General features: G+C 43.1%; 5 protein-coding genes across 5 annotated transcripts; 2 read left to right on the top strand and 3 right to left on the bottom strand.

The window, feature by feature from the left end:
• Positions 1-13,239: 13,239 nt before the first annotated feature.
• PDX1 (pancreatic and duodenal homeobox 1) lies at positions 13,240-17,985 on the top strand (the record flags this gene model as incomplete). Its single annotated transcript, XM_082007098.1, has 2 exons — positions 13,240-13,636; positions 16,922-17,985. The coding sequence occupies 2 exons, from the start codon at positions 13,240-13,242 to the stop codon at positions 17,308-17,310; spliced, it is 786 nt and encodes a 261-aa protein (XP_081863224.1). The 3' UTR covers positions 17,311-17,985.
• Positions 17,986-35,621: 17,636 nt separating this feature from the next.
• On the bottom strand, positions 35,622-38,754 carry CDX2 (caudal type homeobox 2; the record flags this gene model as incomplete). Its single annotated transcript, XM_082014757.1, has 3 exons — positions 38,124-38,754; positions 35,954-36,099; positions 35,622-35,786 (listed from the first exon to the last, which is right to left on the bottom strand). The coding sequence occupies exons 1-3, from the start codon at positions 38,617-38,619 to the stop codon at positions 35,622-35,624; spliced, it is 807 nt and encodes a 268-aa protein (XP_081870883.1). The 5' UTR covers positions 38,620-38,754.
• A 10,179-nt stretch (positions 38,755-48,933) lies between these two features.
• FLT3 (fms related receptor tyrosine kinase 3) lies at positions 48,934-93,690 on the bottom strand (the record flags this gene model as incomplete). The annotated part of the gene is made up of 24 exons (XM_082000039.1): positions 93,474-93,690; positions 79,514-79,638; positions 77,628-77,830; positions 76,740-76,855; positions 74,322-74,439; positions 73,200-73,336; positions 72,446-72,585; positions 72,211-72,364; positions 67,326-67,491; positions 63,248-63,354; positions 62,008-62,119; positions 59,483-59,661; positions 57,891-58,003; positions 57,654-57,786; positions 57,460-57,564; positions 56,040-56,150; positions 53,861-54,014; positions 53,379-53,512; positions 52,885-53,009; positions 52,397-52,519; positions 51,659-51,770; positions 51,476-51,575; positions 50,055-50,160; positions 48,934-49,068 (listed from the first exon to the last, which is right to left on the bottom strand). Exons 1-24 carry the CDS (start codon positions 93,526-93,528, stop codon positions 48,934-48,936), a joined length of 3,063 nt encoding a protein of 1,020 aa, XP_081856165.1. The 5' UTR covers positions 93,529-93,690.
• Positions 93,691-101,131: 7,441 nt separating this feature from the next.
• On the top strand, positions 101,132-180,360 carry PAN3 (poly(A) specific ribonuclease subunit PAN3; the record flags this gene model as incomplete). The annotated part of the gene is made up of 21 exons (XM_082002808.1): positions 101,132-101,573; positions 107,188-107,328; positions 114,286-114,407; positions 125,054-125,120; positions 126,735-126,805; positions 129,256-129,318; positions 138,219-138,380; positions 147,283-147,433; positions 153,947-154,194; positions 154,772-154,876; positions 155,522-155,579; positions 156,732-156,893; positions 157,056-157,172; positions 157,266-157,367; positions 165,212-165,377; positions 166,417-166,504; positions 172,425-172,564; positions 173,386-173,515; positions 176,291-176,355; positions 177,052-177,190; positions 180,200-180,360. 21 exons carry the CDS (start codon positions 101,132-101,134, stop codon positions 180,338-180,340), a joined length of 2,880 nt encoding a protein of 959 aa, XP_081858934.1. The 3' UTR covers positions 180,341-180,360.
• A 12,897-nt stretch (positions 180,361-193,257) lies between these two features.
• FLT1 (fms related receptor tyrosine kinase 1) lies at positions 193,258-281,697 on the bottom strand. Its single transcript, XM_082008266.1, has 25 exons — positions 281,432-281,697; positions 280,916-281,136; positions 271,548-271,672; positions 264,256-264,418; positions 264,031-264,167; positions 262,314-262,488; positions 260,271-260,388; positions 258,157-258,326; positions 257,595-257,754; positions 242,193-242,307; positions 233,294-233,402; positions 226,782-227,072; positions 221,526-221,672; positions 219,469-219,600; positions 213,590-213,696; positions 210,395-210,533; positions 205,277-205,381; positions 202,100-202,213; positions 201,249-201,337; positions 199,227-199,386; positions 198,711-198,808; positions 198,052-198,174; positions 196,825-196,936; positions 195,105-195,204; positions 193,258-193,540 (listed from the first exon to the last, which is right to left on the bottom strand). Exons 1-25 carry the CDS (start codon positions 281,572-281,574, stop codon positions 193,261-193,263), a joined length of 3,633 nt encoding a protein of 1,210 aa, XP_081864392.1. The 5' UTR covers positions 281,575-281,697; the 3' UTR covers positions 193,258-193,260.
• Between the last annotated feature and the right edge of the window lie 6,661 nt (positions 281,698-288,358).

Raw genomic sequence — 288,358 nt, 5'->3', positions numbered from 1 at the left:
CCTAAACTGAAATGATGGTCGCAGGGTTTGACAGCTGAGAGAGAAAGGGATAAGGGAGTGCAAAGAAATAACAGGGTAGTATTTGTTTTCTGTTTTGAATATTTATAATTGTCATTCACCTGTTTCCAAAGAGCTGCCTTAATTCACATCTAGTCCAGGTCTACCACCTGATCTCTGTTCCCATCTCACACTACCTAACCATAAACTTGGGTTTCTGTACATGGAGAATAGGTGTTGCCCATATCTAAGGAAGGGCTGGCAAGTGCACTTCTCAGGGCTTTGTATGTGGGAAGATGTTTACACAATCTATAGCCTGCATGCCTTCCTGGAGGAAAGCTGCATCCTTCACAAGGACTTGTAAATGTCTGAACCTCCCAGTGTGGACTGGCCCTGGGCACCTAAATTAGGCAATTCTGGTTAGAGTGATGGTGGGTGAGACCCACCTCTTTTTCCTCTCACTGGCGGTGAGGTAGATGCCTCTGGTTCTGATGGTCAATCTCAGCTCTCCTCACTGTCAGTGGAAGACAGCACCTCCTAGCACATATTTACCTGTCCTGTTTGGGACACTGGCTTCACCAGGAGACAACTGGAACCTAATAACCCTGTCTACTGTTTATAAAGTGAGTTAGGACAACTAGCTCAGATGGAGAAGTGTATACTGGAAATGTTGAGGAACATAAGGACACAGAAACAGCTGCACAGGTCAGGCTGAAGATCCCTCCTGTTGGGTATCCACTCTCCATTGGAGGCCAGGGGATGCCCAGAGAAGAGGAGATGAGCAGGATAACCACCTAGGGACACCCCAGGATGCTTCCCCTGGTGTGGGAACTTCCTTGGTTGCACTGAGATGCTTCTTCACTGGACTGTTTGTCATGGGGAGACCCACAGTTAGGTAAGGAAAATGCCAACCTAAATTACTTCTGTTGCTGAAAATGTCTGTGCAATGGGCAGAGCACTGGCTGTGGACCTGGGCCAGACCTTGCTCAGGCAGCAGGAGTTTTGGGTCAGCAGTCCCATTTATCAGGAGAGTATTTGAGCTCCAGCCCTGCGCCAGTGGCAGGTGTTTCTTGTATCCCAGAACAAGCTCTGGGTCATCCATTATTTTTGTACAAACACCACCTCTTTTTTCAGCCTTGTTCTTCATTTAGAGTTAAAAGAAAAAAATCTCCAACCCTTCTTTGAGACTTTTATCTCCCTACTGTCACTGAATGCTTTACAGACTATTTTCCTATAACACCTCCAGGGTGACCTTCCTGTCACCTTCAAACATGTTCCCACTTAGTCACACTTTTTGTCCCCACCAGTGACGGTTTCAGCTCAGGCAGCCCCAGTGTGCTCATTCTAACGGCCTGAACTGAGATTTATGACCCACTTATCAGTTGCAACCCTGACCCCGCTGTGTCTAACATCAGAAACTTCTTTAAAAAGTGACACTGAATTCATGCATCCAGGCACAGTCTTTATTCTTCCGTACTCACTGAACACTTTGCAAGGTGTATCTGGAATCACAGAATCATAGAATGACAGAATAGTTTGGGTTGGAAGGGTCCTTTAAAGGTCATCTAGTCCACCCCCCCTGCAATGAGCAAGGACATCTTCAACTAGAGCAGGTTGCTCAGAGCCCCATCCAGCCTGACCGTGAATGTTGCCAGGGATGGGGCATCTACCACCTCTCTGGGCAACCCCTGTGCCAGTGGGTCACCATCCTCATTGTCAAAAATTTCTTCCTTCTATCCAATCTAAATCTACCGTCTTTTAGTTTAAAACCATTACCCCTTGTCCTATTGCAACAGGCCCTGCTAAAATGTTTGTCTCCATCTTTCGTATAAGCCCCCTTTAAGTACTGGAAGGCTGCAATAAGGTCTCCCCAGAGCTTTCTCTTCTCCAGACTGAACAACCCCAACTCTCTCAGCCTGTCCTCACAGGAGAGGTGTTCCATCCCTTTGATAATTTTTGTAGCCTCCTCTGGACCTGCTGCAACAGGTCTATGTCTTTCCTGTGCTGAGAGCACAGGACCTGACCTGGCTGATAACAGCAGGCTCCCAGCCCAGGCTCTTTTTCTGCTTGGGAAAAAAACCAACCAACCAACCACAAAGAAAAACTCTCTCCAAAGAAGTCCAGGAACAAAGGTTGATGCATATACTTACTCCAACAAGATCTCTCTGTGGCAGAATGTACTTGTGCCTGGTCCTTGTACATGTCAGCTGGTGTTTCTCATGTCCACGGAGAGGAGCTGCAGGGAAGTCTATGGAAGGAGACCTCCTCCTCTGTTCCTGGACACACAGATGCTGCAGGTGCCAGGGTCAGGGGAAGGGTCTTTGGGAGGATCCCAGGTTCGTTGGTGACCTGACTGACTTTAGACAATCTGTGATGTCTGTGGTGTTTTCTGCAGCACGAAACAGCTCTGTCTTCCCCAGCTCTGCAGACAGAAACACTCTTTGCCTTCCTCTTTAGCTGAGACACCTTTAGGGCTGCATGTTGCTCACATCCACCCTCTTCTGCCAGGGCCACACGGGTGAGCCGTGCTTTGAGACATGCGGTGGCAGGTGGCTGCCTGGCTGTTGCAGAAGGACACAAGCAAGGTCTTGGAGGAGACACAAGGCATGTCGTCCTTGATTTCCATCATCCCATAAGGCAGCAGCGTTCCCAGAGGGATTTCACTCCTGGCATGGTGGAGACACCCACTGCATGTGGTAGTTTCTGTGCATTGCCCAGCTGTGGACAGATGTTTGGGTGCCAGAAAGCTAGTGCAGATGGGATTGCATTATTCAATAGCATCCTGGAGCATGGGAAGAGCTTCCCACACAACTAGTGACAGAAACCAAAGTAGCTGAGGAGTTGCTATCGGCTGGGAGTTGGCCATCCCAAGCTGCCCCAGATCGATGGCTACCGGGTGTGATATTAGCTGTGAGCTCTGACGATAGGGATGTTTGCCATGTAATGAATACAGTGGTTTACTCAGGGGCAGTGACCTAAGCGAGGGTCTGAAACAGCAGCTGGTTTTCACACAACAGGCTGCAAGCTTCTCCTGTAGCATGCAAACACATCCCCGGCAAAGGGGATCCTCCTCCAAGCCTCAGTGGGTCATGAAGGGAAGCTTGTGGCCAACTTGTAGGACAGCCACATGTCACAGGGAACTTGTCTGACGTTACACCAAGCACGTAAATGTTCTCTAAGGATAGGTGGGCTCAGTGTTACCTTCTGAGAGCCCTCTTTGCCTCCACAGGCTGAATGCATGAGAGTGATACCCTGACCACAGAGCAGCTGAAAAACGGACGTTTAGTGGGGGCTGAATATACGCCAGCAGCAAGATGGTAGGACATTTGGCCGGTGGGTGCCAGGAGGTTGCTGTCTTCTCATGACAGAGAGGTTAATGCCGTCTGGCTGGGCATGGAATGACCTCTCTAAGGAGCAGGCAGGAGTTTTGCTCAGTTCCCCCGAGACCGTGCCGAGCGGCTGGTGCAGCTCAGGCTCCAGGCACATCCCAAGTGTCTCTGGGGTGGAAAACAGGCAAGACAGGGACATGAGAGCAGCCTGATCCACCCACATACATGCCTCACCCAGGCGTGCAGAGCAGGAAACAGGAGAATACGCACCTTGCACGTCACGCTCATATCAGGCTATTGCTGCAATAATGGCAGTGTTTAGAAACGGATTAAGGGCTTTGGGCACAACTCCCCACCTCTTCCTTCTCTCCGAGCACTGAAGCGCGAGTGTGCTGCCCGTGCCTCTTCATTAGTAGATAATACAAATTTAAAACGACACTACACGTAGGCAGGATTTCACTCACATAACTACAGATCTCCAAGCCCGAGTTCGCTGGTCCCTTTGCGGCGAGTGAAGACTCGTGCGCTAAACACATTGCTTCCATCCGCCTGGTGCCCACGTCGAGCCAGCGATGAGCAGAGGCCCGTTGCCTTCCTTGAGCACGGCTCGGACGTTGCCTCCGAAGGGCTCGGCTGGCCGCCTGCTCCTGTCCGACAGGGAAAAAACCTCATGGAGAAAACATGCGGCTTTGTGGTCTGCGGCCAGCACCTCCAGAGCCCAGCCCTGGGCAAAAAAGGGAGGCGCTGGCAAGGCAGGGACATGGAGGCAGAGGGACCTGTGCCAGGGCCTGGTTTGAGAGGGGTGGCTGAGGTGGGAAGCAGCACGTGGTGCAGGTGCAAGCCCCTGGATGGCAAGAGGGAGAACGGGCACTTTTGCTTTGCTGACTACTAGTTTAGACCCCTCTTATTCCCTTGGGCTCACAGAGCGTCTAAGTCTATCCCAATAAAAAAGGCGTGAGGAGCTTGGGTGAAACTTGGGAAGGGCACAGAGGGTGTTTGCAGTGTGGCCTCACCTCCAGAAGAGATTGTTTCCTCCAGCATCCCTTCCATTGCTCCTGCTCGGCTCCCACAAGGGCACCGGAGCCCCAGATGCTGCTGCCCCAACACATCGTGGCTCCAGAGGGGAAGGAAACCCTTAGAGTTGTTTCCACGTCCACCCAGAGCTAATGCTTCATCCTGGGAAAAGTGTTAAATCCACCTAGGCTTTGAAAACACAATGATATCAAATCAGAATTTAAAACAATTTATGCATAGACCATCATAACATTTTAATGGGGAAAAAATACACAGTTGTTTCAAGCTTGAAAAGTCTAAGTACTGTGGTTTTGTATAAATGGCTGATATGTTATTGGTTTATTGGGCAATCTACTTTTTATGTTGTTTGTCAGGCTATATAATTTTAGGCGAAAGCTTTTTAGCACACTGCACTTGCCAGAAGAATTTCCTTTATATACAGGTTTCTGCTCCAATGTGCATAGAAAATAGACCACTAATTTGCTTTCTTACCCCTTCTTGTGCTGTTAAACAGAACCTGGCTACTCCATGAATTAGACCGTATTAACGGTGCTGCTGCACAAATGAGTTGAGCACTAAAGTAGTTGATTTCATTTGAGGTTCACAAGAGCATCATTTAGTTTAAGAGGCTGATTTTGGCAACTCATTTATTCAGCTGGAGGTTTCCTAATTGCAACGGGGAGGGGGGAACAGTGATCTCTTCATAGGACACCAGGCAAGGATGGGAGACCTGGAATCTTTCACTGGGGTTATTTCTTGGGGCAAGTGCCTTCCTTCCCTTGAGCCTCTCTCTGCCTTGGTCTGCTCTAGGTCTTTGGACTGTGCACTACTCGGCGAGGAGGTTGTCTCCTAGGTTGAGCTGATGTTGGGACCACATGGCCCTGATGGCTGTGTGGCTTCTGAAAGCTTCTTTACTAAAACATGATGTCTCACTTCCTTCGGTTGCTGTGATGAAATTACTCTCGGCAAGGTTTCTGCAGTACCATGTGGATTTTATTGACTGTGAAAAACTGTTGCGGGTGTAACGCATGAGAGAACAGCCTTAAATCCAAAGACCCAATGGTCATGCCTGGCTAGACACCCAGTGGCTAGGTGCTGCTCTGTTGAAGCCCACCAAGCAGCATTTTAAAGTTTAAAACCCAGCCAAGCCTCTCGCCGCTGGCTCAAGTGTTAATCCGTCCTTCCGCAGCGCAGACACCACCTGTGTCAAGAACAGCCCAGGGCTTTTACAAATTCAAATGAACCGGGAGTAACCAGACTGGAATTTCTTCTTCCCTCTGTCTTTCCATACTACTCCAGCTCGACTGCCTTACAATCCCTCCAGAAGCACTTCTGCTCTCACCACGCACCCTTGGGCTCTCTACCCACTCACTAAGAGCCGAGGCCAAAGGTGCCTGTCCTCTGCCAAGGATCAAACACCCAAGGCATTCCCTACCAGCCGGGACAGACGCTTCCCATTCAACTCTCCCTCAGTGAACAAGATCAATTCGTCTCCTAAATCACACCGTGTGTTTTCTGACTGCCTTTTTTTAAAGCCTCCTGTTATTCCTAGGGCTTGGACCAAACACCGAGTTAATGATTACTGGGTGGAGTTTCACTGGTTATTTTGAGGAGACAGCCTTTTCCAGCTTTCTGGACACCTGAGGCAGGACATTTAATCAATGTCTTTGTCCTTGTCAGCTGATGCATTAAATCAGGTGGTGTTTAGGTACATAAAATCATTTCAAGCTCTGACAATGTGCTTTGCAGTGTGTAGGTAAGGAGCAATAAAACCTACATGCATCGTTAAGAGAATGAAAAATCCAGTCGAGCTTTCAGTTAAATGTGCAAATGTATACCCTCTATGTGTATACAGTTCATCATCGCTCCATAAAGATATCGACTTTTTTCTGGTCTGCTATGGAATTGTGGGTTTAAATCACAGCTTTTCAAACTTGAGCTGGACTTAACTTGCAAATGTTATACAGATATAAATATATAAATGCTGAAAGAAATAGTCTATAAAGACCAGAAAATAAATATATAAATAATGGGCTGGGAAATACTAGATGGAAATACAATTAAGAAGATTATGATGGAGAAAGAGAAAGTGAAAGAGAAAGCAAGTGAAAGAGAAAGTGAGGGAAGGCAAGGCAAGGCAAGTGCAAGGCAAGGCAATGCAAGGGGCAAGAAAGGTGAGCAGAATAGTGTTGCAGATAAGTGGAAATATTCGAGGCTACATGAAACATTATGATAGAATCATAGAATCATTAAAGTTGGAAAGGACCTCTAAGATCATCGAGTCAACCATCAGTTATAAATAAATAAGCAAGCTAATAGATGTTACACTGCACAATAAATATTTAGATTATTTTATATACACAAGGAAAACAGTGGTCATTGCAGCTGAGCAAATAGGCAATCCATATTATTTAATTGGTTCTGCTTACTTTCATGTTTGTGAATTATCTGTGAGAAAAATCTAGTTTCTTTTCCTTCTTCCTTTCTTTTCCCTTTCCTTCCACCTTTGAGAGGTTCATAGCATCTCCAGGGCTGATGTGGTATCAGCCACATCATGGAGGAGAGAATGAAGTCTGGTGCCCTGATTTTGAAATGGATTTCAGTCATTGCCTAACCATGTAGATACCTTCTGAAATCCACGTTAGATCAAGGGGGATTAAATTTAAAAGTCTCCACTAACTCTTAGTGCCTACTTGAAGTGCTCAGAAGTGCTACTGGACCCACCAGACCAAAAAAAGCCTGTGTGGACAGCACTGGAGGAGGTCAAGACACTCCCAGAGCCCAGTTCTTGTGGCACTGGGTGTTCACAACCAGACTCCCCAAAATCTTCCCCTTGTCCTGGGAGTACCTCAAGCTGCTGCAGATCAGTCACACAGAAAAGCAGGGCATTTGCAGATGGAAACCCTTTCTGGGAAGTTCAGCCCAAGAGATTCATCAAGGTTACATTATCCCCCTCTGGTCAAACCTGCCGGAGCACCCGGCAGCGCAGCCCAGGTCCTGCTTCCCACCTGGGCAGGGGGCTGGTGGGAGCACACCCTCCTTCTCTCCTGGCTCCTACACCCATGTTTCTCCCTGTGGGCTGGGAGAGGGGAGTGGAAAAAGGTCAGACTGGTGTATTCCCAGGTCTCACCCAGAGCTGAGCTGGGACCATGCCCAAACATAGACCTTCAAACTCTTTCCTTTGAAGGGTCAGCATCTCATGTGTCCTCTGCATGAATCACCTTCTTCCTCCATGCTGCTCAGGGCTGGAGGACGGAGCGTTAGGAACACCTCCCAGCTTTTCAGCTCCTGGGCTCGATACCACGACTGCAACACAGTGAGTTCTCATTCAGTCCCAAGGGCCAGAGCAGGGATCTGCTCACTGTAGAAAGAAATTGTAAAGGGCTTAGCTGCTATGTTTTAAGATGTATCTGTGGAGCCTGTGTGATGTGCAGCAGTTGAGAGCTTGACCAAATGTGGGCAGCTTGACACAGAGAGATTGGTCTGGTGGGACATTACTGTGGGACAGCAGGACTTCTAACATACTTAAATCCAGTGAAGAAACATAGCAGCGAAGAAAACAGGGCAGGAAAATTCTGTGTAGGGTTGCTGTCTCCAGATGTCAGCTATTCCAGTCCTCTACTCCCCGTTTGGGATCAGCCATACCTATGTTGCTCTTGTTTTCAAAGACTTGCAGAGGCAGCAACTCCACAGCCTCCCCATACAGCCAGCTCCAGCACGTCACAGTTTCCCAGCTTCGCTTTGATACCGGTCCAAACAATTTTGAGGAAAGTTCCCCCAACATGTTTGGTGAGACGAGGAGATACCAAATGGAAAATTTCAACTCAAGTGGTTGAAGTCCGGCAAAGTTACAACGGACAAACAAGAGGGGAGGGCTATGGTGAGAACCGCCAGGTGCCACCTGCGCGGCCAGGCTCCGGCTGAGCCCGAGCCCTGCCCTGCCCCGAAGAGCCCACGGTCTGGGGCAAAAATCAAGCAGACAAGGCATGTGAGGAGGAGGTCTCTCTGGGTTATAATTCTGCCCTGAGTTCCTCTACCTGAAACTATCTGAATATATATATGGAGAGAGATTTTTTTTTTCCTACTCCTATCTGGTATAATAAACATGAAGTGGAAAGTAGAATGAAATTACTTTGTTTTCAGTGGTAAATTTTAAAGTAAGCCCTCAACTCTTCTTACAAGGCAAGGAAATTGTGCTTCCCTGGTGATAGGCAATATTCCCACCAGAAAATGAAATTATGAATATTGAGGAGGATGGGAAGAAAATGAAGAGGTGTAAAAGAGAAAGTGTAAAAAGAGGCTATGAATATAACACCCTCTCTTACTCTCAACCTTTCCCAAGGCAACTTTCCTACATATTTCCTGGACAAGATCTTATTCAAAATGGCTTACGTAAACATGTGTTCCTGCAGTTCAAGATGTGGCCCACACCTACGGTGTGAAGAAGCTGATGCCTGGTGGGAAGAGCAAACTGAAGTTGTGGTGCGTGGATACAGAATTGCTCAGAAACCAAAAAAAAACCCTGATGAACTAGTGTTACTTTAAGGCAGGTGGAATAGTTCATGCTCTTGTTTTTATCGTTAGTGCTAAGAGGGAAAGACAGCTTTGTTTTCACATGGTTATTGATTATTAACCAGCTTTGTGAAAGGTTACCTTTCTGCTAGATACAGCCATGGGGGGGGTAAAAATCAATCCCTGGGAAAGCTCTTTTTCCCAGTCAACTTGTCCTTCTCCCACTGCCAGCCCTTGCCATGGATACAGTTTTCCTGTGTTGGTTTGAACACAGCTGGGAGAGAAAAAGAGATTATTTTGATTATGTTCCACTTACTTACCTTCAATACTACTTTTCTGTCTAAATATGGATTCCAGAAAAGTGGATATGCACTGAGAAGTCATTAAATGTTACGCAGATATAGAAAATCAAACCAGATTACTACAAGGAAGTGTGACTGAACTATACTCCGTACTATTTTACACTCTAGTTAGACAGTCAGGGAGGTGGAAGGAATGATGAAACTACCATCGGTCATAATGGGAAAGGGAACTGAGTAGGGGCTCACAAATTATTTGCATTGAAAGTCAAACAAAATGTTCCTGCCACCTTTCCCATGGAAAAAATATAATACTGTGTCCAGATGGTTTTACATTTCACTGATCTCAGCAGCCTGTAGAGATGTCTGTCAGACACTACTGGGGAAGAAGTGGACAAGATTTTCAAAACACAGTGGCTCGCATTAAGCTCCTAAATCAACCGTTTAAAGGTAAGATCATTGAAAATACCATTGAATTTCAAGAAGCATGTTGTATAAATTGGCATACATTTTAAAACCACATAGAGATGACATTAGGTATGTGTCACAGTTTTCCAAACCCCTGGGCATTCAGACACATTTGTATTATATTGTAAAGTTCTAGGCTTCATAAAATGAGGAGTAAGAGTTAACTGTGCAGACAACCTCTTCTCTGTCAGGCAAACACCAAGCTAGATCAGATCAGATATGATCAGATTTTAACAAGTCCTTAAGACATACTTGAATCTAATATGGTAATTCAAGTATTGCAGTGTGGTTATTGTGCGATCTCACTGTAGGGCGGCAACACCTGAAACATTTGTTACTGGTGCTCAACTATCTGAATTCCTGTGCTTCTGTGGAGGATAATTACAACCTGCCTGTTCTACTTAACATTGCTGCTATCACTATCATCCTTCAATTACTGATACAGACTTATGGATTCATTTTTGTTTAATCTCTTGGAATAACAAACTTGCTATAAGTATTTGCCTTCTAAGTAGATCCTGACGGTAACTTTAATGAGAGCATTGAGTAGTCCAGAAAAGTCACCTCAAAGGAATAAAGTTCTGTTAGAGGCAACAACCTGGATCTACTGGTTCTCAGCATGAACTATGACTGTGTTAATGGTTGTGGGACCACGCTCATGAACCAGACACAACGCAGAGCTGAAAGTGTGAGCCTTCCAGTTCCATGGATGAAGCTGGGTGATCTAAACATTGCAGCCGTAAATATCCCCAAGATCTTCTGGGACTTCTACAGTGCATAAAAACTTTCTACTGCAGGTAAAGTGCAGGACCTCCAGCTGAACTGCAGCATACATCCAGCCAGGCTTTAAGGTGAGGGAGAATCTACCCAACCTTTTGTTAATTTGTTCTAGTGTGCAATGTGTCCCTTATTTTTCTGTTCTCTGTTTTCAGTAGTTAAAACTCTGTTGTACATTTATCAGTGGGAATCAACGTGTTTGTATTAGCTGTCTTTTCTTTGCACAGTTGCCTATAGACTAAGGATGGCCAAGTTTCTTGTCACTCCAATCCTGCCAAAACCAGAGACTTGAGGAGTCAGGACAGGGGCATTTCTCAGCTGGAAGATGACAATGTGTGTGCAGGAGTCCCTGGGCTCCCTAGCCAAAGTGTTCAAGTGCTGCTGGCCTCATAGGGTCCACATATGAGCTAAAGAGGCCGCACCTTTTAATTCCTTACATTGTGCCTACCCATCTCAAGGCTCTCCTAGTTGAAGAATTAGGAACGATTAAATGCAGCCAGGTGCAAGGTCAGCAAAGGGTGGCAGTGCCTCAGACAGCGGCCGTTAATATGGGGAACACTTTGCCACAAGGTGGTGGGAGGCAAAAGGTCTACTTAAAGTTTCAGGGGACACTTAAGATGTGGAAGAATCAACTGAGGACTATAACATCCGCATGGCTCAGGAAATCCCTGGAGCAGAAAATTCACCTGCCTCCTCCATCACCCCTTTCCCACACCAAGTAGGCACTGGGGTGGGACCCACTTGTAGGTCAGAGGCTTCGCCTGGGAACCCACAGCTGTGGAGGGGCTCTTCAGCCAGATCTCAATGACTGCATCCCAGGAGGAGGAGGCAGGCAGCAGTGATCCCTGAGCTCGGGCTCTGGCCAGGCTGAGCTGCCCACCCCATGACCCCCCAGCTGCTGGACATCACCACTGCCCAGGCCTGGCCGGGGTCCCCAGTGCCGGGACACCCGGTAGGGCCCTTTTCCTGCACTGCAGCTTGCTGGCTTGTTGTTAGCAGGGCAGAGCATGCCCTTATCACCTGCCCACTCAGGCAGAATGAAAGAGAATTAGCTCTAAACTCTACGAAATTCATTTGCTTTGGAGGGGAAAGTATTTGTTCTATTTAGAAACGTTCGTTATAGAGAGAGGACCACATTAAGACACCAGGTAATGGTCCTCCCTGGAGATGAATCAATTTGCTCTGGGTTTTATGGCCTGGCGTTTGTTTGTCTGCACCGATTCCCCGTGGAACACCCGGGGCTGTAAATGCTCCGGGGAGCAGATCTCTGGGGAAGGGGCTGGGGGTGCTGGGCTGGGGTCAGTGAGCAAGAAGTCTCTGGATCAAAGGACACCCGCGTGTCTTGCAGGCCTGCAAGAGACCTGAGGGGAGGTGCAGCAGGCAGGTGGGTGATGACCAGAGGGGGGGGACCACCGCCAAGGTTCAGCGCATCCCCCTGCCGCACACCAGATGCCAGCCCCGGGCAGGGCGCATACCCCACCTGGCGTGCCAGGGGATGGGATGGGGGAGCGCGGGGCCAGGGGAGCCCCAGTAGCAGCCATGACTATCGGTAATTCCCGCTAATAAAATACTTTTTCACTATCCGCACTATAATTGGTTTACAGCCTTTTTTGTTTATTTATCCATAAGAGCTGCTGTTAAATGGCTTGGGAAAGCAATCGCTTAATGGCTCAATATTGAATCAAAGGCTCAGTGCGCTTTCTAAAGAGATGGGGGACCCGCGTGGATGCAGAACGGAAACTCATTTTAAGTGTAATGGACTGGGCGGATTTATGATCCCACGGAACCGGGCGCAGGAGCGAGGTACCGGGAGTCTCCTGCCCCGTCAGCTCAGGGGATGTTGCATCGCCACCGGACAAGACGAGCCGAGACAGGCCGGGCTTAGACGGTGCGCGCCCCGACAGCGGCGGCCGGAGCTCCGGTGCCTGCCGGCGAGACCGGCGGCCGGGCCGAGCGCCGGGAGGCAGGGAAACGATCTTTGTCCCTTTCGGTAGCTCTCCGCCTCCTCATAGCCTCGTCACCAAGTCAACCGGCACCAGCTCGGAGCAGATTATCTCCGAGGGTCAACACATTGCAGCCCAAGCCGCGGGGAAGGCTCCCAAATTTACCCCTTGGGCAAACAATCCGCTGCCTATCGCTCGCTCAGGTGATAGCGTTGTGGTCCCCACCGGCCGCATCCACCCGGGGTGGCGGGGAGCGGGCAGAAAGCCGGTCCTTGCCTGCTCACAGAGCTCTGGCACACCGGTGTCCCCCTACGACGGAGCGACCCCCCGGCGCACCCTGCCCGTCCCCGGACACCCGCACGCTCGGCCGCGATGCCCCCGCAGCCAAAAGCGCCCTGATGCCAAACCCCTCCAGGAGCCGTCTGTGTCCCCCCCCGGCCCCCGGTGGATTTTCCTCTCCGGGCCGTACCCGGGGAGTCTGGGGGATGAGCAGCCCCTGGGCAAGCGGGGCGAGGAGGGAAACGGTGGGTTTCAGAGCCCTGGGTAATCCCCCGGCCCCGAAAGCCCCCCCTACCCCGCCCGCGGAGCTTCTCACCCCAAAGCAGGGAGCAGCACCCCTCTGCAGGGTCGGGGGGTCCCGGGGCCTGCCGGGGGAAGGGGGAAGGGGGCTGGCGGGGTCGTGGCCACCCCGGGTGGCCTCTCACGGGTCGCGCCCCGCCCAGGAGGGCTGCGGGAGGGCTGACGTGGGGGGAGCGGCGCCTATGGGGAGGCAGCGGGAGCCAGGCAGGGCGGCGGGGCCCGACGGGGCGGCGAGCTGTCAAAGAGGCATCCCGGGCGCCGGGAGCGGGAGCAGCCCTATGTGCCCCTAAGCTGCGAGACCCCTCGCCGGCCCCGCTCACCATGAACACCGAGGAGCAGTATTACGCCTCGGCGCAGCTCTACAAGGAGCCGTGTGCGTTTCAGAGAGCTCAGGCGCAGGATTACAACCCTGGCCCCCCCGCCTGCCTGTACATGGGCAGGCAGCAGCAGACTCCTTACCCCAGCGCCTTAGGGGCTCTCGAGCAAGGCAGCCCGCCAGACATTTCACCTTACGAGGTGCCCCCCATCACAGAGGACGCCGGGGTCTCCCACCTTCATCACCATCACCACCACCATCCTCATCTTCCTCCTCCCCACCAGGACGCGCTGCCTTTCGCAGACGGGGCGGACACGGGTCCGATAGAGGAGCCCCGAGTGCAGGTGCCTTTCGCCTGGATGAAGTCCACCAAGTCGCACGCCTGGAAGGGACAGTGGACCGGTAAGCCCCGCCGCCTCCCTCTGCGGCTGCCCCGCCGCTTCTCTCCCCTTCGGCGGGCAGGAACCCTCCCCTGCACCGGCCCCGCTTCCGCCGCTCGGCCGCAGCGTGGAGAGGTCCTGGAAGGTCGCTTCCCCCTCGGCAGCCTCTCAAGACCCACTGCTGTGGGGCTGCTAACGCCGTGGGTTGAACGCCAGGGTGGGAGCCGGCCCGCTGGTCCCCGCCGCGCCCCGCGCTGCCCAAGCCCTGAACAATTATTAACGAATTATTTTTCACCAATTAACTAATTGTGGCCAAGTCGGGGCAACGTGCAAATGCCTCTCAGGCGCTGCCGCCCCGCAGGGCGTGGGGGGCTCCGCGATCAGGCCACTCCGCGGGGCGCGGTGGGCTCCGCACCTGGGCCGGGTCTGCGAGGGGCGAGGCCGGGAGCGCGGAGACACCCGCTGGGTGGAGCGGGAGGGAAAGCGGCTGGCAGGACTGCAAGGGAGCCGTGCACCCCGGGGCAGCCGCCCCCGAAACGCCGGGGCAGCCGCCTTGCCCTCCCTCCCCTGCCCCCCGGTTCTCCCCGGCGCCCGGGAGGCAGAGCCCACCTCCCCTCCCAGCCCCTGTGTCCCACCCCCTCCGCTTCCCGGTGGGTTTTAGCCATAATTACACCTTGCCAGGTGAAAACCCGGGGCAGGGGAAACAATGCACAAACGACACGGAGCTGCCAGCGAGGGGAAGAAACTCTATCTAGGCAGAAAGTTCCGCTGCCCAACAGTATTTCTGTCTCTGCCTGCACAATGTTATCGTGTCCTGCGCCTTTGTCACGCCTATACGGCAAATATTATATTAACGGCTTTGTTCAAATAGACAGTTGGGGGAAAAAAAAAAAAAAGAAAAAGGACTGGAGTATTAAAATCACGGTGAAATAGTTTGGGAGTTGTATGGGGCAGACCGAGGGGGGTCCCCAGACCCCACGGAGGCACATCCGCGGGGCAGCGGAGGGGAGCGCTGCCCCACTCCGCGGACTCGGTGGCAGAGATTGTGCAGCGGCGGGGGAGAAAATCAGATTGTTTTCCGTGTGTTGAATTAATTTAGATTAAGAAAAGAAAAAAAACAAAAAACAAAAACCAAAAAAACCCCAAAGCCAAACTCTTAAACTACCCCTTTTTTTCTCCGTCTCCTGTACCTGAAGAACGACAAAACCCACAGCTAAACGAAACTTTGCCCGTAAAAGCCGAAAACTCCTCTTCCCAGAGGAAGGTGCAGGCCAGGGCTGTGCTGTGCACGGGCTGTGGGTGCAAGCACACGCACCCACCGAGCCGTTCCTCTCGAGGGTGCACACTGCGCGCCCGGACAGGGAGAGGGGCACAGCGCTCGCAGCCAAATCCAGGATATTTGCACGGTATATATGGCACGCTATGCAGCATAAGGATTTATTTTTTGATGGGAACCCTCGGGATTTAGGATTCTGCGGGGCAGCTTCGGCGGGGAAAAGCGCCTAGCGAGGCGCCGGCCGGCCGGCTCCCGGGGCTCTCCCCATCCCGCGGGGACGAGGCCGCGGCCCTCCCGCAGACCCACGGTGTTCCGCCTCCCGGGAGCACTACTTTACTTTACCATAACAGAACAATTTTTTATTTTTTTGTCAGATCCATACACACACACGCGCGCGTATGTACATAGTTTTATATTTATAGACGTTTTTATGCGTATGCATGCATTTTTAATGTGTATGTATACATAGGTGTATATACATATGTTTATGTTTATAGACATTTTATGTATATACATGTCTTTTTAATATATATTTTAATACACACGCAGAGGTTTATATACACAGGTTTCTATTTATGAACATTATTTATATAAAATGGCGGGAACAGAGGAGAGGCGGGAGAGCCGGCGTAGCTCCGTGTTGAAACGGCTGTTTCGACCCGGCTGCCTAAGCCGCGGTGCGCTACAGACGAGATGGCCGCCGAAGGCGCACCCGGCTGGGCAGCCGGTGCTGGCAACAGCGGCAGCGAGTTTCAGTACTCCCCCTTCGCGCCCCAGAGCCCACGCAGGACGGCGGCGGCCTCGCGGGGAATGGCGATCCCGCTGCTGCCGCCGTTCTGGGTAACGAGAGACCCAAGTTTTCACCACCCCGCAGAAACGGAGGGGCTGCGGTCCCGCTCCTGGTCTTGGTCCTGCTCCCGGCCCGGCAGCCGCCCCGGCGCCCGCCCCGTTGCCCCCCGCGGGGGTCCCGGCGGCGGGGAAAGGGCTCGGTGGAGACATCCCGGGAGGAATCTCCAAGCTCCCGTTCCGTGAGGTTTCGCTCTCTGTGCCGCCGGCTGCCCACGGAGAGGTCCCGTCGGGGAGAGCCACCCGCCCTGCCCGAGCCTCCCGCTCCCCGCCGCACCGCCTCCCCGGACCCCACGGCCACCCCCGCGGCCTCTGGGCGCTCCACTGGCGGGACGGCTTCTCCTCCTCCTTTTTTTTATTAAATTAAAAAAAAAAAGTTTTGTTCGGTTGCTTGTGTATGTATGTCACACAAGAAAACAAAATTTGTTGTTGTTATTGCTTTGATTTGATTTTTTAATTGGTTTTCTTTTTTGTTTGGTTGATTTGGGTTTTTTCCTTTCCCTTTTTATTTTTCTTTTTTCTTTTTTTTAATTTTATTTTTTATTTTTAATTGTTATTTTTTCCTTTTACTTTTCCTTTTATTTTTCTTTTTCTTCTTTTTCTTTTTCTTCTTTCTCTTTCTCTTTTTCTTCGTCTTCTTTTCCTTCTTCTTCTTCTTTTCCTTCTTCTTCTTTGTCTTCTTTTCTTCGTCTTCTTTTTTCTTTTTCTTCTTTTTTCTTCTTCTTCTGTTTCTTCTTCTTCTTCTTTTTCTTTTTCTTCTTTCTTTACGCGAATCTGAACAACTGCCAGGCCTTGGATCCGGGAGCCTTTGGGAGCTTTCGGCGACACACAAACGTTGAGCGTCTCCCCAGGCTTGAAGGATGGCGCTTCCCTGAAAACCTCGACCAAAGTATTACAAAAAATATTAAATTGCTATAAACCGAAACAAACCGAAATGAAATTAAATTGAATAAATGACTACACTACAATACAATACAATAAAACAGCAGCAGTCCTGACAGCCGCCATCAGCACCTCCCCGCTGTGCCCGGCCGGGGGGGCTCCCCGAGGCCGTCCCCTCACCCCGCTTTCTTCCCCCCAGCGTGTCCCGCACGTCGCGCAGGGCTGCGGGACGCGGCCCCGCGCAGCCCGAGGCGGCGGCCGGGGGGCCGGAGGGGGCCGGGGCTGAATCTATCTTCTCTCCAGGGGGGTCCTACGTGGTGGAGCAGGAGGAGAACAAGCGGACGAGGACGGCGTACACCCGGGCGCAGCTGCTGGAGCTGGAGAAGGAGTTTCTCTTCAACAAGTACATCTCCAGACCGCGGCGGGTGGAGCTGGCTGTCATGTTGAACTTGACCGAGAGGCACATCAAGATCTGGTTCCAGAACCGGCGGATGAAGTGGAAGAAGGAAGAGGACAAAAAGCGAGGAGCGGGCAACAGCAATGACCCCGAGCAAGACTGTGTGGTGTCCTCCGGGGAGCTGCAGAGCACGGAGGATCTCCAGCCGTGCCCTCCCGGGAACCTGCCCTCGGGGGCCTCCAGAGACCTGCTGTCCCCCAGCCTTGCCCCTCGAAGGCAGCAGGACTCTGGGTGAGCCACGGAGAGACCGGGGATGGACCGGGGAGAGGGGCCGAGCGGCTGGCACCGGCTCCCCGCCGCCGGGCCGGGCCGGGCCGGGCCGTGGCCGACCCTTGCCCACCTTCCCCCGGGGAGACTCAGTGCCTCCGCTCCGAAACTCCCGCCCTGCGAAAATTAAGTTAAAGGTGTCTGGCTGTAGCAAAGAGCGTCTCGCTGCGGGCCCTAGGGCCGGAGGAGGCCGCAGCGAGCCGCCGGGACGACGACCAGCACGGCCCTGCTCCCCACGGGTATCCCGCGCCGCAGTGGACCCCCCGGGGCAGCCTCCCCCAGGGAAGGCGGATCTCGGGCGGGCACCGACGGTGTGTGCAACCCGGGGTGCACGGAGCGGTCTGGAAAACGGAGAAGCGAGCCGCACGCCGCCTTAACGCGGACGGCTTCCCGCTCAGGGCGCGGGGCCCGCCGTGCCCGGCGCTGCACGAGCGCGGACGAGGAGCCGAGCACTCCAGCCGTTCCCGTGGCTGGCACCCCGCCGTCCCCGTCCCTTCCAGAGGCATCAGCTCTACTGAGGGCTCCCCCAGGACTGTTACTCACTTCTTTGGAAACTGGAACCTGGTTTGTTTCGTTTTCTTTTGCCTTTGGTGGAAAAAAAAAAAAAAAGAAAAAGAAAGAAAAAGAAAAAAGAAAAAGAAAAGCCCGAGTGTCCTGCGGGCAGGATCTCTCTCCCCCGATGTCCGGCTCCCGATGACCGGCACAGGTAGCCAGACCCTCCTCCGGGCTCCGCCAGCGGCTGCAGGACACGCCGCGCTGTGGCGGGGGCTCGGCGGCGCGCAGGGCTGCGCTCGCCTCCCCGCGAGGATGCGGCAGAAATTCCACTAGTGATCTCGGGCCAGGGGGCAGAGGCGATGGGGCCGAGAGCGGGACGTGTCCGGGGTGATAGGGCTGGTCCCAGGGACATTTTCCTTCCTGCTTCTCTTCCACCTCTCCCGTAAGCTCGGACTCTGCCTCGGAGAGAAGAAACCCCCCTGCAGCACAAGCTCCCGGCCCAGTGCGTCTCTCTGCGTGTTTTTTTTTTTTTTCTCTCTGCAGACCTGCTTTCACACTCTGGCAGAGGTGCCTTTTTTCAGGCGCTATTTTTCGGCCCGGCCCGGCGTGCAGGAGAGCCTGACCGTTCAGCTGCTGCCCCTCTGTGACCAGAAAGCTCTTCCCCATCGCGACAGCGGCGGGAACAGGCATTTTGTGTAAAAGAAAACGAGATGTCGGAAATTCAACTGACGGGCGTGGGGGGGAATCACACCTCTGGTAGAAACAGAAAATAGAGGGCGGGAGGAAGCAGGAGCTGCCCGGGTTTGCTGTGAGTCAAGGCGGATCTGCCTCTTCTCCTCGACGAGGAGGCTCAGGATCTGCCCCCAGCAACAGTAGCAACCCCTCGAGCATCCTCCGGGGACCACCACGGCGGGCTGCGGCACTGCGAGTCCCATAGGAGGAGGAGGAGGGCCTGTCCCACCCTGGCCAGAGGATGTTCCCAGTCCCTCGGCTGAAAGCGAGAGGGAGAGGAAGCAGCTTGCCACAGTTCTTTGGGGTTTTTTTCCATCTAACATGAGACTTTTCACAATAAGGTGGAGACTTGAGCTGAAGGTGTAATTCATCTATTACTTTTCTTTCCTTTGGAGGCATTAAGCTGTGTGTGCAAACAGGAATGTTTCTGGTCATTTTTCCTGCAAGTTGCCCGAGAAATTTATGTTCCAAGCCTATATATCCTTATTCGTCAAAAAGCAGTCAATGAGTGAGAACTTTACTGATGATTATATGAGCAAAATTCAAATAAAGCTGTTCTGCTTAAGAAGCAAAGCACCGTGTTAATTAACGTAACATTTCTCAAACTTTTGGGGGTCATAAACCCGTTTTTAAACCTCAGCATTTCTCATCACTATTAGCACCAATCTGTCACTGGTAACACACAGTGGAACAATTTCCACATACCTTTTACAACTGTCTGGCACTGAAACTGCAATTCAGGAGCCACCATAAAAATAGATTTAGCTGCAGAAAGGATGTCTATCATGCAACATGCTAAGGTTTGCCCTTAGAGCAATTTGCCCTCACTAAACAGCACACACGGTGGCTGAAATTTTGCCTGTCCTTTAGTATAAACGTGTACAGTTTTGATTTTCTCCATCTACTGCTGGAAAAATGGAGAAGTTGCAGAATTGATATGAATTGTTTGACCACAGTGCCAAGGTATTTTTATGAGTGGAAGTAGAATCAGACCTGCATGGTTTAGTTTTATTGAATAAAGTCTTTTTCTTCAAAGGATGGATGTAGTTTATGGGTTTAGCACTTTTAAAATGTATATATTAATACTTTTTACAACTGCATCAGTGGAAAAATTAGCATTAACTGAATCAAGACAGCTCTGAGACCCTGTAGAGTTAGAGGTTCATGGTAACCTTGCACCATGCTGGGGAAAGGCAAGGCTGACATGGAGTGTTATAAGGCTGCTGGAGTTCTTGTGCCATGTCATCTCACCAAAACCAGTTGTCCAGACATATCCATTTTTCCTAGCAGACACCCCCCCCTTATGAAATTGTTCATAATTTATATTTCATCACCTTTAACCCTAGGATAGGGTTTCCAGAAGACATTCTAAAAATCCTGACTTTTAAAATTAGGCAAGACATGAAAAGTGTGAGACGCCTCTTTATTTCCTTCTCGGGCAATTCTCAAGTCTTTGGGGCATATGTGAGAGAGGTATGTCCCTAGCAATCATATGTATTCAGTGTTAATTATTTTAAAGAAAAGATTCAGGGCAATTTTCCCCTCCCCGGGTGCACCTGGCACAGGCGTCCACAGCACCAGGAGCTGTGGAGATATCAATTCTACCTGTGACTCTGGGGGAAGGGAGTGAGGCTGCAGGTCTTGATGCAGCTTTGCAGAGGCAACACCTTTACTGCTCCTGCTTTGCTCAGATCCATCCCCCAGTACAGCAGCGAAAGCTTTCCTCTCCGCTGCTGCCCGACCGACCTATTGACTGTTACTGCATGAAGGACCACAAGGCAGGGAATATTTAATGCCCTCTTCTTTGTCCAAGCAGGGCTGAGGATCTAATGTGAATGGCATACAGCTAGGCAAACCCCGGCCAGGAGCTGGGGGCTGCTGTCTCACACACAGGCCAGGTCGTGCCACAAAATGGGTGTTGGTTTGAAGCCGCATCCAGCAGCCCCCCCTTGGGGCCTTGCTACCACCACGCTTTGGCTGAGGCTGGGGAAGGGAAACAGGAGTCAGGCACCCCCCATGTTAACCCCTGCTTTACCTCCCACACACAGGACCACGTCCCCAGCCCCTGCAGTGACAGCCATATAGGATTGGGAGAATGCGCTTGTCTCCTCCATTACAAACACATACATTTGCCTGAAAAATCTCTCCATGTATGAATAATTATGCCCATAAATCAATTCTGAAAGCAGTGATTTAAGCTAAGATGTGAAAGTCTTTCTGGTCCGACACTAAAGCCTGCTACCTCCCACGCTGCCGTGGCTGCTGCTGCTGCCATGACCACGGCTGAGGAGAGACATTGCAGGCTGAGAGAAGACACATGGCTCAGAAAAGCTTCAGTGTGTTGAAGTGCAACCAGGGCTGGGATGCCAGCCCTTGCAACGACCACCAAAGCAGGGGCTGTCGGGCTGGGCAATGCACCTTACAATCTGGCCACCGCACGGGACAGCGTTGGCTGGGAGTCAAGTGTTGTGTTTCAAGGCTTATTTTGGGAGTAGAAAGAAATGTCATTGGGCTCCAATCACTCCTGACAGCTTACAGGGTTGTTCTTATGAGAGGTTTTCACGTAAGTGTGGGCAACACATACACACACACACATGCACACACATGGCTTCCAATAAACTGTGACTCAGAAAGGCAGCTCCCTCCCTGCTTTCTTCTACACCAGACAGGGATAAGAATGTCAGATCTTCAAGAATATTTTTATAGCAATCACAAACATGTCTTTAGCATCTGGGTAGGAAAATGAAATGTGGAGACACTGCATTGCCCCCGTTAGTAGTGAACATTACTCACTTCCATTTATCCACGACAGCCTCATGATCCCATCCCACTGGCTTCCCACACCCTGTATAATATCTTAACGTGCACCTTGCCAGCAGCAATGTGCCCCAGCAGTGCTTTAGCTGTGAGCACAAAGAAGTGGGGAGCAAAAGGGAAAGTGCATGGAGGCAAGGCTTCTCCTAGTCTCTGCTTTTCTCCGTCTCCTCTCCTCCCACCACTTGCTGCCCTGGTATGCAGCTCCTCTGTTCCCCAGTGCTTCTGGGATCGCAACATACGCAGGGACAAATAAAATGCAGAGGAAATGAGCTGAGTCCCTCTGTCCCCCCAGCATGCCTTGGAGATGAGTCAGACCTGGTCGCCCCTTGTTCGTGGAGTAGGAAACTCGAACACATGGTTGCTCTATTAGGCCTCACGCGCTTGCTGCCTCGTATCAGGGCTTGTTCCAGGAACCATTTGTTTCCAGCAGTAGCAGCACTGGGAAGAGGAGAGGCTGCAGTTGTGCTGTCTCTGATCACGGTGCCTTTAGGTGGGACCCCATGTTCACAGGAGCACTGATGCTTGGTTCCGTCCACTAGGACCCACTGGGCACAAGAGGCAGGTGTCTCGGCAAACAGACATATTCTTCACGGATGACCCAAAAATGCAGTGGCAGGTAAGAAACTTGAGAGATGAGGGTGAGCTGGACCAACACGCCAAGAATAGAAACATCTCAAGCAGGTGGGGAGCATCCCACTTTGAAAGCATTGACAAAGAGGGGGTTGCTGGCCTTCATTTACATGACTGAGCTGGTCTGGGTGTGATGAACTGGTGCCAGTGGCAGCTTCATGTCCTCCCTGTCCCATGACACAGGCCCAGGGGGAGAAAAGCATCTGCTCAGAGAAGGCTTGGCAAAGTGTGCTAAGGATTCAAGAGTAAAATACATTTAGCAGGCATGGAAAACAGAGTACACCACGGTTTGTGTCTCCACATGCAGGGCTAGACTTGCTAGTGGATAGCAGAGAAGAGTTGTCTCCATGAGTGACTGGCATTTCATCTGAGCAGAGGCAGTATGTGCCATTATATGTTTAGCTACACCTGTTTTGATCATTGCCTGCAGTCCTCAAAGCATTGAGCAGAGGCAGGCAGGGATTAGTGACTTCGCTGGCATAAGAAGCCAAAACAAGGCAAGGGAGCTCCCTTTGGAGAGGACAGAGGGCACCCACAGCCCCTGCCAGGAGACCAAGTTGTCTCAGGTCCAAGGTGGAGCTAGGGGAGGGATACCAGGTCCTGGGCTGTGCGGAGACCTGTGTTTGAACACTGCTTCCCTGGGCCCAAACCCTTCTCCAGAGAAAAGCAAACAGTTACCTGCTGGGAGCTGTGGCTGGGTGCGGCATTGTAGGGCTCCAGAGTCCTGTTTCAAACACAGCCCCTCCTGGAGAGGAGGCCGTACCTCTCTGCAGCAAGCGGTAGTGAAGCAGCCCCCTTGCATCCTGGCTTTTAACTACACTTCTGCACAACTACTCAGGTGCCTCTGATTCAAAATACGTGAGGTCTCTCACTCCCTGCAGAGCTTCCAGCAGAGAGAGCTGATCTGTCATCTGGTATGCCCTCTCTCCTTTTCCGCTGCTAACCCCTTGTTGGTGAGTCAGTATTTGGCTAAGGGTGAGACTGCATGAGGTGACACTGCTCAAGATAAGCTGGCAGAATAGCAAGTCCTGGGTTTTTTTTACTCCACTCTGTAAGCTGAATTTTTATCCCAAGAATTAAAATTGCGAAAAAGGGGGACGAGGGGGAACCCCTTCTAATTTGAAGGCATCAAATCCTTTACCCTGGAATGAATGTGGTAAAACTAGTTGTTAAGGTCATAGCTGGTTCCTGAAGTTGCGATTGGAAACCTGCTCACAGCTTCACCCTCTGCTGCCACATCATCGATGGTTTGGTTATATCCATCCCATAGACCTTCTTAGTGAGACAGTTTCACTACAGACAGAAAGACATACGTCTGAAGGCAGGTGTGCAAGACAGCATTCCTAGCTGTGCACGACATTAGCTGGAGGTAAAGGCAGTGAAAAGGACCATAATGAGTAGAACTGCATGGCTCTTACGTGGGAATGAAGGGGATTCCTTAGGAGCATCCCTGGAAAGAGCAAAAAGAGAACTGAAACTGGAACCACTGAAGTTTCTACTCCATCCTTCTGCCCAAAGCAGGATCACTCCAGACATATTGCTCTGTTCTCTTCACTAAGACCCACAAAGCTGCAGATTTCCCAAACTTCCTCTGTTGCAGTGCATCACTATTCCTACCATGAGTCTATTTTCCCAATATCTAACCAGTCTTACCTATTGCAATTATAACCTATGGTTTATTGTCCCGTGGACAAGGAGAAGACAATACCTTTTCCTTCTCTCTGTAACAGCCTCCCAAGAAGCCAAAGGACAAGATTTTGAGAAGAAAGTGAATTTTCTAAGCAACTTCTGGCATCAAAAAGCTTATTAGAGACATATCAGAGACATCAGCAAGAGCAGTTTTGCCAGAGCTCAAAAAGCAGTAGCTGGAGAAAGTGGGCAAGTAGAGGAATGGTACTCCAGGCAGTGGTAGAAGGTACTACCATTAGTGAGTGGACAGGCAGAAGGATGAGCCAGCAGCTGAAAGCAGAAGGGGTCAGAAGAGAGGCAAGTGGAGGCTGAAACAGTTCGGTTTGTTATGGGGAGAAGCCAGAGGGAGGCATTAATGGAGAAAGGTGAAGAAAAAGGTAACTGATGTTGTGCCAAGACCTCAACAGCCATAGGATTATGATGCCAATGAGCTCATTAGCTGGGAATGCTGTTCTGCTTCTAGGGAACAAGCCATGATACAGAAACCAGGTGCTTTGTGCGTTCTACTTAGCTGTTAATTGCAGTTTGCACCTTTCCTGCGGAAACTTAATTCCCCCTTGTGATGTGATGGAGTTTGCTTGCCAGTCTCCACATTCCTCCTGGTCCATACTCCAAGGGAAAGTGTTGGGATTCCAGCAGAGATTTCCATTTCTTGCAGTTTCTCTGCACTAGCATTTATTCACTGTTAGATGCGGGGTTTGTTCCAATTGTCCCTGGTCAGTACAAATCAGGTACACACAGTCCAGCTTGCCCAAGGCTCTAAATAAAGCTCTTTTTGTCAAAACATCTCATAGAGCTGCCTCACAGTTCCTGGGAAAAACCATCCCAGTTGGTTTAGATACAGGCACTGGAAACTGTCAGGAAAACTGCAGAGATGTGGGAGATAAAATCCATTTGGGGTAGCAGATTTATGTCCTGCTCCAGCAAAGTCCCATTTGCTCCTATGCCTGCTTTTATCCCATCCTCTCAGCTTGTCCCTGGGAAGTGAGGTAAGCCTCATTTAGCTGCTGCTCATGGAAGATCTGAAAAATCCTGCCCCCCCAGTGGAGTCCCAGCAATTAGATGACAGAGGGCTGGGAGCAGCGACAAGTTTTTGGAAAATCTCAGTGTCCATGCTTCTTCTATAGCTGTGGTCACTAGATACGCTTCATTATTCTCTGGTTGTAAATCTGTAAATTCTGGGGAGAAGGGGGAGAAGAAGGCTCAGGATGGGGAGAGCTTTTAGAGGTTAAGGTCAGGACCAAGGAAGAGAGAAGCTGGCACCTGCAGGCCATGCCAGCATCAAGTTGAGGAAATCAGACCGAGGGAGATATGGTGTGTCTTCTGCACGCTTGTGTGATACCAGCCTGGCTCTGTGTCTGATTATGCAGCCTGGAGTGAGAGGTGGAGAGGGATGCAGCAGGAGCTAAAAGCCAGCCAGGGAGAGAGCAGCTGGAGAGACAGCGCTTCCCTCCATGGCACAGGGAAGGAACCAGGGCTCAGAGCCAGGCGAGTGGCAGAGAGGGAGAGAAGAGGGACAATTTGCTTTCAAGCCCCCTCTCTCCTTCAGGGCTACACAGAACGAAGCATGAGGCAGAAAGCAATAACGCAGATGGAGTAACTGTCAGGCAAGGGCAGAGCTGAGGGGCACCAATGGATAGGAAGGAGCCAGAGCTCAGCCTCCTGCAAAAAATGCCATCTCTTGTTTTCGGGAGCAACTTACCCTGCACTCATATCTGCACTAGCTTTGACACAAAGCAGGAGCTGGGTGCTCCTGCAGGATCTGGGGGCCAGGAAGAGGCAGGCAGGGAGGTGGAGGAGAGCACCCCACGGGGCCATGGATGCAGCACAGCTGCTGGAAGAGTGGGGAGAGGGAGTAAAACCTGTGGGAGATGATTTTACCTGACAGCTTGTGAAGTGCTTGGAGGGCACTCCTGTTCCTCTAACCTCTCCTTAACTCCTCTGTTGGATGTTAGTCATGCTCCTGGTCCAGATAGACTTCTGCTTAGGGATGAACCCATAAGAGACAATAAGAGATGGGTAAGATAAGCCTCAGGTACCCTCAGAGCTCCTTGTGGAAAGTGAGACCAGGGAAGGGGGATGTTCACCGTGCAGCCTTGAGTTTCCTCCACTGGTGCAGCCTCTGCATGGGCATCCCGAGGGAGGGAAAAGTTGCGACCGCAGCACTCAGGAGTGGGCCTTCAAGAGAAGAAACTGAAGGCTGCTCAGACAAGCTCAGTCCTTGCAAGTTCTGTCTTCCAAGCATTTGTGTACTGTTGTGGTTTAACAATGACAAATTTAGAAATGAGGACACGCCTGCGAAGACGAGAGGAGAGCACTGTTCTGCACCCATGGTGGGAGGGCTGCAACAACAAGAGAAAATACAGATGGAACAGATGCCTGGGGACCCTTCCTAACACCGAGAAAAGTGAGGAACAGTGAGAAGAGCCATAAGAAATTGCCTGGAGAGGCTGTAAGAGTCTCCCCACTAGAAAGCTTGAGAGGCAGGTTAGGTGCAGCGCTGTCAGCAGTGCCACGACTCCAGTCAGTGTAACCAAAGAAAAGAAGGTTGGATGAGGTGAGCCCTTGAAAATGCTCCAGCTCTATTTTTGAGGAGTCCCCTTGCCATCACCTTCACCTCCCCTTATCGATATTGCCCTGTTTGAAACTGAGGTAATACACTCATGTGCTTAGGGCATGTACCAGTCTGATGCTCTCCTCACTGCCAGCCTCCTGCCTTATCCTGCTGAAGACCTTCCGTGCCTTGCTTAAGTTTCCTTTTGAGGCCCAACATCTTGGCTGTTGGCCATCTTTATTTCCCCATTGACACTCCAAGGAGACACCCCCCTTTGCCAGTAATCTCATCTTCTGCCATCTCTTAGATGGTCCCTGCTACGTCCCAATATGCTCCTTGAAGCCATCATTCACCCAGTGTAGAGAGGCATCCTGAATGAAATGGAACTAAGGGAAATCTGATGAAAGAGAGCCTTCAGGCAGGCAGAGACTGTTCCAAGTAAGGGCACGGAGGAGGCGTAAAGCCAAGAGCCAGCAAAGTAGTTCTAGGCCATGGTCCAAAGCTGATGGACTGATTTGAATGGGCTTTGGACCAGACTCTTGGAGAGCAGCTGTGAAGTAGGATACCAGGGGTCGAATGTGTGTGGAGACCTGAGAATAGAAAAGTGAGGAGGAGGGATTTGTTCAGCATTCAAGCATGGTTTATGTAGGACATTAAATGGCTTTCTTTAGTGCCACCAGGGCTCTCCAGATGGTGCCATAGACATTTGCAGGTTCTGCTCCATGGGGTTTACATGACAGCGACGGCTGATGTCTTGTATTGCGGCAGCAACAAGTATTCGAAGAAAGGAAAAAAAACCCACCTGCAGCGGGAGGAGGAGAAGCGGAGCTGTGCCAGGCTGCTCGGTGCTGCTGTGCCGCTTGGTGGGAAACGGGTACCCAGCGGTGTCAAAGCTCCTCACGCCCATCCCCGGCAGCACACACCGGTTAGCCGGCCGAGGCAGCCCCTCTCGGGAGGGCAGACCGGGCGGTAACGCAGTCCCGAGGCGGCCCCGCGGTTCTCACGGCCAGCTGCGACTTCTGCCGCTCGCCTGTTCAGGAGCGGCGTTGATGGCGGCAGCTCTGCGGGCGACGGCGGGCCTGGCAGAACGCGGCCGGAGCCAGGTGGCAAGCCCCGAGGGAAACCCCCTGCCTTCGCTCCTAGCCCCGGCGGTCAGGGGCGGTGCGGGGGAAGGGCGGCGGAGCCGGGGCCGGAGGGGCTGGAGGGGCCGGTGGGGCCGGTGCAGCCGGGCCTGACCCTTCCCCGGCCCCGCCCCGCCCCGCCCCGTCGCGCGGCACCTCCCGCGGCACCGCTGCCACCTGCCGGCAGCGCCGCGACAGCGCAGCCCCGCGCCGGGGGGCGGGAGGGCACCTGGCGGACACCGCGGTCCCGAGCGGGGAAGGGCCGCGCCGCTCCGCCGGGAACGACCGAGCCCGGAGAGCGAGCTTGCTTGCTTGCTTGCTTGCTTCCTCCCTTCCTCCCTCCCTTCCTCAGCTCCCCTTAACCCTGCCCTGAAGCCAGCCGGGCAGCCGCGGAGACGCCTTGTCTCTGCGGAGGGAGAGTGCCTGGGCCGGCGCCTGGCAGAGCAGAGGAGGCTGGGCAGTGCAGGCAGCAGAAAGTATTTGCTGAGCAGCACACGGTGGAGCAGGGACCATGGATGGATTCTGCTGAGGACTGGGAGTGGCACAGCCTAGCTGTGGTCCCAGACCTTCCTGATAGAAAAGTGTACCTTCCCGGAGCCTGTCCCAAGCCCATTCCAGCCCTGCAGCACAGAGATGCTGCAATGAGAACAGTCTGGGCTGTAAAGATACAGGTAGCAATTCCCCATTGGAAGGGACTTGCTTTTGGTCAGCGTGCCAGCAGATTGGAGTTGGCAGATGGGTGTTGGCATCTGTCTCCTCATCCCAGCCATTCAGCCCTATCAGCCACACAGGTTCAATTCTGGGCAGCTTCCTGGCAATAACAGCAGAAATCGGGAAGTTCAAGATAGCTGGAGCATCTACCCGTTGACCTTCCAGAAGAGGAACTAAACAGAAAGGAGCAGATCCCCTGGGGCATCTCACTAATTCTGTTCGCATCTCCAGGTGTCCAGGACCTCTTACAAAAGCACAAGAAGGAACACCTTCCCTGAACTGGCTTATGTGATTTCGATGCTACTTATGAATCTGAGACCACACCCTTAAGCTGAGCATGCCCACGATGGCTCCCCAGCATTGAGGCCAGCTGTCACCAAAGGGTCCTTATGCAGACCACTTGTTTGTTACCCTCTAGGACTTAGCTGCACCCTCACCTTGTCTTGGGAAGAGCCCCTTGCTTGTACTAACTGTCAAACCATGCCCAGGAGTTCCTCAAGCAAACAACAGTTGGCCCAAGCCAAGAGCTGGCTGTGGGCCATGCTGACCATTTATCAACCCAGCTGACTGAGCTGCAGTGCCCAGGAATACTCGCTGTCACTTTTTCATTTATAATTACAGATGTAGGAATCCAGCCTGACCTTTGCTTCTGTGGATCATCAAAAGGGCATCTTGACAGCAGCAAGGAAGATTTCTGTCTTCTAAGGTTCTGGATGACTTCAGAAAATTTCCATTAGAGTGAAAAGATGCTACCATTATATTGAGCTTGACTTTGGGAGAGAAGTACTCTGCTCTTGGTTTTGGATGCTGCAGGGTGCCAGAGCAGAGCAGCTGGGAGCCATTGTGAGAGCCTCTAAGCCGGGACTGACTTGAATTTGAAGAGTGCTGCTGTAGGGATCTGAGTGCATGCTGATTTGGGGGAAAGCAGTCTCAGGTTTTTCATGAAACAACGTACAGAGAGTGTGATGCTCGTAAATGAAAAATATACTGGGCAAGATTAAACATCAGGACTGTTTCTTGAAAATTTAAAGTCGGATAAAACCACGCTACTGATTCCCCCAACATGAATCATCGGTTTGTGCTGATGTGCTCCTAACAGTTCACACCAGCCCGTGCTTTTCCCTGGGCCGGGAGGAAGGGACCCGTGGGCTGAGCAGCTGGGGCGGCTGGGGAAGGGAGTGGCACAGCGGCACACCTGGACCTGGCTGGAAAGGAGCAGCGGCTGCTGGGGTGTCACTCTTCCCTGTCTCTTTTTGTGGGCTCTGCAAGCCACCGAGGTGCACTTACATCCTTCTCAGCAAGGTCTCCCTTTGCGCTGGACCTCAGAGCAGATCACAGGCTTCCCACCGACCCCGGGAACCTGCCGGGGAGCGCGGCACTGCTGCCTACGTTGGCTGAGCTCAGTGGGGAGGCAGCAGGCACCGCTGAGGAAAGGGGAGCCGGGCATCCCCCTGCTCCCGGGGCACTTGGCACTGCAGCCCCAGCTCTTCCCCTTCCCGCAGCAGAAATGGCCTCCTTATATCTGAGACAAGAAAATTCCTTCTTGCCTTTTCTTCCTCATTCTACACTTGAATTTTGCTGTCTCATGCATAAGGGGCCAGCACCAGGATACCCATGTGATGGCAGGTTGCAGCCCATGGGGGATATAGGATCACTCTCCTAGGCCAAGAGGGGAAGAAGGTAGGCTTCCAGGTGTCCATGGTCAGATGCCTGGGGAGGGATGTGCACGGGAGGAGGCTGAATCCCCCCCCCAGCCCCTGGACCACCATGGACTTTGCCGGGGCTGCTGAACCCTCGCCGTGTCGGCCCCAGCTGCCCCTGCTCGGGCAGCTGCGTCCGTTGGGCCAGTGTCAAGGCTGTGTTTTCCTGCCCCAGTTCAGGAGCCTGTGCCCACAGGCAAAGAGATACCATAAGGGCATGTTTTACCAGCAGGAGCCGTCGGCAGAGGCCAAGCCTCCGAGGATGGAAAACACCTTTGGAGCCACAATGGGAGCTTGGCAAAGGAGTGACTGAGAATGAAAGAGAGGTCCAAAGCATTGCTCTGGCTTTGGAAGAGCAGGGTGTTTTTACTGGGAACAGAAGAAGGATCGTGTTTCTAGACTGAAGTCCTGGAGGAAGAAATAGGCTTCTGATAAGAGAAAGTTGCTTTTTCTTCTGAGTCACAACATTCCTGGGAGTCGTTGCGCAAGATGTTTTTAGAGACCCCATTTCAGCTCACCGTGGTTACATCTATAGGTGCATATAAGCATATTGATGAGGGCCAAAGAAGACCTAAACAATGCACATTATTGCCTCAGAAACAATATACTGCACTTACTATCTATGAAAAATGACTGGTTTGATTTTTTTCTATTATTGCAATTTATGATTCATAAAGCAGCACATTTTTATTTTAAACTAGGATAAAAATTCTTTGGTATTAGTGACAGGAGGTGATTCTCACCGAGAGATAATGTAAATTCCCTCTCCTGTTCTTAAATCTTACAAATAACAAAAAAAACAATTTCCCTAGATGAGGTAAGGACTGGAATTTCCCTAAATCGTAACTGAAAGCTTGAGTTATCTTTAAAGAAACCTTAACAGTTAACCATTACACAGCTCTTTATATCACTTATGACAATCTCCGTGAGAGGGATTGGCTCATTTTCAAACTGTGGGAAAAGGAAGAAAAATGTACTACTACTACTATACAACAGGCTACTGCCTGTTGACTCCTGCTTGATTTAGGAGCCTAAATGCCTTTGGAGGCTCAGAAGGCCTCTGGTGTCCACGTCTTGCCCGCTGTCCACTCGAGATGCCTAAATGCATAACTGTGATCTTGAAGACCCACCTGATCTTGGAGGCCCCTGATTCATGCCCCTAGATTCCAAGGTTTGAGTTTTGCAGCAGGACGTTCTCCAAGGCCTTGCTTACAAGCGAGCCCTCGTCGGAAGCCCTATAACCAGCCTTTCTGCTGTCACTCAGGGGGCCAAGGGACCAAGTAAGTCTTGTAGCCCTGACAGAATTTTCTGTTTGCATGGTTAGACCATAGCATGGAAAAATAAGACCACAAGCAATCTCAGTTTCCAGGGCTGATAGCTTGTCTTGTTCGCCTGCAAAGGAAGGGACGTTCTGCAGCGAGGAGCATCCCTTTCCAAAGAATGCCGGAGATAAGGCAGCTTTTCTCTTACAAAGGCCTTTGGCTCTATGCAAGTTATCTGAAGGACGGGCTCTGACTCCGTGGAAGGCAACAAGGCATGTCAGGGGAGCAGGATCTGACTCACAAGCAAAACTACATGAGCTTGCAACAGCTGCCGAGAAACGCCTGGCTGACTAAGGGAAGAAGAATGCTGAGAGCAGGAAAGGTCCATGTGCTCTGTCTGGCTTGTTCTTTTCTTTTGGAAGAGTGCTATAAGAAGTGCTTTCTTTCCAACCCTGCCTCTTACAGCTGGGTGCAGGAGTGCCGGGATGCAGATAATGAGTCCAGATGATCCCTGCTCATTGCAGGGGGGTTGGGCTAGATGACGTCTATAGGTGCCTTCCAACCCAAACCAGTCTATGATTCTATGATTCTACGATTCTCTGAAGCACACAAGACCTTGGAATTGAATCAAAACCTCTACCTTGACCAATAGGTTAGATATTACATTAGATGGATTATCTATTAGACATAGATGTATTACATTAGGTATTAGGTTAGGTTAGATGTTATTATAATTAGCAGAAATTAGGAACAAGAGGAAAATTATATGTGTTACCTGCCATCTTGCCAACGGTTAATTGGACTGGGGCCTGCCGGATGCCACAGATCTGTATCTTGACACCCATGTGAACATGAAATGAGAATCTTCTGTGAGTTTTCATCCTCTCTTTTCCTGTACTTCCCATACTTTGAAAGCATCTGGAGGGGGATCCAGCGGGTGTCATCCCAAAATAGATGATACTTCAGTTTAGAAATACAGGGCTAGAAAGGGATTCCTGGGCCTCTGACTCCAGTCTCCTGGCAACAAACTATTTGTTTTAGCAAATAGCTCAAATTTTTCCTGTCCCTTTGCAAGTCGGTCTCTGTCCCCCTCTTCCAAGGAAGGTAAATTTGACTTCAGAAGGAGCCAAAAACTGAGAATGGAACTGGGGGCATTGTAGGAGCTGAGACATTAATTAGAAGAAACTGCCTGTGTTCACCTGAGTCACGGCACGGCAGAACATGCAGGTGAGAAGGAAGCAGCAAGGAGAAGGGCAACGTCCCACTCCACTGAGGAGCTCAGCTGGAGCAGAGGCCCCAGGTCAATTAACCATTGGCAAGATGGCCGGTAACAGGAATAATTTTCCTCTTGTCCCTAATTTCCTCTAATTATAATAATATCTAACATAGTATCTAACATAATCTATCTACCTATAGTAGATAACCTGTCTAATTCTGGGGAGCTCTGTGAAGGGTGAAAACACCCATGGGTTGGGCAGGGGGTCACCATAACCAGCTCACCTCTCCCAGACACTGCTTCTGGTTCAACCTTGTGGTCCAGCTGCTGGACTGATCCAGGTGCCTGTAAATATCCCCCACAAATAAACAAGATAGCCAGTTCATGCCTTTTTACAGTCCTTTATGGTACACAAGGAATATAAAGGAAGCCGGAAGGTTGGTGGTTTATTTGTTTGGGGATGGGAGGGGGAAATGTTTGAAATCGGGTGTGGATATAATTTGATCAGACGCTTCCTTTTTACACCAAGAAATTCAAGTTCTGCATTGTCATCATCAAGAATTTGAGGAGACCTCAGAAAATGAACATTCGCTAGCAAAGAGGGGAATAGATCTGTAACGGGGATGTTAAAAATGTGTCAGACTTGTTTGTATGTCTTTAATGAACTTTTTGGAGACATGAAACCTTTGTGGACATCAAACGGTTCACCTCAAGGTGGGCAATGCTCTTTCTCAAAAGTCCTACAGGCAAGAGATGGAAATCCTTGTACTTTCAGCATTGAAGACGCCCAGGAACACACTGCTGAAGGGTTACGGGAACTGTCCCAAATGTTCCCGTACCCAAGGCTGGTGCTGGGGACAGCTGCGTGCCACCATTGCAGTAAGGAGCCCTGGGCTCTGCCAGTCCCATGCCACCCCAGTCCCACGGGCACGGAGAAATGCCCGCAAAACCACACCAAGCAGCACCTCTTACACGCCCAGAGCCTTTGGGATTAATTTACTTATTGATGGTCTTTCATAACTCCGTGGTCATCTTTTCTCGCGCTGCCATTAATTATTCCTGGAAGCAAATAAAAGGGCCCACCGATATCTCTCCCTCCCTCTCGCCGCAGCCAGCTTTTCCTTAGGGAGAAAAAACTTGTGCTCGCTTGCAGTGGGACAATGCCGACTTTTGAACCTCTAACCACTAAACAAACAAACCTTGCGCTCTGCTCCACAATCCAAACAGGGTTTTATTGACAGGCGTATCGCAGCAACGCGTAGCAACTCAGGCAGCAGCCGGGCCGGGGATCAATGCCGCAGGGGCATCCTCGAAGGGACGGCACCGCCCGGAGCTGCCCGCACCCTGGCTGCCGGCATGGCTGCTGCACCCTGAGAGCCCTTGTGCCCCTCTTGGGGAGAGCGCAGAGGAAGGAGTGGGTCATGGTGCCTGCAAAGCCCTTTTAACTCAGCTATTCCTGGTGCGACTGATCTCCTGTGGTTCAAGGCTTGGTGCTGCAGAGCCGAGACCCTCAGTCTGGGTGCTGCTCAGCTTTAGGTGTCCCCAGGGAAGTGGCTCCTCCAGAAAGATCCAAGCACCCTTTAGAGTCAAAGAAGGATGGTTCTGGCTCCTGCCTCCCTCTGGTCCAGAGCGAACCATGGACGTTGGACCCAGCAGGAACATGGTGTGTGTCAAGCCCTCATGCAACGAGCATAACTGCCTGGGCGCTGCACCCATGTCTCCTGGCCAGACCTGCTTTAGAAACTACACAGGAGGCAGAAAATCAAACAGGTTCCTGGCACTGGAGGTGCTGCCTCCCACTGTGGTCTTCCCCCAGGCACAGGAGCCCTGGATCGGGTTTGCACGGCCACATGTCTGCTGTCAGCCTGCTAGCCAGTGGCCAGACCCTGGCCCAGCAAGCCACTGAGCTACACTTGGCCAAAATGCAGCACAGAGGCTTTGGGGTGAGTGCTCACCATTTCCCCAAGCTCTCCCAGGCAGAGAGAGCTACCTCGTCCATGAGGCCAGGCCCTGGCAAACCAATCCTCCACGTTGCAGTCCTGCAGATCCTGCTGGACTTCAGATTTGGCTTTCAGCAAAGAGATGAGAACAGGGTCAACAATGAGGAAAAAAAAAAGTGCCCCAATGAAGGCAAGTTGGGTATTTTAAATACACTCGATGAGAAAAGGGGAACAACACGGGGCCACATGCTGGAGGATTCACAAACCTGCATGACATATTTGGGGCTGGACAGGGCTTGCATCCCTGCTGGGGCCCAGGACCACCCGAGCTGGTCCCACACCCAGCCTGGCTGCACAGCCTCACTTCTCAGTGGCATTTCTCCCAGTTGTAAGTAGGGAGTACACACAGTAAATGGCCATGGTGATTTTGGCCAAATCAGCCGGACTTTTCATGTTTTCATCTCCGGCTAGGTGAGTCATTTGGCATCTCTGTCCTGGTCCCCACCTTCTAACCAGCATGTGGAAATGGGCCATAGCCTGTGCAAGGTGGGCTCTGGTATGACACAGGGCTCTTTCAAGGATTTCTGCTGCTAGTGGGGCTGCGATGAAGCCAACGTAAAGCTGGTAAAACCAAGGAGACTTTGGAAAACTGAACAGAAAAAAATAAATACAAAGAAGCTAAAAATTGTAAGGAGATGAGAAACAGCACATAATTTAACCGACGGGACATTGCACACACAAGCAAGGCTCCTCACTTCAGCATGACAGGACATCTTTTTCAGAGAAGACTTCATTCTTCCAATTTCTCTGCATGGCGGCTGATAAATCTGGCTGGATGACTATCAGCACGGGATTTATGGGCTCTTTTTACAAGTGTCTAACATTAAGCAATTCACTTCTGAACGTTTAAACAGTGCCTTATCTTGTCTGCTTTGGCCCTCAGGGCAGGATGAACATTTTGCATATCTATGGTTACAAGAAGAAAATAAAATATAAAATATAAAATTTTTAAAAAAATGTACTTTAATATTTTTTTTTCTCTTTTCCTGTTAAAATTCGTTGTTAGCCCAACAACATTTCTAAGGTCTTTAGGACCAATCCCTGAGATTCACCGGGGGCGGCTGGCAGGCAGTGTGCCCCCCCCCGCTTTTTATCTAACAAACTCCAGGGTATAAAAAAAACCCCACAAACAAACAACCCACCCCGACATAATAATAATAATTAATAATAATATTAACAAAGCGATGGCCATACTTGCCCCGACGACGGGACGCGTACGCTGTACGTCTGCACACCCGGCCGCCCCGGGGGCGGTGCAGTGCATGGCGGGGGGGGCCGCTCCTGCCGCGCCCCCCGGCCCGGCCCGGCCCGGCCCCGCCGCCGCCCCGCGCGCCGCCGTGCCCCGGCCGCGGTCACGGAGGGGCAGCGGGGCCCAGCCCGGCGGCCACCCCCGCCGCGGGACCCTGCAGCGGGGCGCCGGGGCTGGGCGGCTCCGCGCCGGCGGGCTGGGCCTGCTGCAGCTTCTTCTTGTTGATCTTCCTCTCCTTCGCCCGCCTGTTCTGGAACCAGATTTTCACCTGCCGGGGAGGGGGGGACGGGACAGGGGAGTGAGGGGGGTGGTTCCCCGGGGACGTGTCTCCCTCCCTTCCCCCCTCCCGGAGGGCCCGCACCGGGAGCGCATCCCGGCCCCGCGCATCCCGGCCCCACGTGGGCAGGCGTGGGCAGTGTCGCTCGTGGGACAGACCTGCCTTTCCGACAGCCCCAGGTTGGAGGCCAGCTCCGCTTTCCTCCTGATGGTGATGTAGCGGCTGTAGTGAAACTCCTTCTCCAGCTCCAGCCGCTGGTGGTCGGTGTACACGACGCGGTACTTGTCTTTCGTCCTGGTTTTAACTGCGGAGAACAAAGCCAGGGTTGGGAAAGCCCACGCCGAGGGGCCTGGGTGGAGCGCGGTCCCCTCTCCGTGGGAGCCAGGCCTGCCCGGTGGCCGCCTGCCCAGTGGCCGCTCGCCCACCCCGGCCTCGGGCCTTTACTGAGCACAGCGCACGGACGGGAGAGGGGCAGTTCCATAGGGCCCTGGGGACGCGGGTGGAACCCCCCTGGGCAGAATCCCCAGGCCTGCCGGCCCTAAGGGCAAGCCAAGAGCGGGCTCCCAGCCCCGGCGGCCAGCCCCAGCCCGTGCGTTGGGCTTGGGACACCTTCACTGTGTGCTTGCTGTTGGCTTTCGGTTTTGCTTTGCCTTCCCTACCGAGAACAAACTTTTTACAAAGAGAAGGGAAAGGGAAAAGAAAGAAAAGCCCCGTTCAGGGCACGGCGGCTTCATTTCTAAAGGAGAAACACGGATCTAAGCGCGGAGAACCGGGAGTGTCCGTGGCCGGCCCGTCGGGGCCCGGCCGGACTGCGGGCCGGCTGCCCCGCCCTGCGCCGGCGTTGGGGCAGCGACTAAAGGGACTTCTCGGTCACCTTGGAAGAGCGACACGCAACTTCAGCGCTCAAAAAAACCCACAACCCAAACCCCACCAAAAAACCCAACACAAAAATCAAACCCGACGAAATCTGAAGGCGAAAGCAGCGAGCGGCCGACGAATGTGCACGGCCGCGGCCGCTGACCCCCTTTCTCCCGAGGGTTTCTCGTTTAACTGGTTGTATCCCCGGCCCTCCCGTTCCCCAGGGAGCCGAGGCGGGGAGTCTCTGCCCCCAAGGTGCTTAATGGCTAGCAGGCTGACTTTGTTCAGGTAAACTCTCTGCAAACCACAACAAAAGCACCCTGTAAAGATACAAGCCTGATCAGAGAAAACTCCCCAGAGCCAGTGAATAGGGAACACAATCCCGAACAATGCAGGACAAGGAGATCTTATCAAAGAAAAACCCTTCTCAAAGCCTTAATGACAGCCACATTCTGTTTGAATTACCACTACTGAACAAATGGCGGCAGGCGCTTTCATCCCCCCAGCCCTGCGCATTAACATAAACACTGGCTCCAAAGACAGAATTTGAATGGAGACAAGGGACCGGCCACCGCCGCACAAGCCCACACTGTGGGAACACCACGCGGGCTGCTGTGGGAAGCCGGCACCGGGGCTTCCCCCCGAGGCGCGGCGGCCGCGGGCGTGGCCGGGACCCCCACACCAAGCCGCCCGGGGAGCCCCCGCCGGCTCTGCCGTCCGTCGCGCAAGGCGAGGGGATGAGAGAGGAATGCCAGAAGTCGCTGTTTACTGTGAAAGCCGCCACCCTTCTTTTTCGGCCACTATAAATAAATATATATATTTATTTAAAAGACCGAAAAAATACAAGAGTAAAGGAAAAGGAGGAGACAACACCCATGGAAGGCGTATAGCAAAGCGGGGGGACACGCATCTCCCCTGGCAGATGCGGGGGGGTAAAAGAGAGGGTCTGCTTCCCGCCGCCGGGGGACCGGGGGTGTGGGGGGCACGCCCTCGCGCCTCCCGGCCGCACCGGCCCCACCGGCCCGGGGGGCACAGCCCGCAGGGGTCGGCGGGCAGCCGCAGCTCGGGAGGCCCGGCCGCACGGAGACCTTCGTAAACGGCAGGCGTTCAGTGACTCAGAAACAAATGCGGAGCGACACCGGCCGATGATTTATATGACTGTAATTGGTTATAAAAATCTTCTAAGTGGCTATAAGCGGACGAGCAGAGCAGAGGGAGGAAGAGCGGGCGTTTCCTCGGGATCCCGGGCCGTTCCACCCTGCTCCGCCGGCGCGCAGACCCGCGCACCGGCCCGGGCCCCGGCGCTCAGCGGCGGGGATGGGGCTGCGAGCTGAGCCCGACGGCTCCCGTTCTTCCGAGGACCGGCCCTCCAGAGGGTTCGTTTCGGGCTGCTTTCCCCCTGAGCCGCCGCACTGCCCGGGGGAGCGGTCGGTGGGGCAGCCCCCCGCCCGCCCCCTGGCCCGCGCTTACCCTGGCTGCTGAGCGGGGGCTGCGCCGGTTTCCTCATCCACTCGCAGAGGCCGCGGCGCTGTCCGCCGGGGGAGAGCGGCTCGGGGGCGGCGGCGGCGGCGTTGGCGGCGTTGAGGGGCTGCACGACCCCGGCGGAGCAGTGGGGCGCGGGGCCGGCGTGGTGGTGGGCGTGCGGATGGTGGTGGTGGTAGTCGGCGGGGCTGTAGGCCATGGCGGCGGCGGGGGAGCCGCCGTTGAGGCCGTGGACGGCGCCGGCGGCCGGCGGCCCCCCTTGGCCGTAGGCGCCCCAGTCGTCGCGGAGCGGGGCGGCGTAGGGTGCGGGCCAGGCCGGGCCGGGGGACTGGGCGCTGTCGAGGTTCACATGGTAGCCCCCGTAGTCCGCGTACTGCGGGGCGCCCACGAAGTTCTGCGCCGCCAGGTTGAGCCCCCCCCCCGCGTGCCGCACCGGGCCGGGGTACATGGGCCCGTCCTTCTCCAGGAGGTAGCTCACGTACATGCTGGCGGGGCGCCGGCGGCGGCTCTCCGCATGCTGCCCGCGGCTGCCCGCAGCGGCCCGCCTCGCGCTGCCTGGGGCCGGGCTGCCCGGGGCGGGGAGGGGGCAGGCGGAGGGGCCGCGGCCCCGCGCTGCGCTCCGCGCTCCCGGCTCCCGGTCCGAACCCAGTGGCCGGCAGCACTTACATGATTAACGATTGTTTACAAGGCTCTATTAGTAATGGCCCAGACACACCAAAGGCAGGTGACGTGGAGAGGCGCTGGGTATATAGCTACTACCCCTAAAAGACGATTTGCATTTAAAAAGATAAGGAGAGGGCAGCGACCTGATCACAGCTAAATATTCAAGCCTTTATTGTTTAAGAGCTTCCTCCTTCCATTGCAACCTGGTGCACTTTAACCTCCAATCACAGGTTCAAAGGATGAAATCAAGAGACTTGCAAAAGACAGGGAGGGAGATCTAAGGGCGAGGGTGGGAATATGGGAGCCGCGTATCGCGGCCGATCTGTAGGCAGCACTTTAACCAGCTCTTCTCCGTGCTTGGGGCTGGGGGGGGGGGGTGAAGGGGCGGAGGAGAAGAGAGTTTTGATTAAAAATCCACAAAGCCATTTTGTCGTGGTGGTTTTAGGCAACAAACCACACCGCGACGGCCTACTGCTTTTTCTAACGCGCGTCCCACCCGCTCCTGCTCCCACTCGGTCACGGGCGATGAAGGAGAGGTAAGAGGAGAAATCCCCCCCGCTACACATACATACACTCCCAGGGCGCTGCCTCCACCCCCCGGCCTGTGCCCGCAGAGCTTCGAGGCCAAGCGCTGCCCGCCTTCCCCGTCCCAGCCTGGGCCCCGGTGCCGGGAAAGGAAGACGGCCGGAGCCGCCTTCACCCAAAACACCCGCTGCCCTTGTACCCTCCGCTGGAGCGAGGCCCGAGTATCCCTCCGACTGCAGGCGCCCGGGTGGGACCCACGGGTGAGGTGGGGGGACACCCACCCATCCGCCTCTGCCCGGAGCCCGCCACCCCGGGGGCGATTCCTTGGCTGTAGCGCGGCCGAGTCCACGGGGAAACCGGCGACTTGCCCCTCCACGCACACAGGCTTTCTTTCCCGCCCCCCCCCCCCCCCCCCGATGCCTTGGAAACCCGCTGGAAATGCTGGCCCTGGAAGGGCGGCAGCCGGCTCCCCCGGCCCAGCCAGCCCCCTTTGAAGACGCGACCCCCTCTCAGCTTCCCCCCGCCGCTTTTATGCTTTAACTTTTCACCCTGAGCGGGGACAATGCCAGGAGACGTTTGCATATTCGCATCTTTTCCCATGACACAGCGAGGAAACCTTTCAGCCGCCGAGGAAAAAAAAAAAAATTAAAATAAATGGATGGGGACGAGAGCGTCCCCCCGTTTTCCCAGCACGGTTCACCGGAGCGGCGCAGCACGGGCCGTCCCCGCCGGCTCCCGTGGGGGCTGGGGGCGGGTGCGGATGAGTCCTGCCGGGGGTCCCCCACAGGCCCCGCGCTATCGCGGCTCCGCGTGTCCCGGGTCTTTCGTGGGGAGAGTCGGGTGGCCGTGTCCCAGGGGTATTTTTCCTTCCCCGTGCGTGGCTGTTCTGCAGACCGAGAGCGGATTTCAGCTTTGCAGAGGCAGATCTCCCCATCCGCACTCCCTGAAAACCTCCCTCTCCTTCCCTCCCCCTTCCACCCGGCCCTTTGGTGCTGAGCGTGGGGTGCCGCGGAGCTATGCTTTGACACGAGTGGGACTGATTCAGCGACGACTCCCGAAGTGCCCATGGTGGGTCCCGTGGCCCTGAGGGACCGGGGCACTCGAGCGGAGAAGAACGGAGCATCGCTCCCGCGAAAGAAGAGAATCACAGGCGGCGCCCTCGGAACCGTCGTGGGTACCCCCACCCCGCGCACAGCCGGTGATGCAGTGCCTGCGCCCACACCGTCACTTGTCGTTCGCAGAGTGTCGCTGGCGGCCCCGATCGCGACCCTACGATAACAGCGGCACGACGGCAGGGATGAGGGGACGCCTGCCAGCCGCCTGCTCCCGAGGGAATTCCTCTCTCTGCTGCCCATGTCCACCATCACCCCATCTCCCGGCCCCGTTGGTGGGGTCACGGGGAGGGGGAACGGGGCTGGCCGCCCCCAGCGCTCTCTGCCGCAGGAGACTGCAATGTGACTGTGGAAAACAGAAATGCTGCGTCCCTTCAGAGTAATCGCCTCTCTCGATAATCGCCTCTCCCGATAAGCACCAACACAGCCGATCTATGCGGATGTGAATTTGATGATGCCATAAACGGGGGAAGGGGCCATTAAAATGACAAAACTCTTAACCTATTGCATTAAAACGCACCAAAACTCCGACAGACCCCCAACCAGCCTGGGTCGGCGTCTCAGGCTCCGTCCATGAGTCCCTGGCAGGCAGGTGGCAGCGCTTTCGGGTCACACCCGGCTCTGTCTTTGCCCGTCGGACAGTTGATCCCAGCTGCCCCCCGGGCAGAGGGAAGACTGGGGAGACCGGGCCCTGCCAGCCGTGTCCCCCGCGTGGGGCGGGCGGCAAGGGGGGGACGAGGCCCGGGGTCCCCGCGGAGGGATGCTCCGGGGCAGCGCCCGCCGTCGCACAGCCCACCCCCGCCCTGCCGGGCTGGGGCGGGGGGCGCTCTGCCCCGGGACCCCTTATTTCTTAAAATAGGAGGGATCCCGAGCCGCGCACACACCCCGAGCCTGCGTGCCTGGGGGCTGGCCGGCCTTCCCTTCGCTGCGGCTGGGGCAGGATTTGTCCCCGCTCTCGCCCCCAGACATCAGGGCTTCCCAAGGGGGTTGAGGAGGAGGTTGTCTCTCGGCCAGGTTCCCCCCTTTTCTCCCCGCCATCCTGGAGGCGGGAGGTTTCCCGAGCCGGCCCTGGCAGCTGCCTGCTCCTGCCCTGCCTCCATCTCGGGGCTTCCCGCCGGAACGGGAGCGGCGACCCCGGGAGTAGGGCGCGGGCGAGTCCCGGATCTCTCCCTCTTTGCTTCTTTCGTTTGTGTTTGTTTTTTGTTGTTGTTGTTGTTTGTTTGTTTGTTTTGTTTTTCCCTATTTCGTTAGATCCTGATAGGGGAAATGCGATCCAACGCGTCTCAAGCTGACAAGTGCCCGACCGGGCTACCGTTTGCAGGGAATGACCTTCCGTCCCCCGATCCCTGGATTTTCACTGAAGGGTCGTTTCACTCGGGGCTCCGGCCGGGCAGACGCCGGGCCCCCCGCCTTCCTCCTTCAGCCCCAGCCTTACTTCTTGAGCTGAAATACTTATTTCCGAGGGGATCTGCCTGCCCCGGGGGGAGTCAGGTCAGCGGCATAACTGTGTGAGAAACTCCGGGGGCAGGGAGCCCCTGCCTGCTGCCTGCTGCCTGCTGCCCGCTGCCCGCTCCCTGCTGCCCGCGAGGCGGTGGCCGGTGCCCGGCTCTGGAGCGGACACCTCGCTTCAGAGCCTCGGGACTGGGGCAGGTTGCGGGGTAACGGGGCGGGCAGCGCAGCCCGGGGACCCCCGTCCCGGTCCGCAGAGCTCCCCGTAAGCCCTGGGAAGGGCCGAGTGCCGCGCAGCCCCCGTCATCCCTCCTCCACCGACGGCTCCCGCTTGCCGGGACCCTTGCCGGGATGCGCATACTCCTTGATTTCTAATCGTTTTCGGGTTTAAATAATTTATTTTTCTGTCACTTAGGAGAAGCTCGGGGTGGGGGGGATCCTGGGGGGTACCCTCCCCTCTCCCCCCGCCTTAACGACGCGGAACCGGGAGCTTTGTTTGCAAGGTTTAAAAAAAAAAAAAAAGCGCCTGCTTGAAAGCGCTTTGGTGGCCGAAGAGAGAGAAGGAGGAATCGTGTGTTAGTTAGTCCGACCTGTGGAATTTATGACTCCCCCTAAGCACAGACATGATAAGGACTCAGAAAACATCTTGGATCTTTTCAAGCCGGCAGCCCCCGAGGCTTTGATGTAGATTACGTTGCAGAATAACCCAATACTTTTATCGTGGGGTTGATACTCGGCTTGTTTAAGCACATACCTCTAGAAGCGGGTTAAGATGCTAAACGCTCGCTCCCGAGCGGATTCGCGTTGCTGGGAAGGAAGCACAGACTTGGGGGGGGGGACGGACCCCGTGCCGGGCTGGGGCACCGCCGCCCTGCCACCCCCGACTCCGCCGCACCGGCACCGGCAGGCGGAGGCGGCGGTGGCCCCGCTCCCCGGGCGGGAGCTTGGGCCTCGGCTGTTATCGCCCCCTGCCCCCCGAGAACGCCCCCTGGCCCCGCACGGACGCTCCCCGGACCATGCAGGGCCGCTGTTATCTTCCCCTGCTCGCAGCCCGGCCTCAGCGGGGGGACGTGGTGGGAGCGCGGTGCTCCCCAGCTGCACGCTTTCAGCTTTGCAGTGAGCCACCGGCAGGCCGGGCTGGGGAGGTCGAGGCAGGGGTGTCCCTCGTCTCTCCAAACCTCGCCCGGAGCCACGCCGCTCCCGGGTGAAGCCGCAAGCCCTGGCCCAGCCGGCAGGATGGTGCCGCTAACGTGCGTGTTGACTCCCATGCCAAGCAAAACATCAAATTCCAGCTGCAAAACATTTTGCACACGTCTGCCACCAGCCAGCCCCCGGGCTATCCCCTCTGCGCCCCAGGGGCAATATGAAGCCGGTGTCCTCGTTGCCTTCCTCACTGATTTGTTTCCTACAACTCCCGGCTTTGAACGGTAACCATGGCCGGGAGGCGATGCATGGCCCGTGGCCGTGTCCTCCCACACGTCTCAGCAGCGCTAGTCCTGATTTATCCCCCTGCCAAGGGCCTTCCATGGCAAGACGCTATGGGGTGGCTGCCCCATACCACCGTTTTCCTCAGAAGGCCCAATCCAGCAAACCTGTTCAGTCAGCAAAGGCATGGGGCGGCTCTGGCCCACATAGACGGTTTGTTGTTTGCAAAGTTGAAGGTTTCACAGGCCGTGACTGTATACATCCCTGCAGGGCCGTGGTGTTCTGTGGATAATATTTTGTGCTAGGCAACATGGGAGTCCGAAGCAGGGGGTGCCAAGTGCAACCTTGGCTTGGCAGGGAGCAGGCTGAGGCTCCCACATGGGACCTTTCTTTATTCTGGGGCTGTAAGAAGGCAGAAGACTCTTCTTCCTCCATGGGCAAACCTGTTCCCTCCAAAACAAAGAAACCTCAGCCCTCTTGGCTCCAAGAAGAAACTGGTGCCTTACTGCTCTCCACCACCTCCGAGTTGCTGCCAGCTGTCTTCTTCTAGTTCCTGGGAGGGAAGAGGAGTCTCACCCGATTTTTTTTCCAGTCTGAAAAGAGGCCCCAAAAGGAGTGAAATGTAGGGCCAGGCCCAGGTCTCCGGGCCAGGCTCCGGGCTGTAGCCTACACTGCCATCCTCTGGCCACTCAGATCCCAGGGACCAGCCCCGGCTCTGTGTGGGTTTAGCTCCACAGCCCTTCTGCACTCAGGACACCCCCAGCCGGCTTCCCCTGCCACGGATGGCTTTTCTGAAGGTCATTCCAGTCCACATTAGGTAGGTAGTAACTCCTCCAGGAGAAATATGGTGAAAACTAGAGATAGGCACCTCCTTTTTAGGATTTGAAGGGATGTTACTGGTGGGGCTGGAGGGCTGTGATTAGAAGTAACGTCCAGGATTTCTTCAGCTGGAAGACAGTGATGTCCCCATGGCATAGGGCATGGAGGGAGGGGAACCGCAGTGCAGCTAGGAAGAGGCACCTCTGGGCACATATGGGCAGCCACAGCTAAGTGCCAAACCTTAGCTCCAGTGCAATGGATGACGAGTGGGTGTAAAGCAGCACATGGCAGGAGGAGTGGGTCACTGTCAGGATCTCCCATGGGTTGTGATCACAGCTAAGCAGTATCTAAACGAACTGAATCACACCCCAGTCTGCATGTGCCTGTACGGAGGTGATCACAGAACCACTTTCCCATGGTGAGCACCTCTCTCCAGAACACCGGTCTTTAAAAATCCTCCTCAGCTGAGATCTGATCCATACCACACCCAAGGCCCCCACACTTCTGCCAGGACTGTTGCTCTATCAATTTTCCAGCACAGCCATAACCTCCAAAATTTTAATGTGTCAGTGACCTGTAAGACAGATCCCTGACCTGAGCAGCCCCCCTGTTTTATCTTCTCCACAGGAAGCATGTGGGGAAACATGAATCCGGCTCAGGTCTCAGACAACCTGGCTGGAAGGCACTGCTGCCCCACCTCACCACAGCCCAGAATTGGGATGCTCATCAAGGATGAGAAGGAGCTAGGCTCAGGTCCCACTTCTTTCTGATGTGATTTGTGGCCTCCTCAACCACTGGTCTGGGTAGGGCTTTTTGTGCCTTTTTTTATAGCTGTTTTACTTTGTGTGGCCTAATTAATTAGCCACTGATGGGGGAGGGAAGGAGGCAGCGACTCAGTAATGCAACAGTACATTTAGCTGGGAAGAGGAGCCCTGTGCCACTGGGTATTTCATCTAGTTCAGTGTCTGGGATAAGGGGGCTGAGATCTGGTGTGCCCAGCTGCATGGCCAGTGCCCATATCTTCAGCCTGCTTTGTTTTCTGCACCTGCAAAATATTTCCTAGTGGAAGTGTGGATTCCTAAAAATGACATATCTGCAAATGTCTCTGTAGCAAATAGGATCTTGGGTTTCTCCATCACCTACCACATACCTCTATGAACACGTGGACTGAAAACCACTGCTAGCCAGCATGACAGTTCTGCTGTCTTCTTCTGGTTCAACACATGATTAGAATCATAGAAGAGTTTCGGTTGGAAGGGACCTGTCAAGGTCATCTAGTCCAACCCCCCTGCAATGAGCAGGGACATCTTCAAGTAGAGCAGGTTGCTCAGAGCCCCGTCCAGCCTGACCTTGAATGTTGCCAGGGATGGGGCATCTACCACCTCTCTGGGCAACCTGTGCCAGTATTTCACCACCCTCATTGTCAAAAATGTCTTCCTTCTATCCAGTCTAAATCTATCCTCTTTTAGTTTAAAACCATTACCCTTTGTCCTGTTGCAACAGGCCCTGCTAAAAAGTCTGTCCCCATGTTTCTTATAAGTCCCCTTTAAGTCCTGGAAGGCTGCAATAATGTCCCTCTGGATGGCATCCTGTCCCCCAGGCGTGGCAGCTGCACCACTCAGCTTGGTGTCACCTGCAAACTTGCTGAGGGTGCACTCAATCCCACTGTATGTGTTCCAGCTTCTCCCAGAGGGACTTCAGAGAGCCCATCCCACATATCCCAAACCTGACAGTGAGACTTGTGTTGGAGAAGCACATCCAGTTTCTCTTGAGCCAGATGGAGAAGGGCCTCCTATTTTTTCAGTATCTGCTGCCTGTGACATATGGGCACAATTGTTTGGGCAAATGCACTGAGGGAGAGGTCTGAGTGGTTTGCGCTGGCACCTGGCTCATTCCGCCAGTGCTACGAGGTTTGGCTGTGGGTTGCCTTTGACGGCCGGATGCGCTAAAGCCCGGCGCCATCTCCCCAGCCCGCTCCCCCGGCTCTGCTGTAGCTCTGGTCCAGACACCGCGGCTGACCCAGGCCCTGCTGCTAAGCGCCAGCCCGGCTCCTTGTCCCTCCTCCACCGGCGTTAGGCTGCCCGAAAGGCGCTGGAAGCCGCCGTCCGGGAGGCGCCGCGCACCGCGGTCGCGGAGCTCCACCTAGTGCCGGCGCCGGCCACGGGACGGGGACCGGGGCCTGCTGCGGCCTCCCGCGGCTTGTCCGGGCCTACCGGGGCCTCCGCGGCCTGCCGGGGCATGCCGGGGCCTACCGGGATGTGCCGGGGCCTCCCGCCGAGGGCGAGGCTGCAGGCTCCGCGGTGTGCTTTGGCAGGGAAAAGGGGAAAGACAATGAGGGCCGATTCCTCAAGGCGTCTTGTCTTTCAGTTTGGCTTGCCAAATATTTCTATCTTGCTCTTTCTCTCTGTTATTGCTAACAAGGCGAGTGTGGCGTCCATTCAGCACTTTTAACTGACCTCAACCCCTTCTGTTCCTCTTCTTCCTGGCTTAATGATTACCGAATTTTTTTCAGTCTCTGCCTCACTTAATGCTTCTAACTTACACTAACGGGATCTCTGCTGGAGGTCTTCAACCGAGCTTAACTCTCCCCATTCACTACAGGGGGAATTTAGCACTTTCTCCAGAGAACCTGCTCCTGGAGGCACAGGTTAGGGGTCTGGACCCTAACAAGAGAAAAGTGGGATTTTCCTTCAAGAATCATGAACCTGCTCCTTAAACGGCACCGGCTGTGTCTCTGCACAAACCTCAGCAATAGACCAGCACTTTGCTAAGTTGTGTTGGAAGCATCTTGGAAAGGAAATGTGCTCCTAAAAGATACTATTTTTCAGTTAATACCTCCTGTAGCTTTGTTCCATCTCTCTCTCTTCTGTCTGGAAGCGAATACACAACCCACCGCACATCCAGCCCTTACAGGAGGGTTTTTCTCCTCATTGTACTTCCTCACAGGATGCCATGTTGCCTGAGATCCTTTTCACATATGTGTCACGAGGAGTTTGTGTTAGCTCCGAGGTTCTCCATCTGCCTTTATATTCCCGAGTCTCAGCTCAGTAGCGATGATGGGACGAGATGGCCTCTGTCCACTCCTTTTTTAATCTTGCGGAAAAACACTTGACAAAACTCCCTGGCATGTTTTAAAGCACATGGAATTCCCATCCTCTCCTCTGTGAGCCAAGTTCACACCTGCTTAGCTTCCAGGGCCAGCTAGGCTTGGATGTAACCAGTTCCGCGTTAAGCTCCTCTAGCTCGGAAGGCTGAAACCTCCTGTCTGCACAAGACGCTCAACTCCCGCTTTCCAGCCAGTGCAGGCACTGTGTGTTAATAGTGATGAACACTGACATCTTGTTGCTGAACACTTTGAAATTGTGCTATAGGAGTATGTTAAAAGTCATATATATTTCCCAGAAAATGCAATGTTAAAGTTTTATTTCTATCTTTAGCTTTCCGAATTATTCTTCAGCAGTTTATATCTGATTAAAAAATCAATGATTCCTTGCCAATTCAACAATGTTAACAAAAATACACAAGTCATAATCACTGTATTACAACATTAATTATTTTCAGACACTGTTAGTAAAGGGCAGCTCAATTTATGTGACAGCATATTCTGTGCAAACAGTTATTAATTTATAACACTTGTCACTGGAAATCCTAACTGCAGTTAGCATCTTGTAAAATGTAAAAGAGAAGAAAACTATTAACCAGTATATTCTCACCTTGATTCACTGGGATGTAGACAAATTAATCCCATTAGTAATTACGAAAGCCACATTTACAAATCCCCAAAGCTCACTATGAAAATAACGTGTCTTTTTCGCTATATTGAAAAACCATCAAGCTTCTGGTTATTGTCCTGGGAGTCTGGGAGAAAGTTAGAGAGACATACTCTCATTTTATTGCAGCAGGGTTCATACATCCAGGCTGACTTTAGGGAACTAGGAGTGATGATACTACACTTCTAAATTGCTACAGAAGAGAATTTTTTTAAAATTAAACATTTTTATTTGATGGTAAAACACACAGGGCCCAAATAGTGGAATTACCTATAACTCAAACTGATACTTCCAGTTGCAGACTGCCACCGGGATTTTCTAGACTAGGGAGGCAGAAGGTCATCTCCAACTATCACTCCTCCTGTTTTAGATGCTTATTTTAGGTAGAAAGGAATCACTCACTGTAAGTGCGTAGCTGTCATCAGCAGGTACAGAATGTAGCCGGGATGACTAGAGACCACCCGAGTACCTAAAGCTCGATGAAATGAACTCACCTGAAGTAGACACCTATTGGGAACTTCACAGCAACTGAGATATTCAGGATAAGACAGTCATACACACTCAAATTTATAGTTCCTTGTAAACCAAGGCTGATTTTCCAACACTTGCTGACATCTGGAGATGAAGATATGAGTAGCACTTCTGTAAATCACATCAGTTTTCTTTAGATGCGTAGTCCATACTTGTAAACATTGACTAAAACCCAATGGATTTCCTTGCATTTGCTTGCAATATGGCAAGAACAGTCTGAATTCAATGCATTGATTAGACATCATTTACATAAAACCAGGAAAAGAGATATCTGGTTGTAGAGAGACAGCAAAAAGACCATTACTTCTCTCTTGTAATAGACATGTTTGTTGAATTCAAAGAAATTAATCATGTCTTCTCCTCAAAATAACGTAAATATGGACTGGCCCATAAGAAGTGTGAATAGAGCAGCAGTTGGTAACATTTTCTTTTCTTAGTGGTGATATAAAACATTTATGTTACACAGAGTTTATGAAAATACTGAGATCAAATCCAGAACCCAGATTATTTTTCAACCTGAGAGTCTTCATGCTGGAGCACAGTTGGGGACAGCAGAGATTCCTCATCCCTTCTTACACATGGTTTAGTTTTGATGCTGGAATTGTGTGTAGAAACATTTTTCTTCATATTCTGGTAAACCTAGAATTGGGATGAGGAAATAAAAGAGGTCTTCTGTTATTACTTATTGTACTTGGAGACTACTTTTCTCCCTGTGAAGCAGGCACTTGTAAGGTACAGCCCACCTCCTCTTGAGGGAGAATCAGACCAGATCTGCCTGTTACTTCCCACTGACTCCAAAGGGAGTCCAGACAACTACCTAAGTGAGATGGATCTTATCTAGTGAAAAAGAGCTGAGCTGAGGAAGGGCACTGGACTGCAAAGAATGACTTTTTTTTTGTAGCTAAAGTGCTTTGAAGTTGCTCATCAGTTTGCCTCTATGCTCGGCAGCTTCTGCCAGGCTAACAGCCTGTGGAGAGGCTCAAGGCTGCAAAGGCAAGAGTCATTCATAGCTCCCCACATCCCAAAAGGTTCACAAGTGCACTGCACTGGGAAATAGTGTCTAGCCCAGAGTGGATACCCAGCTAGGAACTGGTAGTTTTGAAAGGAGTTGCTCATCCTCCATGAGGAAGAGATCACAGTCTGGTAAGGATGGAATACAACTTCCTCAGATCCTGTTTATTATTTTGACCTTTAAGAATGACATAGGGCCCTATGTCTGTGTGGACGTGGCAGCACATATCTATGGTGGCCCCCCATGAGGTCCCTGGAAGGTGGCCCGTGCTCAGCTCCCCTCCCATGGCAGCTATCAGCATCACCAAAGCCAACTGCACTGGCTCCTGCACAAGGCGAGCACATTCCCATAGCACAGGCTGAGAGATTTCAAACTTCCAGAGTCCCCGTGCAGGCAGTGGGAAGAAAGAAATCCTCATCAGGGAGGTCAGGATTCCTTCTGATGGCAGAAAAAACTTCCTCAAACTCTTACATAGATCCCTGTGGAATAGCTCCATAACACAGTGGGACACTTGAATAGAAACCTGAAGACTATTTCTCAGTTCATACTGGGCTACAAAAAAACCCTCAAAACCAAACCCCCAAACTTTTTTCTTCTTTCTGTGTTTACTTACTGCTCCTTCTGCCTCAGTCAGCTGACAGGCAAGCGAGGAAACCAGCCAAGAAAAAGAGGGTCTTTTTCTGGAGTCAAGGGCCAAACACGATTGCATCAAGCGATAGCTGCAGGAGCAAAGAGGTGACACAGAAAACATATTAGCTGTTGGAGTCTCTGTAAGTGACTACATGGAAGTTCAGAATTTGGATGGGAATCATGGGGCACCAGAACGATTTTAATACAATGAGGCCAGATTTGAGCGTGTTGCTTCAGAGGAAGACATACAGAAAAGTAAGGGCAAAGAGTGAAATGAAGAACATGGCATTACCAGGGTCCTTAGAAAAATCCTCCTCATAGGACTGAGGCCAGGATTTCACCCTGGCTAGCACATACTGGCATGCTAACCTTGTTTTTCGGCTTCCGTACAGAAAGTGGTAGGAAGAAAATTCCTGTCTGTCTCTGGGGCTGAACCTGCTCCTTGTGGACTCTGTAGTCTAGAGGGCACTTTTCACAGCAAGTCTTTTTATGTAATTTGACATCACAAAAATTTTTCTGAACGCTACCTTAGAGATTTTTTGGTTTCATCAGGGACCAGTGCAACACCTATCTGCTTAAGTCCCTTGCAAACTCGATAGGTTCCCTGATACTTATAAGCCCCACAGCAATCTTTCATGGGTCAATCTGTCAGATTCACCTGTAGCTTTAATGTCATTACAGTCTTTACATGGAGAGGATGAGAATAGTATCATGTCATAGCAAGGCACTGAGTCCCTAGACCATCTATGAAATGTCTGCCAAAAGAGCTCAGACGACTTGAAGTCCTTCCCTTTCCTCCATGCTCCCGATCTTGTAGCTCCCCATCACCTTCTCTTCTCTTGTCCCCTGGGATCCACCTCTAGGCAGAGCCCATCCAGGCAGAGAGACACAGGCTGAAAATCATATGCATAGGAATAGCTCCCACCAACTCTTCCGTAGTAGGGTTTTTCTCTAAGGGGATCCCTGGCCTCCTGGAACTGAATCAAACATGCTAAAGCGCAATTAAAAAAAAAAAGTTTAGAAAAAAATCACCAAAGATTTAGTTAATATCCAAAATGAATATGGTATAACATTGCTTTTGCAAAAAGAAAAAAAAAACAAACAGAAAAAGAAAAAATAAAAAGTCTGTGATCTGAGAACAAGAAGTTCCCTGGGAAAGGAAGGCACAATTAAATAAAGATAATAAATTAGTCCTTTCAAGCACACATAACCTTTAGTGTTGATCATTTCTGCTTTAGGACAAAACCTACATGATCAAGCAGCCTTTTTCTGAGTTAGAGGAGGATCTCACCTTTTGCAACTTTTTTGAGTAAGGTGCAGTGTACAATAACTAAAAGATCATACAAATAGCGACCGAGTAAATAGAAATTCCCATGCTGTGCATCACTCAGAAAATACACTTACACATCTTTTGTAGCATAATATGGTCGGTCCATTTTAAATCCGCTTTGTATTAATTTGTAGAAGTTTGTATCAACCTGAATACCAGGGTAGGGATTTACACCTGTGGAAAATATTGGAGAATACATGTTAAGTCAGAAGCTGTCAAAACCAAGCAGTGCTCTTTTGTTGCGTTATAGAACATACCCAAAGAGAATATTTCCCATAGTAATATTCCATAAGACCAGACATCACTCTTCATTGTGTATGTCCTCTCAAATAAGCTTTCAGGAGCCATCCATTTAACGGGTAATCGAGCCTGTACAGACAGGGGAAAAGAAGACCAAGTCATGCTGTGACACAGGCTTTCTAGATAAGTCACTGTAGTTCTCATGGCTTGAGTAGGACCAGTTCAGGTTTGCTTTGTGAAAATCTGGGTCTCTCTTAGTAGTCCCTTTAAATCTCCCTTTAAATTTCCCTTAGAGAGAGAAATAGGGACTTCTAAGGAGCCAATTCATCTCATCCATTTAGGACGACTAGTTAAGGAAGAGATGATCTCAGCCTTAGAAGGGCCTTCTTCCCTCCTCTGACTTCCATAGTGAGTAGCTCAGGTGGAGATGTCCACCCTGTACTTCGCATAGCCAGGGGATCACACATAAGCTATTGCCTCTATACTATTATTGTCCCTAACAGTAAACGATTCCCAGCACTCCTATCAATGGATTTCAGTGTGCTTTAGAAAGGACATAGGTATCACCTCATTTAAAATGCTATTACTAGCTTGATTTGGTTGATTATAAGGGTAGGAAAAAATGAGATTTCTGCACTTGCACTGTCTCTACAGATACCTGTAAAGCAAACAAAGAATTTGAAAATGCACATCTTCACTTGGTTCATTATCATTCACACAATGGTATGAAAAATAGAGAGTATTCAGGAACTTACATTGCCCCTGACGATGTAGTTGGAGTCATTAACTACATCTCTGGCAAGGCCAAAGTCACATATTTTCACCACTTTTCCATGGGTCACTAGTATATTCCGGGCAGCGAGGTCTCTGTGAATGCACTTAGAAGGAAAGGAAGGGTTAACGCTCTGCAGCCTTTGGTATCAGAAAGAGATAATTCCCTTGTCTCACACAGAGCTCTGAATTTGGTGCCTCCTTCCACCTAAACAGTTTGGAGAGTGAGCAAGCTGGACAGTCCCCAGTTGCTTGTGACAAAGGGACAGGGCCAGAACAGGCAGAAGTGTGCAGGCACTTCTTACTCAGGGTCATGCCTAAAACTGCAATCCAGTCTTTGCTGTAAAGCCGGGGAAGGAGGTATAGTTCAAGCCTGCCACTGTGTGGCTCTGTTTTTCAGTCTGCCTTTCATAGACTGATGCATTTTACCATCTTTTCTATCATCTGAACGATTTGCTACCCTGCACCATACCGATTTGGACTCAAGAAACTCCATTCCTTTGGCAACTTGGTAAGAGAAGCAAAGAAGGTCTTCAAAAGTGAGCACATTAAAATCCTCTTCTTCATCCATCTGTCTGCTTGTATGCTTAATTTTATCTGTGAAAAATAACCAGCAGTATGAGTTTTCCGTGGGCTTCCTCACTCTCTGATTAATTCTAATGACTATTATAAGGATTTTCATGTGCTCTTACCAAGAAAAATATCACAAAGAGCATCCATCTTTTGCATCCTTTGCTCAGACACAGAACAAAGGAAAGAGTATTTTCATACACAAATACTAGCATGACAAGAAACATATGCCACTGGTCATGTTATTGCACTCTTCTCCAGCAAAATTTATGCCAGGAGGGAAGAAACAGATGGAAAGGGGCCTCCTGTGTTACTGAATCTAGTCTAGTTAGATCAATAATATAATAAATACAACAATAACAGATTTACTAGAGATAAAAGCAATTAATCTCTTGCCTTCCTCAGAGTACAGCACAATCCCATTTGATCCAGATGTCACATTCATGTTTTGATGACTTTGTGTGATTTCAAATTCATCCTCTCTGCATAGAGTCGTATTCACACCGTGCTTCAGGTGTTCAGTTCCCTTCCTGGAGTGGGCGACACATTTTCAAAGTTTACACACAGTGGATCACATAATCTTCTACACATAAACTGTTTTTCAGTGAAAGAGCATGATCAGTTATTGCTATTAAAAATCTGGGCACAGACATGAGTCTTCTCAAAACTGGAAAGAGAAACAAGAAATTGCTTGTCTTTTGCATCCAGTGCGAAGAACATCATAATGAGAATAAAATCTCAGTTTTTCCCAAGGCCTTCCTTATTAAAGTATGTGAAGGCACATTCTCAAAAATTCAACAATTTCATCAGTTTACAACACAGCTGATAATACAGCTTAAAAAGAGACAGTAACTTTATACAGATGCTGAATGCTTTACCTGGAATTTTGGTCCAAATGGATATTGTGGTAAAAGATGAAGTTGTGCTGTTTAAAAATATCTGTCAGTGTCCAGTGAAACTTTTCTCTCTTGCTTCTTAAGTAGTTCAGGAGGTCACCATAGCAACAGTATTCAAATATCAAGTAGATTGGTCCTGAAATAGTTGGAAATGTAAATGCCTCCTGCTATCTATAGCACTCTCCCCATTAAAGCTCTAATGATGCCTCATCTTCTCCCAGGACAAATCTGTATTAAACGTGCCAAGCGTCTTCCCTTCCTGGGTAGGCAACCTGTACCAATGGGCAGGTAATGTTTCCTGACTGTAATTACCAACTGTAATGTCCCTTTGGAAAGTCTGCAGCTGATTTTTCGCTGTGGTGCATCTCCCAAGGTGGTTTGCAAATCCGTATGAAGGCACAAACACCCTTCCCCATACCAATGGCAGTGGGGAGGACAGCACAGGCTATAAAGATGCAAGATATTGTCTAAATCATACATTATTCAAGCAAAAAATGACCCCTGCTAATTATCTTGATAGTGTGAATTGGTATCCCTTGACCTACACTTTCATTTATCTGCACTACCTCCATGCTCTAGAAATATCCCCTTTTTTTTTTTCCCCATGAAGACCACCTGAAACCCAAGCGTGCTTGCCCAGAGGACCTATAGGAGGGAAAGACCTTGCAAGGGTATGTGTCTGAGCGGAGCACTGGTCAGGCCACTTTCTCAAGAAAGGAAAAATACCTCCAATTCCTGACCAGGCAGGCTCAGAGGAAAGCCATGACAAGCCAGCAGGAGCAGAGTGAATTGCCCAGGGAGAGCTCAGAGTGGTCACACATCACCCCTGCAAAGTCTTAACACTGGCGTCACCACTTCTGGCTCAGAAAGGCTGAACATGAATTTGTGGATGCTTCTGCCAGAAGTCCCATGTCAAGCAAGGCAGGGCACACTGGAAAAAGCCTGTAAAGTCTCGAAGAGGATGTATGTGAAACTCCTGAGAGCCATGTAAATGCTTCTGAACATGGGACTTGGATAAGGCTGGAAGTGTCCCTGACCTACCTGGCCAGACTAAGCAGGTCTTCCCTGCAGCTCTCTTGCCTACACCATCACATCTTGCTGAATTTTCCAGAAGGCAGTGGCAGCCCGTATAGTTTCAAATCAACTAATGCAACCAACAATGATCTATTGCTTTTCTCTTATGCTTCAAATGCCTTTGCACAACACTATTGTTGTTGATGCAAACTGGGAAAACAAGAGTTAACTGTTATCTTTGGTCTTTCTGACTCAATAAACATCCGTGGCAGAAAATCTGCCACGGCTTTCAGTGGCAGGTGTTACAATTCATGATACGGGCAAACACTGGGTAAACCCCTGCCCTTGCCCCCGAGGTGGTCTGTTCTTTAGGGTCTCTCCACCCGCTCTTGTTCACTGCTGAACTGGCCAGAGACGGAGTTCTTGGGACAGGAAGATACATGTACATTGCCTCAATGATATGACAAGTCACACAATAATTAATTAGTGATAATATTTTGCCACTTTTATCTTAGCCCATCTTTGCTTAGTTCTTTCCATCTTGCTGTCTCTCTTTTCTTTATTCACTTTTGTCCTCTTCTTACTTCCCCCTCCCCCTGCTCTCTTTCAATGTATTTTCTTTCCTGTCTAGCCTTAGGTAATCTTTCCATTTCTTTCTACAACTTCACTGTTTGGTGAGCAGTATGATTTAAAAAAATACATAAATTACACTTTTTTATGTGAACAGAATCATGTGGATACAGAAGTACCTTACACCAGTTAAGTTTTTCCTTTTTGCTTAATAAACTGGCCCATATCAGTGCCATCACCACTGTAACGGGAAAACCTCTTCTAAAGAAGGGCTGTTGTATCACTTCATGCAAGTACAGTCAGAAAGGACCCATTTCTGTACACATGCATGGCCTTAACTTTGCTTTCATTTCATCTTCACCTTGTTTTGGGCCAGCATAGAACAGCAAAAATGGTTGGGCAAAGATGGGATTGAGGGCTGAAGAGGGGAACAGCAGCCTGAAGAATAGATGATTAATTATGGCTTGGATGTTTTCAGTACTGCTTTCAACGATCAATTTTTGACACTTCTTTTCTGTTCAGGAGCCCTTCTTAGTCTGGAGGTTTTAACTGGTACCTTTCCACAATTGCAAGTTACCTGACACAGTACAAGCTCCTAGTAGGTTCACAATATTTTCATGGCTTCCAATGTGAGTCATCATTTTCAGCTCACACATTAGAGCATCTTTTTCTGAAGCATCAGGTTTTTCTGTAAAAGTAATTATACAGATTTGGAAATCTCCAGCAAAGAAATAAAAACATAAATGTTTGCAATGCTTTGTCACACGCAAGTCTTCATTTCAAATTAATTGGACTGACAGAACATTTGGGAACATCCTAAAAAATCATTGTACAGTATAAAAAGTTTTAGCCAAAGGTGGAAGATGAATGTGTGTGTGAGTGTGGATCATTTGAATGCTTGGGAAAGCAGTTATAAAATGTTATTTTTTGTTATTCTTGGGGTGGCAAGGAATGGCAGCAATGTATTAAGGTGTTCACACGCACAGCAAAAATGGCAGTCAACCCTGTTGGAGAGAAATGCCAAGAGAAAAAAAAAAGTCTTAACAGCCATATAGGGCACAACCAGTTTACAATCAAATACAAGGACACACTGTGGTTCCATAATAGCTTTAGGCTTGTTTTTCAGCAAGCATTTGGTTCTCATGATCTCAATGAACTGGGGACGTGGACCAAAATGATCAAGATGAACTTCCATAAAGATAACTGCAAGGGAGTGGACCAAGGAAGCGTAAAGCTGATGCACATGTGCAAAAAAAAAAAAATCCAAAAACAGCTGGATGGCAGAGCTGGCAGGAAGGGACTGTGTGGGCACACAGGTGAGCAGGGTGCTGGTGCTGCTGCCAACGTGAAGCTCATTCCGTTATGTATCAACAGGGTTGTGGTACTTCGGATCCAGTGAGGCAGCCCTCCTCCTCTGGGGGAGGCTCGCTTCTGGACACTGCTTTTATGAAGGGTCAAGTCAGTTTGGAGAGGCCAGAGCAAAGGAGGATTAGAGGTTTAAGAAGCCTGACACATAAGGAGAGATGGAAAGAAATTGCTTTGTGTCATCAAGAAAAAAAAAGACTATATGAAGATGTGCTGGAAGTTTTGCAAACAAGCTAGCACAGAAGGAGGTGAAGGGAGTGCAACAGCACTATGAGAAAAAGAGACCTTACTCCGAAGTCCACAGAGTCACCAATGGGACTAGCGGGCTAATCTGCACTATGAAATTGCATTCATCCTCTTTAGAGTGGAGCAGCTCCATCCTTCCCCACACAATGCGGATCTATGGTGTGTAGGACAAAATGCAACATGCTGCAGGAAGAAGGCACTTCAGCAATACATCTCCAAACTGAAACAGGATTTTGAAAGCATTTTGAAAGGATTTTGAAACCAAGCATTTGTGAGGTGTAGCTGCTAAAAGTCTGTATATAAAGGGATTTTTTCCAACACCACTTCTGCTTTGGAGTCACCAGAATACATCATGGCTTGTGAAAGGCACCCAGAGTTTATCGTACCTTTTAGCATTTTGACTGCGACCTGGACTGAATCTCCTGCACTGCTAATTCCATAAGCTGTTGCATTCACTACTTTCCCAAAAGCCCCAGAACCGAGGACCTGTCCTACAAGACACAATATGCCAATATTATTTGCAGCTGGTACAGCACAGGTTACTACTCCAGCACTGTGATTTGCCTTGTGGACTGCTCACCAAATTCCAGATTTTCCCTGGGAAATTCCCATTTGAGATCATATTCGAATTCTGTGAAGTCGATGTAGATGTACTCGTTATCCGATGGGCCTATCATCTGTATCATTTGCAACTGGCTTTCATATCTAAATTGCTTTGGAAGGAAAAAAACCAGAAAAGTGGAATAAGTCTTAGAGAAGAAGAAATGGCTTGGTAGGAATAAAAGAAGAAGGGGCAGGTATTTATGTTTGCTTTTACCTTTTTGTATTTATGAAAAACGAATACAAACAAAAAAATGATCAATAGGAGGAGAAATCCAATAGAGACATAGAATGCAGCATTGTCCGGGGGCGAAGAAACAGCTCCTGCAACTTTAAGAGATACATATTACTACCCACTGAATCAGAGCTTGTGTGTACAGCTAAAGGTGCAAGGAGAACCTGTGGTTCTTGGTCAGTTCTGCCAGTCCCCTCATGCCTGAGCCTCTTCTGCACAGGGAATGAGATGGAGCCACGTGTAAAGCAGCTGGGCAGGAGGACTTAAATGCTGGGTAATTCTGACAGCTGTTTTCATTTAGAAAAAATGCTACACCATTTAATAAATCTAACTGCATGGAGGTGTTGGTGTGATCCATGGATTGGACATCGAGAGCACAAACAGGAATAAGCAATTCCTCTTCTCATCATGTCTCCCTCTTCTCACCCTGTGCCTTCCCCCACGCAATGTATGTTAGGTACCGAAGCACCAGTTATCAGCGGATGGACTGTACGAAACCTGCTTGGAGTGGATTGATTGTACACAACCTGCTCGGAGCATTGCTCTGCTGCTCAGCCAAGACTGCTCTTAACAAGCCAGGGCCATACTGTAAGGCGTCTGTGGGTAGGCAAGTGTTACGTGAGACCTGTCCTCATATTCCGGTAGTTTCTAAGAGTGTAAGTATTATGCTTACTTTCTACTGTAATTTCAAGATAAATGCTCAAACTCTATCAGTGATCACATCTTCTGCTGGCTGTAGTCAAAACCACCAAACAGCTTGTTTATCCATGACAAAGGAAATCTCGGTACGGCAAATATCTGGATGGTTCAAAACAGTTCCCAGGTGCCACAGCATGTTCCCTGTAATTGAAATATTTTTCCCTATGGGATGTATATGATGTTACAAGTATAAAGTGAATGGGCAAATAATCATATTGATTTTCTTGTTCAACAAGGAAAGAATCCCTCATGTCCCTTACAAGAAGAGAGATCGTACAGTGGTTCCCAAACCAGGGCTTAGTCTTCTGCCACCTGCCTACAACAGTTTAAGAATGCCTCTCTCCCCATATTCACTCCTGCTTCCCAGACAGGGACTGACCCCTGAGTAGGTCTGTTGGCTCAGTTATGCTCTTGCTCAGGTGTGCAATAACCTCCATGGGGTGAGAAGAGCTCCCATGGGCATTTCTGGCAGCACCACAGTGACCTCCAGGAGAGGAACAAGAGCCAACATCTGCCACCAGCTACCAAAGTGGCTTCAGCTCTTCCCAAAGTTGATGCCTCCAGGTTTCAGGTAGAGATTACTAAAAGGAAATAAAAAAGCAGACCACAACATTGCCATGGTTCCGTCCTGCACCCCCTACTCATGTGAAATTTCTGCTCATTTTAATGAGGGAGGCCTCTGCTTTGGGACCAGAGAAAAAGAGACATATGTCTCCCATTCACCGATCATTTCCCACGCTGTATACACAGAGTGCTTGTGTTTTACCTGCGATGCTCTTGTACAGTCAGCCATTTAGCCAGATTAAAAATACTGTAAGTTTTACCATGCCAGCTTTAATTGAGAAAACCTGTGCTAAAGCACTAGCTTAGGGTACCTGACGGGTTAATGAGACTCCTTTTGCAGGCTGAACCAGCAGAATTGTTTGCACAGCACTCAATGGAGAAGGTGGTCGTTGTCTCCTTTACATGTAAAGTACTGCTTGAAATCCATGACCCCATGGATCTCCTCTGTGGCAAGAAGTTGTGAATCCCTCCAGCGATTTCTTCTGTACAGCTGAAAAAGAAAGGAAACCAGTTCTGATTTTTGGCTGACAGTGGCATTTTCCAAGGGAGAAGGTGGGATGTTTCAAAATGTGTCTTATGCCTGTGTTGGAAGGGAGGGAGGGATAGATGGGCTTTATTTTTTGGTGATAGACATGGCAGGGTCAGCAGGAGGTGAACTGGGCTCCCTACCTCCTACACTGGGCTCACTCCCACTCTCCACCACTGCCCTGGAAGGGCAGCTGCACCCTGTGACCTTCCAGACCCCCACCAATTTCACAGCTGACACAACCCCCGCCTACCATATCTGTTCCCGCTGGTTTCACCTTTACCTCAAACACTCAAACCACTGAGCAGCTCCAAATGAGCTGCTACTAAAGCAATAAATACAAAATGAACCCACAGTAAAAGTTCTAACTCCTTTCCCTGAAGGTATGTGATTTCAACCACAAAGTTTCTCTCACTCAAGATGGAGAGCATCCACCAAGTATTAATGACTTATTCAAGACCTGTTATGCAGAAAGAGGGAATGTTATAATCATGGGAAAGGAAGCCCACACAGATAATTTTGGCATTTAGCTTTTTCTGTCATTCATCAACTTACTGCCTAATTTACTGTCCACATAAATAAATGAAGAGGTAAGTAAATAAATAAAATTTATTAATCTCTACACATAGTACTAGCTTCTACATGTGGAAGTTCCCAAGAAAAGAAATGTCACAGCATTTTCTTTGCAGAAATCTGTTTTAAGGAGTATTTTAAACTGACTAGCTGGATGTTTTCTTTCCTTTTCCATTTCTGTACAAACAGATTGATGCTAGGCAGCTCTTCAGAGGTATGGATGAGAAAATAGTCTAGATAATTTTCTTTATACTTAGTTAAAATATTACAGCTTTGTACAGGCTCAAGGAATGGGCCTATGTGAACCCTATGAGGTTCAACAAGGCCAAGTGCAGGGTCCTGCATCTGGTCGAGGCAACCCCTGGTATCAGTACAGGCTGGGGGATGAAGGGACTGAGAGCAGCCCTGCTGAGAAGGACTTGGGGGTACTGGTGGATGGAAAACTGGACATGTGCCAGCAATGTGCACTTGCAGCCCAGGAAACCAACTGTATCCTGGGCTGCATCCAAAGCAGCGTGGCCAGCAGGTCGAGGGAGGTGATTCTGCCCCTCTGCTCTGCTCTGGTGAGACCCCACCTGGAGTCCTGCATCCAGCTCTGGAGCCCTCAGCACAGGAAAGACATGGACCTGTTGGAGTGGGTCCAGAGGAGGCCACAGAAATGATCAGAGGGATGGAACACCTCTCCTGTGAGGACAGGCTGAGAGAGTTGGGGTTCATCCTGGAGAAGAGAAGGCTCCAGGGAGACCTTATTGCAGCTTTCTAGGATTTCAAGGGGGCTTATAAGAAAGATGGGGACAGACTTTTTAGCAGGGCCTGTTGCGATAGGACAAGGGGTAATGGTTTAAACTAAAAGAGGGTAGACATAAGGACTTAGAAGGGAAGACATAAGGAAGACATTTTTGACAATTGAGGGTGGTGACCCACTGGCACAGGTTGCCCAGAGAGGTGGTAGGTGCCTCATCCCTGGCAACATTCAAGGTCAGGTTGGACAGGGCTCTGAGCAACCTGCTCTAGTTGAAGATGTCCCTGCTCACTGCAGGAGGATTGGACTAGATGACCTTGACATGTCCCTTCTAACCCATACTATTCTATGATTCTATGATTCTATCTACAGTCTCCCGAAAGATAATTCGACCTAGTACTCTTCTGCACTGTGGGATTATTAGTTTTTTGGCATATCTAAAATAAAAACTGCAGAGTACATAAAACAGCTCAAAGCTGTCTCAGCTTCTCTTGAAATTTTAGGGCCTGACTCATTGCCCTAAATAAATAAAGGAAATGGAAACGCTCTCACTAACTTTACTGGAAACACCCTCATTGACTTCACTGGCTGTGGTAACAGGTCACCGTAACAGCTCTATTAACAAAAGCTTAACCAATTAATCAAGACCATATTAACCAGTGCATTCCCTGAATGCCCTCTAGGTTTGACAGGCCAAGAGAAAAACTTAGATTGGACTTCGTAACTACCTAACTATTGATATAAACCCAGTGGGGTTTATTTCAGTGTAAAGAGCCTGAGATACAGATCTTTATAGGCTTCATTTGATGCCAATAAAAAAATTGAAAACTTTCCCTAGTTTTGGTGATCTGGTTCCTCTGGAGTGGGCCACCATGCCCCCTCATACAAACAGTTGAGGGTGCATCTTACGCTTAGTTTCTTACAAGTCAGTCTTCATATAAGGATAGCTCAGATATGGTCTTTGCGATGAATCAAAAAGAAGGAAAATCATTTACTTGGACGAGTTCAGTTTGGGACAGTTCCTCCAAACCCAGGATGAGGCGGGGTAACTGTCAGCGATGCAGGAGATCTGCCTGAACAACAACTGCATCGTTACTTCAGGCTTCCCTGCAGCAAGATAACACAAGACAATTTTTGTCAGCACTCAGAGACCAAAACCCTTTACGTTTACGTGGCAATGTACATCTGCCAAGATCAAGATCTGCTTCTGTGTTTTCAAAATAACCCACCCACATGTCACTGTGAGAGCTGGGTGCAGCCCTCAGTCCTCCTCCTTCCTCCAGTCCCACCCCTCGGTTCTGCGGGACGCCAGTGTGGGCAAGGGGAGCAGCCACTTTGTACAGGCCAAAACAGTGGCAGAGCCGAAATCAGAAGTCTTGACTTCTGCTTTTCTGGCTCGGAGCAAGCAGTCGGCCCTAGGACTCCACTGACACCCCAGTTCTGGGGGTCCGGCTCATACAAAATGTGCACAGAGGATCCCTGTATAAATAATATATAACAAATAATGATCCCTCACCTAGAGCAAGGGTGAGATGCTGCAGTCAACGTGGCAGAACTGAGATAACCGAGAGCATCAGGCAGGACTGCGCGTGTGCGAGTCACGGGCAGGGGCGCAGGAGGTGGTGCAGCCCTAACATATGTGTCACACCCCAAGGGATCGCCAGACTAACTGCATTAACTCACAAATGCCGTTAGGAAAAAGGTGACATAAACATGCCACAGAAAGCTAACAGCTAATGAGGATAAGTGTTTCCTCTCACTGTGTATCTCACATGGTCTCTACAACAGTCACATATATTCCGGCTCTGTAGAGTTAGAATACAGTCACTGTATTTTACAGAGCTCTTAGGCTTTGCGGTTTTCTTGAGAAGTATTAATTTTTTCAGTATATGACTAATTTCTCATAATCTGTCCTCTCTGTTTATGGCAGACTGAAAGGAAGAGAAAAAAATTAATAACTTCCTCCTCCTTCCTCCGTTCTCCATCCCTGACCAACACAAGAAACATGACCCACAGGCAGCCGGCATCCTTCTCCAGCCCAGTGCCTGGATTTCAGTAGTGCAGTGCAGTGTGAAGAGAAGCACATTTTTGTCTTGTGTTTCTCCATTTTTAACAATAAATCTATGTAAATTAAAAGGGGAATACCAAGGCAAAAGCAACATATTAGCTCCATTTATATCAGTGGCAAAATCCCAGACTTTGCCAAATCTTCACATGGATTGTTTTCTCACTTACTTCTCACATACAGAGTGAATTTTTTTGTCATGACCGTATCATCATTTTCGGCATAGAATACATATATCCCAGTCTGGTGCTGATGGTTGCAGAACTTTGATGAAATGCTGTGGAGCAAAGAAAAGACAGGAAAAGGACAAAAGACTGACTTGAAAAAGATTTTAAATGTAGTCAAGACTCATATACATGTCTGAAATGAGTCAACACCTTCTAATGGGGAACCAAGACTAAATTATTTTTCATTAGAGAATATGAACTCCAGAATGTAACAGTTTTGATAAGAGGATATTTTTTTCCTGCAGTATTGACTTCATTCTGCAATTTTCCTCATAGTTCCTGGACTGCATCTGGGCTGTCAGGCTACGATTTTGTTACCAATCCACTGGAAGAGAAGGCATATAACACATCCTGGCACAGATGCTAAGATCAGCAACAGATCAAACTCTCTACTCTCCAGAGGATTTTGATGAGAGTTTCTAGTTGATACAATAAACCGTATTAAGGAAATAGCAATGAGACAGGTAGGATCATATGAGAGAAACCCCTCCAAATTGAAAGATCTGACGGAAACTCAGAAATGAGATCATCATCAGAAGTTCAATGTCAATGAGATAAAGCACCAACCATCAATATATTTGTGCAGGAGGAAGGGCAGCCTTCTACTAATCCCTATGGCCTTTGGCCCAATGTCTGGCAGCAAACCAAGACCCAAACCATGCAGGAAATGGCTTGTGACAATGGAAATGGTGAGTGAGGGCTCTGACAAGTCCCTGGGCAGGACCTAACAACAGAGGACTGCAGAGACTTAAAGATTCCTGCACGACTGGCCTGTTGAATCACCGGTTTATGGGACATGGGAAGAGGCAGGGAGAAAGGAATATATTATCTTTCAGAGATGGCATCCTATCTGTCCTTTTGACTAGGTTATTGTTGTCAGGATAGTTGCCATATTTAAATGGCAGCTGTTGCAATTCACCAACGTTAGAAGAGTGCTTTCGAAAATCTCTCGTTATGTTGAGTTGCTGGCATTTTGGTGGCAGATGTTTTGGCTGATTGCTGAAGGATAACCAGGTAGGAGGCCCCCAACTCAATTTTAGTGGTAAAGGCAAGCAGGCATATCAGGGAGTTTGAAGCAGACAGAAAAAATAGACAGTCCATAACAGCAATTTGCAAAGTAAGAGAAAGCAGTAATGAGCTTGAAATCTAGAGAACTAAAACCAGGGTATTTCTCATTATGTAAGATACATACAAATGAACTAAGTAATACCTTGCAATTCTAAACCAGGAAAACTCACATTGAAGCCACTGTAATTTTGCCTTGTGACTAAGGCAACACTTCCCTATAGTTATTGACTTTTGGATGTATTCATCTTAATTGGTGATCAATTAATAATACAATCACCTGTGTTGGCCTTAAAGATGTCCCTGAACTCAGGGACTTTTTAAAATCAGACCCCTTTTAAGCTGCCTCAAAATGGATACTGAAGGCAGGAGAAACCACAAATCATTTGTTGCTTTAGAAATCCTAGGTCTGAAGTATTAAACCTTAATGAAGTAATGAGAAAGTAATTAAAAAAGAGTGTCTTTGATACCTGAAAATATAAGGGGATGTGAGATAAATATTACAAATTTAACACAGGTCATTCTCTGTATGAGAACTCATTTGCTTTTAGGAGGGAAGTGAAAATCAGCAGTGTACTAAAACAGAGAGACAACAAAAGCAAATAGAAAATGGAAATTCTGAAGGAATCTCTGAAAACACATTAAGGGCACTGATAGGAGAGATGAATCCTTAGGACTTGAAATTAAAAGCTAAAGCAGGGAACAGAATTAATAAAATTTAATATGAGCTATAGTCAGGAGGAACAATTTGATAAGAAAATGGCAGAAATTAAAAAAAAGAGAAAAACAGGAAATGAAAAAGGATATGAAAGGAATAAAGTAGAAGTGTTGGGAGATGGGATTTCACAGAAGTCTACTAAAATATGCAAAGTTAGGCTCACAACATATTAAAGTATTGATGACCTTTTTTGTTTTGTTTCAAGAAACCTTCTGCTTTAAAATCACATTGAAGTCTGCGGTGCTACAGCTTGTAGGCAGAATCTCATGACCTCCGTACCCCTTGCTGCTTCTGGGGACTTCAAACTGAATGAAATATTTGCCCTTACTTTTTCCCTCAGGTGAAACTATCTATCCAATATATCCAATTCAATCAAAACTGGATAGCTGTGGGGGATGTTTGTACAGAAGAATCTACTTGTCAAATTAAATAATCACCATTCATGAATTTTTCCCTCAACTATATTTTTCCATAAAAGAAACAGAATGATAAATAAGGAAAGTGTAACTACCTAATATGAACATTAAAAAAAAAAAAAAGTATTTCACCAACAGCACAGTCAGGTGGATGGCTGAGTTACGCTTGAAGAAGCCTCTAGAGCAGGCTCCAGAGATGCTTGGGGTGGTGAAGCATGGCTGTGCTGGCCACTGCTGAGCTCGCTCAGGACGCACAGCTCTAGGGATACAGGGTGGACTTTCCCCTGTCCAGCAGGTGGTGATCAGCCCTCAGCAACCACCATGTCTGTGCTGCAAAGGCTATCTGAAGTGACTCATAAATCCCAGGCCACCAGCAGCTCCACCTTACTGATTAACAAGGGTTACCTAAGCTATTTCAAGAGTTCTCAAAATTGTTATTGTTGGCCCAGTCCATAACACATTCTTCTTATCTGGATTGAATTTACACCAGCTGTCAATCATCCAAGCAAAACTGACTCCTGCTCTTACAAGCAGTGAGAAGAGGTCCATACCAGCTGCAAAGCATATCAGCTCAGCATTATCAGCTGGAGGGAGGTACCTATTGGGCAAGGATGAGCAAGTGCTCATGGCCATCCCTTGAGACCTCATTTCCAAAATCAGTCTTGACCACAAAGAACAGATCTGCCTAGCCCATGTCAGGCATTGCGGATTAGTCACCAACACCCACCCAAGACTATCAAGGTTTGCTGACAGCCCTCACTTTATCAGCAGGGACAGAGTTCCTGTGGCCATTGCCAGGAGATGACAATTTACTAATCTGAACTGAGCTGTCTCTGAACCTTGTGGAGGTCTGACTCCAGCACACCATCTGATGTAGATGAAAAGGCCAGTCTGTTGCAAAGATGACTTGACAAGCTAATGGATAAAATTGAGTGTACCAAAATATTAAGGAAAGAAATAATAAGAAGTGTAATCAAGGCTGTGGCACAGTTTTACGCAGATGCTAAGAGAAGTGCTAAGAATATGAAAAGGAATCAGTGCCTAGGTCCTGCTTGTTTTAAAGCTAAAACTTTAAAAGAGCAGCTTGGCTTTATTTTCACTGAGGTGAATAAAAGCTGTTACCTCGAAAGCCATAGGACTACTCTGAAAGAAACTCTGAAGGAAATTAGATAATGTTATCAAGAAATTAGAAAGCCTAGGGAATGGAGAAAACATTAGCCTTAAACAGGATTCATGCCAGAACTTCATTGTAGGAAATAACAGAAAAGGTAGATAACTAACAGGTTTATTCAAAACATGTTTTGCAGTAACGGAAGAATACATGACCAGGGTAATGAGCAGAACGGTATGTTTCTGTGGCACAGGCAGAGCCGAACAGATCTGATGGTGGCCTGGGAAACTACAGGACCCTGGATTTGATTTAAGCAGTTTGAAAGACACTGGGAACATCATCAAGAACAGGATGACAAAAAGGGAACACGTGGAACTTGTGATCCCGTATGAAAACAGCAACAGATCTGTAACTGAGAAATCGTGACAGAGAGAAAAGGAATGGCAAAATGTATATAACCTAAAGTGTTGCTAGATGCATAACTTACCAAAGGGTTTATTATAACATGGAGAATAAAGTGATTCTAGACGTTATCTACATGAACTGCTGTTGAAAGCCAAAATAATGTTTGAGTGCCTTTTGTCAGCATGGCTTCATCATATGGCCTATCCACATTTTAAAAACACAAAGAGAGTACAAAACATGGACAGTAAGCAGTCCATATAAAGAGGAAACATTATTATATCAAGTTACTCCAAAATATTCAAGTACCTGTGTCCATCCATACTGTAACTTTGTTTACATGGAAACGTTTTTTGGGAAACTAGCCACATACATCTAACTGGTGGGTATGCTGTAAAGTTAACTTCGAAGCAAAACTCTTCCTCACCAATTTCAAAATCTTCTTTAGAGTCGGTTATATTTATAAATCCTTTTTCTGGAAAAAAAAGATTGATATTCTATTACAAAGGCTGGATTGCTTAATGAAGGAGTTTTGACATCTGTATGTTTTTCATTTTGGTTATCACAAGCAAAAAAAAGCACCATGTTACATCACAAAAGGCATCCTGTTAAATCAAAATAAGATAATGCTTCAAAATAGGATTGAAATGATGTCACTGTGTTCAGCTGCAGACAAATAAGCTGAGCCTGCTGCAGTTGCATTTGGTCAGACCAGAGCCCTTCCAAAGCGGTATGACATTTCTCCCCCATCCTCCCTACAGAGCCATCAACACTACCATTATTTATTCGGTTTGTTTTAGGTGTGTGTTCCAGATGTTAACAGCTATATCTCCTGGCTTTCCTCTAACAGGGAACAAAACCAGGCAGCACCACCAGCATAATCAGGTGTTCATAGTAGTTTTTTCTCCTTCCCTGAAATAAGCCGAAGAATTTTGCAAATGAGTCTTGTAGCTGCTCCTTTATTTCTCCATCTAAATTAGACATATTTGACGCAAGACAACAGCAACATGAAAAAGTGTTTTGAAGATGTGCATGAACCATGAGCTGCTGGTACTTGCCGTGCTATGGTGGGATTACTTTCACCTAATGGAGCTGTCTGAAGTTCAGTGACTCACCTAAGCTACTTGTTTGACCCTCTGATAAACTCAGTGTAATGAGACAGGCATGTCGAGATGTATCGCATCCTAAAATGGAAGATAACAAAGATGTACTGAACTGCTTCTGGAAATATCTGTTTCTTGACACTGACTGCTGAAGGAACCGAAGTCATTTGAACAGCAGACATGTGGGACGAGGTTGTCCTAAAGGCATCAGTGGGGCTAGGATCAGCTCTGTAAAAAACACAGAATCATATATGTTGGGAGAGATCTCTGGAGATGTCCAGTCCAGTTCCTGCTCAGAGCAGGTCCAACTAGATGAAGTTGCCCAGAGCTGTGTCCAGTTGAGTATGGGTATCTCCAAGGAAGTAGACTCTACAACCTCTGGGAAACTTGTGCCAGTGTTTGCTGGCTGGCACTCAGCCACATGCTGAAAAAACTGCACTGTAGAAATATTGCTGGACTTGGTTTTTCCTTTTGAGTGTTTTTCTTCTGGTTGTAACTCTATATGCTGCTTGGCATGTTTTATCACTTTCTAGCTTACTGATTTAAAAAACATTATCTGGAAACTCCCATATAAACCACAAAAATGTCAGTATTTTGAAACAAGAAGCAATTATTTTCATGACTGTTCTCCGGCTTTTTGATATTAAAGGCTTATTGTTTTTATAAATTGGAACTTCATCTTTTGAATGATCTTTTGGACCTCATCCTTCCAGGCAGAAGGTCATCTCTGTGTGTACTGTTAACAACCCAAGCAGCCAAGTGTAAAGGCTTTCTCCAGAGTGCACACAAGGACCTTGGAGCAGGGTATGCCATTTCTCTGGAAAACAACTCAGAAAAAGTATTTTCTTTCTTGAAGGAGAAAGAAAATAGCACATTGTTGCTTGGCTTATAATTTTTTTGGCAGGTTTAAGTGTATTTCTGCCAGAGAAACAGTGAACTCATTGATTATTCAGTAATGACAGTGAGGTGAGACTTAATTCTTGAATCAAAGCTTTCAAAGTCTCTGCATTTATGGTATTTGTTTATTTGTTGCTTTAAACATAACGTGTTGCAAAATAGCATCAAGATTGTGTAGTGTTAAAAATCCTTTATTCAACACTGGTGGAAACTGAGTGTAAGAAGTGCAGAAACAAAGAGCCTTGCAGCACCAGGTGTTGGCATGTTCTCTGTTCTGCTTTAAAGTGGCCCAACCACCCTGCCTGATGTGGCCAGCTACACAAGATGGGATAAGTTGGTAAACTATCAATTAGCAAAGAACAAACCAGTGCTGTCTGGCTGCAAGGCGTCATTAGAGATTAAAAGACCACCCATCAATGTAGTTATGCTAGCAAGGCTCCCCAGGCAATGCAGTATGTGCCAACCAAATCAGTTTTCTCTTGGTTAAGTTACATCATGACCATTCCCAATGTAGCTATGGGTGCTGACTCATGAACAGTGATGGTTTAAAGGTAGAGCACTGGTCATTTCAGAGTCTGCTACACTAGAACATGGACAAATGAATGAAGTCTGTATCTATATGTCCTGGTTTCAACTGGGATAGAGTTAATTTTCTTCCTTGTAGCTGGTATAGTGCTGTTTTTTGGATTTAGTATGAGAATAATGTTGATAACACACTGACATTTTTAGGTGTTGCTAAGTAGTTGTAGTGCTTGTACTCAGTCAAGGACTCTTCAGCTTCCCATGCTCTGCCAGTGGGGAGGTGCACGAGAAGCTGGGAGGGGGCCCAGCCAGGACAGCTGACCCAGACTGGCCAAAAGGATATTCCATACCGTATGATGTCATGCTCACTATATAAACTGGAGCTAGCTGGGGGGTGGGAATTGCTGCTCAGGGATGGGCTATCAATCACTTGTTGCATTGTGTATCACTTGTTTTTGTATATTCCTTTATTATTATTACTACCACTATTTCCTCTTTCTTTGCTGTCTTATTAAACTGTTTTTATCTCAGCCCACGAGGTTTTTTTTCTGATTCTCTCCCTCACCCTACTTGGGGAGGGGGCAGCGAGTGAGTGGCTGCGTGGTGCCTAGTTGCCAGCTGGGGCTAAACCATGACACTGTATCACTGCTGAAATTGAACCTGGGATGCTAGCACAAATTCACACCAACAATGGTTGTCATTAATATATTAGGCTAAAAGCTGGGATGGATCAGAAGCACAGGATGTCCCTGTATAATCTTGGAGAGAGAAGCATGTCTGTTACCCAGGTATGACAACATCCCCCCACTTTAATCCACCATGTATGTAAACAAACAGATTTTTTCATCATCATAGCCAAAGACACCTCAGAAGTTTGGTAGGTATAAGGGGTTTTAAGGAGGGTACAGACAATCATCGTAGCTTGGAGTACCCCAGTCAAAAAATATTCAACTCAGAAACACAGTGTTCCAGGGACAGTGACTCAAATATCCCCAGTTAGTGTGACACATACTCAAACCTGATAGGAAGCCACTATTTCTGAACTGGGCACCAATACGAAGAAAGAAGATGTTCTTACCCCACGTCTACACTAACCCCTCACCCCTATCTTCCTGTTTACTGAGAGCTGTGTGTAGAAAAAATGCCCAGGTATCATACTCCATTATTGTAAATGATGAGAGAACTTGCTGCTCTGTGGTAGGCAGAAGCTGAAAAGAGGATATCGCACTGGGAAAGTAATTTCTGAAGAGACTGGGGTAAGTATTCTCACTTCCTACCATTCCTAGCCTAGGTGGTGTAAACTCTGAGAGCAGCTACATCAAAGGTCAAATGTGTAGTGAGTGCTTCAGAGCGCCTTGTTCTCAGGGCTAGAGATTCCAACTCCAGGCACATCAGTCAGAAAACTACTCCCAGTGTCTACTCCAGCAGCATGGTCCTAAGTACAGCTTTCCTTTTTATGCCTTATTTCCGGATCTATGCCTATTTGTATATTATTTCCATCTGAGAAACAAGGTTTGCAGTTGAGGCTGTTCTGGACTAACTTCAACACCACTTCTGGTGTTTTAAATAAACATGTTGCCTAAGTAGAATGAGGTCTCCTTTGGTATGCTTTTGATTTTTTATATTTTCAAGCCTTGTGTAGCTTGGTGTTAGGAGGATGGTTCCCTTCAGTGCCTGGAAAGCAGGAGACAAGCAGAACGAACAATAACGTTGGAGTAGTTGTCTCGCTAGTTTCAGGTTTTCCTTCAGATCCATCACAGCTGCAGCAGCGCTTCTGCATGGCAGTTGCCAGCTCTATCAGCACTCGCTATTCATCATCTCTCTGGGCTTACATTCTCCATTAACACAACAGTTTTCATTTGTTTTCTGCTTCAATTTCCACCATTTTTGGGCTAAAATTCTTCCCCAGATTTACTTCCCCAGAAAAAAAAATTGGCAAACCTAAATGCCCACTTGTCAGTCACTCCCCCACCATAAGAGGAAACGGTTGTTTCTTGTTTGTTCTAGGTTTTGAGTGGGAGAGCCCACCATCAAGACCCTTCCAACTGTTCGATTCCTTCCTGCTGGACCCAGGTCAGGTCTGGTACAGATTTTCTATCATCTGCTTTTTTCTGTACAACAGCAACAAGCACCTGAAGGGACCATAAAAAACAGCGGAGCAGAGGCCACGAGAACCTCTGCCTTACCTCCCCACCTCCGAAGGTGCAGCAAAGTGGGGTGGAGGTGCTGTACATCAGTGAAGGGAGATGGAGTGGGAGAAAGTGGTGAGGAGGAGGCTGAGGACATGGCTGCGGCTTGTCAAAACCCATACTGGAGTCACAGTGGGACATTTCTGCCTCACATTAGTTGAAACCAGCCACTGGTCATTCCAGACCACGTAGACATGTGGTCATGTAGATTAGACCTCTGAACAGTGCCATTTCATTTCACTTCTGAAAGCACTGTCTTTTAATGGGAATTATTTGAAAAGCAGTATGAAGAAAAGGTTGATTATTGTCAGGCATTGGAATGACTCAGTTCAGATTAACCTCTTGGCTTTCCTGGACTGCCAGTAAGCGCAGACTATTTCCTTAGAAAAGGAGCTATAAACGTACGCTGCACACCTGCAAGCAAAGAACTGCAAAACAACCAACCGAGGGACAAGATTAACACTGGGGTGGGGTTGGAATTACCTAAAACTGTAACCAAAGCAGTTTGATTCGCATGAACTGTAGAAGAACAGGTATAATGTCCACTATCGCTTCTTCCTGCTGCTGAAGCAAACACATACTGGATCCGAATTGCCGAGCGATCTGTTTGGTATTCTAATCCTCCAAACAGGCGGTCCTAGTTTTCAACAGAGATTCCCATTTAATCAGTTGATAGTTCCCAATATTATCTCTTTTAATATATGCCCTGTCTTCTTACCTGCTCAACAACTTTGTTTTCAAAAGATAATTTTATTCGAAATTTATAATTATGGTAAACAGCTCTGCATCTGATCAGCAATGGTTCCCCAATTTTAAGAAGTAATTCAGGCAAAGGTGCTGCTTGTCTTTCATTTAAATCTACAAAATCAAAACATAGTTACTGAAACAACTGTCACTTTGCCTGGAAAAATGCTCAGTTAGATCAACATTTTTTCTGCTAACACTGTTGGACATCCATTATTACATTGTCATGATAATTAGAATTTGGGAAAATGACTCATTAATCATGAAATTAGTAAAGTTTATGTATTTGGATGTCTCAAAATTTTGTCGTAATTTATAAGATATCTATAGGGCACAGTTCAGCACAGAGCTTAGTTCAGGTCAGGTTTATTTAAAAACAACAGACAAACAAACATGGATTTATAAATTAATTTATAATTATGTATAAATTTATATATTTAAGAACACTTTGAAGAGCATTTCACTGCAAAACAGTCCTAAAAGCATACAGACAAAGATAATAGATATTTAGAAAATGTAGAAGGGCAAGACATTTTTTACAGAGACCACAAATAGCTATTAGAACTTAGGGTTTAAATGTGAGACAGAGCAATCATATTAACTGTTAGATTTGTTCCAGTGATTACAAAGAAGTAGCTTAGCCCAGAAAGCGTACTCAGATGAGTAGCACAACTCACTTAAGCAGCAGGATCCAGCTAGCATGTAAGTAAATCTTAGAGGGAAGTTACCTATTGTAAAGAGGCTGGTGCATTCTCTGCCCAGGTCATTAGCTGCACAGCACCATATATAAGTTTGAAATAATTCATGTTGTACCCTCTGTATGCCATCTATTTCCCCAGTTTCTTCATGCATTTTATCAGGGCAACTGCAATTACAAGCACAATTATTCATTGACTCATTTGGTTAACCTCAAGCAAATAAATCTGATAAATCTCCAACCCACGAGAATATGCAAACAATAGAGGGAAAACTGGATCTTACATAGCTGAATAAAAAGGAGCTAGGAAAGGTGAAGATAAGAAAAAAAAATGTCACAGCCAAGGCAGAAATATGAACTGAAGTGACCTGAATATGCTCAAACTAGTCCATAGACAGGCAACACTCTGACTAAAATCTGGACAAGAGTGAAATTCATAGAGGTTGATCTTTCACACCACATCTCTGAATTAAGACCCAGATCCCAAACTACCACACTGCAGAGAAAAGCATTATTCCAGCTATTAACAGAATCAACTTTATATATTAATAGAATGGAAAAAAAAATTATTTTGCTCAGAAAATTATGGTCCCTTGTAACATCTTCCCAGGTCTAATGCATTCACATTTCCAAAAAATGTGAAAAACTAGAGAGGAACACGATACCTTTGATTTGCTATTGTGATATCAAAATATTAAAATCTGGAATAACTTTTTTCAAGCCAAGAGCTGAGAGTTTCCAAAAGAGCACAACAGCCAAAATTTCTAAGAAAAATGCGTTGCAGCACTCCAGAATTGGATCATGCAGACAACAGGTTTTCAACCAGCACGTAGGTGTGAAACCCAGCAGAGCTCGTCTACAAAACTTCTGACCCAAAAGCTCTTCTTCAGTTACCTTCCCAGCTCACTAGGCACACAAAGTCATAGAATCATAGAATAGTTGGGGTTGGAAGGGACCCTTTAAGGTCATCTAGTCCAACCCCCCTGCAGTGAGCAGGGACATCTTCAACTCGATCAGGTTGCTCAGAGCCCCGTCCAACCTGACCTGGAATGTTATCAGGGATGGGGCAAAGTAGTACAAAGCCTCCCCCTTCTTCAGAAAATGGTAAACTTTCAGTCTAGAGATTCAACGTGCATATAAACATACACCATACCTCTCTTCAGGCGTTTTGCAAAATATCCACTCCACAGAAGGCTGGGGGTAGCTCTCAGATATGCACTTGATAGTATCCGATTTGTCCCTTTTCCTGAAATAGGGTTTGCCTGGTTTCTCTGTTAAAAATCATGCAAACATTTAAGAATGCTGAAATAATTTTGAAACAGTGTTTTGCTCATTTCATAGCACATGAAGTTACAGGGCTGTAATTTGTTTCAGGAGGTTTCAACACTAGGAGAATAGAAAATGATTCTGCCCTAGGGATATTGTGGGTTGGTCTCACGAGCTTTTCAGCCTTGATTGCTAAATGCACAGCTTCCCCCATATCAAAGGCCTGCCTCTACACAGCAGAGGATAACCCTGAGACTGATACTGAAAAGTGATAATTTGCTGCGGTTGCCATTCATTTCATCGGGCAGGAACACAGATACCTTTCAAAATCACATCGCAAGCCTTTGGTGGAGCATCTGTTGAGACTACAAAGTTTTATGCAAAATGGGATCCTTGCAAGCTACTCAGTCAGATCAGATACATGATGGAAAAACGATGGGTGATAATGGCTTCTGATAACCAACAGACTTCTCTATCCTATATATGTAGCCTAGAGGGGAAAAGGTTCCTAGACAACTCCCAGTCCCCTGAACGCATCAGGCTCAGACTTGGGCTAAGCATAAAAATTTAGTGTATTAAAACTGCTAAAGATTTGACTCAAAATGAAAAGGTCTGGTTTTAGGTCATCTTAACAATCAAATTATAGCTTCCACCCAGAAGAGTGACATTTTCTTTAGAGTCATACATCCACTGCCTGCAAGGTGACATGCTCAGGTGAAACTAATTCTTCTGGCTTTTTAATTTCTTTCTTCGTTTATCTCTTATAAGCTGGGCCTAGAAGGGCTTTTTTCACCTATAGAGATTCACATCTCAGTTGAAGGATTAACATCTAGCCTGGAGGATTTTATGAGAGGTGTAATTACGGTATTAGATTCACAGGAGCAAAGAGAATTCAATCCAAGCAATTGATATGGAAAAGATCTTTATCAAGACTGTTTCAAACTACACTTGCTTGCACATTTTTTACCTCTAAAGCCTAATTGATATAGTAGAGAAGGTAATTTTTAATTAAAGATTTAATACCCTGTCCCCTCAATGAAGCTGTTAAAATTATAAATGAGGCATGCAACAGGCCTTCAAATAAAACAAGGAGAGACTGGAGGTGACACTTCTGATACCAGAGAGAGAAAAATATCAAACAGAAGTTTTCATTTCATTTGAACAGAAGTTCAAATAAAGAAGGAATAAAAAATATTGATTAGTCGCAGCTTATTAAAAACAAGACAAGTAATTATGTGTGTTAATAAACCTACCTGTAGAAGGGGTTGGTCATAACTTTGCCAGTCTTTTAGCTGTTTGGATTGATGTTTCTTTTTCTTTTCTTTGAAATTTCTTTTACATTTTTAAATTTTATCTTTAAATTTGGCCCTTTCCAGAAAAAAAAAAAAAGGTATTTCTCTTTTGTTAAAAAAAATCATGTCAATGTGGGGCTTTTTTTTTTTTTTTTTTGGTGTTCTTAGACACCCCTACTTAGAAACAGAAGTTTGAACTTTGTTGCAGCAGTTGCCTTTGCCTCAGAGATATCTCTGGTGTGATCCTTGAGAAAATTCCATCAAATCTGCTTGCTCCCAGTGTGAGCCTTTTCAAAGCCTTTCAAAGACACCTTGCACGTGCTCTGTCATGAGCATTTAACAGCAGTTAACATCCCAGCTTCTCACGCACCCTTGTGCTGAGCAGCTGCAGTACTGATGCTTTTTACCCTAAAACCCAATACACAAGTAAAAGCTGGCACTAAGGGGGACCTTGTCTTTCCCCTTCCCTCAGTGGTGCCTTTTTGCTGCCCACAGAACCGCGAAGGGAACAGCCGTGAGAAGTGCCAAGTGACCCAGCGGCAGGCACACGTGGAGAAGGGGCAGAGTGGGACAAGGCGTGACCTTGGAGTGCCACAGACCAGAAAACGAAAGGGACGTCCTGATCTGGTCCAGATAACAGCCCAGCCAGCAGCACCGAGAATAAACAGCTTAAGATGCAAGAAAATGAATCTAGCCTGTGAGCTTTGACAGCACACAAAAGCCACCCTCGATTTGTCCATTTTGGCACAGAGGAGAATGTTTCATAGGGGAGAAGATAGTTGCTGTGCATTTACATCTTTATTTGTTAATTTGCATGTTTTATTGACTAGCGAAAGCTGTCTCTCACGCGGTCTGTGGTTTTGACTTCAGCCTCTGAAGACAGCTCCAAGTCCTATGCAAATCTAGGAAGATGCTTGAAATGCAGCACACGGGAGCTTCATTGCTTTGATTGAACTTGAGCCTCTTCCCTTGAATCTATTGATGGAGTGACCTGTTTCATGTGATATACTTACTTCGGATGAGAACAGGCACAACTACTGTGTAATTGGAGGTTTTACTTATGACTGAGAGGGTGTATTTTCCAGCTTGTGTTTCTTTTATTTGGGAAAAAGCCAAAGACGTAACATATCTATGAAAAGGAAAATAAAACTGTATTTGTTATCTAGAAGGTGATATGCAGCAGACACAATGAAATGTTAGCTCTTTATCTCTTGCAGAAACACTTCAGAGATACTAGTATTCAGTATTTACATAGCGCCTTTCAACCTGAAGGGTTTTCATCATGTATCTTCCTACATAAGCAGCGCGTAGGAACTTACAACCACAGGTACCCAAGCACACGCTTAACACTGAGCATTGGGAAAGATGAACTTCCTGAGCTTAGGACAGCTGGGGAGGTCCACAGGGAAATGCTTTACCTGCAGTCCCATCCCACATGTTTTGCAGAGCGAGGCAATAACTCATCCTCAAGGTTCCAGCCCAGGTTGGGCTGTGAGAATGAGGGTGCTTTTGCTGGTGCTCTTCCTGATCTGCAGTGTGACCCTAACAAGTCACATAATTCTGCATGCCTCAGTTTCTTTGACTATAAAATCATGATATTTGCCTCATGTGAGCACTGCAAAGCTCAAATTGATCAATGCCAGAAAGTCCCCGGAGACCTCCATGCATGATGCTATACAATTTAAAAGAACGAGCTGATTTCAAACTATTCTTGGCTTTCAGATTCATATGTGTATATGTGTCTAAATGACAACCAGCAATGTTCTGGCTGTGCAATCTAAGAAAGATTAGAAGATTTAAAAAGATTATGCAAAACATGAAATTAAATGCAAACATAGTCACAGAAAATATTCCATTTGCATCCTTAAAGGTTCTTTGATCCAGTATATTGCTTGACTTACCGATTCTCTGAGTCCAATGAAGGTTTACAAGCTTTACTCTCTTTAAAGAACCAAACACATGAAATGATCTCTGAAATGTTCATTATCACTCTTAATTCAATATCTTCAAACACATTGACCTCCACATTTTCAGTTGGTTCATAGAGGGTCTCTGTTCCTTGAGAATTCAAATAACAACCAATATCTTTGAAAATGTTAGAAATCTGCAATGCAAGAGGACAGATTTTAATTTATTTATTAGCAATTAGCCTAATTTGCTTTTTGTCATTCAAATATTTCTAAAGGAAAAAAGCTTCTGGAAAAGCTTTCATAAATTAATAATGCCTCCTAATGCCAAAATATGAATACAAATTATATTGAAATACTATCTTCATCATACCTTCATTTTGTTTGTTTTTGGGTTCTTTTTCATTTCTACTGTCAAACTTGTTCATAAATATTTTGAATAATACTGCATAAGGAAACACTATAGGATTCCTGTTGAATTAGTTAATTCTGTTCTCTAGACAGACATCACAGAACATTTTTAGCCAGAAACAGGATAATTTCCCTTAATGATATAGGCTACTCTTTACTCTCATTTTTGTTTCCTTTCATATAGTACCATAGGACAGCAGAGAACTATAATACAACCATCTGTTTGTGACCTCAAGGCAAAGGGAGGGCCAGAATGTGGTTTTTTTAGCACTCTACTGCTTGTCATTGCAGCATCTGGCTAGACTGTTCCTCAATTCCTCAGAGGCTTTACTAGGTAGACAATATTTGGGCTGGGCGCCTTCACACCTTTCATTTCCTCATCATTGCATACAGCTAAAGGAGAATCGCAAACAGAAAGAGAATATTCCACAGTCATTCTGAAAGCCACCGACAGATTACTGAGTCTCTAAGCTTAGCTACAGCAAAAGGTGGCAAGCAAATAGCTCCATCTGAAGAATAGCCCTAAATTTGGTGGGTGAAATTTTTTATTTTCATCCTTACTTCAGTGGGTGAAATTTATTTGGTATAAGTTTATGAAAGGACAGAGTGAACTGCATCCTCTGCCCCACACTGTGCTTGGCCAGTTGGTTCTTGCCATTCCTTGCTCCTTCTTTTATCCCTTCCCTTGATCTGAGAAGTATCTGGAGATAACAGCCATATTCTGCTTTGTCTGATACAAGGACAGCACATCTTTCACTAGTATATCTTCATTTGTTAGCTGAATTATTGATTTATTTGTCCAAGAATGAAAAAGATTTCATAAGACTGTCTTGAAACAAGAATCCTCAGGAAATATTTTAATTGCATTTCTCAGCTTCTTTATAATTTAGTTGCACCACCTCTGCCATTTCAAGACTTGAAGTCAGAAAAGAAGAAAAAAAAAATTCATACTTGATTCCCTATCCAGCTTTGACATCTCAGTCAAAGGTTAGACCAGGCAGGCATTTATGGGCTTTGGTGGTGGGAACAGAGGGTGGTGCAGCTTCCCCATCAGTCCCAGCAGCCGTGGCACACACACACCATGGCAAGTGTTCAGCTGCGGCCGCGTCTGGCCATTGGTTCACATCACCACCTTGTCAATCCCCTTAAGGGTACATAGCTTTTTACATTGATACAGCTGCAGCAATAGACAGCAATATTCAGGCATACTGATGTGAGACAGCATCAAAGCAGCAATAAAAAAAAAAACAGTTTTAGAGAAAACTAGTGCTTTTCTATTTACAGGTTCAGAGTATGAATTGTGATAGGTATTTCCCTCTAACCTTCTGTAGTCATATTCGGCGTAAACTTGGTTATTTTGACTGTGACATCCCCACAACCTAAAGATTTAGGGTGTTGTAAGCTTCTGGGAGGGTATTTCTGGAATGGACAGGCATATCTTATAAGCAGCTCATTCTTTGTTAGATTACCTTAGGAGATACTGATGCCTCTGGTGTTCCTGAACCTTCATCCTTCTGCCTGGTAAACATACATGAAATCTCAGATGTATTTTGATTCATTGCAGAAGTGAAAGCAACTGCTGTCATAACAAGAACTGTAAAACAGAAATAGAAAACATATGTAATCATGTCTATCTCTCTGGTCAGGGATAATAATTTTAATAAAATAAAATACAACAGAACTGTAGAAAGATTACATTTAAAAAAAAGGCAAAAGGAATACACAGATGTAACGTGCATTTGCAAACTCTGCATTTGTGTACTGGAAGTGAGTGAAAGCACTATTCAGAGAAACTTTCAACAGCACAGATACATCACACATTATAAGTATGTCCCATAACACTGCAGAAAAAGTCTAAAGACAAAAGCCTCTATGTGTTACGCAGGCTCCTTCAGAAACCACGTTACAAAATACAAGCTCCCCTCCTGCCATTTCTACATCAGTGTCTCTGAAAGGGCCCTGCGGCACCAAACCCTGCAGCTGCAGGCCAGCATTTGCCCGTCCTGAGCTGGAGGATAACGAAGCACCATCTCTCCCATTGGCACTAAGGAGATGTCCAGGCCAGAAACACTCCCCAAGCAGCCCTTGCTCCTGCTCAAAGCAATAGCAAAATCAAGTCCTTCAACTTGCCTTTAAAGCCTGTGCTCAGCTCACCCAAGGACTCAAGATCTAGTCTTTCCCTTCTCTCCAGGACAGGCTGTATTTGATCTGGCATACTCCCTGGAGACTCTCCTGAGCCTTCCTGATGTGGATTTTTGCATCCCAGCAGCTCATAATGAGGGCCAGGTTAGATGCTTCTTCCCTTCAGCTGCCATTACAGCCTTGTGCTCCTTCCCCTCTGGGAAGCAAACAAGGCAGCGATTCCCACCCTTTTGAGGAAAGCAGACGCGGGAGGTGGAGGGCAAGGAGGAGTAAGCCCATGGCATTCTCCTGCCCCCTCCCTCCTCCATACCCCCCTGGCTCTGTCACGCCCCAGGAGCCCATACAGCCAGGGCAGCTCACTGCCAGCTCCCAGCCCTGGCAGGAAGAGCAAATGTCATTCCCATTATGCACAAGGAGCAGTGTGGGAAAGCTTCCCGTGCCTCCCAGGCATCACTTCTCCGGAGTGCTTTATATGAGCCTTTCTGCAGGGACTGCAACTTGAAAAGTCACCTTTTAGCCTTAAAGGACCATACAGTAACCATGCCCCCACCATTGCACATAAAACAAGAAAAACAGAAGTAAGACTGCACAACGGGCTGGGTGAAATGTGTCTGATTTCCACTAAGTCCCTAAAGCCAGCCCTCACAGTGCAAATAAGCACTGAATCATAAAGTAACATCTCTCTCCTGGCAACCTGGAAAATTTTTGCCCTCAGGTCTTGTTTTTTTTCTTTTCTTTCCCCCCCCCCCTCAGCTCCTGAGATGGTTAGACATAAAGCAAGGTGCAGAGTTGAAAGGAGGAAAAAAGGTAACTATAGCAGGAAGCACTTGAAGGGTGAAACTAATGAGACTGTTTTTGCAGGTGATAGAAAAAGCAAAACTGGAAGAAGGAATAAATGAGTCAGGGTTGCTGCCATCTCCCCTTTGATGTTTGTGCCGTATGTAGCTGCCTGAGCCCTAAACTGGCAACACTTCAACAACCTCTTCTCAGCCCTCTTGGCAAATGTGGATTAAGAAACCCCTTCTCATTCAGGCACCTAACATACACTTCATTTTGGGTGCCACCTTTCCACAGTACACACAGGCAATGGTCTGTTTTTGCAGACCTCTGAGGAAGATCCTTTCCATCTGTCTGTGATCCCCTAGGAAAGGTGAACAGGACTTCTTTGTGGAGACAGGTATCTTCCTCCACTGGCTATAAAGATAACGTTGGCACTTCTTGAGACTGAGTGCTAGAGGGTAGCTGAAAGGCAGGTATGCATTAGGTATCTACACCAAGCATGCTGAATCCTCCTCATCGGTGCAACTCAGGTTTCCAGCCCTCCCACTAGCCTTTCACCAAGTCCTCTGGCCAGCTTTCTCCACATCTCTTTGTTTGTTGGCCACTTTACCTTTCACCCTTTTTAAACTAAAGAGCATCTGACAGACTCACAGCCAGGTGCTTAGCTGATGGAAACCCATCTACAGCCACCGATTTCCAAGACACGCCAGCTGAAACCACCTGGATATATGACCTCAAAAGTTCAACTCATTTGGCCTGTTGAGCATTCTCTTGCTTCAGCTTTCTGATCTGCAAATAGTTTTAGCTTCTGATTGTACAAGCTGAGCCAATTGATCCCTGGCATTTCTCCACTTCACTCACATCATCTTGTTAGCAGGATTCTGCAGTAGGAAAGGGAAAGGTGTATTTAAACACCAACAGGGAAAAGATTTGCAGCTAAGAGTTAGGCAGAAGTAGACAGATGTAGTAACCAGACTGTGAGCAAGACATGCAAACAAGGCATCTGATGAACTGGAACTGTACCCCGCCTCACTACAAGAGGGATATTGAGGTGCTGGAGCGTGTCTGAAGAAGGGCGATGAAGCTGGTGAGGGGTCTGGAGCACAAGTCTTATGAGGAGTGGCTGAGGGAACTGGGGTTGTTTAGTCTGGAGAAGAGGAGGCTGAGGGGAGACCTTATCGCTCTCTACAACTACCTGACAGGGGGTTGTGGTGAGGTGGATGTTGGTCTCTTCTTCCAAGTAACTAGTGATAGGATGAGTGGAAATGGCCTCAAGTTGCACCACAGGAGGTTTAGACTAGATATTAGGAAAAATTTCTTTACTGAGAGGGTGATCAAACATTGGAACAGGCTGCCCAGGGAAGTGGTGGAGTCACCATCACTGTAAGTATTCAAAAGAAAATGGAACTCCTTGTCCTGTTAACTGCTTGGGCTTGTCACTGCTGTCCTCTACTTTTGTTCCTGTGAAACTCAGGAAGGTTTTTCAGGTAAGGAAAAATATTTTGAACCTGAGATGATTCCAGCTGCTTGACAGTGAGAAAAAATAAGTAATGTAATAGTCAGAAGAATTTACATGACATGGAGTGTCTTAAACTTGTGTAGATCTTAGAGAAATACATTACTTTGACAAAATAGAAAATGAGAGCATGAACGAGTTTCAGCAGAAGCAAGAAAAGAAATATTGGGAAAATGGTAATGCTCCGATTCACTGTCTTGATCAGTCAGGCTGGATGGGTCTTTGAGCAACCTGCTCTAGTGGAAGGTGGCCCTGCCCATGCCAGTCGCATTGGAACTAGAGGATCTTTAAAATCCCTTCCAACCCAAACCATTCTATGATCTTTCAGCTGCTAGCTGGCCAGTTCAGAGATTGTTGTTATGGTCTGCATGTCAGTCATCCTCCTGAAAGCCCAAAGTAAGAACTGCAGATGCTGAAAGCACTGGGTAAGGAATATCAAATATGTAGTGTGCATAATCATATTGCATATCACTGAACTGTAGTGAAGCTGGAATGGAAATAAATTGCTGCCTCTGACCAATGTTTGTTTATGCCTGCTTTCCATCTTCATTATCTTTTTATAGGTTATACAAAAATAAATGCAGTAGGAGAAATCTTGTTCTCACTGAAGTCAGACAAACCTCTAGTTGCCATAAACTGAGTCTGGATTTCATCAAGCTGTGTATGCAAATGCATGGGGAAATGCCTGTACAAGTCAAAAAGTGGGCTTACGTGTAACGGTGCTGAGAAGAAAGAGCTGATCTACTGGAGAGGTATCAAACCAAGATGCTATGTTTAAGCCAGTTCAGCTATCAGATGGTTGACCTAATGGAACCGCTTATGAAATTTTATTTTCAAATGGGAGATGACTAAACTAGCCTTTGGAAAACTGGGAAAGCCACTCCAAAATGTGTTGAAAGTCTGAGTTTATCAGAAAGAGAATAGCTGAAGACCTGGAGCACTGTAAAGGATGAAGAGAAAATGTTTCTCTTTGCACAAGGGATGCATCTTATATTACTGTTCAGCTCAGGGTGCTTAGTATTTTACGCAGCAGTCAGACCTTTCTTAGACATAGAACAATCTTCCACCCTGTTTTACAGCTCAGGAGACTTACATAAAGCAAATTAAGTTTTGGCTTCTGTTTTTTCTGGATGAGACTCTCTGGATCAACTTTCTAAAATTGTCTTCATGATCAGAGAAGGTAGAAGGACCCTTTTTTCCCAGCAAAGCTATAGTTGTTCCACAGTCATGTGCTGCCAAAAACTTAAGGTTTCAAAAAAATTACTGAAAATCTTTAAAAGTGGTGACATGGATGAGCCTAATACACAGGCATTAACTCTGAAAAAAATCACACCTTTTCATGCGGCTGCCTTTTTCTCAACGTCACCCCCAAAGCAGTGGACCCTGAAGAGAGAATTTTACTCGATATAAATACGACAAAAGCCAGAGGGAGACAGGCTATGCAGCAAGAGCTGATCTTAAATGCATTCCTACCTTTTACCCATATCTTATTTCTCTCACACTGAACTTTACTTTTCTCCTTCCTCATCTTTTAGCACACATTCCTTCCTCGGTGTCTTCACTCCTTCAGCTTAAATAACTCAAGGCTTCCAAAAAACGCAGCCTGTGAGTTCATTCTCACATGATGATGGGGCCAGAGGTGTTGCTCCATGTTGCAGAATAATAACCACGGTAGAACAAGGTTTAAAAAGCAAGGTGGGTGACAAGATGCCTCTGTTGCAGCTCATGCTAATTGTGACTAGTTGTTTTAACACTGGATGGGTCTGCCATTGCCAGCAACCCCCCCGGCACTTACTAGGCGTTATTTCCCCCCCTGGTTCTGCTCCCCCCACCACTTTGACCACCTGCAGCCCTTCAGGCATTACCGGCTCTTCCTTCCCAGGGCTCCTCTGCCCGAGAGAGGAGTCTCCGTGCAGAGGAACCGAAAGCGGCCAACACCAACGCACCGGCGGGGAGGCCCCGGTGGGGCGGGGGCAGGCGGCGGCCGCCAGGGGGTGCTGCCGCCCCGCGCAGCCCCCGCGCAGCCCTCGCGCAGCGCCCGCGCAGCCGCCGCGGCTCGGTTGCGCCTCCGGAGCCGGCGCGGGCCGGGAGAGGCAGCGCCGAATGCGCGCTCGGCCCTCTGAGGTGCAGGGACATTTTCCCGAGTGGGGACTGATTCGGGCGGTTTGGCTCCTGTGCGCTTGCGAAGGGGCTGCCCTGCGTCTGGTTGTTCTTAGGAAACGTAACGCCCAACACAAAAACCCTTGTAAATTCTTTCATACATTAATTAAATCATCCATGACAGATAACTGATTTTTTTTTTTTCTTCTTTTCTTCCAGGGAGTCTCCAGCAAACATTTTCTGATTTTCCATCTGAAAAAAATATATTTTCTATCTTTCTGACCGACCCTTTCTGGGGGGATCCCATGGCTATCCTTGCATGGCTCAGATAGGATTCTGACTCAGTTCTATCATTTTGGAAAAAAAAATTTTAAAAAGATTTTTTTTTTCACAAGAACATCTCATGCATATACAGTAAAAACTTCCTACTTTGCAGAACATCTTCAAGTAGGTTGCACCCGTATTTATTATAGTGTTTCTTCTGAAGAGATATTAAAGCAGAACTTGTTGTCACAGTGAATAACCATTTCTAATCCATCCAGTGCAAGTGCCAGCAAAGGGTTCCGCTGCTTCATAATTTTTTCATTTTAAGTCAACTTCTGTAGCAAAACTACATTGCCTCTGCCTAAGAAGTTTGCTTCCCTAGTCCTTCCAAATTTAATCTATGCCTGAATCTAAAACCTGTCCTTTCAATGTGTGAGAAAGGAAGAAGTTTGCTCAATCTGCCTTAGGAACATGACTGCCAAGACCTGCCTACTCCAACAGAGTTTGCCATGTGCAGCAAGGAAGACTCTGTCTGCAAATTAATTTTCTATATTTTTCATTTTCTTCATCTTTTTCTCAACCCTCCATTTTCAGGTCCCAGATGAAAACAGCTGCAAGGAATTTAATATTTGACTCTTTTTTTTTTACTATCTAATGACTTGGCCATCATTTCCAAGAATTTGTTCTCTGTCTTGTTACATCCTAACCTATTTTTGGTACAGATTTCAGCAAACTCCATCTTATGGATAAAATTATGCCTTTCAAAGCTAGTACCTTTCTTCTTAGAGGAGAGCAGTCAGCAGCCCTCCTATGGCTCATTACGGCCAGCTTATAAATTATGTAGAGATTTTAGGACAGAATAATTGAGATGGCTGAAGATTTCAAATCAGGAATCACACTGGGGATGTATCTTACACTCCTCTGTCAGAAAATCAAACAAAACCTTCTTCAACAGAACAGATAGCTGAGAGTCAGCAGAGCTACTCCTGCTTTTTTACTGATTACTTACAGATATGTTTGCCGCAGTGCCTTAGGTAGTAAAAAGAAGCTAATGATGACACAAAGCACAGGCACATTCTTCACATGATGCTATTACATATCCAACTTTATTGACTACTTTTGCCATTGACTTTATTGCAGACTGATAGCCAGACTGATGCGGACTGATGCTCTGTGATTCATATTGTGATTTCAGCATTCATTTAAGTCAGGATGAATAACAAGCCAGTTTGACTTATTTATATATTTCTGTATTTTTTTCAGACTTTCTAATCATATACCTCAATACATGAGACTTGCTGTTTCTTCAGGAATGAGTTGCTGTTATTGAGGGATTGTGTATGTTTATGAGCAGCCCAACCCCTTTAGCTGTTGCAGGCTTCTTTGCTAAATACGAACTGGCCCAAGCACTGTGTTGCTCCTTAATTTATAGATTTGCTTTGAAATCACCTTTTTGGGGTCTCAGCCTATGCCAGTAACTCATGGCTTTTATCTGGAAAAAAAAAATTATCTCCTTAGCATGAAGCAAATGCTGAAGGCTGAAGCAAGCAAGACATTTAGCTTCGTTTTATCTCTCTGTCCTGCCTCTGCTGTTTTTTGTTTACCCGGGCTTGGGTGAGGAAGGACTGCAGGGTTGTATTCAAACCCTTATTTGCCTTTCATTTCACTAAGATAACTTTCCATCTACCTTCCCTGTCAGTCTGAGATAAAGGCATTGCTCAAACAGCTGAACTGTTATTTTGCTTGTTATTATTAATTTTGTCTGCTTTGCATGGGACTAGCTGAATGAATGACAGCCCTTCCACATGTCCCCTGGACTGTGATCCCACGGTGACTTCTCTGCTTGGGCCAGTGCTCACAAGGAGCTCACTGAAATCCCTGCTGCTCTACCCACAGTTTGTGCCATTCCAGCGACTTGTGATCCAGTTTACAAAGAATAACGGGGACTTTTGAGGAGGACACCCCTTTTTTGGGAAGTGGCTGAAAAGTGGCTGAAAAGGCAGTGAACCTCAGCTACCATGGCAACCTCCCTTTCTGAGGAAGAGACTACATTGTGGCTGGTTCCTCTTCTGCTTCTCGCCCACATCTTCCGTCCCCTCAGGGGAGCTTCATCTTGGCTCCCACATCACCCAGACCTTTCCACCTGACTAAGTATGGTGAACAATGGTACCCTGGGGTGCATTAGGAGTATTGCCAGCAGATTGAGGTCCTTCCCCTCTGCTCAGCACTGGTGAGGCCACACGTGGAGTGCTGTGTCCAGTTCTGGGCTCCTCAATATGAGAGAGACATGGACATAATGGTGACAGCCCAATGAAGGGCCACAAAAATGACTAAGGGACTGGAGCATTTCTCCTATGAGGAAAGGCTGAGAGAGATGGGACAGTTCAGCCTGGAGAAGAGAAGGCTCAGGGAGGTCTTATCAATGTATATAAATACCTGAAGGGAAGGTGCAGAGGATGGAGCCAGGCTCTTTTCAATGGTGCTCTATAGCAGGACCAGAGGCAATGGGCACAAACTTTTTCACCATGTAGGTGACCGAGCACTGGCACAGGTTGCCCAGAATGGTGGTGAATAAATATCTCCATCCTCAGAGATATTCAAAAGCCATCTGGACAGGTTCCTGGGCAGGACCAGGGCTCTAGGTGTCCCTCCTTGAGCAAGGAGGTTTGGACCAGATGACCTTCAGAGGTGTCTTCCCATCTCAACCCCTCTGTGATTCTGTGAACAAAGGGGTAATTCTGTGAGTGAAGAAGCACTGGTGTGATGCCACCACAGAAGTCTCTCACTAATCAGAAAGTGGCATTGGGCTGTCCTTGTTCTTGACTGTCCTCTTGAGTATGTTTGCTCATGGGGACGGCACGTTTGTGCCATTAAAAAGCTGGATAGACGACCCTGAAGCAAAGCAAATGGATACATGTCATCTAATGACATTAGTAAGTTTGCTTTAACTCCTTTTTTTTTAAACTACTGTGTTTAAGTACTCCAGTCTCATTACCTGACACACTCTAGCACTTCTACTGACATTAGTGGAGTTATTAACTTCTTGCAAGCAAGGGCTACTTTATTTAAGTACCTAAAGGTAAAAGTATGAGATTCCTGGCACCTCATCAACAAGGAGAAAAGGATCTGCCCAAATGAAAAATGAAAGCAGAAGATGGCAGGTAATGAAATGATCCTACTTGTCATCCTAGTATTTTAGAACTTCCTTTTTAAATTAAAACAACGTTTTCACAACTGACTATAGTATATTGTCCTTCCTTTCCTGGAAAAGGGGGTGAAGAGGGAACACAGGTGGCCTGAATTGTGTATGGGGGAAGGATGGATAGAAAGAGGGAGAGTGGGAAAATGGTTTTGCTACAAAATATGAAAAGATAAAAATGAATCCAAGGTATTTGATAAAAATGGCAGTTGGTATTTGGTACCAAAATTGGTAAAAACAAAGAAAAAATAAATACAAGTTGTTCTTATCTGTTTCATTATGAACTTAGGGTTAAAAAACAATTGCAATTCCCAAGCAGTTGTACAAATGTAAAATCCAACACAGGACTGTGGTGGGCTAAGCCTGGCTGGATGCCTGGTGCCCACCAAAGCTGCTCTATCACTCCCTCCCCCCTCAGCTGGACAGAGGAAAGAAAATATAACGAAAGGCTCGTTGGTTGAGAGAGGGACAGGGAAAGATCATTCAGCAATTACTGACATGGGCAAAACAGACTTGACTTGGGGAAATTAGTTTGATTTATTACCAATCAAATCAGAGTTGGGTAACGAGGAATAAAACCAAATCTTAAAAACACCTTCCCCCCCACACCCCTCCCTTTTTCCTTGGCTCAACTTTACTCGCAATTTTCTCTACCTGCTCCTTTCCCAGCAGCACAGGGGGACGGGGAATGGGGGTTGTGGTCAGTTCATCACACCTTGTCTCCGCTGCTCCTTCCTCCTCAGAGGAGGACTCCTCACACTCTGCCCCTGCTCCAGCCTGGGGTCCCTCCCACGGGAGACCGTCCTCCACAGACTGCTCCAACCTGAGTCCTTCCCACAGGCTGCAGTTCTTCACCAACTGCTCCAGCCTGTGTCCCCCCATGGGTGCCGTCCTTCAGGAACAGGCTGCTCCAGCCTGAGTCCCCTCGGGGGTCACAAGTCCTGCCAGCAACCCTGCTCCAGCCTGGGCTGCCCATGGGGTCACGGCCTCCTTCGGGCATCCCCCTGCTCCAGCGTGGGTCCCTCCCTGGGCTGCAGGTGGAGATCTGCTCCCCCGTGGAGCTCCATGGCTGCAGGGGCACAGCCGGCCTCACCAGGGGCTTCCCCAGGGGCTGCCGGGGAACCTCTGCTCCGGCGCCTGGAGCCCCTCCTGCCCCTCCTGCTGCTCTGGCCTGGGGGCTGCAGGGCTGTTGCTCTCACCTTTTCACTCCTTTCTTTGGCTACTGCTCTGCAGCAGGTTTTTTCCCAAGAGGTGCTACCACGGTGTCTGATGGGCTCAGCCTTGGCCTCCTGTCTTGGAGCCGGCTGGCGTTGGCTCCGTTGGACACAGGGGAAGCTTCTTGGAGCCTCTCACAGAAGCCACCCCTGCAGCCCCTCTGCTACCAAAACCTGGCCATGCAAACCCAATACATCTCCTTAAAGAGCACTCTTTAACAATAAAACATTTTTCAAACAGCTTTTGTATCTCAATCATTAGAAATCTTATCTACACAATTAAGCCTAGGCTACAAAGAAAGGAGTAAATAACGTCTTACTTTTACAACAGCAATTGAGCTAAATGTCCAGGCGATAAGCTAGCTCTTCTGACTGTTCACCCTGTTCAGTTTTTTCAGCAGTTTTTAAGGAAACACCTAAGAAAAATTAGGGAGCTGCTGTTTCCTTTGGATGAGAAACAGGCACACAACGTTTTTCCAGCTATCTGTCTACCTTTGTTATCATCTTATTTCTCATCAAATACAGAGGAGAAAGGAAGAGTCTATTCTACAAACACACCAGCAATTTTTAGGGTATTATCTGTGTTTGAAGGGTTACAGATTCCTTAAGGAAGCATTTTGCATCACATTTCACTTAAGAGTCCTATAGCATCTTCTTAAATATATTTCTATTAACAGAAATAGGGTTCAGCCATATGGCAAATGAGGTCTTCATGCCCATTTGAGAAATGCTACTGTTTGTTGGCTCTGGACTGATTTTTTGGTCCGTATTTTGCTTTTAAAATTCTGTGAATCATCGGAATGAAACAGTCCTTTTCCTTTTCTAGTGTTACTATAAAAAAATGAAATTGCTTTCTGCCTTCACTGGTCATGCACTCCTGCTGTTCCACATTTTTTTCTCCTAAATGTTTTACTCTCCAATTTTGTTCCCACTGCTGTTTGCTGGACTTTTTCATACCTGCCTTTCACACTGAACATCTCTATGAAGACTTTTCAGAACACCTCACTCAACCCAATGACCCAAAACAGCTTCTCAGCTAACAGTGCAGAATCAAACCTGAGTGAATTTATGCCATGAAGTTTCAGATCTTTTGAAAGGTACATTTTCTGAAACCTGTGAACAAGAGGTACTCTCTGCTATATTATTTTAGGGTCATCATAGGAAGGGCTCTCAAAGGGGATGCTGTCCTTCTGGACAGGATGCCCACAGCTCTGCTCCACTGGCAAACCTGCCGCTGCTGAGCAGTCACAGCAGCACGCACCCATGCACCGCCGGGCAGAGACTTCGGGTGGCCCTGGCAGTCGGGCTGCGCTCTGCGCATCTTCCAGCTTCTCAGTAGCTTGAAATAGGGACAACCTGAGGAATTTTCTGGAGAAAACAGGGGAAAGGCAAATGGGGCCAAACCTCAAAAGAAAAAAAACAGCCATAGTTTTAAGTTGCATTTACTTCTGTTGGAAAATAGCCCTTTTCCTGCACAATCAGGAATCTTCACTTCAGAAGCGATACCTTATCTTCTGATCCATGAAATACATGGTGATGGATGACCATGAAAATATGTTCTGCTAGGCATCCCTGTTTCCCTGAGTACGCAGACCATGTACTGCCCTTATCCAGCATTCACAGCCAGCTTGCGCCCATGTTTTTTCATGTTTTGGGGAAGAGACTTGTAGTCAGGGTCAAATTTGATTACCCCTGGGGTGCTCATTGATTTCACCTTCCTGCCAGTGGCAGGGCTTGGTGCCTGAACATGCTCTGGAATGTTTATCAGCTGGTTTGTCAGAGAGAAACTGGTGTACTGCTGGGAGATGGACAGATCCTGCAGATGGCTGGGTCCCAAGCATTTCTGCGATTCTCCTTATAAATCAGAAATGTGCTGGCCCATCTCATATTTTCCTGGGTCTCCACCACAGGAATGTAATGGACACCTGTGTGTTCTGTGAGGGGTTTTTCAACAGTATAGTCCCATAGTTTTTGTGCAATCAAACACACCACAGTCTAATCCAGAGCTTGTTAGGGCCTGAGTTCGCAGTCCTTGCTCATATAAAATTTCCTCTCATTTGTCAGCCACAGGGAGACCTCAGTCAGCATCTCACAGCTTCATTTCTCTCAGGTGCCCTGAATCTGCAGGTAACCCCATGAACAGCTCTTAGTAAGAGAGGGTGCAAAAAAAACAAAGGGAACAAGAGTGATTGTTAATGGAAAACTTCCCCTGATGAGAAATGTCACTGAAAGTCTCTGTCACAAAATTGTCTAATTTGTAAAACATGAAACTATACTACTGCCTCAGTTCCCAGGACCCATCCACCCTCCCACCTCATCCACTACAGCAAGACGAATAGTATGCTAGATTATGTTCTCTTTAACCACAAGCTCTTGCTTAGGATGACCAGAAAAAGTTAAGATGAGGAGGAACTGGAATAGTGCTTTTAATGTATATAACTGTATTTACATATATATTGTATTGTATATATTGTTTTCTAAAGTTCTTGGGACTACATTCCTTGCTGCTGGGGAGCATTTATTTCCAGCAAATAATACAGGGAAACTGCTTTTTCTTTCCTGAAACTTTTGCCTATAATTTAAAGACAGACTTGGTGCCTTAAGTCTCAAGATATAGTGGAGATTCTCCTCTAGGTGTTATTATAGTTTAGCTTTTCTTTGCTGGTTAAGTGTTGCGGTTTCTGATGATTCTGGTTCATCATATGGGTACTGCCTGTGCGTCTGCACAGCTTGTTCCTAGGTCTTATCTCTAGACAACAGATAGATTCTTAAAGGGAACACATGCATTTTTAAGAAATTACATATAATTCATTAACATTTTTTACATCAAAATTACTTTTGAAGAGTGATCTGTTAGAGAGAGATGTATGGAGCTAGCAGTTCTCAGGATTTCTGCTGTCAGACATGCCTCTGATCCTTCAAATCCTAGCCGGTTTGTATGTCCAAGAGCATTTGCTTTTTTTCCTATGCCAGCTGGCCTTAGGAGAAGTAACACTGCCTCCCTATATACCTCACATTGACTAAATCATATTTCAGCAGAAAGACCATCAGTCCTCCTAGAGAATAACCGCACCTTGGGGCTCCCCTACCTTGTGCTCGCTTTCTGCAGAACCGTCTCATAGCCGTGCTGGTCTATCCCTCTCAGGGGCCTTCGGGCACCACCACATCCCAGATGCTAATAATTTTTATTTACTTTGTTACGCAGCCTGCAAGACTAGCAAAGCTCAGTCAAGAAGAAAACACACAAATCTCTCTTTGACAGGGTTTCCTTAGTAGTAGTATCAGCAGTCATGCAAAGCAGTAGATCATAAAATACTCATTTTCATTTTTACTCCACCTTCTCTTCAAATAGCTCATGTAGACTTTCAACTATGAATGAATAATATCTAACAATTTCTCTTTGAAGAAAATATTATTATCCTGGTATATGGAGCTGAAAATGGACCGCAGGCTGTTAAATAACTTCCCCAGGCATGCATCAGAACTGCGTCAATCAGGAAAAAACACACTTTCTTTTTGTTTCAGTCCTGTATTTTGAATCAGCACGATCATGTTTGATAGGAGCAAGCCATTTATTTTAGAGCTAGAGTAAAATAGTTTCAGGCATTTGATATGGAAGCAAATGTTATTTCCTTTTCTCTTAACAGTTAAATGTTAGTATGATTGTCAGCAGAAGAAATCAAGCTTTAAAATCCAAAATGCTTCACTCTACAAAACAAAGGCACTTTCTAAACATTAATATCATGCCTCCTTCTATTTAGATCATTGAACAACAACAAAGCCTGGTAAAATACAGGTGCATCGTTATATTTCACCCTACCAAGGTAGCTGCTTCACAGATTATTTACCTGTGAAATTGCAGATAGATTGTTCAAAGTGATCAGGTCAAGCTAGCATTAACACCAGGAAACACATTTACATCAGGAAGAAGAAAACAAAAAATCAGTATATTTAAATATTTTTTGCCTTGAGCATGGAATGTGTCAGGTGCAGTGAAAGCAAAAGCCAGGCTGGGCTGGGAGAGACTGCGGTGATGGGAGGGAGAAGAGCATCCCCAGAAAAGAGAAGAAAAGTGGGACAGAAAATAAAAGATGTGGGAGAAAATGAATGGATAAGAACTCAAAGGAGAAAGAAAGGAAAGATGTGAAGGGATGCAGTGAGAGACTGGGAGATGGAGAGAAAAGGGTCGGAGGAGCGGTGCGAAGAGACCCTACCTGCTAGCGGAAAGGGGCTTCCACCGGGGCGGCCGCGGGGCCAGCCCGCTGCCATGGCCGGCGATGCCCTGCAGTCCCCCGGCCTTGGCGAGTGAAACCGAGCTGCGCAGGTGGTTGCCTTAAGGGTGCACGTCACTGCCCACAGTGAAACCACTTCTTCAAAAGTGAGGGCCCGAGACCTGAGCCTGAAGGAAATGGCTGTGGGATGGGGAGAAGAGGGGCCTCTCGGGGGCCGGGGAGTGTCTTCCTTCTGTCAGAGGATGCCTCCGCCAAGCCGAGCAGCTGCCTCCGCTCCAGCTGCTCAGTCCTCGCCTGGTTCTTTAGCCCTTCGTTCACACTTCTACAAAAACATATTTTCTTGGGTAAATTCAGGGCAGCTGACGTTTTGATGCCTCACCTTAATTCTTATTTTTGAAGCAGTTACAGTTTCTGCTTTCACGCGCTGGCATGCTGCAGAATTTCTCTGGGTATCGATGAGGGGAAGAGCAAGCGGCGCTGCCAAGCTGAAGAGGCAGGCTCGAAAAAAAATCCAAATGAAGTTTGCGTGACGCCATGGGAATACCCTACCCTGCCGCATCTGTCGTCGTGGGCCGAGGGAGGTTTCCCGTGCTGGGTGAGCGCTTGGGCCACCGGTGACAGGGGACCCGCTGCGGTCACCTCTGAGAGCCTGGGCGGCTGCCACCCGGACGGGCAGCGGGGCTGCGGCGCGGGGCTGTTTACTCGAGGGAGAACAAGGAACTAGCGCTGTCTGCAGGAAGGTTCAAAGCGAGCTACAGCTGCTCTGAAGTTCTTTCGCAGATAACTTGTCTAGGGGATAAAAATAAAGGTCTCCAGGCTTGCCCTTGGACGGGAGCCTCTAGGGACACGGTCCGTCTGCCCTCAGCCTGACGCTGCTCACCGCTCCCCTTGGAGCGCAGCGCTCCAGGACCTGCCTCCTCATTGCCGCCCCATCACCGGTGTGTAAAGAGTTGAACTAGCTGGCCCGTGGCCGAAGTTGCTTGCCCCAGCAGGGCCCCTGGTTTAAACCAGGACAGGGCACCACAGAAGGACTGGCAGATCCCCCCAGCTTCCGCAGCTGTGCGTCGCAATCCCCCGGGTGGAAAGTGGATCCAGTTCTAAGGGATAAGCTGGATCATATCCCCGAGGATATGCTGGGGTATTTTTATTATTCCTTCACCTATTATATTTTTACTTGCTAAGGACTAAGCATTCATTCTGCAATTGTACAGAGTCTGGATAAAAAGAATCCCTAAGCAAACAAATTCAATGTCAGTAAGGTGTTCTCAGAAACCTGCCAGAGATGGTATCTATATTTATTTTTTATTGATACTTGGTAAATACCTTCTTTTGCATTATGGAAGAGTAAATAAAAATGTAGATGAACCAAACAGACACATCATAGGTAAAAGAAGCCATAAAAATGTCCCAAAGGTAATTACAGGGGCAATGGGGGAAATGGCACTGAGGCCAGCGTTTTTAAAGATGAGTGCATGACCTCTCACAAAACTGCCTTAGAAATACAGACTGAGGAAACTGCATTGTACTCTGGTGCTGAAGACAAGTTTGTATGTGATGCAGTGCAAAGGGAGGAGCTGAAATGATATGAAAACCAGGGAGGTACATATTTGCAAGGATGCAAAAAACGGGAAAGGAAGTGTAGGATTCCACAGACCTTAGAGAAATCATTGCAAACAGGGAAATGCCACACTGGCAACAAGCTTTCCTGGCTGGCAGGTTGCCTTTTTTCCCCACATCCCTCACTGGTACACAGTCCAAGCATGGATGAGGTTGGAAGACACTCTGGGGATTGTCTAGTCCAGCCCTGTGCTCAAAGCATGATCAGCTAGCACTGGTTGCTCCAGACCACATCCAGTCGGGTTTTAACTCCAGAACTTCTCCAGGCAATCTATTCAGTGCTCAGCCACCCTCACAGTAAAAAAAGTGTTTCCTGATGTTCAGAGGGAACCTTCGTTGTTTCAGTTTGTGCCCATTGCTTCTGGTCCTGTCACTGGGTACCACAGAAAGGAGTCTGGCTCCCCCATCAGATATTTACACACATTGATAAGATCCCCGCAAGCCTTCTCCAAGCTGAACAGTCCCAGCCCTTTCACCCCCTCCTCGTATGCCAGATACCCCAATCCCTTATCATCTTCATGGCTCTTCACTGGACTCACTCTACTAAGTCCATGTTTGTCTGGTACTTTCTTGTGTCCCTTTCAGCACCACAGCTTCATACAAGTTTTGTTCTCAGAAACCAGGGTGAAGACAGTTTGTTCTTCTGTTCTGAAACTACCAGAAATCTACCCCAGTCACTTACTGCTCATGGGCAGTTGGGTGGCATGGCAATGATCTGTCTGAACACTTACACATATACTAAAAGAGTGGATGTTTGTCCTTTGAGTTCTTCGATTTAAAACTGGCCAAGTGAGCAAAGTGCTTTGTTTTCTCTTTTACCTGATGCATTCAGCACTGGAAGCTACTGGGATTTCATTGAAGATATTTTGTCTTTTTGTGGTTCAGACAAGGGAAAACTAACATTAACTTCTTAATCTTAAGTATGAGAATCTGTGGCTGGTGATTCAGCTGATCTAGTGTCAGTCATCTTAATGTACATGTGATGTTTTCAGCTTAAAAGCTTCTGTGAAGCTAGGACAGTTCGTATCTACTGGATGAAGCCAAGATAAACATATAAAATCAGGCACATTAACTTATTCCTAAAGATGCCAGACTGTGGGTGGAGGGGGTTCAACAAATGTGTCATACACATGTATATGACAGCAAAGCATTCTTCCGAGTGAGTAGGGTTTCCCCCCCCCCCCCCAGGGAAGCATGACTTCAGTTACCAATATTTTATCCAAGTTGTGTCACATCAAGGTTGGCCTTCACTGCAACAGTTAGATAAAGGCAGCTCCAGTTAGAGTAGCCACATGCTAAGAAACTCTCTAGCTAAGCCATATGACTGAATTACCAGCATAGTGAAAACTAGACTTACATTTTAGTGCTTGTACTAATATGAACTCTAGCCTAGGGCTAGACCTCCGCCCCATACATTATTAACATAGGTGTTAGCATACATTTTTAATGTAGGTGTTAGCAGAAGCACTTCAGGGTCAACTCCTGACTTGCTACTTGATTTGAATTCAAAACTTGACTGAATCAGAATGAATTTCTTTTTGCATGTGAAAGGGAGTCTGGTTAGGAGCAACATTTGGTTTCTTCCAGATACTGTTACTAACAACAACCGCCTAGTTAGGGACCCATGGGTACTGCAACAGCAGGTTGGTCCCTTCAATCCAATATCCTGACTGCCATATTAGTCATTCTCAAACACTTCAAAGGAAGATTAAAAAAATCTCAATTTTGTGGAATAATCTCCTCAAGAGTGGCAATTTCCCTTAGACTTCAGACACCAGTTGGTGTATATCCTGAACTATCAGGTTTTATTACCCTTCCTTCAAAAAATAAATGAACAAATGCTAAATTCTTGTCTACTCTTACTGTGGACTCCGATCATGCGTATATTTTTGTAAATCTTTCTAACTTTTTTTTCTTAATGATATACTATAATGGGTAGACTTTAAAGGTTAAATTCAGATTATGTGAAAACTTTTTTTAGAAGTATTTCCTTTGATCTGTTTCAATAATATTAAGCAAGGACAGTTTTGTAAGTAAAGATAGTATCTTTTAATAGACCAACTGGTACTGTTGGAAAAAAAAAAAGTGTTCAGGCATTACTTTTTCCAACTACTTGGTTGGTTGAACAAGATTCCTACCTACAAAGCTTGTCTTTCCTATGCCTAAAAAAAATAATCACAGCTACAATTAACTCTATCCCTCAAAAGTATTGTTATTCAGTCGCATTATCTGATGCCAGCCTGCACTTCAGGATCTGTTTCCACATGATTTACTAAACATGTTAATTTCGCGTTGACACAAAAAGAAACTGTCACTCTCAATAGCAGACATGGCTTTCTCAACACTGGTTCAAATGTTAAGGAAGAGCTATTTGGCACTTGTGACCTGATTTGGCTGGAGAAAAGAGTTCTTGACAGGGTTTTCCTTACCAAGGATTTCCTTTTTTCTAACACCCATCATCCCCGTCCGTCCCCTCCTTATTTTTCATCTCATAATGTTTGGTTCTGCCTTTCTGTGAGAGCTCATAAAAACTCTGTCACTTGGCTATGGCTGCATGCATGCATACGGGAGTATTTCCCCATTTCTGGTTCAAATAGCATACCACAGTTATGACTTAACTACGAAGTGGGACAAGAACCAGCGTTATCTATCTGTTTCTCCTTCATCTTGCTCCCTGGATCTTATGCAAAGTAAATCTGGGTGTGTGCTCAGGAGAGGAGCGGCAGCACTCTCCATATAGGTGCCAGCTTCAGTTAACAGGGGACCTAGTTTTGTGGGGGGGGAAAAAAAAAAAAAAAAGTCATCAATTACTACTCTGCAGGAATGCCCAGTAGATCTCTGTGCACTGCACGACACACCAGGGCAAGTTCAAGCAGATAGTGAGTGGCTGGCAGGACTCCTCAGCACTCTGGCAGACCGGCAGGATCGGGCAATGGAAATAAAATTCTGGAGGGGAACACATGATTATGATTAATGAGAAAGTGACAAGCTCTCATGTGGACACTCAGTAGCTGCAGGTCAGTCTTCAGGCCAAGTCCTTTTATATAGTTAACAGAAATGAAGAGACAGAAGAGGTGAGAACTTGCCAGAGCCAGAAAAAGAGGCTCATGCCATCTTGAGCCTCTTCCCATTATTGGCTCTGCTCTGTTGGCCAAGAGAATGTAGAAAAGATGATGGATGCTTCCAAACCGATTTGATGCCGAGTGGCTCAGGTACGGCACTTACACCAACTTTGGGGGGGGAGAACCCAAACAGTCTCGGCACCATACCGCACATCTCATTGCTATCTGGGCACTCTGGCTGGCAGGATCACATGCTACTGCCCAGCCCGCTATCTCAGCTCTTCCTGCATCCAGTGGGAATGTTTTTAACCCGAGCTACAGCATGCAGATAGAAAAAATGTGGGTCGTGTATACACAAGCCCATTTGTGTCCTTGTTCCTAACCTCACTGTGTATATGTAATATTAGACATATGCATGGATCAGCAAAAGAGCTGTGGGAAAAGCAGATTCACAAGGTTGAAAACACGGGTTAGAATACACTTCAGTGATGGGAGTGGCTACACAATTGAAGCCTTTGCTTGGAAGAATTCATTTCATGTTCAACCAGTTTACCCAGAAAAGGTATTTCCCTATGTGTATCATGAAATCTCTTGTAAGATAACTTGATACCATTAAATCCACAGTACTAAAGCTCTGGATAAAAGACTCTCAGATCTTGGGAAAGCTCTGGGTGAAAACTGAGGTTTTTCTTCTCCCTTTATTAACATCTTTCTGCAACTCTTTCCAACCTCCTCACATGCATGTATAACTTGTCCACGCAGTCTGATCTTTCTGGAGAGAAGGAACTCTCTTTCCAGGGGACATTATACCTGGAATGAGGTGATAAATGGACTGTTGATAACTGGGCTTCAGCAGAAGGTGATAAATGGGTCCCTCTCTTCCCCCACACCTGGCGTTACCTCAACGCAACATCTTCTACCTGCCATTCCTCTCTGTGAACCCATGCACTCCAAAGGCCCCATCTGCCTAAGACCTCTGCCTTGCGCTGGCATTTTCGCAGGGCACAGATGAGCAGGATAAAGGCAGAGAAAAAAATGCAATACTAGCCTCTCCCTTTCCCCGCTGCAGCGGCCAAGGGAAGTATCACCCATGGGCACCTGTGTGTAGCTGCAACAGCTCACTGTGCAAAGAAGCCTTGGTTTCACTCCTTGGAGGCATAATGCTAATGCCTGGGGCCTGAGTGATACACAACTAAGTAGCGCTGTGGGCACCTTAGTACAAAAGCAAACTGATTTTGGTTATCAAGAAGGTCCAAGGTGGGACTGAAAAGTTTCCCATGGTTGAGGCATTTCTGAGGGCTCTCTCCCCTGTGGAGTCTGCTGCAGTATCTGAGCTCCTACCCAGAGATTTTAATGCAGCAACCAACAGGGTCTTTCCACACTTTGCCCACTTTTCTAAACTTGCAGGAACACAGAAGCTGTGAGCTCTGCCATACAGTTGAACAGAAGCAAAAGGCTGAAAATAGTTGGGGAATGACAAAGAGATTATACTGTTCATCTTGTTTTCTTGGATACTAGACTAGAACTGGAGACCTGGCTGCTGTAGCCTTGCTCTTCTGTCCTTGTTTTCTGTCCAACCTTTTTTTGCAGAGCAACTACCTTTTTTCCTCAGCTGGTTCCTAACCTTGGAGAAGCCACGCTTCTGACTGCAAAAATGGTGATCCTGAGATTTCAGTTTAAGGCACGTTTACTTTCTGAAGTCTTTAAAGACTATCTGAGGAGGAAAGATTTTGATTTGTTCCAACGTGACATTTAAAAGCTCGACTCATTATTTTTTTAAATTTCTTTATGCACAAACTGTCAAAGCATCTTGGAAGCAAGCCCTGATTTTCTTTTTGTTTTTAGTAAGAGAAGACTATGATAGACAAAAAGTAATCTTAATTTTACAGTAAATGTTCTTTTTACCAAAATAATGTCAAGTGCACTTTAGCATATGATGATTTTTCCACTATATATATCATTTCAGTGATTGCACCACAAGCAATGCCAACAATTTGATTGAGGAAAAAAAATAAAAGAAAAAATCTTGAGTGGCTTAGCAAGTAAGTCACTGCAAATTCACACAAAATTCTCCATGCTCATCCCCTTAAAAACAGCCAGCCCACTGATTCGACTCCCTCAGGCTGCGTTCCCGTTATGCCAGCAGGCAGGGAAAACCGAGCCGGCTGCCGCGTGTTTTTCAGCAGAAGATTGGTACGTGACTTTTTTGGGGGAAATCCGCTGAGATCCTGCCGGGAGCGCCGGTGCCCGGACCTCCACCCCGCGAGGGGGAGAAGGCAAGAGAACCGGCCCGACAGACAGCACGGGGGCCGAGCGGCCCCGGGGCCTGGGCTCTGCCTTGTCGCGGCCCCGGGGAACGGGCGGGAGGCAGGGGGTCACCCGCACCTGCCGTTTGCCCCTCCGGAACGGGCGTTAACGCCTGCAGACCGCGATTCGCCGAAGGGCTGGTTGGCGCCGCGCGGGACGGTTAACACCCGCCCGCACTGAACCCAGCCAAGCCGGCCGGACAGTCGGCTGGCTCCGCGCCGGCCCCCGGCCTCCCTCGCCCCGCCGGACACCACGCTTGACCGCCTGAGGCACCGCGGCTCCCGCCCGCAGCGGCCAAGACCCCCTCCCCACCCCGGCCCGGCGGGCAGCTCAGCTCTGCCCTGCCCGGCCCGGCCCGGCCCGGCGGCGTTACCCAGCATGCCCCGCGCCGGCGCAGGCGCGCCCGCGCGGCCGCTCAGGAAGAGGAAAATGGCATAAACAACTCCGAGCGCCGGGACCACTGAGGAGGCGCCGCCGCCCCCGCCGCGGGCCGCGCGGCCCCTTTAAGAGGCGCGGAGTCGCCCCCTCCCCCCCCTTCCGGAGCCGGAGCCCGGGGTGACGGCGGTTCCCGCGCCCCTTCCCCCTCCCCGCCCCCTCCCTCCCGCCCTCCTTCCCCATGGTGCCGACCCCGGCGGCGGCGGCGGGGCGGTTGCCATGAACAGCAGCGGCCTGCCCTGCTCGTCGGCGTCGCCGGTGGTGGGGCCGCCGCCGCCGCCAGCGGCGGGGGTCGGCGTGGCGGGGCCGGCGGCCGGCGGGGCGGGGGCCGGCTGTGGAGGCGGCGGTGGTGGCGGCGCCGTGAAGCTGAAGTTCTGCCGTTACTACGCCAAGGACAAGACCTGCTTCTACGGCGAGGAGTGCCAGTTCCTGCATGAGGAGCCCGGCGCCGCCCCCGCCGGCCCGGGGCCCGCCGCCCCCCTCGGCGGACTCCCGCTCGGCATCCCCCCGGCCGCCGCCGCCGCCGGGCCTGGCTACCCGCCGCACGGGGCCAGCCCGGGCCCGGCGGCGGCGGCGGTGGTGGGGCCTAAGAAAGCCGAGCTGGGGGCGGGAGGCGGCGGCGGAGGCGGCGGCGGGGGGCTGGATGGCCCGCGGCTGGCGAGTGAGTGCGGCGGGGCGGCCCGGGGGTGGGGTGGGGCGGGGGCGCTGCCGGGAGAGGGGCGGCGGGGGGCGGGCGGCGCGTTGTTCTGCTCCCCGACACGCTGTGGTGCTACCGGAAACAAATAACAACAGCCATGGTGGCGGCGGGGGTCCCCGGGCCGCCCTCCCGGCCTCCGCGCCCCGCTGCCTCGCCCCCGGCTTCGGCCGGTGCTGGGCGTGGTGGTGGTCCCGGGCGGGCCGGGCCGGCCGCCTTGGGGCGCGGAGGAGGGACCCGGCCGTTACTGGTGGGGAGGGAGCGGGCAGGTGTGTGTGGGAAGGGGCTCCCGCCGGCTGGCTTTGGGGGGCTGCTGCCCATCGGTCACTTCAGCGCCAGGCTCGGTGCGGGTTTGCTGGACCTCCCTGCCTGAAGTCAGGCGGGGAAGAGGGTGGTAGCAGGGAGGCAACGCTTTCCGGAGTAGTGCCCTTGGATGGGCTCCTCCAAAACAACCTATGCTGAGTTTCAGCTCTTGGAAGTTTTAAATGTTGCAGCTGAAATATTCCATTAACAAATTTATAAATAACGATATATGTACATTATCTGCTACTGTGAGCAGAGGTTGCTTCTAAATTTTTTTTCCCAAGGCTTCTTCAGCCTTCATATGCAGCCCCCTCTCAAACGGTGAGAGTTCAGGTTGCCTGTATGCCATGCGGAGAAGCATTGCTGTTACTGGTCGGCTATGCATCTTCCTAATATGCAGTCCAATAGTTGGATAGTGCTTGCAGCAAACTGATTTTTAATAACCATCCCATTTGTAGGTTAAGCAGTACTTGGCAGCTAGGAAAATATGCTCCTTCAGAGAAGTCGTGCCCCTTTAAATGAGTATATTAAATTTGGTCATTATTGATTTCTGTCATAAACCTGGCATTTTTTTACATTAAGTGACTCAACTACTAAATGGTCACAACCATATTTTTTCTGAAATTAAGATGCAACCATGCTGAACATCCTGTGTATTGCTTTTTAATGTTTGATACGTGTTTTGTGAACCTGCGACTGCTGTTTTGCCAGGTGTGGTGAGCTTGCGCCACTGAGCAGTATTATCTCTGTAGTTGGTAGCTTGTCAGTGTCTTACATTAACACAGCACTGTCATGTCTACCCTTCCAGGAGGAGCCTATAGTATAAAATTGCTTAATGCTTTCTCTTAGAAGACACCATTTTCAGTTTTTGATCATTTTGTCCAACTTCAGTTGTTCAAGCTGAAGTCTTTCTTGCCTTTTTTTTTTTACAGTTAGAAATGTCTTGGAGAGATTCAGCAGGGATAAGTTGATCTTTTGTTCATATTTCTTTTGGACGGAGTTAGGCACGAAATACACTTTTTCCTTATTCGAAAGGAAATCACTAAAATATATTAAATTAGGGGGTTCAGGCTTGGGGAGAGGGTGCATAATTTGGCTTGGGGGTAAAAGCTCTTACATGAAGGCTACTCTTGTAAGAAAGAGTTCCAAAATTTGCCCAAGCCCTAAATCTAAGGAAAAGTCAGAATTTGTGTGTGCTCAAAGGTTCAGGCTGCTGAACAGTTAAATTATTTGAAAAACTTGCTTCTATTGAATGTGTCAGAGGTTTAAAACTACGTAGAGCTCTCTGCAGTTGCACCCATTGTGAGGAGTGAGGGCACCAAGGATGGACAAACCTACTCTGGTGTTATTGGTGATTACCTGCTGTGAAAGCCGCCTTACTTAAAGTTATAGGACACAAAAGCTTGGATTGGTGGAAGATGATCTTACAGAAAGGAGACTGACTAGGAAAAAAGAGTAAGGAAAGGAAGGAGAGAGAAATTAAAGCTGAAGAGCCAGGGAGTGGGCCCAATCTCACTTCTAAGTTTCCTTGCTTTGGTACACATTTGTGAAACAAATAAGGAAGACAGTTTTTCAAAATCTGGAGTTGATCTGTATAGGTACTGACAAGCTAATACCCAAAATCCTTACTTTGCTGATGACCCATGGTGTTAACAGTATGATTTCCAAGTTGATGGAATGAAAGTTTTATTTCTATGGATGTAGAAAGTAATACACAAATCCTGTTAAATAATGAAGTTCTGAGGTTAAGAACATGAAATTGGGAATTGCCAAAAATGACCTGTCTGTACAGTCTCACCAACTGTCTTCCCTAATTCAAAAGTATTTGGTAATGGTCAGTTACAGATGTCTCCTTCCTCACTGGACCCCAGCCTCATTCAGTGCAGAGAGCAGATAATGCTCATTGACTAATTAACAGTGTAGTCCTATTTATTGTTAAAAGTGGGTCAGTGCCTCATTCTAACATGCGTGTTACTCTAATCCTGCTTTGAGTACAGGATTATTAATTTACTTACAGGTTTTTCTGTGGTAATCACAAAGGCTCCCCAAATTCCGACTTATAACATAGGTGATATGATAGGAATGTTGAGTGTTAAGGAGATAAACACTGGAAATACAAGAAATACTCCAGTGCAGAAGTATTTCAATATGAGGGTATGAAGTGGAATGAGCTGGTGACATCCTCGGAGCTAACCAGGAGAAGTTTCTTGCACGACGTGTGGTTAAGCTGTTGTATGCCATACATGTTTTGGTTACTAACATCTGACAGGGATTCCAAAAGTGGTCAGATGTTCTTGGAAGAAAACTCTGCTTGAGATTATTAAATGTGAAAAAATAATCTCTGAATCAGACTCATCTTCCCCTGCGTATGGCTGAGAGCCTGCTGGGAAATCCTGCTTTATCCTTGCCTCCTGCTTATGCTTTTGTCCGCATATCCGCTGCAGTCCAGTGTGGGAGATGAGGTCGTGGGATAAATGTGGCTTTTGGCCTGACTATGGCTTTTTCTGTTCTTGGGGAACTAGACTGACCATGCTGATGAGCTTTGCCTGCTCTCAGAAGCTAGTGCTGCTGTCCCCCACCCCCAAACTACTTGACATTTGGAGCACATGTGTTCAAAGCACCATTCCTGCTTCTTTCCCCAGAGCTGTGAATGCTCAGCCTTCTGCATGGTTCACCTTCCATATGTAAGGTGGCCAGCTGACTGTCTACAAAATAGGAAATATAGTTGGTATTGCCTGCCTAAAATTGTATTAAAAAAAAATAAATCCTTTTCACATAGGACCTCTGTGACCAAAAACAAGGGGGGGGAGAAAGAAATAGAAAAAAGTTTTTTCCAGATTTGTTAACTGCCAAAATCTGCACATAGGGCTTTTCTAATAGATGTATGTCAGCCCAGTGAGCAGCAGTGGCAGCAGCACCTAATCTGAGAAGGCTGTAGAAGGAGCAGAGGTGAGGAAATTACTGTTGCGTGGCATTTAGGGCAAAAGAATGACTGAGTAATAGGATTTTAAGGAATAGCCCAGGGAAGGATGGGTAGGAGGCGTAGTAGCGTGAAAAATTTCTCCTCTTGCATCTGCTCTCTGTTCTCTCCAGCACTTTCCAACTTCCCTAAGAATCGAACCGGCAGCCTGCTTCACTGCGCGCTGCTGGCTTTTCCTAGGGCACTGTCCCTTCTTGATGCTGTGTGAGGGAGGGCCTAGAGAAAAATCATCGTGGTATTAAAATGTATCATGTCTATGCATTAGTCGGACAAGTTAAAGTTGCACCAGCAACTGCAATTGTATTTGTTAGCTTTCAGGTAGTTTAAGAGAAATAATATTCTTTTGCATGGAGGCCTCATATTATATATTAAAAGGTAAGAGCTGAGGTATGGCTCTAAACATTTGCTAACTTCCACCCTGATTTTTGCCATACTGTACATGATACATAGTGCTTACTCTTTCATCTTGTCTTTGATTCCTATAAACGTGACCAGCACACAGAGGTGCTGAGCTACGGAACTCCAGGTGCTCTCCGGACCCAGCAGCGGTGGGTGGGTGGGCGCCGCTGTCCACGGTGGAGCTGGCCACGGCAGCAGTGCTGCTGCTGCAGCCTGACATCCCCAGTACCAGAGGATAGCTTACCCTCTTCTCGTGAGACATTTTCATCTGATTCTCTACCAGAAAGACTTTCGCAAAGTTCTCCTAGGAAATCTGTAGTCAAAATATAGGCCTGTGTTTCTGTGAGTACTTCCGTGCGCAGCCTTGCTCTGTGTTTCTCCATGGCTGCTGAAGAAAGCCTGTCTGAATAGACTTTGTTGCCAGCCCATGAAAAGGTGGAAAGGGACATCAAGGCTTGGGTTGTGTTGGGGTTAGCCTAATAAAAGCATTATGGCTGTTTTTGCAGCCCACCACCCACATGTTATGCAGCTGGTTGTAGCAGCCATGGATAACAGCCACTGCCGTAGCAGCGCTGTGTGCAGTTGCTTGGTGCTTAGCTTAGTGAGCATTACAGCTTTGGTTTTGTGAAAGCCATAGGCTAGGCTTGGAGTGGGAACACTATACATTTGTATATTTTCTGTTTTTTAAAAGGTGTTTAGGTCTTTACCAGTACATTCCTTTTTAATCAAAATGAAACAGTGGATATAGAAAAAACAGATAAGCTAGTCAGCAAAACAGATACTAAAGGTAATCTGTTGGATTACACTTCTTAATGTAATGAAACAATGGTTAGGACTATTCTAAATGGATTTTTTTTTTCTTTGTTAGTGTTTAATTATTTACAGCTTGAAGTGTTTAGAAACAGACAGCTATCTCAAACTTTTACATATAAGTGTAGTTGTGGTATGTCACATACTGGTCACTTTTCCCTGGGTTTGTCTCTTCTTCGCTTGTATACAGAAAATTGGTATTATAGTAAAGGTGTATGATTAAGAATTCTTTTTCCAAACCTCCTTGTACTTTTTGCAAGTGATGCTGTATTAGTTGACGTATACCTCAGTTTTCTTTAGAGAGATGTTTCCCCTTTTAATTTTCCTGATGCCTTTTCCAGGAGTTGATAGATGATACAATTTTAATCTTGTTTTGCTCTGAATAATTTTAAGAAATGGGGGGATAATTCTGAGAATTGAAGGGACATTTGGAGATTGTTAGAGACAATTGAGAATTGAAGAATAAAAACAATAACCAGTTAGAGATGCAGGGGAGAAAATGAAACATACTGATTTCACTTAATCAGTTTTGTCTCATATGTCAACTCCAGAAATCATGAAATTAGACATGGATTTTTTTTTTGCTTTTACATGGTTCATGTGGAAATGAAGTGGGGAAGAAAATTTTTGGGGGGACTAAGGAAAAGTTTCTCAGTCTGCAAAGTTATATGGGATTTTGAGGGGCAGTTTTAGCATATGAAACTTCAAAGAAAAAAACAAAACACTATTAATTGGCTTTGAAATGGATTGTATCTGTTTATATACTTTGTAGGTTTTCCTTATTGTATGGGAAATCATTCAAAATCCAAATATTCCACAGAAATTACAGATACCTGAGGAGTACTGGTAATTATTTGTTTCTGGTAGTACCCACCCTATTTTGGGCACTGAAGAATGTAAAGACAGTACTATTACTGTTGTAATGGCTTTTCTGCTTCAAAGGCAAATGTGAAAAGGAGTGTTGTGGGGGGGATAGAGCAAACTCTATATGCTATATCTTAATTTGAAGTTTTGGTAATGTTTTTTAAGATTCAGAGCATCCCCATTTAGTGTCTATCTAGCAGGTGTTAGATAACTGATTTTTTGTAGGTATCACTGTAGGAGTGGGCCTTCAGGAAGGATTTGAATGCCCAGAAAATAGTGACCTTGGGGACCAGCTCAGAAAGAGTTCCATGTGTAAGGAACCACCTAGAAGCAAATTTAGACTGCTGCGGGAAAAGTGGACAAATGGTAAGTGAGGTTGGGGTGATAAACACAGGCAGAAGCATTTCTCTAGAGCCTTAAAAGCAGAAAAAATAATCTTGGTTGTGAGGCAGCTGATGAAAAGGGGGTCAGTGGAGGGATTTAGATAGTAAGCTGATGTGACTGATGTTTTCCTGATCTGTTGCTTTCTAGTAAAGATGTAATGCATTACATTGCCAGAAAAATGGTGCCTATTGGAGATGAGTTGGAGCAGATCATGTTCTGTATGTGTGTGTATGTATGTTTCATGAGTCTTTGAGGAGTTAAAGTTCTGATTATGTGATTGTTTTGTTTGATCTTCAGAGATATTTTGTGCTTAGAACTTATTTGTATTTTTTAAATTTTATTCCTAACAGCCTTTTACTCCTGACCCTTTTTTAAAATTTGAGAATAGAGATTTAGAAACAAAGTACAGATATGCAAAAGTGACAGCAGAGACATGCATTGCACAAGCTTTTGTCAGGTTGGTTATATGATATGCAATTCCTGTAGTCTGTGGGTAGACTCCCTCAACTTCAGTTGGTCTAATGCTGATGTAACTGGCAGGAAGACCTTTCCTTTCTTCTATGCATTCTCCCCACTGCTGTGAAAAATGTCCTAACTTTCTGTTCAGGTTAACTGCGCACATTTAATAGAACTATTTATATAAAAAAGAGTTTTAAGTACAGGGAGGCTATTAAAGACAAAAGCTTAAACATGTGTGCTTTGAAAAGTTTGATGCAGTTTATTGAATAATTTGATGCAATATATTAGGAGTTGTGAAAGCTTTTGGAGAAGGTTAGCTTTCAAAGCTATGATATTAAGTAATTGCATTACTTTGAATTGCTGTTTCTGATAACAGAGTAGTTCTGATAACTCTTTTGAAAAAGTATCAATTTTAATTTGTATTATCACTGTGCTTTTGGACTTGGTCCATGAGGAGGCGTGCTGCTGCACTAGACTCTGTACCAAGATTTGTACAGAGCAAAAGGATGGCATCTATCTTTTTGTCTTTATCAGATGCTTCAATGATATGCAAGATAAATTTGCAAAAAAAACCACCCCACAAATTAAACATCCCAGTCATTTAATATTATGGTAAAGATTGCTGTTTTCCTTTGCTTGCCCATGAATATCTCATCGCCTAGTGGGAGTGTTTGTAAATAAAGCAGCATTTCCCAAACTGTTTTGCTTCCTGTCTGCCTTTCAGCCAACTTGGTTCATTTGTGCTGTCTGCCCTCCAACTGCACTCTCCGTCATGGCATCGTAACCCAGGCGTGTGCTTTTACTTTTGCTCTGCATGCCTGGGGGTGTCGTTCACTTTCTTTGTCTGTTGTCTCTATTTCAGTGGTTCCAATGTTTCAAAAACATTGCATTAAATGAGGAGGGCATAAAACCACCAGAGAATCCACTTTCTCTAACAAGTTGCAACAGTAGTGGCACTGTAGAGAAAGTAACACTGAGATGCACATACTAGTATGTATAGTGTTACAGGGATGTACACGTGAGGTTAACACCACAAGCACATGGTTATTTCCTGATACGAACATGTCAGTACAAAATGAAGTAGGACAAGCATAAGCTCCTCTGACACCTTGGTCCTTCTAGGAGACTAAAATGACACAAGTCTTGAATGACTTGCCATAGGTAGTTTTTTTTAATAAAATTTTGCTGTTCTTGTCTTGATAATAGGATAGCTCTCTGTGTAAAATTCCACTGGAGATATGGTGCTGTAGTTTCTACTGCTTTATATCTAGCTGAGATAACACCTTGTTCTTGTGTGCATATGTATGCAATGAACTTATGATGCAGTTTACCAAGCTGTGTTGAGGTGAAAAAGTGCTTGCACTGTTGCAGTGCTGGGAGTTTAAATCAAGATTATCTCTCTATATAACCTCTTTTCCCAGCATAAAAATAATTGTGGTACAGTTTTTTTTCAAGCAGTGATAATAGAAAAATGAATTATTTCAATCCATGTTTTATTACCTCACCAGAAATCTTTAAATTGTTGTTTTGAAAAATGTGTCAACAAAAATCTGTTATGATCATACTTTAGCCCATTCATTTTTGGGGCAATATGTCCAATTACTGTAAAGGATCCTTTTTTCTATTAAGAACAGTTTCTGAGATGACCAGTACTGATACTAAGTTCATAAAAGAAGCAGTATAGGATACTACAGTATTTGTTTACTGATTAGTAAAATGTTGGCATTTCTGATACTTCATTCTATCTTTTCTGATCGTGTTAGTATTAGTATTCAGATAGTGCTAGTATTAGACAAGACGAGCATTAAACTAAAACCAACCAAAAAGCACTGATTCTGTTAAAGCATGTGTGTTAAGTTCATCACAGTAGTACTCAAGCACTTAAGCTGTGATGAGACCCTTTGTTCCTGAAGAAGGCTTTGTAATAAGTAAGACAAAAATAACTATCTGGGGGGTTTTTTTCCCCTCTTTGGTGCCTGCATCTGACAGAAAGCCTACTTTCTGCTAAAATTCTGTGGGAGAAGAATTATATAAGAAGATATTTATTTTTAATTGCAGTTGTCACATTAAGCTGCAGTGTTACTCACCAAGCAAAAAATTAATGGATAATGTGTGTATAAAAAGTAGAAAATGTCTTCTGAATTTCTCAAGATGTTTTATTTAATTTCTTTCTGGAATTGCCAGGATGTAACTTCTGGCTTTAATATTGATGGAATGTAGAAATTTCTTCTTGTTCTCACGTATGTGCTTACATAACATGTTAGGCTTTTTCTCCACTGGATTCCATGTTGTTCCCTCACACATCCATCTTTTCTTCTCAGACCTGCCTAGTCAATTATTTTTATAAGGAAGTTGTTGCTTCTGTCCAAGGAAGAGCCCATTGAAAATATACAACTTCAATGCATGGATAATACTGTTACACAACAGAAAGGCATGTTCCTGTGACGAAAATAGCCTATTCAAGACTTTCCTAAAATTCTCTAAACTTACTTACCTGAAGTTTTAGTCAATGCTTGAAAAGAGAAGACATAAGCCTCAGAAGAACTTTTTTATTTGTCATTCTAATAGTGCTGTGTGCCGAGTGTTTGAAAATGTGTGCTCACAATTGTTATATAGGAAAGATCTGGATAGACATATCAAATGTGGGGTCTGATGTAAATTAGTAAACACATGAGAATAAAAACTTTATAAGGACTAAGATTTTCTTTCCAGCTTAGACTTTTTTTTTTTTTACCACGCTGCTTGGGTGGTAAAGTGTGCCCACTTCTGAAGACCTTCTCCTGTGGATTGTTTATGATAAATCACTTTTATTTTCTCATGCTCTGTACTACTGTGGTCTTCCAGAAGTAAGTGAGAATTTATGATTTGCCAAGTGTTTGGCAGAAGGAGGATGAAAGCCTTCTGCTTCTCGAGGAGAAGGCCAGGTGCTAAATACTGTAAAACTGCCATGGCTGTTTAGGTATTTGCTGGGCTTTCATCACTAACAGCTGAATGTCCCTTCATTGAACAGAAACAGAGTACATAGAACCAAAAACCAGTGTTCACTATAGTCAATGCAGGAATTACTTTTTTTTCCTTTGTACCTATGTAAGCTGCATCTTTTCTGTTATTCTTAATTTTCTTGCTTCTTACTATAGGGAAGTTAGTTTAAGGAAGCTGGTGTTGAGTTTTCTTTTGAAGGCAATAGTTATACTTACCACTTCTAGAACATTCTGCTCTAAATATGAGCTACTGCCAAGAAAACTGCCCTCTACTCCACTGAGCTTATTTCTGATGGTTTTCTTTTGATTGTTTATGTGGAATATGTTTTCTTGTGGTCTTGGTCCCTCTGCTAGAGGTGTGTTTCTAGACTGTTTGGAATAGAAAGCCTCATAGTTGAAAGCCATCTTGAAATTGCTATGGTGCCGGTAGAACTGAGTGATATAAGGGTGGATCACCACTGGAGTACAGCAATGGTGGTGCTTGTGGTAATGGCACAAGGAGGCTGATCAGTATGGCCAAACCATTGCACTTCAGTAGAGAGATGGTCTTCATACAGTTAGATAAAAGAAAATGTTCTGGGGTAGCTTTTGCTATCTGGAGTGCCCAGTTAGACATCACTGTGGCAATAGAAAGCCTAAACTGTAGCTTTGAGCAGCTTTAAGTGGTTTAGATAGGCTTGTGTAGCAAATACCAGCAGTAGAAAGGCAGCAGTGTCAAAGATCAACTTTGTCACTCCCAGCAGCATCTTCAGCCTTGTTCAGCTCTGGGGTTGCTGCCTGAAGCCTGGTCCTGCTTGAGCTGCCTGGCACTGAGGATGCTTCAGCCAGACTAGGAGCAGAGCACCTGGTGCTGTATTTGTGCCTTAGCAAGGCTACTGGCACCGACTCAGTGCTTTGTTTGGGTAACTGCAGCTGTACCAGCCCTCTTGAGTTACTGGAGGTCAGCTCTGGGGTTTCTTCTTGCACAGGGGGCTCTTTGCATGCTTTGCTGCTGAATGTGGTGAAAAATAAGTTTTCACTTACCTTTTCCAATTTTAAGGATTTTGGGCGTTAACTATATCTGTCCAACAGAGGAATGAAGGTATGTGTGTTCTCATGTTGACTCTAGTGTAGTGAGGAGCAGTAGGAGAAGCAGAAAGAATCGGCTGTTCCTTAATTCTTCAACAGAGGCTGAAGGATTTGTAAAGGTGATGGTGTAATCTGAGGGAGTTGCTTGCTAGTTGGTTAAAAATTGGATAGAATCTGGAGATTCTGACAGAAGTGTAAGATGAAATAGCAGATATAATGCTGAAATTATGTAGTGTGCCTTGAAATGACACTTGTTCCTGGAAATTAAACCAGGTTTAATTAATTAAATTTCTTGGTCTTTTACAGTCAAGAGCTAGCATAAAAACGGCTGCAGTTTTTGATAACTGCTGAAATGCACACAGAGCAAGCTATATTGGAAATGCTTTTTTAAAATAAATTAAAACACGCATGTGAACCCTGAATAATTTATGGGCAAACTAGACTGAAACTACTCATAATTAAACACTGATTTGCTATCTTTTAGTTTTCTTGTATGAATGAGTCCTAGTATTTTTCATGATGCCAGAAAACAATTGTTTAAAATGCTAACCTTCACAGTGTGAGTTAGACTGACCGTAGCAGGTAGGATGAGACAGTAACTGGCATTACTGCAGAGATTAATATTTTCCCTGATACAATAATTCAACCATAAAATACTTTTGCTTTTGAATGTGAATGAAGGCACAAGAGGGACAGACGTTTAAAAGTCAAAAAGACAAAAAAGCTTAATCTTTCTTAGGGATGTAGCAGGAGAGCTTCTGAAGTTTCCGTGTGGCTGCTCCTTTGAAATTATGAAGGAAGTTCTAGGGCACGGATAGTGGAGGGAGTCTCATTTTCCTATTCTCTTAGCTAGCTTTTAAAACTTAAAAAAAAAAAGTCATGTTGCAATTCATTAGCAATGAGCATCTTTAAAGTTCCATGGGTGTCTCCCTCAAACCTGCAGAGTATACCAATAATGTTCTAGATTTGGCAGCAATACTTGAAGAATCTTTTTTGCTTGCAAAGCTCATCTATACTGCCACTAAAGTATTTGGTTTATTTGATCTCTCCCCACACAGAACCCTTCATTGGAGGTGCTGTTGGTGTTACCCCTAGTCGGCCATTTTGTACAGCTCCAGTCTCGGGGAGTGCGGCTGGGTAGTGTCTTCCATCTGTCTGTAGTACGGGTGCTGCTAGTCATTCTCCTCTTCCAGTCCTTCCTATGATTTCATCTGGCTGTACTTTTGCTGTTTCCTGTGCCTACAGCATGGAAATGGCTCGCCAGGTTATGTAGTCTCTTCTGGAGGGAAAATTCCGATTCTGATGAAATTTGAGGGCTTATAAAATGCATTCCTTTAGTTCTGCCACCAAGTTGCATTTTATTTCCCTTGAGGATTAGGATCAGGAAGTTGTTTCCAGGTGTCACCGGCTGGCTGCAAGTCTTCCCAGAAGTTCAAGTCGGATCTTTTGGTACAGGATGTTCTTCTGAGTTGGATGTGTGCCTTCTTACCTTGGAGCTACCAATTACTCATGCCTGTTGGCTTGCAGTGGCCTGGCCGTACTGATTAGTGCCTTTATATTTGCTGTGGGTGTTTTTGCAGAAGCTTAATTTGAACTGCAGCTTGTATACCATTGTAAACTCTGGGTTTTTTTCCTTTTTTTTTTTTGTTATCAAAATAATACCTGCTTGAGTGTGTTGTGTTAATTATGACTGCTTCTTGTTGTTTTCTGTAGTCTCATAGTACTGAATTAATTTATTTGTGGTTAAAGTACTGTGCTTGTGCATCAAGGCCCTTTTTTCTAGGCAGGGGATTAATTTATCTTATATCCTTTACACTTGCTTTCAGTCCAAAGGAGTTTTTTGTTTCCATTTTATGAAGTATGAGATAATGAAAATAGTCTTATGCTCTTAAGGAAGCTTTTAAAATGGTTGTGCTTTGTGTGAAAGGACTTGAGATATTTTTAAACATATGTTTTTCTGTGTGTTACCCTTTAAAAGAACGAGTACATCCAGTTCAAAACTCTAATCGACAGATATATTTCCAAGATGTATATGCAAGAATATAGTTTTTTAAATAAGCTTGTCTTATAGGTTTTTTAGCTGATTTATTTTCCTTCTGATATCATTACTTGCCTTGTTACTCTTGTTTCTAAAGTTCAAACTCCTCATCGTTTCTGTTAAAACTTTTCACTTTTCTGCCTCTTTCTGCATTTGTGCTGTAACTTCATGCTGCATATGCTGTCATTTAGCAATCTCTTTCATAAAGTTTTTTTCATTCTGTGTACTAATATGTTTTTAGTTGTTTTGCTGAGACGATAGGTTTGGAATACAGTATTACCAACCTTTTCCTATTCTACCCCCTGCCAAAAAAAGCATGTAAGAGACATTAGCAATTAAACTTTATTAGCAAGTAAACTAATTTTCTGAAACATTTTTCTTTTTTTCTTTTAGTTCCTGGAATAGATGGCGGTGGATTAGCTGATGCTAGTCTCACAGATTCCTACTTTAGCACCAGCTTCATTGGCGTTAATGGATTTGGAAATCCTGCTGAAACAAAGTATCCCATGATGCAGGTAATAGCAGTGAATTGTATAGTGTTTCATTAGTTCTGTCTGGCATTAACACCAAGAAGGGAAAACTGTTCAAGCAGGAAAAATAGAGCCTTCTGGTATGTGTCATCTTGTAGGGTGTACAGAGTATATGCTCACTTTAATCTTGCAAATGGAAATGAAACAACATTGTTGCTTTAAAATTATTCTGGTTTTATTGGTGGTTATCTGAGCTGTTAGGTTGGGCTTTGCCACATATTAACTCTGTGTTCCTAGATTTCTTTTCAGGCTCATAGCTAATTTTGATTGCATGTTACTAAATATCTAAAAATTAGATTTTGAAACATTTCAAAGATCAAAAGTCACTGAAGCAAAATGTGAACTTTCCAACCTATAAATTACTATGCAAAAATTTCAGAATTTGTAAACTCAGTCTCTGGTGGCGTTCAGTGATGTTGAATTAACAAGAAAACATTTCAGAAGATTTAAATGTATTTGTAGTGTTCTGTAGATGTTGGCATAGGAGCTCCAATGAGGTGGAATTTATTGTGTAGGTAGCATTATGCAAAATTCACAGCAATAGGCTGTCATATTTAAAACCTAAATGAATATCTAGTGAATTAACACATGAAGTACTATAATAACTCCCTCAAACTGTTACGCTTTTGAAAAGCTGAAAAGAAGATGGTCTCTCCCTGTACTCAAAGGTTTAACAAATGAGTTTCTGGTAAATGAAAGAGAGCACAAGTCAAACAGTTCGCACTGAGTCCTGACAACAACTCTCTTCTTTTATATCAAGGAAACTCTTCTTATGAGCTTACTTTGATCTCAATTGTGGCTGTATTATGGATTGAAAAATAACTCAGCAAAAGGTGGGAAATAATTAGGTGTGTTCCCTTTTTTCATTCTTTTTTTTACTGCATGTTTTCAAGAAGGATGGATTTTTCTCATTCAACAAAATTGCAAAACTATGGGAATGTTTATTACTGACAGTGGTGCATGGTTTAAAAAGAAAAATTTTAACCTCTGATCCCAAAGTGTACTATTAAAGATGGAAGTTAGAAGGTTATTGCTTTATAGTTTGTACATTTACAAGTATTGGTATCACTGAGCTCATATAATTTTATCATTTTGGCACAAAGTCATTATGTTTTGTATCCTTAAACTGTATCCTACAGCAACACTGATGTCTTTCTAAACACAATTTTATTTATAACCCTTTCTTTTAGAAAGGCAATAAGGCATGCATCTAACATGAATGCTCGTAGGGTTTTTAAACACTGTACTAATGCCTGTGAGATTAGAGTCAAGGCATTGTGTTTCTTTTCTCAAAAAGAGAAGAAATTGATGTGCCTCTTACCCATTGGAGGCTAAGGAAAATTACTTCAGAGGAAGGATTTTGTTAGTGTTGAGAAAGTGCTTACAGGCATTGAACTACAGTTTAAAAAGCATTCTTATACTGACTTTCCCCCCCCCTTTTGAATAATGTAATTTAAGTTCTTATTTGCGTAGGTAAAGCTGGTAATGCTTTGTTTTGCTTGTGTGTCAGCTTCTAAATTAAGTCCATACTGACAAAGTTTAGCCACTCGGAATGTGGTTTTCCATGTCTTTTAGACCTTTGGAGAACAAGACGAGGGAAAAATCTTTAGTGACTTTTATTTTAATTACTAGTGCTTTATGGTTTGGAATGGAGACTTTAAATCTGATAGATTGGTGGTTGTGTCAAGGATATACCTTTTGCTCTCTCTATGAAAATTTGCCCAGATTTTGTCATTTGATTAAACCTTTGCAAAACTGGTTTATATAGACCTGCTGGAGACTTCCTAGATGTTAGATAATTTCCCAAAGATGCAGTCTTCATTGACATGTTCCAGCTTGAATACATTCTTGTAGTTACAGCTCTGGCCTAATCTAGGCCTTGCCTGAACTCCGAGCAGGAATGCTGATCTGCTTCACTTCCCTCTTTCCTTTTCTTCCACTTCAGACTGAGGCAGCATGGAAGTGGATCTGCATTTAATGAAAAAGACAGCTGCATCTGTGTTAATTGGAGCAGAGGGATATATAAAGGGAAAAAAGACTTATGCTGTGGGCTTAGAGAAACTGAGCTGAAGATAAGTGAATAAGGGACTAGGAAAGACTGAGTGAAGGGACTGGAGCTGAGAGGTGATGTTGGTAGGACACTTGCAGAATGGGGACTGGAATTGCACAAGTGAAATGCACAGAAATTGGGACAAAGAAACAAGTTGGCATAATGCAAAGTTGGGGCAAAGTAGGGTGGAGAGAAAACAACCATGTGCCTATTTCTGTCCAGGGCCTTGAATCAAACTAAAGATACTGGAAATTCAGTGTTCTGCCATGAATGAAACATCAGAGGTCTTCTGTAAAATCTCATTAGCTTCTTAGTTTTGTTTTTGGAGATGAAAACATCAGTTCCATCTATGAGTTACGTAGTCATCTCTGTTGGGTCTGTGCAGTTCACAGATAGATGTATCAGTGATGCAATGTGAAGAAACTTTTTCAACTTGTTTTTAAAACTGGGAAATTGCACAAACATGCAAATAAACATGCTGCTAGAAAAACACTAAGATACAGTTAGATGTTAAAGTATGTTAAGTTTAGGTTGCCAGTGCAGCCTTGAGGTGATACACTGAGCTGTATTCGTCATAACATTGTATAATTTTTTTCAGTGGGGAAATTATAAATGGGAATTATTCAGGGCACAGGATGCATGGTGCATGCATAATAAGCATCCATTTGATAGTCGATTAAGTGTTCAGCTTACAGTTCCATGCCTTACTCCTGCATGCTGTTCATATCCTTCTCGTGAAGACTGTTGGCAGTGTGCTTTCCTGTGCAGGTTACAATTATTGTATCTGACTTTGTGGAATGTTTTCCTTATGAAAGAAGAAAGTCTGCATTTTACAGAGGCATGGGAAGAAAAAGGATGGCAATTAAACACACACAGAGTGCTGGCAAACTAGAAACTCAGTTTTTGAAACTAATCTGTGCAGCTGGAAGGTGAGGAACAGAGTTAGCGACCACATGTAGAAAGTTTGGCTCAGGTTGCTTAACTGGCCTCAATCTAGCAAAGATAGCAATAGAGGCAGTCTCTTCTGGGTAATGCTCATTTTCTTTTACCATGAGATAATCTTCCTGCAGTCAATGCTTTATTCACTAGATACCTTCTAACATAATCATCAGGGATTCAACAGATGAGTAATTTTGACTAATCGATCTCCAGAATGTATTTATGTCAGCAAATAACTGAGGTTTGTTGAAAAGAATATATGATTGTGTATATTGGGGTAATCATAATGCATATGTAAAGGAGCCAACTGCCTCAAGCAAAGCTGCATCCAAATTTTGCCATCGTCATGTGTTTGTGTGCAGTGCATAATCTGTGTTATGGTGTTAAGCAGCAAAAGGAGGGAAAGTAAAAGTGGATTGTATCATGACGAATTGAGGAGGGGATGATGATCTTTGATAATAAACGATGTAGGTGACTAGTGGTCAACATTTCTGCAGAACACATATTTCTGACTGAGATTTCACTTGTATTTGAAGAATATTTTATGAGATCTAGAACATCTCATTGGGGTTAGATTAGTGATAAAGATGCAATTAATGGCAATGCTCAGTTTGCAGTGAAAAAAAGAGTAAAAATCTTTGGTACAGTTTGGGAGAGGCAGGATTTTTGAAGTGGCTGTGGCTCATTCTTTTTTTCTTCCTTTCTGAAAAATGTCTCTTTGCTTCATCCTTCCACTACCTCAAAGGTCTTTGCTGTTAGCCAACCTTTCATTGCCCCCTGTTGGCCTCTTCTGTTGTAACTAACTAGTTTCCTATTGATTGATAGTCTCCTGTCCTCATTGGTTTGCATTTTTCTGTAATACAGCTTTGTTTCATGTGTCTTTTCTTCCCTGAATCTGCAAGTGCTTTCATATGCTACACTAGCAGTATTGGCTTCCAGTTTATAAAAGCATATATTTTCTGTTTTCCCTTTCCCTAATAACAGAGCAAGCCTGCACAACACATGGCCCACAGGCTGCATGCAGTCCTTGAAGCTGTTCTTTTTCTTTTTGGCATAGCAGCAGCCAAGAGACAGTCAAAGGTGTGGTTCAAGAAGCAGCTCATTGCTTTTGGCTTTCCCAACAGTGAGGGGGCAGGAGCTGGCTGGCCACGGTGCCTCTGATGCTTGGCTGTTTGATCAGTCGCTCTGCATGTGCCACTTGGCTAGCTGGTGTCTCTGTTGCTCTGGCATTAGTGCTGCCACTTGACTAACTTGTGCTGTGGTCAAAGATAGAGGTGGTGTGGGAAAGGAGCTTTAGCAGTGTGTAAGGCCTAAGCTACTGTAAATGCTGACGTGAGTGAGTTAGTTTCCTGTGAGTGGTGCTTCCTGCTTGAACAAGTGGAACATTTAGTGGTTAACCACCATACGGACCATAGAACAGGTCCTGACTTGCAGCAGCCTGATTCTGGATCAATATTAATAGCTCTGCATAGGTAATGCTATACCTTATAAAAGTGGAACATTGTTGGGGGCTAGTTGAAGTACCTGCTAGGATGGTGGTACCTTCGTGGCCAAGGATTCTTGATTGTAAGCTTTAATGTCTGTTTATGATATATTGGTTGGGTTTGCTATTGGTATAATAATAGGCTGCACTATAACTGTAATTTTTGTTGGAATGTTGCTTTGGCTGTTAATAAGACAACATTTGCAAGCTGCAATAGCTGATGCTGAAATTCAGTATTTGCAACTTTGTGACACTGACCACTAGACATAGATCTTGTGAGCATCCAAATCTAAAACCCGAAATACCTGGGCAGTAGGAAGTCTACTGGGGAATGGGCCGCATATTGCTCCTGGGTGGTTGCTATTAAGCTGCCGCAGGAAATGTTCAGAGCCCTGCACTCAGTTGACTGAACCTTTACCAGGATGTAACCCTGTCCCTACTAAAGGGACCATTATTTTTCATGTTGCGACACAGTATTATATTGGGATGGTAAAAGGATATGTGAATAATCGGAGGGAATTTATAGTTCCTTGATGTTAAGACTTATAGTATCATATTAGAATTGAGCAATTTGGTTGTAAGAGCATAAAATAGTAGAAGGTGTCTTCATGTATGTTACTTCAGAAATCCAGTTTTCCTTATCTTCATCCTTATAGGATGAGATTTATAACCATGTGGCTTCCATTGGACTGTAGGTCATGCAGAAAGTAAGAATCACAGCTTTTCAATTAATCACTGTAATCAAGATAAAAACAGTCTTCAGTACTAAAGTTGGCAAGGCCAAACAATGGGAAAGAATTGGTCTTGCTTGCTTTCACCATGCTGATGCTGGTATACTAAGTGTTCTTCAAAAGCCTGAGAAGTAGAGACCATGCTTACTTCAAAGCCTTGCAGCTGAATAAACACAAAGACCTTTGTTCCCATTGCTGCATCTGCCAAGAGTCGAGTAATAAAACCCTTCGTATAGCACAGAAGCTTGTAAATGTCTTCAAATTTAACTGTTGAGAACTGAGTGGAACTGCGGACGTGCTATTTTATATTTAAAATTATGCAGTTGTTTATATAATGCTTTCTGAAGAAATCCAGTTACTTTAGTTCAGACAGTTGTGAGCGGGATATGCTGTAGATGGGTGCCAGATATGCTAACTGTTGAAGAGAAATTTTGGATTGTTTCGAAAAGAAAGTAAAAGGTATCACCCTTTGTAGGTCACAGAATCTGACAACTAAACAATGATTTATTTGGTTGTGACAATCTCATTCTTTTTTAGGATGATTTCTTTTATAGTCCACTTAACATTATTCTAAAAATTACGAAGACATATTCTGAAATATAGTTCCAATAGAACAGTATTAAGATGAATAGCTTGTGACATACTGCAAAATATTTTGAGATAACGTACTTAACACAGGAATAGACCTGATATTTTCTGATATAAATATTTTCTCAGGGTTAGGGTGAGGAATATGGAGACGAGGGAATAAATGCTACCTCTTGGGTATTTTGGGGAAAAAAAAATGGAGAGAAGAAAGCAAAACCCCTCACTTAAGTCATATACCATAAGCTATGTAAAATTAGATCTGATTGTATGCAGCAAAGCTTTATTCATTCTCTGGCTTGATGAGAATTTTGTAACTATACTTTCGTGGAGGGAGATGAAAGCAAAGCAAACTTGTCTTAAGTGCAGTTACAATTTTGGGTTTCACTACTGAACATTGAAGGGTGGAGGCAAGGTGGTGTATACCTTTAGAAGATGGGAATATTTCTTGTAACGCTCCTCTTCCTGGCATACTGCACCAGGGAAGTGTCGGAAAGAAGGTGAATGGTGTCCTGAGCTGTATTAGATAAAGCATTGCTAGCAGGTCAAGGTAGGTGATCCTTCCTCTCCGCTCAGCACTGGTGAATTCACATCTGGTGCTGGGCTTCTCAGTACATGAAAGACATGGACATACTGTAGAGAATCCAACAAAGGGCCATGAAGATGATGAGGGGACTGGAGCATCTCTTCTGTGAGGGAAGGCTGAGAGAGCTGGGGCTGTTTAGCCTGTAGAAGAGAAGGCTTGGGGGAATCTCATCCATGTACATAAATACCTGAAGGGAGGGTGCAAAGTGGGTGGAACCAGTGTCCACCCTTGGAGATACTCAAAAGCTGTCTGGACATGGTCCTGAGTAACCAGCTGTAGGTGGCCCTGCTGGAGCAGAAGGGCCGGACCAGTTGGCTTCCAGAGGTCTCTTCCCAACTCAACCTCTCTGTGAGCCTGTGAAAAGTATCTAATCCTACTATTATTAAAATAGCAACCTAGTATGAAAATTATTTTTACAGTGATGCTGTTGATCTGCTGTCAGTGTTGTTTTAAAGCCTGTGTGAAAATACTTCTTTAAAAGACCTTAACTTGCAGAGGTTCTGAATAGGAAACATTGTATGCAGTAGGCTATCTTACATCTAGGTAAGATAATGCTGCACTTCCACAAAAGTTTCATTTTTGACACAGTACCTTTTCACACAGTCTTTTCCTAAGAGGAGGTGAGTTACATTGATTAATCCTGGTGCTTGAAGAAAGGAAAAACTTCTGAACAAGCATATTCCCCTCCTCTAACTTAATTGCTTGAATATTCAGGTATTAACATAGTATTCTGAAAAACTTGATTTCTCAGTTCTTCTGTGAAATGGAAGAGCCTGTGTTTTGTTACTGGTGAAAGGTTCAAGAGTGAAATACTTTAAGCTGAAGCCTCAGGTTAAATTCTTGGACAGGGATGAATGTGACAGTTTTGTTCTGCAGTGGATTTGAGATGTGAACAGAAACAACTTTTTAATTCCTTTAAAGGGACAGGGACAGGGGCAGGATGTATGCCAGTCACCCTAGTTGAATTTTAAGTAGTGCTTAAAGAACCTCAATAAATCATAGCAATAGGCAGGCAAAAGTTTATATGGAACTGAGTGACATTGGTGTGGTGCTTGGTTATGACAAAGTTGTCTTTCTATATTAATTTCCATATGGTGAAAGTAATGATGTACTAAAAAAGTCTGAAGCTGTCATGTGTGTGCTTGCCTTGCCTGGCAGGCTAAATAGGAATGAATAGTTAGTTTTCTTCTCCTTTTAATGGTTGCTTTTACCTTTCTGGAGCTTTCATCTTTTGGGCTGGAGGTTCTCGGGATTGTGTTCTTCTTGAAACTGAATTTGTATGAAAATGAGTTCAACACCATTAGAAGAGATTGACAAGTGTTATTTAAAATCAAAACTGCCTTCTGGAAAACACAAATAACAAGTAGTACTTGGGTTTTCTTTTCTTTTTTTCTTTCAAGACATTTTCAGCCTGACTTGGTGAAAATCAGATACAGGAATAACCTTCATTAAGACTAAATGCTTTTGGGTGTTGTAGAAATTTTAATATTAAAACAGTTTAAAAATCCTTTCCTGATTACATTCAGGACTTCTATGAATACCCTTAAGGTAAGAAGCTTGTGCATGTGTAATAAAAGTGAGCAAAATGAAAAATTCATGGAAGTGAGTGGTGAAGTGGAAGTTTTAACCTCACTCAAGGTACAGTTTACAAGCAGCTCTTAAAGCAAGAGCTGCCCAAGGTCAGTGAGAGAAGCTTTGGTTTCTCAGAATCCTGGTTCATCTGAAATATGTTTGCACCTTGAACTTGACTTTGCAAAAAGCACAGTTGATGTTCATAGGCTTTGTTTGAACTGTGCTTTCAGAATCCTGAACAATCTGTTCTGTTGCAATCTGTTGTCTCCCTTGCATGCACTGTTTTTAGTGATCATATCAGCACTGATTTTCATCATCGCAGTCACCTATTCACATTGCAAGTCTGTTGATTGAATGTTTAACTCCTGTACTTGAAGAGGCAGAATAATGATGGCACAAAAGTGCTTGGTTCCAAGTTTAAGCCATATGCAAAATTTTGTGCAAATCTGAAAGTTTCCCTTTAGGAAATGTCATCTTAAACCACTTCTTCTTATAGGGATCAGTGTGGATATATCAAATGCCAAGAAAAGTTGCATAAGAAGGCGGCTTTTTAAATATTTGTGAAAAACTATTTAACTTCTTTCCATTGCTTATTCAGGAAGGGAATATGTGTGAATAGTTGAGCTACTATAAGCAGAAATTATTTATTTTGATGTGTTCTTATTTCTATGATGGTAAGGAGGATGAGCATCCCAGAACTTGGGCAAGATTGTTAACTTAGTGAGGGTCTCCCAAAGTGTTACCTTGTTTTGTAGAAAGGAGTAAACTTTGTTTCACTAGAGGTATCCCTTTTGTGTAAAGAATTAATTTTTGATCGCTGACCTTTTAGTGAGAGTTACATTGTGTCACTGTTAGTTCAGTATTTTTAGGAATGTAAGACAGATGGCATCAAAATAAGGAAAGAGCGTATAGCAAACAGCTTTCTTCAAGTCTTGGAAAAGCTAAATGTTTACATAGTGTTTACGTGTGTACATATGTTACACATTGTCCTAGGACATCTACATGTGCTATGGTTCTGCTTCATATAGTACTGTGTACTTCTATTGAGGGAAGAGTTGTATTAGAGAAGCCTGAATGATTGTAGAAAGCTTGATGTAAGCAGTGGAGCACAGATAATGGAAATAATACACGGGGAATAAAACACTGAGGGATTGAGCATGTTGTTGAGAGGGTAATGTTTGAAGATACCTACTGAAGTACATAAAGTTAACCAAAATTTTCTTCAAGTTACTTTTCTAACAGTGCAGGCTATTTGGTTTTGAGTTGTTTTTTGTTTGTTTGGATTTTTTTTGGTTTTGGTGTTTGTTTTTTTACAACTTGCTTTCCACATAAAAACTACTTTACACAATCTATTTGTTCTTTTAGATACAGGTATTAAAAGCTGCAGCTTCTGGTAAAGTTGAGAACTGCAAATGTTGAGAAACTTGAATTGTAGTAGGTTTATAGTTCTACCATATTGGATAACACTCCAGCTTCTGTTGATTCTCCTCTGTTCTTACCAAACTCTCTCCGGAATATTGATCTTTCTGGTCAAGAATTAGATGAAGAGGCGCTGAAGTATAATGTAGTAAGCTTCTTGCCCTCTGTCATCAACATTGAGATTGGCCGTTGAAAAATGTAAGCATAAAGAGGAACTTCTGTGACCAGTTTTGAGTCTTAGTCTGTGTCTAGACTACTAAATTAAACATGCCTGGAAACTTTCCTTGATGCTTAGGGCCAGCTGGCACAAAATGGCTTGTTTGTGCTGGTGTACGCTCTCCCGGTAAAGCAAAGGCTGCATGCAAACTGTCTATTTGAACAGATCTGAAATCTTTTCACTGCTGAATAGTGCCTGGAAATTGGCCGGGAGAGTCCAGGTTGAAGTGGGCCAAAAGCATGCCAGGGAATTTTTTTAACAAATTACTGGTAGTCTCACTTAGTGATGGAGAACACTTCCTGACCTTGCCTTGCTTTTCTTCACACAGTTTTTCTTCCTGTTGGGAAACAGGAAGAAAATGGTCAAAGAAAATAGCAAGCAGGAGTAAGGAGAGGCACTTAAACTTCTGCATCAAAGCAGTGGTAGCTCTTAGAGTAGCACTGCTTCACTTAGTCCAGTTTATTGCTAGTCCATATCTCTAGAGGAATGTAGGAGAAGCAGGTGGAGCCTAGGAGGAACATTGAGAGGGTTTCAGATGTCCTGCTGGCTTAAAAGAATTGCCCAATTTTGCTGAAAGGTCTCAACAGGTTTAAAAAGAATCTATCAAATGTTACACTAATTTGAGTATTTTTTGTTGGAAAAGTTTCATGTTGTCATGATAGTGTATAATAAAGGGAGGAGTTGTTTCAGGAATACAGTGTGAAAGAGTGTTTAAAGAAGATAAGTAATTGGCTTATCTGATGTTTTGACAACGTACAGGAAGAGAACCAGAGGTTTGGTAGACTATCTCAAGTTAGAAGAAATTCATGAAGATAGTGTTTTGTTTTAGTATACAGTCATTTTTGGTTTGCATTACTCATGCAAAATGCTTCATTTTAGTAAACGTTTTTGTCAACTACAAACCACTGTCTGTTTAGAATATTTACTAAATGGTGATTGAACACAGGTTTCATAGTCTATCCTTAAAATTTTCTAAATGTCATCCCCAACGCCCTCGCTTAGTCTTTCATAGCTTTATTTTACATGTACACTTTGTCTTATTTTTGCAGAGGATAACAAATAGCAGCAGCTCCCCTAGCCTTCTCAATGACAGTGCCAAGCAGTATGCAGGCCATGGTAAGTACTTTTAAAGTAATACATATGAGAGTATGTTTGGCGATTTGAGAGATTCACTTTTGCAAAACTGAGACTTAGGGGAACTTTTTTTCTCCTTTGATTTGAGATGTAGTAGAACTTTATTTTTTAACAGCAGTGTATTGTGTGATTACTTTTAATACAAAGTTGAAGTGCTTCGGAACTCATAAATTTTCAGCCGCCTTTTTGCTCCAGTCGGGAAAAACTGGGCGGGGGCCGGAATCATTATTGGTCTTGTCACTTCAAGTGAAATGCTAGTTGGGATATCCACTGTAAAGCAGTGATAGCTTAAGCACTTATGTTGCTCTGCAATAATATCCCTTTTTAATGTGCTTTTCAAGTAAGTTATTGTGTGGAAAGAATGGTTTTATTCTTAAATTTAGGGTATACAGGTTTTGTGAAATGTATCACAGAACTGATGATTTCTAATAGCAATTAAGTTTTGTCCTGTAAGCAGTACTTCACCTCTTAGAATCTTTCCCCTGCTATAGGGAACATAGTTTTCAACTAAACAAAATGTCTTTATAGTGCAGGCCTACGTACTCACTAAATTATTGTGGAGGGTATATTGAACTTCTGTAATGCGCTTTTCAGAATCACTGCAGATTATTTCAGCTGTAGCTGACAAACTGAGCTCTTTAAAGAGGGTGCTACTCCCCTATGGCAAGGGCATACATTTAAAATATATTTCTGCTCTGAAAATTGCTGTGTAAATGATGTTCTAGAACTCCATTTGCATGTCTGACCCTGCAGCTAGTCTATTTTCTAGGGTTATAATTTTTTAAGCATGATAGTTAGTACTATAAAACTAACTTGCTTGAAAGTTGAAATTTGTGGGGTTTTTCTTCTTCCTGGTTCATTTCCAGTAGATTTTGTGATTCATTCGGCGGCTTTTCCCCCACTGAACAATTAGATATTCAAGGCAGTGGAGGTCTCCAGTTCTAAATGCAGTCAGAGTTTGACTGCAACAGGCCACATAGTGATGGTGATGCATGCGAAGGAGAGAAACCAGACTGACTTCTGGAAACCAGTTTAAATTCTGTTGTCTCAGGTCTTCTTCTCCTTACCCCTTCCTGCCCTCTCCAGGCTGTTCTTTACTTGTGGAATTATCTTTTTAAGGAGTATTGATTAATGTTGAAGAAAGTGTTTCATCAAAACACCAATGTTTACAGCTGGCAGTCATCTGCTAATTTGACAGCTTTACCTGTGCAGTTCAGAGTTTTAAGTGGCATCTGTGATTTGTAATTCAGTTCTTGGTGCTTCAACTCTGGGAAGGATGCATAGGGACAAAGAAAAAGCAGTAAAAAGCTACTAACAGAATGTAGACTTTTGCCCTCAGTTCGGATTTAAATTTGTGCAGATGGACATTAGATAATGTCAACAGCAATTAAACTTAGTAAATTCTGCTAATGAGCACCATTTCAATTGAGCAGTTGGACAGAATCTAATAAATGCCATGTTTTTTAGCAGTGTGGTTGCTACACTTACTTTTGTCAAAAGTATTTTTTTCCTTTTCCATACAGAAATAAGTTAAAAAACGTAAAATTTCTTTTTAGTATTAGAGATATATAACATTGTTTTACATTCTTTTTACAGATCCACTAACTTCACCAAATTCATCCTTGTTTAATGACTTTGCTGCTCTCAGTGTGTCTCAAAGGAGGAAGGTAGGCAACAACTAACTCAAGTAGCCTGTTTGTGTATGAGTATGATTGGGAAGAAGATCTGGAATAACTCGAAATGCTAGGTGAAATACGGATGATTCTTTTAATGTTACTAGATTTATTTTAATATGTCGGTGCTGATACAAGATCTTACTACATTTTTTGCTACACCAGATCAGACTGCTGCTGGAATATTAAGAAATATTCCAAGTACTTGTAAACTGAAGTTTATAAGAATGCTTTGAATATGAAAATTAGGATATAGCCCATTGAATCTGAAAACAAATTATTTTTATTGTACTGAGGCACAAGCCACCTGCAAGTCTTCATGGCAACAAGTTCTGAATACATTAAGAATTATTACTCCATTTATTTGTACATGATGTGAAAGTAGTTCTTACAGTTTGAAGTGCATTTAGTTTGAAAGACACTCTGATATTATTGGGAAGCTATGGTTTGGGACAAAAGTTTGGTTACACCAGAGTTCCTTCTCATTTTTGTGAACTGTAGATTATCAAAAAAGACATTATCTTGTCCCAATCAGTTATCAAATTTTACTTTCACTGATGACTTTCATGTTTTACTACTTCTTTTATTAGCCACACGATCCCGAACTTCCCTGTAGTTGATAATCATTGTCTTGAAAGCAAGCTATGTCAGCGTGCTTGTGACCTTTCTTAGAGCTTCATTTGTGTGTTGGTAATTGGGAGCTCTGTACCATTCCTGCAGGTGATGGTTGAGCTAAAAGATAATGACCATAATTGGCCCATCAGACTGATGTTCCTTGAAATGAAATGCTGTTGTAGAATGTTGATTTCCTAATATTATGTATCTAGACTACATGGAATCTCTGAATTGCCCCTTTTCCTTAATGCCAGTGTAGTGCACTGGAAGTTGGATGTAAACAACCTATAAAGGTGTTGTTTATCCACTTAGTGAGGATAGTAAGAATGAAAATAAGCATGCACTCCTTTATAACACAGACTGCAAATACTATAAATATATTACAGAATCACAGAATCTTTGGGTTGGAAGGAACCTTTAAAGGTCACTTAGTCCAACTCCCCTGCAACGAGCATGGACATTTCAACTGCATAAGGTTGCTCAGAGCCCCGTCCAACCTGACCTTGAATGTTTCCAGGGACGGGGCATCTACCACCTCTCTGGGCAACCTGTGCCAGCAGCTTGCCTCTGGCACAGAGGCTTTCACCCTCATTGTGAAAAATTTCCTTCTTAGATCTAGTCTAAATCTACCCTCTTTTAGTTTAAAACTGTTACCCCTTGTCCTACTGCAACAGGCCCTGCTAAAACGTCTGTCCTCATCTTCCTTATAAGCCCCCTTTAAGTACTGGAAGGCTTATATACACACACATATGTATGTATATATGTGTATATATACACATGTAAGTATGTGCGTGTGTGTGTGTGTGCTTATTTATGTAAACCACATGCACCAAAGAAAACGAACTATCATACAGAAGTATTGCCAGAGTGACAACTGCCTCTAAAAATTACTTCAAAGTTAATTAAACAGTACAAAATTAAAACAAACCAATTAAAATTTGAGTTTAAAGCTCAAGTACTGATGTAGGGTCTTTTCTGACTTGGTCCCTTCTTTCCTCAAGAAACAATCAGCAAATTAAGCTACTCACTGCTAAAATAGTATCAAGAGAAAGATTTATCTGTGAAACTGATGGACTTGGATTTTTTTCTAATTAATATTTCAGACATAACTGGCATTAATTGAAAGAGGTGTATTTTGCTTTGTATATTAACAATTTACTGTTGATTGCTATTTTGTAATGAATATTTGTATGAAAGGTGGTTAAGTAATACTAGTGATAGGGAAGTTTTCGTCTAATATTACTTGAGCTGTCTAAAATCTAGGCATCCAGGCTCCCTCTATAGTCAGCAGAGAGAGATGAGCAGCTTAAAGGAACGTTCAGCTCACATTGAGAGGTCTCTTGGGAAAGACTAAATGTCAGTGACTGCTTTAAGTGGATAAAAATTGATGAGTAATATTATGAGAAATTAATCACACTTTTGTGATTGGCTGACTTTTACTGCTAGGCAATACATTGCAAATAGTCACGGATGTAGTTTCTTAATATTTTTAGTATTTTTTGAGTACAATATTCAAATTTTATTAAGTGATTTCCTCAAAAGCACTAAAGGCTGTGTGCCAGCTATTTAAAACCTTGTGTGACTTCCCCCCACCCCAGTAACTAGGGTTTATTTAGAGCTTGAGCAATGTGATTTATCAGGCCAGTGGTTGATGCCTGCTGAAACACAAGATAGATAGCCTTCTAGAAGTGCAAGCTTCTGTTCGTTGACTCTAAGGGAGCCTTGGTGACTAGCTCAAGAGTAAGTGTTTACAACGTCTACTATTTGGAAAAAACTTTCCATTTTCTTGCTAAGAGCCCAGAGCTAAGGTTTTGTTTGTTCTAAACTAGCTGGCAAAACCAGCATTTCCTTCGTTTATCACTGACTTGGAGGACAGATATAATACAGTCTTGGTAAGTGAATAAAGAGCATTTGCTTTCCTTTACAAATTAAATTGTGATATTTTAAATATTTAGAACTTAAGTTATTTGCAACTGTGTAAAAACTGCATGTTTGTGTTGTGTAAAACCATGAGTAGTTTCTGTAAAAGCATGTAATATGTAGCTGTGTTAAGCAAGGAAGTTAAATGTATTAGTCTTCACTGTCTCTGAATATTGCTGATCATGTTATTCTGGCAGCCCTTTAACAATGGGCAAGCAATATGGACGTAAATATTTGGTATCAATAAAATACTAAAGATAAGACTTGACGATCGTAATTCTGAATATCTTTGCTTTTTAATTAGACATCTTTTTTTGAAACTAGTTAGTATGACTGGGCTGTTTAAGTTGTTTATGATTATTTTTATGTTTAAAGACATTCTACTTTTTGTTTAAAAAGTAAACATAGTCCTTGAATTTTTATGAACATTCTTGAGGTTATTTTCTCTGTTTAGAAATTATTAAACTGCATTTCAATTTTAGATTTCAGGAAAGCTAAGATTACTATTTAAAGACATTTTTATAGGATACTTAAAATGAAATCAAAGGAGCTAAGTATTTCTGTAGATGGAGCCTTGGTGGAGGTTCTGTCAACTGTAAAACCTTCTGGATTTACTGTCCGGTTGTTGTAACTCCACATGCAGTAAGACAAGCAACCTTAAAGTGAATTGCCTATAAGACGTTTTCAGGTAAGTATTAATCTACAATGCACAAATAGGATTTGTGAAGCATGGAACAAAAGCTAGAGTTAGTAGTAGACTAACCCTCTTTCCTGAGAATAATAATGATGTCACAGTTGTTTTATTTTTTCTTCATATACATGTTATGATTGTTAAAAATAGGGTGGCATCCTGAACTTGAACTTTTTGGGTGTTTTTCCTAAATTGGCTTTAGCTGTTATCTAGAAAAATGCTCTTCTCTGAAATGGTCTGACTGGAAAACTCCTTGTATTCATTTTGGTTCTGGTAAACAGTTCATGAAAACATGTGCCAATGTAACTAATCAGAATATGTTGTCTAGGGAATGACAGCTTAATGCACTAAAAAAAAATCTATGGTGAAACTTCTGTTTGAATTTGTTCTGAGACTGTTGCCACTAATCCAGGCTAAAGGGTTCCCCTACTAGTCACTGGTCAGCCTTACAGGATAGTGAAAAGCATTGCTTTTACATTTTATTTTTTTTTCATACCTTCAATCCTCATGGAAACTGAACTCTTCTGAAAAGTTCCTAACATTGGTTTATTTCAATTTCATTTTTTTTAATTGTTCATTCACACCGGGGCGGGGGCGGGCATGAGGGTGAGAACCACTGCTGGTCCACAGACTGGAAGGAGAGAACCAACTGCTGCAGTGAACTACTTTTACTAAAATTTTAATGCCATTTTGTATGTTATTTTGAAGAAATGTTTTTAGAACTCTTTCCATCGGTTTTAGGTGACTAAAAGCCAGGACCAAAAGACTCTAAACTAGAATGGAAAGAATAGGAGAGATTATTTGAAGTTCACCCAGAACAGAGTGCTGCTGTTTGCTCCCTGTAGAGATCTACAGCAAGTGAGACTGGACAGCAGGCTTCTTTAATTCATGTACTTTAATTAGTAGTAATAAATATGCAGATAAAACAATTTTGAAACAAAAGACTGCCTATAAGGCAAGTCTGCATAAATGGAAGCTTTTTAATGAGTACAAAGAGAGTTTCTCCTCTCAAAAAAAAAAAGTAACTTCAGGTCCTGTGGAAATTAAATTCTTAAGATCTAAACTATTGCTAACTTGTTTTTGAATGTCCTGTCCTCCATCTAGTTTTGTTAGCTATTGGGAAGCCATATTTCTCTCCAGCTTCCTATCTGCAGCTCTATCTTGACACCTCTGATACCAGATCTTTATATTGCTCAGTGGTGTTTATTGAAAAGCCATGTGTGCCATGTTTGGTCTTGCGGTGTTTACCTTTAATAAAAATGTGCTGAGACAGTTGTTCTGTGTTTCATAGCCTCCTGAATACCATCTCAGAAGCATGAATCATGTTTTGAGAAGTTGAGGGGTCATTACCAAACACCATGTCATGTCACTGTGGTGTAAACTGTGGAATTGTGGCTGCACAGACTTTATAATGTACCTGGGCTAAATTTATATTTTGAACCTGAAATTTTCATTCTGGGATGATACACCCCTACTGCAATAACAAAACATTACAGTTTAAGTGATGCAAAAAAAGTTGTTGCAGAAATATAGAAAGACAGACCATGCTTCTAGAGAAAACAAATAGATCTTTGCAGGTAGCATCATGTTTACCTCGGTTTAAAATGTGTTTTAAGGGTATGATATTATCTAAGCTATTTTAATTTTTTCTTTGGAATAGTTATTGGAATTGTTCCTTCATTGTATGCTCTTGTTGTCTTAGTAATTACTACATAGTGTGATATTTTTCATTTTTAAGTGTGACATGTGACATGTTCATTTTTTGTATGGATTAGCGATCAGTGTATGTAAGAAATCAAATTATTAAAGCGCTTCCTTTTAGAAATATGTACATTTTTTACATTGATGTGGAGCTGTCATACTTTTGTTGCCTCATCCTAGTGTGTATTTGAAGGAAAAGAGCAGAATAAGATGACTGCATAGCGCAGCACTTAACCTTAGAATTGTATTAAGACCTTTGCTTGTTTTGGTTTTGTAATTAAGCAGGTCAGATATGTTATAACCTATAGACATCTAAAACTTTAAATGCTACACTCCTTCCTAATTTTTAAAGCATAACTTTTTCTATTAGCCACCTAGATTTTGTCAGGTGCAGCCTACAAGCTGAAGCAGTTAACTAACTACAAATGTGTGTGCAAGATGCTTTTGCTTCTGTTTACAAGTTGTGATTCTTTCTATACCAAGGTGTATGTAGTCTTTAATAGTGATTGCAGTAAAATAATTGAAAGCTTTTTTAACTTGTGCATACATTTGTTGAAGACACTATACAAGTATTTAAAGCAGATAGAAAATATACCATTTTTGAGAAATCAAATGCTTAGTAAAGACCACAGTAAAAGTTGCATCAGTCTTTAGTTCTCTTAGTTATATTTTTGGTTTTCAACTGTGCATTGTTTTTCCTTTTATAAGTAGTATAAAAACTTCTGGCCTATTAGAGACCTTTAAACATTAAAAAAATTGTAGTTTGCTCACTGTGTGCCCTTTTAGCAATGGACTTTAGGAAAGTACATCTTGGGGTGGTGGTACTCTGGCAAGTCTTCACTACACAATTATAACTGTTTGCTCTGGTGGTGGAAAAAGCCCGCTTTTCCACCAGCATATTTCAATTCAGCAGGTGGTATTAGTTTCTTAGTTGTACTGACAAAGTTCTTTACTACATCCATGCTAGGTTTTAGCTAGGTAATTCATACCTCATCTAATCTAGCTAGGCTGCAAAATTGGTGAAAAAAGATTTGACTTAAAATATGTTAGTTTTCCTTAGCTCCTTCTGAACTCCTAAAAATTTTCATGTCTTCAGCATATATACTCATGAAATACACTTTTTAGTATGTGCACCTGAAACGTTTTCCTCAGTTATGGTTTAAAATGTGAGTTGTAATGCCTGATGTATTGCAGCTTTCACTCTAAAACTTGATTGAAGCAAGAATTTTTTTTTTGCAGTTATCAAATATGTTGCTCTGGAATAAGACCTATTTCCATGTCAAATTGCATGGTTTAGTTTTCTTTGGGTAGAAGAATCTTTTTTGTTTGTCTATGTATGATACTTTTTGACTAGTGAAAGTTTTATCCACAGCTAAACCCAGGGTTTCATGAACAATTTAAAAAAAAGAGTTCCAGATGGAAGGGTGGCTAGTGTGTAAGTGCATGTAATCTCAATGTATAACATTTAAAAAAATTATGAACACACAAACATTATCAATGTTAGCATATTAGTCCTTTTTTCATAAAAAACCCCCCAAAACCCACCATCCAATAACAAACACCAACCAACCAAACACACAATTATTTTTTAACCTGTTGACCAGACTTCTATTCCATTTTTTGTTGATATCAAAGTAAAAAAAAAAAGTTCCACCCTTCAGAAGTTGAGACAGAAAACAAGTATTGTCTACCTCTCTACTAGTGAGAGGTTGTACTGAAAGAAGAGGAAGACGAGAGAATATTTTGGTTAGCAACAAACCCAAACCACATGAAGGGGTTTGTAGCTCTGGTGGCCACAAAGCTTAAAAAGTAGTGACAAGACAACTTCTTTTTTTCATATTAGCAGCTTGCAAATCTGTTAAAATACTCCTGGTGACTATACCAAATATTCAAGCGTAACTCCTTGTAGAATTTATTACTAAATCCAGTTATGCAGTTGTAATCACAATTAAGATGCTTAGCTCATTGTGCCTGTATAGGGATTCTGCCCGGACTATTGTGCTTTACCTCAGTAAAATATTGAAGTTCATATCCATAGCTGGGTGTTTCAAGTACTGTTGTTTTCCAGCTAACCAGTTATGGCTGTTGGGTGAAATTAGCAATGATGATGATACCAATGGCTTGCAATTGTATTATGTCTTGAAAACTAAAAGCTAACAAAAGTTGGTTCTTTTTCAGTAGACTAGCACCCTAGTTGAGTGTTTAACCTCTTTTTCTAATGGTCTCTCTGCTATTAACTTCTGTTAAAAAAACCTGAAGTCTTACAAAACAAGTCAATGTTGAAACTTAAAATTGCATATATTGCTTAATTTTGTTATAAGTAGTACAATGAAAATATGATATTGCATACTTGATCTTTCCTGTCTGACAATGTCATATTTATTTTTATCTGTACATGCAGATACAGTCAACTCACTGTACAACAGATGAGCCCTAGCTAATGCTGCTGTGATACCTTTTAGATATGGTAATTTAAGGTAATGCTGTTTAATTTAGCTGGTGACGGGGAAGGCTTAAGATCACTTGTATTTGCTTCAGTAGTATATGCACATAAACAGCATTACCATAGCTCAGATTATTCACAATACTTTAAAACACAATAGCCTGCTCACATGTTTGTATGCCAGACATAGCATTTTTGGTACAGAAAATGTCTTGAAAAATCTAAAAGTCAAAAGGCCAACAGAGGTAAGTGTGTTTTAAGGAACAGAAATGTAATTTGGGACATGAGTGATCCTGAAAAAATCCATTGCAGATTTTCAGTGGAAGAAAACTTCAGTATTGTATAGTTTGTCAGCTTATCCAGATTGAAATATTACATGGAGGAGTCTTTATAGTTTGAATCTTCATAAACCTTTTCTTGTTTAGATTTATTTCTCTAGGATAGCCTTAGAACATCTTAGAACAGTGGTGTGTCCAACTCTGAAATGGAAAGAATCGTGGCATTGCCCACTGTCCATGAAACAGGAGGAACTAGAGGCAAAGACACTGTTAGAGCAAATAGTAGGAAGAAAACAGACTTGCTAAACATGTTCCCAAACTTCTTTTTGAATGAATGGGAAGCAAGTAATTAAGCTGACTTGAGGAATATTTTCTAGCGTGGGCTAATTAAGTTACTCATCTGTAGTAGTGTTCTGAAGTGAAGATGTTACTCAAGAAGGACCTTTTTGTTTTTAAGAGTGGATTTCTTTTTTTCAAGTGTAATGTTTCTCAGACTTCAGGGGTTTGTCTTTCGGGATGTAACATCTTCCCTCTAAATCATGCCAACCAATAGCTTCCTAGCATTAATTGCTGGCAGCAACTTGGTTCTTCAGGGCAAGGGTTATAATTATTAGCTACTGTTGAAAATGCTTACCCTTCTCACCTTGGGGAGCCAAGCTGTTGCTAGCAATTAAAGGTAGTTAGCTGTTCCCTGCCTCATGTAAACATTTGCAGCCAGTAATTACTACTGCTTCTCACTTCTTTGCCCTGGAGGAACTGAACTGTTCCAGTTAAGCCTTGTAATAATTTGGTTTTTGTGTTTTTTTTCTCTGAAATTCCATCTTAATTATTGTGTTTAACCTTATTTTTCAATTTAAAAATAATTGTGATGTTTTTGACCCTTCACAACTCTTTTGGAACTTGTAACTGTATTGGGAGTTGCAAGCTCAGTTGAGAAATACTTGCTGAAGGATTATGAAGTACTTAAATGCTTTGACCACCTTCCCTCCCTCAAAAAAAAGTTCAGTATGTTGAACTATCCCTTCATCTGTATGGCTGAACAGTTTCTTCTTTTACCCCACAGAAAGGCAATTGCTTTTGTAATCATCCGATGGGAATTGTCCCCATGCCAGGGTGTTAAGTTTGTTTCTCCAGATTGTCATGCCTCTGTGTATTAGGTAGATAAATTAGTTCAGAAATGATCTGTGGATGCTGAGTTCTTGCTTCCTACAAGATGCGCTATTCTGTCTCTGTTGCTTTATTTGCTGCTCTGTGTAGAGGGCATGGATGTAACAGTTGATGTGCTTATTCAAACTGTTCAGTCTATTTGATACTTCCTTTCTGTTGAATTTCTCCTGTTTGCAGACATTTTTCTGTATTTTCTTGTTTCCTGTAAAGTCAGATTAGATTTCTGAATCAGATGCCATTTTGCTCGTTGAAAACAAGTGTAATTTAGAATTATTTTGATGCAAATAGACTGAAATTTATTTCCAACTGTTAATGTTGTATTGTCCATCTTCTAATGTCTGAACAATGAAATCCTGGCCTAGTAATCTCTTGGTGATGTTTTATAGTAGATAATGAAAGTAAAATTTTAATTTAGTCTTGCCTGCTTTTTAGTTTAATTTTTTCATACCAGTAGGCCAAGAACTACTGGTATATGAACCCATATTGTCTCTGTGTTGATTTATGGCATGGAATTGATTGTTGTTCCTCCCCATCCCACCAGTATGGTCCTTCATAAAGCCTAAAATGCAGTTTCATTCTATTGCCTGGGATCTGAATCCCATTGTAACTGAAATAGCCTCCCTTCACATTGGCTCAGTTCCTCTTTTGTTTTGCTTCTCCTTTTCAAAGTATTTATAGATCACCTTTTTCTTATGGAGGATTAAAAGAAACCTTAATGAATAGGAACATGTTTGGACACTAGATTGTAGTCCAATAATCCAAGGCAGACTGTGCCCTTGTGCCTGGTAGAACACGGAGGTAGATGGGGAAGCTGTCAAGGAAGCTGTTACTCTTCCTTGCCAATTGGAACAATACTGTTAAGTATTGGTTAAACCATGACAACTATTGTTTCCAGTAGCCAGGCTAGGAAAAACACATACTGCATTCAAACCTTGGCCTGAATGTATGTTATTTGTATGTCTGGTTTCTCACACCTTACAGCTTTACAGTTTATGATAGTAGCAGTAGTAATCCTTTTGAATTGCTAAAATGGTAAGTTGCCCAGTGGTTGAGTCTTCCAATAAATAAAAGTTAGCTTTAGTGTGATCAGTTTGCATTTGAACTATAGGATGACTTTGTGCTACCCATCACACAGTTTACCAAATTTCTGGTACTGTGAAATTCATTGTTGTTTATTATTACAAAACATGCAGTTTATTGCCTTTGTAGTTCATGCTTAATGTTGGTATCCTTGTGCTTTATTAGGCAAATAAGCTACTAGTGACTCTTCTTAGCTTTAATTCTTTATAAAGCTTTTGTCCTAAAAGTTTTCAGCAAAGTAGAGGAGGGAATCTGTTTAGGTTTTTGTTTTGCAGCCATTTTATGGTAGTTTTGTCCTGTGTTTTATGCATTGTTTGTGTGTGAATGAGGAATCTTCTCCAGCTGGATTCTTGCCTTGTTTCCTGAGGAACAATTTTTAAAATTCATATCAAGGTAGACTTTGCAAAGATTTCTAAGGTGCCAGATGAAGTAGATATCTGAATAAAGGTAAGTTAAGTTTTTTGGTTAATTAAAAAGTGGTATATATCCAGGTGATAATACTTGGATTTTTCACAACCAAAAAATACAGCAAAAGCAAAGCAGACCAACCCCTGCAATTTGATCCAATTGTTAGTATAATTGGTATAAAAAGTTGTGGTCTAAATGTGCATATGTGATGAAATATTTCTTTTAGGGGTATTAACTATTAAGGTAGGTATAGAGTGGTTTGAAAGCAGAGAGACATTTGGAGAACTTCTGTACTTTACCTGTTTGAAAGTATTTAACAGATTTCTTTTTTTACAATGTGCTTTTTAATTTAATGTTCATATCATGCTGTATAAATGGTTTCATTTGTTGAGATTATTACAAACGTAATAGAAATGTCACTCCTATTAAGGCACAAGTACCTCCTATATGTTCGCTTCAAGCATGTTTTATTTTCCCATGTTTAAGTCTGTTTCCAATGCATTTATCACAGTAATTCTTGTCTGCCTTCACTTAAGATAGTAGCTGAAGTTAGTCTTTTGAATAGTAACGTCAGCAGAAATGTTTTTCTCATTGAATTCTGCTACAGTTGGCTACTCAATTTTACTTGTTTTTTTTAAAAAACAAGTCTTCAGATGAGTCTTAGAAAATGAGAACTTAACACTGGCTTTTGTATGCTGCTTTAACTTCCTGTTTGATAGAAGTCTCAAGGGAATTGTTAGTTCAGTATTATGATGTGATTGAAGGTATCTATCTGGGAAACACAGATTTTTTTTTTTTTAAACAATTCCTTATTATTACAGAATTCCCCAATTTATACTCATATTTCAGTGGCTGACTTGTGATGGAAAGTTTTGCTTATAAAAAATTAGCAGTCCCTGAAGTTTATTTTCTTTTTTTTGGAAGTATTGTTTATTACAACCAAATAGTCAGGATTGAAAGGAAACAGTCTCAGATAAATTTTACTTGGAAATTGTTTCCTATTCCACCAATCCAGAAAACATATCACAGTGTAATACCTATTTTAGTGTAGCTTTAGATGAGGGTTGTTAGGAGTGGCCTGGTTTCTCTCCTTCTTTTTCGTAGCCCAGGAAGTATCGACTGGGGATGCTGGATGAGAGGATAGTTCCGGTGGGATCAAAAGCAAGAAAATCAAAGAACCCTATCGGCTGTCTGGCTGACAGGTGTAAAACAGGAGTACCCATCAATATGGTTTGGTGGAACAGAGTCACAGAAAACAATTTACAGGTAAAATTATTTTTTATTAGTCACTTTCTCAGTGTTGTGGATGCTTTACTTTAAATTTTGGAAATTGTTAGAAGCAGTCACTCCAAATATGGGTTGAGATCAGATCAAATATTTATTTCACAAAGTAGGTGTAGTGGCCCTCCAGGAGAGTGTCTCAGATGTTTTATTCTCTTTACCCACTATATACTTTGCTTGATTATGTTATAATTTGTGGAGGAGGAGCAAAAGTGATCATTAAATGTATTCTAAAAGCAAATAAACATAATCTTTTATTTCTATTTTCATGTGAGGAAGGTTTCTACTGGTAAAATTAGTGATACTTGTTAAAATGATTGACACTTAATGCAAATAAATTCCCTCAGTGCAGTATTTGAAGATGTAACCACCATGACCAGAAAGTATAAATTCTTAATTTTTAAGTTGGGATAGTTTATATTTCTCAACTTGTTGAACTTTCTTGTTACTTTGCTTCCTGAGTTTTCTTCAGCTCCATAACAGGGGAGAGGTACGGCTGGATTTGAGCATCTGTGTACAGAAGTAGCAGGCGATCCTTGGGATGATAATGAAGGATAATTCTGGTCTAGGAGGAATCTGCCTGATGTCCCTTAAGATGGGGTTTAGATGGAAATTACTATAGTGGTCATAACTTCAACACTGCTTTTACTACTGTTTTGCACTTGTCTGGTGCTTTTGTGTCTTCAGAGATCATTACTTTAGCCTTTCTGTGAGGGCTATGTTCTTATTGATGTCTTCTGAGTGAAATGGGCAAACTGGCAATAGAATTATAAATAGAAATGGTGGCACCTTAAGAGTTTCCTTCAGTTTGCTGAAATTCTACTGTGTAAGGGCCAACGTGAAGCTCATAACGGAACCTTTCCATACCAACACTAGTGTTGTATTACTTGGTGTTTGGACATCTTTGCATTATTGAAATTGGGGTGACAGGCAGCGTGATGCAGGCAAACTGATGCTGCATCGTGTAGGGGCATTTAGGTGTAAGCCTGTCTTGGCCCTTTTGCTACAGGGGAAGCAGCAAAGCCACTGGGGCAGTAAAAATGAAGCATAAAGAAAACAGTGGTAGAAGGACCAGGCATGGTTGCAGAGGAGAGGTTGGAGCCAGTGAAGCACTACTTTTCTGAAGGGAGAGAAGATTGATGGATTGAATTTACTGTGTGTGTCTAATGGGAGGGCAAACCCTAATCAGTAGACAGTTGCTTTGAGAAGAGAGAAACAGAAAATTTGTCTTCAAATTTGGACATTAAAGGGCAGGAAAAGCCTTGTTTGTACTCATGTCCTCTATTGTTTTCTCTGCTGTTCTGTCACAGCAAGGTTTGTTGTTGATCTTCTACACTTAGAGTAGAGCAGAAAGACTTAATGTTTCTGGAGGCTGGAGAGCTAGCTTCTGGTCAGGAGCCAATTGTCTCTTCAGTACTTAACGCCCTCCAAAGTTGTGGCAGTAAGCTCAAGGTCCCCTCAAGGTTAGCAGCAATAGCTTGGGAGTGGCTGCAGAGCACATGGCTTTAGAAGGGTGCAATTCCAAGCTCCTTTGTGCCAGAATCCCAGCTACATAATTGACTTAAACCGTGTACAGCGTAAGGTTTTTTCTTGTATGATGCAATTACATTGATTTCCATGTCACCATAGGAATTTACATACAAAAGCGTGTATATGCAAATTTGGTGGAAATAAGAACAGAAGGATGTTCCAGCCCATGGGAAATAGGAGAAGGGGAAGAGATTGCAGGGAACAGTAGAACCTGGCAAGATTGAATGGGGAAACATGAAAAACAGGCTGCAAAGGAGATTGAGGATATATATATAAGTTCTACATAGATGAGAAATGAAATTTTATCTTTGTTTTCATTCCGATCATTGTAAATCTTAGAAAATGTTCACACTAGAATACAAAGGTACAGCTAAAACAAAGCTTGAAAACTGCTAAAAATCTGAATTTTTTTTTCCCAGCTTTTAAGAGCACAAAGAAAAGCTGGTGGAGTTTTGTACCTGAAACTACTTAAAAACTGATAGTTTCATGCTGAGATTCCAGATTGACTTTGTTTTTTTGCTTCAGTAGGTATATAATCCACAGATAGCATTGCTTTTCAGTATTTTTGAACTACAAGCTGTTCAGAGATTTTTGCAGGTGTGAATATAGGTTATACAAACGAAGTTTTGGCTGACAGTGAGTGCTAAGCAATGAGTAGGAAGGTTAAATTATGATGGAGGCACATCTGTTTGAGGGTGTATTTTTTGTTTATGTTTGAAGATGAGGAAGCAGAATTACATCTCAGATTTGCTGAGGGTTTGCAATGCTGGGCAGGTGTTGAAGCTCATGTGTCTGTTTGAATCTCTACTCTTCCAAATGTATAGTTTAAGATCATAAAATCACAGAATCTTTGGGTTGAAAGGGACCTTTTAAGGTCATCTAGTCCAGTTCCCCTGCAGTGAGCAGGGACATCTCCAACTAGACCAGGCTGCTCAGGTTAGATATGGGAATACACTACTTCATGGTGCAATGTTTAGAGATCTTTGCCCAAAAAGTAGCTGTTTTTAAAAAGCAAGGTAGATTACAACATGCATTGTAAAAGAGCGTAACTGTTTCTCATGCATGGCTATGAAGTCATAATCCAATTCTATTTACTTTAAATACTGTATTACACTTATATGATTAAAAGTGGACTCTACAGAGTATATTGTATTCTGGATTCTGCATCAAAAAAGAAAAAAAACCAACAAATCAAAGTTCGTTCTTCAGCGATATGTCCTACCCTAGATTAGGAAATATCCTCAGCTACTACACCATGGCGTGATACATATTATAATATCAAATGGCAATTCTGCTTAAAATAGTAGGATACATTTTTTATTATACAGATCAGTTCTTAAGCAGCATGAAGAACTGTTTGTTTTTGTTTCTTGAACAAAAAATTTCCTAGAAATGAATTTTTCAAATATTTTTGCCTCAAGAACATGGACTTCTAAAACTTTAGTTCTACAGTACTTTGAAGTATTTTGTTACAGAAATGTGGAAATACTCTGAGTCTTTAAAAAGTTTACTTTTTAGAGAGATCTACTTGCTAAAATGTAACAAAACTTTGCTAGTAGTTTTATTTTTCGAACCTGTGTTCTGGTTTTAAAAAGTCTTTAGCCAACAAATTTTACCCAGTTGAAAATTGTCAATGAAAATCGACAATGAAGTTGTCAAATTGTTCAATTTTTGTAATGAAATGCTCTACTGCTCCTTCAGAAGAGTTAGAGAAATACAGCTAATCTTGATGAGTTGAAATTTATTAGAGCTTGTTCTATGGATATTGTGATGACTTGTCACAGTAATTGCAGTAAGGAAGCATGTTGCACAAATTCAGTAGTGGGAGGGAAGAAGACCTGCTTTGAAGCCCTTGATGACCTCCAGTGTCTGCTGGGCTGCTCTGACATCCCAGAATGTGTCCTTCCCTGACGTCATAGTTAACAAGGAATCCTCCTAGAAACAGAGGGATTGCGGCAATGCTCTCCACATAAAGTGAAGCTCCTTGTATGGTATGTCTGTCCATTATAAAACAACAACGAAGAAACCCTCAAAACAACAAAAAAACCTCACATAAAATATAACCAATGCTTTTGCATGGTTTTGGATTCCTAAGAGAGATTCTGAAAACTATGCCAAAAATAGACTGGTAGAGGACCTGCCCTGCTTATAGCATGGGTATAGTCTAGTGGTGGTTTTCTGTAACCATTACAGGATTATGCAATTTGGGATGTCAGAACAGATCAGCATGAATTTGGAGGTGAAGGAGGACGTAAGAGAACAAAAAGGCTTGTATCCACTTTTTAGCATGGTAAGTACATAAGCGCATTCTTCTGAAATAAAATTAAATCGACTTTTTGCTTTAGGTGACTCGCTTTGGTAGAATGTGGGACCAGGACCAATCTAATGGAGTAGTGTTAAAGCCGCTGAAACAGAAGTGGTGGCTCTGCCACTGCTGTGCAGCTCTGTGTTGAGATGCTGAACTGGAAATGAGAGAGAGAAGGGTGGTTTCCCCATACTCCTGTGGGATCCCTGCATGACCTTCCAAAGGCTCCATAACTTGTGCATCCCTGTGTTACAGCATAGTTCAGTACTCCGTGGTGCTTTGAGGATTCGTTTATGAATAAATGCAGCAGTGGGGCCTTAGGAGTTTATCACCGAGGATTGTAGAGAAAAAGAGCATATGTATTGAAATTGATAGTTGATGAAACAAGAATTTTCATCTTACTTCTGGACTATGAAAAGCTGTTGATATGTGCAACTCCTCAACATAGAGTAGTGCTGCATGCTTCTGTGCGGTCTTCCCAGCGATGGTCTTCAGCTGAGATCCATGGCTTGCTCTTTAATTTCATCTGCACCTTTCTGTAAGGAGCCTTGAATAGTTTTTCAGTGGTACCCACAAATTACTTGTTTCCACCCCTCCACACTATATTTTAATTGTATTTCATTTTATATCTTGAAAAGCATAGAAGCCACCAGAGAGAGAAACTCTGTGCTGAATGGTGACACAAATGGGTTGGTTTATAGTCCTCTCCCCCTTTTTTTTACTTCTCTTGTGGTTCCTTCCTTACTAATTGCATCGTGACTAAATTCAGCCTTCATGTGGACTATATTTGTATATGTTTTATAACATTTTTTATTCTGTGATGTACAGAAGTATAGAAATTGTTTTTGTATGTGGAGCTGGATGGACTCAGTTTTGTAGTCTGTCTTTGGAATTTTCTTTGCAAAGCTGACTGAAAAGATGCTCTTCTCCCTTTGAGAGAGCACAGACATAAAGAATGTGAAAATAGGGTATTTTAGTGAAATTTCTTCATGGAATCATTCTGGTAAGAATGCATGATGCAGGTATTAATTCAGATAATGCCTACGGAAGTTGCTTCCCTGCTTTAGTTTGACAGTATTTTTATGAAGATACTGGAAGAAGGTGGATGAGATTTAAACTGTCCAGGTTGAGAGAAAAAAGGAACAGTGTTAATTTTAGCAAATGTATGAGCTGGAAGTTACTTCAGGGAGGTTGCCAGAAAATGTTAACATAGCTGACACAACTGTACTTCTGTTTAATGGTGTTTGGAAACTTGTTAATCAATGTTTTGAAATAATTTTGTATGTGCCTTTTGATAGGACATTTGCATTTGAAACTGATAATACAGTCTTTAGCTTGTTGCATAGTACAGACCGTGCTAGAGGGCTTTGTTTCTTGTTTGGGTTTTAGAAAGTGCATTCGCTGCTTTTGTTTTTAACACCACAGTATTGTGTAATTCATTACATGTCCTCCAAGTATTTCTTGCATCTACATTCTTTTAATTACTTCCAAGGCTTAATAAAAGTCTTCAGTACCTGTTTTCTCTGCTTCTTTTACCAAACCTGATTTACTCAGACTTAAATTTTAAGCCTGGTCTAGCATGAATAAGTTACTTTACTCTGAGATGAGTAATTAATGACTAATATAGTGAAATTTGCTTTAAAGCTGTGCTTGCAGGAAATTTAAACATAGTACAGAATGAAGAAAATGTTTTTCACTAATTAGATAAAGATTATTTTCATTCTTACAACAATGTAAATTTCTTTACTCGATTTTGGGAAGCTTGGTAAGATTCAAACAGAAAAACTGTGAAAATTCTATGTAGGATTTTGAATAGTAGTCCCCTTTTAGACAGATTTTTCAAGCTTACCATTGATCCAAACATAAAACTAACACTGGAATTTACACTTTGTATTATGAGATGCCAGAACTGAAAGTAGGATATTTTTCCATACTTTTCCATACTTTTCCATCCATTTTTCCAACTAAGAACATAGTTTTTTGAATCATTGGCCGTTAAGAATGTGGCTTCCTAATTTTGGCCTATTTGCATGCTCATTGTTGCAGAATAGGTTGTCTACAAAGTTTGATAAAAATAATGAAAAAATTAAATGATAAAGAACTAAGTGATATTCCATTCCCTCACTTAGGCTAGTCTAGTCACTTTTTCTAGCCTACATGCTATGAAAGTGTTGGGTTTTTTATTATTTTGTTGGAAGCAAAGTATATGCAGAAAAATTAGTGTTTTACTTCAGATGAAAACTTGTATGCTTTTGGAAACATTTTAAGAACTGCAGCTTCACGTTGCTGTAACGTATTTAAATGTGGCCTGGGGTTTAAGCTTCAAATTTTCTGACAAAGTATTAATAGTTTTGACCGCAAATTATTAAAGTTTGTACTAGTTTATTATTAGCTTATTCTGGCTGGTGGCTGTGGAGCTCAGGTATTTTTCTGTATTTAGAAAACAGTTTGAATATGGAAGGGTCTTTTAAAACTGGAACCAATATTTAAATCACTTTTTTACCAGTGGGTTAAGTCTTGGATTACACCTTGATGTTTGTAACATCACAGAGAAATAAAACAGGCTTTTATAGTAAAGGGTCTCGCTGTGCAAATCAAAGCTGTTTGCTCCTATAAAATGCTTTCATCAAAGTTACATAGAAAATCTTAATCATATCATGCTTTGATTCTGAACTGATCTGTGATGCCAAAAAATGGAATAAAAACTGAATCTCCATCCGACTCCACCCACTGCTGTTTGTAATTCTACAGCATAAACCCAAACTGCTCTAGCAGATTCCTGGGTTTGACTCTTTCCCTTGGGTAAGTTAAAACACCTACCAGTTAAAGTGGAGTGCTCAAGCAGCTTCACTTTAAAATTATGATGGATATGTAAGTACCTTTGAGAGACCAAAACTAGTCTATGAAAACTTGGAGAAAGCATTTAGAAATGAAAAGCAGCCCAATTCTGTAGACATTGATTCAGTCTGTTGGTGAAAGTGGTAAGAGTTTAGCCAGAATGTTACAAATGGGATTTTGGCAACTCTCAGTTACTATAGGAATGGCTGAGGTTCTCTTCTAGAAGGTGTCTTTCCACTTGCATGCTTCAGTTTTTTTCTATGTCCTGCCCTTGTCACCTAGTTGACAAAGTATTTAGGTGTGGTAGGTCTGTGTACGTGTCATGGCTAGCTTTAGCAGTGGAAAAATGTGGATCTTGCATAGTTCTTTGAAATTATGTGCTTTTAGCAAAATGCTACAAATTCTGTCCCTTGCTCTCCCAATTGTTTTGGTTGATGATTACTATTCAGCTGGATCACTATTTGGACAAATTCTATTTGGCTCTTCACCACTTCTGTCACTTTTTCCAGTTTCAGTGTAGATATGACTGAATAGTTGCATGCCAGATTTTATCTAGAGGAACACCATTCTCTTAGTTATTCCTGTACCTAAAATTCAGATAGTGCAGAATATTGCCTTTTGAATTTAAATGTATTAGTTATTTGTTTTCAGTCTGTATAATGCAACTTACACTAATGCAACAAAACAGAAGGATATACCTTGGCAAATTTTCCTTAACTAAATGTGACTGAAGAGTTTTAAGATTCTTAAGAAGTTTTGACCCATGTAAATCTAAATGTTTTACTTCACCAGTTTATGTATTTGGTTATTTGTTCTGTTCTTTGAATATTCAGACATACCCACACATAGAATGACTAATATGTAACATCATAAGGTTGTTAGCGGTTAAAATTTACTGTGTGATTAAAGGTGGAATATTCTTACTATTTGCTTTTAAACCTGAGCATCCTCTTTAGAACCCTCTTTCTTTTCCAGTGCTTTGGAATACATTAATAGTATGATATTTGGCTGAACTATTCAAGTACAGATACTAAACTAACACAAAAAAGAATACTTTTCAGATGCCTTACTTCACTGTCTAAATTATAGTTTTGTAATCACACATTTTCTAATTTGGCACTAACTTAACTTCTCTGCCACTTTATTGATATTGGTAAAAGTCATTATTGGTAATTCAACTAACAGTTTATGTATTGGGTCATTTTAAAACTGCCTAAACCCAAAGTAATCCAATACAATTTGTTTTTAAAAAACATTATGGATTATCTTAACAGTATCCTTTGTTGGGAGTTGTTACTATCTTCTCATTTTACCACTTTTGTTTAGGCACTTCTGAGAGGTACTATGAAGATTACTTAATAAACTGAACTTTGACAGTTAATAATCTTCAAGCTTTTCAGTGTGTTCATGTAATAACTGGTTTTATTTCTTGGCTTAATTTCTTTTTTCTTCCCAATAATAAGCTTTTTGCCTTCTGAGCTCTAATTAGAATTTTCTTTCTCAAGCCTTCCTGCTCCAAAACAAACAACCCCAAACACCCTCCCCCCCCCCCCCCCCCAAACTACAAACCCCTGTGCACAGATTTTAACAGAAATTAAAAGTTGGTCGTGTGATATGTTTTATGTACTAATAAATACTGAATATTTGATGGTCACTCTGCTGCTATTTGTTTGTGGTACCAAATTAAACCTCATTATTAAAGGTGCTACTTAAATAGAATAGGTAATTAAAACAGAAGTTAATTTCACAAAAAAGGAACATAGAGGCCTCTCTGAAGTAGAGGCAGGGATGACTTTAGTAGGAATAATTTTTACTGCTTTAATTTGAAACTGCTGCTTAGTTTGAGATGAAATCTCTAAAGTCACATAGGAACAGTCGTGCTGCAGTGGCAAAGCTTTCTCAGCGTCAACTCTGTTCTTCAACTTTATAATGTAATGCTTATGGAAAGCCTTTTGCGAAGTGTTCCTATGAACTCATACATTTTTTCATATGGAAAGCTTGCTAATGCTATGTCAGACGTAAGCTAGAAACACATCTAACTTGTTTGTGCAGCCCAGCTTCCAGTATCTGCTGTTCTTGTCAGCAAGCTGTATGTAACTTAAAAATAGCCTCTGTACTTGGTAGGCTTGCCTAGAAAGTATTTTCTACCAAATAGGCACTGTCCATCTCTTCACATTTAAAATAAACATGTAATTTACATTTGTTTTTAAACAGACACCAAATCCTTCTGCAAGTGAGTTTATTCCTAAAGGAGGATCAACCTCCAGGCTGAGTAATGTATCCCAGTCAAGTATGTCTGCCTTCTCTCAAGCCTTGTTCTCTCACCCCTCCATGGGAAGTCCTGCTACTGCTGGGCTAGCACCAGGTAAGTTGAGAGTAACGATTTGCAGTACAGTTGTTTCTTTTAATTTAATGTCAAACATAACCCTGTATAGATAATGGTCAGGTTTATCGGGTATAAATGTAGCCACCGCCTGCTTTAGCTCATAATTTTAAGACAATCTTCAGGCATATAAAGGTGCAGGAACTTCGGATTTATCTTCCAATAGCATGGAAATCATGCTGCAGGCTGTGAAATCTGTTTAGCCACAGCAGCACTAAAATTAACTCAGCCTAACTTTTACGCTTCCTTTTCTGGGGAAAAGGGATGCTGAGTTATCACTTGCGGTGCTTGCCAGGGCAGTACCTGAAGATCATTTAAACTACGCCTAGTCTAGAAATGCATTGCAGTCTACAGTGAATATGTGCTCTGATGACCACACATTGATCTGCTCTTTTGATTTGTTTATAGAGGTATAATCTAGAAGTAATTATTTTCAGTGTTAATGACTATATATGAGAACTTAAAATCTTGATAAAAAACCAAGAAGTAGAAGATAAGCTTATTCTAAAATAATTTGCCTTGCAAAATAGTGTTAATTCTTACTGTATCAATCATATGTATCTCACTTTTAAGACCAATTTATGATTATTTCACACATTTAAAATTCTTACCAAAATGTATTCCATTCGGTTGTACAATTCTTGAGTGACAAGATTTTTTTTACAATTAAAAACTTCAAGCTCTTCATGTGTCTTTTGGAATTCTGATCTTAAAAAGTTAGCTTAATTCTAATTATTTAATTTTATTTTTAAAAAAATGGTTTAAGATGTAACCATCAGCAGATCCTTTAGCAAGTTTCTGTATGTACTTAAGCATTCAACAATCTTTTGCGATGGACAAGAAGCATTAATTAGGTAGCTGCCAAAAGGCAGAGAGGCAAATATTGTAAAAGTTTGGGTTTTTTAAACCAGTGTTGGCAATTACCATCTGTTAAACTGACAGCCTTTCCTGATGCCAGGGGATAAATCTCAGTGCCAATGTGAAAGAAGCCAGCGCTTAGCTCGCATGTTGTAACTATCGAAACAGGCTGGGAAAGTGATTGATGCTTCTGCTGACCAAATCAACATGTTGCAGTACTGTGTCTGATTCATACTATGTCGTGCTGTACAGTCTTATTGGAAAACTGTTGTGTTTATATGCCTCTCAGCCTTGTCACCTGGATTGAAAAGTGTATAAAGGATTAAATAGAATACAGTAAAATGATCTACTTTTGGAAAGTGTCCAGTGGGGTCTCAGAGGGATCCTTCACAGTCCAATTTCTTTACTATCTGTAAGTAATACTTGAAAGGATAAGTAACACTGTTGATGAAAGAAGTTTGTAAACAATTTGAGCTCCTAGAAATAGAGATGCCAATGCTGAAAAATATCTAGGTTCAAATACTATTGTTTACAGATGAGAGTGGTGGGGGAGTATTCACAAGAGTTAACTTCAGGCTAAGTTGGCTTGTTTCCCTGATCTTCCTGTATAATTAAAAAGAGAGTATAGTTCAGAGTAGGGATCTGGGTTGCTCTTAATTTCTCTAGAAGCTTGTCTCTCTACACTGAGTGCAGAATTCTCTGAACCTAAATGTCCTGTGTAAATAATACTCAGACATTTATTTTTATTTAAATGGTTTAGCTGTCAATAGTATACATCCACAAAAACTTCTTATACTCAAAATGAGTTAGGAGGTGCTCTTCCTAAAAGGTTAGGCTCTTAAATAAGAAAGCAGTATTTATGTGTGGGGAAACTTACTGTTTAGGTCATACTGGCTAACAGAATAAAAGATTTAAATATGTGCTGAAATTGTCATTAAAAATAAATGTTGGGGTCTGTTAACTTTCAATAAGTGAAAACAAATTCAAGTGAAATCCATGTAAAAAGTTTATAAGAATTTTCCTTTAAATAAAGGTAAGTCATCTTCCAGTTAAATGGTGTGTATTGTCCAGTAGAATAACTTTCAGGAAATGTGTAAGACTTAAGTATTTGCACAAGATTGATTGCTTATAGTAGCTTACAGGGTACTGGAGGAAATTAATATTTCATAAGAAATAAGGAAATATAGTAGGAATACTTTGTTAAAAGTTCTATAGTTTAATTCACCCATAACAAAGTAGGTAAATGATGAGAAGAAATCCTTTCATTTCCCTCTTGAGGAAAAAATTGAGTTCTTCCACATCTCTCATTTCTGAGATTTCTCTAAAGGTAGGTATAAATCAAACCCACTTTTGATGTCTAGTATTTCATAGATGACATCACAAAATTGATTGTCCCTGGAAAATACTTGTTCCACTTGTCTTATGAACAAACATGATTGCAGGAATACTGGAAAAAATTACAACTGAAACCTAACACACTTTAATAGATAACTTGTATCCACACCTGTCATTAGGGTATAGCATGGAAGGTTACTCCTACTTTTACATGCATTTACTTAGATAAGGGCTTTCTAGCATAATTTCAACAGAGTCAGTTTGCGTCTTGGTAACCTTTAATAGAATATGAAAACGTAGCAAGATAAAAAGTGATGTATGCAAATAGCTGGAGAAAATAGTCTTATTGAAGAGCTTTGAACAGATCTCCTTTGCCCTTTCCAAAAAGTCTTTCCTTAAGCTCCCCTGGATAATACCCTATTTTTGCTCCTTCCATTCCCTTGCTAGCAAACACATCCTGTTTATCATTTGTATGGGAAGTTTAGTGAGTTGTTGACAATCTTCAAATAGTACTTTTGCTAACAAGCTTAGCTTATCCAGTTCTGTAAAGAAGTTTCGGAGTAATAGTGCCATTAAAACATGCAGCAAAGCATATGAAAGAAATCTGTGACTGTCATTGAAGTGATAAGACAACATTGTTGTGTTAAATTTGAGAGAGAACAGATGTATAGCCCCTAGCAGAGAAAATTTTTGTCTGGCTTGGGTTTGCTTAAGCTAGGTTATAGCTAAAGAGTAATGTCTTTGTCATCGATGGAAGTGGCAGCAAATTACTGTTGCTTCTATATTTAGTCCAAGACAGGCTCTGTTGAGCTTATGCACAATGTGAGAGATCCCGTTTCTGTTGCCAGTGTGAACCTGAAGTCTTGGGAACCAGGAGCTTGAAGGTGATGTGCTTGTATCCAGTTGACACATCTCCATTCATGGTGGGCTCCAAGGGTGTAGTTCTCAGAGATCGTGACCTCAGCTGGAAATGGACCACTTTCAGCGGAGGTGGTTTGAGTGGCCTAAGGCAGTGAGAGCTTGTTCCGACCGCCTGTATCAAGTATGATGCAGCCATTCTGCTAAGGAAGTTTTACAGTCATGCCAGAATAATACAAGAAGGCAAAGAGATTGTAAAATTAGTTTTATCCCTAATAAAATTGAGGAGAAAGAACTTATGACTCTAAAGTTGTTTAAGGAATTAAGCAGATTTAATTAACTTGGAAATACACAACTGTAATGCTAATGACCTGATACAGAGCTGACAATAAAAAGAAATATATAGTGAATTTAAGGATGCTGCTTGAAAGAAGTTATTGAAATAGTCTGGTTTTATTATTTACTTCGTTTAGTCATTCCTCAAATGTACCTAGTAGACTAGAGGATCTCTAAAGTACGGAACATTACAGTAGTAAAATGCTAAATGCTTAATTTTTGACCTCTGAATGCGTTACAAGCCTTATAGGCATAGATACATAGTTGTAGATGAGTAAATTTGTAGGCGAAGGTAGGAGAGTATGTATGGAACACTTACTGGTTTCCTCTTTTTTTTAAAACAGTATTTATGTTGTAGGCCAGCCAGCCAACATGAACTTAATGAAATCCTGCTTCATTAAGATGTAAACTTCCATTGAATCCGTTGTATCAGTACGAACTGCTAGTGATAGATTTTTTTTTTTTCTGGTGAGAAACTTTCTATTGAAGGTCACAATATAATTTTAGTGAGGTTGCAAGTCATCATTTTCATTTCTAAGATAAGATTTACAGTATACTGTGTCTTGTACGTACATTTTTTATTTTAATGTAGAGAAGTTTTCGGTTAATTTTTCATTAGTACATATGAAGGCTGCTGGGTGTTTTTTCTGGTTCCTACACTTGAATGTTTTATTGAAAAAAAGTTTCTTGAAGCCAGTTATTTCTATCTGGGTAGAGATTACATGCTTGCAAGGACTTAATACTATGTTTTATTGGAATAGAGTGAAAAAGACATGTCAATAACTTTCCCTAGAGGAAGAGACTCCCTTGAACATCATAGACACAAACTGTAGAGCTGCTTCAGTTTTATGGCTATTTTAATTAGCCATCTTTCAAATTTTAATAGTAATATATTGTTTCCTTTGAAATTGTATTTTTTCCTCACAGTGGATTAAGAATGCATTTGTGTTTTAGTCTTCTGTTGAAAATGTAACCATCTATACAGTAGCTATTGAAATATTTAAGTGTTAGTCACTCAAGGCAACTTTTACCTTAATGGAAACTTACTTCTGTGACATAAACCAGTGCTATCACAGTGCATAATGTTTTACAGTCATTTATAAGCAGATTTTTAGAAGACTACTTATGTTACCATTCAGAAGTACTTTAAAAATTAAACATTCAGAAGTGCCTATTATAATTCACATTTTTAGTGAGTTAATATAGTAATGAGCAAGCAATTATTCCACAATATTGCTTATCTGTACGGTGTGTGTACACACATGTACATATATTAATATGAAGAAATGTTCTGGCCCAGAAAAGTCGAGAATTTATACTTCATAATATTAATATTCTTATTTTATATTTTTATATTTATAAAAAGAATAAATGACTGAAGAAACCCGACTAAACAGAAAGGTATAAGATTTTCTTATGTTTTTTTGTTGGAACTATTCACTTTTCAAGAGCGAAAGAAATAATTGTGCTCAATTAATACGCATAGTTTTTGAGATGTCAAAGTAAATGATTGGAGCTAAATGAAAGGTTACAAATATGCTAATATCATTAGGATAATATAGCTTCAAAATAATTTTTCCCCAACTACTGATTAAACTGTTAATGCTAGAATTGTTATTTGCTTTTGTGATTTGTTTAAAACAAGAAAAAAGTAAATATAGGAGGGATGCAACTACTGTAGACACAAGACACGAGTGTAAAAACACTCCTACACGTTGCTGATGATGCATATTGAGAACTCTGCATACAGTAACTCTTGACTGAAATAACTAAATGTCAGTCTAAGCTAAACTAAAAAGTGTGTATGCAAAAAAGTTGCTCTTTTATTACTCAGACATTTGCTTAAATTACTTTCATTTATATTAACTCTGTTAACTCTAGCTCTATTAACCAGAGCTTATAAATGGAAGTAATTTACGCAAAAATCTGAGTGCCAACTAACTGGATTCTTAGAGAATTCTCAGCTGTCCATAGAGCATTAAATGTAAAAGTTGTGTACCTTACATCTTTAAAAAATATTAATATGACTGTTAATATTAACATGACTAACTATAATTGTGACTGTTAAAGAAGAGAAAGTACATCCCAATCTGAGCTGATCAACAGATGCTTTCCTTTGTATTATTCTGAATACCTAGATATCTAGGATCTTCTACTAGTAACACTAGGAGTTTTCTGAAGGGTAATCACGTTCTGGCTTTGGAAGGTTTGTTTGACATCTAAGCTTTTATAAAGAAGTATATCTGACAGTTCTGTGTACAATGACTTTTGAAGTAACTAAACTAATTTTTGGTAACTAGAAGTGTATGTGCAAAAAAACTGCCCTTGTTTTTCCTCACACAGATGCACTTTGTTTAGAAGCTGAGCTTCTCAAGTTTCAGTTGAGTTGCCTGTCTAATGTTGAGGGTGAACACCAGTCAATAAAATAATTTTAAATAAATTTGAAAATCTCAGCATGAATGCCTAACAGACTTCATATCTTGAAGTTACCTACTTTGCGTATCAAATAGATCTTTTGGAGGATGTTTTTTGAATATAATAATTGTAGGAAAATAGATAATTTCTCCCCTGAAATTATTAAAAATAGCTTATTGTGTATTACTTATTTGTGTGCTGTAGTTACCAGAGATTTAACTTTAATATTCATAGCTGTGGTGTTGGTCCTAGTAAAAGGTACCCACGTAATTAGGTGAAGTGACTTACAGCTTGGCAAACTCCATTGACTGCTCATGTAACTTATGTAAATATTCACTTATAGTCATTAATATTTTATCTTTTTGTGGTTTAATAAAGTCTCCTCTAGACACAGCATTAATTTGATTCATCTCCTCCTTTCTACTATTTCTACATCGTCATTCCAGTTCTTCATGTGTAGATCACAAGTTTCCAAGCCCTTTTTCTCTGAACGAAACAAAGATTTTTTGGGAAAATGTATCTGTTCAGTCTTGCTCATAACGTTTTACCTTTTTAAATCTTCATATAGATGTAGCAGTCCTTAAGCGTCTCACCTGCTCAGAATATTATTGGTAGTGAAGGCTGTTTGTTTCCGAATTGCTCAGTTTTTTTATGACCAACTTGATCAAGAATATCTTCCTGTGTTTCTTTAAGGAATGTCACTGTCAGCAGGATCTTCTCCTCTTCATTCCCCAAAAATAACTCCTCATACATCTCCTGCACCTCGAAGAAGAAGTCATACTCCTAACCCAGCAAACTATATGGTGCCTACTAGTGCCTCTGCTTCTGTCGCTAATGCTGTCTCTCAGCCTCCATCTACTGGCCAGGTGATCCAGAAGGAAACAGTGGGTGGAACAACATACTTCTACACTGATACAACTCCAGCACCTCTCACAGGAATGGTACGTTTGCTTTCGATACAGAAGTGTATGGATTTTCCAAATGCTGAATTGGTTGATACTACAGAGATTGTTCTTAACATTCTGAAACTCTTATTCTGTATGAAGGTTTGACTTTTTAATTGTTCTCTAAAATCACTGAAATTTAAGGACTGGAGAATTTTTAATGTATCTTTCATTTACCTCTGTAGAGCTTTGGTTTTTTTTATACAGCCATAGAAGGAAAGCACTTTATGTATATCTCAGTGGATCATATATAATGAGAAAACATTAAAAATTCAGATTTTTTTTTTTCAATAGGTTAAATAACTCTTACAGTGGGGGGAGAAATGGCAGTTACAAAAATGTTAAAATAACTATGTACATACATACACACGCCCCCTTGAAATCATTAATAGTATCACACAAGGAAATCTTAATGTATCTGACATACATTATATTACAAATATACATTTGTATATTTGTAACATGTACTGTGCATGAAGACTTTGTAGTTCAGTAGTTCAAACTAAAAGTGACAATCTTCATTTTCCCTGTCCTTAAAGATTTTAAACTGCTACTTAAAATGTTTTGATTTCAGGTATTTCCAAACTACCACATTTACCATCCAGCTGCACCTCATGTTGCTTACATGCAGCCAAAAGCAAATGCACCTTCCTTCTTCATGGCAGATGAGCTCAGACAGGTAAGATGATAGAGAATTTAAAAGAAAATCACGTATCTTGGCAAAAAACTAGAAAATCGCTAGTAGTAGAAGTGAAATAGCCACTCAAAATCTGTGCAGTCAGTTTTCCCTGTGGAGAATTTAAAAAATCAAGTCCTGTATTGGATGGAGTACAACAGAGGGTGGGTACAGGTTACAACATATGTGACTGCAATCTTACCTGCATGACATGATTTATTATTCAGCTAAGTATTCTTGCTTTGTGTGTATCGTTTTGGTGAGCATGAGTTCATTTATGTAGCATTCCCTTTAAGTTGTAATCCTATCCAGTTTTAAAGTCTTTCACTGAAGTGAAAGTATATGCAGGTGTTAGTTGATGAGCCCTTCTCTGAGAGCTGACTGTGACTTATTTCAGCTTTGCTGTAGTAGGTGCCTCTGTCAATGCTAGTTTAGCTAACGTGTCTTCTGCAGCTCCTTCCTTCAAGAATTTATATATTTTGTCATTAATGTTTTCAAGTTAGTGGTCTTTTCCGTTCTCTCTCTGGACACTGGCATCAACTCCCTATTTTAGTACAAGTAGCTGGTACTTCAAAGGCAATGTACTGTTAACTTGTCAAAAATAAGCTAAATTATAATGTTCAAAACTTGACTTAATTTGTTCTTCAGGAACTGATCAACAGGCACTTAATAACTATGGCCCAGATTGATCAGGCTGATATTCCTGGTAAGTGTTTCTTATAAACTGAACTGTGATGACACTGTTCTGCAACCATGCGTATTTAACAATATTAACAATGTCTTGCAAAAAATACCACCTGTTTTTAATTTTTCATGAAGCCAGGGCTGTGGATTAACCAGATACAAAGTGTTTCAGAAATATGAAACTTGTTTCTTGCTTCTGTTGTCTTTTTCTTCTGTAATTTTCTTCTGTTTTGAAACTCCTTAATAGTTGGGAGTACTTAAAATTGCTGAGAAAATAAAAATCATTAAGGCGTAAAGCCTCATGAAGAACAGTATTGTATTACTTTGTACATATTAGGTATTCCTTTAAAGGATGCATATGTTTTCAACGGCTGTATATAAACTAGCAAATTAGTTTTAGTGAATTGTCTGGTATGTCAGAGAAGACTTTGTACTAGTTGTCAGGCAAGAGAATCATATACTATTCATTATAATTTGGCTTTTGGAGAATTTACAATTGATGGTGTTCAACTTAAACAGATCTCTTTTTTTTGGTTGCAGTATCCTTCTCAAATGTGTGTTTAATATGATAATGATACAGAATAATATGATTAATATGGTAATACAGATACAGAAAAAATGCTGTTTAGTTTACTAATCCAGATGAAGTACAAGTGTGTCTCTTCTTGCAAGGGTAATACCTTAATCTGACTTGTAAACCTTCAGCCCCTCTCTCTCTGTTTTCTGAATCAGTATGTTAAAACATGAAAGGTTCAGATTTGCTTTTTTGTCATAAAATGGGGTTCTTACAGTGGTTTGAAGTCTGTATGGAAATTTATGCTTATTTATGTATCTGTACAGGAAAAAAAAAAACACCCAAAGAAAGATCATTCAGAAAAGTGACTTTTTAAGGCAAATGAGAAAATGGCAGATAGAACTGTGCATCTATTCTGTTGATTTTACTTGGTGTAACTGTTTTTCTGAAGGCTGTGATTTTGGCTCTGTGGAATCTCTTCCAGGAACCTATATGTTGGTATTACAGCAAAAATAGTGAATTTAAATTTTAAGTGCACCTAAAAAAGGTGCACCTAGTGCAAAGAATTTATTAATGACATTTTAATCTTCTTTGCTACTATAGTAACTTTCTTTAAGTCAACTGACACCTAAGATGTTTCTGTGTATGAACTGATTTTAGCAGTTCCTGCAGAAGTGGACAGCTACCACAGTCTCTTTCCTTTGGAACCACTGCCACCGCCCAATCGGATACAGAAAACAAGCAACTTTGGGTACATTACATCATGCTATAAAGCTGTAAATAGTAAAGATGATCTGCCGTATTGCCTTCGGAGGATACATGGTAAGAAAAATTGAGTTGTCTCAATAGGGCTAGCATTCCTAACCATGCTAATCATATTTTAACATCTGGTTGCTTTTCAGTAGTTTCAGAAGATAAGTTAAAGTAAAAAAATTCTCTCCCAAAACATTACCTTTTAAACTATGGGGTTTTGTTCTTTTCTAGGTTTTCGTCTTGTTAACACAAAGTGCATGGTATTGGTTGATATGTGGAAAAAAATTCAGCACTCAAATATAGTAACTTTGCGTGAAGTGTTTACCACTAAAGCGTTTGGAGAACATTGTAAGTTTTTTTTTTGTTTTCCCAACTGATGTTTTGAGACTTTTTTCCTAAATATGCTTCAGTTAGTAATTGTCACATGTTTCTATTTTTAAGCTCTTGTGTTTGCATATGATTTTCATGCTGGAGGAGAGACTATGATGAGCAGACACTTCAATGACCCTAGTGCTGATGCCTATTTCACAAAACGAAAATGGGGTAAGGAAAATACATTATCATACAGTACTTCTGTAAACTATTTCCAATACTTAAGCAGTAAATAGCTGGTCAGAAGTAGTCATTCAACTTAATGTTTTAGATAATCAGCTCTGTCATATCATAAGCTGATTGGGATCAGAGAGCTCTTCTTCACTTTCTATTTGTAAAATTTCTTAATATAATTTTTTTGAAATAACAGAAGAGTATAAAGTTAGAAGGTAAAAGTCTAACAATGAACAATTTACTTTTCTGGTCACATTTGACTTATGAATAATTTGCAAAATTGATGTCAGTTTGTAAGGGAGTTACAGTTCTTTGACAGGGAAATAGGTTTGAACAGAATTGGGAGCAGAGAACTCTGGGGTCCTAATTTCAGGTTTGTCACTGGATGACACCTGACACTTATTGGAGATGTTTCCAAAATCGTAAGACATGTGCTATGTCAATTTGATGCTTGCTGTTCAGGTGCCCTCAACTTACAAATTTTTTTTTTTCCTCATGAAGTATTATGAGGACTAATTAGACAGTGTTTCATTTAATGTTTTGAAATGTGAAGTACTGTTAAGACAAGAAATGGATTGAAAAATCCCTGTAACATATTCTTTTCAGACACAAACTTCACATAATAGGTCTGATTTTTTTCAGATTTATACTATGGCTTCAAAGGAATCACTACAGCTACATCTACATTCATGAATAAAATCTCTCACAGCATGATCTGTGGCTCAGAAATTGCTTAACGGAGCTCATATGCGTATGGCTAAAGCCTCTTCACCTCCAAAACCATATGCTGCCAATTATACTGCTTATTAGGACCACTTTGTGACCCATGCAGTCCCACAAACTGTATCCAGGGGTTGTGTGGAACACAACAGGCCAAAGCTGTTAGTAGAGCCCAGTACCATGCTGAGAAAGAGATGGTCATAGCTGAACGGAATCACAGAAAGACTTAGGGGAGGAAGCTTATTTGGCCCAACTTCCTACTTGATGGAGGACCAACCCTAAAATTAGATCCAGCAGTAGGGACAACCAGAGGACTATGACCTGGCCTTGTTTGTTTTATTAGAGTAGATCTTCGCTAAATGTCTTTAGGCTGCCAGTGTATAAAAAGGAGCAGAAGCTAAGGTTTCTTCTTCCTTGTGCCTTTTGAAATTAGAGCCTGTAGATGTGAATTCAGTCTGTTTCAAAGGTTGATGTGGAAAACTTTACTTGGCTATCTGGTAGATCAAAGTATAATGGATTGGTAGTGTGTGAATACTTTCAAAGGCTTGTAGATCCCTTATATACTGAATAATTCCGACTGGTTTTGTACTGAGCTGACTTATGTAAGTGAGGTTGGAACTTGAGTTCCACCATTGGTTTTGGTGGTAATATCTCAGAGGAAATCCTAGTTTGTCTTGTCATATCCTGTGGCAATACAAAGAATGCAATTACAAATTCAGTGAGTCTGATGTGAAACTAATTTGGTAGGATAAACCTGGCATACCTACTTACTGTTATGTGCAGGACTAGATTTCTGAGTATCTCCCATCCATGGTTTTCAATTTCCACCTTGTTATGTTATATTACGTTATAATATAGGGTATTATGGAGAACGTCTGTTCTAGGTAAAATAATAGAACCGATAATATTCTTGGGAACACATTCTTTTGTCACACTGGAAAAGACATAAGTTTTGCTCCTATAAAGGGCAGTCATGTCTCACTAGTCTATCAAAGTTCCTTGAAGGAAGATGAAGTAGGTAAGATCTTGGGTTTTCAATGAAGTCCATCAGAGTCTTTAAAAGAAACTGTGAGATAAAAGAGAAAGTCCTCAGGTTAATAACTGGTTAGAAGATAAGAAACAGAGTAAGAGTGAACAGTTAATTTTCACAGTGAAGGGAGATCACTGATGGGGTCTCACAAGAATATGTACTGGGAGTTGTATTTCTTAACACATTTGCTTATTTGCACTGAAGATAAATAATGGTCAACGTTTGCTGATAATACCAAATTATTTGTATTGTTAAAAACAAAGGCCAATTGTGATGGATTGCAGAAGGATCTTACAAGACTGGGACTTTTGGCAATAATCTAGCAGGTGATGTAATGTAAACCAATGTGATCGAGGGAAAACACAGCTCTGTCTTTAAACATAAAAGGATGGCCTCTGTGCCTGTTACCACTCAATAATAGATTTGGGGATATAGTTAAGCAGCTTAAGGAAGATACTGTCCTCTTGCTGAATAGCAGTAAATAGGAAATGAATTGTTGCTGATTGTTAAGAAAAGAGTAAACAATAAAATGTATTGTATTCAAGATGTGGGTACATCATAGACTCATATCTGTAGTTGTGGTCCTCCTTACACATTTTGAAGGGTGTAGAAGAACAGCAAAGAAGTTGAGAAGGGGTGACAGAGATGATCAAAGGCATGAAACAGCTTCTGTATCAAGAACAGCAAAGTGGAATAGTTCTTTTCATGCTCTTAAAGATAGACAGGAATGTGATGGGGTTAAAAATTACTGGAGTATGGTAGGTGTCTGAAAAATCATCATGGATAAAGGAAAAAAAAAAGAATATGCAACAATACTTTGCTATTTCTTCCAACCTAAAAGTAGGGACTGACAAATGAAACTAGCCAGGTAGCAAATCCAAAACCTGTGTAAAGATAATTAAGCCATGGAACTTTGTCACAGATTATTGTGGACATTTGCCTGGGTTCAAGGGGAAAGTGGGCTTATGGAGGAGAAATAGTTGAGGACTGTTAACTGCAAAGACATTATCTCTAGCTCAGGAGTTCTCTGAGCTGCAAATCATTGGAGTCTAGCAGAATATTCTATTTGTTTATATTTATACACTCAGGTATCCATTGCAGGCTACTGTTCTGATTTTTGTGTACGTGTGTTTGAAACAGGCTAGTGGGCTATGTGGACAATTTATTTGACCTACTACAACTTCCTTCTGTAGGCAGGGATGGTCTCTGAACTTGGAAATAAGACATCAATTTCTGTTCAGCCAAACCAAAGTATTAATTAAAATGAATGGTTGCGGCAGAACATACAGGGATATGCAAGGAAGAGAACTCTCTCCTGCTTGTGGCATGCCTCATTACCTGCTCTTCTAATCTTTTTATTAGATAAGTTAGAAAAAATGTCACTTGAAATTCCCAAATTTTGCCAAATCTTTCTGCACATCTTTGCTTTGGCCTTTCTTTTTTGGTAACTGCTGCTTTCTAGTCTGGTCCTCAGTAGAAGGAGCAATTTAAGAGAAAAATAAGATTGCATACCTATAACTTGATTTCTCAGAATTGCCTGCCTTCACGGATCCTTTCTCCATCCCCTCACAGAGTTTCTTGGCCGTCTGCCTGCCTAGAGGAGACTCCCAAGAGAAGCAGGGGAATGGATGGAAGTTGGGTACTCTGCAGCATGAGGCCCAGATTAGTACAATTGCTTTTAAAGGTTTTAGGAGGCACAACACTGTGAACCTGATCAGTGAACTCAGAGAATTTGATTTCAGGTATGCAACCTTATTTATGTTGAACACTCCAGTTGGCAACATGAGACTTTGACAGTTAAAAGATGAGGATTACGCTTTACATGGCTCTTGCATGTTACTGGTGTCAGTGTGGTCAGTCTCGGGTTTTTTGTTTTTGCTGTGTTATTTACAGATCCTGTTACAGAACTACTTTGGAAAGGATTGGAGTCGGGGTGGGCGGAATAGCCACTTATGTGTAGCTTTGTACTGTAAAACTAATGTCTTTGTTACTTCTGAATGCTATAGAATTTATTGCTTGTGTTCTTTATGCAATGAAATATCCTCTTTCTTCAGGTGGTATAGTGTGATAATCCGATGTTGTTCTGTCATATTTTACTAAATTTACAAAAGCTTTAAAATCCGGAGTCTGATTTTTCAGACTTGGAGTTACTTGGAGTACATTTATTTGAAAAGTTCCTTTTTGTTTGATTCTCATTCTTCATGTTTTCTCAATACACTTATTTCCATCAAAAACATCTAAACATTAAACATTAAACCTGCTGTTCTGGAACTTGTTGGTTTTCTTCCACCTTTCTGTTATTTCTCAATTCCATATTATGGTACATGTTGTGCATTTATCTCTGCAGAAGTTATGTTCTCTTTAAATTAGCAAGTTAACCCAAAAGTACTGAAATGTTGTTCTTGACAGTCCGGTAATTAAATGCTAAACCACATTCTGAATGTACATACTTTAAAACTAATCAGCTAGAAAATCCTGGCAAATTAACAATAATTATCCACTGCTGCCAGTAAGGTTTTTTCTTTGTCCTGATTAGTTTTTGTGGTTGGCAGAGATAAACATGCCTTTGGTATGTCCTTTGGTCCATTTATTAAAAATGCTCTGAGTAATTAAACATTGGTATACATGCTGCTAATACTAGCTTTCAGCACCACAGATTCTGCTTTTCAGCAAGCACATACTTTCTAATGAAGATAAGCAAGTTTCCTGGACCTTGTTTTCCTTTGGACACATTAATAGTAGTACGTAATGCACAAAAATGGACTTCACTGCTGACTTTAGAGTTTTTGCATCCCCAGTTGCTGAATGATTTTTTCATAAAATACCGCTTCCGTTGAAAAATAACTTGTGTATTTAGACTGTGATGAGGAGAAAGAATATATGAAAATCAGCGTGGTGTTGTTGAGGACAAAATATGTGACTAATAATTATCCTAAAATACTTTTGCCAAAAGCTGCAACTTTTTCGAAGTAAATTCAAGTTTTCAGTATCTTCAGGTTTTTTACAAAATACAGTGCTGCACTTGTAGTTCAGAACCTTTCTGTATATTGAAATATGGGAAATGTAAAACCGAAGCCCAGATTTCCTTGGAGAAGGGGGAGAAATGAAGGCTACTGCATTTATCTTACTTTCAGTACTTTAACTCAGGAACACCAAGCAAACACTGAACAATTCAGTTCTTGCTGTGAAAGACTGAATTACAGGCCTGAGAAGTTCAATTTAGTGAGCAGCTAAATCTTTTACTGGGTTCTGATTTTTTTTTTTTCCCACAACCGATGAGAATTGCTGGCTGTTAGCATGGTTTCTGACAGTGTTCCTGATAATATAAAACAGATCCTGCTGCTGATGGTCCCAGCTCTTCCTTCCCACCCTGGGACTACCCCTGGCTTTATCCTTGCTCTGGGGAACTGAATTTCATTTGAATGCTTTTTTAGCAAACAAAATAGTAGTATACACATGCACGCCAGTGCAAAGGGTACACTTCTTGTTCCATTGAGAACACCATACTACAGAACTTAAAAATAAGTGAATAAAAGTGCTGACAATGATTTTTGTCTTAACGCAGCAAGGAAAAATAATGGATAACCTGTGTTTGAAATGGCAGTTCTTACATTTTTAATCTTCTCCATTAGTATCTGTGCTCTGCATCTCAGAGGGGTGAAAGTAGTGGGAGAGGTGAGTCTGCCCTGCAGTAGGTGGGGAGAGCATAATCTGAAATTTTGCATGTTGTGGCTGTGGATTCAGCCTGTAGTGGGAAGCCTTTTTCAAATCAACCATGAAATCTCTAAAATACCACTTCTTGGAGTAAAGTAATTCTGATCATTTTGGTAATGTTTTCTTACAGTCTTGTAATGTTTTCCACTGTGTTCAGCACTGTTTGGAAAACTTTCAACTGTGTGTTTTGCCTGAAGAACGAGCTTTTGGGTCTCATCTCCTTGGGTCCTCACTCAAGTGCCATCTGTGGCAGGCCTGATAGGCATCATGGGGTGTACTTCATAGTCAGCATTGCAGCAAACTGAACTGCTTTTAATCTTACTTGTTTTGATCAGATGGATATGTAAGAGGGCATCTCAAAACTTCTTCCAGTGTTTTAGCTTGTACCTTTAGTGTATGGGAATGTGGGGTGCAGCCAGCCAGTCTGAAAGCAGCAGCCTAGATTCGGCTGTATCCTCAAGTGAGTCTTTCCAGTAGTAAAATGTTGTTGCTTGAGCTTTTCTGATAGAGGGAGAGAAGCTGTGTTGAACTCTGATCTTTCAGCTCTTCGGTGTATGTTGAATATTCTCTTGGTTATGTTGCCTTTATCTGGAATCAAAGGGCAAGTGCTATTGTTTTTAAGTTGCTTGCAGGAAAATAACCACCAAGTTTTGGCTTTTCTCTCTCTCTGGCATATTATAGCAACATTTCTGTTCTGGACATGCTTATTTCATACAGATGTAACTCTGTCTTAATGTCCATATGCATTCCTGTTAAATGTATCACACGCATTGCTGTTTACTAAATGTAAAGTGTATTCTATAGCAAGTAGTAACTAGAGAAAGAGCCTTGACTAATAAAGGAGGTTATATCTCTTCAATCATTTTGTATCATCATAATTTTTGTCATGCTGAAGAAGAGAGAATCATGAGGGGGGAAAAAGTTTGCTACGTGAGACTTCTGGTATGCTGGTTTGTGGGAAGTGATTTGCATAATGATTCATAAGGAGGCCAGAAAAAACAAAGAATATCTCATTATATTCAGCCTTCAGTAGACATGCCAGGCGTATTGCTATTTAAAGGAGTTGGTGTCTTGATCTTTATAATCTAAACCAAAGAATCTTAAACCTGAAAAATGAACTAAAGTTTAAAAACAAACAGAAGCTCAGAATTCAAAGCTGGGAACATTCCATCACCACCAAATCAGTAAAATTTCTAAGAAAAAATTTTTCAGTAATGTGTTTCATTTTTTAACTCTCATATATTTGTGTGTGTGTGTACACATGCAGGCACACACACAAACTTATTTTGAGCAAGTGCACAGATGTTGCTATGCTCCAGTAGGGAGAAGACAAAATAAAAAAACAAGAAACAAATCTTTGGAGGAGAGGAGTGCAGTCAGTTTACAACTGAATTGGATGCTTACATGATTTTACTGAATGCTGATGATATTACTGGTCTCAAAATTAGCAAAATCAGTACTGAGGCAACCTCATGAAATGCCTATCACATTCTGTAAAATTGAGATGTACTGTCTTACTCTGGATGTATTTTCTTCTCTTACTTCAGCTTTGTGTCATGTAAACAGCAACTTCTTTGTATTACATGCATCTTACTAAAAATAATATTTGTTATCTGTATCTTTATTTTTTTCTCTGGCTCAGTATTACTTGGAAACGGTTTGCAATGTAGAATTTGGGGGTGTGTTTGCTTTTTTTACTTTTAGGAAGTTTTATTAGTTTTAGTTTTACATTTGAAAGGAGGACTACAAATCCATTTAAAAGTGGAGTGATGCTTTCATATGGCCCATTGAACAGGGTCATGCAGTGATGACTTTGCAGGGAGCTGGGTCACAGCAGAACATACACAAAGTTGTGTTCAGTGATGTTTAGCCACCAAATCTTCCAGTCTGATTTGTCCATGTAATTTGAAACTAGCTTGTTACTTTGTATTATCAGATAATACCGAATGTTTAATCTGTAAGCCTTTCTACAATAAAGGAGGTAAAATGGGATCTGTTGCAGCTATTGTGGTACATATTCATAATTTCAGAATACCAGCATTTTAACTTCTGAAATACCTGCCTATTTTGATGTACCACCCACTTACAGCAATTTCTAACTGGTGTTCTTTTTGTAGTGATTATTCATCCTAAATCTTAAAAAACAGCATAGCTTTACTGAATGTGAGAGTGAAAATAATAATGCCTAATGAATTGTCAGCATTTTAAAATGTGGCATCCTTACCAAAAAAACCCCAACCATTAAAGCACAATAGATAAGTCTTTGAAAGACTTAAGAGTTGAATGAAATGGGTATGTCAATTGTATAATTCAAAATGTGCTAACTTCAATTTTATGTAGTAGCCTTCTGTTGATGCTTACAACATTTTGCTTCTAGGTCAGCATGATGGACCTCTACCACGGCAGCATGCTGGATTGCTCCCAGAATCTTTGATATGGGCATATATTGTGCAGCTCAGCTCTGCATTACGGACCATTCATACAGCAGGACTGGCATGCCGAGTTATGGATCCAACGAAGATTCTAGTAACAGGCAAAACAAGGTAATAAAAGCATTCATTCTTGCTGTGTGCTGTGATCTGTGTTCATGGTAGCTGCTGACCACGCACCTGTTCCTAGTTAGACTTTGTTTTTTCTGTAAGTACTGTTACTTTTAACTGGCAAGAGACTGAAAGTTAATACATGCGAAAACCTGTAAATTTTCTTTAAAGTTCTTTTTAAACATATTTTGGGAAGACTTATGCGTTATCTTCAAAGTACTGCTCAGTTACGCTACTGACAATTTACAAATTTTGTTGATTTATTTGTAAACTGAACTGTTGCATTTTATCGAATAGTGAAATTAGTATTTTTTGCTTCATAATACTTTGAATACTGATGACTCTTCTTGTCATATCAAAGTACTCAATGAATGCTAGAGGAAAAATTGAGTAACTGTTGTGGTTTAATCCCAGCTGGCAACTAAGCATCACACAGCTGCTCGCTTACTCCCCCCCATGGCAGGAAGGGGAGAGAATCAGAAGAGTAAAAATGAGGCAACTTGTGGGTTGAGATAAAGACAGTTTAATAGCTAAAGCAGAAGCTATGCACACAAACAAAGCAAAACAAGGAATTTGTTCACCATTTCCCATCGGCAGGCAGGTGTTCAGCCATCTCTAGGGAAGCAGGACTCCATGACACGTAATGGTTACTTGGGAAGACAAACACCATTGCTCCAAATGTCCCCCCTTTCCTTCTTGCCTCAGCTTCATATGCTGAGCATGACATCATATGGTATGGAATATCCCTTTGGTCAGTTGGGGTCAGCTGTCGTGGCTGTGTCCCCTCCCAGCTTCCCATGCACCCCCAGCCCCCTCGCTGGTGGGGTGGTGTGAGAAGCAGAAAAGGCCTTGACTCTGTGTAGGCACTGCTCAGCGATAACAAAAACATCCCTGTGTTATCAACGCTGTTTTCAGCACAAATCCAAAACATAGCCCCATACGAGCTGCTATGAAGAAAACTAACTCTACCTCAGCCAAAAACCAGCGCAGTAACCAAAAACATTTAATGACACTTCCTCCTTCTCTCTTCTTGTTCCTAAAGGTTACGAGTTAACTGTGTTGGAATCTTTGACGTTTTGACATTTGACAACAGTCAAAATAATCCACTGGCATTAATGGCTCAGTTTCAGGTAAGACGGCAATGCCGTAGTTAGGTTGGTGACTTGGCATGGGGAGTACTGAAAACCGGTGTGATTCCTTTTGGAAGACAAGTATTTTATTTAAACTGTAGTCTAGTATATTAGTCTAGTGTATCTATCTCTAAATAGCTGTATTTTTTCATTCCTCATTTGATCTTGGTTCTGCCATGCATATTCAAATTTGCTTGTCACTTAAAAATGTGAATGCTCATTTTGCTATCTTCTGCTTCTAAAATTTCAGCAAATTCACCAAACATGTTGAACTATTAGTATTTAACAAACTTAAGTCAGAAATGGTTGAAAATATGAATTCCTAAGGGAAAGAGAAGAAAAATCTTACATTTCGTGTTAGAGATTAATTAATGGTTCAGTAACAGTTTTGCTCTTTCTTTTGTTTTTTTTTAACAAAAATAACTAAGTGTTGAATACCTGTTCACAGAGGAGTAAGAGGTCTTTTAAATAACTGCACTTCGGCCTTCTCCTCACTCCTAAAAGGTTCTAGTGTATCTTTATTTTAGGCTCCTAGTTTTTCCGTGCTCTCCTGGCGTTCTCTGAAGTGTGGAGTCTGCATAATTCCTGAATTAAGAAGAATCCCTTTAGGCTTAACAGACTGTTCCACAGTCATCTGGAGCGTCACTGTGTACAGGAGTGCCTCTTTCCCTAACTTCCCCTCAGGGTAAAGTACATTGCTTCAGCAGTTGTCACATACCCTGTCTGTACCGGGAGTGAAAGACTACAGAAGGGAGTTGGATTTAATTTATTTTCATTAATTGAGCTTATTCACTTTGAGAAAATTGCTCATTCAGAGTCTTCCAGTAATAAATGAAATGTTTGAACTTTGTCCAGACAGAAACGAGCTTATTGGAGACCGTGTCCTAGAACATAGCAACTTTTTTTTTTAATGATACAGTAAAGCAATTTTCAATGTACTTTGAGTACATCAAAGGATTCTTCCCCTCCCCACCCAGCTACATATCAATGGGCTTTTGGTAATCATTTAGTGGAAAACAGCTGAGAGAAGATAGGAATACATGCAAGTGAGGGATTCCATGCCTAAAAATGTAATGAGTTTTTTTTTTAATCTAAATACTACTTTAAATTTATTTTAATTGCAGCTGGGAGAGGGATCCTCCTGAGGTGGTTTGACATTCAAGTAATTTTAAAGCAAAACATCTGTTGTACTTGGAGGTACAAATCTAAAAATACTCGCAGGTACACAAATCTGTCAAAAGCATTTACCCCCATAGCAGCCTAAGTAACTTGCTTGGTAATGCCTAGTTTTGTTTAAGGGGGCATGTTTTTGCATGTTTTATACTTCGTTAGTATCAAAATTGTTCAGGTATCACTGCTAAACCAGAGAAGTGGTGCTCTTAATACATAATTTGGAACATGGAGTTAGAAAATACAGTATTGCCTTCTTTTTTGTCGCTTCCTCTAGAAGGGCTTGGCTTTCACTATCCATTTTGTTCCTTCAGAGATTCTGGACTGAGTTCATTCCTTGAAATTTAAAAGTAATTTATCATCCTCTACCTTTGTTTGCCCTAGCCAGATAAAATTACAAAATAACAGCTGCTGCTTGTCCTTTTTCCTCTCGATCCATGACCCAGTTCCTGAATTCCTCTGGGACTCCTGTGACTGTTTAAAATGTAGGTTATCTCTTGGTTTACTGCCCAGCTAATATGCATTTCCTGGTTGCTGTCTTCAGTGGAGGAAGGTATCTTTGTTAGCATTTGTCACTTTCTGGCTATTTCCCATTGCTAATATAGATAGGAAAGAATTTGGCCAGAACAGTGAGGGGCTATGTAAAAGGAATGCAATTGTTCATTATAATCTGTGTTAAACACATTAATTTATATGATCATTTAAGAGTTAAATAAAGACGAAAATAACGGAGGCTAAAAAGAAGTAAATGAAATATGAATGGCCGCTTGCATTAAAAATAAGGTGTGAAACCTATATAAATGCCAGCACATCACTTCCCAGCCCCCAATCCTTAAGTCTTGTGTCAGTTATGAGATACAGATGGGAAAACTGTAAGTGGTGATGTAGGAAACAGTAGAAAGGCTTAATAAATATTTCTGTGCTTGGAATAAAATGTGAGTCCTCTTCATATGAAATGAAAACACATTTTATTGATTTAACGAGATCTATAAGGTTACATTTGCTCACAGTAAATATTTTTAATTTGGTCAACAAAAATAATTTTCATATATACCTCCCTAAATTTAAAGAAACTAGCTGAAGAGGCATCTGAAGTATTAATGTTGACTTCAAAAAATAAATAATCAAAAAATCTAGGAACTTAAAGGGATTTCTAAGTGCAGTTCCAGAACTTAAAAGGATAAGTGAACCCACAGAACTGTAGAGTGTATGAGCTGATAGTGATACAAGCAAAGCAGTGGAACAGGATAAACAAAAAAAGTAATGTCAATTTCAAAGAGTTTATGGAAAACTGATCTTGTCAAAAATAAGATTTATTTGACAAGCTTACATGTCTAGCTGATGAAGCCAAGTGTATAAAATGCTGAGGTATCTCCAGGGAATTTGTAATAGTAGCACATACCTTTTTGATTTTTAAAAAACAAATGCAGAATGGAAAGCGTACCTATTCAATTAACTTTTAAATTGCTCACTGCCATATTTGAAATTAATTTGCTAATAGGAGGACATTAATGAAGAGGGCTGTTTCTGAGTGTATCTCCTAGGCCTGTTTTTTACTCTAATGCTATTTAATATTTCTATCAATGAACTAAATGATGGTGATAAAATCTTTACTAGCAAAGCTTTTGGGAGATAAAAAGATAGGTTGGCACAGGTTACAGTTATGAATTGAATTGCTAATTAAATGGTTATTAGTTGCATGCAAGGTACAGTTTCTTTGAACAAAAGGCAGCCTGAACTTAAAAGTTGTAAAACTTTTCCTTGAAGTTGAGAATCAATTGAGTATGACTTTTAATAGTCACTGTTGATAGTTACCATAGCAAAAGTCTTCTGGCAGGTCTGTGGCAAGAGGAACTGGTGTGATCCATAGATACGTGCAAAGTATGAGATGGAGTATAGTCAGGGAAATGATCATACCTAGTGTTGATCTGTACCTTGCACTAGCAAGGCTACTACAGGAACACAGCATTTATTTGTGGTGTCCCTGCTCCAAGGAGGTCTAGTAGTTCTTGTGTGCTTTTTCAACCTTTCTCTGCCTAGAAGCAGGAACACCCGAATCTGATGTTTTCAGAGGGGACATTAGGGCTTAATAGGCATATGTGGATTGCTTCCTTATAGAAAGGATGGTGTACCCCAGCTTCTGGGAAGTTGTGTCCCCTGTCTGCATGGATAGAGTTGGTCAGTGGATGGTAGTTTTGCCCCTTCTAAAGGGGGAATCTGATGCCTATAAATCCTGATATTTATGGGTCTCTTCCAACTCGACATGTTCTACAATTCCCCTATCACACAGGAGAATTACTGCCTGTCTTTGTGCACTTTGTCCATGTGCACTACTCCAATGTAAAACTTCAAACATTGGGCATTGTAATACCACTTTCTTTCAGGGTTTCATCTGTCAGTGAGTAGTGAGGTGCTTCCAGAGAGCAATTCAGCTCACTTATAATCTGAATTGTCTTGCAGAATTACAGGTATCTTAAATTGCTCAGACTCGTAACTGGATCACTTGAAATTTAAGTTCCTCAAATCAGGGGGATGAATCCAAGCCACTTCTGCAACTAAAACAAGTGAAGCATTGACAGGAATTTGAAATGTGTGTGTTTGAGACTGCATTGGTGTGTTCTATCATCTCTACCAGTTTTTCTATTAAATGTAATTTGCAAAACAAACAAAAATTAAGGTTGGAGGGCAATTGCTCAAAATAACAAAAGCCTGAATTTAGAATTTCCTGGCTGATGTTAATGTAAGACTCTTTCTCAGTAATTTTTAAAATCTAATGCAATCTGTAGTATGAAAACACCAATGTAAAGGAAGACTGTTTTCACAGGATCTTGCCTGAAGTTGTGTATTTTTGGTGTTTCAGGGTTGTGTGATGATAGAGAGTTTATATAGGGTACATCCTTATGAATTACTAAAAATTTGAAGGTATTAAATGTAAAGTGGGGGACTGCAGAAAGAAGAAAGATTGTGGTTACTTAAATATTTCTCAAGTCTTTCAGAGAAAAAACAATAACAAAAATGCCATTGTGCCAGGTGACATATGTCTCTGCATAAATACTGCATCAGCAAGATTCCTCTATTTAGTGCTATAGTAGTGTCCTCTGCTGCTCAAATTGACTACTTGGTAGTGGAAGCAAGTGGGTTCCCACCAAAATGGGATTTGTTGCTCTGGTTCATTTCTCTTTACCAAAGTACAAGGGAATGCTGATATCCAGGGATTTCCAGTTACTTAGGAAGTAGTCTAGCAAATGCCAGTCCCACCTCCTCCTCCACAGCTTAGTCCTTTTTTCTGTCTCATTTTCCACATCCTGTTTCTGTCTTCATTACCTACAAGAGTACCATGCTTTTAACTTCTGTCATGTTGTGTATCCATGTTTAAATTGTGTTGCTTAATCATACTTGATATGGAAACAGTGGGGACACTGAAAGACCTGGAAATGTTTTCTTTAGTCTGTCCCTCAGCACCTGGGAGGTGTGGCTTAGCTACTGCAGCAAATGTGCTTACCTCTCTGGGTGGAAAAGCTGTGAGGGGTTGTGGCACATTCACCATCACAGCAGTTTTCTAAAGCTGCCAAATTCTAAATAGAACTTCTAATGTTGCAGTGCTGCCAAATTTTTGGCCTTTCTTACAGAAATGACAGAAGGTGTGTTCCTTGTATGACTGCGTTCTCTGCTAAATGGCATAGCCTTGCTCCATACTATGGAGCTGACATTCTCGATAATTAGTAGCTTTCACTTTTTACTTCTGCAAAAATACCTTTTTTTTTCCTCAGAAAAAAACTCAGGAAAATATTAAATTTGTATCTCTAGCTGACTCTTAAATTCAGTCTGAAGCAGGTATTCAGCATGGAAAGCTGCAGGTGTTTCACGTTTGGCCAAGTTGTGTGCAGCTGAAGGCCTTTCCATGGAAAGAATCAGGCAGCTTTTGCTATGAATGTCATTGTCTGCTACTAAATTAGGCTTCTGTTCTCAGGGGTGGGCTTTGAAATGTGGTATAGCTTTTCAGAATAATTTCTGGTGGCTGTCTATTAAAATTGGCAGAATTTTCTGTTGTGGCAAAGCAGCCTGTATGCAGCATTCCATCTTTTAAGAGCAGTTCTACTTCTAAGGAAAATGTTTAGTAATGCTAAGAATATCTTCATAAAATGTGATGCTGCTCAGTTTGTTAGCCTGTTCCTGTTGAGTTATTTCAGGTAGTTCCTATCTTTTCACACTGGCGGCCACCAGAGATGAAAATCTTTGAGCTGTTTAAGAGAAACATAATTTGCTGGAATCTGGTGTGGATTCCTGTGTGAAAAGGTATGAGTCCAACAAAGATTTCTGTCTTAACAAATAATCCTTGATAGGTATTTCTGCATTTCATATTGAGACAACTTGCTCTATTTGCCACCAACTCCTTGACTCATTAGGAATGAGCAGGTGGGTGGTTAGGAAAACCTCTTTGCAGAGCTTCTGCACACTACATGAGTTCTCTCTGGTACTATCCTAAAGCTAAAAATAGATAAATTTTAAGCATTCAAAGATAAATATAGTACCTAGAAATTGCTAGGTATTGGGACAGATTTTCCTCTCTACGTTTAGACTACAGGTAACTTGGACAGTCATCTTAGAGTGTGATTTGAATAGCACTTATTTTAGTCGCTCAAATTCTCCTAAGGTTATTGAAGAACTGTCTCTTTTTAAACAACATCTAGTACCATAGGTGATATTTATCAATACTGAGAATCTTATCTGTGTGTGTTTTTCCTGTTAGCAAGCAGATCTGATCTCCCTGGGGAAAGTTGTATTGGCTTTGGCGTGCAATTCTTTATCAGGAATCCAGAGAGAAAATTTGCAGAAAGCAATGGAACTGGTGACAATCAACTATTCCTCTGATCTGAAGAATCTGATTTTGTAAGTTTGCTTAATAAATCTTTTAAAGGAAATTACTACTTTTTTTAAACATAGGAATGAAAATGTCAAATGGTATTTTTAGACACAAGTAAGATTGCAGATATAACTATTGTCATTGAATTGTCTGCACAGTCAATGCGTCATTAAACATTATAATCTAAAATTCATTTGTGTAATGTGTATTTTCATGGTGTGTATAATGAAATTGATGTCCTTTCTTTACTAAGTGCTGTTGAAGTTCTTAATAAGAATTAGGAGCTTAAACAAAACAAGCATTTTAAGTTGTCTTCAATACTGGGCTTCATTGCCTATTATCTACCATAGCAATGTGCTAGTCTTATCTTACAATTTCAGAATGTGTTGAGAAAATAGGCCCATTGTCTTTCTGACCAAAGGGTTGAGTGCTAGATTTTCTTGGCTGCATATTATTTTGTGTTCTTTAGTATAGTCAGCCTTTCTTGTCTTGCAGCCTAAGAGAAAAGTAGAAATCTTCCTCCTCCCTCATTTGAAAAACAATTGCATGACAATCTGAATCTTCATGTCTTCTCTCTTTTTAAGTATGTTCTTGCTGTTTGAGTGGGTGAGCTATACAGTTCCATGAAGGTACATTCCTATCTTGTATAAATAACTGACTGGATGTATACGTGGAAGCTAACACATGTTTTCTCTGCTAATGTCTTTTTTAAGAAATGCTGCAATTGTCAACTTCATGTATTAAATAAACATCACAGTGAAATAGTTATAAAATCATAATAGGATGATCTGTCTGGCATTTGGAGCATGTTTAAGTAATCTTTTGGGGGCTGGGGGTATTTTGGCAGGTATTTGCTGACTGACCAAAACAGGCTTCGTAGTGTAAATGATATCATGCCTATGATTGGTGCACGATTCTATACTCAGTTGGATGCTGCTCAAATGCGAAATGATGTTATAGAGGAAGACCTTGCAAAGGTAAAAAATTTAGTAATTCCTTCAGGAAGACCTATAGTCAGTATTCCTACAGCTGTAACTTAAGAGGGAATGTCTTCTACTGTTTTTTCCTTTTGTTTGTTTAGCAATTTAAGTAGTCTGTCTGCAGACTTGAGAACTCTGAGCTCAAGATACTGAAAGTCCAAAAGCTCCAAGAAACACTAGTTTTAGGATGTCCTCAGCTGGGCTTTAACTAAAGTAACATGTTCATGTCCAACCAGCAGTTTTGGGGAAAGAATGTTCTTTATAGAATGGTTGAAAAGTAGTACTGTGAGTAAATAAGGCCATGTATGTTATCACACACCAGATCATGTAGTTTGTGCTAGAGATTATACAGCAACATATGTTGCCTTTAAATTCTTGGATAGATTTGGATTCCAGTGTCCCTTTATCTCATATGTTTTCCTTTCCAAATGAATGCTAGATCATGGAGGTAAAGGCTGCCATCCTCAGTTTCCCTGAAGCGTGCATGTATTGCTGTGTGGGTCTGGTTAGTCTATCAAGTTCAGTCAAGGTATCAAGTGCTAGCTACAAAGGAAGTATGTACTTCGTCCCCTCTTAGTGTGTATTTGTTCAACAAGAAAGGGGATCGGCTGATCAGAAGCCACTGATCACAGGATTTTCTAGCAAGACTGAGATACATTACAGAAGGCTTTCATGATGCGAAAGATGTGTGGGATAGGATATTAAGTTTTTAAGGATTTAATGAAGTCCTGTGACTCCTTTCCATTACATGCCCTTACTGATAATTTTTTTTAAGAGGCGGTAGACCAATGATTGAGATTCTGATGGACTGGTTCTCTTAAATTGTCCACCATTGGCTTGTTGGAGAACCATTTTTCCCTTCTTAGTGATACATAGTGAAATTGATATCAGAAGCAACGAACTATAGAAGAGCAAGGTGGTATCTACTTTGGATGCAGAGCTCTAGGTGACCGGTGCTCACTCTAATAGCCACTACGTGTTCTGAAGATGTTTAAGACCATGTCTTGTTAAGGTCTTGTTGCATAGCCTCCAGTTTGGCAATAGCTGTTTACCTGGCGGTGATAAATAGCAGTTGATAATTAGCTGTCATACTCTTAACTTCTGTGTACTACCACATCCTCAGTAACATCAGAGCTGCAGCAGCCCTTAAGTCTAGCCTGGTACCCTCTCTTCATTATTGCCCCAAAGCAGATGCTTAGGGGAGAGTATTAGAACAAGACTAGCAGGTATGATATTTTTCCTCATATCCTCCAAGCACACCATCATCTGTAGCTTAGGGCCTTCTGATGCTGGAAGTGGTTTGTGTGTAGTTAATAACTTTTGTTTTCTTGAAGCTGTGAATATTTTGTTACTCCTGTAATGTTCATGTTTTACACAGCAGTGACCCAATTACTCTATCCATTTCCTTCCTTAATACTCCCATCATTTATGTGTCACAGCATTCAAAGCCTCAGTTTTTCAAGTCCTCTCATCCACTCTGTAGAAGAGCTCCCTGCCTTACAGGCTACCAAGCTCGCAGAGAGGCCACCAGGAGACTTACTGCCAGTGTTGTTGTTCAGCTGTGTCGCCATTGACACTGAATCTGTAAGGCAGTGGCATTCACACAGGTGTGGTTTTGGCTTATGTGTATTTGGGCACATACCAAAAGATTATTTGGAGGTTGTACAGACCTCTGCTAGCTGGACAAGGTAAATCTTCCCTGTCAATCTCTAAGTGTAGCTACAATTGTGTTACAAGCTGTTGTGCTGTGTGTTTTTAGACTGATAATAGAAGTCATGCAACCCATAGGTTGTCTGAGGTCAAGCTATTATCACCTTGACCTACATTATTTATCCAGCTGTGCACAGTAATCAACTCCAGACTGAATTCATTTGAAATCAATATGATCATGCATGGAATGAGATGCAGCTTAGCATGAATAATGTTGGAGAGCTGGGCAATTGGAGAATATGAATAATATCAGGAGAGAATCCTCCCAACTTTGAGAAGCTTTTATGTAAAAGATCAATCCACAGTGTAATGTTACCTAGGATGTAACTCTTTTTACTGTATCCTAAGTGATGAGGAAAAATGTACAGAATCAATTTTTCAGTTGTGTGTATTCTAAGCATCTATAATTCTGATGTTCTGTCTCTTGTGTGAGCTCATTCTCATTGCTTTTTCCCTGTCAGATGGACTCAGAATTTATAGTGTTTTAAGACTTTAAATTCTAGCATTTTTTGGGAAAACTTGTTTCAAAATACAATTTTGAATCACTTGTAACTTGAATGTTAGTCTGATATTATTGTTGCTAAATATTTACTAATAATCACCTACAAAGCATTTCTGAAAAACAAATCTGGTAAGTTATGTTCCCTCTGATCTTTACCTGAAATATGGTATTAATGATAACTGCGTGTATATATATTAACATATTCTTCTTGTATAACTAACTATATTTTAGCATATCTCTAAGTATAGGCTGGCAAGAGAGTAGACTTACATTTCCACAAAGAAATAGTTTGCCCAATTCAGTTCCTGCTAGGGCAGCAAGGTGTTACTGGTTGTTAAATCTCCATGTTATCATTTGAATATGAAGTGCTAGAATGAGCATTGGGCTACTGATATACCACATAATGCATTCTTTCTGAAAAAAATTATACCCTCTTCTTAGAATAAATAAATCATTGTAATTAATAGTGTTTCACTGGCATTACTACTGTATATCTTTTGCAAATCAGTGTCTTAATTTTACGTTTCAGAAACTTTAATAACCTCTTTCTTGTTTTCCAGGAGGTGCAAAATGGAAGGTTGTTTAGGCTTCTAGCAAAACTGGGAACAATCAATGAGAGGCCAGAGTAAGAAATACTTGTTTTCATGGTGTAGGGTGTGTAAAACCCAGTTTGCAATGCAAGGTTTCTTATCTCATAAATTTAAGCTAAACATTTCCCCCAGATTTGCCCCTGAAGACCTTGAGAAAAATAAGATAAACAACTTTGACCAAAATTTTAAATAACAGAGAAGAGAATGCTACAAATAGATATGCCAAAGATGCTTACTTTGTTTAGTGTGGCTTCTCTTAGTAGTCTCTTGTGAGTGACAGTCGCTTTTTGAGGAAATCCATAGCTTACTTTAACTGTAGCAAATGGTATAGACACTGGTTTTAAGCTAGTTAATTTTCAGCTTGTTTGTTAACTACTACATAAAAATAAAGTGTTCATGGCCTGTTTTCCATCCTATTGAATAGACTTGGAGTTGTGTTTGTCATGCTGGTTTCTAAAATTTACATGCTAAACTTGTTGAAGATAACTATTCCTCCTGTTACTTTTTGTGATCCTTGGTAGGGATTAGCTTTGGGTACTTCAGCAGCTTAGAAACTTTGGGTATGTTATCTTCTGTTTGTGGCAGGGGGGAGACTGTAATTTAATTGCAAATTATAACAGGTAGCTTAGCAGAGCAGTAAGATTACTCAGTTTAAACTGAAGAGTCACATATATATCTGTCGGTTTTGATTTTTCTTCTGAGCTTTAATATGAGCCTTTGTTTTACACCAGGTTTCAGAAGGACCCAACGTGGTCAGAAACTGGAGACAGGTATTTACTAAAACTCTTTCGAGATCACCTTTTCCATCAGGTGACAGAAGCGGGTACTCCTTGGATTGACCTCAGTCACATTATCTCATGTCTTAACAAGGTACACTGTACTTGGGTTAGCTTTTAAAAATTTGTTTGGGTTAGCTTTCTTTAAAATAATATTCCACTTCAAAGCAAGTTGGCATTGGCAGGTTAATTCTGTTGATTTAACTGATGGTTATTTACCCCGTTTTGGATGAAAACAATGTATTCACTAAGCTAATACTAAAACATTTATGGGTATTTTAAATAAACTTAGTACACTAATATTAAAACTTGGAATTTGGTAATATAGCATGAGATACAGTAACTTTTCATCCTAGAATGCATTGAATACTGTGGATAAGCAATGCTGGTCCCTTTATGCTACTCTGGTCTTTCAACACAGCATAAAGGATCCATAAAACCCCTTTAGCTGGGGGTGGTTTCTGCTGATACAGTTATCACAGAGGATGGTCATAAGGCAAGAGGATCCATTCCTAAACTGTACTGACCAGAGTAGGAGACAGGAGGGCATATCAGATGGGAAACTGCAATAGAAATTTGTGCAAAATCCTAACAATCTAGGACAGTGCTGGAAAATTTCTGTGACTTAACATTAAGTCCACTTCTGATAACTTCCCTAGCCTTTCCAGCCCTTCATTTCCGAGGTTTAACAAAGCTATTTGCAGTTTTCCAAGAGCTGCACCACTAGCAAAATTTTAGCTAAGCACTCATGATTAATAGCAGGAGACGTGTGAGAGACCACAAGATCTTCACCAGTTGTAGAACTTGTTTTGCTCCACAAATTAAAAAAGTACATAAACTGATTATTTTGTTTATTGTAGATCAGCTTTCAACTTACTTTATTTTGCCAAACTTCAGTAATTCATGGGAGACTAAGATGCTACTTCTTCCCTTTTTTTTTTTTGGTAGTTGCTTGGTCATTCCACTCACTAGAGAGTGGTGATGCAGATACTGACAATATACAGTTTCAGTGGCTAGTATTTTCTTTTCTAGGATTAGGATAGCCAACTTTCTCTTCCAGAAAAAATTGAATGTATTCAGATCCTTTGACATGTAACATCTGACTTAACTACAGTTAAATCTTTTCTAAATTGTCAGGGCTTTTAATCTCCTATTAGACCACTGCTGTACATTTCTTTAACCTCCTTTTTATCTTTCTGGTTGGTGTCTGTAATCACTTTAAAAAGGACATTAAAGGGATTGAGGCTAAATCAAAAAGAAAGCATGTTGATATTCAAATAGGCAGTGAAATGCCATCATGATTTGAAAGCAGTGACCTGTACAGTACTGTAGCAAGAGGGGACAGTCCTGAATTCATAGGTCAGGTAAGAGACGGTGTCAAAGAATGCCCGTGTTCTGTAAATGTTCATGGCTTACCTTTTTAAACAGAGGCTCTTCTCTTCTGTGGTTGTGGGCTCAGCGCACACAAAATGTAAGGCTTACAGAAGTCTACTTTGGAAATACACTCTAAAAAACACTTCTGAAACTGTGGTGTGCACTAGTAAAGTGGTTGTTTGGGCTTTCCTGCTATACTCTGAAAGCATTCCTTCTGAATGAAAATCACTCTGTTGTTTAAAAGAAAAATATCTTTTTTTCAATGTGGCGTTTTGGGGATCTTTTGAGCTGAGATACTGATTTGTGCCTCCACAGGAGGAGAGAAAGAAAGCCATAAATATTGATGTTTCTAGTTAGCTGTGTGGCTTTCTTAATACAGATCTTCCATATCCTACATTCATTAAGGTAATTCACCGATTTCTTGTATGATGCTAATGGGAACAGTAGACAATATTTCACAAACACCTTAATTGTGACAATATTTTGTAATGGGTGTTGGAAGAGACTGGTGGTTTTATCCTACTCTACAAGAATTAAAAGCTAATTGGCTTGCTTTTGTCCTTCTGCAGCTATTCACAAAGCAGGAACTTTGAATTTGGGAGGTTCCCGCTTTCAAGGTTATGCTCAGAACATTATTTTAGAAGACAAATGCAAGAAATTTCTAACTTGATGTGTTGCTCCAGATAGCAGCTAGTGGAACATCTCAGTGGCAAATTTAATTGTTGTTCTGCTATTCAGTACAACATCATATATTTATTTAATCCTGCTGGGGTTGTATTTCCAAAGACTGTCTCAATAGTGTCATATCCCACTTCTCTCTGCCCTATTTTCTATATTGGGACAAGAAAGTTAGTAGTGTCAAGTATTTGGAAATATCAATATATCTTGACTAAAACAGAGCTACAAAAGTTTTGCACTATAAGAGTCTGACAGTTCTCCATTGACGAACATTTCTTTCAAAGTGAGGAGAACGTAAGATACAGTGTTGCAAGAAACTTTAGCATGTTAAGTAGGATATTCCAAATCAGGATTTAGTGGTACATCTCTAAAGTACATAGTGTAACTTACAGTTTCTTAATATTGAATTTGAGAAGTCAGAACAAAACATGAAAACAAATGTGGAACAATCTTTAATCTTTAACCCCAAATTATCTATTCGTTCATGGATTATAACTAGGTAACCTTTTTAGAGTAAGGGCTGAAATGTACCATACAGCTTAGGAACTAGTTTGTTTCCAGTACTACCAGAAACATGAGGTTTGGGTTTCTACTGGGTTTCAAACTACCTGGGGCTGGTCCATCCATTATTTCATTTTAGACTGGGCAAGAAGTAATTTACCTATCCTCTGAGGAGGCTTGTGGATTTTACGTGCAAATGTAATGTTTAACGTGGTTTTGCTCATCAGGAGCTATATGGAAATGATGCTAGGCTTTCTACACAAGGGAAGATAGCACTGCAGGTTTATTAGCTTTATGGAGAGGGAAGCAAACAATGGTAACCTAGTCCAAAGGTCTGGAATGTCCATCAGGTTAAGACCAAAATGTCTCGATTTCTTGGCAAGTACATTGTTGTGGTGCAATTCAGATCCTTCCTTTCTGTGGTGTTAGCAGCTTGGAACTGCACCACAACAACGTACTTGCCAAGAAATTGATTGCTTTTGTTATTGGGGAAATGTTTTGCCATTTCTTTCACACTTCTTTTATTTTATCTTTTGCATTCTTGTTACAGTTAGATGCTGGTGTGCCAGAAAAAATAAGCCTCATTTCCAGAGATGAGAAGAGTGTACTTGTGGTAACTTACAGCGATTTAAAACGCTGCTTTGAAAATACTTTTCAAGAACTGATTGCAGCCGCAAATGGTCAGTTGTAGTATTTGCTGAAAGCATGCAGGACATTGCTGAGGAACTTAACCAATAGCAAATTGCACTACAGCTGAATTGTTGTTGTCATCTCATTTCACATTTGGGAAACAAACAGGAGATGAGCAAAGCTGCTTGCACTTCAGTCAGGTACACTGTTACTTGAAGGGAAGAATGTTTCACTTATCCTAGAGCTAAGGCTGCCATTGGAGGCTTTATCTGTGAAGAATTTATTTTAGATTAAGGAACACATCAGGTGCATGATGTTCCTGCTTTTATTTTTTCCACTTGTATATGCACTAATTTTAATTTTTTTAAGACTTTTCTGATCTCTGAAGTTTTGCCACATTGTATACTTAAGGGAAACTCTTTGCAAGGACATTTCTGGGATACATTTTTGTCACTGAGGATATAGCAAAATTTATTCATTTTTGATATTATTTGCACCCAGAATAGCATAAAGGACCAGGTAAATAATTTAATAGAAATTGTGTTCTATTAATGACCGTTTAGTTCGTAACCTCTGTAAAAGTGTGTTGTATGCAAGCTCTGTATGCCACCCACTGTTAGCTCAAAAAGGAAACATGAGCAGACGAAACTTTTTCAAGTGAATTGTCGGTGAATTGACAAAAAAGGAAAGCAAGTCCCCTGTCATTTGATTTAAACTTTGTCTAAGCGAAGTGACGAAAATAGCAACATGGGAAACATCTATAATTTAAGGAGCATATCAAACTTGCTCTAAACACAACCAGCGCCTTTTAAAAACTGTTTGTACGTTTTCCTGCATTTACATTTATGCAATTTTTTTAATAGTTTTTTTTAAAGAAATTGTTTAAATGCCTGAAGTTTCAGGAGTGTATTACTTTAGGTTATTTACAGTATAATTTTTGTATAAAGTTCTGTTCTTTGAACCACAGCTTTATTATGGTACGCTACACTGGATACAGATACAAAGACACTGTTAAAAGAAGATTAACTTAACACAGCAGTTGTCTGGCATCAAGAGCTTTTCAAGTTTTACAGCCTGAATCTGGAGGGATAATGATCTGCTGTGCCTTTGCAGTCACTGCTTAGCCCAAAGTAATATTACTTTTGATAATACTCAACACATGAATATTCCTGAAGTAATTCAGTTTCAAAAGTCTGGAATTTTCCTCCTCAATTACCTTTCTAATATTTGGACATGCAGTTGTCTCCAAACTTGGGTATTCATGGGATTTCTAGTTAAACACCTACACTTTGATACTGAAGACTGCCAAATATGTAGGAATTTCCTTTCTTAAAGCAGTAGTGAAGACTGTATCTATCCTTTCCCAGCACTGAATGTTTTAATAGCACTGGGTGCTCACCATGAAGAAAATGTGGAAACTCAAAAGGTCAGGACAGACTCTAAGCACTTGCAACTGATGTTACTGACATCAATTTTAATAATTCTCAATATTTGTAGTTTTCAGAGAAGTTTTTAATATTTCTCTGTCCACTTTTATAAGCTTTAAAATGATTCTCCGCCTTGAGACTTGCATCAAGAAAAAAGCAACTCTCTTCACATCGAAAGCTTTGAAGACTAGGGACATGCTTTACACATTTTAGACAATGTGGTTGAATCCACATTAGGTAGCATCAGTTGTTGAGTTTAAAAATCGATTATTATTGCATTTGATCGAATGAATTTTAAAAGGAACATAATGTTTAATATTCAAACGATAACAGTTGCCAGAATGTTCTTTTTAATATAAAAGGAACAGGAACTTTGAGAAGTGAACATGCAAAACAGTCTTTTATCATTAGCTCATGTATTTGAGGAAGAGCAGCTGTCTTTTATATGTTTTTTGACAAATCATATTGTAATTCTTTTGTACAAAAAAGAAGTACTTGTATTCTAGAAGAAATATGAAATGCTTAATTTATAAGCGGGCTGAGGTTTTTTCCAGTATTGTTTTCTTTGAAAATGAAAGGGGATCATCGGTTCAGTTGTGGGGTTTGGGAACCTTTGAAAATTTAATTTGTGGACCAATATTTTGTGAAAGTGTAAGGCAGGGGTAAAATAGGGCTTGAATTCTCATCCTTTTTAGACCAGCAAACCACCCTCTGCAAGACATGTCTAAATTGCAAACCTGTGTGTATTTGCATAATGTCAGTTTGCTTCAGCCCCTAGTAACCTCAGGACTTGGTTTAAAAATAAAAAGGTAGACAGCTAATAAGTTTTCATACATAATGTCAGCCAGAAAATATTTGGTGTCAGGTAATACATAAAAAAAAAAGTTGAGCTTTGTTTTCTATTTATTTCATTTGGTCCGTATTTGGGAATGATTTGAACAGTCTGAAGTTCAGCTTGGGTGTTTTTTTGGGGAGAGCCCTTCTACCCCATCTTAATTCCATTTAGAAGGTTGTCCTAAAGTTGTAGTTTGATCCATTCATAGGAAGAACTGTGTATCTCTGTTTAAAAAGAGCCGCCAGGATGTGCCCTCCCAGATGGGAAATTTAATTCTGACCTTCCTATTTTTTACAGCTAAAAGCACAGAAGGGACAACCTTTGAAATCATCTGATGTTGGTCATTTTTAATTTTGTACCAGTTTTAAATTCTGTTGCTGTATTTACTATATTGTAAATATTTTGTTGAGGGTACCTATGTATTTTTGATTTGCCCTTGTTTCAGTAATTCAGGTGTCAAGTGCTTCCCCTAAAAAGCACCAGTATGTTAAGTTCTAATGTCATGATCCCAATATGTGTTACTCATCTTTAATCCTGTTTTCATTCTTCATGTGTACAGCAGTATTTTTAATAAAGAATACCAGAAATAACGTGACCTTGTTTTGACAATGTTAACTTCTGAAGGTGGATACAGGGCTTTTCAACTTTGGTGCTGGAGTTGTATTTCATTCTATAGTATTTCTTTTGTATTCACTCTGTGTGCAATGCAGAGTTTAAACAATCATGAGTCACAAAGTGTGTTTGCTTGCCACTTGTAGTATATCAGATGTCCTAAAACTTACAGATGTTGTTGACTAGAATTGTACTAACACAATTTCCTTAACTCCCAAGTCAAGTCCCATCTGCTTTTGTTGGATCAGGTCCACTTTACTACCGAAGCCCTGATTTTGAAAACTCTGTTAAAGTACCCTTACTTTCATGTTTATTGAGCTTTTTTGCCCAATAACAAAGTATATTAATTTATCTGTGAGTTTGCGTGTGGATTCATGACAGTTTCATTTCCCAGAATTCTTTTTGTGTATTGTTAACCAGCAAAGATGAGATGATTTACTGCTGGGTTAAAATCTCCTATACCCATCCAATCCTGACCATGTTTATGTAACATGAAATTTTGTGCAATACATGCGAAATTGTCAATACTCCCTGCATACATTTAACATTATTATAATAAGGGAGTTATTATCCCTTAAACTGCATTGCTTTAGAAATTCAATTATATAAGCTGCAGTAAGCTTGATTGATGTACTGATCTAGTCTCCAGTTTCCTTCTTAGTAATGTGCAGCAACAGCTCCACAAACACTGGCCTTCCAGCCTTGCGTGTAGTTTGTCTGTAGTGTGGCTTGGAGATCCCCTCAGATTATAAAATGCTGTATAGCAGAGAACACTCAACTGGACATCTCTGTGGAGGCTACATCCCCAGCTTCTGAGGGATGGGTGGGGATGTGGAGATTCTCTGAAGAAGAGGAAGCATCTACCAGGCTTAAGGTGCTAACTTATGTGCCACTTGGTTCAGAATACCAGACACCTTAGCTCTGTTTGACGTCCTTTCGTCTGTACCAGGTCTTCTAGCTGCAGAAGTAACGGGACGTGGGGGGCAGTTAGAATAGCATCATAGAATCATTAAGGTTAGAAAAGACCTTTAAGATCATCAAGTCCAACCATCAACTCAATGCCACCATGCCCACTAGACACATCCTGAAGGGCCACGTCTACATGTTTTTTTTGTTGAGTGGAAGTTTGTCACTGGGCTGCTTTGTCTTCTCCCACCATGAAACCTTACCTCTCCCAGAGACAGAGTTGCATTTGTGCCTCTAGACAGCAGTAAGCACTTCTTAGATATGCTGAATCTAGGGGATGTCACTCACACAGGGAGCAGCACAAGTGTCCATCACTGTATCAGCTTTGCTGTGTGAGAAGTATCTTCTGTGCAATTATTCCATATTCTCCTTTGCTTACAAAACTGGCCCATGGGATGGATTGTTTACCAGCTGAATCATCTGCTGCAGCAGTCTCTGACACTGGATTAACTTGTTTGGCAGAACTCTGCAGATTTTTTCAAAAGCAGACTTTATTATATGAATTTAGCAATCAAATACATTATATGAAGACAGAAAATGGTAGACAAAATAGGGGTTATTCACATCTGAAAAAACTTAGAGGGTTCATATAAAAGTAATCTTTGAAGTCTGTTTTTCTTAAATATTTATGCACAAAAAGCATATTTATATATTTACACTGTGCAAACACTTCCTTTGAGATGCATCATCCCATAACTATCTTTGCTCAATGGGCATTAAGAAGCAGTTCTTAAATCTCCTTTTGTTTTGACCAAGATCAAATATATTTTACCAGCAAGAGACAGCGCAATAGATACTTAAAACTGATGATCTCTTGCCCAGGAAGACCTAGGACTGATACTTAGCTTAGAAGTAGTGATATGTGTTTCTTTTACTTGAATATCCAAGAACTTTTTTCTTTTTAAGTATGCAAAAGTTCATTTGCCTTTAAGTCTGTTAGTGGGTTAAAGTCATAGCTCCTAAGCTGAGTTTTAAGAGGTCAGAACCATAATATATGTAGCATTTTAGTTAATATATCTTTATAGTGGACCACGAGGAGTCTGAGATTGGGCAGTAGGTGTTGATTTGGAAGACATCAGCACTGCTGTGTTAAATGCCCAACTCTCACTTTAATATTGCATTCAAAGGTGAAAGGGGATGGTGCATCCTTAGGTTCCTCGAGCAAAGAACATTCATGCCCTTTGTGAGAGGCTATACAGAAGTCTGTTGCAAGTGAATGATACCTTTTTATTTCTGTACATATACTGGTAACTAACCTGGAAATTCAACTGTCTTCATAGAAAAGCTGCCCTAACTTTCCAAGGAGGTTGTCTTGTCATGTCTAACTAGTCTCTTCAAACTCTCTAGTAATCAATTAATTTAAAGTATATGCAGTTTAGTAGCCATCCTGTCTTTTCAGACAGATTCCCATAAATAAAATATTATCAGTGCAGTGTTAGAACGTCCACGAGGTCTCGTGGACAGAGCTTGGCTTTAACATATCTAGCTTGCGGTTTGGTTCCAGTGTGTGTGTGTTGGCATATTGACAAAGTGCAAAACTTCAAGAATATTTACTTGATTTCAGCAGGCTTATCCAAACCAAATTGATCTGTATTCCCTGCTGTTGCAGCCCTGGCTCTGATCTTACTTCTCCTCTCTCCTTGCCAATTGTGTTTTGCAACACAAATTTGAAATTCTTGCTTTGCAAGACTCCTTACCACATTTGCCACCTGAAGCAAAGAGCCGTGTAATGCCCCGTCCCCAGCTCCCCTCGGAGCTTTAGCCTTTTCTCAAGTTTCTCAAAATAGAGTTTTCACTAAAACCTGTAGAGCATCGTCTGTTTCTTCTCTCTCTCTTTTTGAAAGATACTTTATTTTCTAGCACTACGCAGGCCCCAGCTATAGGGTGCAAATTCCCCAGTGCCTGATGCGAGCTCCCGTGGGCTGCCAGCTGCCTCTCCCGACCAGGACACCGGTGCTGCACCCAAGTCCAAGCAGAGACCAGCTGACTAGAGCATGAAATACCATCCTGCTGCCAGGGACCAAACAGCAGACTGGTTTTCTCTATAATGATGACCATCCAGGTTTTCAGAAGCACTGGGCAATTTTAGCGGCAACTGTTGTGTTCAGCACTTGGGCAAGTCAAGGCCTAAGCATTAGTATTTTGCTATATTTTGTATATGCTTGCTGCAGTCTGTAGAAAAGCAGATCACTGAGATTAAGCCAGTGATATCTTTTTAAATTTTAGGATAATTAAAATCATTTGGGTCAATGTTTTTAAACTGACAGTGTTTCAGAAGAACCTTTTTGGATTAATGTGTATTTAAATCTTGGCCTAGAACTACTTAAAGAGGTGGCTGGGAATAAAGGACCACAGAGTTGTAGTCAGGAGGGGGAGAATGGCACGCTCTCATTTTCTCCAACATCACGTTACCGTACGTGTATCTTCGCTTGGAGTCACTGAGCTGGTCACAACTGAAACTGCAGAAGCTTCTTGGCTTGGTTATTCCAGAAGGCACTGACTCCTTGCTCCTGCTGGCACCTTTCACCCTGTCACAGAGCAGCGTCACTGTTAGCATATTTAATGTGTACAGGCGTTTGTTTTAATGACTTGAGCAAAGCCACATCACAAAAAGCAGCTTTGTTTATTCTCAGATGATGGGTACGGCATTGATGCAGATGGGATTGCTCAATGGGAGGGTGGAATAGAGGACTGAAAGAGCTCTCCTGTGTCCCCTTCGAGTCCCCCTTCTGAACAGAGATGCTGTGACTCACTGTTAAGGTGCTCGTGTTCATTTTAAGTATTGGAGTCATGGTGCTTACAGGGGAGTAAGTACTTGATTGCTCAGCCTAAGCTCTAATTGCTCATTTGTGGCAGGTGCTTGGGAGTGAAACTTCATTGCAGGGCAAGGTAGTGTGGAGCTTCTGGCATCTGTGCTGCTGCTGGGCTGTGGGTCCCCACAGAGTCCCCACACTTAAATGTTCTTCCTAAGGGAACTGTTGGGGTTTTTTTTGAGCAGGAGAGTAGTAATGAAAGGTCTCAAGCCTTGAGGCAAAAGCAGAAAGCTACTAGTATAGGTGTTCCCAAGGCTAATGCTGGTATGAATTTTTAAGATAAACAGATGATGTTTGTGAGGAAGGGCACAAGGTCTGGGTATCTCCTCTCTTAGTCTTCTCTCAGCAGCATTAGAATTAGAGTTTTCCTGTTCCACAAAGGACCAGTTACCCTGTAGGCTGCCTTTTCTAAGATGCCCTTTACAAGAAAGGTTTAATGTCTTCTCAGCTGAGCCACTCTCTAAGACACTGATCCCCTTGCAGCACTTTCACCTGTATTCAGAGGGTGCAGTGCTTAAAAGGGCTCTTTCAATAATGAAGAAAGTTAAGGCAAAGAGAATTTTCACACTGTTGAACTTAACTTACATGCCAAAGGCTTATCTGTAGACAAAGGACAAGCCAGAGCATTTTCCATCATTGATTAAACGTGAAATCTTAACGCAAACATATGTTGGACTGCAGTGCCTAAAATTAGATTCCCTCCCCAGTATTTTTATAAGTTCATAGACACTCTGCCCCTCTCCATTTATAAGGTCAGGAACATTGGCAGCCCTGGTCTTGAATTCCAGAGAAGACAGTCAGAACATCTGTTGATGTTTTCAGAGCCCATGGTTTTGCTTTTCATTTTAATTTGCACTGTTAGATCTTTAAGTGAAGCACAGAACTGGTAGCATAAGGCCTTTCCTGATTAAGAAATGGAGGAGTAACAGTTTCCCTCAGATTTCACAGTTTCTTGAATCTTTAACTCACAAGCCTGTGTGCTCTTTAAGGAGTGTGGTCTCTGTCTTGTGTCCTGCTGGAGGAAGTTGGAGGGCCCTCCCAAGAAGACCATCCCATTACACTTGTAGATGGATGGAGTTCATGAGGAGGAGCCCTCCCGATGAGGATTGCAGATGCATCCCATATTTTTATATTGCATCTGTTGGCAGATGGAGAACTAATTGCCTTGGGATAAATTCTGTAACTGTGACAAGGTTAGTCACAGACTCAGTGGACTTTTTGTGATGGGTTTAATACATTGTAATTGTGAGTCTTAGGGAGCAGTGGGCAGGCAAAAGTGGAATGTACGTGCAAAGTTATGAGCCTTAAAAACATCATGCTTTGATCCTTTCATTCATCATCAGGCTTTTTGCATCCTGAGAATTTTCTTGTGAGCTAGACTTGGCTTCTACTTTAATTAATAAACCTTTATACCAGTAGAGCTGCATCTATTAATCTTGCCTTGAGTGCGCTGCAGTACCTGGGCATACACTACCAGCTTTTGAGGGAGCCTACAGAGTTTTGGCATCCATAGTCAGGCTTCATTTTGAGACTGAGCATACAGTCAGTAAAAAGCTTCTCTAGTCTCTAGTGAATTATCTTCTTTCCACTCTAGGAATGTAAATTAGAAACTGTGTCTAGTTGTTTTTTAATTGGGATCATTTGTCAGAGGAAATGGCTGCTGCTTTCCTGACAGATTCAAGAACAGGGTGAGGTTAGAGGCTGACTACAGCTCTTGAGATGTTTGTTCCAGCTCACAAGTGGTGGAGTTCTCACTGGTTTTCTGGCTTAGCAGTTTGCTTTGACTGAAGGGTTTGCTCCAGCCCGAGGATTTTGGCTTACTTGGGTTGGGCTTTTTCAACAATACCTAAAAGCTAGAAAAGAGTTGCAGTTGGGATCCTTTCCACCTGTAAAGGAGCAGAGCTCAGAAGGTTGTTCTTTCTCTGCCCCCAAACCTTTCCATTGGGATCTTGTTACCCGAGGCCTTATGTTGGGAAAGAATTATCTCTCTTTATGCTCTTCACACACAAGTGTCACTTGTTTTCATCTCAATGGCAATAGGAAGTTCAAGACATGTAGCAGCCATTTCTATTGTTGTGCTCCCGGCCACCACCTGAGGCTCACCAGGGTTCAGAGCGGTGCTCGTTTCCTATAGCAAAGCCAAGGGTGAGCTTTGTTGGTGCCTCGCCTTCCACGGAGCGGAAGCCCAAGAGGAGGGGACTCTCCCAGGGAATGGGGTACCCCTGCACTGTCAGGTAAGCTGGCTCCCCGCTCTGCTTTCCCCCGGGCCTAGCTCTTGGGTTGGTCACGCTGAGTAAGCACCAGCGCATGCAATGGCTCTCTCTTGGAGTCGGCTGATTGGCGTCCCCTGAAACAAGCCCTGGCTGCGCTTCTGGGGACAGGTGGGATGCGCCAGGTTTGGCTCCTTCCCCCCTACGTAGTCCTTCAGCGCTGTCATGGCAGAGGTGGCCCCGCCAAGCCTGAATCCTCTAACGCCACGCTCCAGGGCACGCACGCAGCCTTGTGCCGCTCTGAAAGCATCACCCCGCCTGGCTGGCTCGCGTGTGATTTCAGATGGAACTGAGGAAAAAACCACACCGAGCTCAATCATTCTGCCCCAGGCAGCAGGGAGATGCGGGAGCCCGGTGCCCCAGCCTCGGCTCAGGACCCGGCCCCCGTGCCAGTGCATTTGTCTGCATCTGTGTCCTCCACTGCAGTGTTGAGGTTTACAGCGTGACGGTACGTGCTCTGGGAGCGGTGGAGGTGATCTAAGACACTGCTAAGAGGGGGGAGACCCCTTCCTCATCCTGGCGCTGGCAACCAGCTGCCTTGACGGTGAGCTGCTTCTGCTCGCTCAGCACCTATTCTGGGGCTGTTCTTCTGACAATCCGGCGACCTGAACCAGCTCCCTGCCAGGCAAGCCAAGCAGAGGCGTCAGCACAGGGGAGGGCGCAGGACCACAGAGCAGGATGCTTGAGGTGCAAGGGGAGAAGCAGGACTATACCCCTGGTTAGATCAGCTTACTGGTGTCAAACCCTTCCAGACTCCACCTTTCTACTGCTGCTTTCAGGGATATTTATTTACTGCTCCAATTCAGCCTAAGTAAAGGATGCTTAGCTAAGGAGCTACCTCCCTTAGGGATGTGTGCAGACTAAAGGGTCACTGCATGCATTCACATACACGACTGCTTTTTGGCATAATGCTACAGTACCACTTGTTTAGCTTGCAGGCCAGATGACCTTGTATCTTCTCAGCCAACTGCTCTGTTTCCCTGAGGATTTACATTCTAGCAGCCACAGTTGAGTTCAAATTTTTTTCCCATCCAAGCATTCCTTCTCCTTATGCAGCTGAAAATGCAGTTCTGGAGGGATGCTTGGGGCACACTCAGTGTATTCCGTGCCGTGCAAAGAAAAAGGCATTTCATATATGTCATTTGGGTAGGTTGCCATGTTGTCTCTGCGGCTGACAGCAGCCTTCAGAAATGTCACATTTGCACAAAATTAAAAATGGGTTAAACCACTTCTAGGAAACATTGCATCCTTTGGAGCCCTCTAATATCCACACGGATTCCAACCTCTGTCATACCTGGCTCCTCAAAAGAGAGTATGGAAAACTATCTCAATACAATCAAAGTACCATAAAATTGCTCACAGGCCTCTTTTCTGAAATGGGGGGAGTTGAGGCAGGAGAAAGGGTTTCCCGGTGCTTGTCTGGTGTGGCTTGAATCACCCCGGCTTTGCCACGCTGACTCCTGCCAGCAGCACGTTTACCCCGCTCGCCGTGCATTTTGGCCGTGTGAGCGTGCACGCTCTCGTACACGTATTTCTGTGTGTTTAACCAACGCCCTCTTAGTCAGTGGAACATTTCTTGAAGCGAGCCCTCTCTGCCTTGCCTGCACGTTCCAGCCAGCTCCAATTGTTCATCGAGACAATACTACACCTCCCAGCCTGCCCAGCTGCAAGTCGCTGACAAGTTCGACACAGGCGGGATGGCGGGATGGCCTTGACCTCCTGCCAGCGCAAGATGAGCGATGGGTTGGGTCTGGGCAGTCCCCAGGCTGGCTGAGGGCAGTGAGCCGAAACCAGCCGCGGATGCTGCCAGCTTTGCAGGGGCTGGGAACTGAGACACCGCCAGCATTGAGAAAATAAACGTTTCCCATTTCCAGAGAGTTCATGTCAGTGCAATGCATTTCTTAGATCACCCCTGGTTCCCTGCTTGGGCAGCTGTCAGGAATTAGGCGGAGGAAGGTGGCCAATATATTAAAGTGCTTAAAGGCAGGAAGAGAAGTGAGGCCCTCACATCCATCTATTGTAAAGTTGCCACTTTAGCATCCTGAGCCCGTGGGTGTTAAATGGGCCGTGCTTAGCTGAGTCATGGAAAAGAAGGGCAAAAACAAGCACAGGGAGCCTTGTCCCAGCTGAGGTGCCCTTGGGGACTTGAAGAAACAACTGCAAATCCTTCACAGCCGCACATTCCTCCTCCCCCTCCTGCCCAGGGCTCGTTACCTACATTTACCTACGTCTGCCTCGGCTTAGTGCCTTCTGGCACCCACCTGTCCAGCCTGGCATTAAGTTGAGAATCGGGTTGATGGGTAGGATGCTAATAAATCATAATGGCAATACGCACCAAAGGACTTGAGCGTTATTTGTTTCCTCGAAGGCGTATGGAGGGTTAGGTGTGGGAGCTGACTGAGTACTGACCGAGCAGGACACACCTCAGCAAGAGTGTTTGCAGAGGCTGGGGACACCTCAGCCCCTTTTGTTAGGCTTGATTTAGCACAAGGACCTTGAATCCTCCTTTGCGCTCTAAAACGTGGAGAAGGAGGGAACATAAAATACAGACCCAAAGAGTGTCCGTTTCTGCTTGCTGCCTGTCCATGTGAAGCGTTTCCGTTCTTCTGGAGCCAGCACCATCCCACTGTCTGCTTGATAATCCTTGAAGAAAAAAGAAAGACACAACCCTATTAGGTGTTAATTGTAGAAAGCTACTTTTACAATGTCTTCACTCTTCAGTCCCATTTTCCGCATCAGTTTGGTCGTTTATAAGTCAGAGAGCTCTAGGAGACAGATGCTCTGTGCTGCTGGGGGTGCCGCAGAGCCCAGGTATTTAATGGTGCCATTCCAAACTGTCCCAGCTTTGGGATGCACCAGACAGATGCTCTTAATGCAGATAGAGAGTGTTAAAAGAAAAGTGTCTACGCACAAGGTGAGGTCCTGGCCAGCCGCTAGTTCAGCTTGGAGAGCACCACCGTGCCTTTCCTGCCTCCCACCCCTTAATGTGTTCAGCTGGGTCACTGAAAGCTTCCCCCAACCTCTCACCCATGCCCACCCCCACCAGGACAGTATGTGTGCCCTGTTAGTAGACATTTCCCCACCTGGTCCCCCTGATAACAGGACTTGTTCATACCAGGGACCTCTGATGGAAACGTGACCCACAATGCTCATTTATGCACTACTATTCAGATGAAAACAAGAATCCAAGAGGTTTTAAGTGGCTCGCCCGCACCAGTGGGACTCAGATGGGCCTCTCACAAGTGTAGCTTGCCAGCCTACTGGCACCGGCCATTTCTCATCAGGGAAGGAGCGCTTGCAGCCCATGGCATGGTCAGCAAGGATCTGCTGTCCCCCATTCGCAGGACAGTGGGATAACGCCATGCTGCAAGCACAGCTAATTTTGCGCCTCATATCAGTAGAGCTGACAAAGCAGTAAAACTCCTTCTTGATTCTCTTTCTATAAATCTGTCACAAACAGAAAGAAAGAAATGGTGTACCATTTGGCCCAAGAATCACTTTAACTTACATTAAATACAAGCGTTTCCTTGATGGGAAGCTCCTCAAATGTCTTTATGCGCTGGGGTGGTTTTATTTTGAAAGTGTTTATGTATCTGTTCAACAAGAAAAGGAGGACAATTTTTGGTGAGAGTGTGAGGTGTGTAAGCAGGAAGTGCTGGGTATTTCTGTTTCTTTAAGCAGTTGCCTAACTGTCATTGAGGTAGTTTACACAAAAGGGACTTGCGTAAACCCAGACCCCAGCCAAACATCACTCCCCAGCCCTGGGGCGCACACAGCTGCCCCTCTTACAGCACCCGAGCCCGGTGACCTGATGGTCCCCCTGGGCAGGGACACCCCGATGGGCCATCCCAGCCCAAGGGGATCCCGGCAGTGGTGGCTCGGTGGCTGGTGGGACATTCAGGCCGTGTGGGGTGTCCCTGCGTGTTTCCTCCCACCCAGGTCCAAACCAGGCTATGTGGCAAGCTGCAACACCCAACAAACAAACCCAGTCTTAGTTTTGCTTATCTCACCTGATGTTTTCAGTGCTTCCACAACTTGAGCTTGTAACAGGAAAATTTTCATTGCACAAAGGACCAGATGCAGGGGGAAACCCACTTTCCGTTGTAAATATGGTACTGAGGGGTATATAGTCTTTGCCTTCCTAAATGCACATAAGAAATCAAAGCGTTACTCCTGGACCTGGGTGGCTGGTCGCCCCTGCCTCGGTGACAGCACACGGTCATGACTAGTACCTGCTGGACGTTTGCTTGCAGCAGGTCACCCAGCTTTTTCACCAGCTCAGAGAACCTTGGTCTGTCGTTGGGATTGCTTCGCCAGCAGTCCAGCATGATTTGGTAGCTGTGAGGACAAAAGCAAAAAGAGTACGTGGTGTGGTTACAGCTCAGTTTGATCCACAGCAGCCCAGTCTCTGACAGGTTGTCACCAATAGACTTAACTCCCGAGGCCACTTGACTTTACAAAGATGCTCTCCAACACCACTGAGGCCTCTTACTAAAAGACTAAACTTTCCACAAAAAAAGAAAAAAAATCTTCTTCCTGCAAGACACCGGCAAGACCACTTCAAAAGAATAATTTATCCAGATAGTCATACTTTCTTTTTTTATTCCTAATTAAGCATTAAACCTTTGTATTAAACATCTATTAACTGGCAATGTTTAAGTTAAGGCATCCTAAGATGACTTATATGAATGTGTCACTTCCTCGTATTGGTTGAGTCGAGCTTTCCTTCCTGCAATAAAATATGTGGAAGAGAAAAAAAAAAGCTCTTATCTACTGTCACTAGGATAATAAAATTAGCCAATGGGTAATACTCCCAGATAGGCATGGCTGGCTCGCATCCTTTTTCTTCTTCCAGGACTATTTTTTGGTAAGTGTTGCTATTTAGAGTAATGACGTAGCACTCGAAAAGGCACCGAAGACACCTACACGTTCTTGATTTTGCCTTCAGAGGTAAAATACTCTGGATATGTTCATGCTCCTGAATGATTTGTGCCACGGGGTGTGTGTCTGGCGTGCTGCAGGTGCCTCCCTGGTCAGGGCGCTCTGTTCCGCTCCCAGGGGAGAAAGGCTGCAAACTCAGAATCTCACTTGGACCCCACCAGGCCTCCAAAAATATGTTGGCCATGCAGCAGCAGCTGGAGGCTGCACCTGAAGGCAGGGAGTGTGGGAGTGACAGCCAACATTGTGGTGGAAGGGCTCAGACAAACCCCACAAGTGACATTTTCAGAATGAGAGTGGTGAACCACTGCCACAGGTTGTCCAGAGAGGTGGTAGATGTCCCATCCCTGCAAACACTCAAGGTCAGGCTGGACGGGACTCTGAGCAACCTGATCTGGTGGAAGATACCCCTGCTCATTGCTGGGGGGTTGGACTAGATGACCTTTAAAGGTCCCTTCCAACCCAAAGATTCTATGATTCTATGGACTGGGAGGCTGTGGGTCCCTGTCACCTTCCTCTGCCATCAGACACCATCTCTGGGAAAGAGTGGACCCTCGTCACCCAAGTGTTTGCAAGGAAGCCTCCGCTGTCGCTTCTGAAGTCAAGACAACGTTAATGTCACATTCCTCCAGCACTTATCTGTGTGCACGTCAGTAAATATGAAACCTGGAGAGGAATGAATGACCTTCCTCCTCTGGGCTGCTCGCTCAGCTCCCCTGGGAGCCCAGCCCGGTTGGTGCCCTGGGCATGGGTCCACGTCCCGCCTCACCCTCTCCTACCCCACGGGAGGGCCAGGCGGCCAAGGTGGGGCAAGAAGACGCTGATGACAGCAAGAAGATATGAGGCAGCATCAGGTTGTTTGTCTTTATGTTGGCGGGGGTACTTTGTGTGGAGACTCGTACGTCATTTGCAAGGCAGCCCAGGAGGGCAGCGTACACAAGGCAAGTACAGAAAGGCATCTTACATCTCCTCGGTCGCTTGCTCCGGGGCTCGCATTCTTGTGCCTTCTTTTAGTCTGCTGCAGAAATCTTCATCTATTTGGACTCCGGGGTAAGGAGAGGCACCTGGGGACCACATTGGGAGAACAGGGTCACACATCCCCTGAGCTGGGTACCCGTGGCCTAGCCTTGGCCCTACGCATCGCCCCCCAAACACTTGGGGTGTGCAGCATCTGCCTGCAGAGCTGGGAGCCCGGGGGTGTCCACAGGCACAGGCAGGGAACTGCTGCTGATGGTGCTCCAAGCTCCGGTCCTTGATGGGGTGAGGGATCAAAGCCGGCACTATTGGTGGTGCTTACCTGGCCTGAACGCAAAAGATAAACACGAATTTGACTTGAAAATAATCCCTCAGGAACAGACAAGTCTGATCTCTCTATGGTTTGGACCACCACGAATTCTAGTAAGCAGAGTATTAAGAAACCCCAAATGCTCAAAACCACATTGAAAATAATAAAATCATGTTTTTAAATCAGAAAATTTAAATTTGCATTATTTCTCTAGTTTCAGAGATTTTAAGATGCAGCCCGATTGTTCTGTTGGTCTTTTTTTTTCTGTAGATAGGAAAACATCAGGAAAAGGGAAAACAAAAGAAAAAAACCCCAGAACAAAACACCTCTCTCAGAGTCACAGTCGCCAGGTTCTAGGAGCTGGGGCTTTAAGAAAAAAATATCAGGTATTATGAGGCTGACCATAAAATCACAAGAGTTGGCAGGCTGACCAACAACACGTATTTAAACTAATAAATGATTGATTGTCCTGAGAATTGTATAGTATTGTTTCCTCTGCTGTTCGCCTCTTTTGTCAGCCTCTGTGTTGAACCCAATTAAGATTCTTCTATTCTGATGGTCATTGTTGTTCCTGCTCAGTGTATATCTTGTATCCTGCCTTTTCCACGTGAAAGAAAGGGGAAAAAAGAACTTCACTGGGTTTTAATTTTGGATTGCATGCTCTAGTTCATCCTGCAGCATCTGTGTGGATGCTTGGTTGCCTGCTGTGTCCACCAGCCTGGCTGTGGGGGGTGCTGGGTCCCTCCTGGGCTGGGGCGACCACCCGGCTGGAAATTGGGGTGACACAATCCGAGACATGCAAAGACCTCTGTGTATTTTCAGCTCTCTTGCTCCCACAAGAGCAGTAAGAAGCTTTTGAGGGACCGCCCAGCCCGTGGTACTTGGTGTCTTGAACGTTATCTGTGGTACAGGAAGCGATGCCTCGGTCCCTGGCAGCTGCCAACCCAGGCCCACAGCTCCATGTTACCCCCCAGGGTTCCACATTTAATAAAAACACTTTAAAATGTGCTCGATTTTCCTGTGCCGTCAGATAAAGCACCGTGACTGCTCCAGCCGTGCTGCTCTGCATCTCTACCAGAGGTTTCTACAGGGAAAAGAGGGAAGCTTAGGTTTTGCCCTTGGCAGAAATAGGTGGCAAAGTTCTCAGGCAGCTGTGCTACCCGCTAAGGCTTTCAGTCTGGCAAGTCAGCTTCCAGTCCCCTCACAAGCACCAAAATTTCCATTTCACAGGGGCGTGATACACACAATTCTCTCCTCTACCCACACATCCCACCTCTGCCTGATTTAGGTCTTTCCTTATTAAAGACCTGGCAAAAGCTCGTTGAAGGTAATGGATGTTTTTCCCCAGGCTGAAGTCCCCACCGCCGAGTCCAACTCCCGGGGTGCAGAGTTAACGTACCCAAGGAAAATATCTCCCACAGCAAGACCCCATAGGACCACACGTCGCTTTTTGTATTGTAGATTTTATCAAATATGGATTCTGGAGCCATCCACTTGAGAGGAAGTCGAGCCTGGAGTAAAAGGGACAAACCTGACTATTATTTTCAAAGCCTAGAAGAATTTAATCGTAGATGAATCAACTATATATTGTTATGTAAATAATTACCATTCAAATGGGAACCTGTGGGATTTCCTTACAGGCAGACAAGATAAACCCACACTCATTCAGACACTTTCTTAACAAATTGTCAGAGTAAAAGGCTGTTTTTAAAATGTTTGGCACAAAATGCCAGAGACTGGTACCCTGTGACCACAGTGACCAAGGCTTTTCTTTACGGGGATGTAGGGATATGCAAGAACAGAGGTCTCTTGCCAGCATCCTAGAAACAGGGGAGAACACTCAACATTCAAGGGCAAATCATTCTGTGACGGTGTCAGAGATCTTCTCCGGGAAATTTTCAGAGCCTGAATTGCCAGAGTGTGTCAGCAACCCTTGAAGTCCTCTGATTGCAGCCTCTTAGTGCCTCCTGAGCAGTACTCAAGTTAGGCAGGTAACACTTCACAGCTAATATGTAGTGATGAAGGTCTTGAAAGCTATTTATGGATGAGGGAATAACTGACAGGTGGGTGAGACCTCCAGGAGGAGACTCTCTGCATGACCCCAACGCCCACACCAAATTCCCATGGCATCAGTGGGCACAGGCAGTTTGCTGACCCAGCGTTCATGGCAGGCCTGCCAGGGAGCTTACTGCCTGCTATTTACAGGAGAAGCAAACTAAAAAGAGTAGGTGTTGGAGGCGGTGAGTCCAGCTCGGTGGCTCAAGGCACCATGAGCAGTGCTTGGCCCTGGCATGTGTGCACCAGGGGACATGCACCTTGTTTAGGAGGGAAGTTTACTAAGTGGGTTATGCCGCAGAGCCAGCCAAGAAACAAACGTCTAAAAAACATGTAAAGTATGAATAGGGCAGAACCGTGAAACAATTAGCATGTCCAAGCCTTATGCTTGAAGATAGAAATGCTTTCCAGAACTACAACACATCTGCGTAGCCCATCTTCACATATAAACCATGATAGCTTTCAAGCTCTTTTAAGTTCAGGAAATGTGAACGTCCACAGAACATTTTGGTGGACGGTTTGAAATGATATGTTATAAATATTTGGGTAAATAAACAGCATCTTGACTTACATCGCCTTTTCTCACATAATCAGGATTCTTATAAATGTCTCTTGCAAGGCCAAAATCACAGATCTTCACGACATTGTTCTCAGATAAAAGGATGTTTCTGGCTGCCAGGTCACGATGAATGCACTATAATAAAACAGTTTCACAATCAAACTGCATTTCCTTAATCCTGCCCACAAATTTCCTGACTGTCTCCCATATCCTTTTTTAAATTATAAGTATTGAGAGATCAATTTAATAATTTTTTAGGGGCGTCGACTATAGTGTACATGAAGTTACTGCAAACAGTGGCAGTTCTTTAAAAAAAATTAATTCTCAAGTCCAGAAAGTGATAAATTTTTAAGTCCCTTGACATTTGCGGGGAAAACGCTGATTCATTTGGAGCTCCCTACCTAATATATGTTGAAATGAAGGGAAAAAAAACCCACCACACCCAAAAGATCTTCCCTGAATGAATGAGCTTGACCCACTGCCTTCAGCCATGATCCTGTGTTTATGGACTATGGAGACTTGGATAAACACACTGTTGTATTTATAACGCCAAGAGGAAAACGTCTCTTCCTTTGGGAGCTCTCCCAAGGAAGGTGTCACTAAAACATAGACGTGATTTCACCTCTGAATCCCATCCTTCTACAGGGAAAAATCCCCAGTGCAAAACTCACCTTTCTGGAGGAGAGAAACTCCATGCCTCTGGCCACCTGAAAGCTGTAAGAGATCAGGTCTTCCATAGTGAGGGGCAACTTGCAGAGCTCATCAGCATCTGAAAAGGTGGAAAACACAGTTTGTTACAAAGATTGCTCACAAGGCAGTTATTCCCCCCACCTCTTACTGGCCCTATTACTCCCATAAATTCAGTCTTCATACAGTAGTATTTGAAGGTCAACCCACTGTCACGAGAAACAAAAATAATGCTTGCTTTATACCCCACGCTTTGGACACTGCTGTGTTTCCCCCAAAGATAAGGAGCAGTCAACAGAAACAATCACACATTTTCCTGTCAGATTTAGTAACCCTGGAAATAATCTTTTTTTAAATCTTCTACCCTCTGGACATGACCCTGCAAGCGTCTCCCACGGATGTTTATTAGGGTGATAAATGAGGAAAAAAATTTCAGGGATGCACAGTATGTTGTAAAAATATCACAGACCGTGTAGGGACAGGAAGGAATTAATACCTACCCTCCTCGTCCTCCTCCACATCACTCAGACTTTTATCTTCCTGGAACCCAGAGCTTGCGAAGCTCTCACTGCTGGTGACACTGGCCAGCCTTTGTTTTTTGCTTTCCACCGGCTCAATATCCTTTTTCTCTTTCATTGGCTCTCCTTGCAGAGAGGAGTCCTTCAAACAAACAGAGGAGAAGAGGTGCTACGTTAGAGCGACGGAGGGGGTGGGAGAGGAACCGAGTCAGACTTCTGTCGCCTTTCCGTCAGGAGAAAATGCTGGTCCGTGGCACGTGCGGTCACATCTCCCATGGGTGCGGGAGTCCAGTGCTACCACGGCAGGCGGGAATTGGTGGCAGAGCTGTGCTCCACCAAGGTTGCTGTCCCCAGAGGGCAGAAACAACGCGGCTTGGGAGCACCAGCACACAGTTTTGGGGCAACTCTGGTGGTGGGCTACCTCTGATGTGGTGAGGACTTGCAGTGTCCATGGATGGACACATCCACTGAGCTGTGGCTGACCTCAGACTGAAATGAGAGATCTGAAAAGGCCTATTTCTCTCCGGTAGCCAGAGAAGGAGCATAGTGGGATGAGTTGAGAAGGATGTGCCCACAGTGCAGGTGTCCCAGCCCTCTCAAAATAAAGTGTCAGCTTTTTGTCCCAGGCTGCTTAAGGCACCTGCCTCTGTGTCCCTGCACAGTGCTTGTCACAAGGCTGTAAGACCTTCCAGTGAGGAGCAAGGGCACTTTGTGTTTGAAATACAGCTGCTTTTGGAAACGACTGCCTCTCTTGCCCAATGCCTTTATCCAGTGCTTTCATGTTTTGGTCAATGACGGTTTAACGGAACACATGCAACGCCGTTTGGAAAATGCTTCCCCAGAGAGCAGCCTCACCACCTGGCCATGCTCTAGCCCTCTCTCCTCTTTCCTCTTGCCCTGTGACCGTGTTGCTCTCCTGCACGCTCTGGTGTAGAGTCGGGCTCCCTTCCTCCCTCCCTCCCTCCTGGGCACCCTTCCCTGGGGTGCTGGCGAAGCGAGTCCGGGCAGGCTCCTCACTGGGGGGATGTGAGCAGCTCCCCCCAGGGTGGACCCACATGGCCCTGCTCCCTGCTGAGCCTCCTACACCAACAACCGCGTGTTGGAGGAGGTGGCTGCTGTGTTTCATGCAGAGTTCAACATGGATGGCCTTGGGAACAGAGGCTCAGCCAAAGCCCTTTGGAGGGGGGGATCCTCTTGAGCATGCCCTCCCGCAGACCCCTTCTGAAAGAACCCTGAGGTGCTGCTGAGCTTTTGGCACAGCTGAGCAGGCGTTTTGAGGACTGCCGTTCTGGGTCCAGGCTCCTAAATCCCACTTCAGAGCTCTTAATCCTTTGGGGGATTTTGCTGAAAGTCCACAAGCAGGATATAGTTGGCACATTTGAGTTCAAGTTTGTAACAAGAAATATGCTGTGGATTTGATCCAGAGGGCTGTGGGATCTAAGGACAAGACTCTAATCTCTTTTCCTCTTGATACCCCTTCTCCTCACACAATAAGAAGATTACTTGCAAATCTCTGAACGTTAGGGTGTCTTGGAACATGAGCTTTACATGGCATTATCTCAGTTCTGTTCCCAGCGGTACTGAAATCAGTGGGCAAAACCGCTTCCTTTGGCTTCGCTGACACCAGCCTCTGAAGTGACCCTAAGCTCAGCAGGAATGGGTTCGTCAGCAGTGGGGTGAGAGCATGTGGGGACACTTTGGATAGGATTCACTTCCTCTTGCTGTAGATGGCTCCATCTGAATTACTCACAGCAGCCTCCTTGCTGTGAGTAATCGAGCAAGGTAGTTCTCTTCCTTCTGTCAGGGGGGACAAATGAGCACAGCACATCCCACACCAAACATTAAACATTAAAACAGGTCAGGTGAACTGCACCCAAAAGCAGTTTCTCTCCTTTGGTAGAAGAGAGTCAAGGGAGACTAGCTCAGAGGCTGACATCTACATTACCGACACTTTAGGTTATCTTACATTAAGATGAATCCTACCAGAGGCATCTGCCTCCTCACCTTGTTGGGGCAGAAAAAATTCCTCTTGCTCTTCAGGTAGTTTGATAAATTCCCATACTTGCAGTATTCAACAATCACCATCAGAGGCCCTGAGCAAAAGGAAAGTGCGTTTTGAGCAGCGTAAAGCAATACAAGGGGTTGTCAGTTCCGAGAAGAAGAAGAATCTTTCATGCCCGTAGATATAACTTGAGCCCAGAATAACTAACAACATGTCCTAATGAAGTAGAAGGCTGCCTGGAGGACACTGGACATGTTAGCAAAACAACACTGTTTCTGGAAATTAGGGAAGGGCTTAATTTTCGAAAGCTGGTCATGAACCTGGCTCCTGAGGAACCCTCCATTTCCTCTTTGGGCAGTCTGCATTCAGACTGGAATGCCGCAGCCCACACACACTTGTTGAATTAAATAGGTGACATATTTAAAACAAACAATTGCTGACACTGGCCCTTTGATTTTCTTAGTGGAATATCATGAAGGATTTTACAACAATTGCCTTGTGATTCATTGTTTAGGGCCAACAGCCGATATCCCTGTTCCCAGCCTTTCCAGATCATGTTTAATTTGAGCTTGAGCAGTGGAGTGAGATAAAGGACAAAAAGTGGCATGGTCTTAAATTCATACTTCTCAAGTTAATACTAAAAGAGAGTTTAAGTAGAGAAAATGTTTAATCACTTCATTAAATGACTAAAAATCTCTTTTTTTCTTCTTCTTTTTTTCACCAACCACAGGACAACCTCAAATACTTCAAGTTAATAACTTAAACACTGGATGAAAAAAACCACAGCCAACTGACTGTGCTGTTACTGGGAGGTGATCCAAACCCATTTTCAGTGCAGTGCAGTTTTTTTTACCTCCATTTTTCGTGCAAGCTCCCAACAAATTCACAATATTGAGATGATGACCAATGTGGATCAGGATTTTCAGCTCAGTCATCAGTGCTTTGTACTCACTTGCTGTGGCCCCTTCTGTAAATGCAAAATAAAGCCAATGTGAAACGTCAAAGAACTGGTCCTGCTGAGCTTTACCACTTCTCATGACTTTCCACTGAAATAACCTCTATTACTGGATGCACTTCATGTGTTGATGTTCATTGTCTATTCCTCCCCGCTCAGTATCCTCTTACTCGCAATAAAACCCATAAAAAGAGTTAGGCACTCAACTTCCTCCCAGTAGACTGTTCTTTTTAGAACAGAGAGAATTTTTTTTCACATGAATAGTTTTGTCATTTCAGCCAAAAAATAAAAGAACAAATAAAAAGGGATTTGAAGATTATAATTAACTCTATCTAGAGTAGGTTTCAGCTGATCTAACTTCAGCTGCCTAAGGGTTATATACTAGCCTGAACTAATCAATGTATCAAGAAGTCAGTGGCAAGGGCAAAGCATTTCCAGAGGCTGATGCAGCCATCAGCTTTAGCCATCTGTGTAGGAAAGAGATGAATTACCCTTTGGTGATGATTGTTTGGTTCTGTTCATTATAGAGGAAGCCTGGAGTATTAAGAGAGACCAGGGGAGCAAATTTTAAATCGTTAAAGTTGGGTGACTGCACCTCACCCTTATTGGTTATGATCAATATTAATAATCATAGTAATAGTAATGATATAAGAAATCCCACAACTAAACCCAAAAGATTCTATTTAGTGTTGAGTGAAACTCTTAATTACCTCCAAGCAAATTTTTTCTGCAGAATTTTGTTTGGGTAAGCAAACAAGAAAAAACATATTACTTTGGTTTTGACCCAAAAGGACTTTTTCAGTTTAGTGACACCGAGAGTAAGAATAGTTCAGTCCAGTGGAAAGAACCTAGAGCTAGATCTTAAAGGGCATGGTTTCAACATCTGCATGGAAACAGATTTTCTTGGTGGCCCCACACAAAACGTCATCTACCTGATGACCCACTATTCATCTGTATAGGTGGTGACACTTTCCCTCCACCTCATGGGAATTCTGTGGGGACAAAGCCCATGAATGACTGCAAAGTTACTGGATAATCTAGTGAGGACACGAGAACCACGGGTTCTCTTCATAGTCAGCAGAGCTAAACAAGTGCTCAACTCACCATGTGCAGTGATCTGCCTTAGGATGGGATGAACTGTTGTTTCTCACCACCGATAATAAAGGGAATTTGAGTGATGAACTCAGATACAAGCATCTATACTGCACACATACGCCTGAATCCCATCATGAAGACTTCTTGTAGCTGCTCTTTGCTCCCATCTATTCCAGGAGCAACCCCTGCTACCTTGATGGTGCTGGCTGGCACAAGAAGCCATAAAGAAATGTTGAATCTGGCAGACCACTCTGCCAGCACGTATAGCTGCATGTTGGCAAAACAGCTCAGTCAACCAGGGGTCAAGCAGTGACCCAGGTGACAGGTCATCCACTGAAACCAGTGACACAGATGGCTATTGGCCTACTGCTGCAGAAGGTCTGGACAGGGACCAAAGTTTTTGTTTCCTCCCATTTTCCAGACATGCTTGCTGCAGGGTAGTTGTTCATTTGGTGTTGGCCAACAGGGTATTTCTGTGCTTCTGGAAGAAGGGAGAGGAGAAAGGTTTGCAACCCTCTCAGCTGCAAATTTCCTCCTTGGGGATGATCCTGGATATCGCAGTAGCACGTACCATCCCCTGGGAAAGCATTTGACATTATATCACAGAACAAGGGGGTTGAGTACAGTGTCAAGAGAGCACATCCTACACGGAGTACAGCTGCCAGGTCATTGCTGGCAAGAAATAGAAGCTATTTCAGGTTGAGTGTTACAGGGACAGATCGTAGGTCTGAGAGTATCGTACGTGCCCCTCCAAGGGCTGGAAGTAACAAGTACAGATCTCCTGATAACTGATAAGCAAGTAAGCAGCTGTGAAGCTAGGAGCCACTGGGATAAGAGGGATGGAGTCAAACTATGCCTGAACAGAGCCAACTGAGAGCATCAGGGATCCAAGTCTTACTGGCAGAACAGGGAATGTGTCCTGGCAGAGGGTGACACTGAAAAGGATTCAAGGATTAAGACAGATAAGCAATGCAGCATAAGCTTCCAGGGCAATGCAAAAAAATAAAACCTGATAATGATCCTCAGATATATAAACAAGGAAAAGCTAAGTGCATAGGAAGGGATACCACTAGGACTCTGTGTTTGGGAATTCAGCCACAGCTGCTGCAGGCTATGACTGAATATCATCCCGCCTGCAAACTTCCCAAGCACCCTCTTCAAATTGATGAGGGTCTTCGTCCTTTCTGCTCCAATGAGAAAAGTGGCAGTGAAGAGCTGGGAGATGATTTTACTTGGGGAAGAGCGCTGGCGTATGAAGAGCGCTGGCAAATCCATTACACAGCCTGGGTGTCAGCACCCTAAGCACCGTGTGATGAGGCTGCAGACGGTTCAGAGAGGACACACCTGTACAACAACTCCGAGATTTAAACAGCTCAATCTGTTTAGCTTAATAAAAGGGCCTTCATGAAGAAAAATCATTATGTAATCTAATGGAGAAGGTTAGAATGAGAAACGAAAGTCAGACAGATGCAAATTAGACATAAGGCACCTGTTTTTAAGGAGGTGATTAATCATTGGAACTAATGACCAAGGAAAATACTACAGCTTCCATCCAAATACCTTCATATCAAGGTGGATGCCTTATGCTTCAGCTAAATTTCATTTACGATGTTCAGTACAGGGTCAGTCTAGCATATCATTACAACATGGGGTGTGCAGGAAATCTAACTGTCCCTTCTGATCCTGCAAAAGTGACTCATTCTTTCTGGCACTTGGAGCAGTGGAATCAGATTTAAAAAAAAAATTAGGCAATCAGGTTCTCATTGTACCTGAAACTTTCTCCTATATCGTGTGACAATTAATCACCATTTTTACTGTGGACCTGAAATTTGGTGTACATATTTTGGACGCTTCAGAGAGTTATTGGGGGGTGGTGGGGTGGGGTGGGTAACATCACACACACTTGCTTTCGACAGAATCATATTAAAAATGGGACATTATATAAGACATTTTTTCCAGCCCAGCTTTGTAGCAAGATACCTTTCAGCATTTTCACAGCAACTATTCTGCATGTTGGTGATTTCTTAATTCCAAAAGCAGATGCTTGTACCACCTTTCCAAAAGCTCCATGTCCAAGAGACTTTCCTATAAAGAAAATAAAATGGAGAGATACGTTCTGGTAAAAAAAAAATCTTGTCAGCAAATGGCTTAATAGATAATGAATTGAAAAAATGTGCTTTACAATGAGTCCCACATGTGAGGTTTTGTGGGGTTTTTTGTTGTTTTTTTTTTTTTAAGAGTAAGCAGACAAACCAGACGACAGAGTCATCAGAGGAAATAAGTGATATGATTTAAAATGATCCTAAATGAATACAGCCACTCAATGGAGGTACTCTGGCTACTGACCCATTTTTTTTCGGTCCAGCTCTGCCAGAGAAAGGTTTGCTCCTCTTTTCCCCGAGCACACTGCACCGTGCAGCAGGCTGCTACGTATGTCCAAAACAATGGAGGGCCTCCACCTAAACCCGCACACACACCGAGATGCAGCTTGCCACAGACTTTGGTCATTTTTACAAATGAAATTCTCCCTTCTTGAACAAGGTGCCTTAGAATTCTCTTCATTCCAGGGAGGTGGTAGCAACTTCTCATCGCAGCCCCTGGAGTACATGCACAACCCCCTGACGCTCTTCCCTAGCAAGCCCTTGTAGGTTGAGATCATGGAGTGAAAAGAAGCTGCAAATCTGTGCAAGTGAGACCTTTACATTTGCAAAATGAGGTCTGGAGGGATTCAGCGAGGGGGGACTTGGAGTGACAAATGATGGCTTTGCTCATAGCAGGTACGTCCTTCCAAGGGCGGACATTACCAGATGATCTTCAGAGATCCCTTCCAACTCCCACCATTCTGTGTGTGTGATTCTGTGATTTATGCTGTGATGTCATCATCATGCTGCTTCTGACAGACCCCAGGAGAAGCACCCAGAGGTCTTTGAGAGAAATCAGTGGGCATCAGTGAAATTCTCCAGCAGTAGAAGGTGAGCATCCTCTTCCTTCATGTTCAGAACCAGGTAAGACTCCCAGGGTACTGTTATATCTTTTCCAGAGATCATGACATTTTATGCTAATCTTCTGATCTTCACAGACACCTTTGTGATTTATTACTGTTTGAAGCAAGGAATATTGAGTACTTTGACACCATGCTCAGGTGGTCAGGCCTGGCCACCTCTGCCCTTCTCAAGTGGATGCCTGAGTTTTGAGAGAGAGAGATCTTGTCAGCATATCAGCTAGCAATAAATTTTATTTCCACATAACTGCTTTCAGATTGTATTTATGCTTCACCTTCGGCAGAACCCAGGCACCTAAGTGGCTCGCAAGATTGTAGCAGCAGGCTTTGCAGTGTAGAGGAGAAGAGCAGAAAATAAAGACCAGCTTTTCATACAAAAGCAAAGGATAACTTGTGCCATATATTTATTTCTCAGATTTGCACATGTGACATAGACATCTCCATAGGACAATTTTCTTTTTCTGTGATGGGCATCTGTTTGACTAGCTCTCACTTGAACACCTACCTTGTTGATGTATAAAAGGTAGTATCTATTTAATTTAATTTAGAACTGACAGCAGCTCTTTTTCTCTGCGTGTGAGTGTCTGGGTGGGATTCATCTCTCACTTAACATTAGATATTTTATATGTGTATCACATTTCTAAACTGTAATTCTCGGTATGTCTGTCAGTAAAAGTAAAAAGCATATGTTATCAAAGCAATGGAAACATGTAGTGGAATATACTACGCCAAAAAAAAAAAAAAAACCCAGAAATTTATTTCCCCCCTAGATGTGCAAAAGTGTTGCATTTTTTACAGCAATAAAACCCATGAAGAACAAACTTACTTATTCTACATGGCTGGAAAGCATCAAGCCTTGGTATGTGAAGGGCTTAGAGTTTGACACACAAATACAGGTATATAGTGTATATCTCTGAAAATCTACAGTCACCTTCTTTTTCAGTTACTGCATATAGCAGATGTATAAAGGAAGGAACATTAACACTAAGGTCTCAGTTTTCTTGGTGCGTCGACGTTCTTAGTCCTTAATGTATTGACTGTTCATGGTTTCTACAAGGTGAAGTTGCAGGTTGTGGTCCTATAAAACCCACCATACCTTTGTTTGATCCATAGCTTTAATCTGTTTCCATCACTGTTAACTCACTTCCCACATCAAGATAACCCACTTAGTCACCACTTGGAAAACATGCCAGTTAGCTCATAAAGCCACACAAAGCTGCTAACCTTTCATAAAGGAGAATGAGCACTGGAAACAACACTTCCTTCTCTAAACAACGGTTGTGATTTAGTGGGAAACTGTAATAACACTTGATGTATTAGTCTTTGTTGCTCCGCTATTGTTTGTACCATGTTAAATGTTAGCGCAGAATAGGGGTCTAACTTCGTAGATCAAACCGCACAGTTTAGTATGTAGATGGTGCCCGTGACTCTAACAGATTGCTCTTGCAAAAGCCCCTTATGTTGACACACAAAGTAATTGCAAAATTATTAAATGGAGCAATTAAACAGAGGAATATTAAGATGCCCAACCATCTGAGCAGTCAACTTGTTACAGCCCTCAAGCAGCTACACTGGCCTTGTTTGGGTTAACACTCAGGTATGAAGTGTTGCAGCATTTACATCGAGACCAAGGAAGCAAAATGCTCTACTTAAATTTTCTGCACTTGACTTTGGTTTCCTGGGGCAATTCAGAACCTGTTAAAGTGAACGTACCCCTCAGTCAAGGAGTTTTGGATCAGGAGGTTTCCATTTCAATCTCATTTTAGCAGGGTCCTTCAAGCATGTGAGTTGCTGGACCGGGGCATCAGCAAAAAGCATGTATGTGGGAAGGCAGAGGCTCAAAGGTGTGTTCATTTCTCAAGTCCTTTGCCGCAGTTTGAGTCATCTGGGTTTTCACGGGGCTTCGTACTTTCCATTAACGTTACGTACACCAGCTCTGCACGTGGAGGCGAACGGAAAGCGCTCTGCTTGGTGCCAGCGCTGTGGGCTTGCAGTGCACGGCGGGGAGCGGGGCTCAGGAAGCCGGCCACCGCCGGCGTGTTTGACGTCATAGCACCGGAGCCATGTGGCAACACTCCCTCGGGGTCCTGCACCACAGCGTCAGCAGTGTGTGACCTCTCATATAGATTAGGAAGGTCAAGCACAAGAGTAAGGTGAGAAATGCATGATAGCTCGACACTTACGCCGGACGGCAACGTTATCGCCGACCACACTGACAGTGATTTATAGCACCCGCATTTTTCTGCCTAATGAAAAGATGACACTTCGCTCTCAGTCAGACTAATCTATACTGAATGTTAATTATCCTGACTTCAGTGGTGCCTGGGTGAAATTTCCTGTAACATTTGTAGCTCTTACAGATGAAGGGGGAGTCCTGTTATATAAGCATTGCATCACAGCCGTGGGCTGTATGTATGCATGTTGGAGGAACACATAGCAAAGGAGGTGTGGGCTGAAAGGAGAGACTTATTTGCGAAAGTTACAGTAAATATGTATCCTGGAGGATAAGTAGGTGGAAAGAGAAAAACAGACCTATCTGACGCTGGAAGGGGTTGCATTTCTAAGTAAAAATATTTTTAAAAAAACATAGAAGCACATTTTGTGTTTTTGAGACACTAATCCTCAGAGACTGCCAAGGTTACTCAAAGACTGAGCCAACTGCCACGTAAGCAGGACTTGCACTGAGCTAATCTAGCATACTGCACATACCCAACTTCTCCGAATCTGGTTCTCATTCATTGTCAGCATTCTTTATTTGTTTACACCAGTTCTTCCACTTTTAACTCATTCTCTGGTCACCATTCCTCACCTCCAGACTCCAAACACCAACCCTGCAAGGCGTGGGTTTTTCTTTGGTGTTTACATTCCATTTCTGCTTGATTCTTTCCATGGGATTTACACACAAATAAAGCATCGCATAAACCGGCGATCACATTGTTTGCACATCAAGATCTTGGTCCATCATTGTAAGAAAGCTATTTGAAGATTGAAGACACTCCAGCAGAAGGTTATGTTTCAGCATTCCCAGAATTGTGTGTGACAATTATAAATCGCTAGCAATATATTTCAGCTGTGCTTATCCACATCTGGTTGCCGTGTGGCTTCTAGCAGGCGAATTAAGTGCGATCCTAATTGTATGCATGTTTTAATCACACTCTGTCCCTGATTCCCTGAGGACAGACGGAATCTGTCATAGATCCTAGCTAAAATGCAGGGATTTTCTAGCCCTTGCTGTAGGACAAATCTAATGGATGCCTGAAAGAACAAACTGCACTATAGCAACAGGCTGAAAATATCAATGATATTTTAATGTTGACCCTCTTGCTAAACTCATGTGGTTTCTGGAGGGATTCCTCAACTTCAAAATCTGGTCCCTACCCTCCTGCCCTCCTTGTCAGCCCCACACTAGGCTAAACAAGTAAGGAATGCTCCCAAACCCATGCCTTTCACTCAGACATCTGTAGGCAGCTGCAGGTTCAAATTTTCCATAGGTATGTATTTATTTATTTATGTGTGGACTAATGTCACATTCTTGCACTTTATGGTGCGTCAACAAGAATGTTTATAGATCTGCAGCATAGAAGGAAAACAGGGAGAGTGTGCTGGAAAGAAGACGAAAGGGAGAAACAGGGAGGGGTACAGGGTGGAGTGTGAGGACCTATTTCTGCATCCTTTTTTTTTGCCAGATGAGCACACAACCGGATTACAAGGGAAGGAAATTACAGTAAATGCCAAAGGTCAGGCTCCTGAGTCTAGAGAGAGAAGCATACAAGTCATCAGTCTAATTGGGAAGCCTTAAGTTGCCCTGTTTTTATGTCGTGTTTTAAGTAAATCAGTCTGCAAAAAATAGTGTGGCGTCATTGCCTGTATTTCAGTTTTCCTACCTGTAGTCAAAATATAGATTTGGAAAGTCAGATAGACACAGTGAGTCAGTCCTAAATGCTATCGGTCAGTCACAGCCAAGGCACTTGGTACGGAATAGCTCATACCAAACCTGGCAGTACGTTGTGCTGCGTGTCTAAAACACAGACGGCTCCTCTTCACCTGTACATCTCATTCAATCACTGCAAACCCAACATGAAGTATGCCAATATTACCTAGTTTAAGCCTTTCCCTTGCAATCTCCCACTTGCTGGCATCATAAGGCAGACGTTCACATTGCTCATCTAAGGGGACTTCGTCAGGATCCATTATGATTGACAGGTAATGGTTGGTCTTCATTTCAGAGGAATAAGGCTAGAAAACAAAGAATATTGCAAAATGTAAAAGAGGATAAGGGTATCTGTCAGCATCTTCCTGTTTGGATCAAGGGTTTCAAGTCAATTCTGTCCACAGGGCTACGTGTTTCACAGTCCAATAGATGGTTTGGCTAGGGTCCCTTTGGCTTTTTAAAATATTGCAAGACTTCTTATGTAAAAGAAACTCTGTCCTTTAGCTTTCCTTGTATGTGACATACCAGTTTCTTCAATGAAACCCATGTGGATCTGTATTAACATATGGTGTTATGCTACAGGCCCTCTGCACAGTCAAGAGAAATATTTTCAGCAAATGACTAAACATTTCTGATAAAAATAACTTTCCTTCATGATTGTGCAAAGCAAGAAGTGGCCATATGCAACAGCTGGAGTTCAACTGCCAGTGTTCGTTTTTTCCATATACCCAGCAAAGAGAGGTCACGTGTGGTTAGAAGATGTGCAAGACTAGTCATCAGGAGACTAGACATTATACATTTCAGAAATTGTTTATAAATTTTCAGAATTTTCTGACAAATTTACTGAAATTATTTGAGTTTGGAGGAATTCATAAGCACCCAGGCGCGAGCACATGATTTCAAATACGTAGTTTCAAATTAATTTGCCAGAAGTTCGGTTCCTACTGAGCAAGTGGACTATCCATTTCACATAAGAAATGTAAGGGAAGATGAACCTAATCTCAAAGTTTTCTGCAGTTGGTTGATTTGAAACATATTTTCCTTCAAAGAGTATCTAAATTGCCATTCTAATCCACTGGACTTTTCTTGACACAGGAGTACTTATATTCCTATAGGAAAGGTGCTTGCACTAATTTCCTGGCTATTAGTTGGAACTTACGGAATATCTGTTGAACTGAGTCCCTTCATGTTGCTTTTCCTAAACTCATGGAAACAGCACACAGGCACATACACAGACACACAGATATATCTACATATTGTTTTGTTGTTGCATTAAGTGCCCCCTGTGACTTTCAACTGTCCTCCTCTACAGGCTGGAAATACGTCCCTAATACACGCATTTCCAGGCATTTGTCTGAGAAGGCTATTACTAGCTGTGTACGCTTTGGTAACAGACACAACTAGACTAAAATGACAGTAGCTAATGGCTCCTGCTGTAGTTGCCTTTCACCATCCCAAGTACGCAGAAGGTTAGTCCCAAGAAGGATTACACTGATGCTTGGGGAAAAGCCAGGTGGCATAAAGCCTGGCTCCAAACCATCTACTGTCCCCAAACAGGACATGGATAAGTGGGATATAAAACAGAAACGTGTGCGGTGCTCCAAAAGGAGCATTTCTTGATAGGGATGTGTGTACCAGGCTGCTCCTACCGGTCACCTTAGAAGAGCTTTTGAGTGAACCCATCCCAGGAAGAGCGGTAGGGGAGGGGGAAGGTACAGAGAGCTTCCTACGGTTCTTTATTCAGATGCACTGAATACCAAATCTTTGGCATTTGTCCCTGTATACATAACAGACAGGCTTTAAGAAAATGCTCTCAGAGAGCATAAAAGTATTTTTTTCTTTTGTGGCAACATAATTTGTATATGAAATGTAATTTAGAGCTAATTCCAGACATAAATACTTGAGAATAACGGTCTGTAACAGAAACACAGAAAAGACCATACACATAGACCAACACTAGCTGGAAAGCCTCGTCTGGAAAGAAGCCTTCGTATGTCATCTACTTGGAAGTCCCTTGTTCTACAGCAACGATGATTATTTTTATTATCTTTTAGCAATCTAACAAGAAAATGTCAAGTTTTGGTATCATAACAAATACAAAAATATTCTGCGACCCTTTGCTACTTTTAAAGCTTACATTTTTCCAAGGGTTTGTAGTCACGTTATGAATTGCTTCATTGTTACTGGTGAGCAGTCAGAACGGATCCCACTTGCTTTGTAATTTCTCTATAGCTACAGAGTTTCTCTGGGGCTTCAGCTGACCTCAACTTTTCTCTCCCCTAAAACTCCCGTCTTCTTAGGGAAGTTTGTGGCAGTAGGAAGGCACCGCTGCCGTACCGCCCCGGTTTGGAGGTCTGGTCCTGCGTTCTCATGGGTCAAGAGAAGTCCTCAGTGTAAAACCTGCAGTACAGGCAGGCCTGCGTGCAGGTTGAGATAAAATGGTCTGGCAGGCTGCAGTGAACCTTTAGCAATCGTCACGGAGCTGGGCCAGCTGGAACACGCTCAGCCGTGGCGGCTGGGAGCCGATGCCCGTGGCACCGCGCAGTGGTACCCTCCAGCTGGGCGAAGGAGGGCACCCAGCTGTGGGGGGAAATGGAGGAGAGGGGACATGCAGCCGTTCCTCATCTCATGTCCGGCAGTGCACCCCATTGCCCCGATACCTCCCTTCCCCCAAATCCATCTGCCTCTGCAAGGTACTCTGAGATCTTCCTGCGCTGCCAAAGAATTGTTTTTTCTGCTTACGAGAGCTGCTGTGGTTTAACCTGCACACACCGCGCAAGGCAGACATGGTGCTGTCAACAAAAAGCGGCTTTAAACCATCACGGTCAGCCTTGAATAAGGAGGGTCAGCTGCAGGGGCAGTTAACATTATCATGCTGATACAGAATCATCTGCTCTAGAGGCTGCACCACCGAAATTACTTCAGTAAAATATCACTTTGCAAGTGATGTAATTATACCAGACACTGTGCGCAAACCAGACCCCAGAGCGCTCTGTGAAGATCTGTCATTCCCACTCACCCAGATCTTCAAAGACATTAAGATGCCAAACTCCCACAGCTTTAAGGGAATGGGGATGCCTTTGGTGGGAGTCAGGCACCCGAATGCTTGCAAGTCTCAGAGCCTTGCCCCCACCCAAGCTTTGCTTCTGGGCTTACTCATACTCAGCCTTGCAAGTCACGGTTCCCTGAGCACCCATCAGCAGCCTGGTGATTGCACGGGGAACAAAGGTGAGCAGTAAATGAAACAGATTTTTTTTTGGAGGACTCGGCAATCCCAGTGGCCTGGGAAGGATTTTCTAACATGAGCAAAGTGCTGGTAAGGAGAGGCAGATGCCGCCGGGATCTCCCCATCTGTTCTTACCCTCTTCAGCTTGCGAATGAAGAGGGTCAACAGGAGCCAAAAGAGCGTCGCAGCCACGCAGGTACAGGTCAGGGTTATTAGCTCCAGGTTTGACCTCTCCGATGTGCCTGGGAAAATCAAGCAGCAAACATTTTAGAAAATGACCTGCAAAGCAAGGGCGCCTTATGTTTCTTTGCCATTAAAACAAAATACCAGGAAGGACCAGCTTCTTTTCAATGGGGTATTAATCTCTGTTTGGACTGGCTCACAGAGCCTGGAAAAAAATGATCTCCCCAGAAAAGCCGCTGTATCGAACACAACAAAATTGCATTTGATCCATCCATAAGTTTTTCAGTAGAAAGTCAGCTCTTTTTTGGGGTGCAGGAGGTGAAGTAAAGCAGGTTGAGGATGGCCAGTCAGATAATAATTTCCTTTTGAGGTGAAACTTCAGCTGCGGGGTATTTTTAGCCAAATTTTCTCTGTGTGAGAATGTGTGTGGGCCTGCTCATGCAGTTTCACCTCCCCACACACAACAGTGAAACCCATCTGGCCAAGCCCACATCTGAGAGAGGAGCAGAGGTCTCAGAAACGCTCAGTCCCCAGCAGCCTCGGGAGAGGACGGAGCTGTGCCGAGGAGACAGCTCTGCTGGCCCTTCCCCGGGGGCAATGTCACGGTGCGAGAGCTGCTGCTAACGCACAGGAGACGCTCCAGGGAGGGCTTGTGCTGGTGTAGACACCAGTGAACCTGGTGTGACCCACAGCATGCTGCAGTGCTGCTGCTTGAGTTCTGTTGTCCAGGTCGTTTCGTGCCTTTCCTCAGGCACTGCGCCTGCTCTGCCCCAGCTCGGCGAGCTCTTCTGTGCTGGTGGCTGAGCCCTGCAGCCTGTGTCTCCATTCCAGCCTTGCTGGAAACCCGCCAGCCCTCGCCAAAAAGCTCTCCTGGGGGGGAGCCAGGGGGTTCCTTGGAGGCTCGCAGTGCCGCTGGCAGCAGTCCATGAGCTCTCCTTCGCATGGTCTGGCACCTGTGAGCTCAGCTTGTGCAAAGCATGGCACGGGGGTCTTGGTCCTAACCCCCACCAAGCAGTGTGGCCAGAAACCTGCGGTGTCGGACCCAGAGCTCCCTCCAACCCGCTGGTCCCCGGGCAGGCTGTGTGCCCTCGGGTCTCCTGCTGGTCCCACCAGCAGCATGGGGCCAGGCTCCCTGAGGGGCCACGGGTCCCTCTCCATCCCCAGCGGCACCTCGCAGAACCCAGCTGGCAGGGAGCTGGGGGAGCTCTCCAGACCAGGGAACAGATGAAGCACAGAAAGGGAAAAACAAAAACAACGACTGAAAATGGAGCAGCAAGAAAACATGAACGTTAGAAATCTGGAGAGTATTAGAGCCCACTGACAGATCTTTAAAAAAAGCCAAAATAAAACTCACTTCAGAGTGCTACTTAGGGACTTGTAAAATGGTTTCAGAGCAGTCTGTTTTGCAAATCCTGTGATCGTGTCAAATTACCGCACTTCCCACAATGTGTTTTCCATCTGATTGGTAGCAAATGCAAAGAAACCCTCATGCCCTGCCTCTTATGCTGATACACCCTCCAGAGAGAGAAGATGAGAGGACCAGGAGGAGTAATTCTGAACATGATTTCACAGTGGTTTTGTCAACTGCACTTGCAGCAGTTTCAGACCCCAGGCAGCTCGGTGTTACTCCTGGCACACGAAAAAGGGATGATTGATGTCTCACTGGTGGGCCTACTGGGTAATCCAGAGGGATGTATTGCCTGGTTTTAGGCAAGGCTACAGAGCTTTGTTTAGATGTTGAGTTGCTTCCTGTAGCTGTGGCTTAACTAGCATAATATCTTCCCTCTCTAAAGGTGATAATCAGGTTTTTGTTTGTGCCCTACATCTAAAGATTCCTCTGGCATGTCCAGTCTGGAGCTTTGAGAATAAGCTCACTGAAGAAAAATATGACTGCAACTACAGACAGAAATATAAAGTATCTATTTCTCCAAAATACCAAGAGTGTTAATCTTTCACAATTTTTTTTTTAAAGGCTTGATTTAGATATAGGATGTAGTGATGGCATAAATGATACAGCCTAATGCAGCTTGCCTATCCTCTGGCATCAGGCTTTCCTTTTACATATGGATACTCTCCTTCTGCTTCCGAGCAGCACCCGTGCAGATGGCAAGTAATAGTTTCTGACATTTATTCAGCAAAACCTGGAGGGGCTGAAGGTTCATTTGTTGCCACTGCTCCATATGGCAGGACTCAGAAAACCCCTGAGGCATAGTACAGCCAGTCTGGGGGTGGAAGGCAGCAACCCCCTAACTGCTACCCATGCTGCCCGGGAGTTAGCGAAGGGATGTGAAGGTGCTGTCTTTGAAACGTTCAAGTGAATTTGGGCAACTGGTGAATTTTGGGCATTTCTCCAGGCTGGGGTTGGGCTGGGTAAACAAATGCCAGATTCCTAGTCTTGCTAAAAGCCTTGCAGCCAGAGCTGGCTGAGCGCCTCTCAGCTGGGTAGGAAAAGGTTTGTTTTGAGGCAGAACAAGCAAGAACACTCAGAAAAGGGCTTAGAATTAGCAGAGTTTGGAGGGGCTGTAAGCAGGACCAGATCCCCGTCTCTGCATGGTAGCCCAAGTTTTCTGGCTCCCCTTTACACCCTTCCCGGACCTTTACCCACCAGCTACCTCCTTAGACACAGACTTTCCCCCGTGTGCAGCTCTGCCTCGTCTGACTCGCTGCAGCCAGCGGCAGCCCCCCTTCCTGCCCCTGCAGCTCTCTGTCAGGTGTCAACCAGGGAAAAAGCAACGCCTGGGGCATCAAAACCGCTCTGCCGCACCCAGAACATCCCTCACCCCTACACAAATCCGCTCTACCCTGCTTAATCCATGTGATCCCATGATCACAGCAGTGCAGCACTGGGATGAATGCTTGGAGATGCTAAGGAATTTCCACCCTTGGAGGTTGTCATGACCTGGCCAGACAAAGCCATCACTGACTGGGTATAGTGTTGGTGACAGTCCCAGTTTGATCTGAGGTTGAATTAGGGACCTCCAGGACTCCCTTCCAAACCCCTTCGGTGGTTCTCTGGGGGAACAGGAGTCTAAGTGTCCCCTGATATTCACCTTTTTTGTTACAGTCACCCACATAACCCAGGCTGAACCTGAGGGAATTCCACAGTTAAACTTCATGGAAACATTCCTGATGACTTCAGAGTGAGAGTGACCCAAAAGGCACAACAACATTTTGAAAGTCAGAAAGGTAGATAGATAGAAAAACAGACAGTTATTTAAAAAGCAAACACCATTTTCATGGTGTCGGAACGGTTCTGTCAACGCTCAATAGATGTGATGCTTTCCTTTTCATCAGCAGGGATGACATTAAGTTAACAAGCATCAGCTTTAAGACAGGGCTTGCTGCTGTATTCATTTGCTTGTTATACATCCCGATTTCAGTGAGTGTGAGCTGTAAAAGCTGCTCCTTTCTTCGTCAACACACCCCCTTCAAATGGTGCATGACTTCTGCAACCAGCTGTATCGCTGGCTCCCGGTGAGGCGGGCTGTAGGGTCCCCAGGAGGAGAAGGCAGGCGAGGCTTTCATGGCAAGTCGTCCACTCTGCGAGCAGGGCAGACACCACGCTGCTGGGTGAGCCCCGGAGGAGAGCTGCCCAAGACAACCTGTGCTCCTCCCCTGCCCAGCAGCTTGTGCCCCCAGGTCTTCGGGGACACTGTCCCCTCTGCCTGCCGGCTGCTCTGGCAGCTGTTCCCATTCGCTCCTTGCAGATTCGCTGCCTCTTCAGTCCCTCAGCCAGCCGCAAGCGGACAGCTTGCTCTGACATGTCCACAAACGCAGCCCCTCTCCTCCTCAGACAGCCCGGCAAGCACGGCTTCCAAATCAAACATGGGCTGCGATTATTTAAAGCCGGCCCTTGGATTCCACCATCCATTCATCCATCTCGGATACAAAAATAACACATTGTTTTATCTGTGAGCATAAGAATGTTTTTTCTGAGGAAATAAGAAGAGCAGACAGTTTCCTTCCTGATTCATTCACAAACTACTCTTCCAATCTGCTACATGGCCAGTGGCACGAGGCGCTGCTCCGCTGCCTTTGATCTGCAGCCCCGCGCTCCGAGAGCCGCCGGGGCGGAGGGATGGCTTTGGTACTCGCAGCGGCAGTCGCAGGGTCTGTATTTCTCAGAAGGACAAGCAACTAGCAAAGCCTAGAGAGCACCCTGTGCTTAAGCCCTGATCTCGTCCCTCCAGGCTCAGGGATGGGGTGAGAGGCTGCCATTCCCTGGGAGAGGGACAGACACTCCAGTTCGGCATAGGAACGAGTGAGAAAACCTCCAGTGATGTCCCTCCAGGCAGTAGGAAGAGAGAGGGTGGAAAGGCGTTTTCCTTGATCGTAGTAGATAAGACAAACTCTCTCTCTTTTTCTCATCCAGTCTCAAAGCTATTTTAACACGGCAGACTTCATCTCCCTGCTCATCTAAGAGCTCCCATAGGAGTCACACAAGAACATTGCCAGTGGTCCCTCAGGACGTGTAACCAGAGAAGAAGCCTTCCTGGCTGCTGCCTTTCCTCTCCTGTGGATCACAGACTAGGAGATATGACTTCCTAGAAGCCATCTGACAGAACGCTTGTGGTTGTAATAAATAGCCAATCTACAATGATGTTAAAAATCAATACCATTATGAATTACATTGTCCAGGACTATCAATTAGTAGGATGCATTGGACAGCAAGCACTTAAGCACAAGTTATTCTTTTAGCTATTATAGCGGCTGTAAAAACCTTACCATTATTCATAAAGAGGTGTTTTTAACTCCTTGATTACACCAGTTAGGCCAGCCCACATGTACACATAAAAATCCCTGAGCTTTTAAATCAAAAACATCATTGTATCATCAACGATCACCATTAACTGAGACTGCTAACACTCTTGGCAGAAAATCAATACTGATTTGCTAGCTGTAATTGTCTTCTGCTGTAGAGTAGTATCCAAATACTCAGCAGTATTCAAATACATTTAGCAATTGTATGAGAACATCCACAAAGACATAATCCCTGCCTGAGAGACCTGGTGGTTGTCAAATTGTCTTCTATAAAAAGAAACTAAATGCATTTAGGACTATTTACTTAACATATGGTATCAGTAAGATAGGTTATGTCAAATCCAGTTTATACATGGCACTGACTTATATGGAGAATGTCAACCTACTTCTCTTGTCTCATAATATATGAACCAAAAGAGTATTCAATGAAAGTGAAAAGTCACTGGATAAACTTTATTTTTATGCAGCGTTTGATTACTTGTTAGAAGGCACTGCTGCAGGCCTGAGTCAAGCTTGGCAGAAGGCAGAACAACACTGGATATTCAAATGAATAGCAAAATAACTCAAGTAATGGTTACAGAAATAACTAGATCATACCTACTTCTTACAACAAGCACCTTTGAAAAACGTGTGTTGCTATCACTATGTTAAAATCTTCTAGTCCAATTTGGCAGTTCACTTTACATTGAAAATAAACAAATTAAAATATCCCAGGCCTCTAATTTCTATGGAATTAACCTGAAATGGGAAAATGAGTGGGTAGGAGAGTGTTCCCTATTCTGTTTTTTGTTTGTTTTGATGATACTAAATTTACATTTCTCTTCTACCCTGACCTGATCTTTGTTGGGTTGAAGCAATTCTTCTTTTTAGGTCAGTGTAAACACACTCTGAGTTAGCATTTCCTGCTAGGCTTCCTTTCCAACCTGGTATGCTTCCCTTGCTAGGACTTCCTTCAAATCGCTGCCTTCAGAGATCACCGCCTGAGCCCCAAGTCATACCCCTGCCTTTCCCGCCTGGGTAAGAACATCACCCTGGCAAGCTTGCTCTTGCCATTTAATGTCATGCTTTACCTTGTACCGTCACATATGCTGCACTCTCCACGGACCCTTTTAGGTTGGTGGCTATACACTGGTAAAGTCCTTCATCCTCCTCTTTTACTCTTTCAATAAACAGCATTCGGCTTCCGGGCCCTAAAATTATTCCTGTGAAATGAAATATTTTGCAATGAGAGGGAGCCAGGATATAAACAAAAACAGGCCCTTGTGTAATAATATCTCCTTCAAGTTCTTCTCAAAAGAAATCTGAGCCACAGACTGCACAGCACAATGTTATCTGCAGGAAAGCAAAATGTACTGGGTTGTTTCGGGAATCTTTTGGAAATCAGTGTTTACAAAACACTTGTGTAAGTGAAAAAGCTCAGCCTAAGGGAATGATCTTGGGAGCATTTGCTATCATGTATTTCGATTAGCACCATGCCTAGACTTTCATCCAAGTGAGTTCTTCAGCATGTGTCCAAGTTTTGGAAAATGGGTGGTCTGATTACTTAGCACTGCATTTACAGGCGTGGGTCTGCACCAAAAGAAGCTCAAGCTTAGAGCACTTCCAAGACCCAGCTCCATGCGTTCCCACTGGCCTTATGGGCAACAGACTCAGTCCAAATCTCACTTGCCTGTGTGGCATGGAACAATGGGCCCCTTCTTGGATGGAACCCAACTAGGGCAAAGAGAGGTCCTATGAGGTGTACCCTAAAACATAGGCGTTACCCAAAGTTTTCAATGCCTTGTTTATTCCAGATAAGTCAACCCAGAAGCCAGCCTGGGCAATACTCCAGCAAGTGAGGAAGAGGCAGGCAGCAGATTTGGCCTCAGGACTGCCTTTAAGGCACTGGATAGCCAGGAAATGTGCAGTCAAATACACAGGTGTGCGTTTGACTCCATCAGAACTACTGTCCCATCAAAATATATTCCTACCATGTATTTCAGGCACCTAACTAATGTGCTCTGACCTACTCTCTAGGGACATCTTCCTGGATCCTAACTTTACGTCTTGCATTAGACCCAACATAACACTCATTTTAGAAGATAATGTTAATAATGCGCATTACAATGATGTGGTCACTGTAAAAGCTTCATGGAATCTGGCTCTAGATTAAGTTTAGTGTCTGTGCTGCAAGTCTGTATAGGCTTATAACTCACTTGGAGAAATCCTCAGTTTTTTCCAGTTATCTTTATCCATGCTGTAGTAATTTCCAATAATGCAGGACAGAACCTTAAACACAAACTTTCTAAAACATTGTTATTGAACACTACACTTAGGATTCAAGTTCCTACAGACCAGATCTCCTTGAACGTTTTTGCTGAGCCTCTAACACCAGCTCATTGTGTACTTCTGATCCAAATATGGATGAAGTCCCATGAGAAAGGTTTTGCCTTTTCCCTCATCATTCATCTCCGCCTGAAATCTCCAGGGAACACTTCCGTGACTGTGGTGCCATCAGAGCTGGACATTTAGCCTTAGCCGACCTTTGAAGCTGCGTTCCGGACACAGCAGTAAATGTCTCCCAAAGTTCTGCTGTAGCTGCAGCATGCCACCCAGGGAGATGTTTCTTTCTGCTGTGCGAGACCTGGATTCCCTGGCTGCTGGCAGATGCATTTCAGTTTTGGAGACCCCAGACACAGAGTTAGTCTGGTGGCTAGGCTGTGAACCTAGAAGAGACTTTGCATGCCTGACCACAGACTCCCACTGGTACTCCTACGCACATCACTGAAGCTTGGTTTTCTCCTGCCTAGCTATACGCTGGCCAAGACACCTGATCCTTAGGCTCCCTCTATAGTAAATGGAGAGAAATATGTTTCTCTAGAGATGAGTCTTCTAAGATGCAAATTGAGAGCTATCATTTTTCCACTGACTCCATAGAGGCCCATTGTGCTTACACCTCCAGCCTGGCTGAGGTTTTGGAGTGAGGCAGAATAACCTGGAGAACCCGTGCTGCTGCCCGCCTGTAACGCCCAGGCAACGCTCCTCCTTACCTCTGGGTACCGATGCCAATGACTCTGCAAGTGGCTGTCTAAGGCAGGCAGGTAAATAAAAAGGCTGTAAAAGGTAAGTGGGTACACAGAGCTCTCACCTGATTCTTGCTGTATTTCCTCATGGTTTTTAAACCAGGATATCCGGGGCTCAGGGATGCCACGAACCTGGCACTCCAGCATGGCCGAGTTACTGGTGTTCACTGTCTGATCCATAAGGTGCCGCAGCAGGGCTGGTGCCTCTTGAGCTAGAAGACAAAACAACACCTCCATTTTACATTCCTATAACTGTGGGGGTTTAATTATCTTCCCTACCAGCATTTTACTGATGTAAACAGCTATGGCTGTTCTATCAAGTTCATTGTTCACAGATTTTATTTACTGTCCCAGTTTGCTTAAGAGCGTCTGGTGTGTACAGAGTATTCCCGTTACTCAGCGATAGCAGGTTATGATGACCAGTGAAGACCCAGTGATGACATTGTTTAAAGATTTCCTCAGTGCCATTATCAACCACATTTGTTTATCGAAAGCAATGAGTTTCTATGAGAGCTCAGAGTTTTGCATCATCAGGAGAAACAAACTGTGACACCAAAGTTTTTTTAACAGTTAGCAGGACACCCCTGTAGCAGAGTATCTCCACGTCACCGATAGCACCATGCAGCTCTGTACACCACGATACCCGTGAATGTGACTTTTATCACTTACTTACTTTAAAGAGTACAATCACAAATGACATTCAGTAAACTCACATCATCTAAAACCAGAAACCATAAGCACAAAAGCATTGTGCCACATGTCCCAGAGTCTTCATAAATTCTTCCATTTTTGCATTTCACATATTTGGCTGAACGTAACAAGGCCTGGCCAAACCACATCACAGCCCACTTGCCAAAACTGCGTTGGTGAGAAACGCGCCCATGTCCTCTGGCAGCCACAGATGCTGGAAACCCTGACGGCAGGGGACGAAGCTGAGTGCTAGCAGGCCACACAACATAGCAACACTGCTCCTGTTTTACTTTTATCTACTGACATTCATATGAACATAATGTAATAAAACACATTTCCATGACAGTCAGTGACAATGAGTATTGGAAACGCATCTCATCTGTTCTGCTTCTGCCCAAGGGCCTCCCAGAAGGGCATTTCAAAAACACTCTGTAAACATCATGTTAGAGTCATCCCTGAAAGAAGCAAAACAACAAATCTTCCTCTTCCTCATTTCAACTCTTTGCCACCCCTTCCCCCATTTTGTGCAGAGCCAAAGGCTGTTCTGACAAAGACCAAGATATTTGCAACGTTTATCCACATTATATGGCAACATCTTTCTGTCACATTTGCAACTCTCACATCATTCTTTTTGGTACTTTGGTCCCTTTAAAGCAGTGATGGAGAATTTGGGGAGCTCCTGAGGATTCTCACAGATGCGAATGATCTGCAGATTCCCTCAAATTCCCCGGTCTTGTAAGAACCGATTATTTGCAATCTTTCCCTTCAAGGACACTGCCAGGATAAGCAGCTACTAAAATGGCAAGACACACATTACGAAATACGAAATAAAACAAAACAAACCAGAAACCAACTCTTCGCAAATATTTTCTTACAGACTGCAATACACATCAGTACACCAGATTCAAGTATAATATCAGCTGAATTTCTGACATTCTGTGTTTGGAAGACTATTCTCTATCCTTTCGGAAAAGCTGACTATCAGACATTTCCATCTTCACAATCATTCTGTTACCAGCTGTAAATAAAAACTCTCCAGAAAAATTAAGCACCTGTGTACAACCAGCTTGTGCAGCGTGCATGAACCCTGTAGTACTAAAAGCACTTTTAAAGTAGGCTGTCTTTGCTATACTCTTACCGCTTGAAATTAATTCCAGCATAGTCACATCCCTGCAAAGACCAATTTGGGCTTTTCTGAGCTGCAAGTCTGTAATTTCCATGATCAATGTTATTTTTTGTTTAGAGTTGCAATAGACAATTTGTTCTCTCTTCCCAAACAGTAATGCTCATGAGAGGCTGTAAAGTAAATTCTTCATCAAATACCTACACAATGACATGGTCAACAAAGTTTGCCTTGCAGCCAAGAAGACGGCCCTCTTCTCATTGATAGCTCACCACGATTTTTGTACAGTTCTCATTTTTCACAACACAATCTATCTATGAACAGGCACCGTCTGACAGACGTCCACGTACGCATGCTGAGAAGAGTTCCCCATTTCATGTTTATCAGCGGTCCCTGATGGACACCCCGGCCCAGACATCCAAAATGAAGGTGGACAAGATGACACAACAAAGGCAAATCACACGTTCTGAGAGTTATTTGTGATTAATTTTAATTTGTTTATAGCCATACACTAAAGATGGGTTTTCATATTAAGAAAAACTTTTTTGCTTAAAACTTAGATCCAGTCACCATTCACATACTTTCAATGATTTTTCTGCTGCAATCAGCTGTTTTTTCAAGGACTTGGTCAACCTGAGGATTATTCTCTTTTGCAAACCACCCATTTTCTCCTGTCCATTTTTGCAGTGAAGCCAAGGGTGGGAGTTTCCAACACCCCACTCCGCCACCCCAAAGCTGAGGGGCTGCCCTGGCTGCCAGCATGCCCAGTGCAGGGCTCAGCACCCAGGGCAGCCCCCCAGGCTCATCCCCAGCCCTTGTGCCTCCCCGCAAATGCTGCCCTGCTGGGCCAAACTCTGCTCTCAGTGTCCCTGAGGAACTTCATTGTAGGCAGAGTTTGGCCCAAGGGAGAGACAAGGGAGGTCACAGAGGGGAGAAGGGGATGCTGGTGTCAGAGCACTCAGCTGACCTGGGCTGGTAGGGAGGGAAAATTTGCAATTCCAAAAGCAAACAATGGCAAAGAGGGGAGAAACATTACAATTCGTTCATTTTGGGCTATACTTTTGCATTCCATCCATTTTTGCCCTTTATTATGATTATGTTGTCTGTTCACTTATTTTTATTGATCAGTACAAAAATATAAATACAAGCTTTAATTTTAACACTTAAAAACCCCAAGAAATATAATTCACACCTTTCTCCCTAAATAATATATTACACAACAGAAGGCAGAGAAACTCCCCAAACCGATGAGATTCTCCAGTCATCTGAGGACACCAAAAGTGACATCAGTAGTTTTTATCTGGCCGCCAAGAACTGCTTTCCTCAAAAGTTTCCGGTGAGGTTTCTCTGTGACTCCCAATATGGGTAGCCACATGGGATGTTAAGACATCCTTGCACAGCATGGCCCTCCAAGCGCTGGTCGAGACCAGGCTGGCAGGACATCCACCCAGCAGTGATACACATCATTGCAAATCACAACAATTTCACAAAGCAACAGTCTAATTGCCACATCTCTTTTTTTTGGACCCAAACTCATATTGCCTGGCAACTGGCTGCTACAAGTCATCACGGTCCAGCTCCCAAGGCCATGGAAAATTCATAATGTCCCATCAACGCCCACCTTGCCATCAAATGTCTTCTCACACAATAGCCTCATAAAAAAGGGAATTCTGCATTATAATTCTTTTGAAGACTTGCAAATGCTAAAGACCGCACTTGCCCCATTTTTAAGAAGTCACCAATGATTTTGCTTGCTTTTTAGGCATATTTTAGAAAAAAAGAGACCCAGGTCCCTTTGCAAGAACACATTGTTTCTGGAAGCCATCACACTAATAATGAACAAAAGAGCTACTGTATACAAGCAGGCTATAGGTGACATTTCAAGATATAAATGATTATTCTTTTCTTTACTCTGACAACTTCCAGGTTATCAATTGTCTTCTAAGCATTTTAGGCTCCGTGAAACTGGCATTATGGGGAAATGCTATTGTTTACCCTTTCACACTTGACAAAAGCAATTCCCACGTGAAAGACAAGTTTAGCCGTGGGACACAGTCTCGATACCTAAAGGAGGAAATAGTCTGGTGAGTTCCCAAGCGCAAGAAACTGTCATGTTGTCACCCTCTATTTTAAAAGCACAGCCACTTTGTTCCTTTGCTGTAGCTATTTTGGTCGCTACTCTCTGTTTTGTTAGGGCTTATGTAAATGCTATATAAATGATCAATCATAAATGTAACCAAAATAATAAAAGCTATGTATTGTAAAAAAATAAAGTTATCATCAGATCTATTAAAAATAGTAACTTCTTCCTTATACAGAATTTATAATACACAGAAACATCTCATTGCAAAATCATGACGAAGGAAAAAAAAGGGGAAACACTCACAAGGAAGTTTTAGGTTGCCCTTAATTCTCCTTCAGCCGTTTGGCTGGTTCTTAATCCCCATAATAAATCCAATTGTCATTTGCATACCAAAAGCAATGAATATTTTTAATGGCTTCGGTTTTGAATTTGTATTTTTTAAAATGTATTAAACAACTCACTGTGCTGGCTGCAACCTTGTCAGTTGTGTTAGTGTAATATTTCTCATTGAATAAAATAATTAAAACATTACAAATTCCTGTATCTTCAGGCCAGGAGCAATACTCACACTTTTATCAGTATCTTTTTACATTAGTGCAGAACTGACTTTAAAAATTGACCAACACAGCAACTGGAAGTCTACCTGGATTTATTTGGAGAAATGTAGTTCATGTCTGCCAGTTTTAAAATCATCATTATTATAAATGATATGCTAGGTGTGTGCATTATATCAACATTTTTATTTCTTCCCTGCATATTTCCTTTAGAAGATACTTTTTAAGATTAATGTACTTTAGTGTAGAAAATAATAATTTCAAATAAATAAGCATTAGAACTTGCTCAGCAGGTAATATTTATAAGTCCATGGAGATCAGATTAAAATAAAATATATAGTCCAGTCAATCTCAAACTGAATCGTGCTCATTCCGCACGTTAAAGTTAACTTATAAAATGTCCATTGTTGACTGAAAACAGCAGTTTTTAAAGTTAATCAGTTTATTCAGCTTTGACACTTTTGACGAGGCCGATATCAAAGTGGAAGATTGATCCAAAGTTTTCCTTATCGCTCAGTAGGAGACAGCAAGAGAAAAAATAACAACATGCAAAATGTAGCACAGGGGATCTTCCAAACCCCAGCTTCCACGTGCCTTGTCAAAGCAGAAAACACCCGTCTGAACTCAACTGGAAGCTCACGCGTTATGATTTTGTTTGCTATTCCTCCTACGTCCAACCCATGGGGGAATGTGCACCACCTCATGGCCTGAAAGGTAGCAACAGTAATAAAAAAATCAAGATGATATGAGACACCTGTTACTGTTTAATGAGTCCTTTAATGTTTTACATTGCTTTGTGTTGTACAATCATTCCTTGTGCTTTTATATTTGAGGATCCGAGAGTAAACAGCCTTTTTGTTGCAGTGCTCACCTCTGATTGTAACGTCTTTCTTTTGAAGCACTTCTTTCCCCGTGTATATGTTCCTTGCTCGGCAGACATAGGTGCCCGAGTGTGCCAGGGAAACATTCTTGATGGTCAGAGTGAGAGTGATGGAGTACTCCTTGTTGAGAGACCTTTTTGCTTTCGTTTGATTGTTGACTGTCCTTGGTAAAATCCAAGCAATGTCTTTGTACAAGAATTTGTTGGCCGAACAGGACAATACCAAATTCTCTCCTTCAATGGGCATTTTTTCCAAACTAATATGGAATCCACTTGGTACATCTGTCAAAAATCAAGAACACTTTTTAGTTTATATGAAATGAATGAGCCAAAATTAACACGGCATATATTTTTCCCCCTTATCAGGAAGCCTTTGAACTAATCAATGTTGTTGTCTTCCTGCTGAAGTCTCTAATCTTTCCTTTCATATGGTAGGCTCCAGCTATTCTTATAATTTGTCTTGGAGCTATGGGACACTTGGTCTCAGGCATCAGTTGGTGTAAACTGAAGTCGCTCTTGGAAGTAATGAGTTTGTATAAATGTTATGCCAAGTTAAGACAGGCTGGGGCAAGGTATCAAAAGCAGAATTATTTAAAAACAGCACAGTGGGACTACAAAAAAGGAGGAAAGTTGTGATCGCAGCTCCAGCTTGTGAACTGCATGAGAGAAAATGAATCTCAAGAGCACAGTAGAAAAATACTGCAGCTCATCATGCTTGGTTATATTGTTTTCTTGCTATTCATGAGTATTCAGACAAATGATGTCTATTTCTTTAAAAATATTCAAATCCTGAGAAATTACTGAATCTGTGATTAGACGCTGTGGAATAGAGGTATTTACCCTCCATGCATTTAAAGCATGTCAGCCACCCAAGAGGAACAGTACCCGCTGGCCTGGGTGGCCAGCTGTGTGTGGGCAGAACTAGGATGAAGACCACTCTATTCAGACTGTTTGGCATTAAACATAGATGAATAATATTTCCATCTGAGAGAAATCAAGGGTCATCGTACCAAACGTTTACTAAGTGCAAATATGACTTAAGTTTTCACAAGGAAGTTTCATAGGAGATAGTTCAGGCAGGAATAATTTAGCTGACAATATCAAAAGTCATACTTGAAAAAGTCATGTTTGCAGTTTATTGTAATGTTACTACAGCTTCCTCCACCTGGGGAGCGGTGCAGACCCACAGCAGTGCTGACTGCCTCCCAACCGCCTCCACCTGGGTCTCATCCCTCCAGCGAAGGAGAATTACACCACGGACCTCAGTGAAAGTAGAAGCAAGTTCCTGAGAGAAAGCACTTCCAAGTTTTACTCCTAGAATGCAATCTCTCTTCGTTTATTTGTAGCCAATATTCTGATAAAGTCATTTCCTTCTTCTCGGTCAAGTGACGTTGACTTTGGCCATTTTCAATTGTTCTTTCACTGCTAATTGCTACGGCACTTGGCTGTGAACTTAACTCAAAATCATACGAATGGTTTCATCTTTCATAAAGGAGAATTATGCCTTCTTTTCTTGTCTCTTAGAGCATGAACAGCTCAACACCAACTTTCATTCAGTTCCATGCTTATTCAATGTTGCTTCGGGTTTAATGTCACAGCAGCATGGACACATAAAGAGCAGATCTCCAGTGAATAATATCCCACACCTTCTTTCAGTAACCCTTTCACTGATTGACCAATCCATCAGAAAGCGTCTCCCTAAATCCCAACGCAAACTGAGCTGTTTTTCCTCCCCAGGGGGACCACGAACACAACCTGGTCACCTCTGCCTTTCCAACAAAGTTCTGCCTGCTGAAAGTCTGGCATCAGTTGCTCCCCTTAATATCCTCTTTTCCACACTTAGCCCTGAGTGTTAAACACAGGGTAAATGAGCTCTTGCAAGTCCTCGATTGAAATTTCCTTTGACTGTAAATGTCTTTCAGGGAGACATCTGATTTCTGTTGGTTGAACTCATTGTGCCCTTGCAGTGAGAGCAACGTGTGTGCCTGTCACCAGCTGCAGTTCAGAGGTGTACTCCAAAGACCAGCCTAATGGAGGCAATGACACTAACATATTAGATTAGATATTAAAGCCTGTGCATTGACTTGTTCCACTTACATTTCATTGGGATCCCCTTTTTACCTCTCTCCAGCAAACAAAACTATACAAAAAACCCTAAATTGAGTGAACTTATCTATGAGTGACTATCAACATCATCCTTTTTGATATGGAAGGGCACACGGTGCCAGCTTCTAATCTCAGTTAAGAACATGTCGATTGGGCCATCAAAACGAAGATATTTACTTGAGTAAAGTTGTTTTGTGTATGGATCAAAGTTTACAGCCCATGGAGTGACACAGGCACCTCCAGAGGGCAACGCAACCCATCGCCTTAAGACGCATCAAATTCCAGAGATCTTGATCCCTCACACTTAATTATGAAATGATCCTGCAGGACCAGGTTAGGCTTAGATACCTAACTTTAAGGCTTAAGTTAGATGAAGTGAACCCTACGCTTCATTTTGCTAAAAAGCATTGAAATCAGATACGCTTAAAACCAATCAAGGGGCCAAAGTTTTGATTGTGGATAAGTATTTGGATCAAAGAAATTGCTGCGTCTTACTCACTGTACATCTCAAGTTGTTCAGATATGTGTTGGGAAAGCCAGGGTATGGATCTGAAATATTGCTAATTTTTGGCTTTTGCAGATGCCGGCACTCAGCAAAAGCTAGGAAGAGCCAAGCAAAACTCTCAAGATGAAACTAAAGGTCCCCTGGGACTGAGGCAAATGAACTATTTTTAACGTAAAACGATAGCGTGCCAACAGAATAATATAGTTGCAACTACTTCCATGTTGTCAGGTCTGGATCTCTTCCTAGACGTGTCCTCTGTGAAGAAAGACTATTTTCTGAGTAAATCTAGGGACAAAATCAAAACGCACAGGATTCCAAGCGAATAATTTGTTTAAAGGCTACGAGCCCCCTAATATATGACACCTCTCACCAATTGTTACAGATGCAGGCTAGCTAAATAATGTGGCTGGGAATAATGTAAAAGGGTTTTATTTACTTTAGTGATTTGAAGCTTCCTGTGGAAATAGCTCCCAGGTTTCCTGATGGAAGATTTTGTTTATCTTTGCCAAGCACCATCAGGAATCTCAAAATAAAATGCGCTTAGTGACACTGGGAAACCAGGGAGATAAGGCAGAGCTGTTCCTGTTTCACCCTCTGTAATTGCAAACACACCCATGGGCCTGCTGTGTGCCAGCAAAACAGCCCAAAATGTAGGGAAAGGGGCAGGCTGGAGGGAAGGGGACTACCACAGTTAAATTTGGCATAAAGGTGTTGTTACAGAGACTGTTTCATTATCAGCAAGCAGCACAGCTTTCAGAAATCACCTTTCATATTGCTTTTATATAAGGCTCGCAGCTACTTTTGTGCCCCGAACAAAGATTTGCTTTTAGAAATAAGTCCGTGTGACAACACCCCAAAAATGTCCATTTAACAGAGGCCATAGGAAAGGAAAGCCATTGGTAGAGCCCATGGACTTCATGTCCTACACCCTCAGGCACAGTGTATGAAATTATAGCACTCAAACCTCCCAGAAAGACATATACAAGTTGCACTTCCAGCACAGAAATAATGAAATTTACAATTATTTAAAAAAGGGCTTGTTCTTATTGAGTCCTCTCTGCTACACCTTCTTGCACTTATTTCCTCGGATCTACCTTTCTCTGAAGGGGTGGAACATGCCACTGCCAAACTAGGGTTGCTGGTGGTATCTTCCCAACAGTTCCTGCTACAGAAAAGAGACTCCTCACACCACCACAGCTCCTTCACTGGAGCACATGTGTTTTCTAATCCCCAAGGCCTGAAGGAGATTGCCCCCAAGGAAAAGGATTCTTCCTGTTCAATACAGGCTTTGTCTTCACCTGCTCTTTGGAGTCCCTTCTGGTTTGTCCCTTTTACAGAGGGCACCAACTCCTCTCCCTACAAGGGATCACCTTCTCCTGCTCAGACACTTCTCTTACACTTACTTTTGTGTGGTTCAGGCTAGCTTCATACGGCGCCAGCAGACACAACAACATAAGATAAACTATCCCCAAGCTGTCACACAAGACCTGAAGTATTGGTTTTGGACTCATCAGAAGGAAATACTTTGCAGCGTCCTGTTCACATCCATCAGCATTTAGGGCTCTCATTTTTTTTATTCCCTCTGTGTTTTTGAGCAAATGCTGGACACATTTGTTTCATTGATGTGGAACACAGGCTGTTACCCGGCCACAGCAGTTTGGTCTCAGCCTGATGGAGGAGAATTATGATTACACCCTACGAGCCCAACTGATGCTCTACGTGCACAAACCGGAAGAATGAGTCTAACTTGATTTTTGTAAGGACAAAACAGCGGTATCGTTTAAACAAACTGCCTTCAATCAGTGCCACTGAGTGTCAGTGGATGATCAGGACTTTCCATGTCACACAACTGAAGTGCTCAGCTCCAGGAACAAAAAGGACAAATGCATTTCAACTTTACCACCCTATATAGAAAGTTTGCCACCCGTCAAGATATTAAGAATTGCCAAGCCATAATAAAGCAGCCACTCCTCTTCCTGAACACCAGCCAATACAAGAGTCTTCAAAGGAGAGTCATAATATTCTGCATGTTCTCATGCAAGCTTTGGTATCAAGGAGAAGGATTTCCTTCTGTCCCTGGTCAAGATCTAAAAATGCAAGATCTAAGTAGGGAACCTAACTCCTTCATGTCACAGCACTAAAACATCCGAAACTGCCATCGAAACTTTAAAAGGAGGATTTGGGTACAGCAAATAGGGGCTATCAAACTTCAGCTTCGTTTGATTTCAGGATCTTCCATGTGACTTTTTGAAGACTGAGAAGTAAGAGCTAGAGAAGGCCAAATTCAGCATCTTGCACATTAAAAGAGCAACGGCCTCAATAAGTGACTCTCAGTGACTGTTGAAAGTTATGTGCAAAGTCCTCATATTAAGATGAGAATACAGGTCCATTGGCATGTTAATTTATGGAGAACTATGCATCATTGTTTAGCTTTCTGTCCAAATGGAGAGAAAGGGGACAGCAGCCATCATCAAGGTGGCAAATGTTCTTGTCACATCCATTAATAGAACATGGAAATGTTCTTCTTGTTGCTGTAGTTTAACAACCAACCTGCCTATGAGTCAGTTATCTGTTTATACTTCAATAACTACTTCTCATGCTTGTTACAAGTTTTCTATATTTATACATAATTGGCACTTTCTAAATGTGGAATTGTATTACTCCAGCTAGTCAGAATATTTAAAATCTATAAATTTTGGTCCACAAAATCAGGAGGGGGGACATTTTTCAAAGAAGTTTTCTGTCTTTTTTTTAACCAAATCTAGTGAATGTGTGTCTACTCTCTTTTTGATATCTCTCAGTATAGTAACAGAATGAGTTTCACTAAAGTCACTTATCAGAATAAGTGAGAGACTGAGGACAAAAACAGATAAGAGAAAGAAGAAAAATTATATGTGATACCTTAAAATTATTTTTCCCCTTCAGCTTCAGGATTATGATTTTGAGATTAAAGTATCAGAATATTTTAACCTTTTTGTCTTTTCTCATATTTCAGAATGAATTGCATGTCTTTAATGACCTACACTGAAAGCTGTCATCAGCCTAAGTGCTCTATGAACTACCACTTTGTTAACAAACCCAAAATAACATCTTTCACCAGAATACAAATCAAATACAAATGGCATCTGCAGACATTATGTTGCTAAACCATGCAGTAGTTAGTCTCAAAAACTCGTCGCATTTTTTTAAGTAATTCCTGAATTCAAATATTTAATCATTTGTTTCTGAACCTGCGAGCACTTGCATACACCTGGTAATGGAAAAGTAACCGGAAACATACTCGTATGTGCAGATAACACAATGAGTCTTCTCAGTGCCATGGTCCAAATGACACCCAAGGTTGTCTTCCTCAGAAGAGGGAACAAGACTCTGTAGTTTATACCCTGCCACTTTTCTACCTACAAGCTGCCATAGTCCCTGAGACCTGTGAGAGGCTGCCCAGGTACCCCAGATGCTGGCACTACTCTGGAAACTACATTGTGAGATCTCCTGGTTGGCAGCAGGACAAGGCTATAGCCACTGTCAGTGTCACACACAAAACTGGCTTACTGGTGTATGAAAATACAGTAAAATTTCATGTATTGAATGATTGCAGAGGCTAGGTGATTTAAAAGGGGGAATTGCAGGTTGCTATATTTGTGAGCAATTTGTGTCGCGCTGGGATAATTGATGGAGGGATGAGTCATTCACCGAATTTGGTGTCCTTCTTAGAAATCCAGACCAACTACTGTGAAAAACCTTTCCAGGATCACCAAAAAGCATGGTATGAGTTTACAGGTGCACACATTACAACAGTTCTTGAACTGTGGTATATGAAAAAGTCACAAGAGCCTGCCAGTTATAATCCCAGGACCAGGAAACACGTTTGGCTCTAGTGAGGACTAGGTCTTACCTGTTACAATAAAGCTGACGTTTCTTTTGGCTTTTCCCACTTTATTGGATGCCACACAGCTGTAGATTCCAGAAGATTTGGCTTCAGCTACAACAAGAGTGCTAGCAGTCTGCAAAAGAAAGAAGCGGTTTAGCTCTCGTTGGACCAGGAACTGGGTTAAAGCTGCCCTTCTTTTTTTCCTAAGTCACCGCTGACAGTCCCATGATTCAGTCTCTCCGCTCATTCAGTGACGGGCACCACTAGGGCTATTGAAAGGTGATGTCACCATATACAGTATTGGAAAGGATGGAAGAATAACAGAAAACAAGCTCTTTGGGAGACCCTTGTACTATCAGAGCCATCATAGCCAAAAATCTTTGAATGTGTCTTTCAGGTTGATTGATCTCTTGCTGCTGATGTAATGATAAGATAGAAAACATGAAGCATGACACAGCATGGTTCACCTGAGGAGTTGAGCAGCCTGTAGGGCAGCCAGACTGCAAAGGGAATAGGTGAGGAATGCCTCAGAAACTTGGGTAATGCTGGGAAAAAAATAGCTCCATTTGGCACTAAATGCATTTGGTTTCTCTTTCATTTTCTCAGGTAAGTGTCAGGTGAGAAAGGACATGGGCAAAAGAGATGTTTACTTGTCCTCTTTTGGAATATTTTTTCTTCTTGGACTTAATATTTCTATTATTAAATAACAATAAGTTGGGTTTCTTTATGTTGTATTCTATCACCATCTTAAGAGGTTCAGCACACTAAGTACTTTCACAAAGTGATGTGACTTGCAAGATGAGACCTTGGAAGGCCAGGGACCAACAACACCTGACGTGCCTTTAGAAAAATAAAAGCCGTCGCAATAATAAGACATACCTTCAAGGTGATGGAAAGCCATGGTCTAATGACTTGGGGACTAAGTGAAAGAAGAAAGTTATGCAGAAACAACTGAGGTGTCATTCTGATATGGAGACATAGGGCACGCACATGGAGCTCAGCAGTGGGATGTGCTCTCAGATACAACTTAGTAGCTTAACTTTCTTTCTGTCTCCATTTTATTTCTTCTGTAAAACATGCATTGGCTGGAGTTACAGGCAGAGCTGGGACAGTGAGAAAAGGAAATTGTGTGGCCATTGAATCCCATTGTTTGGAATTATTTGGCTTTTCTAAAAGCCTTCAAAATAATTTTTGTGCAATTAATACATTTTTTTAAGTCTGCCTGACTGCTGGAGTCCAGAGACAAGCACAAGAGGGTGAGTCAGTAATAAATAAGGACCAGTTATCTACATTTCTACATAAACACTGACTGAACATTTGCACTGCTCCTATGTCTCCTACTCCTATCCCCAAACTCCTTGTTGAATCCCTAAATAATATAGATCTTCTGGTTTCCCAAAACATTCCTTAGTAGAAGGAATCTATCACTTTTCCTACTACTTAAGCAAACACAGTGGAGTCAAGTTGTTTGATTTTGGCTTACTTTTTTTAGAAAACTGCCCTATGGCAAATTCAAGACTACGAAGTAATGCTAACAGCATCTCTATCCTGTTAAGCTATCTCAATGGTCAGCTACCTGTCTGCTAACGAACTACATTTCATTTCTCACTAGAATGTTTCTGACCTACCTTTCTGGCTTTTCTGCAAGACGAAAGAGGCTCAGTAATACCAGATAGATAATTACAGCCCTTAAAAAAAATCATCCTGTTTTGCTAAATTCAGTAGGCTGACCTCTACAAATTCCTAATTGTAAAGCATGGGTCCAGCCCTGTCTATATTTTGTCATTCTCTTTGAATTCCTTCCGGTTTTTAAACATGATTTCATAAAGTGTGGACATAGGGCCCAGTGGCAGGATTCCTGCAGCTGTTTTATCAACACTAACTCAGAATAAAAGGAAGTCCTGTAGCAGCTGCCAGAGGGCTAACGTGGGTGGTTAAAAACTGCGTCTGCCATACCAGGCTTTCCACCACAAAATTAGCCTTTTTTGTGTTTGTTGGTATCACCTCAGAGCAACTATGCCCAGATAGGAACGGTGACCTAAAATGCACCGTGAAGGAGAATGAAGCTCTTGCTTTCTGACTCCAGGACACCTGTCTTTATCCTACTACACCATGACCGCAGCATTTCTCAGCCTGAAAAATATATGTCTTGGAAATTGTTTTGTGCAATCAAACTGTATTTCGTCCTGACATTACCAAGTATTAGTTCGTAATGAAAAATTGTGCACTCTTCTCTGAATTTTACTGCTCCAGCCCACTATGATGAGAGGACTGAGGACTGCGCATACAGTTACACTTAAGCAGTATGACTGCAGTTACTGACTGGAGTGGTAATAGATTACGCCTTTTCTTGCATATTAAATGAACCTAGAGAACATTCCTCAGCGCTGAAATTCAGTAATTTAAACTGAATTCTTCTCCCCAGCATTGTTTTCTGGGACCAACTTGCACTGTCCCAAATAATTCTTGGCGCAGACCAAGAATCACTCCCAACAGGCAACTTCCACTCAGCCAACCTCTTTTGGAGGGTAAGGGAGATAAATGTTATGAACACAGGCCTTAGTGCCAGAGAGCAGTCGTTGGTATGTTTACTTGACTAAGGCAGAGAAAGCCACAGTGTCTAGGGAAAAGCAAGACTGACCTTGCAACAGAACAGAATATTTTAGAGACAACATGTCTCTGCATAAACCTTTTAGCTTATAAATTAGTCATAAGGATAAGATAACACCTCTTTAAATAGTTTGTGAGCCCTCCAGTGGTGCAGTCTGTGTTCTGCATTGTGGATGCCAGCCAAAACCAAGCAGAGAAACAGTGTGTGCAAAACCAAGCCTGGCACGTTGTTGTTTATTGACCAATTATGGCTGTTTGAGATCAGTCCGTGCTACATGGTTCCTTTACATAGCTATTGCTGAAAAAGGAGCAAGGGAAAAAGTTCTCACAGCTTTGTATTTTCTGGCTTCGCAACAGAGAGTTTCAGGCCCTGGATTTTCAACCATATTACAGACAGAAAGTCTGAATCCCATTGCCACGATCAGACAGAACAGGGCAAATCCTTCCTGGCACGCTTGGAATCTTGAGCATCATCTGTCCATGAACCCTGTTCATCACCAAAGCTTTGATCCTTTATTCCTCCTTTCTGCACCCATCATCTCAGCTGACGCACTACGCTACAGGCTCATCTCAAAGCCAGGGGCTAGGGAAGTAAATCTCATACTGCTGCTGCTTCTGCTGGCAAATAAAAGAGGCATAAAGCAGAAATCCTGAGAGATGGAAGAGGGATGGACAGACTTGTTCATGGTGGAAACTCGTGAGGAAAAGACTGGGGGGAAAAGAGAATGTAAAGCAACTGGCATGACTGTTGTGCTTGGAGTCAGGGTGGGGCAGTCTTTCCTCTGGAGGGTCTGTTTGAATTTCTCTTGTCTCAAAGTAGCTTAGATAGAGGATTCCCACTACTCCAGCTGATGGCAATGACGCAAGAGGACGTTTCAGAAAATGGTTGGTAACTTGACTCTTTCCTGACTCCTAGAAGGCCTCTGCAGACACAGGCATAAACATGCTCCACCCAGAGATTGCTGTGCTAACTTCTCTAGACAGCACATACATTTAAAAAACAAAATACTGTCCTTTCAGCACTGAGCGTGTTAGTGTAAGTCTGCCAAATATTGTTGATTTCCTCCTAGTTATGCTTTTAAGAAAATGTATTTGTCAAAAAAAAGGAAAGAAATGAAAGTATGCTCTCCTCCCTCCCTTGGATTTATCTTTGGCTAGAGGAATATTATTTAGGAAGATCCATGCTGAAATATTGGCAGCACACCATTGGATTGTTCTGCTTATGCCAAAGACATGATCTGCATAGCTCGTGTTGGCGAGGAGCATCAGTGCAAAACATCTGGACAACATGCTTCACCTTCTGGACCACCACAGAAGAAACATCAAAATATCTTCAGTAGCAGGACATGAACACACGCAGGAGAGCACCCCTTTTCCCCTCGGGCCAGACAGGCAAGTCGCTGCTGTTAGTGAGCAGAGCTGCAGTTTCTGCTCAGCTGCCCAGCTCAAACAGGCTGTGAGACTCAATGCACCCAACTGACTTGTGAGGAGATCACGCTACAGACAGCTACACCATGGGCACCCCCTGCTCTCCTTCCCAGGGCCGCAGGTAGAGTGAGGCAGTGCTCCATTCACATCCCCCTCATGCACTGAGGGAGGGGGTCGATTTCAGGAGCTGGAGGGAGCAGTATTTTGGCAGAGGCAGGTACCAAGTTCTGCTGCTTTTAATCTCACCAAGGGCTCTGCTCAGCTGGCACCTCCCAGTGATCTCTTTAGAAGTGTTGACAGCAATTCTAGTAGCACTCAGGAAGGCCCCAAGAGAAGTTACAATGTGCTGAAAGAGAGGCAAGCCATGCTCTCACTGCTATCTTTAGCCTGGCTTCCTAGGAAGATCACACTTTCTGTCTGTCCATCTGTCTGTTGGCCTGTCCATCTGTCTGCCAGTATCCTCTCCTCCCCCATGTCCTCAGTAATTTTTGAACCCATTGCCCAATTTCAACCAAAATTCATAGATAACACAAAGGTCATAAGATCTCATGCATTTAATGAAAAACATCTGCTGGGTAGAGGAGAAAGATCAAAATGAGTGTTGTTGTAGTGAGCTAAACAGCTTTCTCTTCAGCTTTGGGTTCCATATGTCCAATTAGCACAGATGCAACACACGCTTCCTTGTCTCATCAGTAGTGAGGGTACATGGAAGAGAGTGAGAGGTTTAGGACTTGGCATAGAAGATGCAGGAGAGATGGACCCATCCTATTTTGCATGGTCACACCTTATCAGTCATGTCCAAAAAGATTGACTCTTCTGGTTATCTAGCACTACACCTTTATGTTGGACAGTCACAGTTTTTAATACTACCCACAGTCAGATCATGTCAGGTTGATCCATCATTGGCAGCCAAACCAGAGATGGACAAGGGTGAGCTTAAGTTTGATCTTGCAGAATCCTGTTACAGGGTCATTACTTTACATTTTCTCTGAAGTCAGGTGGCTTTGCCACTCACAAGGGATGGGACCACTAAAAACTTATGTCAGTAAGGTATATATGCAGTGGAAAACAAGGTCATACACACACATACACACACACGTACACATACGAATGATAAACCAGAACTTCATGCATTACTACTCTTTATACACAGTTCCTAGAGGCATGCACTGTGACACAGACCCAACTTTCACGGTACCTGTTATTGTCACTAGGACCCCAACATTTGCTAGCAGCAAAGGGATGGGGCAGTCAGGGACCTTCTGTTCCATTTCAGGTTCTCACAAATGTGGCGCCAGTAGGTTATTTCCACAAAACAGGGGGTTTTGTCCCACTCTCTCCAGCTTTTCTCTGTACTCAACTGTCCTCCTGTCTACTGTCTCCTTCCCTTGGATTTATCATACTTTCTTCTTGGCCAATACTTTCTACTGTCTCTCATCTGAACTCACCTTCTTAGCACTCTTCTGTGCCTTCTCCATGCCCAGGACCTTTGGCCACCTCCCCTGCAGCTCCCTGTCCCTTGTACCCCTGTACAAGGAGTATTGACTCCTTCTTTCAAAACTGTTGATAAACTAGTGTGTGCCTGCACACAGAGGAAAGAACATATACCCAATATGTATGCACTGATACCAATGAATGCACTCGCTCTTTGTACCTCATTATTGCAGATCATTCCCAGACATTTTAACGAACACTCATCATGCTAAGAATAATAATAATCAGCATTAGCCCTGAGTTATACATAGCAGTTAGCTTTAGCTGGGAACACTGAGAAGTGATGGTTTTTAGTAGCTGAGTGACAGGAGAGTGTCTGTGACGTGTTTACATGATAAGCCTAAGAATAGCCCAACTTTGTAGGAAGTCACTGAAATGTCCAACAAAATGAGAATTAAAACTTTGGGCGAGGGAATCAAATCACATCAAGAGTTGTCTCATGATTAAGTATTACGGCTTATGTTACAAAGTTCTTCCATTATACCACTTGAGTTTCTCAATGTCTGTTTAGAGAGACTGCAACGGAAATGTTACTAAAACGCTGCTGTTGTCACGGTTTCTCTGCCACCAGAAGAATAATGTAGCACAGGCTTCCTGCATTACTTCAACTGTACGGACACAAAGTTTGAGGTTTTTCTAACTTTAAAAATATATTTGTGGCTACCTTAACCACACACAAACAAACAACCAATCAACCTACCACAGTGAAAAGCCAAATTGGAGGGACTCAGATATTGCATATACAGGAAACGGGTGGAACTGGCACAATGTCTTTAAACGGTGAAAACAGCTACCTTGATTGCTAAAAGAAACCTTTTGACCATTCCTTGTTCAACTCTTCCCTTGATTACAATAATCTCATCCTGTGGTCACCCCATTTCTCCTTTCATGCTAAACCAAATGTGCAACTTTTTGAGTTTCTTCATCCATTTCCTACTGCTTTGTCTCCTACATCTTTGTTGTTTCCATTGAGCTTTGAGATTGTTTTTACCATGCATGCTATGCTTGGATGTGGAAGTGGGGTAGACACTGTTTAGATAGCAGGACTCCATTGATGTGGAAGCGCCTCAGAGAGCTGTCCATAGCTGTTTGCAGCAGCAGAACTGCTCACAGTAGCAGTCTGTCAGAGCCAGACACTTGTGGTGACGTGCTGCATTCAGTGAGCTCAGTGCTATTAACAATCTTACAATATCCCAGCAGATGAGGAAGGGTTTTGTCTGAACTGTGTCCCTTTGAGTTTACTCTGGGAGACCAAGAATGACTCTTGGACTGCAAAGAGTGAAAAGCTATAGACTCCCACGGAAAAAAAAAAAAATCCTGGATGCTCTAGAGCAGCTATGCGTGCACCAATCATGCAGCTCACAGCTTGGCCGGGAACTCAGGCTTAGAGAGCATTTTCTACTTACAATAGGAATCCAGCTGTGCTTGAAAAGCTATGGAAGAGCATCAGAAATGAAGAAACCTTAGAAAAACTGTGAAAAACTGGAGCAAAGAGATTGTTTCACTAACCTCCCTTCTCCATAGGGACCAGGAGGAATAAAGCAATGCAAGTGGATCTTTCTTAGATGAACTAAACAGCATGAAGACAAGGAATACCAACGAGAACCACTAAGTTTCACCGCAAAACTTCCCATGTAATACATGCAGGGATCATGCCTTGGTTCATTTCTGGGCACATTTTTTAAAAGGGGCTGCTTGCCAAAGACTTCAAACAAAACCTGCAGTTCGGTCGCAAGGACCCATTATTAGCATCTTTCTCCAGGGAGGAATTTATTTGCTGTTGACTGGAAGTTGCTTTGACATTTCAGCCACTCCTCTTCCGCTGTCTCCAAAATGCATGGCACACAAGGAGAATGAGGTCTGGTCATCAGACAGCTCCTTCTGCACCCTGTGAGCAGGTAAGACTTCAACCATAACGTGGCTAGATTACTTCTGGAAAATAACTGGTTCTCATCATCTTTTGTTCATCATTCCCCCTTTGGAATAGACTGTATGTTCCTGTGCCTGAAATGATTTCCCTTTCCTCCTTCAAATCCCTCCTTGTGGCTCATTTTTCATGTGCTTTCCTACGATAGTCTCCCCTAGGAAGCTATTTGCTCCCATCTTTGCCTTGATCTTTAAGCACGTAGAAGTGGCCAGCTAAATAGAGCAAATGCCTCACTGGGACCCAGCCCGTTCCCATGCACTGGAACGGCGCCACGAACACCTGTGGTACTTTCTAAATAACACAACAGCAGGAGAAAATACAGTCCCAGGCCTGATTCTTGGCTGCATGCAAAGCCCTATTTATTCTGCGCTCTGTGAAAGGGCCCTAACAGGAGAGTCATTATAGTTTATATCCATTTTCACATGCAAAAGACTGAAGGCAGCCATCAAGGAAAGAAGACCTATATCCCCGGTGTCCTTAGAATTACAAAAAACATTTCAGTGTCCTTATAAAAATGACAGGCCTAGAATAAGGTGGTCTTTAAAATTCATAATCTCTTCAGCCATTACTGCCACAAACCAAACTAGTCTGTGAAACCAGGTGCTGTGACAGTGGCATGGCTTTGTGCATCTTCGCCTGAGCTCCTCCGTAGCGCAGGCTACCTAACCACACCAAATCAGTCTCAGGTCTAACCCAGGGAAGTACAGTTGATCTAGGACATTCTTTAGGAAAACATCTTGATCTGAAGGTTTTAGCTCATGGAGAATCCTCCATGCCCCTTGGCAAGTTAATCTCATTGGCTTCCTCTCCCACGTTAGACACCAAGAGATGACAGGCCTACTTGTCCTTCAGAAGTGTCTGCATCTCCCCATGGTCCTTAAAAGGCTGTTGACTTGGACAAGACACAACATTTAGACAGCTAATGCTGCTGGGATGAATCCCACCATACTGAGATCTCTCTCAAACTTTGCTTCTGTAATCTGGATTCGTTTGGCTCTTTAAATTTTTTAATGCAAGAAAAGACCTGGTCATCTAATAATCTAGGACCACATCTGTGAATAAACTCTCTAATGAGAGTAAATTATTTAATTCTCATAGGAAAAAACAACAGGAAATTGTGCAATGTCACAAAATGAAGCAAAGATGACCTGGAACCCTGCCCCTGTGTTCCTAAGGTGCCCCAAGATACTACAGACCAGCTCTAAGAAAGCAGATATAGTGAATCTCACTGGTACGCTTTCCTGGCATGTCACTTACCTTAATATAGCTGCATGCAGAAATAAGTACATCCCTACATCTCAGCAGATAAATACCAAGTATGGAAGTTATTTGCATGTATGCAGCTCTTAAAATATGAACAATATATAAATACTGGCTTCTTCACTGTTACCTTGAAAGCATCTTACAGTGCCTTTTCAACACATGCTGTCCCACAGAAAGGTTATCTGCTCCTAGGAATCATACCTTATTTTTTCCCTCTATTACAGCCGTTCGCTCAGTGATGCTCTGGATCCTATTTCCCATGTTGCTGCCGGCTTTCAGGATGAAAGATCCTTCGGTATAAGAGCAAAAGCCGTGCCTGAAGACAACAAAAATTGAAGTTTTATTGATTTCGTGATAGACTGAAACATTCAACACGAGACAAATCAATTCTAGAAACAGTGATCAGTCAGGGAAACTGCAGGTGCTGTGATGACCAGGCAAGTATAGTTACTTTTCATAAAGTCTTGAGGTTTGGAGCCTGATGACTGGATCCACTTCCACGGCCCCTCCTTGAATATTAGCTCTCTGGAGTCAGTGTTAACATTTAACCCACTGTGGAATGGGAAGTCAGAATTTACAATCTGAGACTAATTACAGGGCTGTGGAAGACCAGCATCCCATTTCCAATGCTTACGTTTTCAGCCAGTCGTGGTTCAGGCTTGGCTTCAAACATGAGTTTATATTATTTTCAGCATTAAGTTCAAGACAAGTCATGTTTGTTTCAAGATTCATTCCATAATGTATCGGATGGTGTTTCACTATGTGCAGGTTCTTTTTGTTATCATGAAAAATTATGCAAGTTCTCATTTCTGAGTATTTTCTTCAGTTCAGTTTACAAAATGGCAAAATACCAATACTGGGATTCACTGCTTACAAGACACAGAAAAAATAACTGTAATCCTGCATATTTGCAAAACAAAGTTAAACAAAACTATACCTAATTGCCAAAGGGATTTAAATGTTCATTTAATCTGAAAAAATCAGTCATGTTAATGAATGGAAATCTCAGGGAAAAAGTGTTTTTGCCTTATGCAACCAATTGGCTTCTAATCAGAACATTCAGGTGTGGTCATGGTAGAGCTAATTTGTTTCCCAAAGCCTAATTTGGTACACATGGAAATAAACACATTGGAATGCTTTTTAAATGTTGTCTGTCCCAATTCTTCTTTGAGGATAGTTTTGCTTTTCATCCAAAATTTACTTGTTGCTTGTTCAATTCCAGCTTCAACAGTAGAGCTTAACCCTTCAGCAGGGTCAAGCTCTTTCAAATATGATATGTTCCTTTGATCTTCCATGGATTTGAAAGATAATGACTGTAGTATCTGCAATCAAATAGTTCTGAAACGTGTATCAGTTGTTTGGAGAAATGACCTTTAAAGCCTGGTGTCTGGATAACGGCATGTGATGCAATCCCGACCAAAGAATGAGGTTCATTTCCCTTCAGCTAACTGTGCAGTTTGCTTAAATTTTGTGCTGTTTATAATATCGATGGCACACTAAATTTTCATGCTTGTTTTTAATTGTGTGGCTTTACGTCAAACTGGCCGCTGTCTTAGCAGATATTACAGCTTAAAGAAATGATGATATGTAAACTAACTTGGGCTGTGATCATTAGCACAGATACATGATTGTCTGTCCAAATTTGACATCCATCGAGAGGCTCAGTGAGCTGAAAAAGCCAAAAAACAGGAGCAGGCCATGGTCATTCATGCATGGAGAAAGGCAGGGAGCAATAGCATGGCAAGAAAGGCCTATCTACACAAACATTTCTTTCAGACTCTGGTTTAAAAGTCAGCTCCTAATACATGATTGCTGGGGCCAGGATGGATGAGAGACAGCTACATTAAGACAGCTGATGCATTCAGATGGGAATAAATGGTTAAAAATTGTTTGGAAAGATAAAAAACCCATTTTACATTGCACATTTAATGCTTTAAGAAGTCTGGTTCTGTAAGAAGACTAGAGCACAGAAGACATGATAATGTTGGTAAGCTGATAACATTTACATGCCATAGCAGATATCAGAACTTATTTCATGATGCCAGTACTGTAGGAATACAAGCAGGCAGTACAAAGGCACACCCTCATGACTGGATATTTGGGCAATCTCTGTACAGGAAGACAAGACCCCAAAATCTCATTTCATCTATACTAAAAAATAATCTTATCTTCATCCTTTCAAACAGATAGAAACTGGTATTTTTCCTCACAGACTGAATTTATGTTTCTTTGTTACCATGCTGAAAATTCGTGCTCTTTACTGTAAAAGACCTTACAGAGACTCATATTTTGGTAAAGGACAGAAAGAAGGTACGATGCGTATTCAGAAACTGCTTGTGTGGCTCTGAAAGGCATCTCCAATCTCCTTTCTCTGTCTCTGGAGCCTCCAGGCTTAGTTATTATTATACTCTTCCTCATAATTCTTTCAAAAAGACTGTATATATTTAGGTTGCAATGTCTTAGGGATGAGGACAGTGTTATGTCTTTGTTGATGTTTAGCACAATGGGGTGCTGATTACTCATTAATACCATAATACAAACCACCATCATAATTACAATAACATCTCAATAACAAGAAAAACACATGTAAAACACTAGATGAAATATTAGTCCTGGAGGCACATATGTGAGCTCTACTGACTTCACATACCATACTATCTCCAACCTGCTGATTACAATGTCAATGCAATTATAGTAGAATATCGAATATACTTAATAGCTCTTGTCCATGGTTTTAATAAAAAAGGAGTCACAATCAAGCTGAGAATACATTATCCAACAGCCCACAGTACACAGTGGGAGATGTGAGTACTGTCATACGCACCGCTTCGGCTCCAAAGTCTGCTGGATCAGCAAACGTTTACAAATCAGTTGCAGGGCGGCTGCCAGGCGAAGTCTAGGACAAGACTCAGACTCATCCCTTTGGATGCAGAACCAGATGCTTTCTCCCCTCAGCTGCCAAATGCTCTCACTTTAACCTCAAATACACGAACACAGCTTAGGGACAGGGAACACGAGCCACCTCCAGTCTCCTAAGCTGGTTACTCAGGTTAGAACTGGGTCATTCTTCCTCCTGCTGCTGCCAGCGGTGCTGCGTGAAGCCGCTGCTTGAGCCGCAGCAGCGGGTAGAGATGGGGAAGGGACAAATGGGAGTAATTAAGAGTCCTGCCCCCTTAAGCTGACTTCAGCTTCTAAGAACAGGCATTTTGTAACAGAAAGAGAAAAGGCTCTGCTGAACTCAGATGTAGTCATCAAAACAAATGTTTTTGTTAAGTACACATGCTTGGAAAGAAAGAGTGAAAAATGAAAATATAAAAATTTACTCTGGCTGGGACCAAAATACACAACCATCTTCCCGTTAATTCAATTGATCTTTCATTGCGTGTGTCCTCAGTTAACATCAGCTACATATTTTTATGCTTTGTAAAGAAATAATTTCTTCAGATTATCCACTCAGTAAAATAGCAAGGGTATCCTATTTGTAGCAAGAACTGCCTGTGTTTGCAGGGAAAACCCTCTGAAGTTTGGATATCTGAATCTTACTCCAGATATCTCCGGAGTGCATGAATTTCTGAAATGTTTGGTTGTGGGATGAGCCTCATTGCTTTGCATCTTCAGGAACGCTTACTGCAGGGTTACTGCCAGGTTAATGAAAAAGCACATAGTGTGCACAGCGATGGATAAACAAGCTGATACCCGCCAGCACATTTCTAAGCACTTCTTACACCTGTTTCCCCGCAGATCCTTTCACATCCCTACTTTGGAGGTGCGACTATGCCTGCGTAGAGATCCTATATAATAAAAGCTTAAGGGGGTGTGAGTACAAACGTATGTTTATAAGCATAACGCAACCTCAGAGCAAGGTAATCAGACCCTGCTGTCTCAGCCGAGCACTGGGAGAAGCAGAGCAACCAGGTTTCTCAGCCCCTAAGTAGTTTTTTCCATGTGCCTGCGTGCGTGCTCGCATGCGCGATGCCGGTGTGCGCGCGCACGCACCCCCGCACGCACCGGCACGCTTCATCCTTTGTGTCGAGAGCCTGAGAAATAGGCTATTCCTTTGTAAAAACAGAAGCTGTTAATTGTCCCGTGGGTTTTGAGAGAAGCCCAGCGCCGGGGGAAGGAGGGGTGAGAGCGGCTTGGCTGGCGCTGGGGGCCGATGGAAACGGGCAGCGCGCGCTGCCTGCCCGGCTGCCTGAGCGTAGGGCGAGCTCCGCCGGCAGACCTGCTTGTCGCCCTTAACTTCGGGAATTTACATTTCTTTGGAAGGGCTGGGGGGAGGTTTATGCAACCAGATGTAAGTTCAGCTTTATCAAAGGTCTGTGATGCGCAGAGCTGGCACCGGTGGGGGCCCTAGAGAAGTGGCCTGGGGGAGGGGAGCCAGCCTGCTTCTCAAGAATACATCAAGCCCTTGAGGAAGCAGAGTGTGCCATGTTTGAAGATGCAAAGATAATCACAGTGCTGGGAACCGTCTTGTGTAGCGGAGGAAGCCAAACAACAAGAGGAAAGCAGCATATGCTCCTGATTTCGCACAGGAAGCTAGCAGCACCTCCTGCCAAAGTGAGATAAGAAAACTCCCATGGCCTATTCTGGACAAGGCCATGGTTATCAACCTTAGCTTCACACTGTCCTCACTCTGCTCTGCAGCCCGCTCCCTTTCCTAATGAGTTTCAGAGCCCTCACCTCTATTAGCGTACATCATGCCAAGCACAATAGTGTGGTATATTTATAACTATCGTCGGGGAAAAGTTTCCAGGGTAAGAGTGTACTTCATGTCATCTTGATGTATTTCACTGAAATCAAACTAGAAACCAGCTCCAAGCTGAAGTCCTGGCTACGAAACTACTGATTTCAGAAGAAAAGTGGTTTTGTTGTCACCCCCGTGATTTATAGCAGAGCATAGGAGCTGAGGTAAAGAATTTGTCTACTTGTTTACAGGACAGATTTGACTTCCTGTATGATAGACAGTCCTAAACAAAAGCCCTAGACCCAGCTTGTGCCCAGACACCTCTTCTTCCCCATCCTGGAGACAGTTCTGCAATTTGCAGTTGTAGTAGCACAGTGACAAATACCAGTGGAAGAGCCTCAATCCCCATATCAATTGGAAAAAAATTCGTCTGTCTTCTCATCTTCTCAGCTCCTCCCTCCCAAACCCTCCTGTGTGATGCCAGAGGCCATTGCAACCTTTCCTTCCTGTAACATCCCATTCAATTCTCTAAGAATTCCTCTTGGCAAGGCCAGTGGCAGCCTCAATCACACTCTTGTTTACCGAGGTAGTATTTGGCAATTGCACCAATACTAGGAGCAAGAGGAGGATCCTCTCACTAATGGTGACCATTTTTGAGAGTGATTAATGGCAGGCACAATATTTTTCTCAGCATCTATTCTTTTTTTAGGGCAGCAATCAATCCCTAGCAGCACTGGGGCTACAAATTCAAGTTGGGCTGACTCAACGTCTTTCAAGAGGTGGTGGTGACAACACTAACTTTAAGACAGGAACTCCGGAAATTCCTGGAATTGTAAAGAATATATAGGAACTGTTTTTCACTTGGAAGTTATAAAAAAAATCTGAATGACATGAGCCTCACCTGCTCCATGCCTTGGCATCCAGCTCCGTGCAATTTGTAGTGCAAGGCTGGTGTAGCCATGTGTCCTGGGGCATATTGAGTTGTTTTGAGGCAGGAAACAGAGAAGAAAAATAGTATGAGGGAGCATGTACAGGTTGTAAAATGTGCTTAATGGAGGTGGAGGGGGAGAATGTGTACTGGACGCCCACCAGCGTGCTCTATGAGCTTTGGCTGTAACACTATAATGCACTTGTCCATTAAGGAGCTATGGTCCAAGCGTTCCCACTCTAGGTCAAAAATAATGGGTTAGAGGCTGAAATGCTGTCCCCCACCACATTCAGTGGTGAAGTTGCAGCCAGCTGAGAGTTCAACCCAAGCACCTTCCCCAATACACACACTCACATGGAGTATGTAAGTTAGTGGGGCTAGGAGAAAATCTCCTACAAATAGTAGGAGCTGAGTACATTTTACATCATATATTGTAGTTTGTTTATTTTTATTTATTTAGGAGCTTAGCAAGGAATGCCAAACAACAAGTCCTGGTGAGAGTGATGTAGGTTCCTCCTCTGCATATCTCATTTTTCAGCCCTTCACTTCTCTGCTTTCACTGGTCCCTACTGCTGCCCACTGCAGTGTTGACACTTGCCCATCAAGAACAGATGGAACATCACCAGCCCATCTCACTTCAGACATGCTCATGACTCCCAGAGAACAGTAACTCTCCATTGCCACTCCTCACCCTCAGTCTCCAGCATGGGAGTGGACTTGTGACCAAGTACACTGGACACTATTAGCTGTGCTGAACAGTTATTTGCTGCCAAGCTGCAGGGTGGCTGGAGGACTTCTCAATGGCCTCAATGCATTAGGCTGGGTTGGGGCCCTGGTGCACTGCCCAGTTGCCAGCGTGAGGACTGAGTTGGTTTCTATTTTGTAGGATGCTCTGTGCCCCCGCTGAGGGGGATACTTAGAGGGAAAGTGCATTCTCTAGGGGAGATTCCCAATGTCCTGAATGCCTCATCCTCCTTGTGAGCATCTTTAAAAACAGAAGGGTACATGTCAGTCATGGTCTTGTTGCACATCACCATGCCTCTATGGAAAAAGAAACTGTTTGACAGCTGCACACTGCCTTTTTTCACCCCGTTATTATCTACATGCAACCAGAAAAATGGACAGTGTTTCCCTTTCACAGTCATCCTTTCCAAACATTATGGCTTGCCCTGAACTACCTCAGTATGCTACCACAGAAAGCTGATTATCTGAATAATCTCAAAAGAAGCTGTAAGATCAACAGCAGTCTTACCTAACCCACCTTCCAGCCCTTCATCAGCCTATGCGCACATTTCCACAGGAGAATAATCACTTCTACATCTGCACACCTGAGCACCATGCAACACCAGCTATTCACAATAAAAAATGCAAATGCCTGAGGCTGAGGGTCATCAAAAAACACATTTTGCTTCCAACTTCTTTGCCAGTACTTAAGACCCCTGGCCACCAGGGAACATAACAGCATTTGAAAGTAATTTTTCTGGTTTTTGCACATCCTGAGTTGACCTTAAATTTTCTCACCTTGAGTTGGTTATCAGATAAATACATTTCGCTTCTTGACCCTGTTTCCTGCTTCACACTGCTTAGCATCCTTCATGGACACAGAATACCATCACATTTCAGCCAATCCTTCCTTCCTTCTTGTCCACCTCCTTTCCCTTCTTTGCTAGACTGTAGTCACTCTCATCTCCCATGCAGTCCTGTGACTCAGCCTCCACTTTCTCTCTCAGAGGGTGCCAACCATGTCCTCCACAGAGGAGCTGAATGTTGGCAGGAGCTACAGACTTCTCAAGCAAAGCATGAGGTTTCCACAAGCATCTAGAACTTCTTGCTGGGAAAAAGTGTTTTATTTTAATAGTCTGTGTTGTACTGAAAGGAAGAGGCATTTTCTGATTTGATTGAGTAGTCAGAAACCTAAAGAGGAAGACCATGAAACCTCTACATGCAACGGCTACTCTTAGTCTCTGTTTCTTCTATTTCCAAATAAGTTCCCTATATAGAAAGTCCAAGATATTGTTGAGACCCTTCTAGCATAAGTCATTTTCCATGCACATCACTCCTAATAGCTCACTCGACTTCTAGACATAACCTCACAACTACAGCCTCCCAAGATCCAGGTATTTCCAACACCTTCCTTCTCATAATGCCAAAATTCCCTTCCTTTCCTTTGTTGTCCTGACTGGATCCTCTTGGCTCTAGAAAGAAGTAACTCTTTCCTAATCTATTTACATAGTCCTTAATACTCCCTGTCTTGCTGACAAGCTGGAAGCACAGCTAACACCCTTTCAATTTTCCAATGATCAGTGGAGGAGATGAAAGACCTATTGCTTCATTGAGTTTGTGTTTTTCAAGATGGTTTGTTTTCAGCTTCACTGCAAGTAGGGAGAGAGCAACTCTGGGCTGACTGGAGCAAGGGACTGGAAGTGCAGGCAGAAAACAAGGAAGGAATGAGAAAGAATGGAGGGAAACATTTTTAAGGAGAGAGGGGAGTTGATTAGAGGGAAAACAGGAAAAGAAAATACTGACAGATGTGGATATAAGACCAAGGATCCATCTACCCCATATCCTGTCTCAACAATGACCATAAGCAGATGGTTGGGGATGAGTAAGAACAGGACTAACTTCAGATACTTCCTCCTAATACTCCCCCAGTCACCAATTATTATCAGCTCAAGAGCTTCCCACAATGGAGGCAGTTTCTACACTTCAGTGGATTTCTCTTCCAAGACTTTGTGCAAACTGTTCAGAGCCCCACCCTTCATGCTGCCCACTGCATGAAGACCCATCTTCTTTTTCTGTCCCAAATTACACTCCTCCTGGCTTCATTTAATGGCCCCTTCTTTTTGAACTGGAAAAAGACATACACAGCTGATCCCAGACATCTGCATCCTTCACAAGTCTGCAGATCTCTATTGTGTAGCCCCTCAAGTCACATCTTTTTCAGTGTCCAGAGCTTTGACCTCCCTCCTCACTCGTCCCTCACACATTCCTCTCATTCCCTGAAATTCCTTTGATCCTTTTTGTTGCCCTTCCTGGTGTGCCTCCCAGTTTGGCTGCACCCTTTGAGATGAAAGGATCAGAAATGCTCATATTATAAAAGAAGTTGGTAATTTATAGATTTATGTGGGATTATCATAGCATTCTCTATTCTGCTATTTCTTTCCTCGTAATTCCTAACACTTGGTTTGCTTCTTGAGCTGCTCATTATTTGTGATCGCTTTCATATACCCATGTATCACAACACGCCTGTGTATCACAACACTCAGATCTCTCTTTGTGGAAGTAATGATCAGCCAACAGCCTTTTTGCATGTACAGCCTTTTACACTTTATGTTTTACATGTGAAAGATTGTTTTTTCCTATGTACATCATGTATATTTATCTTCAGTGAATTTAATCTGGCAGCTGATCACTCAGATACCCAAACTCATATAGTTCTACATTTCTTCGCAATCAGCCTTCATCCTTACAAATCTGAGTAACTTAGTATCATCAGCAAACTCTGTCACCTCCTTACCACCTTTTCCAGGTTATTTCTGAACATGTTGACAAGTACAGACCCAAGCACCAGCTCCTGAAATACTTCACTGGTCACCTCCCTATGCTGCAAGAATTGACTGTTCCCTCTTACCCTCTGTTTTCTATTTTTTAAGTGAATATTTTTTTATGAGCATGATCTTGCCTCATAGTCTGTGTCTGTTCAAAGCCTTCTGCAAAGGCTTTTTGAAAGGCGCACACGTAAAAGGAAAAAGGATGCTAACTAAAGTTTGTATATTTTTGTAAAAGGTGTACTCAATCCAGTAACAGTACTCCATTCGTAATCACTCCTAAGCACGCACAGAGTTTGACCTGGTGCCTTCTTTTGGCCAAGAGTCCCTGCTAGTGCAGGAACAGGTTTCTGGCTACGGGCTGGGATGTCCCACTGGTTCGGACACCACCAGAGTGCAGGGCCTCGCTCACGATGTGCAGTCCCCACATACAACTTCTCACACACTTTATTTTCTATGGGCTGGACCACAATGAGTAAAAGATCAAGCAATAATGCCCCACTGCCTGCATGACCCTTATGTGTTTTTCCTTAAGATTGGGTGTCAGACTGTCCTTAGTAAAGCCAGGAGACCACCCACTGAAGGCAACAAGAGGAAAAAAGAAAGTGGCAAAAAAACAAGGAACAGCAAGTAAAAAAAAGATAGGAGGGCGAGGGTTAAAAGTATGATACTAAACAGAGCACTCCTGATCATCTGGGTGTTACTGTAGTCCTTATGGTTTAGGTTTGGTCAATGACCAATTAAAATAATTACTCAGGCAACATAATGCATTCTAGTTTAAAACATTTTGGAAATAGACTGGGAAAAATTTGCTTTAAAGTGATTTGAAAACTAGCAATACTGAAATTTGAAAGCTTAAACTTCTGGTTCAGCTAAAACCCATAGTGCAACCAGTTACAGCTTGCAGAATAAATTCATCAGTGCATGTACTGTGTTACCTTGAGGACAGACTGGGCCAAACTGTACACAAGGTATAGCCTGTATTTGTCAAGTTTATTTATCCATATGTATATGGCAGGTCTGATTCATATGACATTTCGTAAGTAAAATGTCTTAAAATAAAAAAAATTCCAAAATACTGACTGAGGAGGAGGATACAGTCCTACTAGCTGTCTTCAGAGGATTAACTTTTGGTTCACAATGGAAGTGCAGAATGAGATGTTTCAGCACATTGCTTGTTCAGGCTGAAGTAAATCAGATGCTATTTCACTTCTCTCTTTTGGCTTCAAATTCTCACAAGTCCACGGTGCCACAGTGTACACTCATGTCCGTTCCTCTGTATTTTTTGGAAGGTATGTGAGGAACACAGGGTTTGATTTTCATCTATGCTAATCTATTTCCCCAACCACACCAAAGTAAGGGAATAGCTAGCATATTTTTTCATGTACCCATTTTAAGTACCTTTACATTACTAGACCACTGTAAGAGCATTTTCTTTTAACAGAGAGTGGAAGGCACAAAGGCCACCAGCCAGATCCTCAGCCAGTGTGAATTTAGAGCTGAGGATCTGGCCACATGTCAAATTAAACAAAGGCATTTTTGAACTACCTGTTTATTAATGGCATCTGACCTACTTTTACCAGCTCTAAGGACTCAGACTTCCCCTTCCCGAAAATAGAAGGTGGCATGGGGAACAAAAACAGTCGCTGTGGACAAACTAATGGGCATCAATGTTTGCAGACATCCAACAATTAAATTTAGGTGGTTCAGTACATTTCTAATTAAGTACAATTAACATTTGTTCTTTACTTGTTCATTTTACATACCTCACTGATGTTCCAAATCTGGTTTCCCCTGATAATCTATCCGAGCACATCCTAATGATTCTGCCTTTCAATCCCTTATTAATACACTGACATAAACAATGCAGAAATGCAATTAGACTGCTATGCACACATGGCCTGCCTCCTCTTTCACCGAAGCTGGTGGGAGTCTGGCCGTGCACTTTCATTACGGTAGCTTCAGGCTTTCTATATCTCTGCAGAAGTTTCAAGGAAAACCTCCAGTTTTTGTCTCACTGAGATCCACCACACGCTCCTCTTCCTGCCTGTGCAGTGCTGGAGACCTATTTCTGTAGAAAACTATTCACACATGACCCTATCTTCACACTGCAGACAAGCCTCAAAGGGAGGTAATATTCCCTTCTCATCACTCTGTGTTAAACCAGTAGTGATTCCACTGAGGAGCATGGACCCACATCGGAGCATGGACCCACATCAGAGCATTACAAACGTCGTGATTTCCTGAGGTTGGCTCTTTGACAGCAGTACCAGCTTAGGCACTGCTGAACAGCCCCTGGTCCCTGCTGCCCGTTTCTGTCCTCAACTTCAGATATTCAGACCCTTCATTCCCAATCTCACCCATTCAGGTGGTTTTACCACCAAGAAGAGTTCATATCCTGACACTACAGCCAAGGGAGGGAGAGAATTAGGTATCAGTTTTTCCAGTGACTTTCTTTTTGTAGGCACCTCCACAATAACTGTTGTGTTTCTCTCTCACACACACGGAGAAAAAAACAAAGGCCAAAAAACCACAGACTGATGTGACGACAGAGTTGTAAAATAGTAATAATAAAATTCAGTCTGAGGCTAAACAAAACTGATAGCTCAAGGAGAAAGGGAGGCAGCGAGGTGGTGGGAGAGTTGGAACACCCAAAGTAAAATTTCAGTGTTGCATCTACTTGCAGTTTCTGAAGGGCTGATCAGCCAAACCTTGGGCAGAGCACAATGAAGACCTCTCTTGAACTGCCCACATGGAAATGTCCAGAGTAACTGCCTCCAAACGGCACTGCACAACCGCTGAGAAAACCAGTGTTTCCACAGAGCAATATCAATATCCCACTTGCCTTTCTTGGAAATTTCTGCCAGAGCAGTTTAAGATAAACACAAATCTGCTGAAGAGATTCAGGTCAAGAACCATTAACATCAAGCGTGCTCCCAGTGTGCAGATGTTTGTTCTGCAGCCTCAGAGCTGATGAGTTTTAGGTGGACCCCAGCCTGGCTGGCTCCAGAGACCCTCAGCAAGCCCTGCCGCTGTCTGCTGACAACCCAACCTGAGCAAAAATGAGGCCAGAAATAACAGCTCCAGAGAGGTGGGGAAGAGGCCAAGGAGGCTGATGGACACTGCAGGACAAACATCCCTCAGGCTGCCTTCTGCTATATCCACGGAGCAAGTGGGGTCTGTCCAGTTGTCCCAGGGCTGTCCTGGGAATGCATGTGTCTGCTACAGAGCAGCAGAGTAAGCTGAAGTAAGATAGCACTGGAAAAGAAGTTTCTCAGTCGTTTAAGAACAGCTAATCTTTAATTTTTTTAATTGTATTTTATTTTAACTCTCATTGCGTATTCTACTATCTTTTGCCTGCCATCTCTGAATTTTCTAGCTCTGCATAAGCTTTAAAAAAAACCCAAAACATTATTTTTTGCCCCAGACAGTTTTTCTTGACTCTTCTATCTTTCCTTGCTAGGGTGAACATCAGAAGACAATCTTTCCACCTCCCCATCTAGTTAGCTAGCTCGCTAACAAAATGTTATTTAATGGCAATAGAGTTGGTTTAAGCAAAGTAATTTTAACAGAAAATAAAGAACAGGGAATTTTAATAATGTTGGTCTCTCCACATTCCAAAAAGTCAAATTTGTTGAGCAATTTTACAGCTTTTTTTTTTTTTTTTTAATGTGCTACTAGGAAACTATGGAAACTATTTAATTTGACTGGTCTCCTGTTACTGGTCTGAATGATGCAGAGAGGAGAGTTATGCAAATTGATTGTATTAATCACAAAGCATTAAAATATATCTGCATTTCATTTAAAAGCCATGCAATCTACTGAATTATTTTTAGATTTTTGAAACAGAAATACTGTCTGGAACAAACATTGAAAGAAGCAGCCAGACAACCTAATGGTTTCTATTAAGGAGCCCATAGGCAAGTCGTTCAAAAATAAAAACATCTAATTTATGCACTATGTGTCATTCCCCAGCTTGCAGTGATAGTACTCAAGTGATGTTAAGTTAAGCACATACATAAATCTCGGAGCAAACAGGTCTGTGCACTGCAAGGTCTCTGCAGCAACAGCATCTTTTTTTACTTGGAGTGTATGCTCTGTCCGGTGTCGTGGGACCCAGAAACCTGATGAGAATCCCTACTGCCAAACATTGAATAATGGTAACCTGTGTGGGTTTATCAACTTAAGGTACAAGGTACGTCTGTGCACAGAAATAGGCACTACTTGAGCACAAGCAGAGCAACATTTTAGCCTTGGAAACCTAACACTGGGCAGATAAATCCAAAGAAATGCTAATGTAATGGCAGAACAAGATACATTTTTTATCTGCTGCACAAAGTACACACGCCTTAAATCTGTTGTTTAGGCAAACCTCTCCTCACACAAAGAGGAAATTACAGTGAAATAGGTGGGATTAAAGGGTTCTCCAGTTCTTCAGGGAGAACACCTGAACTAGCACAGACATCAGCCTGAGCAAGCCATGCCAGCTGCTGAGGTAGTCCACTCTGCTCCCTTCCCGAAACAGGAGACAAAATGTAATTATTCAGCTATTTCTGCCTTTCAATGATAGTTAATTGACATCATATTATTCAAAGGGAGTCACTCCACTCCTCTTATGCAAAGCATTAAAAACGGTGTTCTCCAGACTACTACTTCAATGAGCATTTAAAGGAGAAGGAAGGGGAGGGGGTTAAAGAGAATTGTCACAGAACAATTACAAAGGCAATTTGGAAGCAAGTCTGGAAACAACCTTGTAACAGAGCCAATAGCCGATTCAAATTGTTACATTTCTCCTTTGATCACCTGCTCAAACACACTTCTAATTAACATTTAATTGAGTCTACAGTTTAGCACATTACTAAACACCTGCTTGCGAATATTAGTTTCTGATTCTGACGACACGCTCTCCTGTGCTGGAGGGCAGATCTGTGCTTGTTAACAGAAGGAAATATTTGACAATGGACGAGCACCACCCCAACTCCCAAAGAAGAACCAGCTGTTTTCAGTGCCACACTGTGATTTCAATCCAGAGTATGCATAGATACATAAATACTTAAAAGAGACTAAAAGATTGAAAAAGTTTATGTATGCCTTTCACAGAGTTTCTTTACTTAAAAGATGTTGTGATTTCTTTTCTCTTACATCTTGCACCTATAAGCAACAATAAATTACTACTCAGGATGTTATGTCTTGTCCTTTGTAGGTAACGTGAGAGATGATAGAGGCAATGCAGCCCTCACCTGTCCTTGAAATGGAGAATAGGTTATACCTATTCCAGCAAAAAGAGAGATTGCTAGTGCCACCTCTTGGTGAGAAGGGCACAGAAAGACACCCATTTGCATAATCCCAAAGCAAGACGTAATTGGAAAAAACTATGTGTGCTTCTAGGAAGTGCTGGCCACTCTCTCACTGATCACAAAGCACTTACAAGCACTCTAAATTTGAAATAAGGTGTTTGTCCTATTTAATTGAATACGGTGTCCTGTATCCCTGCAGTTAAGCATGTACTTAAATGTTTGGCTGGACCAGCACCAAAACCGAATTCTATGAAAGTGTTGAAGAAGTTAAATCCTATATAAAACAATCAGCTGAAACTGAGAAAATGTTTGTTCCTAAACTTTTGTTAGGTTTTTAAATATCTCCATTGTGCTGTGATCCAAATACCTTGTATGTTTGAACCCTCCAATAGTAGCTTAATGCTAATGCCATTGTGGAGGTTGACTGGTAATCATTAAGATTGTGTCAGGTTTCATGATTCTGGAAGAGTTTGGGATAAATGAGTGAACACACAAACTTGTAATCGTTAGAAACAGAATTCAAAAGAAAGCTTAAATATAAGAGAGGATTAGTTAAGAGCCACATCAGCATCAAGTAAGCTTGTAGGGTGCTATTTATATTTTACCTTGTTGAAATATCATCTGGAGAATGCTGGGCACATTTGGCTTGCTGAACTGAATCTATGAGTCTATGTATCATAAGAGAGATTTGACCTTCATAATGGAAAAAGTCTTTAAGATTATTTCTGTTGATTTTCAAAAGAAGCCACACAGGGGAATCACTGTGCATGGAGGAAAGCATGGAGGAAACCATGGAAATCTCATCCATGAGAAAGTGTGTGAACTTTGCAAGACATTGTCTGCAAGGCTTCCCTCATAAAAATTAAAAAGCAATTATCACCTCTGCACATTGCACGCATGAATAGTAGGGAACTGTAAATAAACCTAAGTAGCAATACGAAATAAACTCTGCCCTCCATTTTCAAATAAAGATGCAGAAAACACGGCATTGTGCCTACCTGTTTACTAGAAAATATATTGATGAAAGTGTACAAACTCCATTAACTAAGCAATGGTCATGGCAAGATTTATTCTTGTGAAAAGGAATATATTTAAATGTAATGGTAAGGGAAGACATGCTAAATAGAAGTAAGGAAGCTGTCCTACCTTGTTCTAGAATGGTTTTGTCTACAGGGATACCACATCCATGTAATTTTAGGCTGAGGAATACCATACACGGTGCATGTCAGCACTTGTTTGCTGTTCAGTAAATACAGATTGGGATCAGGGAATGATGAGACAGCATTTTCATATATCTGGGGTTTCACTGTAAAGGGTAAAAATTGGAAAGCAATTAAAACCAGCTCATTTCCAACGTATTGCATGATCACGAAAATACTACATTCCTGCAAGGTGAGTAATAAGAAGAAAACCCAGGAGAACAAAGAAAAACAGCAGGACTAAGTTGAGTCAGACGAACAGTTAGTAACACATTTAAGTCATCAGGAACAAGTATGTGACCTGGGAAGACAGAAAACCTTCTAATAAAAACCAGTGTCTGTCTTATGATTCAAAGATTGGCCTGTCACCCCACATGGGTTTGGAGCCATGAAAGTCAGTAAGAAAACCCACAGCGACCTGAACTGTGCAAGATCAATGAAAAACTAGCTCAATGAAAATTTATCATTTACATGTTCAGGAGAAGCATAGGAATATGCTGTAAACTTACCATTTACTGTAAGAGTGACTGTGAGATTCTTAGACAAGTTCCACTGCCGTATGCTCAATATTATGGTGTAGTTTCCAGCATCTTCCTCAGCAACATCCTTGATGATTAATGAATAGTCTTTAACCATGTATCGGGCACACTTTTCAGCAGCAGGTAACCCATCTTTTAACCTGTTTAAAAGAATTCCAGAAATGAAAATTTTGAAAAATAGTGTTGCTTAAACTACCTGAGTTATTTCATTTCACAACATTTCTTAATCTTTGGGCAAGGATTAAATTTACAGTCTGAGATTCTGTTTCCAGAGGCTTATCCTTCCCGTACAAGTAAGATTGCTGATATTTATAAAGCACTTTGGAGAATACCGTTCTATATATTAAAAGTGATAAGGATCTGACAGAGCTCTGTAGTATTTGACGGTTGATGCAAATTGCAACTGTCTCTGAAGATCCCAGTTTTCCATGTTTGTGTTTCCATTTAGTTTGGAAGACTACCATTTTGGCTAACAGTCTTTCACACAAATAAAGGTTGCATCATCCAGCACTGACCATTTCTTTATGACCTCAGAATACATCCTGGGACCTAAGCACAGCTGTGATTATAGGAAGAGGAAGAGTAAGTAGATTAGATAAGCACTGAAGAATCAGATATCCTGCTATCAAGTGAATGTTTTTAAAGATAACAGAAAATCAACATAGTAAGTACTAACGGTTGCTCACACAGATTTCTGAAGAAGCACAACATTATTCTTCAAAGCCTAAATACAGTGTAAAGCACATTTTGGTAGGTTGCTGTGTGAAGGTTGACATGATATTAGTAGAAGAGTGCAACAGAGTTTCACTATGATGATGAACTTGATTAAAATTATTCACAGGTTTTAGTAAGTATTTACAGAAAACACTGTTATTAGAGGAGCACTAAAAACTGGATCTAAGGACTATGGATTCAGGCATTTCACTGGATCTGTATTTTACAGAACCACAGAATACTTGAGGCTGAAAGAGCCTCTGGACATGGTCTAGTCCAATCCCCTGTTCAAAGTAAGGTCAGCAGGTTGCCCGAGACCATTTTCGGTCTGGTTTTGAATATCTCCAAGGACGGAGACTCCACAAGTAGTTCCAGTGTTTGACCAGTCTCACAGTGACAGATAAATAAATAAATAAAAATTCTTCTTCGAATGGAATTTTTTGTATTTCAGAAGGTTTGGATCTGTATGAGTAGCCAACAAGCCCAACATTAAAGAAACAGAAAATACTGTATAAATGACTGGCAGCAGCTCCACTTTTGCCCCTTAATTTTTCATGTGGAGCTATAAGTGTAAAGGTTTTGTAAAACAAGACAAAATGTATGGACCAAAAGTAATTTCTGGCTGTAAGTAACATGAACTCTCACTGTTCATGTATGTATGGGTTGTTTTCTTAATCAGTCTTGTCATAGACTCTTTGTTAAAGTGCAATGAATTGAGCCAGAGCTACTGGTGTTTAAAGTTATTTCAACAAAAAAACCCCTTGAGATCATGAATAGATAACATTGTTTTATATAAAAGTGGTTCAGGTTAATACAAAAAACTGTTCAGAAGATTTCCTAGCACAGTATACATAAGCCAAAGTGAATGCTCCAGTCACTAAAGTAGATCTGCAACCTGCAGATCACCTTATAATAAAACCAACTTCCATTGTTTTTCTAGTAGTGCATGTCTGTATGACTCAACTCAGTCAGTTATTTTAATGAAAACCTTCTTTTCTTTCTACTACTGGGTGAAAAGCAAGTTCACGTCTCATATCTAGGTCTGAGTGAAGTTGGATGCAACATTTCAGTCAAGGTTGGTAAAGATATTTAGCTGTGGAGTGTCCACTGACTTCAACAGGACACATACCTAACATATTGGAGGATCTGAGCTTTAAACTTTCCAGATGTCAGTTTTTTGCACTTGCAAAATGGAGGTAATGTTCTCATAAATTATTAAAACCCAGGACAACCCTGAAACTTCCAATAAAACTCCACAACTGTGTTGTCTCCAGTTTGTTGCCATTTCAAGGGGTCTTATTTTATGAATATATTATTTTTCATCTAGGAACAGGTCCAGTATGCATATGTGGAAGTAACTGTCGTCCTACCATATAACCTCTGGAGAGGGAAACGCCTTCACTTTCATTGACAAACGATAGGATTTTCTTCCAGCTACAGCCTCCAGTGTGGTTTTTCTTCGACGTTTCAAATTAATGAACATTTTATCTTAAAGAAAAGAAAGAGAGTACGCCTGTATTACTGATTGTCAACCTGCAAAAAGAGTTGTTCTACTAAAAAGAACAGGAATCCAAATAAAAATTATCTTTAATAATTTTGGTGTTCCCATATGGCAACAGCAAGAATAAAGCCTAACCTCCTAGACTTCTATAAAATAGAGACGATACCACAAATATACAAGAAACTGAGATATAGTTCCCAGGCCATGAATCTACCTGGAGAAAATACACTCTAGACAAATTCACATTGTGCTTCAGTCAGAAAAAAAGGCATAAGAAATAAGGTGGTTTGTGGTACATGGGAAGCTGAACTAGATGATCAGGTGACCCTTCTACTCCTAAAGGCCAAGAATCAACGAATGTGCCAAAAAAAAAAAATATTCTGCCAGAGAGGATTTAAGCGACCTTCAGAGACACAGCAAAGGAAAAGGCAGAAACTTTCTGTATCATTGGTAAACAGCTGTTTCATGAAGCAAACAAATCTTTATCACTTCATTGGAACAACCTCAACCTGCTGGAATTTGTTTTTTTCCAGTTGTACTGCCGTATATTTCAAACTCTCTGCAATTTGATGGGTTTTACTAGGTACAATAAAACACAATGTTCATACAATACACTGGAAAATCTCTTTTTTTTAACCTCAAACTGCACTTGAGCAAAATAAAACATTCAAAACATGAAAAATTGTTTGAGTGTCCTTTTGATAGTACCTATGGTGCAATATTTACTCACATTATGGACTGCATAAGGATACTGGATATCTATTAAACAAGTGCAATATTTAATCACACATGTACGTTGAAAATAATAAGCACAAGACAAAACAGTAGTTTAATTACATGAGTCAAGTTATAAAGATACAACCCTGATTCTGCAAACCCTTATTCACACAAGCTCTTTCTCATATGTGTATCCCATAGATGGGGCTACTCATGCGAATAAGAGTTTACAAGCTAGCTTCAACACTTTCAGCTTCTCTGACTTTAATTTTAATCTAAAACTCAGGTTCTGACAGATTCAGCTCATCTGTTTAAGAATATAATAAGTAGATATCATGATCATCTTATGCTCCCAGTGACTTAGTCCAGGGCTTAAATAGAGAAAATGGACTGAAATACTCTCTAAGAACAGGGGGTGCTTAGTCCACACTTCCAGATGAGATAGGAAAGGTAGACAACTGAAAACATAGAACAAATCAATATTCTGACCATGAGTCATCTGTCATAGAGAACACCCACCAACCACTTGGTCTTTAATACCAAAGATGCAGCAAAGATCCTGGATAGTCCTAATCGTAACAGGATGCCACAAAGAATGTAGCTTCTCGTAGAGTCCTAATGCACAAAAGTCCTAATTCACAAAAATTTGAAATAACAGCAGAAATTTCCAGATTTCACAGAAGGCCCAGGCAGCTTACAGCTCCCACTATAACACCGTATTAATGAGTTGCAGTATCTTGTGCTTGTTTCATTTTTTTTGAATGGTCTAGAAGCTTCCTGTTCCATGTAGAGCTAGTGTATCTATTTCTTCTTAATTTTTCATAGAAAACAATGAACAAGTACCATAGAAGAGGAAATGGGATTCTTCTATTTAAATTCAGCTTGTACATTTTCTTTTCTTTTTGCAGACTATAGTTTAATTGATTGCTTCTGCCAGAACTGCCTGAGGACAGGGTCACCACGGTATTTAGCAGACAAGAGTGATCAAACTGAACATGAACGTGTCTACTGCCAATAGTACAAAACAGTCATGGAAGAAAAGGCACATATTCTCTCTGGTTTCACTCTTTTTTCTGCCCATGATGAACATGCTATAATAATTTCACTTCCACTTTGTGTCAGGATGTAAAACTATCATATGACTGAACTTGGTGCATGAGCATTCAGTATTCTACAAATCTGCAATGTTTCTTACCGTAAACAATGACTGTTGTGTTAACAGCTTTGATTGATGGCCCGCTCTTCACGTGGCAGGTATACTGGCCTTTATCAATATCGCGCACTTTGTCGACAATGAGGATACTGTAAAAAATATTGGCCTCTGTATTCTTCTGGTCAATGCGCTGCGTTACAGAACCTCTCTTTCTTGCCTATAAAAGCAAAAATGAACAAGAGCGAGCTTAATCAAACCAATTTTCATGATTAGTAAGATTTTTATTTTACTGTAATTCCACTATAACCTTAATAAAAAAATCCAGATCCTTCTGTACAGCACAGATAGGCGAAAGACTCCTAACATTTTCAGAGGGTCAACAATAAAAATTGTAAGTAACATTATATGTCAATTAATTTCTATTCATTCTATCTATCTATTACAACCAAAGTTGTAATAGCATCCAAACTAGTTCTCTCCAGACACAGATCATCCCTTCTTATGGTTTGTCATACCAATACGCCCAGCTCCCCGTTGCTCCTTGTCCAGCACTGCTCATAAAAATCCCCAGAGTCACTGGCACGTAGTTTGGTGCCTGGATTCAGTGTCCATAGGCAGCAGATGTATAGAAAAAGAGGGCATTTACACAAGAAGGGGAGAATCCTGGAAATGCTGTAGACGGAAAAGGGACTAGGTTTGGCAAGAGAATAACAGGGTGGAACTGAAGATAATGTGAGTCTGAGGAGTTATTTCCTGCAACTTGCCCTCAGCCTTTGGCCTTAAAGTTTATTTAACCCAGGACATTGCTGGTGTCTTATAAACACTGAGCACCCTTCAGTTACCATCCAAATAAAAACAAAGCAGAATTTCACAAGTGTGATGCCTGGCTAGGGCTTGGTAAGGCAGCAATGAGCAATATAATATATTTGGAGCATTTCTTGTTGCCAAGTTGTTTATTTCTGAGGTGAAAAAATGCCAAGGAAAGTGGCTACAGTATTCAAGAAACGATTGCATTAATCTTCCCTATATAATGTAATCATAATTTCAGCTTGTGATTAGGCACAATGAGTGACATAATAAATGATCTTCACTTGAATCACCAGCATAAATCAAACTGACATGAAAGGAATGGGAGTTGTAAGCCTTAAACTAAAGTCAAATTTCTTATCAGCTTTACACGGACTCCCTGGCAGTTTTTCTGTAAGCGACAAATACTTATGAGGATGCTCCCAATGTGGGGGGAGGAGAAGCACATTCAAGATCATTCCTGTAGTTGTCAAAACAAGAGGATTGTTCATGTGACATTTAACAAATGAGATTTTGGCTAGCTAAATCAAAATATCTTTTCTAAACATGCTCAAGTCGGGTGCCTGACTGTCTGCCAGTCTTTTAAATGGATGTGCTGAGAAAGAGAGCGTCACCAAAAACAGTTTTGTTTCAAGATAGAGCCCCTGCCTGGGACTCGGTTATAAATTTCTACCATTTCTCCAGGTTGAAAAGTAGCTCCCAGGGATGAAACAATTCTAGCGTTCACTTGCGATTATGCAATATAACCAGAGTACATTGTGTAAACATGTTTACTTATTCAATTAAGCACCAGAAAGAAAAAAAAGAACCCTTTAAGGACGTGTCAGCAAGGGTCAAAATGATGGAATGCGAACCACGGCAAGCATTTCGAGGCAAAATTCCTCCCAGGATGCTAGATGCAGCATGATCTATGGGAAACCCCTGGTTTCTTCATTTCAACCACAGCACTCACCTCTCCAGGATAAGTCCATGTCATCTGCACTCTGGTGTTCCAGGCTGCAGTGACGGTGCAGTTGATTGCCAGGCTGTCTCCTCTCAGCAATTTGACAAGACGTGGAGTGCTTAACTGAACATCAAAAATGGTGTTGGCTGCAGGTGGCGAAGAGAAAGGAAAGTGAAAAACAGCAGCAGGGCAGAGTGCTTAATGAAAAGATGGGGAGTGGAGAACACCACTTACTTTCTCTGTGCGTTAGGTACTTTGTGCTATACTTGTGCCCACCAATAGTTGTTTCACAGCTCAGGAGCCCTATGAATTTGTAGGTTGCCTTAGGTATTCTGAAGCCTTTCATGCTGTCCCAGATTATTGTCTTGCCATCAGGAATTAGGGTTTCACGTGGAATCTGGAAGTGTCAAACACGCGTCATAAAAAACAACTCATCCTCATGCCACTCTCTAATCAAAGCAGCCTAATAAAAAGGAATAGGAAAAAAAAAGCCTAAAAAATGCCAATCAAAGTAGAAAGGATGACATTTAAGTATGCATATTTTTCAAGTCACATTTTCATCACAAAATAGAGGAAAAATCTGGGTGAAGAATGTGAATGTTTTATTTCTTTCCAAGATTTCATTATTTATAACAGGATGTAATTTATGACACAATAGATTGACACTATCATTAGCCTCAGTGCTTGCGCTGCTATTCTGTTGGCTCCCAGTTGGCAGCTAAAGTGCTCCTCTTGGCAAACCTTTGCAATTAAGTATCCTGGTTTTACCACTGAGACACAAATACACATTTTTCAATGGAGGTGACAAATAGACTTAATTTGCTGTCATTTTGTGGCTTTAATAAATTCCTGACAGGATTCAATCCAATGCTTCTCAGATTTATGTTGTCTAAAGAACTGGACTGCTTGGAAAAAAAAAAAGTTAAGCACATGAACACTTGTTCCAAAGCTGACAGGTCACAGAGTACATGTCTCTAAGTCATTTCATACAATATGAAGTGCAAACTTTAAAGCCACAAATCTTCCTTGGGCACTTTTAGTGAGAACTACTGATCATACTGAATGAGGAAAGTCATATTGACTAGAGATTTTGAAAGGATGCCTTGAAACACTAAATATATCACATTTCCACAGGAAAAAATGTTCAGCATATTTTAAAAATTTGGCATTTCTAAGTCCCTCAGAAGCTGAGGACCCAACAAGTAATTAGTGTAAAGCCATCAGGTGTTTTTAAACTTGAGACCTGAAATCTAATACAGACTAAAATCTTGCCACGTGAGATCAAGTGTTCACTTTGTCAGCAGTACAAATTATATTTTACATTAGGATCCTTTGAGTCTTAAGCCCCATTTTAATAAGGTATCAAGAAAACCCTGAAAAGGCAAAGTAGGACATAGGCATTGAAGCTCAGACAAGACCTCTTGTTTTCACACCATGTTTTTTTTGTTATGCCTTATCAATGGAAAAAATGCCACCGTTTGGATAACACAGAGATCAGCCATGAGTACAAAGCCTGGATGTGAGTCTACTTTTATAATAATATGCTATTTTTACCATAAAAGCAGGTTTTGAAGATGGCACAGAGCAGAGTTTGAGTGAATCAGTGCCCTAAGCAAAGACAGGTCAGCTAAGCACCTTGCAGCCCATCACCTCTCACTGTGCATGCAGTCTCACTACGTCCCCTTCATCTCTTTCTTGCCCTTTATTTGAGCTGAGGACTTATGTGTTGGCCAGCCCTCTCCTTCCTACGGCCAAAGCCAGCATGGGTGGCTGCCAGAGGCTGGGGGAAGCGTGGCTGCCTGGTACCTTCCTGCATGGTACAGCTTCTGTCAAAAACACGGCACCCTCGATGCTGCCTGCTCAGTGCATGCTGAAAGCTACCCTTGAGATCACCTCCACTCATCTCATGCCATTTCCTTCAACAGAAATGCATGATGAATCAAACAAACAATAATTACAGAGCACAAAATGCTGTGGTAGAATTCCTTATCTTTACAACAGCTGATAAGACGCTATAATAAGCATGCAAATCACGGGGGAAGTGTGTTACACACACATACAAGTAAAGCCCATTCCACTACAGCCTGCTGGCTACCATTCAACAATATCTTGGACTCCAAGAGCTCTGTTGCTATTCCTGTTCTAAATAAAACAAATATTCAAGCATTGGTTTAACTAGTTCGTAGTTATGTTTTCAAGGGCTTCAGCTGGATTTATCCTTTTGCTGCTTTGGTGGAAATCAAACTGTTTCTGAGCATATTCCTCTATAGGCTTTCTTATGTGCTGTGAAGAAAGAGCCAAGTCAGAGCCTCAGAGCCTCCCTAGACTGTCATTTGCCAGGGAATGCATTCACTTCCCATTAATTAGTTAACTGATGGATTACTAAATTTGCCTTAGCCTTACTCCAGGAATGGGAAAGTAACCAAAACACCCAGGAAGTGTCTGAGTCTTGGAAATACAGTGCTCATAAATATGATCCTGTTTTGCAACACTTAATGTTGTGTATTGTCTATATACCCAACAGGGTACCTGCCCCGGAGGCAAACCTTTGCCTGCACAGTTTATTCATCTGACACCCCTCAAAAACAACTAGAGCTACATATTTTTTTGTAATTTCTTGCACCTTTGAGACTAAGAAGTTGCACGCAGTTACACATGAAAGCATAACTCGACACTTTTAAGTTACTGTAAGGAAAACTTTGGAAAACTTTAGAAAACTGAAGTCTATGAATTGCAAAAGACCACTGTGACACAGCTGGTCTCTGGAGGGAGAGACAGATAAGTCTTGTGGGGGGAGAAAACCAAGACACTGCAACAAGTCCCTTTCAGAGGGTGGAAATACCAGGAATTTGCCTCAGAAGAGAACAAGGGTGGTGGCTGGGTGCTCACCCTCACAGCCCTTCACAGCTCTACCCTCTCTCCTTACTTGCTTCAGTTTCTTACCCAGCTCTCCTCCATGCTGTTCTCCTCTGCCAACCTGAGTGATGACCTGTTTCCCACTCTCAGAGAAGCACAGTTGCTTCGCTCTGCCCTAAGCCATCTTCCAGGCCACACCTAGAGACACGGCATCATCACCATGATGATTACTGCATGGATTGTACAGGACAGAGGATCCCAGAATCGCACAATAATTTAGGTTGGAAGGGACCTCTAGAGGGTCACCTGGTCCGTCCCCCGTGCAGAGCAGGGTAAAAGTAGTTCAGGGCCTTGTCAAAAAATTTGGCCATTTGGTCATCACGGAGAGAAGGAGAAAACCTATGAAGAAACACAGTGCTGGAACAGTGACATTTCCACTGAAGCAGCAGAAAAATCCAGCTAAAATAAAAGCTTACAGATGGGTATCAGCAGATAATCAGAGGCGTTCAAAGAATCAATTTGTTGCAATGGCTGCAGTAAACATGGAATTTATTGTCTACATATTATCTACATGAACCACATCACTGTGGCTCCCAGTGCAGTCTTGGCCTTTTACCTCCTTTGTACTTTTCAGTTTCTTTTGGTCTAGGCTGTGCCTCCTTCTTTGCTCAGCACCAACCACTGAACCTTTTTGGTACCCAGTGGCATTAACACACTACTACTGCCAGGTTTTAGGTGTATACATATGGTCAAGAGTATATAGTCAAGCTGTAGTGCCCCACATCTCCAAAGGCAGACAGTATTTGAAAGAACCAGCTGAAAATATAGTAAAAATGTACATTAGAGTTTTGAATGCTTGTCTTTTCTTTCATGTTTCCCCTCCATCAATCTGGGAAGGATGAGGTGGCATTAAGAATTCAGGTTGTCTAGGTGTATGACTCAACATCCTCGGGTTTTTTCCCTCTTTTTATTCCTTATGCTGAAGCTTATTTACCTCTATTACTGTGAATGTCATTCTTGACTTTATGACAGAGAATCCAAAAGGACAGTAAACAGAGGGATCAAACCATTGTACCAAAAGATGATGCTTTCTCTGTTTAGCAAGGTAAGAGCAAATGAAGAGGCAAGACAAGTGCAAGAGAAGTGCACACCTTCGTTGAAATAAGGTTTATCTTATTTTAGGGATCTTGAGTGAGGCTGCCAGAATCATATTGATAGGAATGATGGTTTCAGAGGCTCTGGATATCTATCTATTATGCATTAGATCAAAACTATCAATTGATTTCACAGGTCTTCATATGAAAGGGCCATCACCTATTGCAGATATAGGTTATAACACAACCTGAAGGCTGGATTTGAAACAGGAACGAAAAACTCTATCCCCATTTCCCAACCCCTGTTTTATCAGCTTCTTGATTTTTAAGACTCCTCCTACATTGTATATGATTGCCATGCTATAGAATACAATTTGTACAGAAGTTCAACCTGGAAGTTAGAGCAACACAGTATCTCAAAAGGGTTGATTAAGGTAAAGATGCAGTTTTAGTAAAAAAAAAAATAATTTGTAATGTTGAAGACGGATAATAAACCTTTCCCACATCAGTTCTCAAAAACTAAGAAGTAGCACTGCACAGGAACAAAATGCTGGAGGCAGCTCTCATGCAACTGTACCGAGTCCCTTCAGAGAAGAGACATTACCAAAAAATATTTCATAATTTTACTGCCTGGCAATATAGAATGCAGAACCTAATGACTCTAACGCTGAGATTTTCTTTGCAGCTCCAGGATTGCATTATGGGGACACCGACTTCTTCCTTTATCGCTGAATGGAAAACACAGAATAGCTTTTGCTGGCTCTCCAGAAGTAGTATGCCTGCAGCTGTGAAATGATTTAACACATCTCTTAATTGTTATGTGAGCAAAAACTTGCTGGAATCTTCATATATGGGTGCCACAGATGGTAAATAAAGAAAGATATGATGTAATGCATTGTAGCTTACAATCAGCTTCAGGAAATTCTGGGATTAATTAGAGAACACATTTATTTTTCCTGGAATGCAAAACATGTAAGCAACCAATCCTTTCTTTCAAAACTTGGCTCCACCTCCTCTTTCTCCTTCCCAGAGTATTACATCTGGTTTTGATGGTGTAAAGATGTGCCTTACACCACAACCCCAAGCTAAAGGCAAGTTGATATGAAAAAAAGAGAGTAGATATGTCTCATTCTCTTCCAAATAAGGAGAAAAATATTATTGTTATATTGTTTAATAGTACAGAAACTTGACAGGAATTTTCTCCATTAGGAATTTAATCTGCTGAGATTTCAGATGCACCACTACAGTGCCCAAATAAGTTCCCACTTTACAACATCCGCCCTATGAAAAGCCAGACCTCATTTATTATTCTATAGCTACAGAATCTTATGCATCATCCGCCCCTGGTGAACTTCTAGTAAAAGAACCGTGTTTGTGTGTGTGTGTGTACACACACACATAGTAACATTGTAGGTCAGATTATTTTCTCCGCATTTTTCTTTTTTTCATGTGATTTAACAGGTGGAAACCAATAAGTAAAATCAGTATCTATATTAGCAAAACAGCACTGCATAGAATTTGTAAAGCTCCAGGTCAAGTTGAAACACAGGATCAAATCTGTGGCTGGTGTAAAACTCCATAGTCAAAGAACAATCAAAGACTTGTATTGATCTAAATAAGCATCTTACAGTGGTATTACTTGGCAGTTGCATGTTACTCTATCAAAAGATAGATTTCTTTTCCTTGTAACTGTAATGAACATTTAGAAATAATGGACATTTATACCACCATGTACAGAACTCCTTTTAATTAGAAACAAAACATCACTGTCGCATCCACCTTGTTTTTAAGCCAAACAAAGAACTTTAAAAAAAGCACCACCATTCTCTGCCTTGATACCAGGTACTTTACTACATACATATAGGTCAGTACTGGCCATGTAACTTTGGGCAGGTTTCGGTAGCGGGGGCTGCAGGGGTGGCTTCTGTGAGAGGCTCCAAGAAGCTTCCCCTGGGTCCGACAGAGCCAACACCAGCCGGCTCCAAGACGGACCCACCACTGGCCAAGGCCGAGGCCATCAGTGATGGTGGCAGCGCCTCTGGCGGGAACAGAGTTAAGTCAGGGAAAAAACATCACCTGCACAACTGCAGCTAGAGAAGAGAGGAGTGAGAATATCTGAGAGGAGTGAGAACATGTGAGAGAAACAGCCCTGCAGCCCCCAGGCCAGAGCAGCAGGAGGGGCAGGAGGGGCTCCAGGCGCCGGAGCAGAGGTTCCCTGGCAGCCCCTGGGGAAGCCCCTGGTGAGGCCGGCTGTGCCCCTGCAGCCATGGAGCTCCACGGGGGAGCAGATCTCCACCTGCACCTGGGGAGGGCCCCACGCCAGAGCAGGGGGATGCCCGAAGGAGGCCGTGACCCCGTGGGCAGCCCGCGCTGGAGCAGGTTTTCTGGCAGGACTTGTGACTCCATGGGGGACTCAGGCTGGAGCAGCCTGTTCCTGAAGGACGGCACCCATGGGGGGACCCAGGCCGGAGCAGCTCGTGAAGAACTGCAGCCTGTGGGAAGGACTCAGGTTGGAGAAGTCCGTGGAGGACTGTCTCGCGTGGGAGGGACCCCAGGCTGGAGCAGAGCGTGAGGAGTCCTCCCCTGAGGAGGAAGGAGCAGCAGAGACAAGGTGTGATGAACTGACCACAACCCCCATTCCCCGTCCCCCTGCGCTGCTGGGAAAGGAGGAGGTAGAGAAAATCATGAGTGAAGTTGAGCCAAGGAAAAAGGGAGGGGTGTGTGGGGGAAGGTGCTTTTAAGATTTGGTTTTATTCCTCATTACCCAACTCTGATTTGATTGGTAATAAATCAAACTAATTTCCCCAAGTTGAGTCTGTTTTGCCCATGGCAGTAATTGGTGACTGATTTCTCACTGTCCTTATCTTGACCCACGAGTCTTTCATTATATTTTCTCTCCCCTGTCCAGCTGAGGAGGGGAGTGATAAAGCGGCTTTGGTGGGCACCGGGTGTCCAGCAGGGTCAACCCACCACAAATTCTCAAGGCACCAAGGCAAGAAATAGTTTCCCCAAAACATGAAAAAATATCTAGTTTTTCTAAAACTGGCCCCACTGTCTCAAACTCTGCACAAGTTTCCCTACAAAGAGAAGCCATCCCTTGTCTGATAAGCGCACTCATGTAAAAGGAAGCAGCAAAGTCGCTGGTGGGAGTGAGGCAAAGGCTTGCAGAGATCCTTGTACAGCCCCTGCAAGTCTCCAGGGACTGCACTTAGCGGCTGTTCCAGAGGACAGAGGAGGAAAGGGGAAGAGGTGGGAGGAAGTCTCTTCTCCTAACAAGAAATTCCTTCCTGGGCTTAAAAAACATTTGTCAGTGAGGATTTAATAAAATGGTATGAAAAGTTTAAGTTTCTTCAGAAAATTCACATCCAGTGCAAGAGATTTGATGAAGCCCTTCTCCGAGATATGATACGAAGCCTCCAAGGCTGAAATATTTCTAAACACACAGACACCCAGAAACTTTGTTTAAGAAATACTAAACTGTTGAAATATTGCAAAAGCATTACAATGGCTGTAAACAAACAAACAAACAAGCAGCATCCACAATAACACTTTCAGAGCATGCTTGGATTGAGGTACCTTTTTTAAAGTAACAGCAATATTTGGTGCTGTGACTCTGCATGGAATGATCATTTCTCTTCCCACAGTCATGTGTATTATTTTAGGTATATCACTGTGCATCTCTACAAATGGATTGCTAGTATCTGCAAGAGAAGAAAAAGAAAAGGTTAATATCTGTAATCTTAAGACAGTGTGTGGAAATTGTAACGGTGCATACAGCCTTGAAAGAAGATATTAACCCTGTCCATAACAAAAGCTAGACAAAGTCCTCCAATCAATCTTCTGTTTACTTTTATCTAAACAGATTCAGCAAAACATTATTAAATATTTGAAAATATATTTATCACTCAATATCAATAGAAGTACTTTGATATCTACTTTAATAATCCAGGACAGTTGAAGCACATTTTTCCCATTACAGCATCATCTCTACTGCTGAGATATGTGTTTATTATTTCAGGACATTTCTATTTTATTATCACAAGGAGAAGTAATTATATGGGAAGTGAGCTGAAATTCACTTATCAGGAAACCCCTACAGAGGACATGTTCCTGCTCTCTGCAAGGCAATTGATGGGAAAAACTCACACTGACTTCACCAGGAGAAACAATCTATTGTGATTATCCAGCCTTATTTTCAACTCTGAGAAAATGGACTAGCGAGGGTTAATTATTCTCCTTCCCACTCTCACAATACCTATATGTCTCTTTTTTAAGTGACAAGGTAAATGAAAATGCCAGGAAAACATTAATTCCTTTCGACTCAATAACTAAAGCTTGGCAGAGTAATTTACCGTCCCTTGAACAATCCCCTTAACAAAGGGCATTGTCATAAATAGCTTGCGCTGGGAACAGGGAACATTGCTGCTGCTATTGTTTGGACCACTTAACAAAGAGGGGCTCAAGACACAGGCTCTGGCTCCAAATCTTCTTTGCAGGTGTTCAGATCTGAAGGTTCGGTTTGACTCACATCACAGACAGACTACCTCAAAATTCACATAAGGTTTAGTTTTTAACTCTTGAAAAAGTGGAACATTCAGATCTTAATTCTGTGCTTATCTGCAGCTCCAATGTTTTTTCAGGCAAATTTTATTATTTTCACTCAGTCAAAAATCTTACAAATAACAATGGAAATCTTTCTTGGATAAGAAATGAGTAAAGCCAGCAAGAATTGACCCTTTATAAAACCTCCAACTGTAGTACTTTATTCAATTGTTCTGGTCCCAGACATCTGCGTGTTGACCTATGTTCACTCAAGTAGTTCTTCAAATACATTACTTTTGCTTCTCTTTCAAAAGTGCAATCTGCACTTCCCAGTGTCATAAAACTGTTCTGCCCTTAGGATCATATTTTCTTCTTATATGCAATAATATTTTTGTTTGAGACACCAAACAGGAAGAGAAACAAATTCTACTCTAATTTATACTGGGGAGAATCCTAAGGTAGAGTATCTCAAATGTACCCCAGAATACGGAAAAGGTTTTCCTAAAGAGCTTTAATGAAATTGCTACACGAACTTTTTGAAATGAAAGCCACAATGCTTTATTTAATAATAGGTGTTAAATGTCCACTGAGATCGCAAAAGGAACTTATGAGTAATAGAGGATGCGTATGTAATAAAAAATACTCTAAGGACTTGTTAGGCTGGCGTTTCCTCTGCAGTACGACTCAAGGAAAGACCAAGAATGAACCTGTGTGTAGCATGGTGAAAAGGACCTTTTTTGTTTCAGGGGCTTCAGCCACGGAAGAGGTCACCTGCTCCTTAACATCACCAGGCAAACGGATTTACGACTCCCCAAAGACTTGTTTGTCTTTGTCACAAAATTAAGAGCTCCTGCCCAAAACCAGCAAGCTTTGCAAAGTAGTTTCCTGTACCATAATATCCAGATCATTACAAGTGTGAGGAAGAGCTGTTCTGGGGACTACCGGTGTTGTCTGCAGACACAGTGTCACCACTGACTGATGCCAATACCGAGGCAGTGGGGGCTGTGCAGCTCAGACCTCACAGGATTCCTGCCCATCCAAAAGCAAGGACAGGAAAAGAGCACAAAACACCACGCTTGGCTTTTTTTCTTCTTTTTCAATGGAACTGCACGTTCGCGCCTGGATAAGTCAATGAAGTGCTCTATAGAAGTCAACTAAATGCCCTGGCTGCTCTCAGTAGGCTTTAAAGCTCAGTCACAGCCTTTCACAGTACACTCCCTGCAGTGGTACGCCAAGGCGTCTCCATGCCCCCGCTATTCGCGTGCAGAGCTCCCATTGACATCAGCGGGGACTTCCGCCATGGGCTGGAGGGCAATCGATGGCCCCAAGTGCTCCAAATGTCTTCCTGCTTTTGATTAAAAGAAATACGCATCATGTTTCCTAGCACAGTTTTGTTTTCATAATGAGTGTGGAGGCTTTTCCTGATTCCCTTTGATTTTATTCTCCTTCTGTCTTAATGGCCATAAGGGGATACTCTCACTGTCTCAAGACCAGAATCTGGTGCAGGCTCGACCAACCTGGATTGGGCAAAGCCAAACCTACAGCAGCACCAGGGCAGGTTATGCCATGTTGGCAGGGTATGCCAACAACGTGGAATCCTTCTGTCCCGCAGATAATAGCAATCCTTGCTTCTTTTTTCCTCTTTCCCTCCCATCATAGCCCTAGCTATTGCCAGTGGCTCCTGCTACATTTCCTCCAAATTCCTTCCTGAGGGAAGGTAAATCTATCCTTCTCTGAACAGCTGGCTGGCAGCACATGTGGGATGACCTCACCTCCTGCCAGTAGTCATCTGTGCCAGCTTCAGTCAGAAAGCTCTAGACACAAAAGGAACATCATGGATTGACCTATCTTGAAGGCCACATCCAAGTTACACGTTCAGCTCCATCAGGATTTGGAATGGAAATCTAAGTGGGTTGACCTTGATTTTTGAATTTTCGTTTGGGTTTTTGGTTGTGGGTTTTTTTGTTTGTTTGTTCTTTTGCTTCAGAGCTGCCTGAAAGGGTAGCGAAGTGAAAGATGGACAGGCAGAATACTTGCATATGCTAAAGGTTACTTTAAAATTCAGTTAGGTGTATTTTTAAATTGTGCCTGGAATTAATGACTGTGTACTGGTTTGACTGTGTTCCTTACAATATCTCTCAGTTACAATCAACATGAAACCACAAAGAGCATTCATGAAATCACAAAATCCATGAAGGTCACTTGCTATATTGTTAAAGAACATAAATAGCAGCTTTTTATTAAGCTGGTTGGCAGCCGATACAAACTCGATAAGAGACTTAGCACAAGCAATATTTTGTCTGGTATCAGTAACCTGACTAGGCTATTTATGGGGTTTGCACAAACAACTAAATTAGCCAATACTGAAATGCCAAAATCAGGAAAGATAGAGAGGTTCTTTATTTCCACAGGCTTCAGCTACTGTTCTTGGATTTGGTTTGTTTTTAATAACCTGAGCAATGTAAGTCAGAGTACTTAAACATACATTTGCAAGAAGAAAAGTCTCTGCAGGAAAATCTGAGCTCCTTGAAATCTCTGAAAGTTTGTCCTCTGAAGTTTTGCCAAAGCACCTACTTACACTTGGCTCATCATTATGATTTTTTTCAGACTGAAAGAGCCAAAACTATTTCCTCACATTCACATACCACTCTTTTCTCTCATGCACGTGAAGATGACCAAAGTCTTCACTAACGTACAGACATGCAAACTTCATTAAAGTTAATGGGCCAATTGCCAAATTCCTCTTTGCATTGTAGGGATCCACACTAACTAACTTTAATTATCCCGGCTAAATTAGTGGGGCTGTTCAGAAATAATTCGAGGAGAACCTTGCACACCAAGAGTGGCTCTCATGTCACTTACCTATCTAAAATATAGATGTTTCTCACTGAGCTAGGTGGCCAAAATGTTAGTGTTGTCACTAGGAGAAAGGGGGAATTCTGCCATGGGACTCATCTGACCTGTTTTAGACATCTGTTTTACGATGAGAGGAATCATGCCCTAGGAAATGCACCTACTTAACCTGCTCACATGTAGGTGTCTGTGTTCCTCAAGAAAAAAAATAAATCCAATTTTGTATATCTGGAAGCATAACACTTATCTCCAAGAAGGGCTTTTCCACTCTTGCCTCTTCTCAGCCTGTAGAGTAATACTCTTCAAATTCAAATGATTTCTAAGCCTTGAAGGAAGACTTGAGATGTAAATTAATAATTACAGAAGTCCAGGAAAAAAAAGTAAAAATAAAAAGGAGGGGAATACTTTGTATCTGGAGCACATTCAGACACAAAGCATTGCTAGCATAATTGTACAGTGATTTTTAGGCAGGGTTTGTTTGTTTTCCTCTGGGACTAGTTATACTATGCTATCGTTGATGTAGGTCCCTAACACACATAAAACACGGTTAAAACTCTTAAGGAAGAATATTCTTATCCACATTAGCCAGGAAATCCACACTAGAGCAATTGCTATGTTTAGAAAGGGATGTCTAGAAAGGCTAATGGGCATTAGGAACACTTTTTCAGATGTATCCTTCCCTCATGATGGTTCATCTTGGAAATGTATTTCTGTTTCAGTAGCAGCTATAAGCCTTGGTGAGGAAGGACGACCTTGGAGAGTTTAGTGCTTGGTGCAGCCCTTGATGCTGCCAAGGCATCCACACATGCTCCGCTCAACACGGTGTACTATAATGCGAAGTTCATATACATGCAATGACAAAAGCATGGCAGTTACAGGTGATTGACGTCAGCAAGTCCTAGAGGGCTCTGTTTTGCAACAGGAACCTCATTAGACACTAAAAATGTGTCCACATGCTTGATACAGCTGTAGCATAGCTTAAGTTTAACTAGTTTCCTTTTCGTAACAGACGTGCTATCATATTACTGACTCTGACAGCGTAAGCCAAAACTATAATGCTTATACGTTAAAACTGTGCCAAAAGCAAAGAGAAAAAAAGCACAGGGGAAGAAGAGTTTCCCACGCCTCAGCAGGTTCTTCTGTCAGTACCTTATTTCTGAATAAGAGGAAGAAAAAGGAAAAAGAAGAAAATCTCCCTTTCTGAGCTTTCAGGGTATTCTGCCTTACTACGGTTTTCACCTGTTAAATGATTTTGACTTTGATGCTTCCCTTTTGGGGAACTCTTTTGATGCCCTCCCTGTTCTGCAACATAGTACCTTTAGGGTTACAGGAGTGAATCCATTCAAGCTAAATCTTAAATCCATGTCAGTTCTGGGGCTGGATCCAGCTATCTGTCAACAAGTGGACCTCCCAAGGAGATGCCATACGCTCAGCACTTGCAGGATACAGCTCTAGAGTTTGAAAATGCACTCAAACCCCCATATGATTTGGCACTTCAGAGGCTTATGTTTTGAACCATTCACTAATGCTAAAGCCCTGAATTTTGGACTGTCCAACCTGAGACACATAGCAAGCCAAATGTCCAAAATTAGTGGATATGTTTGACATTCTAGGCATTGGTGAGTACAAATACTCTCAGGACTTGTACCTTTAATTACCCAGCTCTGATTTGTCTCACCTGACTTAAACCGTCTCAAAGCAAGACATCTATTCTAAGCTTGTTCTCCAGATTCCTTGTAAAGTCAGTGACAAGAAATACGTACCAGGAGGTCCTTTTTTCTACCTGTTAAGTACAGAAAGAGAACAGACAACTGACTCAGCCTAGAGGTCTGATTTTAAAACAGAATATTTTGAATGGTGCTTGATTGAAGTACCAGGACATGTCTCATTTTGTAAGGAAAAGCACGTGGTCAGAAGACATGCACAGCAGGAGTGTGAGGACAGACAAGGAGAGGGAGAACATTGACTAAGAAATGGGGTAATACCCTAAAGTCAAGTACAAATTCACTTAGAGAAGAATTCTCTGTTGCAGCACAATTAAGACATTACTTTTTTATATTAATAGCTGAAAGCTGTCTTCATCACAGGAAGTAGCAACACTTCAAATTGAATCAAAGTTTGTTTAAAATCTTGCAAAAATCTAACCTTGATATATCAATGTAATTGGACTTACATGTTTTTCCTTTGTCATTCCATGGGAAAAATTGATCAAAGGCAAGAGATGATGAGAGTAGAGAACGAAGAAAACTGCATGCTTTTGAAGAAAGCAAGTGAGCTCCAGCAACTGGAAGAGTGTCTCAGAGATACCAGAACAAAGCCAGGCAGAAAGAAAAGACTTTAGCACTGTCCCCAGGAAAATCTACATAGGTTTCAAAACAGCCTACTGATAATTTGGTGTTCCTTAAATGTCTTTATTCCATAATTATCTCTTTTCAAGCAGAAAATTCCCCATGCCTCACTCCAACATACGCAGTGAGTGTTCATTACAAATCTTTCCATTTTACTACTAGGCTACAGTTGCCCAACAAAACAAAGATCTGAACAGTTTTGGGTCCAAGACAGTGGAGAAATTGGCAAAGAGGCTTTGCTTCATTTCGGATTTTTCCCATGGCTCGTGGAAGTTGGGCCATCAGTTTTCTTAGAGCAAAGTCCAAGGCTCTTAAGAGAATTCATTTCCCTCACTTGATGTCTCAATTCCTGAGCTGTGTGTGGTCAAGAGTAGCTGTGGCACACACTGTGCACTCACTCCCCTGTGCAACTCAGTAGTGACCTCTCCAGCTGAAAGAGGGTGGTGTAAGGACTAGTTCCTGCAAAAGAAGTCACCAGCCTGCCTGTTCTTGATCACCCGAACACAGGACTAAAGAAATGCTTCAAGTCATCCTGGGGCATGAGGGACTTGCAGTCTCCTTCTCATCATCTTGCATCTTGTTTTTGACTATAGAAGCTCATCTTCTGCCATAACATACACACAGTACTGAACCAAAGGACTTACTGGATTTATTGTTGGGGGTTTTTTTGTTAAATCCAGTTCATATTCAGTATCACTCTAATTACGGAAATGAATAACATTTTAAAAACAATAAGTGATGACTTCCTGTACAAACAATATCAACTTTCCTGATTCAGATTCTGTGTTTGTAAATAGCAACTATTTGTTCTCATTTGCAGCATGCTAAAACATGGGAAACAGGCACCGCGGTGATCCACATGGAGCTAATATGGGAAATGGACTGACACAACGTCCTGCCACAGGAAACAATACAAAACTAGGAGGGACCCAAATTTTACAAATGTTTATTTCCTAAGCACCCAAAAATTCATTTAAAATAAAACTAAACTCAAGAAAGGTAGTCTTCACAGCGGGTTTTGTTACCACATCTCACCCCCACTTGAGCCAGGTAATTGAATTTCATGCATGTTCACAGAAACAATGACTTATATTAAGGTATTCCTTAAGTATTTTCTTTCCAAATGCTAATGCTGCACTTATCAGAAAGGATGAGTTTTGAAAAGAAAGAAGATACTGACTACCAACCTACTCAACATTTCTTCCTGGAACTGTCAATATACCTTTCCCCACCTTAGGGCAGAGTGACATTTTCGACAGGCATTAAATGAGCAGTTACCTTGCAGTCTCCCTCATTATCAGTAGTTTGCCCTAATACTCATCTGTACTTACTAGGACACAATCAACACTTAAGTGTTAAGAAATTGGATTTCAGTCAAAAGGATTGTCAAATTCATAAAATTAAGATGCCAAAGAGGTCTAAGCTTGATACAGGTTTGCCTCTTAAACATTTTACTGGTTTTTGGCAAGTGAGGTAGGAGCATAAATGTAATCTAATCCCATCTTCAACAGTGACATCAATATTTAATGACTGAATGTCCTTGAAAAATCAATAAAACCAAGACACTTTTCTCCAGTGATACGTTTCTCCTCCATGACCATGTGAATTAGGCAGATAACCTTGGTTCACATACATCTAATTGAGGATCTCTTTCAGATGCAAACAAGCTACATACAAGTCAGGAAGCAGTGAAGCGTTAGAAAGACTGGTTGTATCTTCCATCTGTAGAAATTGAGGATGCAGAAAAATTAACGCTTCAAACAGTAAAGAGACCAAGAGAACGTAAAGGAACCTCTTATATCATAAAGTGCTTTTAGCAAAGAGATTCTCAGTCAGAGTCACAACCATCCTTGCTCTTCTTATGTGGTGAATGGAGAGGATTGTCAGTAGATCTCAGATAGGGAAGACATCCAAGGTGGGAAGTTCAAGAAGGTCCCATGATGGGAAACTTGCAAAAGTCATCCAAGAAAATTGTAAGTTTTCCTAGGCAGCAGGAAATGTTGGTCACTAAATAAATAACCTACTTTGGTTATGCTTCCATGGATGCATCTGTAGTTGGATATCCAGTGAATTATATGAAAATAATTGGGTGAGAAAAACACTCTGCAGTACATTTCAGGTGAAGGAAAGCAGGATGAACAGCATGAATTATTCAATAATTCTCAATAAAGCAACACACAATAATGGGGGAGCTATCTTATGTTCTATCACTGTAGTAAGAGGTCCACTTCATTCTGCTTTTTCACAGCACCAGTCCCACTCTTCATGTCACAAAATGAACACAAAGGCTAATTCAATCTGATGTGAACTCGTTAGAAGCAGCAGACACATAATTTGGAAAACTTCCAGTTGCACATTCTCTGTAATATGGCCTTTCAAAATCTGTGAATCCTAATATCTTACAGTAATCTATTAATTTTATTCTGTAAAAATGAAGAAAAACTAAAATATAAAATTAAATCACTAAAGGTGCTTCTAATTTCTTCTTTTATTATTGTGTCTATTGAATTCAACTGTTCTGAGAAGCGTCTGATTAATATCCTGGAAGAAAACAGGATCAGAAAGCAATTTCTGTTAGACCCTAACTGACCTAATTCCAGCATTTCCCATACATTACACAATAGTTGTTTGCTCAACACAATTCTGTGTTTAGTTTGATTCCATTTATTCTAGGTTTTTACGATCTGTAACATGGACTACATTTCTGAATGTGATTTAACATGCAAATAGCAATTTTCTACAGCACAAGATAATTCAGTGATTTAGACAGACAGCTTTGGCATCCTTCAGCTGCCTAGAAATCTATAATCTTACACAGACAAGTTAAAGTGGACATTGTACCAAATAGATGGTTTTCATCAGTCATCATCCAACTCTGTAAGATATGAGTTCTCTGATGCCCGTTTTACAGATTCACTTCTAGTCTACTTCCACATGGAGTTTTATTTACTCTAGCAGTCTGCCTGGATTGGGTCTTTTTCTTTCTTCATTTTTTCCCTAACAGATAAAACACTAGCTTTTGTATTTGCAAGCTCTGAGAAAGCAAATTTCATACATTAACTGATAAATTATCATTACATTTTGCAAGGCTGAAAATATCATTCAAAACCCTGTATTTAACCACAGCTGAACTGTCCTATTTATCCAATTTGCTGTATTGAATTGCAGGTACCAAGAAGTGTTAAAAAACCATAATCTTACCATTAATAAATACATAGACTGTAGATTCCTTCTTCTTTTTCACTGGACTTGTTGGGTATTTGCAGCTATAGTTTCCAGTGTCACTTGCTTGAGTTCTGCTCAAGGTCAGACTGCTGCAGGACTGCTTCCCATTCCTTCCACAGGCATATTTAATTACTTTCAGCCTTTTGCTATCCTTACTTAGAGTTTCAGGCAAAGACCATGAATGAACCATTTCCCCCCTGCAAATACAGATAAGGAAGCAGAAACAATTATGTTGGGCTGCAATTATATAGCTCTAGTTCCCAAGCTTTCTTTTTTATTATATCAGGCTATTTCTGGGGTTCTCTTTTATCTTGTTTTCCAAAAACAACAACAGAAACAACAAAGAACTATTAAACAATTGCCATTGAAGTTCACTCCCCACCTTTCCCCACAATATACGGTTTCATTTTTTTCTAATTTCAGTTACAAATAAAGAAAGTGTCAGGTGTATGAACTCCCAGCCAAATTATCAGAATCCACTCAGCTGGTTACCTGCAGGTGAGATTTAAAGTCTGGCCTGCTTGAACAACGTGCTGTATGCCATTTATACTCAGCTCAGGAACTTTTAATTTTGATCCTGAACTAGATCCTAGAAAAACAAAGAAAAAAAACACACCATTAACAATGACAATCATCCTGTTTCCAGTCCACTCACATTTATGATGTTATACTGGAAGGGGAAAGCAAATAAGATGGGGTCCCTCCTCACTACACCTACTCTCTTCCTCTGAGAGAAATCCTGCTGCCCTGACTCAGGACTCTCATAATCTTCCACGAGAATGACTCAGGAAAGAAAGTAGAAATGAAAGCTATGCATGTTTTTAGTCAATGGCTTTGCTCTCAAATTGTTCACTGAGCACACTGTGAAGAAAGTTCAGGACCTTGTGGCTACACATCTAACCGAGGAAACGTGCCCTCGAGCACCACTGGCTGCATTTCCTTAGGAAATGCCACCATGGCAGCCCCTTCAATGGGAAGGGCAAAAGTCGGCTGCTTCCATGGCAAGAGCCACGTATTGACCTCCAAGATACCAAATTCTCACTCAAACAACTTGCTGTAAAGCTGGAACTGCCCTGGAAGGAGTGAAAGGGGATTAAGGATCTTCCCTTCCTGACTGAAGGTCACAGCACTGTTACCTACGGTCCCTCACAAGTTGCACGCTTCCTACCAGTGAAGTGGTGTCAAAAGGTAACTGGACAGCTCTACAATAAATTTTGAGAACAAGATCAAGGCACCCTCCAGGCCATATTTGCTGCTTATTGAGAAAGCAAGCATGCCAACATGACCCCGCTCATGGCCAGACCATTCTAGTATGGGTGAAACCCTGGGTGTCCATATAACATGAGGTGGCTTAGGACACTTGAAAACATCCAGGCAGGCTTCTCACAGGCCATGTGAAGGCAATTTTTAGGAAGTCCATGAAAAAGCTCCATGGCGAGAAGATTAGAGGAACACTGGACCTTCCTTCTCATCAAGCCAGGAAGTGTTGGAAAGGCACAATGTTTTATCTTTGCCCCATAATAGGCTATGGCCACAAAAGTTTTCATGGCAAGCAGACAGAAATGCATGCCTTAGAGAAGAAACAGTCCTTCTTCCATCTCATTGCCCTCGCACTGACAGAAAAGTGTCCCAGAACCTAGGAACATTAAAAAAAATATTTTGAACCAGTTAAAGTTTAAAACCTTATAATACTTTAAAAAGTAAAGTCTAAATCTGGGTACGAGTGCAATTTGTTAAGATTTCAGTGTTGTGAGAGAGTACCCCAGATGACATTACTCCAAAAGAAAATATTTCTTAGTCAACATATGAGAGAAGCAGCATCATGTAAACAAGGGTAATGCAGATTTTCCGCTAGAACTCAGTCAAGTACAGTTTCAGTTTAGCTATTTTCAGCCCTTCCAAGAGGTCCCTGCCACAGCCAAATACGAACAAGCTGTACGCACCAAATGTAGTAGAAACACATGAACCTGATTTGGCTGCTATGGATCACCCATTGGAAAGTCCTCCCTCTGTTGTTGACAATAGAAGGAACTTTTGGACACCAACTCTGGCTGAGATTGGTGACTAAATTTCATCTGTGTAAACCCTCCAAAGTCAATGGCTGCTCCAAATTCATCAGCTTTCACCCAGCAGCAGATGTAGCCTCAGATTAGGCGCTGAGTATCAAAACTTTGTTCTGAGATGTGGCCTTGAACTACTTCAGTATGGGAAAGGCCTAGAAGCCAAGTCTCTACTTTTGGAGAGAGCTGCTAAAAGTACGAGGATTTTGTACAAAACATAAAGAGGCACTGCCCTCATCTGTTGTTTTGGGTTTTGTTGGGGGTTTTTTTGAGGATCCAGCTGTGCTCCATTTGTCAGTAAGTATTTCCTACTGATTCCCTGTAACATCAGTGGAGACAAGAGGTCTAAATCACCTTCTTGGACTACCTAGCACAATCCATGAAAAGAAGCAAATAGATGATAAGGTCTGCAAAACGGTTTGATAGAGGTCTTCACGGACCTGTTTCTCTTCCTTAGCAATATAGGAAATGTACATTGTAAGGGTTAACTAACTTTTAACTAACCCTTAGCATCTAAGTTAGTTACATTTATCTACATACATTTGCCCTGTATATCTTATTTAAGCTGTGGCTCCAGTAGTTTTCCTGTATATACTAACATCCATCCCTATTCAAAACAAAATTTAAAGGGAGCACCTAAACATAGATGTAAATTACAGCTGACTTGAACAGGCTTCAAGCAAGGGCATAACAAGTTTTCAGAATAAAGAGGTCCCCTGAACTGCACCACAGATATTACCATAAATTTGAATAGTGGTACTGTGCACATACAGAGACTTCCTCTGTGATTTGTCTAACTAGAAATGAATATATTCTGCCAGCTGTTAAGAAGGGAGAAAAAAGATGCAGCAAATCTTTGAAGAAGCAATTTGTTATGTGATCTACATTTTTCCCACCTACCATTTATGAATCTCAGCTCTGAAATCCTGGGTCTCCCAAAGAGCACACTGTGCTTTTTATGGGATAGTCTCCCATAGATGCTTACAGTCTGTGAGTCCACTCATTTGTTGTACTGAAATAATGTCCCTGAAGTTAAACGCTGAGAAATTGAGATAAGACATTACAAGAGCTTAGGCAGCTTCTTGAAGAGCAACCCAGGCACTTTGACTGAGAAGATTTCTCAATGTTCTCCAACTTAAACAATCTGACAGTTTCATGAAACTACCATGTGTCTGCATTTCATTTGTATTCCTCTTGTCATCCTAGAATTTGAGGCTCAGATGCTCTCACAAGAAGGCAGCGTTTATATCCAGCTTTATGAACCTTGTTTCCGTAGTTCAGGGGGGAACCTGACCTCAAGCTTCCCTGAACTGCTCCTTATTTCAGGCTCTAGAAAAGCTGAAAGCATGCAACAGTGTTTACAAACAGTTCAATATGTATGAAAAAAACACCAGTAATGGTCTGCCAGAGGAACCCATCAGGATCAAAGCCCAGCGGCTAGAGTTGCAACACTCAACCCAGATGCTAGAGAGCAACATGTAGGTTGCTTCCAGTGTAAAAGTGATGGAAAGTTGGAAAATCCATGTGAGTGACATATGTTGAGAGCAAGGCAGAAGAGCAAGTCTGCAGTGCCTGGTCATGACTGCGGTGCTGAGTGTTCAGCTTTGCTCAGCACCAGCACTGGCACCTTGTCCAGGAGCAACACCAGCCATGCAGCACCGTGCCCGTGCCTGACCCGTGCTGTGACCAGGACACCAGCCCTGGGAATGTGGGCTGCTGTTCTTTTCAAAGTCTGCCAAAGCTGAAGGGCAAGAAACCATTCTAAACGTTATAAATTTTTCTCTTGGTAACTCTACAGTGGCATAAGCAAAGACGTCCACATGGAAATCTCGAGAGCTCTCTTAAATTAAGCATACAAAACAAGACAGTCTGGAAACCTGTCTGTCAGAAAATCTGCCTCAGAATAATTAAAATCAAATTTAAAAAAAAAAACCAAACCCATATCTTTTCACCCCATCCTTCAGGCAAAAAAGAAACCCAGATATATTGGACACATATTCAAGCTTTGCCCTTTTACACATATTAAGTATATCTAAAAGACACCACAGTATTTGTAAATATTGTGTGTAGAATCTTAAGGAGTGTTTAGTGTTCATCTAACTTTGCTCCCATTGATATAAGACAGAGTTTCATCATTGATTCCAAGTACATTTTAGACACTTAACTCCAGCAGTTAATACTGGAGTTAATTAATCATATCAATATTCAAGACCTAACATCAGCGTATTTGGAACGACATATCGGATTTTTTATATATCCATTTATTTAGTTTTTCATTACAAAACGCTGAAGAAAAAGGTCTTATTTCAAGCCAATATTGTTGCTTTTACAAGTATGCAAGACAATGCTTTTACCAGCAAGATGCTAAGACTTGGAAGAAAAATAGCTTTATTTGGCATCCTATCTATTCATGGGTCATTAGCTTCCTTACATTTTAAAATGCTTCAAAACTGATGCAGAGTACAAATGCAATAGAGTTTGACAGGTTTACCAGGAAAAAAAAAGGAAGGAGAATAGCAGAGAAATTCCTACTGTCAATATTTAGAAGCGGATTATGTCTTCTATGTACCTCCTTGGGCATTTTACTTGACACTGTCTTTTCTGAAGGGTCATGGCTCAACAGGACACGTTCACTTATCATTGTGCCTGTCACTAAGCGACCATCAGCAGCCTACCCTCACACTGACCTACATTGGGGGGTACAACTTCTTTTCATGTGACAACAAGAGAACTAATTAATCCTGATAACTGAGGAATCTCCTCCCATAGGGAAAGGGGTGATTTTTTGGGGCATATTCTATTCGTTTCAGAAGGCTTATCAGATACATGTGAAAGTCAGTCAACAGGGTTGCTTAATTAATGAGCAAACATTAATTTAGATTGCAAAAGTCAGTCATTCTGTCTAAAATAAGGGAAGGACAAATTTTTTTTTAAGAAATCAGAGGGTATAATCTGTAATTTGCAAGGGAACAAAAGAATAAACTTTCTTCAATTATTTTCTGCCTTGCAAAAAAAGGTGATCCTCTTCCTGAATGAAATAAACAAAAATTGGAATTATCTGTTAAATGAAACCACTGATTACAAGCAATTAAAAAAAAAGATAATATAAATGAACATGCATACATTTTTCCAATATGATGTGTGAGTTCAACCCTAGAGACAAATGAGTAACCATGCACACACAATCAGCATTTTACTGATTTCAGCTAAATCTCGATTTCTCTTAAAAGAAGAAATCTGTTGAACTCAAAATCGGGACCACGTTCTGGATTATTATCCCTATTCTGATTTTTCCAGCTTCTACTTTTGAATTTCCTTTCATATACTGTGAATTTCTGCTACCTTTGACTAAAGAAAGTAATCCCAAAAGCTAGCTTTATGTCTTAGTTTAAAAAAACACAACAATATTAGAAGTTATTAAAAATTTCCTTGACATTAACAGGTTTGGTGGCTTTTTAATTTTAACATCTTTTTGATAATTTGAGGCTGAGTGACTGTCTTCCAACCACTCCAGTTTTCCTGAATGTGCTAATTAGTATTTTTTCACCTGCACAATGAGAGTTTAAGGAGAATGATCAGTTTATCTTTGCAACTTCAGTGTATACAAAGAATCTGACCTTCTGGGTTTAAAGTGCCATCTGTGGGCAATAAAGTTATCCATCATGAAGTAATTGTTCCACTCATTGCTGGATTTGCATGTGTTTTAAGGCTTTTTAAACATAACCAACCTTTTGTGGTTTTTACCATCAAAAACCATTTCCTCCTGATTCAAACACATTCAGAAAAAATGTATTTTGTAGAGGACACTCCTGCAGTGGAAGGAGAGAGCACGTGATTTCTTAGTAGGGTCTTCACCTCTCTCTGCTCTTTAAAACGTGGGTCATTCCGTTCAAATGCATCCCAGGACTTTACTCTGGCTTATGAGCACTTTCTTATGAGTCATCCCGTTGAAGGGAGTGGGAATAGCCACATGTGTGCAACTAATAAGCAATTGCAGAATCCGGACGATACGCTTAGGAGCATGGTAGTACCCAGTGTGTTGACCTTCAGTGCATCTCCAGTGAAAATGAGCTGACTCTGAGCTGCAGCAGCACCTTAACCGGAACATGGCCACCAGCTGACCTCGTATGGGATATATGGCTTTACTCCATTTTGTAAGGAAACCTGGGATATCAGTAGTTTTCTTTATTTCAGAGCTCTTCTTGACAAGCTATTGTATGTATTACCGTCTCTTCTAAAGTTACTTCAGGCCATTCTGTAAGTAAATATAACTTTTTCTTGGTCAAACAGTTGTACCTATCTATCATAATTCCAATTTCATCATTACACCAAATCACGCTAAAGAAAAAAAAAAGAGAGAGAGAGAAAAAGGAACTTGTGGTCAATTCTGAAAAGCCATTTAAAGTTTTGATTTCTATCTGATCATAAGGAGGCATGTTAACCAACAGATCCTCCTAAGATCCTCCTAAACACTGAGATTCTCATCAGCATCGATACTTGCAGTTATAAGACAGGAAGACTTTTAGGCAGAGTTGTCTCAAAATTGGGGTAGTGATTGGAAAATATTTTTTTTCCCTGCTCAAAGTGTGAACGTCTGGCCTGGTCCTGGCATGGGACTAGAGGGAGAAGGGAACACCCTGGGTAATGATTCTGATTGCTGGTGGCTAGGAAGAACTGCTACCGGAAGAAGACACTCTTCTATCTCTATGGCAGCAATATGTCCCATCTCATCTATGTCGGCTGGGTTTCTAGTGCTCAGGCACAGGCAACTCAGTCTGGTTCCTGCACCCAGAGGTAAAAGCACCATCTCCACTGCCTGTATTTAGAAACAGCCTCCAGGAAAGACCTACAGTGCCAAACCAGAAGCCACCCTGAGATTCAAAGCAGTATCTCCAGGTCTTTCAGATGCCATCTAGGTCCCCATTATAAAGGAAACCTCACAGTCCTTCATACATCTAATTTCACATCACTTCTCTGAAGCAAATCCAAGCTTCGCACCTGAAGCCTGCAGAAGAGAAACTAGGACAGCTTATCTATGAGAGAGCAAGGACGCATGCCTTTGTCCCAAGCTGACATTGACAATCATCCAGATGAGCAAGCTCATGATCTGAAGCAGCAGAATGTCATCATTATTTCTGTTGAAGCAGAACTTTGCAGGGCAATTAAGGGCCGTGGGAACTTGCAAGGGTTAACAGACGTAGGAGGCTGCTTTGCCAGGTAGCTTTGTCCCTGTTTCCTGTCGGCTTTTGTGCAAAGAGAGGCACCGTGTGTGCTGGTACATAGCCGGCAAACGGAAACACACTCGGGGCAGAAGCAGCAGCTCAAGCTGTCTCACTCCTCAACGGATCTATTGCTCACA

The sequence above is a fragment of the Phaethon aethereus genome (genome assembly GCF_964289735.1).
Source record: "Phaethon aethereus genome assembly, chromosome: 1".
Taxonomy (NCBI): domain Eukaryota; kingdom Metazoa; phylum Chordata; class Aves; order Phaethontiformes; family Phaethontidae; genus Phaethon; species Phaethon aethereus.
This window is presented reverse-complemented; position numbering and strand designations above follow the sequence as displayed.

What these genes read in the sequence shown, in the direction of transcription:
- FLT1 (XM_082008266.1), bottom strand. Translation starts at nt 281,574, where the DNA reads ATGATTGTCATTGTTAATGGTGTGTTTTTTTTCTTTGTTTTTCTAGGA. An exon ending in CACAACAGTCATTGTTTACG is followed by an intron (nt 260,389 to 262,313) that starts GTAAGAAACATT and finishes CTTTTCTTTAAG; the next exon opens with ATAAAATGTTCATTAATTTG. An exon ending in TGTGGAGGAGGACGAGGAGG is followed by an intron (nt 198,809 to 199,226) that starts GTAGGTATTAAT and finishes CCACCTTTTCAG; the next exon opens with ATGCTGATGAGCTCTGCAAG.